Raw genomic sequence first — 288,358 nt, 5'->3', positions numbered from 1 at the left:
ATACGACGCGAAGAGAATGCCGATCGTCTCAGGCTATTTTCTTTAGGTCCTCTTCCTTGAAAATTGGTATGGGAGGCGAAGTGGGATTTTTTCTCACAAATATCCTGGTGTTTTTTAGCCACGTGAGCTGGAATCCCTTCTCTTTGGCAATCCCCTTGGCCCGAAAAAGGAGGTTTTCGTTAGAACTAGTCAGATGGTCGTTGACATAGATTTTTTCTATCGTCACCAGGGTAATTCAGGTCCTTCGTGCTTATTCCTTTCCTTCGTCGAATTTCCGTGATGAATTCATTTTTACGCGAGCGGGTGGTGAATTTAACAATTATTGGTTTGATTAATTTGAAATGAAGTGGGTCTTTCGCTGAGACTCTGGTGGCGAACCCGATTTCATTAGTTTTAAAGTTGTGTATGCCAATTTTGTTTGCTATCTCTGATAGGATGTTTGGAATGTTTTCATTGTTATCTTGAGGTATTTCTTTTATTTTGATATTCTGTAGTCTCATACATTGCTTCCTTTTGTTCGAATCTTCTTTCATTTGTTTGATGGTCGATTGAAGGGAGGAAACTTCTTGTTCCAAAGAGTCTACTTTGCTCATTGACTATTCGAAAGGTTGGAATCTATTAGAAAAGTCATCCAATTTTGAGTTGTTGAAGTCGACGGATTTTTTAAGTTCAGACATGTCTTCCTTGACTTGCTTATTAAGTGTTTTGAGAGAGGCAAGTTCAGAAAATATTTATTTTTATTTTTACCATTACATCTTCTATGGGGTTAGTTGACGTAGCGGATGATTGGAGTGAAGTTTTGCATGTAGTGCAGCGCCAGGTTCTTCTTTTCTCATTATTAGCTTTTCTAAATGTAGTTTCAGATGTCCCTCCGCATTCGTAATGAAACTGCTTACTGCAGGAGTAACATGTGATGCCGTCGGTAATAGTTAGTTGGCACTTGGAACAGTTCATGTTGAAAAGGTTGGGCACCTCTGGATTGTCGGGCACCGGCGATGAAGTGAATATATAGCTGAGTATGTATGTCTGTCAGAGCACGCACGGCACTGCACTGCCACTAGTAGGTAGTATCAAATATGGCTACGCGGAACTGCACTTTACTGGACTTTATAATATTGGTTTCACAGCAAATTAACATCAACACTGTAGAGATAATATAAGAGCCAATTTTATGTGAGTTCACCGAAAAATTTTGCGAGGTTCAATGATACAATTTGATGTTTTAACTGTAGGAAAGCAATTACTTTAAGAGAGCGAAAAATGACGTGTGTGTGACACTGTAATCTGTTAATAATACTGGTACTCAATTAATTAAGGTACTCACTTGTTCACATGCAAATCAGGAAATCAGACTGATGACGTAGATCACCCTCTCTTATTTGTGACACCTCTCGTTAATGAACGGCGAAAGAAAACTGACGGTAATGTTGGAAAGGCAATCACAGACATTACAGCAGCTATTTGTGGCGTTTTTAAATTGAGATTATTCGAAATGAATGGAAAAACAAAAAACAAGCAAGAAGTAATAGAGCCGCCGGGAAAAAGTGGAAGAATAATGCTCAAAGGACGAAAACGGCGGCCTGAGTTCGAACGGCAACTAATATACTGAGCAACTCGACGGATGTAAATCTCTCTCATAGCGAATATAAAATTGACAGGTGTATCGGTTGCACTTTAAGCTTGGCTTGAGAGATATTTATGCCTGTCAAGTTCTCCTCTGATAGGAGCAAAATAAATAATCCTAGAGAAACCATCACTATAAAATACTGATTTACCGACTATATCTTGAGCTGCGTTATTTTTTCTTGCTCCTTTTGCATTTAATTCGCCTTCTTTCGCCGTAAAAACTTTTTACAGAAATAATTATTTAAGAATGGTTTGCAATATTTTATATCATGCAAGTCTGGAAATGTTTGCCAATACTTTATTTTCATATGTAACCATACCTACGACCATTGATAATTGATAAGCTGCAAAAAGTTGGACCCGGTTCCTTCAATATTTCCTGGAAAAGGTAGAAATTTGCAAGTAATAAACGGACGGAAAATGTATGGAGTTATTTGTTTAAAAATGAGTCAGTGCTGAAATATTATGTTGAATGGTTGAATGTTGATATCTTGAATATTCCGGCATCGGTAAAATATTTTACAGGGTTGTCAATGCTCATGTTCCAAAATACTCACAAGTTCCTTTACCTCCAAAACGACACAAAATTCTATTGTTATTAGAATTTATTTATTATTATTTAGACATTTTCGGATTTTCTCTTTCGTTCAGGCTTAAAAAATTGGTAATTTTGACTTTTTAATTACCATTAATAAGTCACAGGGCCAAACATTGAAAGTTGCAGGCTTAGGTTTGAGCGTTGGGTGCTTTTAACACAGATCATCCTGTAAGATCAATATTGAGTAGCCCCTTTGACAGCCATGGAACCTCTCGGCTATTTTTCGCCTATCTTGTGCACCACCCTGATGAGCAATAACTGTTTTGTACAACGTATTCTTATAAAATATTAATATACATTAATAAGGCAGTTAACATTTTACATAGACTGTTATTTATTATGTTGGGATACCTTTGCGTACTTGAAATTAAATATCACGTACGACCCAAAGGGGGTCATTAGGGTCTCGCATATATCGCGTGTCCCTGTATATTTATTTTGCCCTTTCCAGTAACACTCTGATATTAGATTTAACCGGACGTGACCTTCGCACAGCAGTCAATTATGAGGAGGAAAGCCGGGCGCTGAGAAATTTTAACAATAGGTATGTTATTTTGAGAATCGCCATTATTTCGCGAGTAACGTTTTGTATTTTGCCTCTCCCTGAATCCCTCTCTCATTAGTTTTGATTAGGAGTAGTGGAGAAAAATTTGTCGTGTATTAAATATGCCAATTATGGATCGTTCAACTTACATGAATATAGAACAATGTTTAGCTCGAATAATAGATGAATATGCCATAGAAGAAGTGAAGAAGATAAAAGGCCAGGTATTTGAAGTGGTGACGTAGACGAGGGTGGGTATCCTTTAGTGTTCTTTATTACCAGTGGTTGCAGATGGCAGAGGTAATATAAAAGAGGATTTAGCTTCACATCATGAAGTCATGCTTTAATAACTAGCGTAACAGCGCTAATGTCGTGGAAACCCAGTGAAATACAGTGATTGAAATTCAACTAACTAGTTGGTAATAGCAACTTGTTATGATGCAGGGCTAGACTCCTTTTGTTTTAATATTTTATTCATTAATTTATTCTGCATCATCACATTTATCCTCGCCGATTCTCTAACCTAGTTAGGAACTGGGCGATTGTCGCGGGTATTGGTTTTGGTAAAATTTCGAATCATAATTTAAAATTTAAAATCTGTACCGGGCGGAAACAGAAAAAAAAACAAAAAGACTTCCTTGCCTGCAGAGAAACCGGGGAGTGGGCCTGATCTCTCGGCAGACGACAGTCACAGTTTTCCGGAGTGAAATTGTTTGGGAATGGTTTCCCTTTAATCGGAGTGGCGAAGTCTAATTTTATAAAATCGTATAAATGGTGTAAAATACGAAGTTCCATAGTGGAATTAGTTCCGTGGCTCGTTCGAATATTGTAACCACGCGGCATCATGAATCGCAAACGGAGTCAGACGTGTGATCTGCTTGAATCCGACCCATCCTTTATGGGATGAAGAAGCCAGTGGCTTAAAATATTGTGCCCGGTTACCGGAAACCTAAGGATAGTATTCTTTCTCGCGGTTTGGCACTACGCCGACCGCATTTTCACCAGGGCCGTAGGGAGGCCTATTTTTCCTTACATAAAGGGAATCCTCGCCAGGATACACGGATGCGACCGCGGGCACCAGATTCCTCTTCCTCAGTCGCCAGATTACCAGTTTCCTGCCACGGACAGTCGCCAGGAGGCGGAACTGACTCTTCCTCTTGCTCCGTCTGGAGCCCCCTGGAGCTCAGCCTGATGAGGTGCTGCTCCAGCTCGAGTAGGATGTTACTTAATTAGCTAGATAGATAAAGCGTGGTCGGAACCTTATGGGTAAGCTTATATCTAACTTTTATTATATTGTTTTCGTTATAACTCACACGGTAGAGTGTATAGACTTATATTGTATTCGAAATAATATACATTAATGTTACTCTAAACCTTCTTTCCTTGACTCTAAATTACACATTGTAACCTGACACATTTCTGGTTTCGAACCCAACCCCCTGAGAACCCTGGGATCACAAACATTCTTGTGGGTATCTAACCCTCAAGAATTGGCGCTTCCAGTACTGGATAAAGTTTGTGATTCCACATTCATTATTATAACCTAAAATGTCTGGTGAGTATTGTAGGCTGCACGTAGCAAGTAACCATAGCAACTACTCTACGTAGCAAACTCTAGCATCATCTAAAAAAAAATAGTGCAAAAATAACTTCATTCGCAATTTTTGCAACAAAATAAAAGCACTTGAGGAAAAAACGAACAGCTCTAAAGGTTTTGTACTAGTTCATATGAGAAAAGGTTGAAAGGTTGAGAAAAGCTATAGTTGGAAGCAGTAAATAACAGAAATGAGCAAGAAAAAAAACTAAATAAAACTGTCTTTCTTCAACATCTGGTTCATCTAGTTCCTACAACCTACAAAGAATATTTTAGATACAGCGGGTGACATCCAATTCTTCAATGAACTAATTCAACCCTTAGCAGACAGTGAAAAACACTTATTTCAATAGATTTGAAAGAAAAATGACAATGTTTTTGTAAATTTTATTCAATTACTTAAAAACCTTATTAAACATGTTTACTTTCACCAGACAATATAAATCCGATCCATTCCGATAAACTTCGATTTTTGAATTATTTCATAAAATAATTAGGTACTGCACGCCTGCGAAAAAGTTGGTACAGTAATATACTTGAAAAGTAACCAACAGATCGAGAGGTAAAAGGCTCCTTTCACAATGTAGTGTAAAATTAGAAACCTGAAAAAGATTAAAATTTCGTTAAATCGTTGATTTCTATTTTGAAGGTCGTTCCACGAGTCAGAATAATGTACCCGCCTCAGAACAGAAATCTTCTAGTGAGGCGGGTTACTTTCATATTTGTTATATTGACCATGTTATTGCAATACACGCCCGGGTTGCCGGCAACTAAAAAAAAGAGAGAATAACAGAAGAGTATGTATGAGACGATATGTGAATGTGAATGAAGCATGGAGTGTGAGCCAAGACCAAGTTATTTGGGTTGTCCTCTCAGCCAACCCCTGAGTGGAAACGGCGTGATGGTTAGTTAGTTAGTAAATATACATTATAACGGTGTGGAATATTTTGAAAATTGGTGTTCATATTTTAGTACCTACCTAACTACTAAATTTAAAGAAATCTGATAATTTGAAACACGATAACTTTGTGTATGTGGGTATAGATGATTTTTTTTATTAACATATATTTACGTACCATGTGTTAAAATCCGTTCGAAAACAGTTGATTAGTTAGTTAGAGTGGTACTCATACACAAAGTCATTGTATTTTAACTAGCGCAGTCCCGTGAAAAATCACGGGTTAGTCATGGAGGCACTACGTCGTCCGAAACGTGTCTCACTTTCGACCGGATTTGGTAGTCTCCGGTCGTTCCGAGATGGAGCGTTGTAAGCCAAATTGGACTAATTGGAGGTAAAAACTATTTTTTCGATACGTGGCTCATCAAATGGGAGAGTATGAATTTTGAAAATGAGGTTTAAAATAATGTTCTGTTAAAAATATTCTATAAAAGGTAATAACGATGAATTCTACAATTATTCAATTCAATTCAGTTCTAAAATGGAGTGATATTGTCTGGAAAGACCTGGCAATTATTTGTTTAAGTAGAGACCAAAGAAGGTTTTTGTTGTTACTACGAAAAGGGAAACTCACATTTTAATTCTTTTTCTATTCTTCGCTAAAGCTACTTCACTAGTGTCTTCTTTCAAGATATATTTTTTAATTCCGCTAACGCCTAAAACTACACATCCAGACAGGTCGAATTCGCTCATGTCGAAAGGAAATATATCCTTGTCCTTTGAATGCAGGAGAGTTCTAAGGGCGTCAGAATTTTCCGTTTCTATTTTCCATTCGTTTGTAGAGAAAAATGCCAGAGCTTTGTTTCCTATGAAGATTTTCTGATACAATCTTATCATCCTGAAAATTAAAACAGTTACATATTAACAGTTGATTGTAAAAATAAAAATTACAAAAACTTCCCCGCTTAAACCTCTTTAGAACCGTCTTTTTTAAAATCATTTTTGAGTTCTAAAATTTTCTGTTATACTCTGTACCTTTGTTAAAAATAACTTTATATTTGTAGGTATCAAGCTGTCCCTTTATTTCAATGACGTATTAGTATTGTAATTGTGCGAAATAACAGAGAACTTAATATTTTGATGCCGGCTCCAGACGCTCAGGCAAACCCATCCGGCGTACGTGTACGGGTGACCCGCGAACTACTACGCAGGTACGCCGGATTCGCTTGGTGCACCCCAAAGATATTAGAAGAACTCTAATATCTTTGGTGCACCCACAGTCCACTCTTCCAGGCAGACCATAAAACGATGTTCGATGAACGACGCACAGACGACGTTTTAGCGGTGGTCGGTTTGTTATTGCCAACTAAAAAAACAACCTAATCATAGTCGTTTAAAAAATATAGTAAAATAAAATACCACATTTTTTTGCGTAAGGCAATTCAATGTTAATTCTAGTATTGATTGAGGTCGGTTCAACTTCTTTTAATTTTTCGATCAGCTTGGAAGTAAGCCGCTTCACGTTTACGATGTTATGATAATCTTTGCACTTGATCTTCCATAAGATCAAGGCAAGTATATATTTTTTTCATATTTCAATGAACTCTAAATGCACTCTTTAAATCGTGGGCCAATCTAAGGCACTGCTGGGACTAAAAAATGCACTTCCGACTCACTAAGTGCCCATGGTTTACATGTAAACTGCGGGCCAGACAGATTTTCTTCTCCGTGTTCAAATGGAGTCGCGCGTCCTCCAATCGTTCACTGGTTTGCAACGCAAACTGTAACGCGCTCAATCAATGCGCATGGTAATTGTAAACCCGTGCGCGATTGGAGGTCGCGCGCCTTGAATTGTACATGAGTTTAGAGAGAGAATTAGCGCAAAAAATCCGTGCGTGTTTCAAAGCAGTAATGAACACGGAAAAGGAAATACGCGGGCCGGATGCCACCACACGCTCCAGTGTGCCTGGGCAGTTACGACTGCGCAGGTCAAATTACGAACGGTGCACTTATTTCATCCACGCGGTCAGGGACAGGGTTAACTGAGCGTCTAGAGCTAGCATTAGAATCATTATGATTTTAAATAAATGGGATGTCCAATGAAATAAGACTTGTGATGAAAGACTTAAATCACAGTGAAAAACAGATAAACCATAGCTTCCACTTCGCGGTTTAAAAATATACAAATTATTTATGAAAACCGTCATTCTAGCGACATCTGTTGAGTTCAGATTGATTCAGTTTGTTTGCAGTAGACACCTGTAATAGTTGGAATTAAATCGAGGTTCTGGGACGAAAGCAGAGAGGTCGTAAAATCGTCTAGCACGAGAAAGGGTTCCCCTGTCTAGGCCTGAAAATAAACATTGGATTTTTTCAACCAACAGATCTGAACAAAAAGCTATAAAATTTTGAGTAACCAATCAGTGAACAGAAAGGCGTGTGTCTACGAAAGACAAAGGAATGAACTTTTGACCCGACATTAAAATAGATAATTGATTACATTTCCATTCCCACAGAAATTAGAGGCGAACGCACTATAGAGTAAACAATCGACGTTCAAGGGAACGAATCCTGGGAATATTTACAATAACTGAGACATTTATGAGGTATCGAACCATTGAAATCGAGGGCTTTGGGACCTTTACATGTTGTAAAGCACACACACAAAAATGCGATGGAAAAATTATAAACGTGATAGTATAAAAGAAGGACGGTAAAACGAAAGAAGGTTGCTGGCAGAATTTTCAACTGTAGTACAATTATTTATGATAGAAGGAGGGTGTCAAGTTCGATAAAAATCGTACTAAAGAGAGGTGAGAGTGTTGGAAACAATGGAAACTAATCGTTATCAATTTAAGATGAAGCGGACATATTGGTAAATCAATTTTGAATGAAAATCCCGCGAAAAAATAGACATTTTAGAAACAGTGCAGCAACTGGACGAAATGAAAATACAGAGACTTTGAACTGCTACAAAGGTCCTAGGGACATGAAAATAGGGTACCATAAGAAGGCAATAAAGCTAAACATATAGCGATAGATTAAATTCAGGAAACGGAGGCATTTTACATGATTATCAGGGTAGATAGATATTAGAGTTACACAAGACTGCAGGAGAAGTGACATGAGATAAAAGGTTGACAGTCTCATGTGCATTTTAAAGGATAAACAATCGAAATTCGAACATGATTCTTATTTACGTTAAGGTAATAAACGATTAGAAAACCAATAAAATTTAACGTGGAGCTTATGAGATATTTAGATAACTCAAAAGAGATTAAAATTAATGGCTCTAAAATTAAATTAAATTTACGGCCATGGTACATAAATTCAAGACGTAAACAGATGTCCAGACGTATGATATATGTGAAATCTTGTATGTAAGAGATAGAAGATGGGGCGGAGATCGAGTAAGGCAATAAAAGTGACAGATATCCCAGAGTCAAATGAGGTATATCTCCCATGGAAGTGTGGAAAACTATATATTAATTAATAATAAATAAAGTATGAAATTTTCCTGGAGACCACACACATCGGGAAAAGTGAGAAAAAGATAAAAGGAAGGGTAAAGAACGGTGATAAGGAATGATCCAAGTGGAGAAAAGCGATACAATTCTAATTTATCCGTGAAATAAATAAATACGACTTGGAGAATAAGTAGTTATAGAGTTATGAGAAATAACATAAGAATAAAGAATAAAATTTGTGGAAGAAAACGTCGCGAATAATATAAAATTCAAAGAAAAAGGGGAAACTCAAATCTGCGACAGAAAGAGAGAAAGTACGGGTGGAAATGGAAAAGTTCATATAAGTGACAATAAAATGAAGTAGAATTTAGACAAATCGAAATTCAAAAATGCGTAGTAAAGATTTCGACATGGATTTAATCAATTTTCGCACGAGATGCAGAAAATTGAGATCTATATATATATGTTATTGAGGACGGACCTATCGCGAATTGAGAAAAAAAAGGAACGCAAAATCATGAGATTTTAACTACATTTTGTATGAACAGAGGACAAAGGAAGCTTGGGCGATTAACGCAGACTTACCCGATTCGGACCCTATCGATTTAGAGTCGTGAGATAAAAACTGACCACCGCCCAGAGCCGGAAAACAGAAGATCGTATGTAGACACAATTGAAATTAGGGGAAGGTGTGTTCGGATTTGCGAGTTGTTAAAAGATAGAATTGATTATCAAAGAAAATTCAGATACGTCTTTTGGAACCTGAGAGGGGTATAAAATAAGGTACACACCAGTTTTGGGACAGCCAGTCGAGGTTTTGAAGAGGTGCATACGCCGCAGTACTACGTTTCTTGGTAAAAATTGACAGTGAAATATCTATAAGTGTTGAATTTTGAACAAGTCTAAGTGTTAAATTTTAAATAAGTCCCTGGACTTAGAGAATTTGTGAATAGTACAAGTACTAAAATCAGTGAAATTTTAATAAGTCAGTTTAATTTAATCAAACAGTGTTAAGAAAAAAAAAGATAGATATTAAATTCAGTGCTTAAAAGTGTAAAGTGAAAAGTGCAACAAAGTTACTTGTGAATTATTTAAATTTTAAAAATTATTATTTCATTCAAAGTGAAAACATTCAAATTTAATTGAGAGTTTTTATCGTTAATCTAGAGTGAACGTGTTCGCGAATTAATATTCAAAAATAGATTATAATTTTGTTTAAAATTATTAATAGTAAATACCTACATCTTAGTTTAAATAGAAACACAAAAACAAAAAGAAACAATAATAACTACTCACACCTTTGTTCTAAAAGTAACAGTTCGAAAAAAAATTAATTGTGGATAGTTTAAAATATTAGTGAGAACAGTGCAATTTGGGAGAAAGTTAACAGATATTTAATTTATTAAGAGTCGAGTTAATTAAAAGTTTGCGCAATTCGGAATAAATTTTCTTATAAATTTATATAAAAAGAAATTTAGAATCAATAAATTGATCAATTAAAATCCATCGTGCGTATAGCGACAGTGTTAAAAGTGTTTGTCGTTTTAACCGGAATTTTAAACATCAGTCTATCATTTCGAAAAAAGAATTTGAAACAGCTATCATTCAAAAGCCTAAACTAGAAAGGTGTTATTAAATCAACGGGTTTTCTGGATTAGGAGTTCGTTCGGAAGAAAAATTAAATATCAGCTGATTTATATGGATCAAGCAAAAATAAAATATTAAATAGGAATAAATAGTCGAAAAGATTTATTTTGAAATTAGTTGGAAAATACAATTAATTAGGTAGGGTTTTCTTTGACAAGATTTTGTTGTGTGGCACCCAACCGGAAAAATCTTGATGGGGGTAAGTTTTCCTTTCATAAATAATTTTCAGGCCCAAGGAGGAGGCACAGCTGATTATGGTATATCATTTAAATTATTAAAACAACAAAACAAAGAGTTACACATTTAAATATGTATATTGTGTATTTGTATATATATATATAAATATAAAATAATATATTGTATATAAAGAATATACACGGTGTCCGGAAACTCGTAGTACAAGCGGGAAACTGGAGAATCTACACCACATGGGGAACCCAAAAAAACATAAAGTTTTTTGATTTGAGCATTTTCAAAAAAAAAAAAAAAACCAAAAAAATATATTTTTCGGCTATTTTAGGGTTAAAGTTTTTTCTGGTGTTTAGGGTTGAATAACAGATGTTTTAACCCTGCAGAGCAGAAATATTTTATGATTACACCGGGTTAAATGAAGGGTGATTTCAAAATAATGCTTCAAATCCGAGTTTCTTCATTTGTTTTACTTTCAAATAGTTTTAATTAGTTGGGTACTTTGATCTTCAGTAATAATTTATAAGAATTTGATTAAAAAAAAAAAAAAAAAAAAATCAACTTCAAACTCGATTTACTCGATAACGAAAGCTCAAATAAAAAAAAATATACTACAAAATCGACTCCAAATGTGATTTAGATTCACCAGTTTCCCGCTTGTACTACGAGTTTCCGGACACCCTGTATATATGAGTAATGTAATTATATATATGTATTTTATTTATTAATCGAAGCATCGAAATGGTAGCGATTTTAATACCTACCCGAGGACATATCTATATTATTGAAAAAGAAAATATGTATTTATTAATATTCAAGACTATGTAGAATCATATATTTTATATTTATTTATTAATATATGTACTCTTATTTAACATATTTTGACAATCGAGATATGTGTACTTAAATATATATTTATATTTATTCTTCATTTAACTTCTAGTAAATTTACTAAATTCGGAAAATGAAATAAATAGTTTAACTTCAAAAAAAGGAATAAAAATATTTTAATTTACTATGCACAGTAAAAGGTAACATAACTGGATTACAAGGAGAGGTAGAAATATTTCTTAAATAAACAATCTCACATCTGGGTTAGTGTGTCAAAGAAGGTGTTTATATTATTCGATTTGTTTACAAATAAAGTCAGTGGAGAACTGTGTCAACCGCATAGTTTGAAAACGACCTTGGCCGTAACTGGATAATTTATCAGGGTTATAAGGATAATTACCAGGATGTCATTGTATAATGTGCAGCGATTTTTGCGTATTCACAAATACCTATCATTCACAAACAACAATTGAAAATCACGGTTTAGCAAGATTTATATCGAAATATTACATGAAACATTTAAATACCATTGATTAGATAGTCGCATAGATTTTTATTAGTTACCTGAAACAGCTGGAAGCTGCGTGCTTACAAATACCTATCATTCACAATCGACAATTGAAAAATCACGATTTAGCAAGATTTATATCGAAATATTACATGAAACATTTAAATACCATTGATTAGATAGTCGCATAGATTTTTATTAGTTACCTGAAACAGCTGGAAGCTGCGTGCTTACAAATACCTATCATTCACAATCGACAATTGAAAAATCACGGGTTAGTAAGATTTATATCGAATAATTATACGAAACATTTGAATATTATTGATTGGGTGCTCATACAGACCCCCATCAGTTGCCTGAGACAATTGAGAGTCGTGTACTCTCTTATGTGGCAATCAATTACACGAAAACAGTTGAAAAATCACGGGATAGGATGAACTAAATCTAATGTTGAATCCTGGGGAAAGAAAAATACAGTTCATCAAATAGGAGGCAGTGGTCGCTCCTATAACAAGACCATTAACCAAACAAAATAGAGATGACGATTCTCTTAAATAAAAACGTCAAAACCAAACAAAAGCCTGGAGTTCGATAGCTCTCCAAAACAAACTATCAATAAGATCTTATTCTACTAGTATTTATTCGTATAACCTTATTCTTACGTATATATTCGGTTACCAAACCTAGAGCTTCGCAGAGTTCTTGGCACGAGATCCGAGCTTGGGATGCGAGGCAAGTAGTCTTGTATTGCAAGTTATAAACCTTTCCAAAACTGTATGTATACATATATTTATTCGTATGTACTGTTTACTGGAGAATGCGGACCTGCATACAGCTTGCATTTTAGGTCCTCTGGACCATTCTCGCATTTTCTCTTAAACGTGGAATGAGGATTCACGACCCGTAAGTCCACACCAACCGTGAGTATATGATTGTATAAAGGACGAAACCGGTTCGCCCTAAGTAAATTGTAGTCCAAGGAGGAGTAGGAATTTGGGGGTTTCGGGACTCGAGAAGAGACTTGAAGGCAGTGCATGATGACGTGGAAGGTTCATTGGGACGCGGTGACTTAGGCACCAATCAATGAACCGTGTCAAAAGATTGTGGGAATTTTTCGTTGACTCACGATCATCTCGTTTACTTGCAGGAGGTTAGGAGCCAAATTATGCCAGCAAATGGGCTATTCCGAGTTCGTCAAATATGCAATTAACTAATTACATTAACCTACTAAATCAATCTTTACATGTACCTTATAGCAGCAGAATCATAAAGGAGTGGCGCCAAACAGACACAAGAGTTTACCAAAATCAAATTTACTAACAATTAACCATTTGAGTTATATTTAATCACCTGTTCAAATAAACATGTATAATATCTTTTACCTGCGATTAACTACGACTTTGTTAGGGTGCAGGGAATCAGAATAGTTACAATAGGGAAGCTAGCTCATTCAGAGAAATCATTTAAGTCTAGGTTTGCAATGGAAAGACCAATACAATTTTGAAACGCAACGCCTTGATCAGAACCGAGAGGGTTACCACAAAATGAAAGTAATTAAAATCCTATATCATAAATCAAAAAATTACACAACGTTTGATGGAATTTAATTACAATATAAATACGGAAATATTTGCGTTCAAGTTCGTAAATAACGTATTAATTAGTTAAGTACATATGTCTATAAAGATATATAGTACAAGAGAGCTTTAAGTAGTTTTCTGTAGATATCAAAGAAATTAAGGGTCCAATTTTCATGGAGGCTTATGTGTTGTAGGGAGGAATTTTCCATCCCTGCGAACACATATGCAAAGCCTTAGAGAAAAAAAAATTAAATATCGGTCATAGCCAAGAGAGAAGAAAATTTCATATTGTTTTAAACAAATAAAAGAATGTGAAAAAGATGGAGAATATTACAGACTGCACTGTTGAAATTGAAACTGTTGAAATGACAAAATAATCTTAGCTACCCATGGTTTTGGAGCTTGAAGGAAATGGCAGATGGAGGTTGTACCTAGAGATGACACTAGACAGGATCATGTTTGTCGCTTTAATGCGAGGTATAAATAACTTTAAAATATCATTTATTTGGAAGAAAGTTGATAACGTAAATAAACAAATAATAAATTATCTTTAATAAAAACAAAACATAGTGTGCACCATACACCACTAGTAATTAAAATAACGGACATGCTTCAAAACCAATGATTTGTTCAACAGAATAAAACGTATACTGAAAATTAATTAATATACAACCAAAGTACCTACAGACAAAAAATATTACAATGAGCGCAGATTGATTAGTTATTTTTATATACGATTATTGATAGTTTTTGCGTTTGATTCCTAGAACTCCATTTAATTTTTATAAAAATTTAATGTAATAAATAATAATATGATTATCGTCATTAATACTTTCGTCATTAATATATAGACACAAATACTTCAATCGGTAATTAATCATTTTAGATATCATAAAAATTGATATTGAAATAGAACCATATACATAAGCCTATGAATCATATAAATAGGCCTAACCACAATTTTAAAATGGCCTTAAACGTTGAAACAGCTGTCACAATAACTAATATTAATAAAAATAAAATACTTGCAGAACTTACTAAGAATATTATTAAATTTGATTAGGATAATTAATATATTTTACAGAAAATTAATATTAAATTTGATTAGTATTAATTTTCTGTAAAAAAATTAAAAACTGTAAGTAATGATTATTATGAAATAATTATTGAATTTACATGTCAAAAACATTTATAAATTAATCAAGAAGTATTTATAATTGAACCAAAAATCATTTGTAATTGAATTGAGGAGTAACGAAGATATCTAAATAACAAAAAAAATTAATACAGAAGTTATGAAAATAAATTTTAGAGACGGCTATTTAAAAAAACTATTTGGTTATTAACCGTATTTATCTGACTATTAACACTTTTTCTAATTTCAAAAAATTCAAAGATGTTTAATTATAATTCCACTGTATTTGTGTGTAAAGTTTTAAACTTTTTCTTTTTGTACTTATTTGTCTATTACTTATTTTGTTATTTAAATATATATAATAGAGTTTTGCCTGTAAGTTCGATCATCTCCAGAAAAGTTCCTACAAAAAAACTCAACATTTAAACACGCTACAAGGTTCACAGAAAACTTTTAATTCCAAAAGCAAACAAAACAATATTTCAAAAAGGACCACACTACATGGCCATTCAAGTATATAACAACCTTCCAGGTAGCATCAAACAAATAATCGACATACTTAAATGTAAATCATCACTAAAAACAATTCTTTTAAACAAGTCACTACACCTTAAATGAATACCTTACATTAATTAAATACCTCTGTTTTTTTTTTGTTTACATACATTTGTTAGCACGTAATTGTTGGGTTATGTAATATAATGTGTATTTGTTAGGTTAGCTGGAAGAAATAGAATGTAACCTATAAGCTATACCCTCTGTACTCTGTATTTTTGATCAATAAATATTTTTTTGAATTTGAATATTAAAGGTGTTTATTTATTTTCCGTGCACGTTGTTTCGTGTTGAAGAAACTATTGGTTTTGAAACATGTCGATCATTTTGATTAAATAGTGGTGAATGTTAAGTAATAAAATTACGCAACGAAAATTAAATTACTTACCTGAATTTTTCTCCCCTCATCCAAAAAAGAAAATCGTAAAGCACAGCTGGTAACAGATGTGTAAAATAAAATAGTATGGTGTAAACTAAGAGGTTTGTAGTAACAAGTGTGGATGGATACCACAGTACACGTTGGAAAGGCATCTTATCCAGTGCTATGTCTCTTGTCTTTATCAAGCTATCGATGGTTATACGGCGTTTATCCCCTGAAGCGGCGTGTATTATAACACTGAAAATTATTAAAATCATTTTTCTGTATTTGATACTGACAATAGGTGGTGAAATTCCATTTTAATGATATGTTGAATATAAAAAAATCCACTTTTTTATTTCTGACCGTTACCGGTTTCGCCCTATCATGGACATCTTCCGACGGGTACAATTATGCCTTAAACTATAGTACATAGATAGTGTATATGAGGAACATTTGGGGAGGGGGGTAATACAAGGGTTTTACCATCTTAGGAGCTACGTCGTGTTTCACAACTGAATTTAGAATTATCTGGAACTATTGTAAATATGCGTTAGTGCTGGTAATAAATAAATAATTGGAAATTCAGTTGTGAAACACAATATATCGACATATAGACATTTGGGGAAGTGGGTAATACAAGGGTTTTACCGTCTTAGTTGATATGTGGTATTTCACAACTGAATTTACAATTATCTGGAACTATTGTAAATTTGCCTTAATGCTGGTAATAAACAAAATATTTGGAAATCCAGTTGTGAAACACAACGGTGACCGGATAAATCATTAAAATGATAATTCTCACATATTTAAAAAGTTATATAAAGTCATGGAAAGTGATGAAACAAAAAACTTTATTAACTGGGTTAAGTAGGTTAGGTTAGGTTTGGTTAGGTTAGGTTTAAATTTTAAAAAATTTCATCGTTTCTTATGACATTTTATCACTTTCTAAAGGTGTGTTGAATTGTCGATGTGTTGATTTATCATGGAACCATTTATATTCATTTGTAAAAATATGAATGGATGTAAGGAATATTGTTGTAAAAATGACACCTTTTGAATTTAGTGATCAGATAATAGGTTTGCGTATTCAATTTTTTATAAATGTTGAGGGTTATTGAAACACTACCGGAGACTTTTTCATGTCATCTACTCGCTGTTGTCCTGTCTCTCCTTTTTAAGGCCTAATGAGGAAATATAGGTTCCCATGAATACCGTAGCAACCCGTACCCACTGAAGATATCCTTTACTTGAATTCTTTCTGCGGGATTGAAGGTTCTAGGGACTTCCGCCGGATTTCGACAATTTATTATTGTGTATTATACAAAGGAAACACTTCACACATTTACCAATCAGAAGTGTTGAGAAGTCCCCTGTACCACGCTGAAGTAATGAGGGCATTCGTAACGTAGTCACAGGGGATGTAGTCCGTTACTTTGTCACCGTCCATGAGCATGCAGTGGACCACACCTGTCAAGTAGCCTGTTGATATTCCAATGGGGCCATTTAAGTTATCCACCCAACCAGGGACCGGCTCTTTCAGGCTATTGATAACTAGACAACATAATAAATATATTAGATGTTGGTAGATGATTCCTTACTTGATATAATACCTTTAAGTGACAAGCCCAACATATGTTTTTGCTTTGATTCCAGTGAAATGACACTATTACTTGAGTACGGTTGGAATATAGATTCTACGAATTTTATCAGATTTAACTTATAAGAAATGGTTTTGGAGATAAATTATATTTAACATATAGTAACCGACAAAGATGGGAGAGGAAAAATCATACTGCAGCTATTAATTAATACAAGGAAAATGATTGGCCCAAGGTGAAAGATTTGGATTTTTGAATAAAAACACTTACTTATAGATGGTCGAAATATTAACATTGGAATATCATATCGTGCTTCATGTACAACACTCTCAGCAAGGTTTTTTGTAAAGGTATACGTGTTAGGAAATCCTCCTAAAATCCTGTAAATTAAGTGTTTATTACATCTCCATCTTTAAGTCTGAGCATAGTGAGCATGGTACATGCTACATCTAGTATTAGTTATGATATCATGTACTGTACATTGCACCAAGGCAGATAAAGATACATTGTTTTATGTGAAACCGAACGAGTCGCAATTGCCCCTATCCGTCTGAACCCAGTTAGACTATGGCATTCCCAATTGAGATATGTTGGGAGGGGAAGGAGATGGGGAAGAGTCATGTTGTAATCTGTAATAACATTGAGAAATCATTTACTTACTTTGGTGTTATGATATTCAATGCGTTTTCATCCAAAGTTTCCACCGAATTAATCATTGTTCTCCAGTCAATTCCGTTAGGTTTATAGAACTTTTCTTCTATAACAGGCTTATCACAATTAGAATAGGCTGTAGAGACGTAGATGAAAACCTGTAAATGTTTAAACTTGTTTTTATATAAAAGGCATTAAACTAAATTTATAAATTTTACTTTCCTCCACTACAAATGACCCTCGACCAAGTCAACATCTGTCTATAATTAAATGTCATCGTGTTGGCTGGCATCTGACTATGACATTAATAATACTAATTGAGTCAGTAATGTTATAAAATGTGCAGAAATATTTTCAAAGATCCATTCAATGTAAATAATAACGACATCTGGATCTATACCTGAATTAAACAAAGAAATTTATTTTTATTTACACATATTCACCTTCAACTTTTTCATACCCTTTGCAAGATCAACCACTTCTCTTGTACCTCGAACATTGATCAACACAGCTTTATTTATAGGATCATCAAATCTGACAGATGAAGCTACGTGGAAAATCACGGATACAGTGTCTTCAAGTAATTTTCTATCTTCGTTACTTATACCCAAATTAATATCTAAAATGTCACCGTCGATCGGAACAAGCTTGGATAGAATACGTTCATCTCTTTGTCTTATTCTCTCAAAAACCTAGAAAAAATTTAGATTAACAATAATGACAATGATAATGACAATTTAGAATACGTTCATCTCTTTGTCTTATTCTCTCAAAAACCTAGAAAAAAATTAGATTAACAATAATGACAATGATAATGACAATTTACAGATTTTTTTAGTTACCATATTCCTATTTCCATTGGGTACAGTTATGTTCATTCAATGGTAAAAATAAGGATGTATTTAAGTAATGATGTTGTGCAAAAGATAACGTTGAATTTAGTGATCAAATGCTAGGTTTTCGTAATAACATTTTAATGGGTTGCGGGTTATTGGTACAATCTGTCATGTGAAAATTCCTACCGGAGACTTTTTCATGTCATCTACTCGCTGTTGTCCTGTCTCTCCTTTTTTAGGCCGAATGAGGAGATACAGGTTCCCAATATCCTCACAGGACCACAGCAACTTCTCCAGTAGTGCCTTTCCCATGAATCCCGTAGCACCAGTGATGAACACAGTTTTCCCCTTGAAGAAATCCTTTACTTGAACTCTATCTGCAGGATTTAGAAGTTCTAGGGACTCTCGCCGGATTTCGTCAGCCATTGTGTATATATCAATGTAGCCTGCAACTTGTGAGACTGTTCACCAAGGACTGCACGGAATATAATGTTGGAATATATATAATATCTTTCGCACGCGAAACACGTAACAGAGTGTGTACACGCTTATGTGAATAATTATGCTTGCATAACTGATTTGTAAATTAAATAAGACAAGGTTCTTTTGTGTTATGTATTTTGAATAACACATGATTTTTATTTGTATTTTTTATAAATTCTAGTTTAAAGATATGGTATCTATGTAAAGTATAATAGAAGTTATTTATATTTACAGTCCTCCTGACTAACAGGTAATCTTGATCCTAGGCGGACTATTGATTGTTGTGTTGGTTTTATAATTTAATTTTAAAATATAATTTTTATTTCCTCCTCTTCACTTAGTCATATTTTGATTTCTTATTTAACACTGTTTATCTCCTTCCGGTCTCCATGGTATTTTTTATGGATATTTTTAGTGTTTCCCTGTTGCATCTAAAAACAGTTCAAATAAAGCCTGTCTCCTACTGTATTCCTTCATATCCTCATGTCTAAGGATGTGGTGTTAGCAACCACATTACCCATTACTGAATCACACAGTCATGTTTACGTTCTACGACTCTGTTCTGTAGTCTAATTATCATTTATTTATTTTATTTTAAACACCCAGAGGGCTTTTACAATCCATGTAGTACATCTTTCAAGTCATGGTGGTTATTTAGTTTTGAATGATCTGCAATACCTGCTACAAAGATGGAACATTTAAATATATATTTTAATATTTTTTCCGACTTTACGTCCGGGTTAAATCTTCCCCACAGGAAAAACTTAACCCTTCCACACACTTTTCCACAAATGATCATCTAGTCAATCCACATTATGTAAGTGCATTATATAAGCATAATAAATACAAAACAATACAAGAACAACACGTCAACTTACCAGAAATCAAATGGGAAAATAATTCACCGACTCCAGATATTTTCACATCAGAGGATTCGGCTCAGTAGAACTGGACCTGTAAATCCTGCTGATCCCTCAATATAAATATTTAAAAAAATCTTTCGTAATCCTCCGTGTATTTAAAATGACAGATTTTTCCATTTTTATGTAGAAATTCTTTGACAGATCTAAGACGTCTAAATTTTGAATTAGAGAGCTAGGTATAATGCCAGTAGCCGAAATAACAAATGGTAATATTTTTATAGTCTGAGAATGCCAAATTAATATGGATGGGGTTTTTTCAGTAGGTACTGGAGGTTCAAATATGGCGTACTATATAATAATAATAATAATAATAATTGGATAATTTGTAGAGCGCCGTTTTTGTGAAAAATCACCTCAAGGGCCATATAGTTTGCCAACTGATCTCAGAAAGCTAAAAGTCATTGTGTTTCCACCTTCCATGTGTGACCCTTTACCTATGTACCTACAGAGTCATGATCAGTGATTTTCCTTTTCAAATTTCCCTTTCGTCTCTTTTCCTATATAATAGCCAAACCTTCATCTGAGCGGATGATTTAGCAAAACCAGGTGAGAACTATATTGCCATCTCCTTAATAATTCTTGGGACAAAATATTGTCGAAACCAAAAGCCTTACCATTTTCATACATTTAATCGATAATTTTATTTCATCCTCGCTGATTTTATTAACATCCGCCCAGTTCAACACCTTCTTGAAAAGTGATTAAAAAAACTACGTTACGTTAGGCTAGATTTGTAAGCCTTTTTTGTAATCACTTTTTTTTCATCACTTTTAATGAATTTCATTTTTCAAAAGTGTGTCTCTTTATCCGACAAACGAGCAGACTATTCTTAAAATAGTTAAACGTTTGGAAATTCCTGATTTGTTATGATTTCTTACACTTTATTTTTCCTTTTAATCAAACAAATTAACGTTAACAATAAAACTTTTTTGGCATAATAACCCTAAAATCATCAGAATTCCGAGTATATTTCATAATCTACAATCCGCAGTCGTCAGTTTAGGTTCTTGATGTTTATTTATGAAGTAATTACAAATCATGTTGCCTAATATAGTAAATTACTGGCCTTTACAAAATCTTCGCCACTTTAAAATCAAACCAACAGGAACACCTTAATTTATCTCTTAAAACCCGCACCTATGGTAATTCTAACATTTTTGAACTGTTATATCACTTCCTATCGGAAACGTTTTCATGTCCTCAACTTGATTCTATGCTGACTGAGGAGATACAGGTCACCAATATCTTCACAGGTACACAGAAAATTCCCCACCAGAGCCATTCCCTTGAATCCCGTAGCAAACTTCGTATTTTATTTATTTATTACGTTAGATAACATTTTTATTACATTTGTTCACTGACAATTATCCAATAATATCACAATACAAAGCATATTTAGAAATTGGCAGGGAACCTGCTACAGAATTGATTAGCTACATCTAAATAAAGAAATGAATGATAAATTGCACATATTTACATCACTAATATTATGATTTCTGAATATTGTTTTGATGAAATAAATGATTAATGCAATTTTATATTTTTTTCTAGTTTCTGTACATTCCAGCCCTCATTAATGTGAACCTATGTACAGAGAGTTTATTAATATCGTACATTATATATATACCTACACATAGCACTCTTTTTAGGGTGAATTGCCTAATACAAAAAAAAAAAAATATATATATATATATATATATATATATATACCTATGTGTGTATTTAATCTAAATGTGGTAAAGGTGTTTTTATGTCTTGTCAGGTTGATATTAGTTCCTAGATTGCCCGTTCTAAGGAACAAAATCGTTGTGAAAATGCTAATGAACGTTATGTAAATTTAAAAAGCAATTTGTTAAAACTATCTACTCAAGTTTTTACAAAGTGCATCATTATTAGGTAACTTATGTATAATTTCATGTGAGAGTTTTTCAGACTCCTCTCTACTCAAGCCAATCAACTATTTAGTTATGTTTTACATGGAATATATTTCGAGTTCAAACTTTATTGACTGGATTGAGAGGTTCTAGGGTCTGCCGTGTGAATTCTTCCACTTAACGGTTATTTAGAACCTCAAGCCGTCACTGCGTTATACTGTTCACTAATCGGGTGCATTATAATTTTTTTGCATAATTGTAATAATTGTTTGTGATATGCGCATTGTATGTAAATCAACTTGCACAATTCAATTGTTTATAGTAGTGTCAAAGCATCAATATTATATTATTATGCCAATTTCAATAATAAATGAATGGGTCAGTGACACGAAGAGTGGAATATACCTACTCTAAAAATCGCACTGGTGTAAGCCACCATTCAGAATTGAAACATTGCTTGAAATGGCTTTGGCCATGTTTGGTGATCAGATCTGAATACTTACACCCCCCCCCCCCTCCCTGCCACCTTCAGCCTCACAACATGCCCCAATTGGGGATGCCATAGTCTCACTGGCTCCAAAGCGTTGGAAATCTTTTGCGTTTAACAATTTTTTTTTGCCAAAATAGGAATTATATACACCCTCGATTTGGGGTTAAATATCTATATAGCTAATTTTCCAATTCTCGGATTATCTATGACAACTTACTATCGTGTAGCTTCAATCAGTCCAATACAATAACACCTTCCGCACAATGTTTTGTCTCCCCAGATACTGCAGCGCTTCTCGTATGTTCACGGAAGGGCGAGTTCTCGGATATGCAGCCCTTATTAGATCCAGGGTGGCAGGAATGAGGGGAAGGATAAGCAGCTCTAGAAATATCCTCACTATGGAAGCCCGCCTCACTCCATCCTCCAGCATTGACGCACACTGGATAAAAATACTAGCGCCTAATATAGTCACGCTCCCTAAAGGCTTCAACTCTCTATTATTTTTATCATTTTATTCTAGTTTACGTTCAATTCATTTGTTTTTTTTTTTTCCTGTTCTATTTTTTGTTTTTGATCATTTTTTGTATCTCTATATGTAACGAATTAATAACTAATACACAAAGTTAACAACAATTTTACAAATCACTCAATTATAATATTTACGAGAAGTTGATCAGTATCAACAAAATTTATAACATTTTTAATTTACACAATTTTTTTTTTTTTTTTTTAAACATACAACAAACGATGTTGTATTCCCATGAGTTATTAAACTCATTAAGGGATCGCCAATTGGTAGTTTTGAAATAGAAGAGTGAAAAAATATAAAAAAAGAGTTTTGTACAGAAAAATTAGATTAAAAATTAAAAATAACCAACCCAACCCAATGTGCAGACACAATGTATGAAGAAAACATTTACAAAACATTTCACAGAAGCAACATACAGACACAACATATGAAGAATCACTTTACAGATATGTCACAAAAAAAAAATGTCTTATAAGACTTTATGAATTATTATAATCACTCATTTGATTTATGTACTGTTGGTGTCAAAAAGTTGAAAAAGTATCCTCAATGATGGACTATATAAATGCATAAAAACAAAATCAGGAAAATACATTAAAAAGTACGGGGTCAAAAATAAACAGACCTAATACAAGATGTTTTACATTCAAAATACATGAGAAGATTAAAAAAGCTCATCATCACTGGATGTACAAAGTTTGGTATTTGGAGATAATTAGGACGGCTATCAGAACAGAGTTTGTACCTACTTATGACTCGTTTTCCAAATAATATTTGAAAAAATAGGATTTCAATATATCGTTTCGAGATTTGTTAGAGGCATATACCTGTCTTAATTCTTCAGGCAATTTGTTATAGTTAGTGTAGGCAATATATTCTAATGATTTCAGTCCGAACTTTGTTGAGTGTATTTTTGATATATGTAGTTTGTTGTGTTGTCGTGTATTATATTGGTGAACATCGTTGTTATAGTTCAGTTTTATATTTGTGTGGATGTTATACTGAATAATATTTAAAATGGTGTTTGTTATCTCAAAGCTAGGAACCATCTTAAATGGCAAAACAAGTGCGTGACGGTAAATATCTTTAACAGGTATATCCCAAGGCAAGCCAAATATGTTACGCATGGCTCTATTTTGGATTATTTGCACCTCCGATATCATTTTTTTGGTAGCAAAGCCCCAGATACTCGAAAGATATGCCAAATGGGAGTGAATCATAGCATAGTACAATGATCGCAGTATGGCTGTGGGAAGCAATCTACGTAGTCTGTACATTACACCGGTCACCGGAGCAATCTTTGATTTAACATGGTCAAAATGGTTTTTCCATGTAAGCCGTGAGTCAATTAAAAGTCCTAGATACTTCGCGACATCTGTTTGTTCCAGTTTGTTTATTCCCAGGGAAATGTTTAGACGTTGTCCTTTCCTATTCCCGAATAGCACATAGTGAGTCTTTTTAATGTTAAGGCTAAGTTTATTGATTCTCAACCACTCGGCTAGATGACCCAGATCCCTTTCCATGTCTTTTTCCATTTCGTTTAAATTAGTATTATGATAGAATAATATTGTGTCATCAGCATAAAGTTGAAGGGTACCTTTCAACCCCCATTTTGCAATATCATTTATATAAATCAAGAACAATAAAGGCCCGAGAATAGAGCCCTGTGGTACACCACATGTTATATTTCTATGATCACTTGATTCTTTTCCAATAACAACCGAAGAGCACCTACCCGTAAGATAACTAGATAAAAGTTTTAGATTTTTGCCCACGATGCCCAGATATTCAAGCTTTTCTAACAGAATCTTATGATCAACCGTATCGAACGCTTTTTTGAGGTCTATGAAAATGCCCGCTGCATATTTTCCTTGATCTAAGTGTTTTTGAAGAGTTAGTATAAAATCAAAGGCAGCACATTTCGTGTTGGAGAATTTTCTGAACCCATATTGTTGAGGCGTGAGAATATTATTAGTTGTGAGATATTTTGTTAGTCTATTTTTGATTACATGTTCAAATACTTTGGAAAAGACTGGGAGTATTGATATTGGACGATAATTAGATGGATTTTTTTTGCAGTCTTCTTTGTGAATTGGAACGATTTTTGCTAGCTTTAATTGATCCGGAAACAGTCCACTCGCTAATGATTGATTAATGAGAATAACAAGATGATCCGTTAATTTATCTTTACAGAATCCGAGTAAGTTAGTTGTCATACCATCGACCCCTGGAGATGCATTAGTTTTTAGTTTTGATATAATTTTTAAAACTTCTAGTTTGTTTGTATTGGCCATGTAGAGGGACTGTAATGGCTTTGGTTCCATGTTTATTGTATTTACGTCATCTGAATGAGATGGGATGCTCGCAGCTAGATTTTCACCAACCGATGTAAAGAAGTCATTAAACGCTGTACATATCTGCTTCGGGTCATTTATGTCTATATTATTGATGGTAAGAGTTTCAATTTTATTTGTCAAGTTCTTTGGACTGTTAGTTATGATTGAATTTATTGTTTTCCAAGTTTGTCTTGGATTATGTATGTTTTCTTTAAAAATATCTGTGTAATATTTTGTTTTGGCGAAACGTCTGTAATTAGTTACCGAATTTCTCGACTTATTTTTAAGTGATATAAGAAGACTGTTTAGCGGATCTTTTTTCCACTGTTTGTAATAAGTATTTCTTTCTCTAATAAGAAGATCTAATTTTTTGTCAAACCATGGTGTATTACCTTGCTTAGGGTTTCCTATTCGTAACCTTGGCTTAAATTTGCAAGTGTCAATCGCTGTTTTGATATATTTAAAAAATTGATTAAAATTTTCGGTTATATTGGTAGTGTTGTGCGAAAACGGTTGGGTTTCAAAATATGTTCTCAAAGCCCTCTTATTGATACTGATGTTTATGTTTGGTGGTATTCTGTTGTTAGAGTGGTGTTTCAAAGAGTTTTGGTAGTCTAAGATCATTATACTGTGATCACTTATCTGGTTATCAATATTGGAGGTCGTTGAAGATATGTTTTCTCTATTTGATATAATATGGTCTAAAAGAGAACTGCTGGTTTCCGTAACTCTCGTGGGATGTGTATTATTACATATGAAATAATTATATGAAAATAAAGTGTTGATGTATTTTTTTGTTGTATCGTTTTTTTTAAGAACATTAATATTGAAATCCCCGAAGATGAGTGTATCTAGGCTACTTTTTTGTAATATAGATTCAAGAGATACTAGAAAATCATTTATATTGTTGTTAGGTTTCCTGTATATACCATATATATTTAATGGTTTAAAATGTTTATATTGAACCCTAACTCCTAAAAAAGAGTTTTCATTTGACTACTTTTCAATAATTTCACAGTTAAATGTTTTGTGAGTATATATCGCCACTCCTCCTCCTCTTCCAGTAGTCCGGGAAGCAAAAGTACCCTGGTAGCCATCGATGTTGAACAAAAATCCTTCTCCATCTCCCAGCCAAGTTTCGGTGACAACTAAGACATGCACAGTATCCGGTATTCTTTTGAGCGTTTCTTCTATTTCGTCTACTTTGTTTCGAATACTTCTGGCATTAATGTACAGGACTCTCAAACTATTTTTTATAGGTATATAGTCATCCATCGATTGGTATTTCCTTTGTATGATTGATTGGTCAGCAGCTTTTTTCAACAAATTCCGGCGTAGTCTACTTTTTCCCTAACACGTTTATCCATCATCTTCCAGATTGGACATTCTGAGCTGGTGGCTCTGTGATCATTATGACTTACATTATTACAGTTGGTACATGTAGGCTGCTCTTTTTTGTTAGGGCAGGCCTCGAATTTGTGGTTGCCCCCGCCGTGAACACAGGCCGTTTCTTCCTTGCAGAACAATTGGGTGTGTCCGAAACCCATACATTTATAGCATTGGACCAATGGTGACTGATCCTCCACTTTTAAACGTTGGTATCCCACATTGATATGGCCAGCTTCTATCAAGCTTTTCCAGTTTTTTGGCGATAATTCTAATACTGTATTGCAAAGAAGTGCATTCCTATGATTTTTTTTGTATTTAATGGATATTTTTTGTGAGAAATCTATACCTATCCCATTATTTTGTTTCTCCAGGGAATGCATTAGGTCATCATTAGTAGCTCCCTTGATAAGGCCTCTAATTATAACCATAGGATTCATTTTTTTTCCTTCTGCTATATTTATTTTGCCTTGTAGCCCTTTATTTAATTCTTCTTTAAATTTATTTTTATCTTCCAGGGAGGCCATATTGAAGATTAATTTGACGCTGTTATTCGATTTTCGCATGCGTGCAACACCGATCCCCAGAGTGCGAACATCTACGTGCTTTTTGATGAGTTTTTCAATGTCGGCTGATTTTTTCTGTGGGTCGTCGGAGCTTATTACTAGGGCATGATTCTGAAGGGTTGTCTTCTGCCTAGCTGCAATATGTCGCGTACGTTGTAGCTTGAGGGGTTTGTTCCAGCTTTTTATTGATTTTATTAATATCATTGGAGAGCAATTCGATGCTTCTCATAACATTTTTTAAAGGTGTTTCGGAGTGAATTCGGGAGAAATGATCTGCCATTTCCACTACGTAATCTATTAAGCAACTTACGCCGTTCTTTATGGTCGTCCGTTGATCTTTTGTTAGGATGTTAGACGACAATAAATTATTGATATCCTTTTGTATGCCTCGAGCATTCTTTATCCTCTCTTCAGGGAGCATCTTGTCGTTTTCGGGTTCACTGAATGGCATTTTCGCTTTTGGAATAAGATAACGCCTATTTGTCTGCAATCGGACTAGCACTTTATTTGTATAATGGGAATTGGCAAAGATACGCCTGTTTTCCGCAAATCGGCTAGCACTGGTAAAAGGTAAACAAAGTGAGCTCACTTTCAACCAATCGTCATGAAGCTACTTAAACTACCCGGTTTTAACAATATTATTGTTATTCGCTAGAGTATCACTTGCAAAAATTGCACTTGTAATATTTTCCGATGGAATACCGAGAGGATAAAAGAACACCGTTATAGCCCGCACAAAACTGCAGTTATTTTCAAATTTGTATGTTCAAATTCACTTTTTTACACACTTTCGGTTGATTATCGTAAGAGCGTTTAATAGGCCACTTGCATGGATTTTGTACACATTCCTTTCTTCAGCTTATTACAGCTTTGCACTGTCACTGTTAATAGCGTTTTATGTCGTATAAATCTGTTTTTTAGCAAATATTTCACTATTTTTAATGGAGCAGTATAAAAGATGACATCTGTCATTGACAACCATAGATAATTAATATGATATAATTAATGATATTATTAATAATTATATTAATATTTACAACAAACTAGTCATGTATTTTTTTCCCATTCTAACAGTTACTTTATTTTTTTAAATCTATAATCCCTCTATTATTTATATTCTGGTATGCCTCAAGGGACAACGCTGGGGCCACTTCTCTTTACCGTTTACATTATTGACATGCTAAAGTCATCTGTGTACTTACTAATTTGACGTCGACAACATTTCTGAAATGAACATAAGTTAAAATAACATAAGTCTACCAAAAACATAACACGAGATTTACTCAAAATGATGGATTAGTGGTTCCGAAATGTACTAAAGTCAAATATAATCTAAGAAAATGGCTATTGGACAAAGATGTTAGTATTGATCAGAGATGTGCAAAATAGGTACCCAAAACCATTTGAAATGCAAAATGGAAATGGGTCAAAACTTTTCCATTTGAAAATGCAAAATGCAAAATGGTTTTTAGAAAAGCATTTCAAATGCAAAATGCAAAATACCTATTTTCAAAATGCATTGAAAATGCAAAATGGTTTCTCAGGTCAAACAATTAAAATAATTATAGAATTTTTAAACAATTTTGTCATTTAATAATGGACATCAATGTAGAACAAACATATTACATGATGGTAAATCCAAAAACACCATGACTACAGATTATGAAACCACAAAAAATTGCGCGGGACTAATGTTGCCAACGTAAAAACATAGAAACTGCTATCTAACATTTAATATTACAGCGTCATGGCCCCATGTTCAGTATTTGAATCAGCATTTTTTGTAATGGTATCACTCAATTACCTGCTTCTACCAGGGAGCAACGTGACAAATGTAAATTATCTCTCATAGCGAGGTTGAGGACCGACTGATATTTGGGGCTTATGAAAAAAAATGAGTGGAGATAGTAGGAAGAGTGTTGCAAAAAAGCATTTAAAATGGAAAATGCATTGAGAAAAGCATTTAAAATGCAAAATGCAAAATGGTTTTTAGAAAAGCATTTAAAATGCAAAATGGAAAATACCCATTTTGCATTTTGCATTTCCATTTGAAATGGATTTATTTTAAATAAAGCACATCTCTGGTATTGATGCCCTACTGAGGCCTTTATAGCTAATTGGAATTCACAATGGAACTTAAAAATACATATATAGTAAATTGTACCTACCTATGTATGCTAAATATGGATATTCTTTCGATGTGACTGTTTCAATTGTACTTCTCTGATATATAACGCTTATACTGCAACTATATTTTTATTTTATATTTTTATTTTTTCTATTCTGTTATATTGACTTAACCGTGTTATATTAACTTAACCATGTGATTGTATGAAATGTTGTCTGTATGTACCTGCTGACAAACTGCAAAAGCAGTTTAGCAGGTTTAAATTGTAAAATAAAAAATAAATAAAAAATACCACTAACACAAGCTTGATGTAAGATGACCCCAACTCCATCTGGATTAATATCAGAGATGTGCTTTATTTCAAATAAATCCATTTCAAATGGAAATGCATAATGCAAAATGGGTATTTTCCATTTTAAATGCTTTTCTAAAAACCATTTTGCATTTTGCATTTTAAATGCTTTTCTCAATGCATTTTCCATTTTAAATGCTTTTTGCAACATTCTTCCTACTTTCTCCACTAATCAGCCCCAAATATCAGTCGGTCCTCAACCTCGCTATGAGAGATAATTTACATTTGTCAAGTTGCTCCCTGGTAGGAGCCCTGGCAATTTATTTATTTATCGTTTCTTTACATTGTATCTTTTTTTTAAGTTAGAATTTTTAACCTCACTAGGACAAGCCTGTGTTGAGGTTAATAATTTTACTAAATATTAAAAAAATAGTACAAAGATTATAAGAGATTTAAAATAGTACAAATATTTAAAAAAATAATTCAAATATTAAGATAAGATTGAGTGATACCATTACAAAAAATACTGATTCAGATACTGAACATGGCCATGACGCTGTATTATTAAATGTTAGATAGCAGTTTTTATGTTTTTACGTTGGCAACATTAGTCCCGCGCAAATTTTTTGTGGTTTCATAATCTGTAGTCGTGGTGTTTTTGGATTTACCATCATGTAATATGTTCTACTAAAAATTCTATATTTATTTTAATTGTTTGACCTGAGAAACCATTTTGCATTTTCAATGCATTTTGAAAATAGGTATTTTGCATTTTGCATTTGAAATGCTTTTCTAAAAACCATTTTGCATTTTGCATTTTCAAATGGAAAAGTTTTGACCCATTTCCATTTTGCATTTCAAATGGTTTTGGGTACCCATTTTGCACATCTCTGATTAATATTAATGAAGCAGGTGTGGTTTCGAAAGTTTGGAAAATGCTGATGTGCATCAATAAACAATTAATTCAATTAATTACCAATACATAATAGGTACTGATAATAATCAGCATAAAAACAGTCATCAAGCATGTTACGTGTTAATCGTCTATTGAATGGAAAATAAAATAATTTATTAACGACCCAATTGAACATTTAAAAAATATAATTGAATAATCATTTAATATGATAATACTACGACGTACATGCATACAACGTTTTGATGGAGAGGTAAAATAATTATATTGGCATGAATAATTATTTTCAAACAATAGAGGGAAATGTATTAAAAATATATATCGTTTTTCATTCAATTACATAATATGATGTTCTTACTACCTTGAAAGGGAATATTGTCTTGCTAATCTTGAACTTCTTAATATTACTTAATTTTTCAAATAGATAACATATTATATGTTTTTTTTAAATTTTGTATAATTTTTAGGAGTAATGTTGAGGATGTTTAAATAAATAACCAGAAACATACAAACATGAGCACAATATTTTACTGTTTAATTTTAGAACGGTCAGATCCAGAAATGGTTTTTTTTATTCTAAAGAGTTTTTCCTGCTTTCTATTTCAAGCTAAACGGACGCAGAGTTTATTAAGAAACAATGGCGGTTCAACCTGCGACTGATTGAGAATAATATGATTTGTTAAGATATATTTTATTGTTAGTTAATACGAATACCGGCTTACTATAAAACATGATATACTAAAAGAGCATAATAACATGACAATGCATTATTGCTGTCTGGAATACATAGATGTAATCGCTAAAAACAAACCATTTATATATAATCACTGCAAAAATCTTGATATAATTAAACCTTCATATCTGTATAGGGTGTCCCAAGCTTGTATTGTGTTTTTTTTTCAAAATCAGACACGCATACCCTCCACTTTTTTTCAATTTGGTCCTAAGCAGTGAATATTATATGAAATGTTATAATTTTTTCGAAGGAAACAAATACTTAGGGTGTGAAATTACATTTTAAATGAAAAAACACAATTTATTATCCACCACTTTTTTATTGAATTAAATAGTTAATGTACCCTGATGAACCGTGAGATTCAAATCATGTTTTAATTATTAAAGAGTATCATTTGTCATTTATTAATTCAATACAAAAATGGTGGATGTTGTTTGTTGTTTCATTCTATCAATCTAGGATAACAGTAACCCGTGCCGACTTGACGTCCAACTTTCTTATTGAAATTTTGTACTGAGGTTCTATGGGATGACTTCCCAAAAAGCGAAACATTGAAATTTAAAACACATTTTATTCAAATTATATTATTACCATACTTATTTATTACAATAAAAAACACCTAAGATGAAATTGTCTCTTCGAAGAGTCTTTTTTGCAGTCAGGATACATCTTTCTGTGTTTCCACAGAACGTAACAAAACTGTTATTTATCTTCCTACACCGTGAAGTCTTGCATCAACTTAAGGCCCTTTCAGCTGCATCCTTCACTGCCTTAAACGTGTATACAGTTTTTATAACTGCCAGAAACGAAGTGTTAGTCTCCCATGAAGAAGGACTCTCGTGATGAAAACTGTCATCAGTTTGAGATAATTTGGTCCACAATTTCAAGAAAGTAATTAAGATTTCAGTGACTCCAAAAAGCACAAATTTAATCTTGGTAAGGTGCTTTTACAACCAGCAAACACTGAAGCCACGGGTTAACATATGATGTCACAATAAACAAGCATACGTCTAGAAGAGCTTTGTGTCTTTGTTGGTCATTTGGAACTGGGAACTGAGCAATAATATTTTCAGGGAATAGATCGCTCTTGCCATCCATTTGTTTGAGATAATTTGGTCCACAATTTCAAGAAAGTAATTAAGATTTCAGTGACTCCAAAAAGCACAAATTTAATCTTGGTAAGGTGCTTTTACAACCAGCAAACACTGAAGCCACGGGTTAACATATGATGTCACAATAAACAAGCATACGTCTAGAAGAGCTTTGTGTCTTTGTTGGTCATTTGGAACTGGGAACTGAGCAATAATATTTTCAGGGAATAGATCGCTCTTGCCATCCATTTGTTTGAGATAATTTGGTCCACAATTTCAAGAAAGTAATTAAGATTTCAGTGACTCCAAAAAGCACAAATTTAATCTTGGTAAGGTGCTTTTACAACCAGCAAACACTGAAGCCACGGGTTAACATATGATGTCACAATAAACAAGCATACGTCTAGAAGAGCTTTGTGTCTTTGTTGGTCATTTGGAACTGGGAACTGAGCAATAATATTTTCAGGGAATATGTCGCTCTTGCCATCCATCTGGTTTGGTGTACGGCGCCTTATTTAAAAAATATGGTCGAAAGCACTACCAACTCTCGACAGTCATTCCGTATAATTACTATTGTCAATTCTTCACAATAAAACTTTGAAAGAGCTTCAAAATTAAAAGTGGTTTAGTGGTTTACCACGATTTCTCTGCAGCTGTGTATTTTTCATAATCAATATTTTTCCCATTTTCCTTAAATTTTTTAAACAAGGGCTTGAGGTCACATGTTTGATTTTTCCCTCAAATACGCCTTTTTAATACCAGTCCATAAACATGACGATGACAAGCGAAAATAAGCAATTCCCTGTCTAATTTTGTTCTATATGACCTGTGTTCGAAGATGTGAGGTCACAACACAGAATCTGCACTTTATCTTTGAGATTCCAATCAGATATCCGCGCTCTAAACAGCTTGTGCCTGCTCTTTGCCTGTATAATTGTCCAATTTCGGCACTTCCCACTAAAAATACACCCTTATTTAAGGTTCGCAATTACACTGACATGTTTTAAACACAAAAAATACATCTTTAATAAATGCAATAATTGCATAAGCACGCGGTCACCTAAGTAATCAAGTACTGACATGTTTATTTAAGTTACATTTAATTTTTTATGAACAACTCTAGACTTTGCGATGTCTCTGCATACAGGATAGTGAAGCAGCATGCAAATAATTACAAAATAAACTATTTTTCCGCTGTCCCACGGTGGATTCATCTTAAAAAAGGAAAAAAAATAAAACGCTAACACAAAAAAGATACAACTTAAATAGAGATAAATATTAAAAATGAGCAGTGAAGACGTTCGACTCCTGCCAAGCAGTCCCATCGATAATGTACTAGGCGATTGGCCTGGCCTGCGATTCTGGAGTTAAACGATCAATCGTTTTCATATGCGCCGTCTTCGAGTGAAAAACTACTAGTCGTCGCGATTAACTTTTTCGAATGTTTCAATTTTACGTATTCTTGAGCGTCGAACGGTCGAAGTTGGTAGAAGAGATGATTATATTGGCACCCCTGTGAATATTGTCTATGTTCCTGATGTTTTTGGGATTTCTATGGTGTGACTGTCAAACAGACAACAGTTATTCGTTATTCAAAACAGAAATGGCTGCGGGACATATTACAAATTGCCAAAAGCAACTCTTAATTAAGCTTGTAAGCTCCGATAAAGACTTAGTAAGTGGGAAATTTTCACCCACTTTTACATTTGCGGAATCCGCGCGGTAAAACAAAAATTGACAGCTAGACTAGATTTTGACAGCCAATTCCATAGAAACGCCAACAACCTACCACTCGCTGCCCTGTTTCTACTGGTTGTACCCAGTAGATGTTGTGTGGAATGACTTTTGACGTTTGGCGTCAAAGTATGTATCTTCGACCAATTTCGGGAATAGCAACGACGACCAACGTACGTACTTTCGACGGCGATTACGAGCGCCCTCTATTCAGGAATAGAGCCCGTCAGCGATACCCGTCGTCCTATTTCTATTTTCTTTAGCCAACGTTTCGAACAGCGTTAGAGTGCCATCATTGTATGTGGATTATGGTGAAGTGTGTGTAATGGGCGCAACACAACATCACTTCTACATAGATCAACACACACTTTACCATAATCTACACGTTTGCCCTGATGATGGACACTGCGACGCTGTCTGAAATATTGGCTTAAAGAAGGAGGAAGCACAACACAGCATAATAAGCCAACAATAATTAATTACGCCACTGTGTTATCTAGATTGGTTTACTAAACAATGGAAATTCATTGAAAATTAGTGTTTTAAGTTTTTGGAGTTTTTATATTTTTATCTTTTGCAAAATATCTAATATAAATATATTCTCCAACCCACAGTATAATCGATAGGAAAGTGATGATGTTGATGCACACAATTGAGATGTTGTACGATCCTGATCTGTCCCTGATGAGGCCTGAAAATATAAAATTACGTACATGGATTGAAAAATCTAAATAACTTAATTGATTTAAATATGATACTTATATGATACCTACTCCCGTGAGAAGTTCAGTGATCCACCGAAATACTATGTAGGGCCGGCCCCGTGCAGGTGAAATTGGAGCAGTTCGCTCCGGGCGCCGACTTCCCGATGAGCAAAGGCGCGGATTAAACCTAACTTTGAGGTTTTTATTAGCGCCAGGTGTCGCTTGGCTCAGGGCCGGCCATGGGCAATAATTATATTTACATTAAATTCTGCATTACTTGTTTCAGCGAAATGTCTAAAGCGGAATTTAGGAAATGGCATGAAATGGATAATGGCCTGAAAATCACCCGAATTAGACAGTTTTGTTGTTAGAAAGTATGGTGATGGGAAACCTACACATATGTTTAAAACATGGGAAGTGAATACAACATACAATGCCCCGCGGTGGGCGCCAATTAAAGCAATGCAAAATTTGTTTACATAAAACTGGGCGGGCTTCGCTATGTTTCAAATATATATTATGAAAGGCGATACAAAGTATTGAGTCATAAATACTCATCTAATGAGGGCTAGCTTTATAAAACATTAAATAATTTAGGGATGTTATATGTAACAGGATTATATGTAACTCTATATGTAGAGCGATGTTTCCTTACCTAAAATGGGCCCAATCGTCATCAAGATGATTCCATTGGTCAGCATCTGAATACCAGATGCGAAAGCCAGTCTTTCAATAGGGACGTAGTTGGGCATGACCAAGCTCATGTAAACGGACCTCATCCCCTTGGCGATTCCCAATCCGAGACCAACGCACAACATGGCGATGTAGGATTTTGCAAAGAAAATGGCTGAAAATGAATATTTGTGTCAAATAATATTACACCGTCTGTGAGAAACTAGAGCAAAACTGGCCAATCTACATCATAAAAATAACCCAAACAAAACATTTTTCTCTCGATCTGTCCATTATGATTTTGAAAGGACCAACTTTTTGAGCCAGGTCTACGCTTCGACGCATTTTTAAAATACATTAAACGTCTGGTATTAAACCCTGTAGAAATAAAAAAAAAATATTCCAGCTTCAAACTCTATTTTCTCGAAAACATTTTCTTTCTCACAGCAATAAATACACTAAAGATTAAAAATGCTTGGCTTTATTCTACGTAATGGCACTGACTTTAAAAACTTATGAACATCAAATATCATATGCACTTCTTTAGTACTTGGTGCCCTCACTTTAAAATCCAATCAGATTCCTTTGAAAAATTCAGACATATTAACTTTAAACACGTTCTAACAATAGAAACTATAAATTACAACTACTTGATGAAAGAATTAAAAAATTTAAAACTCTATAAGATAGAAGACTCGTTTCGGTCTTTTATTTTTTAAATTGTTATTGTAATTATAAACAGCCCCTGATTTATTGAGCCTAATCAGTTAATCACCTTCAACATACCAACTAGAACTACTCGATCGAAAATTAGTTTTAATTGCAACAACAACATCAGGACTGTCATTTATAAGTAACTCGCTTGTACCTAGATTACATGCAGTTGGCAATACTTTCGCAGAAATAGTACATGTGTTCAACTGTACGGAATATAGTTGCAACAAGGTTATAGTAACATACCATGTAAAAGCCCATATGGGCGTAGAATTTGTGAATAAATAAATAAAACGGAAACCCAAAATTTAAAAAAAAATTTGATTCACCAGTTCCCCGCTCCTAGTTTGTAGTAGGAGTTTCCAGACACCGTGTATTCATGCATAATTCATGCAATGTAATCATTGGTGTTTATATTTACATGTCTTTTTGCATTGTGGTTTGATGAAAAATTGGTGCATTGAACAGTGTAAAAAGTAATTTATTCAGAAACACATCATCGTTTCCGAAGCTCAATGAGTTGTTAGTTGTTAGTTAGGGCATAATTAATACATATTAAATCATTAAAATACTAAAAAACGCATTGATAAATTATTTCAATATTCACTCATTACTCTCTTTAGTCAGGGCAGGTCTGGTATTGTTTTGATGCAATATGAGTGTATAGCACACTCTATGAACTTACTGTTGAATTACTGTATTTATTGTTGAACCTTTGTTCGACTTTTGTCCGTAGAGTGAATTAAATCTGTTTTGAAATAAAATGATTTTCGTATTTGACGGTAGATGTCATGCATTATTTGTCTTATAAAACTGAACTGAGATTCTAAAATTCACTCTTTACAATAATAATAATATATTCTTGTAAATTTAACTAAAAATAAGATAAACTTAAGTTCTGTTGGATTCGGTATCTAATAAGTTGGTGATAATGAGATTCATAACATGACATTTTCACAAAAATTACTCAGCTGAAATCTTTGAAGCACGTATTGACTTAACACCTGCGACAAGATAAGAATATGTACCTAATCGACTGATTTCGTCTGTGATAAGAGGGATTTTTGTACAAATAAAAAATACCTAGAGGTATTTTAATAACAAAGAAAAATAAACATATTTCCAAACATAATAGAAAAACAACATTTCACACCAGGGGTTTAATAACTCGCCGTCAGGACCAACCCTGAGCCAAACGGCGCCTGGCACTAATAAAAACCTCGAGGGCGATGTATTAGGTGTAAAGCAGGGTACTCACCAAGAGTGTAGCACCGTGTAACGTGTAACGTAACTGATACTGTATCAATCTGCGAGTGGGTACGGCTCGTCCACGGTAACCGCGTATCCAGCTACGAGCTCCCGGATCCGCCTTTAGTGCTCGCAGTGTGATCGCAGTGAATCCACCGTCGGCGGCTCGCTGCGATCACACTGCGCTCCACCCACGAGCGGCTCGCAGTAGGCTCGCGCCTACGTACTCACTTGATACAGTATCAGTTACGTTACACGGCTAGATGAGTACCCTGCTTAAGGTATTATCAGCACCTTGGTGCCTTGGCAAGCTGGCGCCCGGGGCAGCGGACTACTCCAACTGCGCCTGCACAGGATCGGCCCTGCTCGCAGTAAGAATTTTTCGGAACCCAGAGAGCTTTGCATGATATATTTTTTTCAAAGTAATTAACGATTCACTCCAGTGAATTTTTTTTTTCAATGCATTATTTTAGTCACAAAATGACTCGTAATCAAAATGTTGATTGTTTTGTACTATGTTTTGTTACCAGGTTTGAATTGAAAGGTCTACCCAACCTTTGTTGACATCTTTCGTTCATTTCCTTCAGACTCACACTTCACTATTCTCCAAATTGAGTATCTATGTTTTACTTGGTGGGCCAGCTATAAAGCTAAAAAATTTTAATACCAATGTTTGGTTAGGTTACTCACATGTTCTTGTGCAAATCAGGAAAATCAGACTGATGATGTACATCACCCTCTCTGATTTGTGACACCTCTCGCTGATGAACGGCGAAAGAAACCTGAAGATGATGTCTGAAAAGGCAATCACAGACATCACTGCAGCTATTTGTGGCGTTGTGAAATTGAGATCATTCAATATGAATGGAGTCAGTAACGCAAAATTGATTTCTGCACAAGCTGCCAGAGAAATCCCCAACATTATGTTAACAAAGATTGGGTCCTTGAGTAAACCCAAATCAAAGAATCTAACTACTCTAGCTCCGAATGAGTCTTTTTTGTTTTCAGTCTTTTTAATCTCTTCTTGGTCTGTTAGAGAAGACTCTTTGTTGGAAAGAAGTTTTCTATTCTCTGCATTAGCCAGTCTTGCACCAATTACTTTTCTACTAACTGCGTCTCTGGACAAACTACGAGTTTTCTCATGAAATATGTCTTCCGAGCTGCCAAGATTAATTTCTGTAGCACTGGACTCAAACCATCTATGTGGTTTTTTAAGGCCATTCTCAGTGGCTGCTACATTTGTATTGGATGTCGACTTTTTTTCTATGTCTTTATTTAATCCATCCTCTCTACTGGTGTCCAAGGACTTCATGGACCTTCTCAGTTTCGAGGTATCGTCGAGATAATCATCTTCATTCTCGCTGAGGTATTCAACGGATTTCGACATGTCTTGCATTTCAACTGAAACAAGAAACATTAAAACAATTAATTATTAGTCTTCAAAAAGTAGGACATTACCATCGGCGTTATATTTACAGTTAAATTTATGTGAAATACATAAGTTGTAACTTTTAACTATAACTTGAAATCACCAATGATTCAAAAACGGGGTTGGGAGATTTATTCGAAGTTAGTTGATATGAAGTTAGGTTAAATGTAATAATTGGATTGTTTCTATTATATTTGTAAACATATTATTTTCATTAAAAAGTGAACAGTCTTTCATTAAAAAGTGAACAGTCTCGTGAAAATTGTTTATACGTTTGTAGTAATTAGGCACAAATTTTCCACGTGGTCTAAAGATTTCAATAAATTTAAATAATGTAATTATTGAAGACAATATTAGCGATTTCTAAACGAAAATCTGAAACAGAAAAATCAGAAAGGATACGGTCACATCTAGGACTCGAACCCGGGACCCTTGCCTTGCCGGGGCACGGCTCTACCACTGAGCTAATGGGACCCTATCCCCTTCGGTCAAATTTAACTGTATCATTCTTCGAATAAGAACTACCAACATTGTCTTCATTTTCACTGCACATTTTTTATTGGCAACTATCTTTATGTATGATCGCAAGATTCAACCCGAACTAAATGCAATCTAGACAGCTAGATTCAGATTTTCGTTTAAAAATCGCTAATATTGTCTTCAATAATTAAATATTACAATTTGAGGTTTTACTCAATAAACTTATTCCAAAAAATAAAAATTAAATAATGTAACTTTTCTTACTGCTTTTGGATTCTACTTCTTTTTGCTTCTCATCTCGTTCTTTCTTCCCATCTTCTTCTATGTTCTCCTCAGGTTTCATGTACCACTTGACTGGCCGAAGCAACAGAGCCGCCAGGAAGGAGTGGAGGGACAAAGCGCCAAGGACAAAAACGGCGCCCTGAGTTCCAAAGGCGCTTATGAGACCATTTATCACCTGAAAATTTTATTTCAAAAATACTGAAACATGGAATAAATTAATTCAAAGACTTTTCTTTCCTTTCATATGTAGATACTAGCACAGACCTGTGAAAAGTCACGGGAGATTATAATTGTAGGATTTGTGAAGCTGAATGTATTCATGAAATATTTACCTAAGGATCATTGTATTTCAAAAACAAATATTGTTAACTTTCTTTACAGTATTTTTTGTGACAAATTAGAGACCTCAGAAAATTACTTTTCTTATGAAGAGCGTTAGAATATGTGTCAAACAAATAAACATAACAAATACATAGTTATTAATTAATTAATTCAAATAAATAAAATAAAAATCACATCACATCACAAACAAACAAACGAAATTAGTATGTAATAGTTGATAGTTTCATAGTTTCTAATAGTCCTAAACCGTCCTATCTATGCTCAGAATGTATTCTATTTTTTGGTGTTTTGTTTTGCTGGGCAGATTTTGGCAGATATTGAAAGACTTTTGTAATTTCAAATAAGACAATTATGACAAAAGCAAATAAATTAGCAACTATAATCAAACTTCTTATAACTATAACATTAAAAAACTAACAAAACATCACGCCATTTCTTCGCAGGGGTAGGCAGAGAGGACAGACCGCTAAGCAACTCGGTCTTGGCACACACTCCTTGCCTCATTCACATTCATATTTTGACTCCTGACAAGTATCTGATTCACTTGATCGTGCCATGTCTTTGTCGGGCGTCCCCGACTTTTTCTACCACTCACATTTGCGTCGTAAATTTCCTTTCTTCGTTCATTCGCTCTATATGCCCAAGCCATCTTAGCGTCCCTTTCTTAATCTTACACATTACGCTTACATCAACCTTGCATTCTCAAACGATGACACATGTTTTACCAGACATACGCCTCAGGGATCTCATTTCTATAGCACTCGGTCTACTTTCATCCTTCCTCTGGATTATATAACATTTTTTACACAAAAACAAATTACGCATTGAAATCGCAAATGAACGTGTGCTATTAGAATTAGGCGGATTACATTATTAAATAAAACTGAGAATGTATTCCATATTAAATAATAAGTCAAATAATAGGAAAACAAATAGTTCTACTACAACAAAACTCAATATACCAAAACCATTTCTTTACTCGTCTATTAGAATTAGGCGGATTACATTATTAAATAAAACTGAGAATGTATTCCATATTAAATAATAAGTCAAATAATAGGAAAACAAATAGTTCTACTACAACAAAACTCAATATACCAAAACCATTTCTTTACTCGTCGTATCAAAAGGCTCTCCAACGCTCAATTAGACCCAAAGCTTTCTTTTCTCGTTGTATCAAAAGGCACTCCAACGCTCGATTAGACCCAAAACCTTCTTTCTCGTCGTATTTTACATTCATTTTCATTTTCTAATAGTTTATACCTTTCTAAAATTTTTTATTTTATTTTTTACAAACTCTTATTGCCTTTCAGACATTTTATAAGCACTTCATTCTTGCTTATACTACTTTATTGTAGATTATTACATATAATGTCTTACTTTGACTTAATACTATACTACAGATTGCTACTTATATTTTATTTATGTCTCTTTTTTTCATACTTTTAACCTTACTACTATTTACTGATTATACCGTTATACTTACATTTATATTGTTGCATTCCTTATGTTGCTGTACTATTCTGTAATTTAGTATGTGAATGGCACATGTTGTGCCGTATATGTGAAAAAAAAAATAAGTATCAAAAGGCTCTCCAACGCTCGATTAGACCCAAAGCTTTCTTTTCTCGTTGTATCAAAAGGCACTCCAACGCTCGATTAGACCCAAAACCTTCTTTCTCGTCGTATCAAAAGGCTCTCCAACGCTCGATTAGACCCAAAGCTTTCTTTTCTCGTTGTATCAAAAGGCACTCCAACGCTCGATTAGACCCAAAACCTTCTTTCTCGTCGTATCAAAAGGCTCTCCAACGCTCAATTAGACCCAATACCTTCTCAAGGCTCCTCGATTAGACAAAAATCCTTCTCAAGGCTCCTCAAGTGCACTCTTGAGTGAGGAATATCTCTTTGGTTGAGTGAAATAGTTATTTTTACCTGTGGCATGAAGATCGGTCCCAGACCTGTTATAGACATCCCAACTGCCATTGCTTTTCCCCGGTTTTTGCGGAAATATGAGTTAATGGCAAGTGAAAATGCTGCCATTACTAGAGCCACCCCGATTGCTAAAAAATAATAAATGATTTCATTAGCACATAAGTGAAATATTTGTATTGAAAACATAATTATGTGCTTTAAAAAGTAAAATGCATCAATCTGTTTGATAATGCCATCATAAGGCGAAACAGCTGACACGCGTAATAATAATAATAATAATAATAATAAAATAAAATAATTTAATGCACAAAATAATTTGCAAGGCAGATAGAAATATTACACCTTTAAATTTATACGATGAGAATGCCAACATTTTTATAAATCCCAACCAGGAATTATTAGATTCCTGGTCAAATAAAATTTTACACGCAAAACACTTCAATTATCTCAACCAAACGTATGTTGACAAAATTTCGTCAAACAAATGGTTGAGTATTGGAGAGTTGAGCGCAGAAATAGAAGGATTTATGCTTGCCATTCAGGATAGAGTCATTAATACTAAAAATTATAGAAAGCATATAATCAAAGATACAAATCAAATTGATGATTTGTGTAGAAAATGTTTGACTTTTCCGGAAACTATAGAACATATTATATCGGGATGTTCTATATTAGCACCGTCCGAGTATACATTTAGGCACAATCAAGTTTTAAAAATAATTCACCAAAATTTGGTAATTAAACATAACTTGATTGACTGCCGTAATGTAGTACCATATTATGAATACGAACCAAATTCATTTTTAGAAAACGAATTTTATAAAATATATTATGATAAAACTATACTAACAGACCGAGCGATTAGTCATAATAGACCCGATATAGTTTTACATGACAAAATTAAAAAAATAACTTATATCATTGATGTCGCTATTCCAAATTCCTGTAATATTCAAAAATCTGTTAGTGAAAAAATAAGAAAATACACAGATTTAGGAAATGAAATAAAAAGAATTTGGCATTCTCAGACTATAAAAATATTACCATTCGTTATTTCGGCTACTGGCATTATACCTAGCTCTCTAATTAAAAATTTAGGCGTATTAGATCTATCAAAAAAATTATATATAAAGATGCAAAAGTCGGTCATTTTGAATACATGTAGGATAACAAAAGATTTTTTAAATATTTATGTTGAGGGATCAGTAGGATTTATAGGCCCTGTTAGAAGTTCTACCGAGCCGAACCCTCTGATATGAAAATATCTGGAGACGGTGAATTATTTTCCCATTTGATCTCTGGTGATTTGACATGTTGTTCTTGTATTGTTTTGTATTTATTTTGCTTATATAATGCACTTACATAATGTTGATTGACTAGATGATCATTTGTGGAAAAGTGAGTGGAAGGGTTAAGTTTTTCCTTTGGGGAAGATTTAACCCGGACAACTAAATCGGAAGTTTAAAAAAAATAAATAACATTTATTTCAGCTGGACAGAGCGGTGTGTGCAATGCTCTGCCTGCCATAAAAGTTTACATTTAAGTTAATACATAAAAATAAAATGAATAAATAAATAAATAAAAATAATCAATTACACAGCAGAACTTGTTTATAAATGAACTTTTTTTTGGATATTGAATAATCATATTTTTGAACATATATGTTTATGAGATAAAATTAAACTTATAACAATAATAAAAATTGGCCATTTGTTGAACTGAAATAAACATTAAGGCTGGGTTGTTTCAGAGAATTCTTCAAATTTCAAAGTTCATTTTCAAGTTCTGTGAAAGTTATTTTCAGGTTCAGTTATTATTTCAGTTCTGTCTAGTAACTGGCCTATAATTATATAATAACAGAACTTGAATAGGACTTTCACGGAACCCTAAAATGAATCACGTACATAAAGCCGTGTTTTTGTAGATAGGCCCCTGTGATCCTAAACCCCCGAACTGGCCCTTGGGTAGGGGCAAAGATATTAGGGTAGGGGGGAGATAAATAATAACTGACTCCGATGTTAGATACATTTGATTATTTCTTTAAATAATATTACGTTCGTGGTACGTACATAATAAATCTTATTATCATTTTGAATCATATATACAAATTGTGTTTTGAGTGTAAACATTGTGACATAAAGAGTTACTGACCTCGTCGGTAACAAGGCTTTATCATTTTTTTAAATTTATCTCTTCTATGTTCAATATTTCTGTAAAGGATAGAAATAAAACAAACAGTTGTTTTTTCTTAAATTACAAAGTAATATCTTGGGCACAACGATGAAATTTATTCGATGAGCATAATAATAATTTATTTATTTATTTCACGCCTATTAAGGCTTTTACATACATATATATAAAAAATATTTACGATTTTATACATGAAAATAGTGTAGGCGACTATTTAAAACAATTGCAGAAAAATAACTATAAAGTCAAAATATCACTGACTTGATATACTCAGCATGCAGGCACAAAACATAAAAAATCCATTTCTGTTTCATTTGACAAAATTAGTCAAATCAAATTAAATACCTTTATTAAAATATTCTACTATTTGATGAAAAAAACGTCAAAAGGGTATGCTTATATATTGAAATTGATGTACTAAATATATCAACAACATCATAGTATTTGTTTCCTAGCTGTTGAATCCGTCGCATAGGAGTGTGATATTGGGACGTTGACATAGAATTGCTACAATAATAATATGGTAGGTACTGTCTTGTAACCGAACTGCTTGGAGTATGAAAAGAGATTACATATAAGAAATTAGGGGTATCAAACATTGAATTAATGATTTTATACAAACAGGTTGAATCGGAAATAATTCTGCGATCAGATAATTTTATTAAATTTAATGAACAAAGTACGTTATCGTAATTTAGGTTCTCTCTAGGAATGCCCATTTTGAAATTTACATATCTTAAAAATTGATTTCGGATTCTTTCAATCGCATGTGAATGAACCTCATAATTTGGGGACCAAACCGTGGAATTGTATTCTACATGACTCCTTACTAGTGACATATATAATGTTTTTACAGTATTTACATTATTGAAATCACTAGATACCCTTAAAATAAATCCCAACATTTTCAAAGCTTTATTAGTTATTATTTCAATATGCTTATCACAAGTAACAATCATTATAAGCTTATTAATTTTCTGGGTTAGATTGACACAATGCTTTTATTTGTTGTCGTATTGGGAGACTTTTCTAAACTTCTTCTGGCCCTTAGAACTTCAGCAACAGGATTACAACAATCGATGGGGGCCTTACAATGTATGTTTCCCCCATTCCATAATACAAACATAGTGACACATTCGGGATCATTTACATTCAGTTCATTGGTTCATTTTGCTCTTACATTCGTCATCGACAAAGTATCGACCCGTGACACTGCCCAATACCGAGCACTGATAATGAAAAATGAGAATGATTCAAATCATCAAACAGTGCATATGCGTCATGTGCGATGAAAATCAAGTCACGTATTCTACCTTAGCCTGCGGTATTTTTTTATTGATACATTAGAATATTTTTTTTATTAAATATGATTTGGTAATGTCAGCCTCCCTTTACCCGTTCTGAGGCTCGCATTTTATGTGACAAATTATGTAGGTAAATAAAAATGTACTTTATTTAAATTATGTTTATAAAACGTTAATTTAAATGAAATATTAAGAAATAAAAATGTATATGTGATGAACGGTTGTGTATAATATGTGTACTATGTAAGTATATTTTTATTCTTTTAAGATTCATTTATTTTGTAGAACATAATTATTTGTCAAATTTTTGAGATTAAACGTGTTCGTATTTGAACGAATCTTTGAAATTAAAAATATTATTAAATAAAACACACAACTTAATGTCAAAAAAATTTCCAGATCCAAAAAGAAATATTGTGTTGAATGTCGAAAAATATTGCAGCATGTTATCCAAAATATAGTATAAATATGGCTCCACATCCAGAATGTCACAATGTAACGAAGTTATGTAATATTGTTCAAACATATTATTATTTCTAAATTAAATTTGCAAATCTAAATATCAGACCTACACTCTCTTCAAATTGGTCAAACATTCAAATTACAAAGTGCCGCCCCACAACACCTCTGCCATATTCATGGGGTGAGGTTTTTCCAGGTCTTGACAGCTTTTCTGCCTACCACCTGCGTGGGGGCCGGATTGGGAGAGGCCGGTTGAAAGAGATCCTTTTACCCTGTACACTATCGACCCATCGCATCTCCTTGCACAGCAGTGGGAGGGATGAATTCATATGTCCGTTATTCCTGGACACCCCCCACTGAACTCGACTGACCCTCAGATTTCTGAGCACCCCGCTTATCGTTTTCCTTCCCAGAATTTCCTCTCATTCGTTTCCTTAAAAATAACATCCATCAAAGTCCGTAAAGATTACTCCTGCGTGGAGTTCATTTTTTTAAAATGTTATTAAACAAGCCCAAAAACCTGTACACAGACGATTATTCCATCATGTAAAAAAAAACGAATCCAGTACTGGCAAAAAAAATACTCACATGTCATCAAGCTGTATGTGATGAGAAAATGGGTAAATGACTGAGCTTTTGCAGTCAGCATGATTCCACCGGTTATGAGGAGAGCCCCGACTATAGCAACCTTCCTATAGCCGAAACTCCTTAGCAGTGGTCCATTGAAGAGTGACAGGACCATGCCAAAAGCGTGGTTCACGTTGATGATGATGGAGGCGTGTGTTGCAGAGATGCCCAGGTTGGAGAACGTCTCTTGGAAGATTAGGCCGAAGCCTGTTATAAGAGGTAGGACTATTATCTGAAAGCAGTGAAGAGATGAATATTAAGAAAACACCATAATCAGAAGTACATGTTAATCAGAAAGACAGAACTAACCTATGTATACGAGGTAGGACAAACAATGTGGCGAAGATGATACCAGAAAATTCAGACATATCAGAAGGTGAGGACAAGACAGGAGAAGAGAATATCATCCAATAATAAATGTAAGAAAATACACGCCAGTCTCAAAGAAAGGAAAACCTCAGTAATTACTTCAAAAAAATAGAAGGTAAAGCAGCGACTGAAGCCGAAGCCAATAAAAAAATACTAACATGCATAGCGCCATTTTTTTGTAAAATATTATTTGAAGAGTGGTTTACAGTCAGAAAATAGTAAAAACTTTACCTTCATCATGCCATTCTAAAAGAGAAGTTTAAAAACTTCTCTTTGTTTTTGTTTTTCTTAATAATAATGAATGTTTTATTATCTTCCTTTTTTGTAGAGATAATCTTCACTGGGATCTCCCGCGCGAAGGAAATAGTTTACATGTTACAATTTAATTATATGAATAATATGAAGTTACTGAAAGAATTACAAAATACATTATGTGGTGTTTTTTAGTCCGTTTTTAGGCCTTGCGCGCACCACGATTTTCTGTACCACGATAATTTTGTCGCAGAAATGCAACGTATGAGTTAGTAAGTATGTGCGCGCATATACGACAAATAAATAGTTGCGATTTTAAAATTGTGATTTGTCACATTTTTCCGCGACAGCGCGCGACGCGATTGTCGCAAAATAAAATTATAGCATTTGAAGTTATATGGACACGCGCGCACTGCGATTTAAAATCGCTACCTGACAACCTTTCTTCAGCTGAGATTGCATTCCGCCATCTAGTATTATTGTATGCAATTTGAGGTCCAACAATTCTTAATAGTTTGTCAAATGTCTGAACCGTCATTCTATAATAGCCAAAGAATTTTTTTGGATATTGTCGAAGATCATTGTATTTCAGATAAAAGAAACCTTTATCATATCTTTCTGCTGTAAAAGGATGAGTCCAGTATTTATGTGTTATTTTATTCCTCCTCTTCCGAAGAAGTAAAACAATACAAGTAATTTGTACGAAATCCATGTTGAGAATTAACAATTCATCGCAATTTTTCATCGCGATGCGCGCAGTATTATTTTTGCGATTTCTTATAGCACGATTTTAAAATAGTGTCGCAAAAAATACAATCGTGGTGCGCGCTAGGCCTTAGTGGTTTCCGATTCAGTCTGTATTTGGTATCAGAATGTTTTCTATTTCTGATCTCACAGTGTTTTGTATCCAGCTTTTTACTTGAGTTTTAAATGTAATAATGTGGTTGCGATTTTCGTATGAGAGTGGGATTTTGTCGTTGTTTAAGTTATAATTCTCAACGAGTTTACGATATGGGAATGGACCAGTTTCTTACAGCTAACCCATTCCACTTACATCATACTAGGCTTTGTGAAACAAACTAAAATGAGTATTTACAGAAAGTTCTCGCGGGCGGTGAAAAGGTAAGTTGTGTGGGGTTTGCGATCAATTAAAACAAATAAAATGACCCAGAAAAGTTGAATGAGTGGGAACACAGTCAATCTCTAAAAGTGAGAATAGAGAGAGACTAAAGTAGACTTGTTGGCTAAATGTGCGACCTGGACAAGATAAACTACCATGAAAACCTAATTAAAATACCTTGAATATCAGTAAGAGTAAGTGTAAGTAAGTCCTCGAAGTACGAGTAAGTAAGAAGAAGGGACAATGAAGAAAAATCTGGAAGTCTTCATTGCTATGAAGATCGGGAAAAAATAATGATTATGAACTAATACAGAAATTAATGGTAGACGTAGACAAAGAATGTTCTCACTGAATAAGCTAGGAGAATGGTATCTACCGATTCTACTTCTTAGGTTAAAGCCACCATACCTAAACGGAAGGTAGAAGAAGAATGTCCTGAATGAATAAGCTGGGAGAATGGTATCTACCGATTCTACTTCTTAGGTTAAAGCCACCATACCTAAACAGATGGTAGAAGAAGAATATCCTGACTGGAGAAGCTATAAGAATGGTATCTATTGATTCTACTTAATAGGTTAAAGAAACCATACTAAACATATGGATACTATATACTAAGAAATCCGAGAATAATAATATTGATTGATCAAAATCATAAACATTGGAAAACTAGAAAAAAATAGAGACGTTCAAAAGTACTAAAGAACAAAAATAAATTTAGGTTAGCCTGACGGTTTTTTCAGTAAAAAAACACTCATGTCCATTGTGCTGAAACTTCTATTCAGTTTGTACATGGCGTAAGAAAGTATATAGCATAAATTAAAAATAATGTCACAGTTTTCACAGTCCTCCTCATTAGGGTTTCCTGTTCTGAGGCCGCATGTAGTTTTATTTCAATATTTGGTTGTATTTAGTCTTTAGTTGTCTTTACGTTGCCTTCATAATGTTTGGAAGTTGAACATCACTCTATTCAATCAGCCATATTTTTATTTTAGTTATAAATAAATTAATTTTGGTTATTTTTTTAATGATTTGGTAGAGCATTATACATATATTATTTCAAGGCATGAAATTTATTGTTTCTCAGTTCAAGAGATGTATTAAAACTGGAAATACCCAGTACATTTTGGCTTATTGCCCTGGCTGAGTATTTACGTTAGGCAGTTGAGTATTCGGGTTGTTTTAAGTTTAAATAAACATTTTTTTTTTAAATTTTTGCACACTGTAAATATGATTTTTTTTATATTGTGTCCTTAGAAGTTCCTCCTTTTGATACTACGGTAAACAACTAACCTGATATTTAATTAATATTTAATTTATCCATCTACACAATTCCCACGAAAACGATATCCCAGAATTGAACTGAGGAAGCCATGTGTTGGTTGGGACACCAGACAGAATCATAAAAATATGTAAACAAATATTACGTAATAATTCGTTCACTGTTTCATGTGAAGGCGTCAAATAGTTTCGACTTAGACATCACCGGTTTTCGTTTTAAAATTTTACTTTCGGTAAACAAAAAACACAAGAAAAAATTGTTTGTCGTGAAGATTAAAATGAAGAAGTTAAAATTACTGTTTTTGATTGTAAGTGAAGGTTGGAAATAATTGGTGATATTTTTTATTTATTAATTAACTATGCTAACTGAGTTTGTATCTTCTAAAATAGTTCTTCGAAAATGATCTCCAACAAATAAAAATACGCAGAAAAATTAAAACATCTTTCAAAATCAATGGTTACTTCATCAGGTTACAAACGTACACTTAACAAAAAACATAAATTATACTGATAAAGAAACCATTGCTTTCAAAAAAAGCTTTACTAGCTGTACCCCGCCACACGTTGCTGTTTCTCAGTCCGTCTATGCAGAGATATATATATATATATATATATATATATATATATATATATATAGACGGACATATATATATATATATATATATCGGCATAGATATATATATATATATTTATTTTTTTTATTAGTAAAAAAAAGATACACGATTTACATAATATAACAATTACATAATATAATTACACAGTATAGTACAGTTATTAATTACATAATATTAGTATTTGATGTACCCCCATAAATAAGCAGGGCTTGTGTGTATGGGGGTGTTGTTATATTGGTTTATATTTGATATGATTCAGTTCAACTGTTCGGAATACTTTTTAAGGTGGCTTTTGAATTCGTTTATATTTGCATTCATGTTTCTAATTTTTTCTGGTAATGAGTTAAAAAATTTAACTCCATATATATAGAAACAATAGCGCGTGTTACTTTTACGTCCAAGAGATGGCGCTGTTTTTTTAAAAAAAGCATGTTTATTCAACAGATTGCGCTGTTTAAAAAAAAACACGTTTTACTAATTAACAAATTATTTCAATCAAATTTGTGTGTTTTCAAATAATAATACGTTACATGAATAACCGGTCTACATTTTTTTTTAATTTTTCATTCCTTTATTAGGTTCACAAATGAAATGTAAACAATCCGGGGAAGTTTTCATGTCTCAGAAATGATATAATATATTTAAGGTTATCTCCAACTATGTACACTATTTAATTAAGGTTAACCACACTAACGCCTATTGTTGATTTAATTTATATTGCCTGATAAAAAACACTTGAATAATGCTATTGTCGATAAGTAGTAAATAAACTAAAAGATAATGTTAATTAGATGGAAAAATATAGATTTCAGACGGCCTCCGTGGTAGAGAGGTGAGGCTCTCTACTCCACCTTCCTCTTTCACATCTCCATCCCCTCCTCCCTACTTTCAGCCTCACAACATACCCCAATTGGGGATGCCATAGTCTTACTGGCTCCAGACGATTGGGAGCAGTTGGGACTCTCGTGAGGTTTTACATAAAAATAAAAATAAATTAGTCTGTTTTTGCTCCTACGTAAAAACTAGAGATTCAACGATTAGTGATTTGGCCGAATGCCGAATGCCGAATACCGAATATTACTGCTACTCGTCATATGCCGGGACCGCATATGTGAGTGCCTTACATTATCTACGAATTAAAAAAAAAAAAAATTATTTGCGATTTTGACCCTTATGTATAAGGAATTTGTGTGAAGAACAAGGTCACAATCGCTTGGGCTATTCTCGTTCTTTACGCAGCTTATACCGGAATGACTTCTAGCTTTTCAGATTTTTTACAAAGAATTTTTCTGTGGAATGCCAACGAAATATTTGTCGCGTTTTTAGTGTCAAAGCGTCTTCTTTCATTATTTTTGATATAAATTGATTGTGGAAATAATAGATTTGAGGTATCATCAGAAAGATAGTTTTATCTACATTATTTTGATGTAATTTATAATATTTCACCCAAGAAAAGTGATGAAAATTAACTTCGTAAGAAATGTCAAAATTTTTACGTCATGATGAATATTTTTAGCATTATTTATTTACAGGTTTCTTGTACAAAATAATATTATTAGTAACAACAGTTGTATAAACTACCGAAATCTGGAAGAATTGTTATCATATACTTATTTAATGCGACACAAAAAAAATTAAGTGGACACTTGACGTTTGATTTTGGAATTAAATTGAGCTTGGAATATGCAAACTGAAAGGACGAAGAAAAGTGCAATTGCAAATATTTAAATTTGATTTTTATTTGAAAAGGTCGTAAGTCGGTAACTAATGGTCTGCAAACGCAAAACAATATCCAACCCTAATAAAGTTTACTAAAATGTATCTTTTGTCACCTTGCAGTGGCGTCTATAGTGAAATATTATTTGCGGAAGCTGGCTTAGTCTACGAAGAAAAACGCATTCGTCTGTCACTGGCAAACGCAGAATAAAAAGTTTTTATTCACCGCAATTTGCGTCTGATTGGTTTTAAATATTAAATAACGTAATACTCTCTTAATAAATAGACAATTCTTGATTGAAAAATGCGTTTTCATTTTCATTATTATGTATCGGTATTCATCCGAATATAGCCGAATACCGAATAGTGGCCGAATATTCGTTGCAGCTCCAGTAAAAACCAAACTAGTAATAGTTAAGTGGTTAGAACATGTTTAAGTAAGGAGATGAGGCAGAGGAAGATGGGAAAATACCTGGCTATTCAGATCTGGTCACCAAACACGGCTATATCATTTCAGGCAACATGCTTAGTACTCTTTCACTAGGGCGATATAGAGAGTCTGTAATACTGCTACTCGAAACGAAAGGTACCGAAAATAAGCTGTTATACCCATTATAGTTTATGGAATAATTTAACTACGCGACGCGATTTAACTCATAGTCTTGTAAAGTAGGATAAAAAATAATCCTACTTCGGGCACGGGCACACAAGGAAAAAATCGTTCTGAAGTGCCACAGCGCAGAAATAAATAAAAGATTCACAGAAGTGAAAGAAAACAGAATACCTTTTAAAAACAGTATTTTAAACACGACTAATTTGTCATTTCAAATTCGATTCTGGCCATTGATGTATTGTATTATTTTGATGAGACATGAAGCGAAAAAATGGGTACCGCTTTTTTACCTCCTACTGACTTCTAACTCTCCCAACGCTCTAAAACTAAAACTACCGAATCCGGTCCACGCGCACCATTTATCGCGTTCTAATAGTGGAACACGTTTCGACGAGATATTAGTACGCAGTAACGCCTCTAATTGTAGCTCTATGATTCTGGCGTAATTTTGGCCAAATGCCGAAGGGCTTTCGAGACTAATGCTCCGTTCAGATAGAGCGATTTTAGTTGAACGACAAAAATGGAACAGATATCTTTTAGACGTTTCAATTTAACTCGAATCGATATTGTTAATCAAGATGGCTTCAAGTGAAGTTATCGCTGCCGTCGTCCCTACGATTTCGGACCTTTTACGGAATGAACTTTAAAATGTGAAAAAGCGCAAAAAACTAGAAAATGGATTATAGGGAGAGAGATGGCGTTATAAGATACCGAAGTCTATCGCAGTCATTTGCGAATTTCTAAAGAACAATTTGATGTAATGTTGTCTAATATTCAAGAAAAAATCCAAAAACAGGACACAGTTATTCAAGCGACTGTCCCGGCAAAAACTAAGTTACAAATTACGCTAAGATACCTGGCAAGGGGGGATTCCTTTTCAAGTCTAGCTTACCTATATACAGAGTTCCAAAAAATACGATATCATTGTTCATAAAAGAAGTGTTCGTTGCAATAGTTGATGTCCTAAAATTTGTTACTAAGGTAAAAAAATAATAATTTTTTGAAACATTCAGAGACGTGTTATTTAATAATAATAACTACCAAGTTACAGTAGCATTTCAAAAATAGTATTATTAATTGCAGTATCACGGGCATTATTATTTTTGTAAACTTCTTGCTTCTGATCCCAAAGACAGGGATGTCCGACCACTTAATATATTATTTCATTGAAGTAGATGCCATGATGGTAGGTAAAAGGTACGCATAAATAAACCACTCACTATGAACGTCTTACGTCTTACGTCTACTTTCGACCGCAGGGAACTAAAAATCTTAAGCGACTTGAAACTTTGTTCACACGTTTCGATTCGGCAAGAAAATCGAGCGATCATTCACACATGAACAATAAAAGTAGACGGGCTTTCAACTTTCGTGGCTCAACTAAAAACTTGATCAGCTCTGTTGAAAGGCTGGGCACACTTGTCGATTAGCTTTGATTAAGTGTCACTCAACACAGACTTGATTAACTGAAATCGCCATGTGTGAACGGGGTGATAGACGGGTCAATGGAAGGACTTTTTTAGTCCCGGTCGCTGGAACAACCTTTGTGTAATTTATTTAAATAAATTCATCTCCCACATTACCGCTCTATTTACTAAAGTACGACAGAACGACCTTACATGATAAAGTGTTTTTCACTTCCACCTTATTTCGCATGATATTGTTTGCAACGGGACAAAGCAAATCTAAATAAAGAAAATCTTATTGTTTCGCGGAAGACAGTAAATGGGGATTGCATGATAACTGGTTCACACTAGATAGGCGTATGTAATATTAAATACATTGTGCAATAAGTACCCGAATAAGGAGGCCAGGACGAATGTCGCAATTCTAAAGGTAGCCTGTATTACAAAATCGGGACTCGAATTTATTTGTTTTTAAAGTAGAAACCGAGATACAGACATAATTACCAAAACAATATACAACAAAATACATTGACTGGAGAAATTCAGTATTACAAAATTTTAAAAATCTCTTAAAATTAATCAAAATCCGGTCAAAAACGAGATTGTAGGCACTTAACGAATGCATTGATAGGTTTCCATATAAACTTTTGGTAGAATATGAATGTATTATCTCGATTTCGGAACACGTTAATCCTAATATTTTCGCATTTCGTCACTATATACTAATCAATTAATCAACACGATGTAATAGGAATTTACTAAAAGTTCATCAGGAAACGGCCTGCAATCCTGTTTGTAACCGGATTACCAATAATTTGAGGAGATTTTTTAATAAATGCTGGCAGCAGATAAATAAACATTGAAAAAGAACTTAGAAAAATTTAAAATTTAAAAGGAGAAAAATAATTTTTTTATACCTTATAGAGTTGTAGCCGACAACTCTACCAACGTCGCCAAATGCCGATCGGGTGGGACCGACATTTATTTCGCATATTAACTGCTCTAATGTCTTCAAAGACATGCGTATTAATCCACGTGTGTGTACTTGATTGCCACCAAACGTTGATAGAATGCATTATCGTCGCCAATAAATCGGATGTCGGGAACTTGGTTAATAATTTGCAAACTAACTATCACGCCGTTTTCCGCAGGGGCAGGCAGAGAGGACGAACTTCCAAACAACTAGGTCTTGGCACACACTTATTGCCTCATTCACATTCATACATCGTATTTCCACTTCCAAGATTTGCATTCATTGATTGCCGAAAACGAAAATTAAATGCAAATAGATGTATTTAAAAATACATATTAGGTAGGCGACACATTACGCTATACGTATCAATGGCCGATTGTATGGCGAGCGATATGCTGAAATAGGCCAAGCCACGAAAATATAACGCGTTTATAGCGTGCTCTGTCACAGGCTTTATTGTCTGAAAAAAGTAGCAGCAGATAAATAATATTCCTTTACAAATATTTATTGGAAAAATTAAATGCAGTTTTTTAATGTCTCATACCACTGAGTAAGTAATGGTGTCAGTGTATTGAGGGGGGTGAGGTACCGCAACACTGTCCCAACTGCTCCCAACCGTCTGGAGCCAGTGACACTCTGGCATTCCCCATCAGGTAGTGCTGTGTAGTATGTACCTCATACAAGAATCACTACTGAGTAAGTAATGGTGTCAGTGTATTGAAGGGGGTGAGGTACCGCAACACTGTCCCAACTGCTCCCAACCGTCTGGAGCCAGTGACACTATGCCATTCCCAATCAGGTAGTGCTGTGTAGTGTGTACCTCATACAAGATGCACTACTGAGTAAGTAATGGTGTCAGTGTATTGAGGGGGGTGAGGTACCGCAACACTGTCCCAACTGCTCCCAACCGTCTGGAGCCAGTGACACTATGGCATTCCCAATCAGGTAGTGTTGTGTAGTGTGTACCTCATACAAGATGCACTACTGAGTAAGTAATGGTGTCAGTGTATTGAGGGGGGTGAGGTACCGCAACACTGTCCCAACTGCTCCCAACCGTCTGGAGCCAGTGACACTATGGCATTCCCAATCAGGTAGTGTTGTGTAGTGTGTACCTCATGCAAGATGCACTACTGAGTAAGTAATGGTGTCAGTGTATTGAGGGGGGTGAGGTACCGCAACACTGTCCCAACTGATCCCAACCGTCTGGAGCCAGTGACACTATGGCATTCCCAATCAGGTAGTGTTGTGTAGTGTGTACCTCATACAAGATGCACTACTGAGTAAGTAATGGTGTCAGTGTATTGAGGGGGGTGAGGTACCGCAACACTGTCCCAACTGCTCCCAACCGTCTGGAGCCAGTGACACTATGGCATTCCCATTCAGGTAGTGTTGTGTAGTGTGTACCTCATACAAGATGCACTACTGAGTAAGTAATGGTGTCAGTGTATTGAGGGGGGTGAGGTACCGCAACACTGTCCCAACTGCTCCCAACCGTCTGGAGCCAGTGACACTATGGCATTCCCAATCAGGTAGTGTTGTGTAGTGTGTACCTCATGCAAGATGCACTACTGAGTAAGTAATGGTGTCAGTGTATTGAGGGGGGTGAGGTACCGCAACACTGTCCCAACTGATCCCAACCGTCTGGAGCCAGTGACACTATGGCATTCCCAATCAGGTAGTGTTGTGTAGTGTATACCTCATACAAGATGCACTACTGAGTAAGTAATGGTGTCAGTGTATTGAGGGGGGTGAGGTACCGCAACACTGTCCCAACTGCTCCCAACCGTCTGGAGCCAGTGACACTATGGCATTCCCAATCAGGTAGTGTTGTGTAGTGTGTACCTCATGCAAGATGCACTACTGAGTAAGTAATGGTGTCAGTGTATTGAGGGGGGTGAGGTACCGCAACACTGTCCCAACTGCTCCCAACCGTCTGGAGCCAGTGACACTATGGCATTCCCATTCAGGTAGTGTTGTGTAGTGTGTACCTCATGCAAGATGCACTACTGAGTAAGTAATGGTGTTAGTGTATTGAGGGGGGTGAGGTACCGCAACACTGTCCCAACTGATCCCAACCGTCTGGAGCCAGTGACACTATGGCATTCCCAATCAGGTAGTGTTGTGTAGTGTGTACCTCATGCAAGATGCACTACTGAGTAAGTAATGGTGTCAGTGTATTGAGGGGGGTGAGGTACCGCAACACTGTCCCAATTGATCCCAACCGTCTGGAGCCAGTGACACTATGGCATTCCCAATCAGGTAGTGTTGTGTAGTGTGTACCCCATACAAGATGCACTACTGAGTAAGTAATGGTGTCAGTGTATTGAGGGGGGTGAGGTACCGCAACACTATCCCAACTGCTCCCAACCGTCTGGAGCCAGTGACACTATGGCATTCCCAATCAGGTAGTGTTGTGTAGTGTGTACCTCATGCAAGATGCACTACTGAGTAAGTAATGGTGTCAGTGTATTGAGGGGGGTGAGGTACCGCAACACTGTCCCAACTGATCCCAACCGTCTGGAGCCAGTGACACTATGGCATTCCCAATCAGGTAGTGTTGTGTAGTGTGTACCTCATGCAAGATGCACTACTGAGTAAGTAATGGTGTCAGTGTATTGAGGGGGGTGAGGTACCGCAACACTGTCCCAACTGCTCCCAACCGTCTGGAGCCAGTGACACTATGGCATTCCCATTCAGGTAGTGTTGTGTAGTGTGTACCTCATGCAAGATGCACTACTGAGTAAGTAATGGTGTTAGTGTATTGAGGGGGGTGAGGTACCGCAACACTGTCCCAACTGATCCCAACCGTCTGGAGCCAGTGACACTATGGCATTCCCAATCAGGTAGTGTTGTGTAGTGTGTACCTCATGCAAGATGCACTACTGAGTAAGTAATGGTGTCAGTGTATTGAGGGGGGTGAGGTACCGCAACACTGTCCCAATTGATCCCAACCGTCTGGAGCCAGTGACACTATGGCATTCCCAATCAGGTAGTGTTGTGTAGTGTGTACCCCATACAAGATGCACTACTGAGTAAGTAATGGTGTCAGTGTATTGAGGGGGGTGAGGTACCGCAACACTATCCCAACTGCTCCCAACCGTCTGGAGCCAGTGACACTATGGCATTCCCAATCAGGTAGTGTTGTGTAGTGTGTACCTCATGCAAGATGCACTACTGAGTAAGTAATGGTGTCAGTGTATTGAGGGGGGTGAGGTACCGCAACACTGTCCCAACTGATCCCAACCGTCTGGAGCCAGTGACACTATGGCATTCCCAATCAGGTAGTGTTGTGTAGTGTGTACCTCATGCAAGATGCACTACTGAGTAAGTAATGGTGTCAGTGTATTGAGGGGGGTGAGGTACCGCAACACTGTCCCAACTGATCCCAACCGTCTGGAGCCAGTGACACTATGGCATTCCCAATCAGGTAGTGTTGTGTAGTGTGTACCTCATGCAAGATGCACTACTGAGTAAGTAATGGTGTCAGTGTATTGAGGGGGGTGAGGTACCGCAACACTGTCCCAACTGATCCCAACCGTCTGGAGCCAGTGACACTATGGCATTCCCAATCAGGTAGTGTTGTGTAGTGTGTACCTCATGCAAGATGCACTACTGAGTAAGTAATGGTGTCAGTGTATTGAGGGGGGTGAGGTACCGCAACACTGTCCCAACTGATCCCAACCGTCTGGAGCCAGTGACACTATGGCATTCCCAATCAGGTAGTGTTGTGTAGTGTGTACCTCATACAAGTCCCAAATAAACACGTAAAATTTCCCGCCACCTCACAAAATATATTTGTCCCAACTATTTTTCTTTGTATTACTTCAAAGGGTTTTGTCTTGATACAAATGTGTTGAAGCGATGTAGTGGAGGGGTGTTTGTGTATTGCACACATTGCCACCCCCCACCCCCAGGATACGAAAATATACTTTGGCTGTACAAGATTTTAACCCCTTTGTGGCTCGTCCACAGCTCACACCTCACCTTATTTGAGTTACGGCACCTCAACAACTCATTTGAGTATTTAAGTACCTCATTCATTACAGTCCAGGAGAAGACGGTGTACACGAGTAAGATAAACCGTCTCAAACTCCATTTTATTTTTGGTGACCATCATATCGATCATCAGTGACATTTTGACAGTTGAACGGTTCCCGTTAAATCCTGATTTTCGGCGCGTTACAAATTTTGATAATATTAAGATTAGCCATCAAGCATGCCTTTCATTAGTTTTTACTGTAGGGATGATGCCGATTTAAAAATGTAATAATAATATTAATAAAAAGATTTGTAAAATGTCGTTTTAGAGAAAGATCACCTCGTAAGTCAGTCAAGATCAGTCAATCGGTTTAATTGTTGACAGATGAATCACCTAAATGCGTTTAAGATTGACGATTGATTTTATTCATTAATTTCATTCATTTAACATATATATCCAGCTAACAATAAAACACCCTAATATAATAGAACTTCCTTCTTCTTCTGGCGTTAGTAAGATTAGATTGTTAATATTAATTTTAGTTGTAAGTTGCTAAATATGTAAATACTCGTATATATATGTCGTTAAGATAGTAGTTATAGGCCTTAGTCGTAAGTCACTAGATATAAGTCTTAGAGATAAGTCAGTAGTTCTAGTATTAACTATTTAAGAAATATATTTGTACAGCGCCCTTGAGGTGATTTCTCACGAAAACGGCGCTATATAAATTAGCCAAATATTATTATTATTATTATAAGGGCGCTGTACAAATATATATCTAATATATTTCTACAGTATTGTATCTTATTACTAACTATTGCCTAAATAAACTATTATAATTTATCAACAGATTGCATCCACCGGTTCCTCGATTACTAATACAAAACTGTAAGTACAATGCATTTTACCTATTTTTAATTACTTATATTATGTACTGGGTATCGATTCTCCAATCCAGGCCGCTCGCAATCGCCGTCGAAAGTACATACATTAGTCGACAGTCTTATTCTTGAGTCTCGTTGAAGGTACACACTTACATACGCCAAACGTCAAAAGTCATTCCACTCGTCATTGTTCGAGTGGAATGACTTCGTCGATAATCGAGGCCCAGACAGATAATATACAGGACCATACTTGGCTAAACTATAAAGAAGTAAAACACATATTACTCGGAGAATGTGAATATATCTGAAGAATTGTCCAGGTTCTTCAATTGTGCTTCATTTATATGTATACCCGCAGAATATTGTAGGTTCACCTAACGGTATCAATAGTTTTAATTATTCTCTTAACTACCGGTTTGGTTAACAATACCTTATGCAAAATAGTTAGAAAGTAGTTATTCAGCTGCATAAATAATTTGTAACCGTACCTGTTCCCAGTGTCAACCAAATGCTTGGATTATTATTTAACGTAAACTGTGTTACCTACGCCCTAATGACAATGAAGGTATTCATAGTGTGACATCGAAAACAACTTATGTTTTACTGAAGGTGGAACTTATGATAGATATTATTTGGTGTTCGTTCGGGAAGTCAATATACGAGTATCGTTCGCAATGACTGATTATACTTATGTATTTAGTTTGATATTTTATTTAGGAGTTACGTTAACTAAGATTAGTATTTAACTACCTATATAGTTTTTCGGATTGCTTTTTATTGTAACGCCAAACAAGTAACCCAGTGAAAAAAGTTTAAAACCCAGATAGGTACCTACATTCGATTCATTCACTGAATAGAAAACTCTTTATTCTATGAAATGTTTTTAAAAAGTAATCTGGCTTCCAAAAACCTGTTGTGTTGTCGAGGTTGTAAATGTTTACTAGAATTATTTACTCTTTAAAAAAGTTGTTTTTTCTCAAATTCAATGTCTCAATAATATAATACCTGCAAAGAATTTTTTTATATATCTAAGTAAGAATCCATACAAAACAGTTCGGAAGAGAAATGGTTCCAATACTCAGTGTACAAATTCCTGTTATTTCTGACACAAATGCAACAATGATAATAATTCCAAACAGTGACAGAACAAAGACATCATGCATCACCAACATTACTAACAAAAGCAAGCGAGACCATCTAAATTTAGATAGAAAAATGAATCGCAGCGTGAAGAGTAGTCACAGCAAAACAGATGTTATACCTGCTATTCATATGTCTATGCTGCTAATACATTTACATGAAGGTAAGGTTTTTTCTGGGCTCTTTCTTTCTGACCCTTAACTGGCAGGGGGTTGAAGCTAATATACTAAAATAACTAAAGTTATTTCGTTTGCGATTGTTTATTCGAGGCTTTTTAGGACATTCATTTGGTCATTGAGATCAATTTGTTGATTTCTTAGGGAGCTTTTCAATTAATTAATAAAGCAGAGGGGAAGTCAAAAATGCGTGGGCATTGCTTTGCAAAGGCTCCCGAATTACTGAGAAAGGGGAAATAATGTCAGGGGAAAAGGAGAAATCTTATAAATAAATAAAAATTCTAAAAAAACACTGTTTAGTACACAATCCCACGCTGCAGGACGTAGACAATGATGATTCAGGTATAATATCGAACTATCCCGCAAAGACACCACCTGTCGCAAGACAAATCCACCCCAGCAGGGAAGGGGTGATTTACAACTGTCTGCCTACCTCGTTTTTTAGTTGAATCAGTATTTTCAAGGCGTTGGGTCCCTAAAATGTATTTACAGTACAGAGTATCTGACATCATCCACTGGCTTTGTTGTTTTTAATGAAGACGAAAACGAATAATATTGTTTAATGTGTTCAATACAAAGAAAGCATTTCATATGTTCCAGTTTAAGAAAATTCCTAAATATTTAAATCACTCCATATCTGAACTGATAGTTGATAAGATAAGTAAAGATTACAGATAATAATTATGATAAGTATTATTATTACTCACGTTATTAAGGGCATATGCAAAGGTTACAGTCCAGCCCCATCCTCCATCAGGCGGGACCATCTCTTGTTTATCCTTTTTTATTCTATCCATTTTGGCCTAGTAAAATAATAATACCGCTAACTACATAAAATTCACAGCCGAAATTATTAAATTCAAATCACTTATAGGTTTAACACTCTTTGATAAGGCATTATCTGTACTGTACAAATCATCACACACTTCGTTATCACTGAAATTTTAATTTGGTAGTAACCACTGGTTTAGGAATGACGGTTATATAATAATAACATGGAATGATTACTATTAACACATTTAAAAATTATTGTCACTACTATTTATTGTATTGTTATTGTTTTCGTCGTTGTTTCTAATATCGCAAGAGTCGACGCACTGTCGCTGTCACAGCTAGCGACTTGTCACTGGTATTTCTGTCACTGCTCGTTCTTTGAATGCTGTTTACTAAATACACAATACTAGTTTTTCTTCCAACACGTGGTCGAGTAGAATAATAAGGTATTTATAGTCGATTCCCGTAGGCGCTCTAGAGGTCAATCACACCGCACAGAGGTACCACAGCAGAAGTAGGCAAAGAATAAATTATTTAGTACACATAGTTGTAAAGTTTACGAGCAACATAGACATCTCTCGTAGCGTCTTTCAACGCGTGCGTTCGGCAACCGAGGCCCTGAATGAATGCAATGCAACAATGTAGCACGTAACAGCTGCCCTGCTGCCGTCTATTGTGTATATTGGAATGGTGAGAATTTGGAATTGGGGAGGTAGGTACACTATTAATCGTTGTTTGAAAATAGGTATATTTAATATCTTGTCTAACATTCTGTTATCAATGACGGCTGATAAGGAGACGTCTAATGATTCGTCGTTAAAAAAATATAACATCATCTGTTACATTAGTACAATACAGATTCACTTTATCAACTGACCTAGTTAGAATAAGTTTTTGACAAACATTTCAATATTTTCACAGCCTCCGTGGCTGAAGGTTTATGGTTTTTATTAAAAACTTTTTAATACCACACGAGAGTCCCAACTGCTAACAACCATCTGGATCCAGAGAGATTATGGCATCCCCAATTAGGTCATGTTGTGAGGCTGAATGTAGAAGGGGAAGGAGATGGGAAGAGGAAGGTGGGGGGAAAACCTTGCCATTCAGATCTGGTCACCAAACACGGCTAAAACCATTCAAGCAACGTTTCAATTCTGAATGGTGTTCTTACACCAGGGCTATACTGATAGTATCTTCAACTCTGGAAATGTATGTTATTATCGACGTCTCGTGGTTTGTGCGCTTCCCCCATTTTTATTTTTAGGTAGTTATAAATAAATAAATATAAATAAATTCTTTATTCCGGGATGTGGGGAGGTGAGTGCAATCCCACACATCCCATAAAGTGTATAAGTACAGAAAATATTTACATAATAAGAAAATAGATTAAAAATTAAAATTAAAAATGAGATTAAAGCAGAGAAGCACGGGAATCCATCGGACTTAAGATTGTGGGAGCAAGTATCTTTCTCCAATGGTCTTCAATGCTCGATCCTGAAGTCAGACGGGATTCTGTGATAAGAATATTTCTGGAATGGTTTATCCTTCCCCTCAGTCCTGCAATCCTGGTTCAATAGAGCAGTTGGTAGGTAACAATATTTTAAAAAAACTGCGTGGCGCCAACACAAGAAGTTTTTAACATTATTTTATATTCCATGTTACAAAATATGAAGAACCACTCTCTGGGTTAATTTACTTAGTTTCGTCTTGGTTACTTTTGGCACTCTAATAATATTCGTAGACAAATCTTAACACAAGAGTTGTAAATTTTCGTTAAATAAAAACAAACGTAATGGCGCTGAAATCACATCAATGGCGCTGAAATCACATTAAGGGCGCTGAATTCACATCAATGGTGCTGAATTCACATCAAGGGCGCTGAATTCACATCAATGGCGCTGAATTCACATCAAGGGCGCTGAAATCACATTAATGGGGCTGAAAACACATCAAGGGCGCTGAAATCACATCAAGGGCGCTGAAATCACATCAAATGCGCTGAAATCACATCAATGGCGCTGAAATCACATCGGGGGCGCTGAATTCACATCAAGGGCGCTGAAATCACATTAATGGGGCTGAAAACACATCAAGGGCGCTGAAATCACATCGAGGGCGCTGAAATCATATCAAATGCGCTGAAATCACATCAATGGCGCTGAAATCACATCAAATGCGCTGAAATCACATCAATGGCGCTGAAATTACTTTAAGGGCGCTGAAATCACTTCAAGGGTGCTGAAATCACTTCAAGGGTGCTGAAATCACATCAAGGGTGCTGAAATCACATCAAGGGCACAGAAATCCCCTCGGGCGCTGAATTAAACATAAAGTTTCAAAATTGTATTTGCCGGTAAGAAAAGATGTAAAATTCATTCATCACTTTTTATAAAAGCAATAAATTATTGTAATATCCAAGTATTATGCTGTATAATAATAATAATATTTGTATAGCGCCGTTTTTATGAAAAATCACCTCAAGGTCGCTGAAAATATGATATATATAACTAACTAGCCACCACGCCGTTTCTCCGCAGGGGCAGGCAGAGAGGATGGACCGCCATACAACGCAATACAACGCTCATACATACTCTTCTATTATTCTGACTCTTGACATGGCTCGACTCAAGTATCTGATTCACTTGGTCGTGCCATGTCTTCCTCGGTCGTCCCCGACTTCTGCTACCATTCTTAGTATTTCCGTCTGCCTATAGCTGATGATGTTGCTGATCTAAGAGTTAACTGCCTCAGACCAGTGTTTTCCGGGACGCATAGTTCAGTTCCATTTCATTAATGGATTTAAACACCATCGGAGCACAATTTGTAATGGATTATTACAGGGCACCTTGAGCCAGTGAAGGTGGTAACGAAGGTGTTCTGAAATGTGCTCATATTTAGAGACGCCGGTTAGACACAAGTTATTGCTTTAAACCTTCTAAATAATGAATGTAACCTACATATTAACATTAACATGACTAATTTGAAATAATAACATTATTCCTGTTCTTTTTTACCACTAATAGTTCTGTAAACAGTAGACCCCAAGTCCAAAAAATCATTTTTAATTAATTTGTATTACATTTTGTTCAAAGAGACATCCATGACAATTATTTTTTCAAACTTAACGGGAATTGGCATCTCGTGTTTTAGAGAGCTAAGTTTAAAAAATTCGACTTTATTGATGTTGTTTAGTCCAAAAAGATTTTTGTTGGAAGATTTTCAGGAAATTTTAGTTTGGCCGTGCACGTGTAGGTAAATTTTATTTTAATTAATTTTTAAAAAATGGAGTTCTACGAATTAAACACAAAAACAATAAATACTATACAAGGTGTTCAACGTTATAATGGTTAATTTATACAATTTATGGGGGGTTAAGAGCTATCAATATTTTTTAATGGAATTGTAATCAGCAATCAGGTTACCTACCTTTACCTTTGTTGCTTATCGTTCTCAATTTGTACTGTTTACGTGAAAAGAAGAACAAGGTAGGTATTCCTTCCATCAAACAAACAATAATATCTTTTACGAAACATGTTGTTATTATTTTATAATACTTGGAGAAAATTTAGTACATTTTTATCAGAATTATTCATATCGTTTCATCATGTGACCGAACGTAGCGATAATAAATATGTGCATTTCTGTTTTATTATAATACGTTGCCTACTCACTACAGTCCTGAGCGCTATTGTGCCCTATTTTTCTGTTTCATGCAACATGTCACGAATAAGAAAGAGAGAGAGAGAGAGATCGTGGTAAACACGGATCCATCGGCAGTACGCCAACTAACAAAAATATGGTTTACAATAATATATAAGAACATATTTCCTCCAAAAATATATCTTTAAACCATTGTAAAATTGAAGATAATATTAAAATTGTAAAATATAAAAATATTGGCAGAAGCAGAAAACCAAATTTTTAAATTTTCTATTTTTAAAAGAAGATTTTAGGGGTTTTAAAATTAAAAATAAAAACTCTTTCTTTTTTTAAATACCTATCTATGAAAACTTAAAACTGTCTAGATGTTTCTCTTTACGTAGTTTTTATTGAAGTATTTTTTGTAATTTCACGAACTATTTATTAAAAATATTTAAATTTGAGGGGAGTTTTCACGGCAACGGCGTTATATAAATAAGCAAAATATTATTATTATTAGGAAATTAAAATCCTTAACTTAAACTTATCTTTTAGCCAACTAAAAATGCTCGAACTAAATTTGCTGTGATTGTCTACCGATAGATGTCACCGGATGTCAGTTTGGAGAACAAAGATGGTATTTTTTCATGAAAAATTGAGTAATTTTCATATTTTAATATTTATTGCACTCGAATTAAATATAAGTGCTGTCTAAATTTAATTCCTGATTTGCAGAGAATAATTAAGAAAATGGAAGGCTTTCAATGGAAAACCGAATAGTTCTATTTTAGGAGTACAGATGGCCACACTTATGCTCGCAGCTCGCAAACGGAAAATTCCCACAGGTCAATATATAGTCCAGGATTTGTCTGACAAAGCATACTTACCTGGCGTAGGGGACACCGTGATCACTAAGGCGGTACCCCCAGGGCGAGGCTGTTCCATTGCACTCCGGTTCGGCTGACCCTTGCGATTATCCCTAATGCGGATAACTCGGGCGCGTAATTTTTGGTAGTCGGGACTGCGTACGCGCTGTCCCGTCCTCAAAGGCATTTTACCCTGATCGGGGAACGTTGTGTATTGTATATATATGAAGGTCTCACTAGAGATTAGAGGTGAGTCGTACTAGCTCTTAGAGGTGAAGCGTATTTACTAGAACAGATGTTTGGAACAGATATTTCAAAGAGACTTTCGTACTTAGTATTTGTTCTTAAGTATTGCGCGTCTTGCGAGTCTTGCGCGTCTTGCGAGTATTGCACGTCTTGCGAGTCTTGCGAGTATTGTACGTCTTGCGAGTATTGCACGTCTTGCGAGTATTGGACGTCTTGCGAGTCTTGCGAGTATTGCACGTCTTGCGAGTATTGGACGTCTTGCGAGTCTTGCGAGTATTGCACGTCTTGCGAGTATTGGACGTCTTGTGAGTCTTGCTAGTCTTGCGCGTCTCGCGTCTCGCGTATTCATACCGAGGGCGGGGCATATGTATAGGCATCTCGTTACTCGCTTACATAAGAAGAGTGTTTCCCTAATCTTTGAATATTAGGGAAACACTCTTCTTATGTAGGTGAGTAAGCGAGAAAGGATATGATACTGAATTTAGTAGATCGCGATCAGCGCGATCTCGACTGGTATTGTCAATAAATTCCGACAGTATGCGTCCACCAGTTAAAAAAGGTTTTTAGCAAGAGTACAAAAGCATCGCCGGAGACGAGGTCCGGCCGGGCGCTTCCTACCTAGTGCACATAATTAGTGCACGGCTAATGTATTATTTCTCGCTTTCGAAAATTGGAAGCTATCTTGTGCGAACTGTGAACGAAAGTGGCGCCATCTAGAAATAAAATATTAGGGCTTTATAAAAAAATATTTTCACTGTGTTCTTTGTTGGCATTTAAAATCTTTGTTGTTGAGATGCACCACCATAATAAAGCTTGGCTTGTGTATGTGGTGGTGTAATATTATGTTCGTTATTTTTACTATGAGTATTCTTTTTTTGTTATTTGTTTTTGGGGTATTATGCCGTGTTGCGCTAACTCCTTCTTTAGCCAACGTTTCGGACAGCATTGCAGTGTCCATCATCAGGGCAGATTTTAACACATTTGCCCTGATGATGGACACTGCAATGCTGTCCGAAACGTTGGCTAAAGAAGGAGTTAGCGCAACACGGCATAATACCCCAAAAACAAATAACAAAAATACTTTTGGCCGTGAAAATCTTAAATCATATATGAGTATTCTGTTTATATTTTCAGTGTATTTTTAAGGTGGTATTTAAAATGTTTATTGTTATTTCTAATACTTTCTGATAATGTATTAAAAAAAATTCACTCCAAGATATTTATAGTTGAATTGCACTGTTTTTTTAATTACTTTTTCGAGTTGTGAGAGTTGATGTTTATCTGGGCTTTCTATTATTTTAAAAGGTGCAGTTTTATTTAGACTATTTTCTTTGTAAATTTGTAAAATTACGTGATATAAAAATAATGCATTTAGTTTTCTGACTTTAAATTCTTTAAACAGAAGTTCTGATGAATATGTACCTATATGATTTAAGTGGAATTATTTTTTAATTATTATTTTTTTGAATCTATGATGTATCTTAGTTTCCTCACTCTGTCTTTGAGTACGTTAATGTTTGTGGACAATTTTATCCATTAATTTGTCTACTGTAATGTATAGGTATTTTATTTCTGTTTGGCTTTCTATCACTAAACACAAGATATTGCAGATATGTTGTTGTGTATTTGCTTAGAGTAGATTATAATTTATTTTTCTTTAGTGTTCCTTGTTTTTTATGCAGAATTGTATGTAATAATTTTTTTTAAACATAGTGTTAAGTAGTAAATTTATGTCAAACCACTTCTTTTAGTTCATTGATGTATCTGTGTTGGCCATGTTGTTTATTTCCGTCCATGTTTATTAGTAGCACTGTGTCGTCCTTTTGTTTCACCATTACTATAAAAGGCAATCTGCATCTGGGAAATTTAAATTTTAACATTCTAATTTTCATTATAAAATGAACATTCGCTTTCGTTGTATGGGATGACAGTCATTTAATAATTTAACTTCTTGGGGCCTCTTATTTAGGTAGCAAGTTTTCCGTGCTAAGACTCATTTATCAAATTAATTAGGTTAGGTATGTTGAGAATCTCCGAAACCGGTTCGTTCGGAGAGAAATAAATAAAGTTTTAAAAATTTATTTTATTTTGCTCCATTGAAATTGAAATCCTCTAGCAACCCCCCCCCATAATGGATTTGAAAAGTCGTTGAGGGGATCACATTTTTTTGTGAGGATTACTTTTTTAGAAATTCTCTAACACTCCCCCCCCCATGTAATGAGCAAGTGAAATACTAGGGAACAGGTATTTGGACTAGGTATTTATTCATACTTGTACCAATTGTTCCGAGTACCAAGAAGAGCTAGTACGACTCACCTCTACTAGCTCTTCTTGGTACTCGGAACAATTGATACAAGTAATAATAAATACCTATTCCTTAGTATTTCACTTGCTCATTACATGGGGGGGGATTGTTAGAGAATTTCTAAAAAAGTAATTCCCACAAAAAAATGTGATTCTCACAACGACTTTTCAAATCCATTATGGGGGGGGGGTTGCTAGAGGATTTCAATTTCAATGGAGCAAAATAAAATAAATTTTTAAAACTTTATTTCTCTCCGAACGAACCGGTTTCGGAGATTCTCATCTTACCTAACCTAATTAATTTGATAAATGAGTCTTAGCACGGAAAACTTGCTACCTAATTAAGAGGCCCCAAGAAGTTAAATTATTAAATGACTGTCATCCCATACAACGAAAGCGAATTTTCATTTTATAATGAAAATTAGAATGTTAAAATTTAAATTTCCCAGATGCAGATTGCCTTTTATAGTAATTAAGGTGAAACAAAAGGACGACACAGTGCTACTAATAAACATGGACGGAAATAAACAACATGGCCAACACAGATACATCAATGAACTAAAAGAAGTGGTTTGACATAAATTTACTACTTAACACTATGTTTAAAAAAAAATTATTATATACAAAAACAAGGAACACTAAAGAAAAATAAATTATAATCTACTCTAAGCAAATACACAACAACATATCTGCAATATCTTGTGTTTAGTGATAGAAAGCCAAACAGAAATAAAATACCTATAGGTACATTACAGTAGACAAATTAATGGATAAAATCGTCCACACACATTAACGTACTCAAAGACAGAGTGAGGAAACTAAGATACATCATAGATTCAAAAAATAATAATTAAAAAATAATTCCACTTAAATCATATAGGTACATATTCATCAGAACTTCTGTTTAAAGAATTTAAAGTCAGAAAACTAAATGCATTATTTTTATATCACGTAATTTTACAAATTTACAAAGAAAATAGTCTAAATAAAACTGCACCTTTTAAAATAATAGAAAACCCAGATAAACATCAACTCTCACAACTCGAAAAAGTAATTAAAAAAACAGTGCAATTCAACTATAAATATCTTGGAGTGAATTTTTTTAATACATTATCAGAAAGTATTAGAAATAACAATAAACATTTTAAATACCACCTTAAAAATACACTGAAAATATAAACAGAATACTCATAGTAAAAATAACGAACATAATATTACACCCCCACATACACAAACCAAGCTTTATTATGGTGGTGCATCTCAACAACAAAGATTTTAAATTCCAACAAAGAACACAGTGAAAATATTTTTTTATAAAGCCCTAATATTTTATTTCTAGATGGCGCCACTTTCGTTCACAGTTCGCACAAGATAGCTTCCAATTTTTGAAAGCGAGAAATAATACATTAGCCGTGCACTAGAGATGGGCGAAGCGGCTCAGTTGAGGGAGCCGGTTCACTGGGTCCCGTTCACCTGAAAGATCCGCTTCAGTGAACCGGCTTGATTGAACCCCCCCCCCCCCTCCATAAATAAAATAAAAATAAAGTTCTTCGCGATAAAAGAATACATACGTGTAGTCGTCGATATTATACAATGGTACAGATATTGAAATCGACATGTGTTCTACACTCTACAATGTCCTAAGATGTTTAAGATTCGCTAGTGAAATTTATTTTAGTTGTACATTGTGACCGAAATCAAATTGGATCGTTTATTATACAATGTGCTATTTTTATGTTTTGGTGAAATTAAAAGTATTTATTATTATTTTTTTGGTAAACTAATGTTTAAGACAAGATTTTTTATGCATAGCACAAAGGGTAACAATTATTTTATAAGCAATAATTATTAGCCTGAAACACTAGTATATATTGAATTATTTCGCGGATAAGAGATAAGCCGCCATAGCTCAGTGGTCAGAGCTGTCGACCGGAAATCGAAAGGACACGGGTTCAAGTCCCGTTGGCGTCATGTATCTTTTATCAGGAGATTTTTCAATGTAGATGAGTGTTTTAGGCTACTAATTATTGCTTATAAAATAAAAGTATTTAAACATGAAACCATGAGATTTCATTTTTCTTTTATAAAAGTTGCATTTAAAATATTTTTAGGGTTTTATGATTTTTCATAACAGGTTGCGTCTGACAAAGCTCCCTCCGGAAGAATGAGCTGAAAAGATAAATGCTTTAAAGGTCATTTCTCAGGACTGCGCTTCGTCAGATGGGACCTTGCTATCGTGAGGAAACATTCCGACATTTTTGCTTCTTTGGGAATATTATATATTTCGAAGACAAAATTTTTGCCCAGAAAAATCGATCAATATATCGTATATTTATGATTACATTCAAAGGGGATTCCCAATTTTATTGGAATACCCTTTTATTAGAATGAAAAAATGAAATCGAGAAATCTTTTGTTTTGTTAGGTTTTTGGTACAAAACGTCAAACTTCAATCGTACGGTAATCGTTGAATCACGTTTCTTATCGCTTTTCAGTTTTTTTACCCGGAAAACATAATTACGAACTTTATAATAGCTTTAATTTAAATTTACCATGATTTCCACAAGAAAAAAGAGTGAAATTTGGAATCATTTTTCTGCGGCCACAAAAATTGTCAGATGTGTTATTTTTAAATTAAAATCTATAATCTATATCAATACTATTGAAAAAATTTCTTTAAATTAAGTTTAAAAAAATCAATTGGTGAATGGAATTAAAATATAGAACAATGAAAATAAATAAGTGTAATAATAATATAAAAATTGTGTTGTGAAACAAAATACTTCGGTGTGAGAATAATAGCTAAACGTCGTTCATGTAAGTACTCAATGCCAACATTACTTTTTTACGATTATTTCGATATCAATGATTAACTGAAAATAAACCATGAACATAATATAACTCTTCCTTGTTCCTGTTATAATAAACTAAATAAGTGCCGACACAACAACTAAAATGTTATGCAAGCGGGAATACCAGTAAGTCCCAGTTAAGTCCCCAAGACAAACCCGAGCCGAAAGCAGAAAAGTTATGGACAAACGACAAAAGAAGGAAATTAAGACTAATAAACAAGCGTCAATCCCCACTAACACCAACTCTGCTCTTTCTACCACCACCGCAACAACATTCTCCTCTACTACAAGATCCTCACCAATAACACACGAGTCCAGTCCAGCGCTTCCATCTATCAACGAAGACAAAATTCCTCCTCTCAAAACCAAACCGATTCTGCCTTCTGTTAAAATCCCCCAATATATTTCTCTCCAGAAAACGAAACAGTCCGAGACAGCCATGAATATTGTTCAAATTGCCACTCTGGCACTGAAAGCAGCCGAGCCTCTCAAAAATAACATAACCAAAGAAGTCCGCGACACAATAATCTCATCTTTGCTGGAGATAATTGAGAAAGGAGCCACACTGGGAAAACAACTTCATGCTCTGGAAGTCGAATTACTTGAAACCAAGGTGCAGAATGCAGAATGTCAACTGAAGATGGAAGAAAGACACTGTAGGGAAATGTCAGCTTTCTGCGCCAACTCTCAAAAAGAGCCCGTACTCAGTTACGCCTCGGCAGTAGGGAATCGAGGAGATCGCACCAGACATGCCGTAATAGTGTCGTCATCAGACCAAGAAGCGACGTCAGAATCCATCACCTCAACAATAAAGGATACTATCAAGCCAGCCGACCTCAGAGTGGGTGTCAGTGGTATGTCAAAGGCCAAAAATAACAAGGTCATAATTACCTGCCCTAAAAAGTCAGATGCACAGAAGATCCTAACAGCAATTCCAGGGCTGACCAATGGTAACTTGGTTGCTCATGAGGGCAAACGTCTTAGACCTAATGTTATCTTGAAGGGGATCGAAAAAGAAACACAAGATTCCGAAATATTAGACATGATTGTGCAACAAAATGATACTATCTACGAAGCCACTGGAAATGATAAGGAAGCTATTAAAATTCTAAGATTCACAAACAACAGGAAAAATGATAGGCTACGAAACGTTATTCTGATCGTCAAAAAAGAAGTACACTCAGCTATGTTAAAACAAGAAAGAATAAATATAGGTTTCCAACGAGTCCGAGTCGAAGACAGCTGCCCAATCATGCAGTGCTATAAATGCATGGGATACGGTCACTCCGCCGCGAGATGTACTGAATCAAAAGATCGTTGTCTACACTGTGCTGGTGAACACAAATCATCTGAATGCTCAAAAAAGGAACAAAAAGAAGAATTCCGTTGCTGGAACTGCTTTAAAATGGCCAAAGGCAAAATTGAGGCACCAAAACACAGATCAAACGATAGGGACTGCCCCTACCGTGCCATAATGATGTCACGCACAATGGAGAGAGTTGACTATGGCTAACTCAACTGTAACTACAGCATCCGGGACCCAGGCCAGTATAAATGAATACAAATATGAGAAAATTGAAGACTATAAGCCAATAAAAAATAGCCTTCGAATAATGTATCTTAACGCGAGAAGTATCAGAAATAAAATTGACGAGATTGAAGAAACTTTAAAGAGCATCAAACCCACTGTACACGTACTTGCAATATCCGAAACCTGGTTGGAAGATGGTGAGGAGTGCTTCTTCAACATCGACGGCTACCAAAGTACATTCGCGTCTCGCACCAATGAAAGAGGAGGAGGGGTGATTCTCTACACACACCATTCACTAAATGCTACAACTATCGAAAAACATTGTAGTGAAAATTCTTTCTTAGGAATTAATATCCGTAATAGAAATTTTAAACCGTTAAATATTTATGTTATATACAGAAAGCCTACCTCAAACATTAACGAATTCTTAATGTATCTTGAATCTATTTTAAATAACTGTAGAAATGATACCCTTATCTTTGGTGACTTCAACATTGACATTCTTCAAAAAAATAATACATCTCTTAAGTACATCAACACGCTAGACTCATACAACTGTTTCATATGTAACACATCCTATCCTACACGAGTAACAGATACCTCTACTTCTCTAATAGACCATATCATCTCAAACAGACAAAATATTTCCTCAACTACTGCAAATATAGATGCCTACCTAAGTGATCATAACATTTTGATATTAGATTACCAAAACAGCTTGAAACATCACACTAATAATAGAATACATTCTTTTTCAAACAACACCAAAACCGATAAAAACATGTTAAAAACATATTTAGAATCCCACAACTTTCCACACGAAACCACCAGTAATGCCAATGAAAACTATAATAATTTTAATGAATACATCAAAACAGCAATAAAATCATCCCAACATAAATCTGAGTTACGCATAGGAGACCAACGGAGGGGTAATACTCCATGGTTTGATGCAAAATTAAATGCACTTATCAAACAGCGCAACAATGCGTTTAAACTCTGGAAAAAAAATCAGCAAAGTGATATATTCACAGCACTGAGAAATAAAACAAGAAATCAAGTTACCAACTATAGAAGATATGCTAAAACCAAATACTACACGACTATATTTAAAGAAAACCTGCGTAATCCGCGACAGACATGGAAAATAATAAATGCAATTCTAACAAATAGCTCGACACCCCAGAAAGATGAAATTGAATGTCTTCTCATTAAGAATGAAGAAATAACATGCCCAACACAGATAGCTTCAACTTTTAACAACTTCTTTATATCAGTTGGGGAAAACTTAGCAGCCACAATTGCATCATATCCAGATGATTCTATCACTATAAACACGGATCAAAAAGCAATCCAGTCCTTATACATGGCCAAAACAAATAAAACAGAAGTTCTCAGTATCATCTCTCAACTAAAGTCTAATGCATCTCCAGGTTTAGATGGAATTACACCAGTGTACCTGAACTTTTGCAAAGATATATTAGCTGACCACCTTGTTTTTCTTATTAATCAATCCCTGGATAGTGGAATCTTCCCAGATCAACTAAAGATAGCAAAAATAATTCCGATTTACAAAGATGATTGCAAAAAAAATCCTTCTAATTATCGTCCTATATCCATCCTATCTGTCGTCTCTAAAGTTTTTGAAAAGGTTATTAAGCTTAGGCTCACTAAATATCTCTTATCAAACAATTTACTCGCATCCCAACAGTATGGATTCAGAAACCAATCTAACACAAAATGTGCTGCCTTCGATTTTGTATACGCCCTCCAAAAGCATATAGACCAGGGTAAGCATGCTGCAGGCTTATTTATAGATTTAAAAAAGGCATTCGATACGGTTGACCATGGGATACTACTAAAGAAGCTAGAACACCTAGGCATAGTAGGCACTCCCCTGAAGTTACTGTGTAGCTACCTCTCTAATCGACACTGTCAGACCTTTGTTGGAAAAGGGACAAGCAACATGGGAACGATAAAATGTGGCGTGCCTCAGGGCTCCGTACTTGGACCATTGCTATTTTTAATATACATTAATGATATTGCTAAATGGGGACTTAAGGGTACAATACAACTCTATGCAGATGACACAGTGATTCTTTATCACAATAATGATTTAAACGAACTTGAAAAGGAAATGGAAAGGGATATAGCTTGCCTGGCAAACTGGCTGCGATTAAACAAACTTAGCCTAAACATAAAAAAAACACATTACATACTGTTTGCAAATAAAAAAAATGTAAGTCTTAATATAAGTCTTGATAATAACCGCCTTGAAAGGGTTGATGTTACAAAATATCTTGGCCTTTTCATTGATTCACAACTCACATGGAATCACCAATTTAAACATGTTCTATCCAAAATTACTCCTATAACTGGTGTTTTATATAGACTTCGCGGGTTACTTCCTCCCTCTCTATTAAAATCGATTTACCATGCTATGATTCACTCACATCTAATATATCTCGCCGGAATCTGGGGATTTGCTACAAAAAAAATGATTTCAGAAATCCAAGTCGTCCAAAATAGAGCCCTGCGAAATATTTTCAGTCTACCTTGGGACACACATGTCAAAGACATCTACAGAAACACCCAAATACTTCCTTTTAATACCATTCCCACTTTTGAAATAACGAAAACTATATTACAAGTAATTCAACACTCGGCACATTCCAACACTACACTCTATTACAATTGCGACGTACACCAACACAACACAAGAAATCACAACAAACTTCATATACCAAAAATCAAATCAACAAAATATGGACTAAGATCCCTAGAATACATAGCTCACACAAAATATAATCAACTACCCAACGAGATCAAATGTGCAAGTCAATGTAAAAAGATCCAAACTAACATGCTCAAACTTCAACTTATTAATGACTATCTGAAATAATAATGTTGTGTATGTCCCATCATATGTCCATTTAATACATACAACTATATGTTTCATGTAATGCGTATCATTCCCGCAATGAGTTTATTAACTCCTGGGAGTACGATGCTTTATATAATATACTATATTCTGTATTGTATACTTTTAATAAATAAAAAAAAAAAAAAAAAAAAAGTATTATTATGTCGTATATATGATCAATCCGGTCAGTACGTCAGTAGTGACCCGCGAGCCGTGAGATCCGTTGAACGATGTATGCGGATCTTCGTTCGCGAACGGGTGAGTCGGCTCTTCGGGTCTGGCGGGTCACCTGCTCACCGGCTCACCGTTCGCGAACGACTGAAGCGGGTCACCGGGTCACCGGCTCACCGGCTCACCGGCTCTTCGTTCGCGAACGAGTGAAGCGGGTCACCGGGTCACCGGCTCACCGTTCCCGAACGGGTGAGTCACTACCGATCCGCGAACGAGTGAGCGGCTGATTTGAGAACCGGATCTTACGTATCGGTGTAAAGATCCGGTTCACTGAGCCGACTCGTTCGCGAACGACTCACTTCTACCGTGCACTAATTATGTGCACTAGGTAGGAAGCGCCCGGCCGGACCTCGTCTCCGGCGATGCTTTTGTACTCTTGCTAAAACCTTTTTTAACTGGTGGACGCATACTGTCGGAATTTATTGACAATACCAGTCGAGATCGCGCTGATCGCGATCTACTAAATTCAGTATCATATCCTTTCTCGCTTACTCACCTACATAAGAAGAGTGTTTCCCTAATATGCAAAGATTAGGGAAACACTCTTCTTATGTAAGCGAGTAACGAGATGCCTATACATATGCCCCGCCCTCGGTATGAATACGCGAGACGCGCAAGACTAGCAAGACGCGTAAGAGTCCAATACTCGCAAGACGTGCAATACTCGCAAGACTCGCAAGACGTCCAATACTCGCAAGACGTGCAATACTCGCAAGACTCGCAAGACGTGCAATACTCGCAAGACGCGCAAGACTCGCAAGACGTGCAATACTTAAGAACAAATACTAAGTACGAAAGTCTCTTTGAAATATCTGTTCCAAACATCTGTTCTAGTAAATACGCTTCACCTCTAGTAGAGATGGGTCCTGTGCAGTGTTGCCAACTCAACTACTTCAAAATATGCTAGAGTGATGGGAAAAATATGCCAGAAATATGCTAAATTCCTTTAAAAAATGCCAAAAAAGGCCAACATAAATGTAACTTAGTATTTATTGAGAAATAGAGTGATGGGAAAAAAATGCCAGAAAAAAGCTAAAATACTTTAAAAAATGCAAAAAAAGCTAACATAAATTTAACTTAGAAATAAAATCAGTGAAATAAAATATCAATATCATCATCTTCATCTTCTTCTTCTTCATTAACAGCAGCTGATGTGGAAGGCTGAGAGACGGAGTCGTAACTTTCTTTTGAGCGTAGTACTTCGTCGGGAACAGTGTAAGAATAACTAATTTAACTAACTTAATAATAAATAATTCCTGCTCTCTTTAGGCAAAATCTCACGTACAAAATGGTATTCAGGGTTCTCACCGCCAAACGATTTCGGAGTTTTGTTTTGACCAGACTCATTTGGCTAAATACACGTTCAATGTCCGCATTTGAATGCGGCAATGTTAAAATAGACATTGCAAACTGACATAAATCACCGAAGGGGTTATTATTAGCTGCATCTTTATATTGCATGACTTCATTCCAAAACTCTACAGTGGAAGTCAAGGATTCCCATTTAATGTGAACTATGTTTCTCCATTGAGACACCAGTTTTTCAATCGTAGGTTCATTTAGTCTGAACTCTTGGGCTATTTTTACAATAGATGGTTTTACTAATTTTAAATATCTTTATCTTTATCGCCCGAAAAAGTGTTGTCCATAGTGCAAGTGAGGTGGGGAGACCGACAAAGTTATCGATATCATTTTTGTTAGTTAAAAAATTGGTTTTTATTATTTTCATGTTTCTGTAAAAAAAAATAAGCCAAATAAATATGCTATATGCTAAAAGCATAATAGTTATGCTAAACATGGAGTAATTATGCCAAATTTAGCATATAATATGCTAACTTGGCAACACTGGTCCTGTGACTCCTGTGAGTACTTCCCGTTACTGAATAATTACTAGAGGTGGGTCCCATGAGTACTTTTCGTTACTGGGTACAATGAGTACAGGTACATAATACCGGTGACAAAATACTCAAAGGTTATTTAATACCGACCTGAGAGGATTGATTCAGAATAAAATAAATCCTGATATCTGCCCACATAATCTGAATATTCCCCACAAATTTATCTACGTAAGCAATACGGAACTTCAGTGAAATAATTTTCCCCACAAACAAAAATTCGTATGTGATTCAGACAGTAATTTTTCAAAATCCATGGGGGGGGGTGGTTGGTTACGAAATTACCTGTCGAAAAGTTCTACACATTTTTCAAAAATGCCGGTTAAATGTACCTTCCAAAATATAAAATTGACAAACTTCAATCAGTGTTTAATGCAGCAGCACGGCTCATAACCGGGGTTTCAAAATATTCGCACATTTCAGAACACCTTCGTAACCTTCACTGGCTCAAGTGCCCTGAAAGAATCCAGTACAAACTAGATGTAAGTCGTACTAGCTCTTCTTGAAACTCGGAACAGTTGGTACAAGTATGAATAAATACCTAGTCCAAATACCTGTTCCCTAGTATTTCACTTGCTCATTACATGACATGGGGGGGGGGGGGGGTTGTTAGAGAATTTCAATTTCAATGAAGCAAAAATAATTTTTTTAAACTTTATTTATTTCTCTCCGAACGAACCGGTTTCGGAGATTCTCATCTTACCTAACCTAATTAATTTATAAATGAGTCTTAGCACGGAAAACTTGCTACCTAAAGAAGAGGCCCCAAGAAGTTAAATTATTAAATGGCTGTCATCCCATACAACGAAAGCGAATTTTCATTTTATTTAGGGAAATTAGAATGTTAAAATTTAAATTTCCCATATGCAGATTGCCTTTTATAACAAACTGTGCTGGATGGTGTTTAAATCCATCAATGAAATGGCTCCACCCTACATTTCTGAACTATGCGTCCCGGAAAATACTGGTCTGAGGCAGTCGCCAGTCAACTCTTAGATCAGCAACATCATCAGCTGTAGGCAGACTGATAGAACCTAAGCGCAAGCCAAATACTAAGTTTGGTGATCGCGCTGTCGGAGTATCTGGGCCGAAGGCTTGGAATAAACTCCCCCCTGAACTAAGATCCGTAACAAGTCCAACAGAATTCAGGTCTAAACTAAAAACTTACCTTTTCAAGCTGTCGTACCCTTAAATTAAATATACCATTCCTAAGAGAAAGTCCAGTTATATTCAATTTTTCAATTAAGTCCTAAATCCTGTATCTAAAATTTAATTAAATTTTTTGCGAAATTTAGATTCTAAATTTCGCCAACAAACAATTAGATAATGTTAATTAAGTGTTAGGCTAGCTTTAGACTTGTAAGTTTTTTCGTAAATTTACGACTTCTATCCAATGGGCATATTGCATTTTGAAAATCCAATATGCCCATTGGCTAGAAGTCGTAAATTTACGAAAAAACTTACAAGTCTAAAGCTAGCCTTAATCTCAAGTGACCTACCAGGTAAGTATTGTACTGTATATTTTCTCCATAAATAGTTAAGTAATAACATAGATCACTGTAAAAATTATTATAAGTTTGTACAGCGACCTTGAGGTGATTTTGCACAAAAACGGCGCTATACAAGTCATCCAATTATTATTATTATTATTCAAAATACCCATCCAAAGTCCAAAATACCTATTATAAACACCCATCAAAGTACCTAGTATTTTGGAACCAGGTATTTTGGAGGTAAGTTTTAGATTTTCACGGCCAAAAGCATTTTTGCTGTTTGTTTTTGGGGTGTTATGCCGTGTTGCGCTAACTCCTTCTTTAGCCGACGTTTCGGACAGCGTTGCAGTGTCCATCATCAGGGCAGATCTGGTAGATCCGAAGATCCGGTAGATCCGAGACACATCTTCGGATCATTAATTCTAGCAAGCGAGTACCGTCCCACAGAGAGGTTTTGCTTAAATTATCCCGCTAAGAAATTTGCTATCAACGCTCTTGAAATTCATTATGTCGTCGAGTATGTACTAAATCGTAACTGCGAAAATTTATATTTTGTGCCCGTTATTAAAGAAACCATTGCCAAATATATAAGTTTTGATCAGCTTAATTCGTACGAACATTAAAAAAATTTATTCAATTCATTATCAAAATTACTGTACCATTTATAATTAATGCATGGTGTACCGATGTCAATAGAAAATTAATTGGCAAGGATACACGACCATACAATGGACCTGATTCCATGAAGAAAATGGCAGTACTGCGACATTTAAAAAATATGCTAAATATAGGAAGAAATGGTTATCCTAACTAATTTATTTTAATAAGGTAAAACCAATTAGGACCACAATTTTTTCCTATAACCGTATTTTAAATATCGTAGTACTGCTCCTCGTCAAATCAGGTCCATTGTATGGTTGTGGTGTATCCTTGCCAATTAATTTTCTATTGACATCTCTATATTAGTAGAATAAAAAAAATCATTTTTTATCATCATCATTTGTAATGTTAAGCCAAATATTCTCTGATGCGGCGCTTACATTATTCAGTTTGGCCGTATTAGGCTAGCGCCACACTTGACGGAAATTCCGTCGCGGATCTTCCGCTGGAGTCAATCCGTTACCATACGTTGCAGCCACACTGAATATTCAGTGGCGGATTATCAGTCGACTGCAAACGCTTATACAGCGTGGTCGTAATGGATCCGATAGAAGTGATAGCTATTTATGAGGCATTAGTAGAAGAAAGAAAAAGAAAGCGTAAATATTGGGTTCATCCCATAAATACTCTTCGACTAGAAATTGGGCAATTTCATACCTTGTATATGCAACTAAGAAATTATCCAGATAAAGTATTCGAATATTATCGAATGTCCATACAATCATTTGATGTATTGCTGAATTTAACCAAGGACTATATTACCAAGCAAAATACAAAACTTAGAACGGCTATATCTCTCCCAAAGGCAAACTCTATTTTGCACTTCGATAATAAATCTTTCAGTGTCGAACATCCTGTGCGTTCGTCGTCGCCGCGTGTTATCCGCCGAATGTGGCGCGATGCATACAAATACTTGGAATGCGACTTTGCCGATCTTCCGCCGACGGAAGATCGGTGCGCGGAGGACGGAACAGACGCGAGTGTCGGCGGTCCGCCACGGAGCGACCGATCGTCCGCGACGGAACGACTGATCTTCCGCGTAGTGTGCCCGCTATTTGTAATTTATATGCAATCACATGTATTGGCGTTCCGTCGCGGAAGTTACGCGACGGAATTTCCGTCAAGTGTGGCGCTAGCCTATAGTCTTCAACACTCTTCAACCCATTTTCAGTCACCGACTAGTGTTAATAAAATAATTGTCAAATAAGTTTATTTTATATGTCTAGTTTATATATAGTTCTACTTTTTTATTAAATACTTGACATCATAATGAATATTCTCTCAACACCTTCTTTAAATTTATTTTGTGCGTATATACTCTTGTATTTGGTGTTTTTATTTGTTATTATTATACCCTATTTATTTATCAGGTGGCAATATGTATTGTTAAAACAATAACCTATTGACGGCCGGCATAGTCCAGTGGTAACGCATTGGACTGCCATTCCGAAGGTCGCGGGTTCGAACCCGGCGTGCGCAAATAAATTTTATTTGATTAATTTGTGTTATTTCACAATTAATTAATTAAAATAATATATAGTATATTTGCGGCATGTTCCAGAGTGGAAGATACTACCAGTATCGCCCTGGTGTAAGACCACCATTCAGAATTGAAACGTTGCTCCAAATGGCTTTAGCCGTGTTTAGTGACTAGATCTGAATAGCCAGGTACTTCCCCACCTTCCTCTTTCCCTTCCCCACTTACCTTCAGCCTCACAACATCCCCCAATTGGGGATGCCATAGTCTCACTGGCTCCAGACGGGAGCAGTTGGGACTCTTGTGAGGTATTCACTATAAAAAATAAAAAATATATATATATATATACACGGTGTCCGGAAACTCGTAGTACAAGCGGGAAACTGGAGAATCTACACCACATGGGGAACCCAAAAAAACATAAAGTTTTTTGATTTGAGCATTTTCAAAAAAAAAAAAAAAACAAAAAAAAATATTTTTCGGCTATTTTAGGGTTAAAGTTTTTTCTGGTGTTTAGGGTTGAATAACAGATGTTTTAACCCTGCAGAGCAGGAATATTTTATGATTACACCGGGTTAAATGAAGGGTGATTTCAAAATAATGCTTCAAATCCGAGTTTCTTCATTTGTTTTACTTTCAAATAGTTTTAATTAGTTGGGTACTTTGATCTTCAGTAATAATTTACAAGAATTTGATTAAAAAAAAAAAAATAAAATAAAATCAATTTCAAACTCGATTTACTCGATAACGAAAGCTCAAATAAAAAAAAATATACTACAAAATCGACTCCAAATGTGATGTAGATTCACCAGTTTCCCGCTTGTACTACGAGTTTCCGGACACCCTGTATATATATATATATATATATTGTTAAATTTACTTTACTGTTTACACTTACATTCTTTATGTTGTGTACTATTCCTAAGTTAAAAATTTCTAAAAGGCATATAAAGTTTTTAAAACTAAAAAGTATCACAAAAGTATATAGGTACTTACTATTTATATATGAAAGGTATAAATATTTAAGTTATGCTCTAAGTAGGAGGGAAACAAAAATAATAATAATGTTATTAGACGCTAATACAGCTAAAACAGTAAGTTGAATCGTTGACTGCCTTATTGACAATATTTTTTTCAATAGCGTTGGATGTTGAAAGAAAATAAATATTATTTCCAACAGCTAGTTATATATTGATACAGTAATTTCTTCCAGATTCACCTTCTAAATGTGTTTTGTGCTTATATTATTGTATTTCATGTTTATATTTAAAAAATAAAATTATTGTACATGTAATTATGAGTTTGTTTTTCAGCTTCCTTCTGATAAAACGCTGTCCTGAGAAAATGAGCTGTAAAGAAAGATACTTTAAAGCTCATTTCTTTCTTAGTACAGGGCTTTGCCAGATGGGACCTTGTGATCTTGGGTGACATTTTACTTATGATGGCTAACGAATTGGGTTTTCGGTAGGGTCCGAAGCAGAATTATATGGTTGCGCCTTTTTTTAATTTCCTCTATCCTTTGTCGATGGTCTGGTGTGACATCACCGATGCGTGGTGTATTAAAATTTGCCAGATCTAAGGTTAAACCTTGACCAAACCAATCGTATGGAAAGAGGGTGGAGTTATCAATCTATATAGATAATTGATTTATGTTCACACTCACCGCTATCCACGCAAGATCAGCGTGCACGCTTTTTAAAATCTGTTGTGATTGTTTGTTAACACCACAGACATAGGAATTAATAGACGAGAAGATAATGGCGAGGGGTAAAATCAACTGTTGAAGAACGAAGGGGGTGAAGCTGACTGTGATTCGTCAATAAATCAATCTGACAGTAAATAGGCATCTCGCATTATAATATCACCATTTACTTCTTAAAAGTAAAATCTGCTTTTGAATGAATAGACATTTTTACATGGGAGCGCAAATTACTCGCCACGTTATGAACTAATTTGCGAAGTCCAAATTCGGCAAAGTAAATTTCTTCTGTTTGCAGAGTCGTAGTTAGTTTCAGAGTATTTAGTTAAGAGGACATAAGACGTCAAAATAATATCAGTTATGGGCGTTGTTTAGTGGGCGCGGCTATAGCCCTTAGAGTAATACTATAGCCCAAAACATTTCGTTTACGCCCCGCGTTGGTCAAAATTTCGCACAGTGTGACATAGTTTGATTTCACACGGACAAGTTTTATAATTATAAATTTAAAATGATAATAATAATTTTCATTATTGTTGGCATTAGTTAATGAATTGCATAATTTGCATGGTGTTTTGAAAATCGTGGTATCTACATACAGTATATAATCATCTGCAGTATGCAAGGCATCCCAAATAATCATAAATCACAAATACTTTTTTGTTATTATTTTTTTCTTGATAGAACAATCCCGATGAGTTAAAAAACTCACTGTAGGACGGGAGGAACTTACAATTCATAGGTGGGAGTAATTAGGTACAATTTTACATTGGTATTTTGATATCAAAATTATAAGTTTCACATACGAAACAGTACAAAAATAGAAAAATAAAATATTTTTACTAATAAAACTTTGACATAGAAAATAGTTCGTACATTACAGTTTTTTTACATCTCAGATTTTAGATTTTATTTCTTGCTAGAGCAATCCCGATGAGTTACAGAACTCATTGTAGGACGAGAGGAATTTACAATACGTAGGTGGGATTTAATGGGTAAAATTTTATGTCAGTATTTCGATATCAAAAAACCTTCACCGTCCAATGCTTTGTTTTTCTTTTGAAGTGGAAAAAATATGTCATCGGAAACCAAAATGAATGTACTTCTTATACTCCAAATTGAATAAGCTCAGGAATCGCTGGAAGTTTATCGAGTGCGTATACATGTATATACATATTTATAGATATATAAAATTAATTAAGCTGTCATTTTACAATTATGTTCTGTAGAAAATTTAGCCCAAAAATTTACTTTTAAGTGTTTATTTATGTAGTACCGTCTCAATTCCGTTAAGCATTTTCCTTGGTGCCGTCATTCTGTTCGGGATAAAACTCATTTTGTCTTCTGTTTTCCCATATTTAACTGAAACGTACGTATATATTAGCCAAGAGATTTATTATAAATTGGTTCAATTTTACCTTAAATTTGAAAATCATTTCAACGTAAGTAAGTGCAGTAACTTGGGGAGATAATTGTACAATTCTATCTTCAACAAATGATCTCACAATCTAAACTTAAAAGATGAATAACTCTTTTTAATATTCGAATGACTTTAGGTACTTTATAGGTAACATATGTCTAATTGTCTGTATGGAAAAAAACTTTCGATGTAGAGTATTTGTTTTATGGAAAAAAAACTTTCGAATTTCCAAAATTTTATACCGGTCACTTTGTATAATACCTTATACTAGGGCAGACCCAGTTAATTCTTGAAAAATCTGTTTGCATTTTAAAGTAAAGCAATTTTTGGTTAAAATATTATATTAGGTATTTATGGCATGTCTGAGTTCTTCACAATCAGTTCCAATTTTTCTGTGCCAAAAATTGGTGTGACTGAAACCCAAATAATATAATTTATATGTAAAAAGAAACTACATTGTTTATAATTATTATATTTGAAATACTTTTTATATGAAATAAGTTTTACTTGATAATCATTTTTAGGTGTGACAATTACAAATAAAAATCGCACATAACAGCGGAACTTTTTATTCAAAAAAATATTTAACTATTAAAATAAAGAAACTTAAGAATTAAAAAAAACTTCTACCAAATAAACTGTTTTCATATTTTTTTAACAATGTCCAAATTTATCTGAAACATGACCACTGTGCACATTTTAGGTATAAACAATTGAAAAAAAATAATGTTTTCTTTTATATTGGTGAAACATAAAAAAAACCTTTACTCACTTGAGGAAGGAGTTAAATTATAAAAAACAGAAAATTTCACTAATAGATTTAAAAGTAATCGTTTGATTAAATAAATAAATACGTAAAAGAAATCACCGTACATTCGGGCCGGAACAGAGGCGACCTTTCCGGCTTGAGCTCTGGCCGACACTAGAGGTGTGCCTAATATAACGTTAACAGGTATGGATAACATAGTATCTTCAAATAATGGCATACCTGTTACTCTAGTACCGCATAACATAGTATTGAATAACTTCCAGTTATTTTATAAGTCGACCGTTCTGACATGGAACGGTTGACTTGTAAAATAACTGAATAACTAAATAATTCGAATAACGAATAACGAACGGAACGGAATAACAAAATTATGAAATAATGTTAACTTCTTGGAACTTGGAAGTTCCAAGTTCTAAGAAGGTAAGAACGTAATTTGGGTAATTCCCGATCACCGAAGATATACGAAGTATTGTTTGATAATTATATGGTATATTTGCGGCAAGTTCAAGAATGGGAGATAGGTACTTTCAGTATCGCCATGTTACTTGAATAATGCAATATTTTAAATAACTACAAAATAGTTGTTCATTGTTTCGCCGGTGAGATTGAGATTACGATCCTTGGCTACGAATTCGGAGGTCGCGGGTTCAAATTACGGCGTGCGCAAGTAAATTTTATTTGATAAATTTGTATAATTTCACAATATTTATTAGTTTTAAATAATTCGTTAGTACCTTTATGGTTTATTTGCAGCACGTTCAAGAATGGTAGATAGGTACTTTCAGTATCGCTATGTTACGTGAATAATGCAATATTTTAAATAACTACAAAATAGTTGTTCATTGTTTCGCCGTTGAGATTGAGATTACGATCCTTGGCTACGAATTCGGAGGTCGCGGGTTCAAATTACGGCGTGCGCAAGTAAATTTTATTTGATAAATTTGTATAATTTCACAATATTTACTAGTTTTAAATAATTCGTTAGTACCTATATGGTTTATTTGCAGCACGTTCAAGAATGGTAGATAGGTACTTTCAGTATCGCCATGTTACTTGAATAATGCAATATTTTAAATAACTACAAAATAGTTGTTCATTGTTTCGCCGTTGAGATTGAGATTACGATCCTTGGCTACGAATTCGGAGGTCGCGGGTTCAAATTACGGCGTGCGCAAGTAAATTTTATTTGATAAATTTGTATAATTTCACAATATTTATTAGTTTTAAATAATTCGTAAGTACCTATATGGTTTATTTGCAGCACGTTCAAGAATGGTAGATAGGTACTTTCAGTATCGCCATGTTACGTGAATAATGCAATATTTTAAATAACTACAAAATAGTTGTTTATTGTTTCGCCGTTGAGATTGAGATTACGATCCTTGGCTACGAATTCGGAGGTCGCGGGTTCAAATTACGGCGTGCGCAAGTAAATTTTATTTGATAAATTTGTATAATTTCACAATATTTATTAGTTTTAAATAATTCGTTAGTACCTATATGGTATATTTGCAGCACGTTCAAGAATGGTAGATAGGTACTTTCAGTATCGCCATGTTACGTGAAAAATGCAATATTTTAAATAACTACAAAAAAGTTGTTAATTTTTTAATAGCTAAATCCTAAAAATATGTGATAAAAATATATGATTAAATATCGTTGGATTCATTGCCTAGATATCAATTTAATCAGTTTTGTGTGTCTCCATATTCAAATTCGGCTATAAGATATTTAATATAATTCGCAATTTGGGCAACACTGTCAAGTCTAGTATTGACGTTTTTCTGTATCTCCTTCAAATTATCAAAAAATTAACAAAATCAACAATAGAAAATAGCTAAAAAGTGGTCAATTCATCTAAATCGAAGATTGCGCACTGTCCAGTGTATTTCTTTTCACAAAAAGTGTGTTTTTTGCACCAAAAAGAGTTTTTTGTTTTTCCTCGAGAGCTTGTGTCATAAACTCAAAAATCGGTGCCATAGTTCTTGAATATCAAAGAGTGAAGATCTCAAGTGTAGCAAAGTTATCCATCCTTAAAGGAAACAATTATTCAATAGTGCTCTTTTAGTGTGAATTTAGACGCTCAGCGAATTTAGAATGAATACTCAATGTACTGCATGCGAAAAAAACATTGAAGTTCCGGCCGATTTTATAGCATGTTCTGTATGTGAAGATGGATATCACATTTTGTGTGCGGATATAGTGGAAACTTCTCGCCGAGGTGCAAAAAATCAATCTCAATCGCAACAATGGAAATGTAAGAAGTGCATTAAAATTCCGAAATCAACTAAACAGAAACTTATCGATAATAACATGAATGAACTCAATCAAGACCTGACACCTGTTGCCAAAAATCAAAAACGAATTGCACAAACAGCGAAGCTTACAACCACACCTACAATAACCAGTGAAAATCTAGCTTCATCATTCACAGATGGCTCTAATCAGCCGTTAACATTGGAAATATTCTTGAAGGAACTTGAAAAATTTAAAACAACAATGATTTCTTTTGTAGACAATAAACTAAGCATCTATGATCACAAATATGAAGAAATATTAAAACAAAACAATGATCTACTAAAGTCATTTCAATTCATGGCGGATCAACAGGAAGATCTAAAAAAGCGTGTGACTTCTATGGAAAAATTACAGGTTAAAGATAATGCTGATCTAATCGAATTAAAAAACCAAAACAACATTTTAATTAATACAATCTCACAACAAGACGTCAAAATCGACAGACTAGAATATATGTCTCAAATATGTAATATTGAAATAAGAGGGATTCCAGAATCCATCTCTAATAACTATTTAGAAATTCTCAATAAAATAACAAAAATTATCAACTTTGAGGACTCTTCAGGAAATGTGAACTCGGTAATAAAAAAAATCTATGGAATGAGGCCTAAAATTGCTGAAAAAAATCCCAGATCAATCATTGCGACCTTTAATAACACACTAGATCGAGATAATTTCTTATGCAAAATAAAAACATACACAAAGGCCACAACTCCCAGCACAAATAAATTAAATACATACGATCTAGGAGTATCGCAAGATGCCCAACGAATATATATATCGGATCACTTAACACAAAAAGCAAAATTCCTCCTAGGACAAACTAAACGATTCGCCAGAGAAAATAATTTTAAATATGCATGGACATCTTCAGGACGTATCTTACTGAAGAAAATTGACAGCTCAAAAACATAACAATAAATAATGCCAATGACCTGCAACGTTTAAAAAGTCAATCTATCTGACTTCTATTTCACTCTGTCATTATGGCTGTTAATGAAGATATCATTTCATGTTCTCATATTGTAAAATATTGTTATAGAATATTTATATACTCATTTATTTTTATCACAATCAGTAAGATCTCATGCAACCTCATACTTCTAGTAAATCTATATAAATCTGGGAAAAAAATAAATGAATATATCTATATTCCTTTTATGGTCAGATTCTGGAATAGTTCGCAGGTAATTGTAACTTATTTTTCTATTGCAACACACCCGTCGCACCTACATATTTACAGATTGAGTACTCACCGTGCTCTGATTAAGAATAATAAGTCGGTAATTATGAAATTCATTACTTGTTCATTTAAGACTCATTTCATAATTTTCAATAGGATAAGCAATGTGATGTATTCTATATTTACCTACCACCCTTAGCTGTTGTTATCACATATAATTTGTCATTAGGTAATAACATACAAATAACAACTTTGCATATACCTGAAAAAAAAAATTTTCATTGCAAATACCTACGCACTATTTTGGCCACATCGCTGTGTATTTCAAATGTTTTTGTATGTATTTATTTTATGTCAACATATTCTTTGCAACATCTTTACAACCTAAGTACGCTCCATGCTCTGAGCTATATTTTTTTGTTAATATCATTTAATAATTGTTGTTTTGTTAATATCATAAAATCATTGCAAATACCTGCTCACTATTTTAGTCACATTCTGTGTATTTCTAATGTTATTGAATGTATTTGTCATTTTAGTTGCGTTCTTGATACTAACTTATTTATCTTACCAATCTATTACCACCAAAAGATCTACTACCACTCTATAACCACTTTTATTGCTATTATTCACTTTATTATAAATATTTACTTTAAGATTGATAATTATGTAAACATAATTTCCTTCGTTTGTACCTTCACGGGATATACCTACATTTTCGACAAGTTTTCACGGGCTCAAATTAATATTAATATACACCCATTATTATTCTTATTATTATTATTAATTACATCGCATATTATTTGCTTTTGTTTTATGAGTCACACCACCAACAGCAACATGTATAAAAAAAAATGGGTGTGTCAAGCCTACGCAAGACAGAAGTGAAACTTCTAGTATTCTTCTCTCTCTCTCTTTTCATTTCATTCTCTCTTTTTTTCTGTCTATTGACATATTTATAAGTAGCATGTGATAAAAAAAATTAAAAGTTATAAAAAAAGAAAAAAAAAATTAGTTAAAGCGGGGATCGAACCTCGGTTCTTCACGACCACAGTCGTGCGCTCTGCCTGTAGACAGCGAAGATGAGTTAGGAGAGTGAGTTAAACTAGGTATATAATATTAGCTAGGCTCCTATAGCGAAATGATCCCGTTTTTTCGTCACGGTCATGAGTCGGTTTTACTCCGGTCCTCGAAATTGCATGACGCGCGTAAAGAAGTTTCACTTCAAAAAATTCCTGCAAAGTTATGGATGTAATTACGATCTTTTTCAAGCGCGTATGTAATGATTATTTTTATCAACGTCGCATACACCTTGCTAATGTTTTCAGTATTATTAGGGCTTTTTTATACTAATTTTCATATATTTATTGGCAGGTAGAGTAGAAATTAATATTGTTTAGCGTTTGCCAACGACCATACCATGTTGAACACACCGGTTCTCGTCCGATCACCGAAGTTAAGCAACATTGGGCGCGGTCAGTACTTGGATGGGTGACCGCTTGGGAACACCGCGTGCCGTTGGCCCATTTTTTATGGTAATTTCATGTTTTTTTTTATTTTTTTATCGTTACTATCATTAATAATATCATAAAATTCTTTAACTTTTCAAGTATGCTACAGGCCTAAAATATTACTTAGTGGATTGATATTATGGTCAACCATTGAAAAAAAAAATTCCTGCAAAGTTATGGATGTAATTACGATCTTTTTCAAGCGCGTATGTAATGATTATTTTTATCAACGTCGCACACACCTTGCTAATGTTTTCAGTATTATTAGGGCTTTTTTATACTAATTTTCATATATTTATTGGCAGGTAGAATAGAAATTAATATTGTTTAGCGTTTGCCAACGACCATACCATGTTGAACACACCGTTTCTCGTCCGATCACCGAAGTTAAGCAACATTGGGCGCGGTCAGTACTTGGATGGGTGACCGCTTGGGAACACCGCGTGCCGTTGGCCCATTTTTTATGGTAATTTCATGTTTTTTTTTATTTTTTTATCGTTACTATCATTAATAATATCATAAAATTCTTTAACTTTTCAAGTATGCTACAGGCCTAAAATATTACTTAGTGGATTGATATTATGGTCAACCATTGAAAAAAAAAATTCCTGCAAAGTTATGGATGTAATTACGATCTTTTTCAAGCGCGTATGTAATGATTATTTTTATCAACGTCGCACACACCTTGCTAATGTTTTCAGTATTATTAGGGCTTTTTTATACTAATTTTCATATATTTATTGGCAGGTAGAATAGAAATTAATATTGTTTAGCGTTTGCCAACGACCATACCATGTTGAACACACCGGTTCTCGTCCGATCACCGAAGTTAAGCAACATTGGGCGCGGTCAGTACTTGGATGGGTGACCGCTTGGGAACACCGCGTGCCGTTGGCCCATTTTTTATGGTAATTTTATGTTTTTTTTTATTTTTTTATCGTTAACATCATAAAAAATTTTATATCATTCTTTAACTTTTCAAGTATGCTACAGGCCTAAAATATTACTTAGTGGATTGATATTATGGTCAACCATTGAAAAAAAAAAAGGCGTTAAAAACAAAAAAATAATGTGCGATGGCCGAGAATCGAACTCGGATCAACTGCTTGGAAAGCAACTACGCTGACCATTACACCACCAACGCCAGTTGTCGAGATGAGCTAAGAAGCATTTATATTTTACTTCAAAACTTTGACTAGATCAAATGAACTTTAATCGGTCCCGCATTTTCGTTTCGGTCATGAGTTGGTTTTACTCCGGTACTCGAAATTGCATGACGCGGGTAAAGAAGTTTCACTTCAAAAAGTATTAATATGGATTCTATATTGGATGAAGAACTAAATGACGACAAGGAAATCAATATCAACATAGATGACCCATCAGTATGTAATGAATTTCTTAACCATTCTGCTCTCTCTATATATTGTATGAATATAAGATGCATAAAAAAAAATTTCGATGATACTATAGCTGTTCTCGACGCAATACAACATAGATTTGGCATTATCGTTTTTAGTGAGGCTTGGTTGAAAGATTCAATCTATATCCCAAGTATTACTGGATATTCATCACATAGCACCAAAAAAAATTATTTACAAAATGATGGAATTGTCGTTTACACTCGGAATGATGTCATAGTTTCTGTTGAAGAAATAACTATTCCACATGCCAACTGTCTTAAATTACAACTACCTTATAATGTATGTGTTTTAGCAGTTTATAGATCTCCTTCTCAAGCACACATTGATACCTTTCTTGACCACCTAAATGACTTACTACGTTCTGTATCAACACATAACCATGAAGTGATTTTATGTGGTGATATAAATATAAATATTCTGGATATGAATAGCATAAAAAGTGAACAATATCTTTCACTTTTGATTTACCACGGTCTAAAACCATTAATTATTTCACCGACTAGAGTAACATCAAGTACTGAGAGTTGTATTGATCACATTATGGTTAAGTCAAAAGACGATCCTCAGAGTGCTGTATTCAGGACCAGTATTACAGACCATTTTGCTACATTATTGAAATATCCTAAATCCAGAGTAACAAAATCAAAAAAAATAGACGTAAAGCTTAGACTAACTGTGGATAATGACCTACTAAATTCGACACTGAAAGAGGAAACATGGGATACAGTCTTATCCACCAGTGATGTCAATACTGCAGCTGATAATTTCATAAGACGTCTAAAATTACATATTGGAAATTGCTCATATACTAAGAGAATCCATTGTAATAAAAAGCACTTGAAACCATGGATAACTTCTGGAATTGTTAACTGCCTCATTAAACGTGACAAATTACACAAGAGTTGTCGTAAAGAACCAAATAATATCGAACTGTTTGCACATTATAAAAGATACAGAAATTGGTGTTCTAAAATTATAAAAACGACCAAACAGACATATTATAAAGGGAAGCTTCACGAGGTAAAAGGAAACATAAAGCAAGAATGGAAAATAATAAAACAAGCATTGGATTTGCAAAAGGAATCAGTGCCCATAAATAAACTGAAAGTAAATAATAACATTGTATCCATAAATGATAATCCAACAGTCATTACTAACCATGTGAATAATTTTTTTAGTGATATAGGTCAAAATTTTGCTAATCTTTTGTGTAGTGCAAATAACACCAGTGAAGAATCTTTAGTAAAAAATTATAATCCAACACAATCTATGCAAAATGCCTGCTTTGAATTCAAACCAACGAATTGTAATGAAGTTTTAAATGTGATTAATGAGCTAAAATCAGGTTTTTCGAGTGGAAATGACAATATAAGTGCAATGGTCTACAAACAAAATGCTTCTGAACTAGTAATACCTATTACACACATTGTAAATGTTAGTTTTGAGAATGGCTTGTTCCCTAATCATTGCAAAAATTCCGAAGTTATTCCTTTATTTAAAGGAGGAGATGACAAAGATGTAAATAATTATCGACCTATCTCCTTGCTAAATACGTTATCAAAAATAATAGAGAAATTAGCTAAAATTAGGTTGATGTCTTATGTAAAAATATATGAAATTCTCTCAGATAATCAATTTGGCTTCCGAGAGAACATGGGAACAAGTGATGCTGCTTTAAAAATGATTACCACAGTCGTAGAAGCTCTTGATACTGGCAATAAAGCAATGGCCGTCTTTTTAGACTTGTCTAAGGCATTTGATACCGTATCCCACGGTTTACTCTTAAAAAAACTCAGTTCAATGGGTATTGTTAATAAATCTTTAGATTGGTTCAGATCATATCTTGAAAATAGAACACAGAGAGTAATAATTAATGATCACATTAGCTCAAATAAATCAATTGTATATGGTGTTCCTCAAGGTAGTGTTCTGGGTCCAATTCTATTTTTGTTATATATTAACGACCTCTGTAAACTGAAATTTTCTGGATCTTCAATTGTATTTGCAGATGACACTGTCTTGGTGTTTGCTGCTGACACGTGGAACGAAACGTATGCTAAGTGCGAGGCAGGATTAAGGGCAGTCAAAAATTGGCTTGATCAAAACTTGTTAACCTTAAACATGAACAAAACTAAATATATTACTTTTAGCATTTCCTCTGTAAATCAACCATCTTTGGAACGTTCATTAAAAATACATTGTTGTGTGCAGGAGTGTAACTGTCAATCTTTGGAAAGAGTAGACAACATCAAATACCTGGGTTTAATTATTGATAAAAATTTAAAATGGAACAATCACATTACTACATTAAGAAACAAAATAAGAAGGCTAACCTACATTTTCAAAAATCTAAGAAACATATTGGACAAAGTTACATTAAAAACTGTATATTATGCTCTAGTTCAATCAATGCTTTCATATAATGTTGTCTGTTGGGGTTCTTGTAACAAGACTACCTTAGAGCCTTTGAATGTTGCGCAAAAATTAATTTTAAAAATAATGTATAAGAGAAATTTTATGTATCCATCAAAGTTATTATATAGTGAAAGCAAAATTATGACAATAAGGCAGTTGTACATAATACAGGCTCTCTGTAAATTTTTCAACAACACTATTACTGCCAAAAGATCTCAACAAGTGCGCATCACTAGAATGGGTTCTTCTTTAATGTATCAGCCGGTGTATACCAGAACATCCTTCGGACAAAGGAGTTTTTCATATAAAGCTCCGTTGCTATATAATATGCTTGGAGAAAATATAAAAACTATAGGTACGTTAAATTCATTCAAGAAAATGGTCAAAATCTCCGTACTAGCTGAGAATGATGATTTTGGATCACCCATGTTGTCGCTTATATCATAATTCCTTGTGGAAGCTCTGTTTCGATACAATCCTTATTTACTTACTGCGCATGCACTTATTTACTTCTAAAATAACTTTTGGTTATTTATTATTATGTTACTTATTATTATTATTATCTACTTAATTATCGTATTAATATTTACTTTAATTATTGTCTAGCTAAAATATTTACTTACTTACTTTTTATTATAATATTATCTACTTACCTATCGGTTATTATTTACCTTTTTTTATCTAGTTATTTTTTATTTTTTCTTATTTCTTTATCTTATCAGTATGGTTTCCTATGCCTGTGTCTGATAAGCCAGCACAGGTACCTTGTACTTTAGTTAACAGAAGAATATTATTGTTGCCAACTTACTTAATAATGCTTCTTTTCTTTTCTTTTCTTTTGTTGACTTTTTTGTTTTTTGTTTTTATTTTTTTCATACATTTCTTACTAAAATTTTGTTTATTTTTGTCTACCGGTCTCGAAACGTCCGTGTCATAAACTTTTCTTTTTTTGTTTAAATTTAATTTAATGTTGTTATTATTTTAAATTTACATATATGTATTTTTTAAATGATATTATTGTAAAGCTGCACATCTTGATACAGGAATGCCCTAGTGAGATGTGCAGAGTATGCTTTTTATGTAAAAACTGTTTTTTGAATTAAATAAATAAATAAATAAAAAAATATTTTTAATGTGTAATGAAATTTTTTCGCGCAGGAATGTCAAGCAATCAAAGAAAATATTTTTTATTTCTGTAATCGCTCCAGTGGTAAAAATATATATTTTTTATTTGAGGTATTTATTCAAAATTAATTCAACAATTTTATGTACTTCATAATGTATATGCAACCTAACTGTCACTAGAAAAGTGCAAAGCAATAAAAATCATCAAATTATAAACATTATTTATTTTATGCTCCTCTCCTGCCCTAATATGAATATAACATTTCATTATCGACTCAGCCGCTCGGCCCCAGCAACGAATAACGATGCCGTTCGTTATTACGTATCTACAAGCTTATCCAAATTCTTGGAATACTATGTTATTAAATAACAGGTATGATACTATGTTATTGGGTTGGGGTGTTATTTGTTATATTAGGTATCGGAAAAGAACCGTTATTCACACCTCTAGCCGACACTGAGCTGGAACGTTCTAAGTACTTCAGCACCTGCACACGAATACAGTTGCATACGTTACAGTATTAAAGTACTTACGGCTGTGTTTCCTTTAGCGGTATAGAAATTGGAAATTTCAGAGTGTTATATTTTAATTAATTCTTATGAATACATTAATAAAATCTCTAATGTTTCTAGAGGGATTCGTCGGGAAGTTACTAATTCATCGTCTACAAAAATAAAATCTGGTGCTTGCCGCTTATCCTACAACATTTTACAATTAATAAAATATACATACCTTTTTACATAGTATATTTAATGATAAGGTCCTGTTTTTATTAATCTTAAATATAAATAACTTGCATCCCTTCGAATTCCTCTAGAAACATTTAACATTTTAGTAATAAGCTCATCAGAAATAATTAAAATGTGAGCGTCGGGGCAAATCCCCGTTATCAGGGTATTGTGTCACCTTAAGACACTTTTACAAATGTTTCATAATTTACTTACCCCAGTAAACAACGATGAGCACACTTGAGAATCGCTACATTGTGATGTGATAGTATATGTTTCTAAAACTGATCCATATAATACGGTGTGAATAAGCTTAAAATAGAGTAAAATAATGTTTACTTATGGAATGTAATACGACAATTGGATTTATTCTCTTTTTCACATCTATTTTTACAAGTTTTCATATCACAAGTCAACATTTTGCCGTGTTATTTCGTAAAATGAACCAATGATGCCTCGACCATAGTTCGCACAAGAATGATGACGTCACGTTTTCAAATTTCACTTGAGGCCATACGCGAGCCCAGCCGGCTCCAATGGAACCGGTATGGGGAGTGGGGATAATACGCTTTTAATCACTTAGGGCAGGTCTACTAATATTCATATGTCTATGGTTAACACGAATATACCATAGAAAAAATCGTCACGATAGTTGAATCAATGTACTGAGATACTTCCATATAACATGATACGAACTACGCACGTTGGAATGTTCTTTTGGTGGTTGTACGTACACTAAAAGAAAAAAATATGTGTACATGCTCCGCAGGCCACAAGTAGACACCCAGCGGGTCGCGGGTTGGCCACCCTTGTTGTAGACGGTGTTATGTGTTGACTTCAGTGTGCTCGATTTACATCGTTATATTTTAGCCCGCTGATGAAACAGGAATTTTTTGGTGTATATGAAAAATAGTACAAGAAAAACTCCGAATAAGGTGTTTAAATGACCCGTTCTCATGTGACAAAAAAGTCGAAAAGTAAAAATTAATTTGATTATTTTTTGTTATTTCTATAATTTATTAATTAAAAATAATATATAGCATATTTGCGGCACGTTCCACAGTGAAAGATACTCTCAGAATAGCCCTGGTGTAAAACAACCATTCAGATTTGAAACGTTGCTCGAAATAGCTTTAGGATTAATATTCGAGGTCTGAATATTCTCTTCCCCATCTCGTTCCCCTCCCCACCGTCTCTAGCCTCACAAAATACCCCAATTGGGGATGCCAGTCTCGCTGTTTTACAGGTGACAATGACCAATGACAGGGAAGTTATGTTACGAACTAGCTGTTTTGTTTCAATTTTATTTAACAGGGCCAGAATAAACACTATTTTGGGGCATGTTGTTAAAATATTGAAATATATACAGTAGGTAGTGTATATAGATGAAAAACATGATGTATAATATATGAGAATATATATTATACATCATGTTTTTCTTGCCATATTTAGCGCTTAGAAAATTACTGTTCCTCATTTTAGCCTCTAATTTAGGCAAGTTGAAACAACATAATAAAAAATAATAAAACTTGAAAAATGAGAAAAAATGTTGGTTACCATTCTTTACACGAACACACTAACCAATTATGGTATTTAGAATATTTGTATGTTACAAATCTCTAATAAGTGCAAAAAATACCAGTGCAAAATACGGTATACGGTAAGTACATTGAAAGTGAAATTAATGTTAGTTCAAAAACAACATCATTTTTCATCCACGATTAATCATCTGGATTCTTGTCAATCACAAAAGATGTATTCGATTGATTATATGACATGCCATGAAATAACAATATTTTCAGGTAAACAATGGCATGTGCATGTAGAGCATGTAAAAGTGTTAAATGAAAACACTTAACATGCTTTACATGAAACAGGTTAGAAATGAACCAAAATATTATATTAGTCATATCTTCCTTTCTTGAAGAGTTCGGTGGGATCTGCTACATTGACATCATTGTCAAAAGAATCCACACATGTTCAAATGTTTGCAATAACTTCACCCATTGATTGTAGTACCTATGTGTTGGCCATGGTCAGGTCATGGTAGTTAATTAGAAACTAAAAGGACATGTAAATTACTATTCTTTTAACTGTCAAACGTTCATGATTGCCTACCGATAAATAATGTCAGTGAACATTAGTTTGGAGAACTAGAGCTATTTTTTTCATGAAAAGTGAAGTACTTTTCTTATTTTAAATTCAACGCATGTCTTAAAATATTAAAAAACCTGAATAAAAAAATATTTTTGCTAAATTTATCTCACGCTAATTAGCTCTTGATTTGCAGAGAACAATCAGCGCAAAATATTAAGAAAACAGAAGGCTTCAAATGGAAAACTTACTAGTTCCATTTCAGAAGTAGAGATGGCCACACTTATGCTCGCAGCTCGCAAACGGAAAATTCCCACAGGTCAATATATAGTCCAGGATTTGTCAGTTAAAGCATACTTACCTGGCGTAGGGGACACCGTGATCACTAAGGCGGTACCCCCAGGGCGAGGCTGTTCCATTGCACTCCGGTTCGGCTGACCCTTGCGATTATCCCTAATGCGGATAACTCGGGCGCGTAATTTTTGGTAGTCGGGACTGCGTACGCGCTGTCCCGTCCTTCTAAATAATATCCCTTAAATTGGGAGTTGACGATTTCGAAATGTGACGATTCGAGAGATGGGTGATGGGTCCTGTGAAACTGAGTGAAACACATTCCTTACTTGGAATAAGTACAGTTACAAAATACAAGTATTGAATCAATACTCGGATAAGATTAATAATCTGTTAACTGTACTGTACTGAGTACTCACATTCAGTTGACTACGGAATTCCCTGTCGAAAAATTCCCCACATTTTACCGATCAAAAATGAAAAGTAGCCATCAAAAATACCCGTCAAAAATACCTATTAAAAATACCCATAAAAGATACCCATTAAAAATACCCATCAAAAATACCCATAAAAATACCTATTAACAATATTTAGCCCCAGTATAAAATACTTGTGAGTATTTTGGAACCAGGTATTTTGTCACAAGTACAAAGTATCGCATGTAAATACTGGGTAATTTTACTGGGTACGATAAATACGCCTCACCTCTAGTAAGTAAGAACAGACACGAGCGTGGTACATAGGTTAAGGTTAGAGGTCAAGGGCAACACTTTGTTACAAAACACGGTAAAAACCAATCTGGCCACATTGGTCCTTTTTTTTCATCTCTGGTTTTCACCATTGAAGTAATAACCATGTATTGTTTCATAGTGCTTTCACACAAAGGAAGTATTGAATTCCGTAAATCTAAACTTAAACTTTAGGGTGCACATTTTTGTTATTTGTTTTTGGGGTGTTATGCCGTGTTGCGCTAACTCCTTCTTTAGCCAACGTTTCGGACAGCATTGCAGTGTCCATCATCAGGGCAGATGTGTTATTTGAGGTTGTGTTAAATAACACATCTGCCCTGATGATGGACACTGCAATGTTGTCCGAAACGTTGGCTAAAGAAGGAGTTAGCGCAACACGGCATAACACCCCAAAAACAAATAACAAAAATACTTTTGGCCGTGAAAGTCTTAAATCATATTTTTAGGGTGCACTGTTTACACCCGCGCTGTGCAAGCGGATTCCCTACAGAGCAACGGACCATCCTACGTAACTGAACTGAAATTTGCTCCGAATGTTAATCCGATTTTTTTTTTTAAATGGAACTCACTAACTTCTGAAAATGTGTGAAGGATTAAAACAAGTGATCAAGGATGTCTGTTTGCAACTACCTTTTAGCGTGAAGATTAAAAACACGGAATTTTCGATGTTTTAGCTAACACAACTTATTTTCAGCACACAATGCTGAAAATAGTAATCCATTTTTTCTGTTTTGAACTACGTACAATAATAATAATATTGGGATGATTTGTACAGCGTGTACAAATATGTAAAAAAATTCTACAAATGCACATGTTTTTATTTTATTTATTTGTTTAGAACTTTTGTTTTAATTTAACGAAAACGAAATTTAATAATTTTATTATTATTATTTTAGTTTAGACAGCTGTGTATTATTTTATTATCGTGGTTGAGAGGAATTATTTATACGTTTCTGTTATTACCTGTTAAATCGATTTACTGAGAAAGTAATTGTGACAATAGATTCTATATTCTGTGAGTTTCCTTAATTGTTTAATAATGACGTGACTGCGTAGACTAACATCAATGCGTGAGTGTTATTAGCTTATTTAAATGTATTATTTTGTTTAGGTTTGTGAACATACTGAGAAGTGGGGAAAAAATAATTTTCCCTCCTTTCCTAATGAATGTTATTTTAGAATCATTCGTTCGATTTCCATTTACGTTCTAAAACTTAAATACTTGCAGAACTTAATAATTACATTTTTTTTGGTAACAATAACAGAAACTTGTTTACTTTCTTCAAAGGATTAATTATACAAAACATCTTGACGAAATCCGTAACACGTTCTGTAAGAAGTGCTTGGTTAGTTCACTAAGTAAATCTCGCGTGAAGCTCTTATTAAATTTGTCCTTTTTCCTTATATCCTTCTCAAACCATTCAGTCTATCCAAATGTAAAGGAAGGAGATGGAAAACAAAGCAAAAGCGTATGTATAGCCTCTGGAACACAGCTGGGGAGGAACGAATGGGGGATCGATAACATTTTAACTTAACGTTTAGATTTAAACGTAACTACATATAAATAACATAACATACTTGTAGTTCTGTGAATAGTAGATCCCGCGTCTAAAACAGTATATTTAATCAATAAAAACCTAAATTTCCTTCGAAATTATAAATTTTGACATTAGCTCCACACATGAGGTCCTGGGAAAAAATCCCTCGGGGCCTTTATCATATTTGGGGATAATGTATGACGGGTATTTTTAGGTAAAGGAAAGAGAGGAAGAAGGGGAAGATCTGGGAAGGAAAAGATACTAAGGGTGGGTAGGAACTTTTTTATTTTTTTATGAACAAAATTTTTGATACATATACAATTCAGGTACATACATAGTAATATAGAATGAAAGAGTAACAAAAAAATCCCACAAAAGCGAAGCCTGAGCGTGGGTATTATAGTGTAAGGATAAAACAGTGGTGTTTAAAATATATTTTTTTTAAACTTGTAAAAAGTATCTATAGAGATCAATGTGATTGGTTTTTGTTTACAGAAGTTTCTATATATATTTTTTAATTTACAAATATACACACAGACACACACACACACACACACATAAAACATAGATGCATGTATATTTCTTTGATTTACAGAAATTAATCTTTAATTCACCGAAAGACATGTCGTATTTTAGTTATTTAGAAACAGATAGCTTAAATTATAGAAAAAAGTTACTCGCTTCGAAATTATTTCTTATCCAACTTTCAACATTTTTCTTATATAAGTTCAGGTTTTGACACATGTTGATGGAATTGGGTAAATAATTGAACAATTTGGGGCATCATAGTTGATGTGCCTTTGGCCCAGCCTAGTTTTTTCAGTGAGGGACTGTGAACACGCATGTTGTATGTCTCTGGCTCGAGCGATTTGTGTTTTTGGTGAAATTGATAGGACGTTTAAATATAAATTTGAGACATTGAATACAATAGATCTGTCTTAGTTCCATAATTTCAGTTTCTTGAAATAACTGGTTTATGTCTTGGTCCTTTGGTACATTATTTTAATGATGGACTTCTGAGCGATTTCTAAGGGTTTTACGTGGTTATTGTAAATTCCTCCCCAGGCAATTATTCCATAGGAAATAGATGAAAGCACTAACGCGTCATAAACAAGTTTCATGGTTCTTATATTGACAATGTTGCTCATTCGTTTGAATATGTAACTTAGATATCTCAGTTTATTGACCGTCTTTTCTATATGGTAAGTCCATTTGAGTTGGCAGTCTATAGTTACACCTAAATACTTGATATATTGTCCGAATTTCACGTCTTCGCAATTTGAGCATATCGCAAAGTTACAATTAGGGTTGTGGAACTTCAGATTAAGATTATTTTTAGGGGATGAATTTTGGGAATTATAAAAGGGAATAAAGATAGTTTTATCATAATTTAGACTGAGGAGATTTCTATCAAGCCAATCTTTGACTGTTGCAATACATTTGTTGGCTTTGCTGGTTGTTTCTTCCCACGTTTTACCTTGTACTGTTATTGCAGTATCATCGGCAAAAGAGAGAATTTTGCCTGGTATTGCAATATTGCATAGGTCATTGATGTAGATTAGAAAGAGTAGTGGCCCTAAGATAGTTCCTTGAGGAGTGCTTAAGCTTGTTCCTATTTTTGTGCGTTGTTGGCGATTCAATATAATAGCTTTTTAATAACATGATACTTTTGTTTTTAATACCGTCTTTAGAGATTTTTTTATTAAAATTCTGTAGTTGACTGTGTCAAACGCTTTCTTTAAATCCAAGAAAATGGTTAGCGTTTTAGTGTTAGAGTCAAGGTTAGAGTATTTGTTTTTGGTTAAGCTAAAGATAGCGTCATCGGTGCAAAGTTTGGTTCTAAAGCCGTATTGATTAGCTGAGAGGATTGCATTAGATTCTAGAAAGTTGGGTTCAATGGTTCTCCATCTCCGTCTACGTAAATAAATAGCTGTTTCTTGTGCTACTTAACTTGAAATATGGTGTTATTTTAATATTTGAGTGTATTTAGAAATAAGCGGAAAACGAAAATTTTATCCAAATTTCTATCGGTATAACTCTATAATAATATTAGTTAGATAAATTGTGCAGCGCCTTCGTGAAGAAATGGGGTTAAAAACTTACTTTTATCTAACCTACAACTCATCACTTCTTATAACTAGTGACTTATAACTAGTGACTTATAAGTAAGACTTAGATCTAGTGGCTTCCAAATAAGACTTATAACTAGTGACTTATAAGTAAGACTTATAACTAATGACTTACTAAAAGTAATAACATTAACTAAGACAATATAAATAGTTTCAGTGCATATTTTCATTATGGTCTGGCGGTGGTTGTAATAAAAGCTGCCAGCCAGCCTATATATCGGAACTATGTGTCAGACAAAACGCAATAGACAGCTTACTACTCTAAGTCTAATCGAGCTTTCTAGGTCAAATCGAGCGGTTTACTATGATCGCTCTTTTCGTGTAAATGGCCCGCTCATCTGGAATACACTCCCTCAGCTCTTACTAAGAATTTGGCTGAATTTAAATGAGCTTTACAACAAAATTATACGAAAAATCTTACCATCCATAAATCTTAAGTTCTTTTCAATAGTTTATAATAGGCCATTTTCTCAAAATTCCGGTAATTGTTTGGTTTCGGTTGCCTCCTTATTGTACCTTTTTAAAATGCTCAGAAAATTCTAATTTCTGAGCAAAAACTACCTCCTGCTTTATATTATGTTTTAGTTTTAATGTTATTGTTTTGTCCATTCCTACTGTTATTGTTATTCTAAGTTTTGTCATCACTTTGTATAAACAGTATATTAAGTGTTATATCTGTATTAGGAAAGGCACACTGTAGGAATAATTTTAAGAACTTGACCACTAATACTAAATGACCGTTTTTAAGTTTTTATAAATCTGCGCTATATAAATGCCATGTTATTATTATTATTACGAATCAATTGATGAAGATGAGAATATTATAAAGGCATAGGCATTTATAAAGTAGATTTGTTGTAAGTATATTTCTAACTGTTCGTAACCCAATGGGTGCGTACCCCTCACTCTGTTCCCAAACAGTCCCTTGCTTCTTCCGCTATCTGACGTTTCGCGCTCGGCAATGGCCGCACAACTCATTCTATCGGGCACTATTTCACCTCACAACACCGCTTCATCCATCTCAGAATCCATCGCCAGTGTCAAACCTAGCCACAACATGGACTCAGTCAAAGATAACGTCACCTGAAACGAAGAAGCAAGAAGCAACGATGGTGACACAGTTATGTTGTGAAACGTTGCCGCCATTATTGTTGTCTATTGATCACAGTGAAGTTCGCGCACTCGATTCTCGAAGAGATTCGTTCTTTGGTTCGCTGTACTACGGTTCTAGTAGCAAGGAAAGGAGTGTGCGTTTCCCCTCTACCAACACATTGCAAATTAGTCATGTGATTTTGACAAACGTGAAAGCTGGCCATTGCAGTTGCAAAAATATATTCGAGTGACTGTATTCGTCCGCGTGCGTCTGCGCAGAAACGGGCATTGTAAATCTTTGTTTTCGTACTAATTTTGAAAATTTGAATTATCCTTTCTTTTGTCCGTACAGTTGAAGTTGTATTTTGAATTTAGAATCTCGTTATTGTTGTTATTACTTCTCAAGTATTAAGTGCCAATTTGTGAGTAAAGTCGGTGCCAACTAACATTTTAAGTTCATGGCTAATAAATTGTAGCTATATCTTTTCCATTATTCGTGGATTTTTGTGTTCATCTAGTTTCATGAAATAGGTGAGTTCCCTTTAATATTGACAATTAATTTTTAAGCAATTTTTCTATTGCACAATATAATAATTTATTTATATGTAACTTCGGCTTCTGAAAAGCAAATTGAAATATATATGTCTAAATGGCCCAAGTTACTCTTCTCATAAATTTATTTACTATATTTTGTACTTGAATTTGGAGTAAATTAAATTATCTTTAAACATATTATATATTACTCCTTGGGAGCAACTTACAGATTATTTAAATTATCAACTGAAATATAATTTTATGACCCACCACATATTTTTTAGGTTGGAAGATTAGCCAAATTCCTAACCTAACCTAAACTTACAAAATAAGTAGTGTAAACAAGTACTTTAATCCAATAGGGTCCCACTTGAGTAATTGAGTACTTGTGGGTTATCGTCTACCATAAATTAGGTTGGATAATTAGATAACTTTACCGAATTGAAACTAAGCTGAACTAACTTAGCCTAAAAAATATGTGGTGGGCGATAACCTGCAAGTACGTGAATAAAATGGGGTTCTACTCTGCTTGATTTGGTATTTGTATGTTATAGTCTACCACATATTTTTATGGTTAGGTTAGGTAAGAATTTCACTATAGCATTAATTTATTAGCAAATTAAGAAAACAATTTTCTTCAGCTAATTTTCAAATCTAACCATAAATATTATGTGAACCTAACCCTAAAAAAATGTGGTGGGCTCTAACCGATCATTTCGTAAGCGGTAATTTAGCGATAACATAAAAATAAATAACCTTATGAGGTGTAAATAATCTTTTACATTTTTTAATTAAAATCTTTATATAATTTATCTACGTAGATAGTAGTTTGTGTAGCACACAGGTATTGCAAATCGGTGTTTAAATAGAGACTCCACCCTTTAGTATTATCTAAAGAACTTATTGATAATTGTTATCTATTTACCTACTTGATTCTTGTTTGCCCAGTTAGTGGCGTAACGCGCGGATAATCTATTGGGCAGGTGCCCCCGGGGTCCTCACCGAACTGTTTTGTGTGAATTCAGACCTAGACCTAAAATTTATTCTACCATGTCTTTCTTAAAATTTCATCTAATATATGTATAATATTTTAGAAAAGTGAAAGTGAGATAGGTAAGTATATTGTCAAAAAAAAACGCACAAATTAAAATGATTTGTGATAACGTTTGGATAAAAATATTTGGATTATTTATGATAAGTTGACCATTTTGACGAAGATGGCATAATTTCACTAATCACCAAGAACGTAATACAACATGATAAGCAAAATATTTCTGAAAAAATCGCCGTGGGTAATTTTTTTTTCTTATTATAGGAATGGTATTATTTTATGAACTGCACTTGATGCATGTTGAAAACAAGTTAAATCAATCTCGACGGTGGGGTCATATTATTCTGCGCAAAAATGATTGCCTGCGGTGTAGTTAATTCCATAACGAAAAAAAATTACTTTGAAGGTTACCCGATTATCGCTACGACACTGCTTATGCCAAGGTGCTTCACAATGTTCTGCCAAAATACCGATCAAAGCAACTATTGGCAAATTTTAAAGCAATTGAAACACGTAATAAGAATAAATATATCGAATTCAATACATGACAACATAGTGCAACAAGTTGTGAAATAAATTAAATTCCTCGGATAGCATTAAATTTATTTGTGGAAATTGCCAAAATATAATAATTTTTTCAATGTGAATATTTTCTGTAGGAACGTTCTCCGATATAGAAAAATTAATGCTGCTTTCAAAGTATTATTTTCGCGTGAAATTTCAAATACGGCACTTGTGCGTTGTGTTATTTTCTATTGCTCTATTGAAACGCTCCCAGCGCCTTTTTCTAGCCAATAACAACCTCAAAAATGTGCAGATAATGGCCGCCATGGCCAGAAAGGGAAAACACGTCGATGAGAGCTTCGTTTCTACTGCTCTGTTAAAAAGCTCCTGGCTTCGAATGGCTGCCATGGATAGAAAAGTATATTATTAGTTAGATTATTCACGTGCGTTTTTAATAATTATGAATACGGGAGCACGTGTTTTGGCAAAAGACATTTTTGCTGCATTTAAAAACCGTACAGTGTCCACATGCTTCATTATACATGTGCATAGGATTAATACTTACCCGCAGTAAAAATTAAAGTTTCTGCCCATCTTATATCAAGTGCTCGTAATCAACAATTTTACCAACCGGAACTCCCACTACTTATTTCGATGAATAATTATATTTTTAGATAGAAAAGAGTGCCAAGATAAGATTGTAATTAATAATATCACGCGAAAATTAGTATTCAAAGAAGATCACCCGAAAAAAATACATTGTTTAATTGAATCAAATACTTTCTTCGGGTCATGCAGAGTCGGAATAACAGAAGAGTACATACAAAAATGTTGAAATATATTACGTATTTGTACAGGGCCCTTGAGGTGATTTTTCACAAAAATGTTATACAAATCATCATCATCATCAAATATTATTATTAATTGTGACGATGTTAGAACTATGTGCGCCAACACAGAGTTCAACACGGAGGTTCGACCCCTCTGTCAACCTCTTCTGCAAAACCGCATGACGGTTAGTTGATTAGTTTTAAATTTAACTTACTATTTAATATGTCTTTTTTGTTGCAATAACTACCAAAAATAGTCAAAAGTAATCAGGACATCAACAGCTGTTATTTACAACATAATATTTTCAAAACATTCCATGCTGAAGCGGTGTTTTTTCACGAAGAAGAACAGTACGATGGATTTGCCGAACCGGAACGGCGTCCCGGTTGGTTTAGTTTGATTCAGAGCACTGATTTAATCAATGGAGTGGTGCCGGTCACAACGTCGCACAATGTTAGAATGTTTTTTCAAGATTGAAACGAGTTTGACCGAACGGAAAGTTACTTTCGATGACAAAGGAAACCACAAACGAACGTGGTTTTTACTATGAGGAAATAGAATTATGATTTTAGCTAGAGATGACAAGTGTCTAAAAGTAATGTTATTACATTAGAAGCCCATTTAAATATATATCTCTCATACAAAAATAGTTGCAGTACTTACAGACTTATTTACAAAATTTCCTTATCTCGAAATGGGAATGAACAATTTGGCACCTGCTTTGGAATTCGAACTCCATACATCAAACCGAAAACCGAGCGTCCTTCCTAAACAATAAAAACGTAGGTATCTACCTATCGTAACTGCAAAAAACCCTTTAATTTTTAAAATTTCTGCAAATAAATACATTTACTTTACGCTTGCTTACGTCTACCCGGTGTTGCTTGGAGACTTCTCTACTTTCTATAAAAATAATATGCATTTGGTATATAAATAAACTTTCCAGAAGAAATTCTCTAAATTATCAAAAATATGTCAACATCCGTTGCGTAGTTTAGAAGAATTAAGCGCACAGACGCGGATAGTGACTTTGTTTTACATTATTTACAGATACCTTTCCAATAAATTTTGGCTACTGAAAAAAAAATTACAATTTATTTTTTTTATTTTTTGACATAATGTATTTTTAAATTTACTTTTTTCGAATTTTATCATATCCACGAAGACTATTTAGAACATATGCTTGACAGCTGTATCACAATTACACTAAAAAATGCTGAAATGGACCAAGAATCTCATTACATTTCATGGTCATCAAAGATATTAGAAGAACGAGATGTGCTATGCGCAGTTCGTACTGAGTGGAATTGTTTTGCCGAGTGTCGCCGGTTTTGTTCACCAATACTACTGCACACCTTCGCTTGCGCTAAGGTATCCGCACTAATACATAGAACAGATTTCTGTGCGTACACGTCCCGATACCGTTTAAAGTACCCTAATTAGGTAGTACTCGGGCTACGGTCCGGCGGCCAACATAGCATATCTCGTTCTTCCAATATCTTTGATGGTCATCAAACGTGATGAGAGATTGAAACAACACAACCAATTATTTATATATTTAAGTATTTTGAAAATAATAATGAAAAGTGTTTTCAGGCGTTTTATGCCTTTGCAGAGTGCCACTCCGGTGATACAATTTCACAAAAAAAAACTTTTAAAAGAAGTTATTTAATTCAAATATATGATGTTGCGAACCCCTGAAGCTATTGAAAGTAGGTGTACCCCACTTCTTCAAAGCATGGAAATTTCCACTGTAACCACGCGCTCTGCGCTCGCTGGGCCAATTACAGAAGAGGTGACGACACACGGTCCAGCATGCCAACAGTGAACTAGACGGAAATGTCTGTGGGCAAGAGAGAGACGGGGATAGCGGTGGATGTCATGATCAATATGCTCAGGGCCCAGTAACAAAGAAGCCCCACAATAGAGATGCACCCGTTTTTTGCGAGTTAAAGGGGCGCCTAACGTTTTGGGACAGGGATATAAAAAAAAACTGGATTATTATTATTGACTGCTCGGAGTTAGAGAGACTTGGCATCTCCGAGGGAAGGAGATGGGGGAGAGGAAGGTTGGGAAGAACCTGGCTATTTAGATCTGATCACTAAACACCGCTAAAGCTTTTAAAATAACGTTTTGATTCTGAAAAATATGGTGATAATGAAAACACAAACTTTAAGGCTGGAAATAGTGCCACGACCTAGCGCTGACGAGCTGGACCGATGGCCCTCGTACGCAGCGCAGAACGAATCGCGTGGCATTACATTGTACTGTATATTTTCTCCATATATAGTTAAGTAATAACATAGATCACTGTAGAAATGTATTATAAGTATAAGTTTGATTTTGCACAAAAACGGCGCTATACAAGTCATCCAATTATTATTATTTATTTATTATTATTACAGCTCCATTCATTCACCTACATCGCGAAGACCTACGCACGCGTGGAACTATTTCCAGCCAGCATTCTTCAAAAAAACTTCAGAAAAGACTGATCTAATTTGCATTTTCAAAATTAGACTCACCTTTGTAGTATAATTCATCTACTTCAATATTCCTTTCCGTAGACTCGGAAATAATGAATTGTTGATACTTAATCAATACTCTACATACTAATTATTAAGTATCCCATTCTCGTTTGTCCAAGAATGTCCAGACTTGTAAAAACGAATGATTTTTGTCAGTCGTTATGCTAATAATTATGTTTATTTCTATTGTACGAATCAATTCTAGAACTTTTATCGAAACCTTGTTCAAATGTTCAAGCCACGACTTGTCATTATCTTAATGTAAATAAATAAATTCGTGTTCACTACTATTTAATCAAAATATACGACATGTTTCGAAACCAATGGTTTCTTAGTCAAGATAAACATATAATATATATTTAACGTAAGAATAGACAAACAAGTACATTTGGACAAATAAGTTTCTCAAAGTGGCAAGCAAAATAAACGTCAATTGTCGTACTTTTTTTCAATTTCATAAAAAGTTTAAAAACTTTGCATTTCATGGCAAACACAAGAAAAAGCCAAGAAATAACAGCTTTCGTAAATCCACACAAATTATTTATTATTATAAAAATACAATTATTTCGATTGTTTCCCAAACATTTTCAGCCACTGGAGAAAGTGAGATAGCGAACTTAGAAACACATAAGTATAGAAGGAAACCTAGGACAGTAGGTCATCTCATATAGAATTCCGTATTACTTTTAGTATAAAATAGTAAACGTGTATTGTTATCTGCTTCATACTGCTGATGTAAAATTTATTTGACGAAACTTTTAAAATAAAAAAACACCGTCCGATCCTATCGTTTATTTCGCTCATACACACGACATATATTATTTTGATGTCTGTCTTTGTCATATATCTAAAACGTTTGAACGAAGATTTTATTAGAAACATGAGTTCCTTACTTGCCACATTTCATCTTATTTTTGTGAGACAACGACAAGTCTAGATGAATTGTAACGTCATTGCCTGCATAGGTATTTTCAAATTAATTTTGTTTCTTAACTTAGTAAAAACAAGATTTTGCAGGTAGATTTTTACACCATTAGTTCCCTTAAAAAACATTTTTTTATGCTTTGAGTTGTAGTCACTGCTTCTAGGGTATCTTCTCCATAACAAAGAGCTTTATAATATTTTTTTCTGAATTATGTTCCTTTGTTTGAAAGTGAACCTTTCTCTAATTTTTTGTGGCAAGTTTTACCCAAAGTTGACCGGTAATTACGATTTAGGTGAATGACTTCCTTTGTTCTTTGTTTTCTAAGACAGTCATGCCTTGAAATTTAATACCTCAACAACAACAGCAACTCCCTCATCTTTACAACATTATCCAATTTGGAGATACCTAATGGACGTTTTATAAGATGCTTTTTTTCATACCGATCCCCATATGGAAATTATATCGGGACCCGTATGAGAAATAATACTTTGGAATTTGAAATCTTGAACATAACCATATATCACATGAAGAATCTGTCATTTGTCTTTGTCGTTTTCATCAACAAATCATCAAAAATACCCGCGAAATTCACAATACCGAACACGTTCACGTCACAATCATAAACACAATATCTATAGCCTTTTTACCAATATTTTAAATATAAAACAAAATAAACATGGAACCTTTTCGCATAATAGAGGGTGTCCAGGGTAATACGGATTCTACATGATAGTTGAAGTAAAAAATAAAAATGACTTTTCCTCTTGCCATTTTAAGTTAGTTTTTAGGTTCAAAGGTTGGATTGTTTGTATTTCGTATGGAAAAATAAATATTAATCCATGAATAAATATTTATTATGGGAAAATAAATTTACGAATTTCGGAAAAAGATATTTATCTTTTTTACTTCTACCATAATGTAGAATCACCTCCTGAAGTTAGCGCACTGTATAAACATAATTGTAAAGGGCCTAACTTCATAATACATAGTAATGCGGTATGAAGAAATGCAGCGAGTTTTACAACTAGGTATTATTGTAACATCATCTAATTCAAAATCCGTAGCGAAGTTTTGTATTACTCGAACGTTTTCCATTTAGCCTGTTTGTAAATTTGTTTGTACGTTCTGTTTCCGTGTCAAGATGGTGACCATGTTGGTACTGCTTTTTATCCGCCACAGTTCGCATGAGCGTGGCTCCTTCTACGAGCTGTCAAATCGGAATAATAAATATTATGTTACCTACCTGCCTAAAGAAAGTTCTCAAAATAATTTCAATTGAGATAGTGACGTTATAATTCCTTACTTAAAATATTTAAAAATAATGCTACACAAAATACATGGTGGTGTAATTAAGTAGGTAGGTATTTAACTACTTACAAATTTATAATTTCTAATGACGTTTTGGTTTTGATTTATTAAAAACTTCTAAGCTGGTCCCTTTTCACGGGTTGATTTTTTTATTTATTTAACCCTTAAATGCATGATTTATTAAATTTTCTGGAAAAAAATATATTTTGTAGATATTTACATGCATATGCAAGGAAATATAAAGAATTTATTTTATTTGTAATTTTTTAATGATATTTGATTAAAAAAAAATTGTTGCAAATTTACAACACCATGTATTTAATAAAAAATAATATGAACAATTTACGTATGAAAAAAAAAAAAAAACCTAAAAAAATTCTTAAAACTAATAAGTGTACCGGAAAAATACGAGTTATTACATATAAGTATTGTATTATTGTATCTACTTACCTAAGAAAATCAAAATAAAAACAGCAAAACCAAACTGTAATTCTAACCTCCAACCAATTTTCGAGAATCTTCACTTTGTTGAAGAAAAAGTGACATTTGACATTCGCGAAAGAAAAAAAAGGTCATGCCACTCGATAAAATATATTACCGTAAACTTGATAATTCTAAAACGGCATGCATTAAGTATACACCAAAGAGTTAAAGGTGGTTTGAACGATATGTTGCAGTTTTACAACAGTATGCATTTAAGGGTTAACCATTGCATATTATAATCTACCAATAAAACTATATATATTATAGAAACTACTATATTATTCTACTAAATGAACTTAAAATGACTGAATTCATCATACTTCATAATAATATATCCTTATTGCAATAATTGTAAGTATTTATGAATACTAGAGCTGCCAAGTGTTAGCTGGGCCTCGATTCTCGAGGAAGTCAATCTAGAATGACGTTTGACGTTTGGCGTATGTATATTATTCGACGAGACCCATGCAATAAAAATGTCGACCAATGTAGGTACTTTCCACGGCGATTGCGAGTGTCCTGGATTGGAGAATCGATACCCTGAAGAGAATACTCACCGATTGGGGTTGGATTGTGAGTACGTGGCTTTCCACAGGTTCCTGACATTGATAACTGTACGTGGTCGTGGTCACGTAGGAAATTGCATCGGTTTCTTTGAAAAACTGCGGAGAATGGAATTAACGTTTCAACGCATGAAACTCGACGAAAGATGGCCTAAATATTGAATAGATACAGCACGCAACATTTCGTCAAAACACAAACATAATTAGTTTCTATTTATTGGATATTTCAGCCCATAGTAAATAGGGAGCCCCTTGGGGTATGTTGTGAGGTCTTGATGGTCTTCGAAACCAGTTTGCCCATGGTTTTCATCCTAACCTAACCTAGATCTAGGAAAATTAAAATGTTTTAAACATATTTTATTAATTAAACTAAAACCAAAGTGATAAATATGGTTTTATTAAAGTTAGGCTAATGCTAATTTAAGCGAACTACATTTATGCAAATTTCTTGGCAGAGAGGTTACCAATCACTTTTAGAAAGTTCGATAACTCAATCTCTTTAGGGGGAGGGAACCAAATAATGTATGATGAAACCAGTTATGAACATTTTTTTACATCATTAATCGATTTGCAGAAATACTGCCACTTGTACTCACTTTGTTTTGCGTGCCAACATAAGGTATAAAAGTTGAACCGCACGAAATTTAGTTTGTACCACTGATCTAGTTTTGGGGAGACATCAGATCTAAATAAAAAATATATATCTGAATAATTGTACCATTTGAATTCGGCACACACATTGTTCCTCAAAGGCAAGGTTTGCGAAGAACTAACGTCTATGTATTCGTATTAAAACAGAAGAGACTGACGGCAAATAATGGGCTGCAGGAGCTTTTTTCAGAATGTAAAATATTATTAAATAAAAACATTTTCCTTCCACCCAAGCGATACCTCACTAGATTATAAACATGTACTTAAAAAAATCCCCCCTCTCCCTCCCCCTAGAAGACTCTTCAGGACTCTTCACTAATGAATGACAAGATGAATGTAAGACCAAAATTTCAAGAATTGACTGAATTTGTCATTTATTTCATGCATTTTGATACTACTTTGACCTGTATTACTAGTATTATTGTTTTATTTGTTATTATTATGTATTTTTTCGCGTTTGTAGCCACCCAGTCTGATTTTGTGGTAGCTACGCCACTGTTACTATCCCGGATGCTGAAAAACTGAGAAAAGACAATATTTTAAAAACTTTTTACATTAAAAAAATGCGCAGAATGACGAATTCATACATTTTCATTTTATTGTTATGTTCATCAACAGCCTTGGCATAGATAAATATTTGCATATTGCAAGAGTTTAAATTGCCAATAAAAAAACAGAGCAGTTAAAATGACCTGACCTGGTTGCTGAAATTAATGTTTGCATCCATTTGCATTATTAGTAGAGTGACTTACTTCAGCCTTCGTTAATTGCATACTAAACTTACGCGGAGAGATTATTTGCAATATTTACTGTTCACTGATAGATTTATATACCTACCAGAAGACAGGTTTTCTTTTTTAATAAAATAATCTTTTATAATAAAAAGCGCCTAGAGATTGAATGGGCAGTTACAAATATAGACATTTTGAATGGGCAGTTACAAATATAGACATTAAAAATCTTGCATTTAGTCACGGCATGTCGCTGCCGATTTGGTATTTATAAACACAATCTCAGTTTTCATCGCCAAAAATGTCGAATGTTTGTTGCTTTTTTATAAGCCACTATAAATTTACCAAACGAATACCGTTTTAAGTTTTTACAGAACTCTCGGTGGCGAATTTCTAGATCAGCGTTTAACCATTTCAACTCAAAATATCATTCAATTTCAATATTTTCTTAGCGAAATATTTTCTTGTTCCTTTTGAAAACATGAAATAAATAAGGACATTTATTCCATTCAGAATTGAAACGATGCTTGATATGGCTTTAGCCGTGTTTGGTGAGTATTTCCCCACCTTCCTCGCCCCATAATGAACCGACTACACAGTGCAGGGAATAAATATTGCGTGAACACTAACGGTACTGAATGTCTATCAGCCTATAAACACATTATTATTAAATCTGTATGTCAAATATGAACTTGGCAAACATTAAACGGATTATGTGAGAACTATTTCTACTACTCTACAAAATACGTTTAAATAAAAAAAAAAAAAAATATTATAATACTTAGTTTAATATTATAGTACTTGACTTAATATTATAGTACTTTGTTTAATATTATAATACTTGACTTAATATTGTAATACTTAGTTTAATATTATAATACTTGGTTTAATGTTATAATACTTGACTTAATACTGTGATACATGGTTTAATATTGTAATACTCAACTAAATGTTTTTCTATTAGACTTTTTGTCGATTCTTGTCCTAATCTTGCGTAATAGAGATTGTTAATTAATTAATTAAAGTTACATAGTTTATTGGCTAATGTGAACAACAATTTCATCCTTTTTTATTCAATTGATTTGGAGGATATTCGCAGATCATATATTTTTATTTCATTTACTTAAACTTCATGTTACCTACGTTTCGTAAACTCTTGTTTCATGTTAGCTATATTTTGTTAACCTATGCATTGTTAAATCTTATATTTTATGTAATCTGTATATTCTCACATATTATGTAAACTCTTTATTGTTATTGTATTTAAAAAACATAATTGCATTGTATGTCAAAGCCTTATGGGCGTTTAAATGAAAGAAATAAATATCTTTCCCCTCCCATCTACCTTCAGCCTCACAACATACCCTGCTTAGGAATGCCATAGTCTCACTGTATCCAGACGGTTGGGAGAAGTTGGGTCTCTTGTATTGTTTTTACATTAACATGTTTTTGTTGGTTAGGTTTAAAAGTTAGTTATTTCTTCGCTTTTAATGACATCATGTCACCTTTAAAGGTGTGTTGAATTTTAATTGTGTTCAGTTATCCAGGAGCCATAAAAATACAACTAAGGTATTGGTGTGACGGATTAAATCTCTCTTCCTATTATTTATAATCGATAAGTTAGGAGAAGAGTCTTTATCCGTTATTAATTTATCCACGTAATAAAAGTCATGTAGCGGTGCAAGTGTTTTATGATGATTGCAGTTTGATAAAGTCCCTGCATTATAAAACATTGTAATATATATGACTTTACCAATTAAATTATCAATTCTTTACTGCCGTTAAGCTTGAGTTATGACTGTGATCATGAGAGACAAGGATTAAGTAGAGGTTTCTTCTCGGCAGAGGCGTGCTGTCCATAAAGGCTGAAAACTCTGCCCCTCGTGTGAAAAACGAACATTAAAAATAAATAGAAAAATAGAATAATGAAAAAAATCGAAATATTTTTGAAAAAAACTAATTTTATCTATTTATCATTTGGTAAGAAACAGGTTCGCTCACTTATTCATTTGGTCACAATAATCAGCAGACGATCGCAGTAAAATTATTTCCACAGTCCAGAAAACTGTCCTCGGATTGGATTCGAAGTCTAAAAGCTGGGAAAGAAATCGAAGAAAGTGTGTGGTATTTTCTGTCTTCAGATTTTGTGCAGCTCGTTTAGAGATAAATAATGTGTTCAATATTAACTCAAAAATGCAAATTTTTTGACTAGGGGTACAAATTGTCGGGATAATTATGGTATGCATAATTTGTCATCTTTCTGAGTTTTTATTTAATTTATATTTTTAATAATTATGTTACTATGTATAATATATTTTGGAGTTATTATGCATCCTTGGTGGGTTTGTTCTCACCAAAGTGAGAACATCTGTAATAATCTATTTATATAACTATAAATGTAAATGTTCGTTTGTTCAAAATTATAAATCTCCTAAAGTTCTTCGCCGATTCCTTTAAAATTTTGACACAACACTTCATTCGAATACGTTGTGTTTATATATGCCTATATTATATAGATGTCATCTGTGACAGGTAAAAATAAGCTTTTTGAAAAACAGCGCCATCTGTTGGATAAACATTATTTTTTTTTAAAAAACAGCTACATATTTTGGACGTAAAGGCAACACGTGCTCTTGTTTCTCTATCCTCACAAATATACTAAGCCACAGCAACGCGTGGCGGGGTAAAGCTAGTTCAAAATATGTAAATATATAAGTAAAAATTGCCAATTTTAAATATTCAATGCACAATTATTATTCGTCCCCGAACTATACACAGATTACACTAACACAACTGTGTTAACTTCAATTCTAATTGATAATTAATTTGGAAATACTCACCTATAAAGCATAGAATAAACAGCATCTTGGAAATTAGCAAAATAAAAGATTGGATTCTTTTTTGGCTCACGTTTACGATAAATCGATTAAATTTATTCTCAGTGTCGCCCGGGTGAGAGACTAGTAAAATCAGTGGACATTGATTTTACCTTTGCTATTTTAACTGCCATTAATATTACATTTATTATAAGATTAGTGGCAAAAGTAGAGTTGATATTTATCTTAAAATACTGGAGAATTTAGGACCCTTTAGGACTGGAGAATTTTTATGAAATAATCATAAAAAGCATAAAAATTCAGTTTACATTTGAAAATAATGGTTGTTTACATTCTTTAAACATTTACTTAATTGCAATGTCGTGGACTTTGCAGGTGAAAAGTTTCTGACCTTATCGATATGACTGTCTAAAAAGGTGAGTTATTAATTTAGCTCGTGATTCTATAGAATCTGTGATCATTCTAAAATCATGTGGCAGTCCATTCCATGCTTTAGGTTCTGACACTCCGAAAGAACACTAACCGATCTGGTATGCGCTCTGGTTCTTTAATAAAGTAACGAAAGACTATAAATCCGACTGTTAACGTGAAAAGATTTTTGGCACGGGATAATCAAAGAAAACCTCTGATCTTGATACTATTGATTTCCAGAATGGTTTGTTGAATGAATAGAGAAACTTCCCACAGTTTTTTTACCCAGTACTAGTCTGTATTTTCGCTTTCGGTGTTATTTCCTGCTTAACGTTGGCAAGTGCAAGGGTTCATGCACGCCATAAAAGCATGCAACGTCTAGACGGGTGCATTAGGGAAAACCAACGAAAATTGCTTCGTAACCGAAAGTTATTATTTAGTAAGTTTTTCAGTTATACGAGAGTTTACGTCGAGTTTAAATTTTAAAATTTTGTTTATAAATAATGTCATCACAATACATTGTGTGGTCTACGTTAAATATGTGGACTTTTCGTTTGACTTAGCATTTCGAGACGAGTGATTTCAGGTTCGATTCCTGCCTGTACTGTATACAACGTAGAAATATCTTGATTATATGCAGATAAAAAATCTAATTACCCCCACAAGTTTCACAAGCTTTACAGAAATAAGGTAACTTTTCTTCTAAATTCTGTAATTACCAAAATCAATGATTCTTGAAGGGTTCTTGTTTGACATTTTTAATGTAAAATAATAATTCAGTACATTTTCTACGTGAAAAGTGTTCTTCGGGAAGGAGATTTACTATTTTCGGTATTTTTTTCGACACAATTAGAAAATTATTAAAAATCTTTTTCAACAACTAATTATTCAGTCGCACATTGTTAGCCTGTAAAGTAAATTAAAAAGAACTGTTACTTTACTGATACTCACATTCTCCATACAAATGGTCATTACAACTAGTTATTTAGCCCTACATTATAGGTATATTTTCCATAAACTCTATCCCTAAATCTACCCTTCAGTTGACGGGTAGATATAATATAGTAACCCATTATCTGTCTCTTTCTCTCTGTTACTACCTTCAGCCTCACAACATACCGCAATTGTGGATGCCATAGTCTCTCTGGTTCCAGACGGTTGGGAGCAGTTGGGACTCTTGTACGATTTCCCATGTATATATTTTTTCATTATTCTATTTTTTATTTTATCTCACTTCATAAAGATAATCACAAACAACGTATTTTTATTAGTTTAATATGTAACCTGATGATGTTTGTTCTAAGCGAAACCGGTCGGTTTAAATAAATGAAGCGAATTTAGTGGTAAATAAAGTTATTGATTTATTTAATAATAATTTAGTTAGTAAAATAATAATTTTCACGTGCGTTATTTCTAAAATTATGGGTTTTGGAGAGCATTGTACTTTTCGTGTTGCCTTCGAGCAAAAACCAATGAGTGCGTAGATTCTTAAAAAGAACTGTACCGGCAGATGTCTATTATATTTAAATTTGTACCTAATTAAAATCACTTGTACAAATTGCAGGTATTAGCAACAGATTGCCGGCATTGAAGCAGAATTTATTCTTAGAAATATACAAAAACGTTGATACGAGAATAAGCCGTAGAAAAAGTAACACCTAATTAGTTTACTTCTCAATCCATGCTGGGAACTAACGGATGATGAAATCCCAACATCCTTCTTCGAGAGAGTATTCGAGAAAGAAAATAATGCAACTAAATACTCATGTAACAAGCAATTACAAATACAACATTTGGGCAAAAAATGCAACTAACTATTAATGTAATAAGCAACTACAAATACAACATTTGGGCAAAAAATGTAACTAAGTATTAATGTAACAATCAACTACAAATACAAAGTTTGGGCAAAAAGCTTCCTTTTCCATGGTACCAAACTCTACAACGAAATACCACTCTCATTCAAAACACACAATATTTTAACATTTACATCTCAGATGAAAAGCTGAATACAAAACATAGGGAGATCAGAAACACCAAATTGACACCAAATACAGACTGAAACCGTAACCACTTAACTGAACAAAACGCCACCTAATATTTATAATTATTTCATAAACAACAATATTTAATAAATTTATAATTTATTTACATTTTCCATACCACTAAATTTTAAAAAATATGTAAATGAAATCCTCAGCACGGAAGATTCTAGTGAGAACACATTATTATTATATGTATGTGTTGTGGGGATATGAAAATTGATACTTCTGTCTATGATATAGATGTATATATGTATCTAAGCTTGGATCGCTGAATTATTTTTATTTTTTATTAAGTTTCGTTTTTCAATCGATTTTATTATGCTGTTTGATCACACGGACAAATGCGGCCTTTTTCATAAAAATATAAATTGGGATTTGAAGCCAAAACACACAGCCAAACTGAATAATATTTATTTTAATCAAAATATATAGCAAATATTTAATACGGATATGTGCTAATTTATTTATTTGTATTTTAAATAATATAAAATGGGCCATTAAAGAATTAGATTTTTCATGATTTTAGAGGCAACTTTGGCAATTATTTGTAGGTTAATGGATGAATATGATACAATATAAAATAATTGACAAAAACATTTTGATGGGCGTAAATTTGTATCACAAACGACCGATTTATGTCGGAATACAAATTTGTCGTATATAAAATTAAAATGTCTTACAAAAAAGCCCCTTTCCGATATTTTTATTTTATTTTTCATTATATTAAATAGTGCAAGATTTTTTTTAAGAATTACAATTAACGTGCAAAAAATGCTTGACGAATTGACGAAAAATGGTAAAATCGTGAAAAGTTGCATTCTTTAATCGCCTATATATGGTGACCTGATAAATCATCACAATGATAATTCATCACATCTTTAAAAAGTTATATAAAGTCATGGAAAGTGATGAAACAAAAAATTTATAAACTGGATTAAGTAGGTTAGGTTAGGTTAGGTTAGATTAGGTTAGGTTAGGTTAGGTTAGGTTAGGTTAGGTTAGGTTAGGTTAGGTTAGGTTAGGTTAGGTTAGGTTAGGTTAGGTTAGGTTAGGTTAGGTTAGGTTAGGTTAGGTTAGGTTAGGTTAGGTTAGGTTAGGTTAGGTTAGGTTAGGTTAGGTTAGGTTAGGTTAAGTTAGGTTAGGTTAGGTTAGGTTAAAAAAAAAATTTCATTGTTTCTAATGACTTTATACCGTTTTTTTTTAAAGTGTGTTGAATTGTCTCTGAGTTATCATGGAACCATAATATATGTATAAGCACATATCCGTATTAGATATTTGCTTTACCGTTTGATTAAAAAGTATTATTCAATTCAATCCAAAATGAAGTTTTCTGTGAAAAAGGCCGCGTATCCGTTCCTCTTAACTCTTCATAACGCGAAGGTGAATAATGTTACTATTCCGTCCTCGATTTCAAAGTCTAATTAGAAGTTTGTCAGATTCTGAAAATCTGTGGTTGGCTTCTTCTCTTCATTATGGAAAATAATTATAATCTAGAAGTGGAGTTAATACTCGGAAGCGAACCAAGCGGAAGATTATATCTTAGAATACTGTCTACTAACAATAGCATACTGTTATTAGTATGCATGACCAGAAAATGATCGAGTAATGGGCGTTTTACAGGATAATTTTTTCATACCGACCCCGATATGGAAAGTGTATCGGGACTCGTATGAAAGATCTTTGCTTTAAAGTCTTTACACGATCGTTATTTCCATACCTACCATTCAATACAGATAGTCACATGGAATAATCTGTCATTTGTCTACCGTTGCCGTCAAATATAGTGAAAAATCCACGCAAAATTCATAAAACCAAACAGTAACATACATTCACAATTAGTAAGAAACACAAATTATAGTAATTTAAATGAATATTTTTAACATAAAACGAATAAACATCCAACATTTACTTATTATACAGTTACACAAAACAATGACAAATGACATCTAAATGAAAAATAATGTCCACCATCTTAAACTGAAGGTACGACAATCGGTACAAAATAGAACAAATTCTCTTCTTCACCCCGATTTGGAATCTGGACGAAAAAGAACATCGTGTAAAACGCCCATTATTAGAGTTATGTCGTCGAAATAAATTTACTTTATGTTGAAATGAGCTGTAATCCCATAAAGCCGTAAAGCCTTAATAGTTCACTGAAACTGATATGACGATATACTGTAGTAAATCATAGCAAATGAAAAATTAGAAAAAATATTATATCATATGGCTTGTCTAAATTCCTTGTGCAAAAGTTCCAATTTTGAAAATGACACATAAAATCGAAATCAAATTTGAGTTCATTGAACCAGGTTTCAGACGGGAAACGCACATCACAGATAATCGAAATTAATATGTTTGGTTATAATCAGGTGTCCTAAAAATGTTATGATCTGTTGTCTGTACAAACGTTTTCCCGGAACGACGAGATTTTTATAAGGATTTTTTTCAGTGGGAAGGTAGGTAGGTACCCGAAAGGTTTCTATTCGAAAAAAACACTATGTATGAAAACATGCATTACCGTATTTTTTATACAATTTAAAATTTAACAAATTTTTTTTTGACTAAATACTTATTTTCCGGAAATCTATGAAAAAACCACACTCTCTTTATCATGTTGTATTAGTATTTGAAGATTACATGTGCTCCAAAAAACATTTAATATTTTTTTTGTATAAAATCTTTTCTTCATTTACCTGCTTATTCTATAGTTATTATGTAAATAAGTGATTACGTTAGTGCGTGTTGTACCTATTTGAAAACCGAGACGAAATAATACAGAATATTCTAAACACGTTTCTATTGCTGGCCTTTGTTATTTGTTCCAGTGGCAATGAAAACGAGAACAAGGACTGATGTGTAAATGTTTCTATTTTTTTATTCTAGCATACTCTTTACCTTCTTTTTTATTTGTGATTATCTGATTATCTTCATCTGATGATGTTTGCTGTATCTATCATTTTGTTTTGATGGTGATTTTGCATTCTCGAAAGAAGATTTGTTAATTTTCTAGAAGGTTAAACCTTTCCTAATTTATTTATCGATGCGCTTTTTCTGAAATAGTTTTCATTATTTACTCGATTAGGAATGGACATGCGAACGAATCATGTACTGTGTGGCGCATGGAGGGTCAGATTTGGAGATACTGGTTGAGGGAGATCTTTTTACCTCTTCAGCAGGACTCTTTCTACCCTCCGCCTTGCACCACAGTGGGAGGGATAAATTCAAACGTCCGTCACTTCTAAAAAAACTGACCCTCAGATTCCTACCCACCCCTCATATATTTTTCCTTCCCAGATTTTGTTATCCTTCTTTTCCTTAAAAAAAACCTCCCCACAGCATCCCCTAAGATGAGATAGGCCGCGAGAAGAATATTTTCTCATTGAGTGGAGCTAATGTAAAAAAAATACAGTGTGTGGCAAGCCTACGCACGACGGAAGTGAAACTTTTAGTATTCTTCTCTCTCTTTTCATTTCATTCTCTCTTTTTTCTGTCTATTGACATATTTATAAGTAGCATGTGATAAAAAAATTAAAAGTTATAAAAATATGGGATTCGAACCCGGGTCCTGCATAACAAGTGTCGAACGCTCTGCCTCTAGACCGCGAGGAGAGGTACCTCGCGCGACGAGAACCGCGTATTCAAAGTGTACTCCTCAATTGACTTGACAAATTTTCGTTTTCCAACACGGCAAATGAATAATATCACATAACGTCTCGTTAAGGCTTTATATAGGGTCGAATCGAAGATATATCGGCAGTGTGAAGTCATATCTGTCGTTTTTCAAAATATTTCCGTATATTTGTCCGTTTTGGAAAAGATCTATCGTGTTTTAACAGTCTCATACCCGTATGGAGTCTGAATTTGAAAAACATTTCTAAATTTTTAAAAACTCACTTACGGCTGTGTTTTTACTAAAAAAAACTTGTCAAGCACGTCTGCGAGGGTAATTAGTCGCGTTATCGGCCTTGATTAGTAATTTTAATGATTCAAAATAAAAATAATTAATCAAAATACCGAGCGACCCTACCGGCTCGATTTGTAAGCTATATTTCGACCAAAATATCTAAAAGTCGCAGCACGAGGGCATTTTATCACTTTTCCTCGTATTAAAAAAATCACAAAGGAAAAAAAAAATAGTTAAAGCTGGGATCGAATCTCGGTTATTCACGACCACAGTCGGGCGCTCTGCCTCTAGACCGCGAAGCTAAGTTTGGAGAGTGACCTAAACTAGGTATATAATATTAGCTAGGCTCCTATAGCGAAATGATCACGGTTTTTCGTGACGGTCATGAGTCGGTTTTACTCCGGTCCTCGAAATTGCATGACGCGCGTAAAGAAGTTTCACTTCAAAAAACTAATTTATAACATAAAATGCTAGATGTTTGATTTATGGTAGTTTAAAATTTTTGTACTGAAGATCACTGTCATCAATTCACATCATCTATTGAATGTCGCCTTTCGAAAATCCTATTGAAAAATGTTCTGTAACAATGAAATGTTCTTTTATTTATTTTATTTATTTATTATTTATCGTTTCTTTACATTGTATCTTTTTTTTAAGTTATAATTTTTAACCTCACTAGGCCTGTGTTGAGGTTAATAATTTTACAAAATATTAAAAATATAGTACAAAGATTATAAGAGATTTAATACCTTTGAAACCTTTGTATTTACGGCTTATGTACGACCTTATGAATAAGTTATTACATTATTTTGTTGATATCGGTCAGACTGAGATATAAGGAAGTGCGCATTCAATTTAATGAATATTTCAAGGGTGACCTGCATCTCTTTTACGACTGGAACGGAACCGATGCGTTGCAATTAAATCGATTATTACCGCACATTTCGTAGAATTGCAGAACTCCTTGGTAATAATACAGGGTGTTTTATTGTTTTTGTGCAAATTTTGAAGAGCTCCATTATATTTTTAATTCGATTTCAACGTGTACCAACGTTCTCCGTATTATTGTAATGAATTCAGTATATATGTTCTAGGGAAGGTTGAGATCAACCGGAACCGGTCGATCTCTATAACTGAAATAAAGTGCTTTAAAACAAATAACTTTTTTTAATAGTTGTAATGTCAATTTAACCCACTTGATTCTGTGCAAAGGAGAGCGGTCCGTCTGATTGACAATCCATTGTTAACAGGCCGATTGACATCTCTAATGCACAAGCGCAATGTGGGCATGCTGAGTCTGTTCTACAGGTATTTGAATGGAGCCTGCTCTGAGGAGCTATCAACATTGATCCCTGGTGCACCGGTGTACGCGCGTGAAACTCGACATATACGAGCGGACGGGAACGGACGGAGAACGGTCCGCTTCTTCGACTCGTTTTGTGTAAGATAGCTCGACGAGCTACCGGCCCCTTATATAATCCAGGCCTCTTCAAGGACCCGCATTAATAAAGGCCTTCCTACAGCCCCTACCTTAACTCGCCTCACAACGCTGCCCAACCGGGTGACGCCATAGTGATGTTTTGAAACAACAAGTCTTGATCTTCTTACTTCATGTCTTCGAACCTGACTGCTCCGGTGAATTTCCACTGAATTGTTTCGGGCTGAAACGTGCGGGTTAAAATTGCCCTAATGATAGCCAATTTCCGATAGAAGAGGACACCAAAAAGATGATTCTTGATTGATGTTCTTTTATTTATCTGATTTTTTTAATCTATAATCATTTTTTAATCCCTATCTCGATCGTAACGTATTTGAACTAAGCTGACCAATTCAACACCAAATAACTTAAAACGAAGCATTAAAATTCTAAAAATTAACGACCATTTCATTGCGGTTTTATCGATATCTTTATCCCTACTACCTCGAATGTCGAAATGTTATGATTCTAAAAATGGTCGACAATTTTAAAATCGATTCTTTGATTCTTAAAATAATCTATCACATCTAAAATTTTGTCTCGATTATGTTCATCACTTTCACGCTGACATAAATATTAAACAAAACAAGATAATTGTCTAAACTGGAGTCATGTACAAAATAAATAAAACAAAACAAGATAATTGTCTAAACTGGAGTCATGTAGAAAATAAATATTTAATAAAACAAGATAATTGTCCAAACTGGAGTCATGTGGAAAATTACTTACTAATGGTGACAACAAAAAGCCAAAAACAGACGATTATTCTATAACATATTGCCGCTTTTAGCAACATCTGGTAGGCACTGGTAAAAAACAAGATTAATGCTTCTTGTTATTATTTGTGGATTAAATTTACGAAGAAACGTAAAACTAAACGATTCGCTTCTATTCAGAGGTTGAATAGTGTACTCAATCAGACGTGACAGAAATTGTTCTATCGTGTCTTGTTCTAGCTAGTTCTCTCATTGGTGTACAAATACTAATAAACATAAATTTTCACTATTTTGTTCTTATTCCATTCACTTTGTATTTGTGTACCGATGTTATAAATGTTTTATCATTGTTACTAGCAGATATTCTGCTATCTGAAGCAAAATTGACCGGTGAGCTACAGGGTTATGGAATTTGTACAGCTTTACTCTGATGTATTTCCAGATAGAAGCAAATATTATCACCTCACGTAATTGACATTATTAACTTTCTGAAGAATAGTTCTTCTAAAGGTAGGTTTTTTCGAACGGAACATAGCAGCGTTGTACTAGAGTCTAGACAATCCAGATAGAAAATGCTGTCCGCTTGCTTATTTATGAGATTTGATACTTAATGATTTTAGACTTGTTTTTATTTTATTTATTTTTCATCTGTCATCATCATCTGCTCTGATAAAGGACACCACAAAGTGCAACAGGACACACCTGTGCAAAACGGTGTTCAATAATGAGAAACAAACACAACACAACAAAAACAAGTTCTTTATAAATGTTACTCGTGATACCAACATCCTTTTTGTATTAATTTTCTTCCGATCTTTCGTGTCCTACTCGGCCTCACGAGATTTCGAGTGAAGGCCACACATTTCATAAACAAGTTTTGCCTCATCCCTAACCTTGTAGGTATGTTGTTACATTTTAACACGGAGACATACGCACTGGTTGGATGCATGCATCGGCTGCCGCGCCGGGCGGTTTTTGCCATACCAGTCGGTTGTGTAGGTAGGCACTATGGAAAATTGAGTGTTAATTCCAACAGAATTGAAGAAAAAACTACGTGCATGAGGATATATATTGCGATCCATCCTGATGAGAAACTAGCTAAGTAAAAAATAAATTAACGCAAACTACCAAGGAGATCTCAAGTTAAGTTGTCTCCAAATTTGTAAAGTAAATTGTTCATCTTTGAACGTAATATTAATATTATATTAATTAATTATTGGTCTCCAAATTATGAAGTCCATTCAAACACGATTGAAAGAATCTAAACATATGTATATAAATTCGTAAGATACATAAATTTTAGAGATATATTCCTAGAAAGTGCCTAGATTGGAACTCCCAAATTTATTCATTAAATTTGTTAAAATTATCGGAAAGAAGAAAATTTATCATTTATTGTAAGCATCATTTTAAACTTATTCACATCGTATAATATGAATCAGTTGTAGAAACATATACTATCACATACATCTGGTCGAATGTAGCGATTCTCAAGTGTGCGCATCGTTGTTACTGGGAAGTAAATTATGAACACTTATAAAAGTGTCTTAACTAAATACGTAAACAAAATATTCGACTCTGAAAATAGAAGAATTTTTTTTTGCCGAATTTGGACTTCGCAAATTTGTTCATAACGTGGCGAGTAATTTGCGCTCCCATGTAAAAATGTCTATTCATTCAAAAGCAGATTTTACTTTTAAGAACTAAATGGTGATATTATAATGCGAGATGCCTATATATTGTCAGAATGATTTATTGACGAATCACAGTCAGCTTTACCCCCTTCGTTCTTCAACAGTTGATTTTACCCCTCACCTTTAATTTCTAGTCTATATATTCATATGTCTGTGCCAACAACTTATTAATGCTCTCAATGGGTGCCATATGCTGGCGAACGTTAAATGTGCTGACTGACACGCCGGCTTTACTGGCCGGTTTTCTTCCGGGACCGTTCCGGCAATCGGCAATTGGCAATCGGCAATCGGCAATATGCAAACCGAGAGCGTAGACGGCGCCGCACAGTGGGCTGAAAATCGCCTTTCATAGACATAGATACTTGAATTTTCAAGAGTATTTTTTTTGGCTAGAAATGGATTCTGCTGATCATTACTATGCTATGAAATTTCTTACGAAGCAATTGCGTGTACAAATGAAGGAGTTATCATTGTTTTAAGAAAAATTTGTATAGCACTGACATTAAAAATGAGGCTATCTCTGGAATCATAAGGTTGGCCATTCTATCCTTACACACAGATAAACTACTATTTATTTGTATTTTTTGACATACTTCGTATTGTGGCGCAACCTGTGATTTTTTTTTTAAATTTAAGAATCCATTTCTAGCCAAAAAAAATACCCTTGAAAATTCGAGTCTCTATGTCTATGAAAGGCGATTTTCAGCCCACTGTGCGCCGGGCTGGGCTGCGAGTAACGTTTTGATCGTAATCAAATGATCGGAAGTAAAAAGATCGTATGAAAAAAGGTCGTAATTATCATTTGATCGTAAATTACCGTTTGATCGTCTTATTTGCTTACAATCATTTGCTTATTATTTGCCTTCAATCATTTTGCTTACGATCATATTTGAGAGTTACGATCATTTGATTACGACCATTAAATTACGATAATTTTGTACACGATTATTATACCTACATTTTAGACAAACAGGTTAAATGTCATATGGAATGTAATACGACAATTGGGTTTATTCTCTTTTTCACATCTATTTTTACAAGTTTTCATAGCACAAGCCAGTATTTTGCCGTGTTATTTCATAAAACGCCTCGACCATAGCTCGACGCTAGTTCGAACAAGAATGATGACGTCACATTCTCAAGATTCACGGGAAGCCATACGCGAGCCCAGCCGGCTCCAATGGAACCGGTATGGGGAGTGGGGAATAATACGCTTTTAATCACTTGTGCAGGTCTAATAATATTCATATGTCTATTGTTGTTGGCAAATATTTAATATCGTTATTTTGTAAAGTTTAAATTGCACTGTAACGTTGTTGCCATAATATACTATGTGATTTTATATAAGCTCATAATATGTAACCACTGTACATAACATTATGTACTATTTCAAGTTAAATCCAGATAAATAAAAGTAGAGTAAAAAAGTAAAATTTCAAGATAAATCCAGTAGGTGTTCAATTGTTCAAAATCTTAAATCTCCGAAAGTTCTTCAGCGATTGCTTTGAAATTTCGACACAAAGTTGCATTCAAATACACTTGTGTGTTTCACATACCTGCTAGTGAATCACCAGCAAAAACTTCGACTCCATATCTCATTACGGTGCAGAGATATGGCGTTAAGTATTTCTCGGGCGTCCTCTAAACACTTCTGGCACTAATAACGTCAAACTTTGAAATTTGCAGCGATATCGATCGACTAATTTTCGAGTTTTTAAAAAAGCAAAATTTTTTTAATACTAAGATGAGAAACCAGTTAGAATTTAACTCAACCATTTGGAATTCATTTTATAATATTTATTTATTAACGGACATCGTCCAAATTACAAAATAATAACACGAATAAAGTAAAATGAAAAATACAGGAGTAGACAAAGGTACATGAAAAAAAAGACATATGGTAGATATAAAATAAGAAAATAAAGTGACAAGTCGAATCAAGTCAAGAATACGCCGTGGGTCAGGACCACAGGACACTTTTAATATTCCGTCACTTGTTTAGCGACTGGCAAAAATCATTCAGACTTATCCCAAAAAAGTTAAGCTTTTGACTTGAGTTGACCAGTCTACACATTCTGGACAATGGTGAATAATATCCATAATTTGTCGAATGATGGTTGAGCAAGAGCAGTTCATTATTTCTGAGTCTTTGCGAGGGGATATTGAGGGGAATGAGTAGCAGTAGAGTAGGTGAATCAATAATACCATTTATAATTTTGAAGAAGCAAATGAGATCATTTCTTTTCCGATATAATATAATATAAGACATTGTCCTGCCACAGACCGCCTTCAATGCAGGGAAGTTATGGTTGTATGTATTTTTAGATGAGAAATCTGAAAAAAAAAATTACAATGAAAATTTTTTCTTTTTTTTTGGTATCCTATTTTTCAAGTTGGAAAAGAAAATACACACATTCACAAAATTTCATTGAAATCGGTTGGGCGGTTTCGGAAATTAGTGTGTACAAGCACAGTGAAGTGTGATTTTAAACATTAAGATTATTATTTATTATAGATAAATTTTTTTTACAGCGCCATCTGTAGGACGTACAAGTAATACACTCTATTGTTTCCTTATCTGCACAGAGAGACTGAGCCACAGCAAATCGTGGCGGGGTACAATTAGTAAATAAATAAAATACTAAATGCATCTTACAAACATTGCAAACCTGGCGATTATTTGTTCTGATAATTAAGCCAGTGTTGGCGTATATAGTAGTCCCAGAGAGAGATCGTACGTGACGCTATCGTTCTGTATCTTCTGTCATTTTCGTGTTCATACAAGACGTTTGAAAAGGAGGAGAACGATTGTCGATGACCTAAGTGCGACCTCCACCTGGGACCACTATACGCCCAATGCCCATGTAGGTGAATGACCAGACAATACTTATTTCTATTCTCCATTTCGGCGCCATTGTTATGTATTGTGTGTGTACGATTTTAAAGTTGCACACTTTTAAGATTTCAGAGTCACAAATCCGGGTACTGCATATAATACATCAATTTGTGCTTTACCAACATTATATACAGAAGTCAAATGAAATACTCGGTAAATCAAAGTGAATGTTGTGCCCAACCTACCTCTTATTTCGCAATATCCCGAATCCTGTTAATATTGCATTTGTGTATTAAGCTGGTTTATATGAGGTTATAAGAAATGGTAGATGTTTTTGTCTTTTCTGAGGAAATCGATTATTTTTGGAAACGGTTCGATTTGAATTAAAAAGTATTTTTCATAAATTAATTCTTTAGAGGAAAGGGTTCTTATCCTTGATAATTTCGATGGCCGACACCCCCCTGACGTAAAACTGCTTTAATCGTTTAATTTTAGAGATATATTTTTGACATTGCTAGTGCATATTTTGGCATTGGTAGAGCATATTTTGGCATTGGTAGAGCATATTTTAGCATTGGTAGTGCATATTTTGGCATTGATAGTGCATATTTTGGCATTGATAGTGCATATTTTGGTATTTGATAGTGCATATTTTGGCATTGATAGTGCATATTTTGGTATTTGACAGTTCATATTTTGGAATTGATAGTGAATATTTTTGCATTGATAGTGCATATTTTGGTATTTGATAGTGCATATTTTGGCATTGATAGTGAATATTTTTGCATTGATAGTGCATATTTTTGCATTAATAGTGCATATTTTTGCATTGATATTGCATATTATAAATTATTATAAATATTAATTATTATAAATTACAATAACGAGATACGCGGACACGGAACGAGAAATTCTAAGCAAATTAGATTGCCAACAAGAAAAAAAACAAGCACCCAAAAATCTCTGATGTACCAGGCCGTTCAACTCTATAACAAAATCCCGAAGGAAATTGCTGTGATAGAAAATATTAATAAGTTCAAAAATGAATTAAGAAAATATGTCTATCTCAATTATTAATGTTTCTTTTTTGTGACTATTGAAATATTTAAAGAAAGATTATGTTTGCCAAACAATGTACATGTTTATATGTTTATAAAACTATTAGCACACACGAAGATGTGAGCTAACTTAAGATTAATAAATAAATATTTTGGCATTGCTAGAACATATTTTTCAATTTTTTAAAAAAAATTTTTTTTTTTTTTTTTTTTTTTTTTTAATTTTTTATTTTTTTTTATAAATTTAATTTAGATTAAATTTGATAATATTATTATTAAGTTCTGCAAGTGTTTATCTAAATTAAATTTATAAAAAAATTAAATGGAGTTCTACGAATTAAATACAAAAACAATAAATATATTTTGCCATTGTTAGTGCATATTTTTGCATTGATATTGCATATTTTGGCATTGCTACTGCATATTTTTGCATTGCTAGTGCATATTTTGGCATTGATTGTGCATATTTTTGAATTGATAGTGCATATTTTGGCATTGATAGTGCATAATTTTGATTTGATAGTGCATATTTCGATATTTTGGTAGTAGTTAAAATCCGATGTCTACTTATGACTGTGGTATCACAAAAAAACAGTAATAATAAATAATTAATATAAAAAACCCAAAGAAATTACTAGAAAATAAATAATCAACATGTCGAATAAAGTTTGCGTCCATGTAATTCAACAATGAATAGATTTTTTTATTGATATTGATTATTTTAAAATATACTTTTATGTACACTGGCCAGTATTATTTCTATTCTCACTTTGAGAGCGAGTGACCTTGTGAGTTGAACTCGAAATTTCAGAGTTACGTAACCCTCTATGTAACTGTTCAATCGCTCTAAGATTACATTAGATTTTAACGTAGTTAAAATTGTGACCGCTTATCTAGGTAACTTCATAAAAATATTAAAATTAGTCTCCTGTTATGAGTTTTATGGTATCTCTTAAATACGTAAAGATTTCAGCAAATAAATGAACAATTTTCGTAAACACATTATTTTGTTGTTCTCGTACTAATTTAATTAGGAGCCGATAAGAACGATTCTAGTATCGTTGTTTGAGTTTATTTTTCAAGGTTCTGATTTCTGATTGCTATGCGTCATCTGCATGTGACCAAATTTCACCAACACTGTGTTTGTATTGCTTTTATTGGAAGAACGAACTATAATGTATGTAATCCTTCGATATAGAATGCACAAGACAAACATTTATAATTTCATTAGACAATTTACACAGTAATAATAATAATTTTTAAAAAAATCATTTTCTTTTTCAGGTTTCTTTCATCAAATAAATTGCACAGAAGAATTCTTTTTTAATTGTAATGACATATAAGACTTTGTACTAATTAACAATTGTCTGTAATGGCATGGCATGAAGCCATTATTTCAAATTGGGCGAGAAATTTTGGATTTTTTTTTTGCATTTGGGTGTAAAATTTTATACCTATTTTTTAACATGTTCGATATTTCGGATTTTAAAGAAGTTTTCGGAATATTGGTCATTCAGGATTATGGGTTTCTGATCTTTTGTAGCATGAATTGTAAAGATTCGTTCAGAAATCTTAGGTGTACAATGTATTAAAGTCTCTTACTTGAGACGCATTTGTAGTTTATAGGCCAACGCCATTATTTTTAGCTCGCAACGTCATTTACATAACGAGCTACTTTTAACGAGCCTTTCAACTGTAAAAGATGCACTCTTATTCGACCTAATCTCTTTTTATTTGGGAAGTATGTTTACGAAGAATGGGAAGGTGATGTACATTTTGAAAAAAGGGTAAATGGAGATGGAGAAAAAGGGTAACTCCATTAATGGAGGACTAAATGCGGTTGGCGCTTACAAAAATATTGTCCAAAGAAGAGATGCTAGCAGTCCATAACGGAGTGCTGGTACCTACCCTGATGTATGGCAGGAAGGCATGGAACTGGTAGAGGAAGGATGAAAGTAGACTGAACGCTGTAGAAGCGGGATCTCTGAGGTGTATGTGTGGTAAAACCACGTATGATCGTGTGAGAAATGTGGAGATCCGCAAAGAATGCAAGGCTGATTTAAGCGTAGTGAGTAAGATTAAGAATGGGGCGCTCAGATGGTTTGGGCATGTGGAGCGAATGAACGAAGGAAGGAGTGTAAGGACAATGTATGACGCGATTGTGAATGGTAGCAGAAGTCGGGGACGCCCGAGGAAGACATGGCACGATCAAGTGAATAAGATACTGGAGTCAGAATAATAGAACAGTATGTATGAGACAATGTATGAATATGAATGAGGCAAGGAGTGTGTGCCAAGAAATAGTTGTTGCGGAAAACGGCGTGATTGGTAGTTAGTTAGTTATTTAACAAGAAAGGACAGTGCAGAAACCCGAGCGAAGCCGAGTAATACGGCAAGTAGTGGACGTAGGTATACGATATTCTCGGTGTTTTCAGCTTTTGTTGGCACAGCACCCATCTCGTGTATTCTGTGTCTTTGCTCTGGTACAAAACATAACATTAGTATATATGGATAGGTATAACAGTGTTTGATGGATTTGCAAAAAGTTGGGACACGTAGCACGCCGGAGTCTCGTGGTATAATTTTGACTGATCATCCAATGGAAACTGGTTTCGTACCAGACATTATTATTTGCCGAGTGTGTATGTGTGTTTTCGTGTTTGTTGCCTGGTTGTATTGGTTGACAGTTGGCACGTGCTTCGGAGTTGACTGTTGCCATGCAGACTTTGCACCACTTGCCGTTTATTATTCGGTATCTGATCTGAGAATAAAGCTGTGAATCAAACCGGCCACGATAGACATGCTGGCAATCACGTCATATGAAATTATATCGTATTTTGTTTAAGCACTCATCTAAATGTAACTTGTTTGGTCATTTGGTGGCAATAACTCGTATAAAACATATCTCATTTAGTGTAAATCATGTCGCTAGGAAGATATATTCGTATCTTAGTTATTGCATTGATTTTTAGAATTTACTACGGCCAGTACCTAGTTACGTACTATCCAGCTTCGACTCGGTTATAGTACGGATGGCCTGTTTCTTTCTGTACGAAGAGACATCTCAAAAATCTCTTTCCTAATAATGGCCTTTCAAAAAAATGTCTATAGTAACTGACTTGTATTACAGATTTTTAGAAAATTCATAATTAATGCACTCATAATTAATGTAAGCTAAATTCAGGGGGTGATTCCACACGATTTTAGAAGTAAAAAGATTAATAACTTTTTTCAAAATTCCAATTTTTTTTATGTAGTTTTTAGGTTAAAAAGTTGAATTGTTTGTATAGGATAATATATATTCTTATATGAAAAATATTTTTGTATCGGAAAATAGGGTTCCATGATAACTCAACACAATGACAATTCAACACACCTTTAAAAAGTGATATAAAGTCATTAGAAACGATGGAAAAAACATTTTAAACCTAACCTAACTTCTTAAACCAGTTAATAAAGTTTTTGTTTCATCACTTTCCATGACCTTATACATATAACTTTTTAAAGATGTGATGAATTATCATTTTGATGAATTATCCGGCCACCGGAAAATAAACATTGGAATTTCGAAAAAAGTTATTTATATTTTTTACTTCTACCATCATGTCGAATTACCTCTCGAAGCGTACTTTATTACGGGCACCCCGTATTTGAATAAAAAGACAAAATTACCATTTTTTAACTAATTTTCTGAATTGTTGTTTTTGTATGTTATATGCTTTCCATTCCAAACTATACATTATTTGATTTGTTTCTCCATTTAAACAGGAGGAGAGTATAATATTGACAATAACATTTCCATTTTTTTACTTGTCTTCGTATAGAAGAAGATCATCGATACATTAGCGTTTTTTCGATTGAATTGATTTTCAGTTCATTCGTTGCTGTTTCAAAGATGATGAAAATGACTTATCAAACTGAAAATAGTTGCTTTGCCTTAAAAAATTCTGACGAAATACTGTTTCGATTTTCGTGACAGCAGAGCTCACCTTCCGAGAGTTCTTACTAATTCAAAGCTAGGAAATATTTGTGTTCACCGAACAATAATTCATATGAAATTATAAGATTATGAATGTCGTTTACCTTAATTATAAATAACACGATCTGGCTCGAAGGACAACGGAGATATTTCTAATGAAAATGAAACTTTAAAATGAAAGTTCCCATGATCAATAAATAATAAATAAATTTATACGATCATAACATCTCCCTACGCAAAAAGATCACCCGAAATAAGGTATATTTATTTATATACGCCCCGAGGACTTTTACATAAAACATAGTGCTTTCAAAATTGTATATTATGATAAGCAATCACATCTCTACAATCAATTCTCTACGACAAAAGCCCGTCATTATATTTATCTTCCACATCCGTTTTAGTCCTTGCTTTTCGTCACTTAATCTGTAAAGGTTGCAAATGAGCTAATCATTACTCTAACCCTTCAATGTATGTTTATTTCGTTCGCATGTTTTACCGGCATCACTTTAATTGAACATTATTTTAAATACACATACTTGGGTGGTAGTAATAAAGAATTATGTTTTTAAATAATGACATGCAAATCCTTAATACTACTTCGATATAAACTTGTACTCAATAAATGCAAAAAAACCCTTCTGTATTCCCTTCTCAATAAATAAGTTCGCCCACATATTGACATAATTATGCACAGCAAAAAATGTAACGAAACTGTAATAGCTCATGTAACATTCTAAAGCACACGACCGGAATAAAAAGAAAAATGACTTGCTAATTGATTGCAGGCCTTACGAATGAATTAATAGGTTGATTGGTAAACTTAAGAATAATTTGATATATTATCATGGGGTCGGAATACGTGCTCTTGAAAATCTGAATGTTTATTCGGTTCGTTATGATATATTATCGAGTTAAATGCAAGGCGATACAATAGGTAGGAAGGTTCTATCATCAGTGAAAACATTTGAACCCTTCGGTACTTTCAAAACATTTGTTCAGTTTCCTGTGTGTTTAGGTTTCTGTGTATTTCATTTTCCGTAAAAACAAATTAATACTGTTTTAGAAACTAGATAAATTTATCTTTCCGGTGGACGCATTTAAAATAAACATTACTAGGTATTTATAAATAATAAAATTTTAATATTAAACATGACATAAAATGTTGTCAAAAATACTAACCACATTTTTACTTAATTTTTTACTCCAATTGTAGAAAAATTGAGTAAGAAAACTAACTTCTCTTTTATCTTGTTCATATAATAAAGAAAATAAGAAATAATTTTGAAAGTTAAACCGATTGTTACGATAGCAACGTGAAACGTGAATTATTCATTTTGTCTATTTTTAGGATTTTATTAATGGCATCCAGTATACATATTTGAGGCAAAATGAAAACAATTATTATTTCTCTTTCTAACGTCAAGAAAATTATGTATTTCTGCATGATAGAAAAAAAGATACAAAATACATTTATAAAATATATGAACGCCCGGTCATATATGACCCTAAAACGCTGGAGGGCTTAAAATAGACGTATTGTATTTAGAAAAAAAAAACTTGTTTTTTACGGGTTAATTGAATGTCGGTATAAATTCGTGTCTAAAGTGTTGAAATTTATAAACATAATAATGTATGCGCACGTCCCTAGTCCCTAGTCCTTACACAATCACGTGAACAATTGCGAATGCTGGCTGATCACACGAATATTACAGAATTGTTTGTTTACAGTTTATATTATTTTGCACGTGGTTTGTGGTCACGTTCAAATAGCGGACACTGTTCTGTGGGCTGTATAGTACAGTGTATGGTTGATGTATCATGTTGTTTCCTTGTTAAGCCAAACAATGATCACTTTGTGAAACGTGAATGTTAATTGAAATGTCAAATAAAATACATAACACCATTCAACGTATTTCGTACAATAACATTTATGAATACTTTTAATGACCGAGTTGATAATCAGAATGAGGGTTTAAATTTAATGAATTTAAATAACTAGAAAAAAAGTAGGTGAAAAGTATTACAGTAGGTACCAACTTAAGTTAATACACTCAAATAATGATATTATATGTCCACTTGAATAAAGTGGTAATAAAGAATTTTTCCTTTTCACAGCCTCTTTGTATTTAATTTTATTTAAAAAGTTTATCTCTATTCTTATTTTATTGTACAATCATTTGGAAAAAAATAAAAGACAAAAAACAAAAAATCTGTCAGAACCCGCCGACCAATCACAGGACGTTTAAGTTAAACGAATTATTCATTTTTAAATGACGATTTATTAATTCTACTTATAATTATAAATATCTACTTCATGAATATATTTTTTAAGCCATTATATTTTTTACTCAAGTTCCTAATTAAGGAAATAGTTTATAAGTGGATCACAATTTTTCTAACACTAATCTTGGATATCTAAGCAAAACACTTGGTTTTTACACTGTCAACAAAAATAAATTAAAATTTGGAATAAACCGGGCAAAAGGAGCTTCGTCAAGTGAATGCAGGATTTTAGAGGCCAAGTTGGAAAAACTTGTGTACGATGGCGCATGCAAAGTAGTCGTCTATCCACACGTAATATTATGTAGGAACTTTAGGATTGCCGAAGGCCACAGTTCACGCCGAGGTGTTGTTTTGCATTGGCAGGCCCAGTACTATTTTATTTTTAAAAGAAAGACAAACATTCCCGGGTTTCGAATAACCTGAAAATATTTGAAAATCTACTACCACCACAATAAACGGAAAATGTGGCTTGTGTTGTGATGGAGGAGTTATCCAGCCGAGGAATTGAACAAATTACGTCTGGGTGGGACCCAAACGCGATGCCATCTCAGCCACTGACCGGTCTTCAATACTAATTAACCAATGGGAACAATGACATTGTAAATTGAACAAATGACATTGTAATTTGGGTTAATCACATTAAATACGAGGCTCTAATCGCCTTTGATCTCTTTACAAGTTTCTTCTTTATAGTTGTAATGATGTCAGTCTCACTTTAAATGGAAATTAGTCCAGATCTTTTAGATTTTAAACAATTAAGAAGAGTAATAATAATAATAATAGGATATTTTGTATAGCGCCCTTTTTGTGTAATATCACCTCGATGGAGAAAGGGTGATGTTGAGAATGACAAATTTTACTACTTCATGTTTAGACTTTCATATCTATCTCAATTTTGGTTCATGATAACTCAACACAGTGACAATTCAATACACTTTTAAAAAGTGATTCACTTTCCATGACTTTATACACGGTGTCCGGAAACTCGTAGTACAAGCGGGAAACTGGAGAATCTACACCACATGGGGAACCCAAAAAAACATAAAGTTTTTTGATTTGAGCATTTTCAAAAAAAAAAAAAAACCAAAAAAAAATATTTTTCGGCTATTTTAGGGTTAAAGTTTTTTCTGGTGTTTAGGGTTGAATAACAGATGTTTTAACTCTGCAGAGCAGAAATATTTTATGATTACACCGGGTTAAATGAAGGGTGATTTCAAAATAATGCTTCAAATCCGAGTTTCTTCATTTGTTTTACTTTCAAATAGTTTTAATTAGTTGGGTACTTTGATCGTAATAATTTATAAGAATTTGATTAAAAAAAAAAAAAAAAAATCAACTTCAAACTCGATTTACTCGATAACGAAAGCTCAAAAAAAATATATATACATACTACAAAATCGACTCCAAATGTGATGTAGATTCACCAGTTTCCCGCTTGTACTACGAGTTTCCGGACACCCTGTATAACTTTTTAAAGATGTGATGAATTATCATTTTGATGATTTATCCGGTCACCCTCGATTTTCTGTTGTGTAATGCCATCCAAGCATGCTCATGTTTTAAATTTTGATTACACCGATGCATCAAGTTCATACAGCGATTATAAGCCATTCCATACTCGAATTGAAAATATCCCCGACAAATCTAATTTACCCGGTTCCATGCTAACTCAACACAGTGACTATTCAACACACTTTTAAAAAGTGATATAAAGTCATTAAAAACGATAATTTTTTTTAACCTTACCTTATCTAACCTACTTAACCCAGTTAATAAAGTTTTTGTTTCATCACTTTCCATGACTTTATATAACTTTTTAAAGATGTGATGAATTATCATTTTAATGATTTATCCGGTTACCAATTTACCCATTGACCAAATACGACATTACATCAATGAATTTACTCCTTAGCCATGGTTCTAACCCGCAATCTGTCGCATTAAAATGAAATCAACGTAATACTTAACAATTTTAACACACATTGTATTTTTCTTGATGCTTTATTTTTAATCATTCTGGGATTTTACACTCAAGTACTAAGCATTCAATTATGTATAAATATACAAACACCAGTTACAAGTTGCATTATACAAAGAAGATACACAAACCTTTCAATAATACATACCCACATAGGAAAGACAAAAAATTAGAATAAAATCGAGCAAGACGAGTGATGCAAATTTGTTATTATTTTACTAAATTTACGAATTTACGAAAATAATCATTCTTTTAACTGACAAGTCTTTTGTATTACTTCCTATCTAAGGATATCTGTTCATGTAACAATACCACTGAATATATTATGAAGACACTTGGTAATATTTTCCTCATACATACACCGTTAATTACCCCTTCCAATTGACTTAATTTAGAATGTTTCTTTAAGACATTATTACCAAAATACTATAACATAAAAGAATAAAACATATACACGCAACACAAAAAAAAATATAAAACACACAACACACACAAACACATATATCATTATAAATGCCGATTTACATTCTCTTTTGATATTTTTCTTTTAGTGTTATAATTATATTTTAATTTTTAATCTTTATTTTTTATTTTAAATTTATCTTTATTTTAATGTTGTTTTTCTTTTCTTTTATTTTTTTTAAATGTATAAATTCTTAAATTATAACATGGGGGCCTCAGCACGGGTAAACAACCCAGTGAGGCCAACATTACTAAATTGAAATATAAAATATTGTAAAAAAAATGTATCAATAATAATAAAAAAAAAAAAAGTGATTTCAACGTAAATTATCCTCTCACGGCACAATCTGTTGATAAGTGAAGGACATTTGCTCAAGCTGCTAATGTTTTTCCCAAACAGAAATTATGATTTGATTTGGAGAAGGTAAATAATCAAAAAGGTGTTTCTTTCCTGACTATGAACCAAATCTGACGAGGGAAGTTCTGACTATATTATACAACATAGGTATATAATACGTTATTGTGAGTATATTTTTTTTACCGAACTTTTTTCGTGCCATTTTATATTCAGGTCAACATTAGAAGTCTAGTCACGAGTTACGAGTCACATGTTGGTAAATATCTCTACCGGCATAATGTCAGTTTTTTATTCACGGATAGTAACAAATTGCGTGCATATTATGTCTCCGACTAATCCGAATTATACTTCAGTAGGTATTTTAAAATGTCCAACTTATTTAATGCTTTGTAAGATTTTTTTTAAATACGATACTCTGATGTGCCCATACTTAACTATATTATCATTTCGAAAAGGATTATATTTATGTATGGGCACATCGGAATATCCTTGCCGAAATTATAATATATTTCAACAATCGAACTAATAAACTATCTACATGAGTTCTAAACATTCGTTTGTTTTAATTTCCGTTATAAAGTTCAAATGAATTGATCAATTTAACTGAAGAATAATTATTCGAAAATTCAGTTCGATGCCATTGTTATAGTTGGGTTGGCGTAATATTTTTTTAAAGGACATTGTTCCACAACGCGCAAATAATTATCTAAGTATTTTGTTTTTTTGGAATAGTATGTTTGGATTAACATAATAATATTACGGATATGTCCCAGAGGGTTCCATGATAACTCAACACAGTGACAATTGATGACCCAGGGACGGTGACCGGTTAAATCATCACAATGATAATTCATCACACTTTTAAAAAGTGATATAAAGTCATTAGAAACGATGAAAAAAATATTTTAACCTAACCTAACCTACTTAACCCAGTTGATAAAGTTTTTGTTTCATCACTTTCCATGACTTTATATAACTTTTTAAAGGTGTGATGAATTATCATTGTGATGATTTAACCGGTCACCGTCCCAGAGCTGTTGGAGATTTTATGTAGGTAGGCACATGTGATATTTGAGGTGATTTTTAAATAAAAACGGCTCTAAATTAATTCTTATTTTTAAGTAAAAAATCATTTAAATGAATATTCTTATTTATTTAATTATAAATTAACAATTATAAAAAATAAATTTCAATTTATTATTATTTTATTAATAATAGAATAGTAATTATTATTAATATAGACAAAATATAACCTCAAAACTTCAATTTTTTATTTGTCCATATAAGCTCGTTCCGAAATGTCATAGACCTGAACCAAGACCAAGTGAGGACTTCGTCTTTAGTTGTTCACCTTTAGTTGTAATTTTTAACAACATTCAGAGGCAGAAGTAGTTATGAATAATTTTTGAAAATTTCTAAGAAATATTAGGGACTCCAATAAGCTACAATTGGTAGTGACGTATGATAAGTTGACGGATTTTGAGTTGTGCCCACGCTTATTTCTGGAAATTCTAAAATTAACTGGACCAAATTTAGGTGCTGTGTTGAAAATCTCACCAGCTGTGCACTCGCCGAGCAGTATTACGTTCACTGGACCATAACACAGAGCACTAAATTTAAGAAAATCATTTCGTTATTTGCAGAATGCATTGTTCTCTAATCACTGAAAAAAATTAATGTTACGTAAGTGCATTATTGTTTTTTAAGCGAAGACGTTTTAAAACTAATAACAAAAATTTGTTTTAAAATAATGTTATTTTTTTTTTTTAAACTTCCGATTTTATTGTCCGGGTTAAATCTTCCCCATAGGAAAAACTAAACCCTTCCACACACTTTTCCACAAATGATCATCTAGTCAATCAACATTATGTAAGTGCATTATATATGCAAAATAAATACAAAACAATAAAAGAACAACACGTCAACTCACCAGAGATCAAATGGAAAAATAATTCACCGACTCCAGATATTTTCGTATCAGAGGGTTCGGCTCGGTAGAACTTCTAACAGGGCCTATAAATACTACTGATCCCTCAACATAAATATTTAAAAAAAAATTTCGTTATCCTACATGTATTCAAAATGACCGACTTTTGCATCTTTATATATAATTTTTTTGATAGATTTAATAGAAATTTTTAATGAGAGAGCTAGGTATAATGCCAGTAGCCGAAATAACGAATGATAATATTTTTATAGTCTGAGAATGCCAAATTCTTTTTATTTCATTTCCTAAATCTGTGTATTTTGTTATTTTTTCATCAGCAGATTTTTTAATATTACAGGAATTTGGAATAGCGCCATCAATGATATAAGTTATTTGTTAATTTTGTCATGTAAAACTATATCGGGTCTATTATGACTTCATGACTAATCGTTCGGTCTGTTAGTATAGTTTTATCATAATATATTTTATAAAATTCGATTTCTAAAAATGAATTTGGTTCGTATTCATAATATGGTACTATATTACGGCAGTCAATCAAGTTATGTTTAGTTACCAAATTTTTGTGAATTATTTTTAAAACTTGATTGTGCCTAAATGTATACTCGGACGGTGCTAATATAGAACATCCCGATATAATCTGTTCTATAGTTTCCGGAAAAGCCAAACATTTTCTACACAAATCATCAATTTGATTTGTATCTTTGATTATATGCTTTCTATAATTTTTAGTATTAATGACTCTATCCTGAATGGCAAGCATAAATCCTTCTATTTCTGCGCTCAACTCTCCAAAACTCAACCATTTGTATGACGAAAATTTGGCAACATACGTTTGGTTGAGATAATTGAAGTGTTTTGCGTGTAAAATTTTATTTGAACAGGAATCTAATAATTCCTGGTTGGGATTTATAAAAATGTTGGCATTCTCATCGTATAAATTTAAAGGTGTAATATTTCTATCCGCAAATATTATTATTTTACTATATCAAATTCAAATTATTATTATTATTGTATTAAAATTATATTTGTATTAAAATTATATTTGCATTAAAATTATATTTGCATTAAATTATAAATTAAAGCAAGCGATCGAAGACAAGCGATAAAATGGGTACCAACATTATTTTCGATTATTATTAGTATTAAGTATCCAAAATAATCTCTGATTTTCCATTAGCCTTTTACTTTTCATTTCAGTTTCCTTTCAACCCTCTTTCACGCTTAACTGCTCACTCACTTCCGCGATTTTCTTCCATTATTCTGAATCGGATACTTAAGGTTAGCAGCTATGAAGCAATTTTCCAGCTGGCAAACTCTTGATACATTGTTCAGCTTATCGTCTTTTACACAGACGCTTGAAAATTCATTTAAATTTAATTTTACTACTATCATACACTTAACTTAGTTTCATCCAGTCGATTGTGGCTAATAATTCATCATAATTAATTAATTTATTTATTGGTCAATTTGTAAAGCGCCGCTTTTGTGAGATATCACCTCAGGGGCGCTTTACAGTTGATGCAGGTATTACAAAAAATATAAATATTTCACAAATAAAGTGAAGTTAAATTAAGTAAAATGAAGAACAGGAACAGGTGACACGAAGATAGAAGATGGAGACTCTGCAGCAAGAATCCTAGGTGGTGAAGAAACTGGGCCAGTTGAGAGAGTCCACCGCGTCCACCAACAGTGCCAGCACAAGGCTCGTCATCCGTCCAGATATGTGTCTGCTGCTAATAAAGAGCTGACACAATATCCTCACATAGATAATAGACCTTATATACTTATCTTTGCTTATGTATTTGGTATTAATCAACAATTTCGCTGGCTTGGGTTCTGTAGTAGCCCCTTTGTGACAATTATTGGAAACATGGATTTGATGTTTGAAAATGAAATCTGAAACAATGTCAAGATGGAAGGCTTTTGAAATGTAATTAACTGATGTACAAGAAGGTACATATTATTACGGATTTTTACAACCTGAACAATAAGTCAAATTTAATAATAAGAATTGGATGATTTGTATAGCGCCGTTTTTGTGAAAAATCACCTAAAGGGTGCTGTACAAATACGTAATATATTTCAACATTTCTGTATGCGCTCTTCTGTTATTCCGATACTCCATGACCCGAAGAAAGTATTTGATTCAATTGATCCATATATTTTTTCGGGTGAACTTCTTTGAATACTAATTTTCGCGTCATATTATAAATTATAATCTTATCTTGGCACTCTTTTCTATTTAATAATATAATTATTCATCGAAATAAGTAGTGGGAGTTCCGGTTGGTAAAATTGTTGATTACGAGCACTTGATATAAGATGGGCAGAAACTGTAATTTTTAAAGCGGGTAGGTATTAATCATATGCATATGTATAACGAGGCATGTGGACACTGTACGGTTTTTAAATGCAGTAAAAATGGCGCTTTTACCAAAACACGTGCTTCCGTATTCATAATTAATAAAAACGCACGTGAATAATCTAACTAATAATATACTTTTCTATCCATGGCAGCAGAGATGTGCAAAATGGGTACCCAAAACCATTTGAAATGCAAAATGGAAATGGGTCAAAACTTTTCCATTTGAAAATGCAAAATGCAAAATGGTTTTTAGAAAAGCATTTCAAATGCAAAATGCAAAATACCTATTTTCAAAATGCATTGAAAATGCAAAATGGTTTCTCAGGTCAAACAATTAAAATAATTATAGAATTTTTAAACAATTTCGTCATTAATGGACATCAATGTAGAACAAACATATTACATGATGGTAAATCCAAAAACACCACGACTACAGATTATGAAACCACAAAAAATTTGCGCGGGACTAATGTTGCCAACGTAAAAACATAGAAACTGCCATCTAACATTATTAGTAAATTATCTTTCATAGCGAGGTTAAGGAGCGACTGATATTTGGGGATTATGAAAAAAAGATGAGTGGAGATAGTAGGAAGAATGTTGCAAAAAAGCATTTAAAATGGAAAATGCATTGAGAAAAGCATTTAAAATGCAAAATGCAAAATTGTTTTTAGAAAAGCATTTAAAATGCAAAATGGAAAATACCCATTTTGCATTTTGCATTTCCATTTGAAATGGATTTATTTGAAATAAAGCACATCTCTGCATGGCAGCCATTCAAAGCCAGGAGCTTTTTAACAGAGCAGTAGAAACGAAGCTCTCATCGAAGAAGAACACACAGGTGTATAATTTTATATTGCATATTTTTGTTACATCCTCTCTCGATATCCCAGCATGGTTGCGCTCTCGATAGCCAAACCGATATTGACTCAAAATAAATGAGAAATCGTTTAACAATTGTAGCACTGGCGGACTATGGATCGACATATAAATGAACAAGGTTGAATTGTCAGTCCGAATATACTTTTTTTCCAAGCTTGAACGGATTAATTTATCACCTATATACAACTTCTTTCAATTCTAAGAGCTTCGTTAGTTCACCCATGTTCATTTTAAGTCAGTAATTTTGCATAACGAATGACATTATTAAAAAAAGTTGTATATATTAACAGTTAATATTTATAACGAATTAGTGTATATTATGAATACCAAAAAATATGTTTTAGATAAATTGAAGGTTATACTATCGCTTCGCTTGAGTAAAATACAAATAATAAAATAAATTACTCATCAAAAAATATAAATGTAAACTACAAAAAAAAACATTTTTTCAATAGAAATGTATGAACGCCTAAAGCAAACATTTTTTTAAAAATACAGTATTTTAGCTAAGATTATTTGTGACAGTTTCACTTGATTAACTTTTTTGCTTTCTTATAAAATTATTTACAAAATAAATAAAAACCAGTTTTTGGCTTGAAATCGAACGTTTGTAGACTCCGTTCGCCAAGATATTTTAATTCCTATTACCTACAATATAAGGAATACCAAGAATTTACACATGCCAAAATCAGACGTCTTTGTCTACCGAGGACTAATATGTACCGCATGATTTATTTATTTATTATTGGATAATTTGCATAGCGCCGCTTTTGTGAGATATTACCTCAGGGGTGCTTTACAGTTGATGCAGGTATTACAGAAAATATAAATATTACAAAAATAGAGTTAAGTTAAGTAAAATGAAGTATAGGAACAGGTGGCACGAAGATAGAAGATGGAGACTCTGCAGCCAGAATCCTAGGTGGTGAAGAAACTGGGCCAGCTGCTGCAGCGAAAGAGTCCACCGCGTCCACCAACAGTGCCAGCACGAGGTTCGTCATCCGTCCAGGTATGTGTCTGCTGCTAATAAAGCGCTGACACACTATCCTCTCACAGATACCAGACCTTGGCAGCACCGCTGTGACGTTCTACGAAGATAGAAGATGGAGGCTCTGCAGCAAGAATCCTAAATGGTGAAGGAACTGAACCAGCTGCTGCAGTAAGAGAGTCCATCGCGTCCAACAACAGCGTCCAGGTATGTATCTGCTGATAATAAAGCGCTGACACCTCACATAGATAAGAGACCCTGGCAGCACCGCTGTGACGTTCGGCAAGTCCATCATTTATCTCCATGTAATCCTGTTCCTGGTAATTGTTGAAGTGGTGCATTCTGTCCGCAATAAAAAGCGACGGTTGGGGTAATAGATTACCCTGGGCTTAGTAAAAAAACTTGCAGGGTCCAAGCTTGCCCAGTTTCCGAGAATTTTGTTGAAAACATCTGGAGTGCATTTACCGATCGCCGTTCGTTTCGAATGTCCAATATTTTTGAGCAAATTTCAGATTATTGATTCACTTTTAAAACACTGCACTCAAATCACATATTATAAAGTTCTAATAATTATTAAGTTTATTTTTATTTAAGTTCAAATGTTGATTGATTGATTTTAAAAATAATTTCAAAGGGATGTTGCCTCATTTCCCTTGAAAATACTAAAAAAAACACAAAGCGGTTGGAGGAAGCGTTAGGACGCGTCCTGCTGCCACGAAGGGCGCTATACTATACTATGCATGATAACTATAGACTAAATACGACAATTATACATCAATGATGATCACCGTAGATGACGGATTTAGTCAATCTCGTATTGATGAAGGGTTTTTTCGATCAACCGTGATGAGAGGGTCCCCAATCTTTCCAGCCATTCACTGCGCCATAGGCGTTTTGCTAAACAAGCAGATCCTTTGTTTAGGTTAGGTTGGACGATACTAGATCAGAATCAACCCGGTGAAAGACCATCAATCACAATCGTATCGCTGCGCGCTGCTTAAAAAGACTTTAGACGTGTTTGGATCTACCATAGTCTCACTGGCATCGGACAGAAGGGAGCAGTTGGAACTACTGTCCCGTAATCACATTAAAAAATGGTTGGTACTTAAATCGGACTTCAGGAAAAAAGATTAAGGGGGTATTTTACTATCTCTGATTATGTTCTGACTAGGCACTAATCCGCGGATTAGTCATTTTTTCGTTTTCACTATATCTGAATAACGCTAACGCTCGGGTTAAAGTTCGATTTGACTAATCAGTGCTCGAACTTCACGTTAGGCGCTATTCCTCGAATCAAAGATGGCGTCAAAACATTCCGAGTTTGACAGCGGAGAAGTGAGTCGAATTTTGTTGAATGAATTTGAATGCTTGTATGATCCATCCTGAATTATTTGATTGTGTTCAAAATAAGAAACAATGTATTAATTCGACACGAATCTATCTAAAATGACCTGATAATCAACATAACATAACCAAAAAAATGCACACTTCGCGGTGTGCGGACTGTGACGCATGACAGCCGTGGCAGTAGATGGGGTAACTGCAAACATTTTGCGATGTTGCCAGACTATTTCGAGTGTTATCTATCCGAAAGCTCGAAACAATGGTGAAACGGTCGCCGTTGAATAACGACGTTATTCTGATCTTTAAAGCCAGCCAACGGATAGCTAGTCAGATATTTAGCCCGACATAGTGAAATACCCCCTTAACAACATTATCTTACAGTAGAAACTGCAGCAGTCCACAATATCATAATATTAGATAATTATGCTCGTGTATATAGTCGTTTATAAATGGCAGCTTTTATCAGTTCGGCATCATTAATCAATACATTTTTTTAATAATGGTAATATTAAACATCTAGATTAATTACCTGTTTATGCGGCTTGTGAAATATCTGCGAATATTTATGAGAGAAATCTCCTCAAATATTATGACGTGCACTCGGTAATAATGTGTCTTATCTCTAAAACAGCAGTATTGTTGTTTTCATTCTATTTATTAGAGTTTTAACGAGTTTTTTTAATACGGGAATGTTTGCAGCAGGTTTAGGTTTGTTTATATTTAAAATTTCGTAAACTTGAAAGAAATTCGGACTACAGAATAAGATAACAGTTTCCTGAGCTGAAATACATTTTTTCATAAATATTTTATGTTTTCATTTACATGTTTTTTTCAGACACATGAACAGTGTTATATTATTTTTTTGGTAAACTAATTATGTATTCTTTACTCAATATCAAGGCGACATAATGTGTCTACCGATTTTGTTTATGCTTTTTTAATCTTTTTTACTATAAAGATAACAAAAGAATTTAAGTTTTATTTTAAGTATTCAATTTTTATTATTTAATATATAAAAAAAAACAGTTTTCATTCTTATTACGCGTAACAGCTGTTTCGCCTTCCAAAGGTATCATAAAACTGTGGTGAGGCTATTTACGGATGACCTATTTATATTACTTCTATAGTTTCAATTTGGTAGGCGGGTATGTGTACCGCCGCCCCGGGAAACATTTATTGGATAATCATCACCCCTGCCATAGGTCACTCCAAGTGGTTTGCTACGTTTGGTGACTTGGCGGGGGTTCCCGGCTTCATGGGTAAGGTTTGCTTAAGTCTTCAGGGCGGATCCGTTTGCCCACCTACTGCGTGGCGGGCCGGATCGGGAGAGATAGGTTGAAGATTTTGACTTTTTGACTTCTCCAGCCGGAGTCTCTTGTCTCTTGACCCGTCTCCTTGCACAGAGTGGGAGGGATGCATTCATACGTCCGTCACTCCCGGACACATTGACCATCAGATTCCTATCAACCCATCATACCTTTTTCCTTCCCAGAACTTCCTGTCCTACCTTTACCTAAAAATACCCTCCACACAGCATCCCATAGATGACATTGGCCCTGAGGAAAATTTTTTTTCTCAGGGAATTCTGTGTGGAGCTAATGTAAAAAATAAAATATGTAGGTAGGTGCATATAATGAATATGGAAAGTATTATAAGTTATTTTAATGATAACCCGTCGAATCAAACCAATTGTTACGACAGATTATTACGAAGAAATTTAAATAAAATAATACAAATTGTAATTGTTGAATATTGGTAATAATATTTTTTATCTCAAATATTTATATCGTACATGAATAATTTATTATTATTTATGGAGATTGCTTATGATAAATGTAGGTCATTCGCATATCGAATCATGTGACTTTATGATAAATTTCAATGCAAAATGTGATAATTATAGGTTCTTCAGATAAAAAATATACTTTCACCAATTTAAGTTACGTGATTTTGAATTTCAAGGTCGTTATAATATCACGTGAATTTTAATTGGGTATTGATCAAATGCGATTTCATTTTATTTACCACGTGCTTTAGATGTTTTTCTCAGTATTTTAATTTTAAATTTACACGGGCCATCTCTTTAGTCTCACCAATTTTGCTATCTTGATTCCTAAAACTAGTACATAAAAATTATTTTGTATGAATTGAAGACAACTGAAATAATTCGTACAAAGATAAACAATTTTATCGATTCACCTGATCGATTATCCTGCATTATGTAAACTTTATAGTAAGCAATCGACGAAGTATTGACCTCCATAGCAGAGCCGTAAATTCATTGGCTCTGAACCCATAGCAAATTAATTAATTAAATTTACTTGTATTTTTTCATATGTGGAATTGATTTTTTACGGTGGTGAAAGAATCACCAGATCTGAAAAGCCAGGTACGTCCCTTCCTTCTTGTTAATCTCCCACTTCCTTACTTACCCAAGTCCTGGGTTCAAGTCCTAGATGTGACCATATCTTCTTCTGATTTTTCTGTTTCAGATTTTCGTTTAGGAATCGCTAATATTGTCTTTAATAATTAAATATTACAATTTGAGGATTTACTCACTAAGTTATTCCAAAAAATAAATAAAAAAATTGTTCATTCGAATAATTCTTATCATTGCAAGATTCAACATAATAATATAGATATTTTTGCCATGAAAGGAATAAGTCATTTTAAATATTTAAAATGACGGAAAATTAGATATATTATGTCGTTTTAATGTGTTGGCTAATTAACGATTATGGAAGTTTCTACACTTAAGCGCGTAGATTATATCTGTTTAGTCAGGCAGTTAGTATTTACTTCTGATCAATCAAATCCTCGTCAGTTTCAAATTAACTTTCATTGCATTCGCATTTGCGAATACCGTTTCGATCTCTCTTCTGTTTCATAATCTATCCGTAGACCAACTTATCGGCCGGAAACCAGCTCGCCGATTCCAAACGGGTTTCCAGAAACCAGAAAGAATAGGAACTACCTACTTGCAGTACCCATCGCAACTATAAACTCTTCGGACGTCGATATATTCATTGGTGTCTACGGCCGACGACGTCAGAGTCCGTGACGTCACCCCAAACACGCGTGGGGTCGACTTGACCGCGTGTTCCGAAGTGAAACAGCTGACTGTTCGGCAAAGGTCGGCTGTTTCCGGAAAACATCGACCGCCGGCAATTTTCCCATTCATTGGAAACTACAAACTACGAGACGCAAGGTCGTAACAAAAATAAACCCCATACAATTGGATGGGGTTTTCGTGACTTTTCACACGATTTTCAAATGCCGGCTGGGTTAACGTTAATAGAGCAACAAGTTCAAGCTTTAATATGGCAATATATTGTGTACACATTTTCTTTCAAGCTCATACAAGATGTGTCCGAATAGTTTTATATCAGTTTTAGATTTCGGATAAAAGTATTTACGCCATTCTTACAGCTCTGACATCCCACCAAGAAAATTGATTTAGAGTGGCATTATTTTTAAATTTTGGCCTTTGCCTCAGACCTTCTGCTCATGTTGAGACAGTACTGCTGTGGATATTTTTTGTTACTGTCGGCTTACTTTAGAGAAAAAACAAATAAATTTTTATTTATCGTCACGACAAAAAATATTCTTATCGACGCGACGGTCTCCATGGTCTAGGGGTAAGGCTCGCGACTAGCAATCCGGAGTTCAAATCCCGGCTGGGGTGAGTAAATTTTATTTGATTAATATTTCCAAAACATTTAGTTTTTTAAAGATTTCAAAAAAATAAACAGTTACCAACTCGTGTTATTTTCTCAAAATTAAAGGTCTTAATGTTTTTGTGTTGTGTATCTAGAAAAAACTATAGTATTTTATTTCATCAATGGCACAATTTTGCTCTAAGACGACTGGGAATCCGTTATGCTAAAAAATTTCACTGGAAAAACGAGAATGACTTATCACCTAAAAGGAAAATTTAAATACAGATATTCATTGAAAAGTCCGAGTAGTTTTGAACAGTTTTTATTTATAAAGGTTATTTCAAAGTGACTGGACTTAAAATAAACGACCTTTCACGTTATATTTATTGAGGTCTTCGTCAAACTTGTTTCTATTAAGGTTTCTTCGCATGAAGCTATTATTTGTCACCGTGTGAATCATAATACAAAATCAATACATGAACGGCCTAAGATCAATGCTTCGGTTACAATAACAACATTACGCGGTGTCCATTAAGCTACGGACAGATATGCTCATTAGTAGCATGCTATTATTTATTATTGGGCAATTGCTACTTGTGGCATGTGTGTGGAAAACATGTTCACAAATTACACGTGCTTATTCTCATTAGAGCATGCTCACAATCAAGTCGCGGGTGGAAGGGGTTGTACTCTTAGCATGTCTGAACAGGTTTGTTTATGAGCATGCTAGTATTGATTATTGTGGGGAACTGACTGTTTTAATCAAGTGTATAGTACATAACATCATGAACTGAGTATGTACAATACAAATTGTCACAGAGAGTTCTGTTGTACAGAGGAATTTAATAACAAGAGTACAAAATAAGTACTATGAAAGTAGTTACAGAGCATCAAGCCAAACATCAGGCAAGATATTGCAGCACTGAGAGAATACAAGAAGGCGTTGCAAAAAAGCGCAATACCTTTGCACGAAGATGTCGTCTCCCACCCGGCCGCGGCATGCCGCTTGAAGTCCCGAAAACCCTTCTGGGCGGAAGGAGAGAGGCTCCTCCGATTACCTCTCACCCCAGAAAATAGGTGGAAACTTGAGTGGCGAACGGCCAAAGTGGGAAATGCCCATCTCATACAGGAGACAGTCTGGGTTCTCATTGCCTCGCAAAACCTGGTCCGCCATCAATAGGTTAAGGTGATCCCATAACCGCTGTGCCCACATGATGCCCAGTTGGGGCCTTAAATAGTCGGCGATGTGTGAATGTGGTGCGGTACAGACCACCGAACATGTGGTCGACGAATGTCCGCTCCATTCATTCCCCGGCGGTATTGATGAGGTTCACATGGCGACGCCTGAAACCCTAGAATGGCTCGCAGACCTAGATGTCCCCCTCTGACACCCCCACCATACGAAAGAAGTAGAAGTTACAGAGCAAGTAGTAACTTTGTTTGTATTTAACAAATCTTTTTTACGCCAGATAGGGTGTTTAACAGAATATAGCTAAATTAATACAGCTATAAAAGGTACACATAAAGAAGTATGAAATATATAATGATTTACCGAAAGTTGTACAATGGAGTTTGATAAGTGTATATGTGATAAGGTTCTATTGTTTGCTTTGAGCATGCTTATTCGAAAGTTTTTTTGTTGTTGAATTCTTATGTTGAATTATGTTTGTAGTTTTATTTTCATTATTATTATTTATTAAATTATTTTTCATTATTTTATTTCTGTATATATATACTCCTCCCATAAACACGAGCTCACGGAACTTACCTTATGGAATAGTAGAATAATTAGTATACTTAAAACAAGTATGCCAAACACAAACAAATGTGTACAGTTAAAGAGCATGCTAGTTTTGAGCATGCTCTCAAGCATGCTTAGTCATGAGTACGTGTGTCTGTACCTTAAGGGTAATGCTAAGTAGATTAATCACGACTTATGGACTTAGGATTACGATTATCATTATATGATGATAATTACAAAAGAAATATACTGAAATTAATAATTTTTAAAATATTGCCATTATTTGAAAGTAACGTGCTTGTAATGAAAACAACAAGGTATCATTGTTTACATTGAATTGATGTGCAACCAATCGGAATTTGGCCAAATACCGGATAACTAACTAATAATGTTCCACTTTTTGTTAGGCTTAATTTGGAACGAAAATTTTGACGTGTTCTGTTTAAATCAGTTCCAGTTTTGAAATTGATTCACTTAAAATAATTTGATGTTATGTTGTATGTGCTAAGGTGGGTATTGTATTGCTCGTGTGAATTCTCCACATAATCGGTTCCAATTTTGAAAATGACACTTCAATTCAAAGCAAAATTGAGTTAATTGAACCAGAGTTACGCAGGACGCACAGACAACAGCTTTAGTATTTTTGATGCTTACTAAACATAATACGTTTTTCGATCCTGACATTGAGCAGATTGTCTTCATATTTTTAATTTTTACATCTCTTTGAATTTCACTTCTAAAGAATGAATCCTAATCTTGGAAGCGGAAATAAACCCACTTCCCTATACCACGCTGAAGCTCGACAGATGGACTCGTTGTCGACGATGCATTCTATCAGCGTTTGGTGGATGTCACGTACACGCATTTTTCTGAAATCATATCTTACTGCACGAAATAAATGTCGGTCCTAACCGATCGTCATTTGGCGAGGTTGTTAGTGCGGTTGACTCCAGTCCCTGTGAAGGAAGGTACAAGGCTCTTTTAAACAAAATTTTAAATTAACACATTTATAAAAAAACGTATTATAGTTAAAAAAAAATTTGGGTTTTATTTTTTATTAGTAATTCATAAGTAGGAAGCTACTTTCTCCTGTTGGGTAAATAATGCCTTTTGACCTATTAAAAGAAATTATAGATAGTGTCTCTAAAACCACTTTTCATTTCGTATATATCCCGTTATTTGGCTTCGGTCGCACGTTTATTAAGTATTTAACTAGCAATGAAATGGGACTGGATGTTTTATTATTAGGTTATTATATTTTTATTACGTAATTGAAATCACGTGAAGACGTAAACATTTTTCTAAAAGTAATATGTAGTTATGTTAAAAGACTGTTTATCAGTTGTGTAAAACTAAAAAAACGTTTATTAGTAAGGCCCTTTAAAGTACCTATAACTGTCAATTGATTTGTAGTGGTTGTTTAGGTAAAGCTTCTTTCATAAAATGAGTGTTGTAAGCGCTCTGCAATTTTAGCCATATAAAATATAATCGTAATGCAACGGTTCTGCTGAAATAATTTAAAAAATAATATTTCGATTCTACTGTAACAATCATGCAAATTATTGACATGATTTAAATTTTTTCTTTCAAGTGTTCATCTTCTCGAAAATCTGTGGTACAAACGTAAGCTTCGTATATGCATTGATGTATTTTGGATGTGTGGGATTGCACAAACCTCCCCACATTCCTGAATAAACTAATTATTATTATAATTTCTATGATTATGGCGAAAGTGTTAATGTTAACCCTTTCTAGACGAGTCCCGCGCACTTCGCGGGAAACATTTTTAGTCAGAATTGTCGTGTCCCCGCGCACCGCGTCTGTTTGAGAAATCTTGAGTCAAATACTGTATAAATATTAACAAGTTTTGGTTAATTCTGATTGTGGGAATAAATATATCGATTTATTCCTAATTAAGGAAAATAAACATCGGACGCTTTGTCATGACCAAATTTGCCATTTACCTCGAAGGTTTTATTGCAATTATATGCCAACTTGGTAGAAACGATACCAGAAAGATACCGATCGCATATTGATCGCAGAAAATAACATTATATTTTAATATAAGTTATTCCGGGGGTAGAGTGCTTTAATTTCGGGAGGTTATTCTACTTGATTGTAGAATTAAAAAAGATAATTTTTTTTCGTAGAATGTACTTACATGCAAAATCACCCCTTTACCTCCGGAAAACTTGTATGTAGATGTCCATTTATTTTCAAAAAAATAATAATGTGGTCACCCCAAAAGCTTAGGACGGGTTGTTTCAGAGAATATAAACAATTCTTCAAATTTCAAAGTTAAATTTCAAGTTCTGTGAAAGATTTTTTTCATGTTCTGTTATTACTTCAGTTCTGTAAAGTAACTGGCTTATCTTTAAATGGTGGTTCAACGATAACTCCTCAAAATGACAATTCAACACACTTGATTAAAAAGTGATAAAAAGTCATTAATAGTGATAGTTACATATGTGACCTATTTAATCTAGTTTTTTTCATCACTTTTCATAACTTTATAACACTTTTTATAGGTGTGTTGAATTGTCATTTTATGAGTTATCCGGTCACCCTAAATAGTATAAAATAAAGTGGCTATCCGCGTCTGTTCTTTTGTTTAGTTCTTCTAAACTACGCAACGGATTTTGATAAGGTATCATTTAGATATTTTCTTCCGAAAGGTTTATACAATTACATATAATTCATGAATATTATATTAAGAGAAAGTAGAGGAAAGTCAAGCAACCCCAGGTACGCGTCAGCTAGTAATGATACAATAACAGAACTTGAATAAGATTTTCACAGAAACAAAAAAATAATGTTGAAATTTGATGAATTGTTCAAATTCTGTGAAACCACCCATTCTTAGCTACCTACAAGCTGAACAAAAAGATATTTCAGCAAATGCGCAAGTAAAAGTGTATTAATTAAAGGTTTTAGGTTGTGGAAAAATATTACAACCAAACTAACAAAATACCTATGTAGAATATTTAAGGGTTAAACAGAAACCAGATAACTGACAACGACAACTCTCACGTCAAAAGTTTTGCCGCCTAACATTTAACTCTCATGCGAATTGAGATCAACGTTGTCATAAATATATTATGACTTTAAGTAAATGATTATTTATTGAGATCATAATCTTTTCTTCATCTTAGATTATTATACTATTCATTTCCTCTTCCTTTAACCTTATAGAATCGGCTTGTAAAATGTATAACAATCTGGAATAACACCATTACTTCACTAATGATTCTTTTTTAAATGTCCTCTACTCTGAAATAACATTGCTTATGAAATTCGATATACTTGTATGATCGCAAATCGATTTTCTTATTTATTTTTTCTCTAAAGAAAGACAAACATTCCCGGATTACGAATAATAACCTGGAACAACCTGCAAATACTGCTTCTGTTGTAATAGAGGACGTAGCCAGCCGACAAATTGAGCTCACGACGCCTGAGTGGGAACTAGACGCGATGCCAACTCGGCCACTGTTCACCGAAAAGTATATTTTTTGGTCGAATAAGTGGTTCCACGTGTAACTTAAAATCCATCAAAATGTAGTCAAAACATAAAAACCTAACACCTTTTTAATTTGATTGGCACTTATTAAGTTATGATAATTCATAAGATACATAAGACATAGCCAAGGAGATATCGTGTTCCATCCATTGACTCGACTAATTGATTGCCCAAATGTTTTTTTCCTGTAGCAAAACATTTGTCGTACATCAGTTGTTATGAGTAGACAATCAAACATCTTTTGTGCAAATAAAGTTGTGTAACCAATATTGTTTATTGTAAGTTTATTGCGTAGGTATTATGTTGATATAAATACAATTAGACTTACCGATATAAAAGTACACAAAAATGGTGACTTATCATGCGTTAAGATTTATATGTTTATGATTTAGATTTTTTTAATTTTTTTATTGTTCTTTATTCAGTAAAGTTTATACATTACAGTAAACGGGTAAATTTTTTGGCCACCACACTAGGCACATGCCCGTGTTGTAGTGGTCAATTTTATGTTAAGTATAATAATACAAATTAAAAATAAGTTGAATGAAAACAAAATAATATAAAAATAAAATAAAATAATTTATACATCTAAAACAAGTATGAAGTATAAAGGAATTAAAAATAATGCAAAATATCTACATAAGTTTAAGATATATGAATATAAAAGTTAGGTGTGGAAAACAGAAAAATTAAAAATAATATACAAAGTATATCAAAGAAAATACGTATTATTGAATTAAAAATAATACAAGGAGCATTTATCAAAAATAAGAAAAAATACAAGTACATTTGTGTAATTAAAATAGAATTAAAAGTGTAGTAAAAATACAAGTACATTAAGTACAAGTGTATTTCTAAAAAAAGAATACAAATACAATATAAAATCAAAGAAAGAAAGAAATCAACTTATTTATAAAATATATTATTAACATTAAATGTATTTTTCATGATAACGTTTTGATTTTCAAAAGTAAATATCACACTGAGCCACGACAATTTTTGAAAAGTTTTTAGGAATGAGTTGAACCTTCATTGAACCTTCTTTTGTATATTCGACAGCTTTTTAAATAATTTTTAATGTGGGTACTTACCCAAATCCTTCCCAGCCATTGAATTAATAAAACACATATTTGTTCCCAACAGAATATCTTTGCAAAGATTTACCTAAAGCAAATATAACTCAATGAAAGCAAATTGGATTTTATTAAATAATACCCACTGAATTCAATACGTTCATGTATATTGAATTCAGTAGGTAGGTATTATTTCGGTTCTGAAATTGGGCACTTCCTAAGTAGCTTTTTATTATTTTTATTATTTAATGAGCAGGCAGCATTCTGCTGATTCGCTCACAATAAGTTTAACACCATGTTAAGTTTTAAAATAAGTTTTAAGACATTTCTTCTCTCCAAATAAGAATCCAATCGTGTTTTAAATCGGTTTATATTGGTAGCATCGATGAAATGTTGTGGAAGCTTGCTCTGTGCATCCATTACTCCATTTGCAAGTAAGTGTTTCATATGATTGGAAGCAAAAGGTGTTTTGTTAATTTTTTTTGAATGTCCAAAGAGGTTTATATTTTTAACTATACAGTCCAGATAAATTTTTAAGAGTCTCTATCAAGTCACCCCTAATTTATTGTAGTTATATCTAATTTATTATTTGATTTTAACTACAAACGAAAGTATTTTTAATGATTTACGAGTATGACACTCAATATTCGCCATCACCACACCCAAACTGGTTTATTTTTATGAGATAAAAATTAAAATCAGGTTTTCATTTTACTCACCTTTAGAAAGGTCGATGATGACCTTGTGCTAATTTTGATGATTTCGACTTATTGTTATTTATTAGGAATCGGGCATATTTTAGCAACTTACCGCTGATTTATTAAGATTTGTTTAAATTATAATTTCATCATTAATGAATCGATTTGTTTTCCGCAGAAGCTGTCGCATGTGGCCAAATTGACTGAAAACAATTCTTCCCCAGAGCGAAAGGTATGTACACATGAATACGAGTTTTTCAGACTATTGTCGGTCGTTGAAGTGATACTAAACCTCTCGAAACGTGCCATGTTTCGAGCGTTACGAGTTTCGTTTCTGAGCGAATATAAAACTTTTGTTCCACCAATTTTTGGCGGCCCTGCAGTAGCGATTGGTCATGAGTCATGACTCATTTTATTAGGAGTTACCAGTTCAATATTTTCGTACGATTCAATGAATCGACTCGATTGAACGACGGCTCAATTGAACGAGAGCCGTGAGTTCAGAGCATATGAGCAATGAGAATACTGCGCTCGGTATGGCTCATCTGGCACTGCTCCCCCGATAAGATATACCTAGGTCTAAAAGATACTTAAATTTTGACCCAAGACTACATTATACATTCATCACGTAGATTTTATGATTTCCTGCGGGATAATTTAATACACAATAACTTAACTGTAACATACTTTAAACGTAATATACTTTACAGCCTGATCGTGGATAAGTGGTCCAATTCGTCCGTTTCAACTAATAGCATTTTAAGATAGATTATTCGAAGACTAATGCCGCGAAATGACACTTGAGAAACAAGTCGAGGATGTAACATGAAAAAAATACACGTTTAAATACTTGGAATACTTAGTTTTAATGTAGTGCAACTGCTATGATTCTTCTTGAAATGCTGTGATTTTTTATACTTGCCTGAGAACTTCAAGCGTAGTCGTGACCAAGACTTGTTTATAGTACCACACGGCAGAACAGGCGTTCTGGCACAGCGTACCATGATAAAAGGACTGATGCTATTGAATGGCTTTTCTAAAACAGTAAATATATTTAATAATTCTTTAATGCCTGTGACAAACCACGCTATAAAGGGCGCTATATTTTCGTGGCTTGGCTTGTTTCAGCATATCGCTCGCCATACATTCACATGGGTAGAGTATGGCGAGCGATTTGCTGAAATAGTCCAAGCCGTGATGTGTCACCTACCTAAATAACTTTAAAACTTTTTTGTATACCTACTTATCTTCCACTGAATATTAAATTGGTAAGAAATCTTTTACCGTAAATGGAAGTTTAATGGAAACGACAGTGTAGTACGTTTGAAACAGTTTATGAATGTGGGTGTAATGTAGCAAGGGGTATATCCTAAGAAATTTGCTACTACCTATTCCCTCTCATTACCCTAGTACGTTTGAAACAGTGTATGAATGTGGGTGTAATGTAGCAAGGAGTATATCCTTAGAAATTTGCTACTACATATTCCCTCTCATTACAACTGAGGAACGGAAATAATGGGTTAGCTTACTAAATTTGAATCATTTTATTTTTGGATAACTTACTATTATTATTTTTTTTCCATTGTGCAGGTACTTCGGCGTACAATTACGAAACGGCCATAATGAGTTGTTATTATGGATTGAACACTGCATTAGATAAGCACAAAGTTGATAGCGAACGATCATTCACTTCAATGGCATATTATTGTTAAAACCACTTCAGCATTACGTTTCTATGTAGCTTTATCAGTAAATTCGTTGTTGTTTGGATGATTCATTTAAAAAATGCCAGCTATATTCTTTTAATTCAGAGTTTCATAATTACAAATCTTATCGCTTCGTTTGTTTGTGACTGATATATCTAGTTCTTCCTTCTTCTTTCATCTTTTCTTCTGATAATCTTTCTTTGTTTTTGCGGTAAATACATAGTAGGAAACAAAAGCGAGTATTTATTTTTGGTATTTTAAAGTTATCAGTCAACTACTATTAATTGGTATTTTGTTAATATTTTAAGTTTTGACTCGAGTTGTTGAAATATTAACTCCATAGTTTGAAGTTACTTGAATTTGAGTATTTTGGTTGTGATGATTACACGGGGTACCCACTGTTGGAGTCAGCCTATTTTTTAAATATTTAGATGACCAGGCTCCTTAGATCGTTTACAAAAAACACCAATAAGGTTCCTTAAATTTCCATAAAAATTACTAAAATTTATCAATAATATTTTCTATATATTTCCGTCAATATCGATAAATGTCCGTAAATGTCCATCCATATCCATAAATTATCCTTAAAAATAAATCGATAAAAAATCTAAAATATAAAAAAATATGTACGCATATATCCATTTTATTGTTATCATAATTAACATAAAAAATCGTAAAAATCCATATAATAAAAACCATAAGTATTCGCAATCTTTAATATCCGAAAATACCCATAAACATCTATTGAAATTTCTTCAGCCATTATGTTTGCCTTTTTCAGCGAACACGTCCTTCCATGACATCAAGTGTTTCTCGAATCAAAACTTTTAACAAGTTTTTATTCAGAGGTTGATATGAGGTATTTAACCGTGTATTTTGCAATGCAATTCATCGGATCTCAAAGCACCGCACTTTACGTTTTTTGATAGTTAACCTTTTTCTGTCTTTGGACATTCCTGTTGTCACCTACACAAGTTACACGGTCTGTCTAGGAGTCTAGGGAAATCCCAATATAAGAGTTCTATTTTATTTTGGCATTGTCAGGGTTCACGGTTCTTGAAATTAAATCACAAACATTTTCAAGCCTTGCCTAGTATAGTCAGCCAAGTGCTAACTGTCGAGTACCTAATATGTTTATATATTCAACGACCTGTAAAGTTTACTTTGCCGTCATAAACGCTGCTGTTGATCAAACCACCTGACAGTTTCACATTATTTCGTAGGGAGGGTGTAGTGTCGGTGGGTAGGTACCTACACAGTAATTTCATTCAACCTTAGTCAATATTTGTGATGTCGGCACTTTATGTAACACTAACCAATTCAAACGGGTCGTAAATCGATTTCTGTGGTTTTTACAAGAAATTCGTTAAACCTTGGATTAATATCAAATCATAAATGAATTATGTAATTATAGGTGCTTAAGTCATTTTGTTTTTAATAAATTCTCGCTGGATGGCCAATCTACTTAGAATAGGCATAAATAAAATATATCATTTTATACTTAATTTTAGTGACGTAACATGACAAAATAAGTCTTAACTGCTTCGGACCCAGTGATATGATATGAAACATGGCGAAAACATAGTCATAAAAATAAATTAAATAAAAATAAAAATATTATTGATAAGAATCTGTTCAAATTATTCGTAATTCTGTAAAAACGGGATTGCAGGCCATTAACGAATTCATTGTAAAGGATCTTGATAAAATTTTAGTTAAATTCTAAGTAAAATTTTTCACATTTCGTCATTTTATACTATTAATAAAAACGCAGGAGCATGAACACGTGTTCCGATATTATTAAGAATTTACTAAAAGTTTATCAGGAAGTGGCCTGCAGTCCGGTTTTTAACCGGATTACCAATAATTTGAAGAGACTCACAACACGCTTCTGTCGTTTTATCTCTTCTGTTTTTTTTAATATATTTTCCTATTTAAAGCGGAGATAGTTTACCACAGTTCTAAGAGTGCTCGGGTCATAAGCACATTGTGCTAACTCCCTATTTCTCTTCCATCACCTCCCTCATTCCTTAACAGTAACCTGGTACCTTTGTTAAAGTTCACCAGGGTTGTCATTGGCTATTTGGCTGTCTCCTGGTTCCACAATTTGTCTTCCAAAGTGAGCCTTGTTTCCATCCGGGCGGGCATTGGCACCACAGGTGAATTGGATTCTTCATCCTCTTCCCCTCTATTATTGGCGTTTTTCACTCCCAACAGCTGCATGTATTTTTCGAGTTCTGAGGTGACAGTCTCCCGTTAGTAGTCCTACCAGTTCCCTTAGTGAGTTTCTGTCCATATTGAGCAGTTGCCTAGTTCGTCTTGTGTCTTGCGTCTACACTAGTCGTTATGCGAACAGTAGACTTCGTGTAATGTTGATCGCTTTGATTGAATGCTCGCATCAGTCGCAACGCTTATGGTGGAATAGAAAGGTACTATCAAACACGGCTACCATATTGAGAGGATTGACTGGACAAGGAAAACACAATCAAATTCAAGATGAAATACAAAATGGCAGAGTCAAAAAAGGACTAACTACGCTCAGTCAATTAAATTCTAGTACGATGGAAGATCTAAAATGAATAGATTATGGTCGAATTATTTCTTCCGTAATGATTTTGTTTTAATAAAGTGTGTCTTCTCCGTAACCAGTGAATAGTTTGTTACGATAATATTGATAATCGCCATGATTTGAATAACAATTTTCATGCAATTGTCGCATTGCGAATATACGTGTATAATTGAAATTGCAAATACATTTCAAAGCAGTAATCGCCTCCTCAACCGTTTATTGATTGAAATCATTCTTGTGTTTGTTTTTGTTTAAGGGGGGCCTGTGACGTCATTGTGGTGCAAATTTTAGCAGTAAATATTATTTGTTAACCTGTTCGCACCCGCGGTCGGTACGATTCGAGTACCTTATTCATTAATGCCTGCTAATCGTTGTAGCCTTCCAGAAATTACAAACGTGTTTGCTTAACCAATAACCGACGTAGTTATATTTATAATAGAAAATATAAACAAAAATAACCGCGTCGTTTTTAAAATGATTTGCCTGTAAATAGTCGGAAGGTGCAGTTAGAATCGTGTGTTGCGTTTAATATTTTTTTTTATTTATTAATGAGTTCTTAACTGGAAGAAATAAGAATGATCAGCACGTTACACTGCGGTGAAACTCTAAAATAAATCTTTACAGTTTCCTTTCGATCCAGGTCTTCCTAAATGTATACGCCACATCTTGTTGGTGACACCGTTTCTAGTGTTAAGAACTATTTACAATTTATGTTTGAATTTTTACTTGCAATTGCAATTGAGAGGGCGAAATTAGCGGACCCCGCAATGCTTTGCTACTGATAATATCTATCTCAGGCGTCTCCGACTTCTTCCACCATTCACTATTGTTTACCAAAATTTTACTGTTAAAAAACTACATTACATAGACTTAAATTCGGCTACATATCTCATTCCATTGCAGAGATATTGCGTTAAGTATTCATCGGGCGTCCCCGACTTCTTCTAGCATTTAAACTACTCTCTAAACACTCCTGGCATTAATAAGAACAAACTTTTCAGTGATATCGGTCAACTGTTTTTCGAGTTTTACGAGAGTTAATTTTTATATATTAATAACATATGTTTGCCATTTGCTTCTGTAAAGAAAAATAATTTACATATAAAATTTGAAATTTTTTTGCAAATATACCTAAATAAGATGAAAGCATTCATCATACGTGACTAAAAACGCTAGTAGACATAATACAGTTGTTTGAAAAATATTTTTTTTTTAAATTGGAGAAATAGTTATATATATTTTATTAAAAAAATACAAGGTTGCAAAACCCGTGAACCAGTGAAGTGATTATATACACGACTAAAGACAACCATAAAGTGGAATTGATAGAAAAATAAAACCTTAAAACACTCACTAAAAGTATGTACGAGTTGATGGATAATGTAAAATTAAACCATATAAAAATAACACATATATGAAATAATGTTAACAAACTGATGAAAGATAAAAAAACAAACAACGGAAAGAAAACAACATTGAAAATGAGAAGATTTAGATACAACTTAAATATCAATGCAGTCGCAATATTTCACGCTACAGATTATGGTTGTATTGAGGACTATAATCAATATTTTACACAAATATTTTGGTAGATGTGGTTAATAGTTAGAATTTGAAAGGATTCTGACTTACCCTTGATCTTTTCGATCGATATTATGGACTTAAGGGACACTGCTTAGTCATCACTACGCAAGCTCTCGTAATAGACTCTAATTAAACGCACAAAAAAAATTCACTGCACCACTTTTCTTAACAGACTGGCAATGTACAAATACTGAACAATTACTGAATTTAGGTACTCCACATTGTCAGACAGGGACAGGTAATTGGGTAACAGGCACTTGGGTAGAGGAATGCAGGAACATGTGTTAAAGGGAGATAAATATCAACAACGAAAATACCTTGGAAATTGTATAATTAACAATCCGCCGTCATTGTGGCGGAGTGTAGTTAAAGTTATTGTTGAAAGTTATAATAAACATGGTTACAGGGTATTCCTTAAAGAAATTATAACAAATTAGAAACATTTAACTTCGTATCTAACTTGTGTTTAGAATATGCCGAACTGCAGCATGTGATTAGTATGTTTCGTATTTATTGAAGATTACTAAAATAAATGGGGTTTTGTCTTATCCTCACTTTAAACACAATCTTACTTAAGCGTTTTCACGTGTTTTAACAACAAAAATATACATTTTTCACTTCATTTTTGAATGTAGTTTAAGGTATCAGCACAATTATGAGCGGGTTTAATTTGACAGTTACCAATCCGCAAAATTCTGGAGGTCTTGAATTCACATATAAGTTAGCGCTTTGACAGTAAAGCAGTTACATACTGGACATAGTCACTAGTCAGTACTCTGACTCTAGTAGGTACAGTACCGAGTACCAAACATTACCTAGTCAACCGTACTCGACATAATCGCTTACCATTCAACTTACATCCACCCGCATAATATCAGCAGGCAATACTCTGACAGCGGGCGTTGTACGACGGTTGCCATCCTAGTTGATAATTCAAGTTATCTATCTAACTATCTATATTATGTTTATCGAGTTCCACATCTGTGGGCGCTTCTATTCGGAACGATTATTTTATTTTTATTCGCGGATTGACTTCTGTTCCAAACGTCGGACTTCAGAATTCAGATATTCAGATTAGTATAGTTCAGACTGTTCAGAGTGCCGAGCGGCTAGCGACGTGCGGTTGTGGTTTTAGAGTGTATTTGAGAATCTTCTATTCGAGTGCTTTGTTTATTTTCTGTTTGAGTTAGTTATTGGAAAGTTTTTGTAAATTACTTTTAACTCATACAACAGATTAACTTGAACCTGAATGATAAATACGTTTGTTTTTCCTGCTGATAATAATAGCATTTTTCCGGTTTATTTTTAAGTTTTGTGTTAGCGATAGTGAAATCAAATCTGAAAACATTGTGAATTGTGTTGTGATAGGTGAATTATCAAAAAGGTATTTTTTTCTATTGTAAGTTTTTAGCGTTATTAAAATGTTAAATTAAACAGTTAAATACAATTGAAGCTAAAAAAACAGCAATTATTCTTATGTTGAAAACTGAATACTGCTCTCCGTTTTTCTACGAAGTGATTTTTAGACGGTTTTTTACAGATTTTGAACCACTCATTTCAAAGATAATTTTCAAGTTTTGTTATTATTTCAGTTGTGTGAAACAGCTGGCCAATAATAAGATAATAACATTCAATAGAACCTTTACAGAACTTGCAAATTAACTTTAAAATTTGATGAATTGTGAAAATTCCGTGAAAAAGTACCTAATAGTTTTTAGTGTTCTGTACGATTGTACTATGATTTTGGCTTCACATAGTAGACATACACTTTCAGTATCGCCCTGTTTAGTACGAAAATTCGGCCTTTAGATGTTGCTTAAAATGGCTGTAGCTTTGTTTAGACACTTAGACAACATTTTGACTGAATTAAACTAAAATATAATTAAAATAATATCGTTGTGGCTTACTTATTTTATATTTTTTGAGAGAACAGCCAAAATAAACTAAAAAGATAGAGACAATGGTAATAAGCTAGAAATGCAGTGATTTGATTTAACAATCAGTAAGTTAGTCCTTGTTCGCAAATCCAGTTAACCGATTCATTTTAACTCCGATTTAACTCTAGGTTCAGACCGCAATCTTTTGAAAATTATTTTTATATGAAACGACAGAAAGTGTAATTTTATAATAGATTTTTCTAATAAAATATACGTTTATTTTTCGTTCATAGAGTTGAGGAGTTAATAATGCTTCATTTTATTCTTTGGAGTCGATAAAATTATCAAGGCAGTTTAGAAAATGATTGCATAATTTTTATTTCATGTGCCAAGTGAATAACCCGTTTTCCTTTGCATATTTGCCCTTTGTCAAAAATATACACAATTTTCAATTTAATACACTAAGCAATAATAATTGATTTTTATTTCGCCTTTGGCGATAAGCAGCTATTCAATGAAAGTCAATACCTATATATTTTATGTAATTCCACGAAAAACAAATCTGGTTTGGCTCCACATTGCCATTTATTTTTGCTGTATCGAAATTCAAGATGAAAGACTTGTCAGAATTATTTGTATATACAGGGCTTAGGAACCGGATACATTTCAGCCGTTATTAAGGTCAAAACCACTTTCAGTATATACCTACCGCCCTGAAAAACAACATAGGTTTGATGATGTTTGTTCGTTGCTTCATTGTAATTATTTCAGAATCATCAATTCTATTCACTCCTTTTGGACGGTCTCCGTAGTTGAGCGGTATACAGGGTGTATCGGCACGTACCCGACAAACTTTAACCAGCTATTCCTTAGCATATTTGGAGTAAAAAATGTTATGGGCACTTTGAGAAACAGTTATACAGCGTGTATCGGCACGTACCCGACAAACTTTAACCAGCTATTCCTTAGCATATTTGGAGTAAAAAATCTTATCCGCACTTTGCTGTCCGGTAACGTTTTTTTTTAATAAACAAATTATTATTCATATTTTCACCACATGTCACCACTGTTTTATCCTTTGTCAAAGTTTGAAAACCCGTCTGGCAAATATTTTATTCGAATTCCGTTGAATAATGCACGTGTGTACCTATATTGGCGCACTTTTACAATCACAACGAAATGGCACGGCACCATTCGTCTCATTTTTAACTATCATTATTTAGTGTGTGCGAAAGAGCGAAGACGCTTTTTGACATACTTGCTTATAACAGCTGTTGGACACGAAAAGCAATGCCAATGACAGTGATGTAGTGTGGAATTTTTTTTGTTTTTAATTGAAAAAAAAATGCTACCGGACAGCAAAGTGCCCATAACATTTTTTACTCCAAATGTGCTAAGGAATAGCTGGTCAAAGTTTGTCGGGTTAGTGCCGATACACCCTGTATAGTAATTTTGGCTCGGAGCCCAAGGGTCTTGGGTTCAATACCCTAAGAAATGCAAGCTTTATTTATTTTTTCTGTTTATGAATTTTTTTAAATATATCTAAAATAATAACTTCGGTTCAATGAAAAATATAGAATTTGCTTTGACTTTCAAATTTGACCTGATTGTGAAAGCAATTCAGACAAGCGATAGTGGGTACAAATTTTTTATTATTTTAATTACTTTATTAATAACATATTAAAATATTAGAAATGTGTATTTATTTTGTTTAAATATTTGAACTGGCGGTGTTCATTCGAAACGTAAATTTCTGATCGTCTCTAAAATTGACAAAGTATGTTTTAGAAAGGCAACGATCCTGAGGCAAATATTTTCTTTCAAAATACTTTCAGTTCACAAATGCTACAATGATGATATCCAGTGATTTTTCACAGGTCTGCGGTAGCAAGTATAATAATTTCACTTCATTCCACTAGTAGAGTGACAGGAGTAATACTGAGTGTCGACAGCTTGGCCACGTCCATAAACGAAAAGATAAAGCCGAGCACGACTGTAGATCGCTAACGAACCAACTACCGTTAATTTCGACTAAATGAAATATATTTTGTTGACGTTGTTAATTTGTTAGGGATCTGCAATCGTGCTCGGGAACGATGACAAGATACCGACATTGAAATCATCAATCATCAAATATACCAATTTCGATTGTCTGTGCGTCAAGCGTAACTCTGGTTCTACGTAAATTTGCTCAAGTATTATTAAGTATTATTTATAAGTATTATTTTCAAAATTGTAGCTGCTTGTGGGACAAGCGATAAAGTATTTTAACGGATCATTATTTATTCTTTTTCAAAATTGGAACTGATTTGTCAAGAATTCAGATTATCCCGTGATTTGTCACGGGTCTGCGCTAGTTATCAATAGAATTGTTCTGTGCCCCCTGGCGAAAGACCATAATTATTCATAATTGAAACATAAATGGAACGTGGCTTGAAACAGCTAAGGTTGTGTTACCAGATCTCAATTACCAGGTTCTCTCAAACAAACTCTAACTTTTATCCGTCTCATAATATTGGGAGTGCCCTAGTCCACCTGTCACCATGAAGCTAAAACTCTTGTACTGCCATTCATGCCATCATCTACAAACAGAAGTTTGCCTCGATTTTTCCTGCTTGCGTTTTTGATATTCCGTTGTTATCTTTGTATTGCTTCAAAATATTATCAAGGTGTTATAAAAATGATATGAATCATTTTTCGAGAACATGATGTTTATTTACGTGTTGAATGTTTATCCAGAATTATATTTTTTGTTGGTATTATCGTAAACATTGCTGTGATTACACTACACAGTTCGTACTTTTTTTTTAATTTTCTTGAATCGTTTACTAAATTGTCGCACAAACAATATTACGACGAACGAGCTACAGGTGTGTGTGTACCTCTAATCTCTAAAAAATATTGTTATTTGATAAGGTTATTATTATATGATTAATATTGGTGCCTTAGTACATTTAAAAACTATTATATGTGTATTTTGTAATAATCTTATTTCACAAATGGAGTCTTTTATTCATAGTCATGACTTCTATTACTATACACCTTTTACATAATATTCACTTCAAAACATATATTCATTTTCGTCACGTGGTTGATCAAAGACTTTGATCGATGTCACCGATGCGTTTTATTAAGTTATTAGTTATTTATCTTTAAAAAGCCACTTCGTTATATTAGTTAGATGTCAATCTTGTCGTGAAGCTTCAAGAAACGGTGCTCGACAAATTTTCCAATAAAATTAATTACATTTGACATTATAATTGGTATTTAATCTTGATTGGCTACTCTAGTACCTATACTTCATAATACAGTAGCTATCATTGTATTATTCTTTTTTTATTTATTTCAATGATAAACTAGAGATTTTACTTGGTTAATGTAACTGATACGATACGAATGTACCACTCACCCAGGAGCACTCCTGTCCCGGTGCGACCGGCACGCCAGGAACACGGTTTTGGACTGGTGTTGGAACACGTGCTCGATGTCTCTGTCTTCTTTCGTCGATGTTTATCTTTAGGTCGGATGACACCACACTTCTGGTCACGGCACCATTATTAAATACAGGGTTTTCCAATAAGAGGTGTTATTTTGATATTCAATCGTAAAAGATCAATGGTTTCGTTGCTTGTGTGGCACGTAGCGCCATCTTGTTGAAAGTAAACGTTTTCCAGATCAATACCATCCAATTTCGGTCATAAAAATCATTAATCATCTCTCGATAGCGCAATCCATTCACCGTAACTGTTGCTCCAGCCTCATTTTCAAAAAAGTAAGGTCCAATGACTCCGCCGGACCATAAACCGCACCAAACAGTCACACTTTGAGGATAGAGAGGCTTTTCAACAATAACTCTTGGGTTTTCCGAGCCCCAGATGCGACAATTTTGCTTGTTGACGAAGCCACCGAGGTGGAAATGGGCCTCATCACTCAAGATGATTTGCATTTGTGATTCACTCAAGTGAATTTTAATAATTTCAATGCGCTGTTGAAGCGTGTATTGTTCCATTTTAATTAATGGCATAGTTTCTACTTGTCAAATGTAACAAATGACAGCTTCAAAAGTAACAACCGAAATAGCGGGCTATTCAAAATAACACCTCTTATTGGAAAACCCTGTATTTAAACTTCTAGTCTCATATGAGGATGAAAAGGAGGTTGGAGTTTAATTGACTGGTATGCAGGCAACCTTGAGCCAATATTGGAATGTATAACAAAGAGGGATAAAAGTATCGAACGTAAGGATTATTGCCATCTTCTCACCTCTTCTGGTCTTTTCTTGTTTCTTCTTCGTAATGGCTCTAGTCTCTCTCCACTAATTGCTCATTTTTAGCTCTTTCTAAGGCTTCACTTTTCCAATTAGTTGTTTCTGCTTTTGACTCTTGTAAATATCTATTTATATAATCTTACATCATATTATGTTACCTTGTTTCCTTTTCAGCCTTTTGGCATAAAAAAATAATGTTGGACATAGGCCTCCCTTAAATGTCTCAGTCATATCAATCTTTGGTTGCTGTGGTCAGCCGTCACCCACCCACTACTATTGGTTCTCTCCAAGTAGAAAGCTAATCTCGTTTGTGGGCGACCTCTGTTTATCTTCAACTTCCAAGGACATCATCCACTATCCATGACACATTCTTAGCATGGGCAGACTTGCTACGTTTATCTCATTTCTTATCCACTCATTCGTAGTTCTATTTCGCACGCTATTGTTTGTTATTGTGATTGTTATTTTATCACAACGTTATTTGCGATAATAGTCCGGGCTGGGTAACACGTATTCATTGAATGCACATGTTCGAAGAAGCAATATTTTAATTTTTTTCAAGTATTTCCCTGCCTCCGTGGTCCAGGGGTAAATTCCTCGGCTGCGCAAATAAAATTTATTTTTAATAATGTGTTATTTCGCTAGATACCTACTTAATTAATATAAAATAATGTATAGGCACTTGGTATATTTTTGGGTCATTCCAGAGTAGAAGACATTATAAGTATCGCCCTAGTGAAAGACCACCATTTAGATTCGAAACGTGTCTTGAAATGGCTTTAGCCGTGTTTTATGAACGGAACTAAATAGCCTGCTAGGTACTAGATACCCTTCCCCTTCCCTTCCCCACTCATAACTTCACAATATACAATTATATATCAATTGTGGATGCCAAAGACCCACTGGTTTCGGGCAGTTGGGATAAACTCGGATGTAGACTGGTGCAGTTGATTTTTCTCTAAAAAATGGAACTCAATCAAACAAAAAAACTTGAACATGGCAGCGGTAAACAACACATAATATTAATTAGTTTTGTGACAATGACCTTCCAATAAATTCCTAGATGTCACTAACACCCACAAAATAGTTTGTCAACAAAATAATAAAAATCTTTAATACCTGCTAATAATTATTTATAAATTCATCTTTTCAAAGCACACTTTTATTTGATTTATTATAAATAAGATTATCCTAGTTAGTACGTTTTGATTTTGCACACTTGTAATTTGCACCGATATGTAATCATTCTAGTATTAAGAACTGGTTTTCCTACCCGGTTTCGCCCGTGTTGTATTTGCAATTGTATACAAATTTTGGTCTTTCATATTTGACGAATTTTGTCGTTTCGATATTTCCCATAATTTTTTTTCTTTCATAAATTTGTATCTTTTATTTTTTTTAAATTTTTTATGATTAACACATTTTAAATGCTAAGTAAGGACCTACCTACTTTGAACAGTCAGTAGCTGAGTTGGCATCGCGTTTGGGTCCCACCCAGGCGTCGCTCGTTCGATTCCTCGGCTGGCTAAGTTCTCCATCACAACATAAGCAGTAATTTCCGCTTACTGTGGTGGTAGTAGGAGATTTTCAAATATTGTCAGGTTATTCGTAACCCGGGAATGTTTATCATCCTTTAAAAAAAACGTACTAACTAGGATAATCTTATTTATAATAAATTCATAGTTTTGAAAAAAAAATCACATTTTTAACGAACGAAGTTGTTGTTTTCATTGGTAAATTCAAAGATCAAAGCTGGGAAATAGTAAAATAACCTGTCTTATAAAAATACGATATATTTAGCTACAAATATTTGCGTTGACCTAGAAATTGGCTGCAGAATGCCCATTCAAAATGGGCGTTCTGGGACGTGCAAAAATACGCCTTACAACTTATAGTATAGTGTATAGGTACATGATTTTCGCAAACTTTACCTCAATGTTTGTTTTTTTGTCAATTTCTGTCTATAACCTGTTATTGATTTTACATGTTTATGAATATTATTTTTCAAAAATATCTGAATATTCAACAATTTCATAACCACCAACCGGTTTCTGATTCTGCTATGATTATCATTTAACATTCGAACACTGCTGAATAATCATTTCTGTAACTTGACGGGAATCACGAACTGCTTATGGTGATGGGTATAAGGTTGAAATTAATTTCAAATCAGCGATATTTTGTTAATCCGAAGTCTAAATAATTTTGGTCAATCGTAACGCAAATAATTATAATTTGTTTTACTATATATTAAACTCGATTCTTTGACTCAATCGAAACCTTGTTCAAGCTTTGACTTGACATTATCCTTTTTATGTACATTTGTATCATACCTTTTGTCATTGCTATTCAAGAATATGAGCTCTCTTCAGTCATCTTTTTTCAGTCATCTCTGTTTTTTTTTCATTCGTGTTATTGATCATCAATTGTTTTCAAATATATGTGTTTGTTTTACGTGCTGTTTTTTAGTTAGGTAATTATGTTAACTCTGGCATATTGACCGTCTGAGTCTGAGAAATTTTGGGTGTTTCCGCTTCTCAATAAATCCCAAATAAATGAGATAAAGGTGATGAAATACGCTTTAAAATTTATTAAAAAAATCAAACGTATAATTTTATAAATATAATTTTTTTTAAATCAAACGTTGAAAAGTTTTTTAAAATGGCTCACATTATGTTTTTCTCAATTTTTGACACTGATCTAAAATTACTGTAACAAACATATTTTATGGGACAAATTGTATTATAAACATTACAGTAACCTTACTTTTTGTTGTTTCGTATAAAAATAATTCATAAAAAAATCACCAATCACAAGTTTCATCGATTTTTCTCACGTTGCGGTCGGAACCTTTGGTTTCATTCGAATGTAAAACATTAATTAACTTCTATATTTGAAAATTACAATATTTGAAATTCTGTATCTGTATCTGTTTGTAAATAATAAGTAGATATGTTTTTCTTAAATTGTTTGTAAATAATAAAATTAGATAGAGCCTAGGAACTCGTAATGCATTGTAAAGCGCAATTGAGGTGATTGTTCATAAAAAAACGGTGCTATGTAAATCATCCAATAATTATTATTGAATATAAAACTTGGTGTTTTTTATTTCTAACACCGTTTAGTTCATGTTTCTAACTATGACGGTAAGGGAGACGATTTTTTGAGACGATTTGAACTGTTCCGAAAAGCGAACAAATTGATTCTACGTGTAATAGTGTATAACGGGTATGTCTGTTCCCAAAACCGAACAAACTAGCCCGGGGAATTAATTTATTAATAGCCATCTAAGCATGTAAGCGATTTTCGTCTGAATTTAAACCCGCTAAAAATAACTAAAAAACAAATACTTATTACAAAGCTTCATTCAAATTAATAATAATAATAATAATAATAATAATACTTGGATGACTTTTATAGCGCCGTTTTTGTGCAAAAACACCTCGAGGGCGCTGTACAAACTTATAATACATTTCTACAGTGTTATTACTTAACTATTTATGGAGAAAATATACAGTACAATACTTACCTGGTAGGTCACTTGAGATTAACACTTAATTAACATTATCTAATTGTTTATTGGTGAAATTTAGATACAGGATTTAGGACTTAATTGAAAAATTGAATATAACTGGACTTTCTCTTAGGATTGGTATATTTAATTTAAGGGTACGACAGCTTAAAAAGGTAAGTTTTTAGTTTAGACCTGAATTCTGTTGGACTTGTTATGGATCTTAGTTCCGGAGGGAGTTTATTCCAAGCCTTCGGCCCAGATACTCCGAAAGCACGATCACCAAACTTAGTATTTGGCTTGCGCATAGGTTCTATCAGTCTGCCTACAGCTGCTGATGTTGCTGATCTAAGCGTTGACTGCCTCAGACCAGTGTTTTCCGGGAAGCATAGTTCAGAGATGTAGGGTGGGGCCATTTCATTGATGGATTTAAACACCATCCAGCACAGTTTGTACTGGATTCTTTCAGGGCACATGAGCCAGTGAAGGTTACGAAGGTGTTCTGAAATGTGCGAATATTTTGAAACCCCGGTTATGAGCCGTGCTGCTGCATTAAACACTGATTGAAGTTTGTCAATTTGATATTTTGGAAGGCTGGCATAAATGCCGTTGCAGTAATCGACTGAGACTACGTAAGAGTTGATAAGTAGTTTTGTTGCTTCTGAAGGAAGGTTAATTAAGTCTAATTTTTACAGAATTAATTCTTATAAAACTCTAAACGCCGTATGCCTGTTAAGTGTGCTATTAATGACCATTTTTCGAATCTCATCTTTGATCAAAGGTTGGTGTTTCAAATTATACGTTTGAAAGTAATCTTCTTCGCACTCCATTTCATGTGCACTCAAATTGTAAACACCAACTTGTAGCTAAAGTCGATTGTATGAGTGGCTGAGCGCAAATCGCGCATCAAAAAGTCTCAGCGCCACGCTGTTAATTCGTATTGTCGCTTGAATGCGGTTTTAATAAATTTATAGACACAAATACACACTGTTTGGTTTTATAATTATTGAACAATAACAACAAATCCGTTTTTGTTTTTTAGGAATTGTAGGGATAACACAAAGCTATTTCAATCTAACCTAATTTATTATGATAGAGTTGTTTCAACATTAATAATATTTGATTGTATTTTGCTATAAACCTTCAAGCAAAATTTTTATGGAATGTTACTTTTTATTGGTTTCATGTAGAGCAGTCATCAAAGTATAATATAGTGGAGTAATTTTTAATATTAAAATAATATAATAGAATTGCAATATTTAACACCATAATTTAAAAAAACAAATACGTTAACATCCGTAAATATTTGCTTTTACTGTCTCTTTGTGGCTTGAAGGGTTTTACCAAACCACCGTCGAATCCTTTTGTCATTTTACTGGATATGAAACAGTAGATGATTTTTGTAGTGGTCGTTTATACGATTTTCAAATTTTCCATTCATTTCATAGGTAAATTCATATTGTAGGTACCCTAAGCTTTTTTCACGGCCTAGCTTAGTTTTGATTAAAATTCTTGTTTTTCCCTGTCATTATTCCTGTAGACACCCACCAACAGGCGATTTGTAATTTGATTGCTTCCAATTATTATTCCTCAATGCGCTGTCGTACCTACAATGTCGCCGTTGTCAACTATATTAGGCTGTTTAGTGTTGGTTGCAATCGAGATATTTCTTGCCAAGTCAATCGAACATTCGATTAAAAAATCTTCGAATTGGACATAATATCTTCTGAAAAGTGTTTATAGTAATGGAACTACAACTCAAAAAATTGAATTGAACTAAAACACTAAATAAATAAACACTCGACAAGATTAACAGAAAACTTTTTAACACTATAAGCAAACAAAACAATATTTCCAAAATGACCCAACTACATGGCTATTACAGTATATAACAACCTTCTATGATACATTAAACAAATATATGATATACTCCTAAAAACACCCCTTTTCAACAAATGTCCCTACACCTTAAACGAATACTTAACATAAATAATACCTCCGTTTCTATTTGTATATTATTTAAACACTGCAGTATGTTCTCTATTCTTGTGAATTAGGTTAGCTGTAAGAAATAGGATCTACCTGTAAGTTATACCCGTTGTACTTTCTGTCTTGAACAGTAAATGTTTTTTAAATTGGAATTTTTCAAAATAATGAAATTCGAAAATTATTATCCATTACTTTTAGAATCAAAATAACCGATCAATTAAGTTGGAAAACTCGTTTGTATCCTTCAGCGTAAATATGCTGTGATTTTATCTGAACAATAAAATATGTTAGCGAAATAGCATCTAATTATCTAGTGCCATACCTTCTGTAATAGCTCATTGAGTCACAATATTATGACAGATCTGTTAATTGGCCGCACCAAAATAATAGGGCCGCACCATGGCCGCACGCACCTTCTCGTATGCTTGTTACTTGTTACCCTTTTACAATGACGGCAAACAAGTCAGCTGCGAGGGCGCAGTATGCAATGCATTCATTTTATAGGATATAATTTGCAATATTGTTAAAGGGAGTTTGAAAAACTGTAACCACATCCAAATTATGAAGATTTTTAAGCCAGCCAAATATAATAATAATAATAACATTTGAATGATTTGTATAGCGCCGTTTTTGTGCAAAAACGCCTCAAGGGCGCTGTAAAGTGTAAGTCAGAAACACACAAAACGAAAGGAAAAACACTATTCGAATCAATTTGCCAAAAGTATTATAGTGACTTATTTTTGAAGTATTATGCCTTGTTGTTAGAGCTAACATTGTCTTATGTTCACAATGTTTCATAGTGCTTTCACACAAACGAAGTATTGAATTCCGTAAGTCTAAACTTAAAGTTTAGGGTGCACAGTTTACACCCGCGCTGTGCAAGCGGATTCCCTACAGAGCTTCGGACCATCCCCGTGAAGGACAGAACTGCCAAGATACTGAGAAAAGAAAGAATCGAGACTGTCTTCGGTACCACGATTAAAATAAAAGACTGACTAAGGCCTGCAAAAGCCAAGTTTCCTCTTAAAACAGACGGAGTTTATAAAATCATCTGTTCCGTATGTGTTAAGGTTTATGTAGGCCAGACAGAACGGACGATCTCAAAAAGGATATCTCAGAACACTTTCGAATTTGTTTACTCGGCCACCCTGATAAATCGGCAATTGCCGATCATTTAATTGAAACAGGCTATATCGGACGTGCAGAGCCAAAGTCATTATGAGATAACAAGATCTCAAGTTTTTACGATGTCCTTAATATTTTGATAAAACCATTTAGATATCTGTGTCAAAATAAATATGATACTATAATATTATTCCACATCCTTAATGTGCGACTGCTATAGTTAATATTAATGGATTTTCGGCGCCACCATACATTTAAAAACTAATGTTTTTGTTTTGTTCAACACAGTGAAGAGATAAGGGTGATCGCTAATTACTCTCATTGAACATGTGTGAAATTTAATGTATAATTTTGTCCAATAAATAGAGAAGTAACTGGTACAAACAGTCACTTCTCATCCGAGAGTTCTCGGGAAAGTAATACTTGTTTGATTTAATGTTTTCCTACTGCCCCTGCAAAAACTCTCAGATCAAGGTGTCAATGTGTGCCGGTGCCCTATTGAATTTGCAGTATTTGTGCGGGCTTCACTAACTTGGTCCCGTACAAATTGGTCCTTCGTGCCGGTTCTACGCATTACGCCTTTAATCGTGCTTCAGTAAAGATGCCTTCGCTTCGCAGTGGCCATAAAATCTCTACGTCATCCGGGGCGTCGCGATCAGCAACCAGCGTTCCCGCAGACCGAGACAAACGTATGTCTCGCCGAGCCCCGGACCCTACTTCCAACTCTCCGACTGATGTTCCCATTAGCCAAGATGCACCCCAGCAAGCTGATCAAGCTATGCTTGCCTCGGACTCCATTGAACAATCAACCACAGCTTGGGGTCCCATCCTGACCCACAGTTCCCCGGCCCCCCAGGAGTCCGACGGAGAGGATGATGACCAACGGTCAGAGTCAACTGAGGATGCAATACAAATGTTGCGCCGTGAGTTGCGCACTCGAGAGAAGCAGCACGTTAAGCACACCGCCAACCTACTTGCAGCCCTGGCAGCAGCAACAAAGACATCCGCCGCACTGCAAGCAGGCCACCAACCTGCCGATTCCAGGTTCACAACTACCCAAGCCCCCGTGGCGCCTGGAGCGTGGCCCGCCTCGAATGCCGGCTACGCTATCACAGCACCCGGGCAAGCCTCGAATGCATGCCCGGTGCAAACAGCGCCTGGAGCGTGGCCCGCCTCGAATGCCGGCTACGCTATCACAGCACCCGGGCAAGCCTCGAATGCATGCCCGGTGCAAACAGCGCCTGGAGCGTGGCCCGCCTCGAATGCCGGCTACGCTATCACAGCACCCGGGCAAGCCTCGAATGCATGCCCGGTGCAAACAGCGCCTGGAGCGTGGCCCGCCTCGAATGCCGGCTACGCTATCACAGCACCGGGGCAAGCCTCGAATGCATGCCCGGTGCAAACAGCGCCTGGAGCGTGGCCCGCCTCGTATGCCGGCTACGCTATCACAGCACCCGGGCAAGCCTCGAATGCATGCCCGGTGCAAACAGCGCCTGGAGCGTGGCCCGCCTCGAATGACGGCTACGCTATCACAGCACCCGGGCAAGCCTCGAATGCATGCCCGGTGCAAACAGCGCCTGGAGCGTGGCCCGCCTCGAATGCCGGCTACGCTATCACAGCACCCGGGCAAGCCTCGAATGCATGCCCGGTGCAAACAGCGCCTGGAGCGTGGCCCGCCTCGAATGCCGGCTACGCTATCACAGCACCCGGGCAAGCCTCGAATGCATGCCCGGTGCAAACAGCGCCTGGAGCGTGGCCCGCCTCGAATGCCGGCTACGCTATCACAGCACCCGGGCAAGCCTCGAATGCATGCCCGGTGCAAACAGCGCCTGGAGCGTGGCCCGCCTCGAATGCCGGCTACGCTATCACAGCACCGGGGCAAGCCTCGAATGCATGCCCGGTGCAAACAGCGCCTGGAGCGTGGCCCGCCTCGAATGCCGGCTACGCTATCACAGCACCCGGGCAAGCCTCGAATGCATGCCCGGTGCAAACAGCGCCTGGAGCGTGGCCCGCCTCGAATGCCGGCTACGCTATCACAGCACCCGGGCAAGCCTCGAATGCATGCCCGGTGCAAACAGCGCCTGGAGCGTGGCCTGCCTCGAATGCCGGCTACGCTATCACAGCACCCGGGCAAGCCTCGAATGCATGCCCGGTGCAAACAGCGCCTGGAGTGTGGCCCGCCTCGAAAGCCGGTTACACTATCACAGCACCCGGGCAAGCCTTGAATGCATGCCCGGTGCGTACACTGCCGGGAACACGGCCCGCCTCAAATGCTGGCCACGCTATCATAAAACCCGGACCCGCCTCGAATGCACGCTCAGTGCACATACTGTCGGAAACTACGGGACACACGGCACCCGTGGCAAGCATTCCCATAGCCGATTATACTCTACCACAGTACCCCGAGCGACAGCCCCAAGCAGCAGTACCTGGAGAAGTGGAATTTACGCATAACAGATCGCAGCAATTCCCTACGAGTCAGGATTTTTTCACCACTGTTTCCGCCACTGCCTACGGCCGATGAGACAGCACAGCACACTCACGAGTGGGTGCAAAAAGGCGCTGATCAGCTGTCCCAGATCACCTCAGCAATAACAGAGGGTTTTCGCACGTCCCGTGCCCAAGAAAGCCCTCGCACGATAGAGGACGATACACGGATGGCCGCCTTAATCGCAAGGCAGACCACGGCCAAGGATCTTTCCCTCTTCCTGGGTGACCCGCTCGAGTGGCCCACATGGAAAGCCCAGTACACCCAATCCACAACCACTTGCAGAATGACTTCATCTGAAAACCTCATCCGGCTGCAGCGTGCACTAAAAGGGAAGGCTCGGGATGCAGTCGGCCCTCTCCTCATGGATCCCGCTCAAGTTACAGAGATCCTCTCTGTCCTCGAGCAGCGATACGGTGGCGCCAGCGCAATAGCCACGCTGATGTTGGAAAAGGTGAAAAAGCTGCCGTATCTCACAATAGACGCAACCCTTGAGGACCTGGCAGACTTCTCCGGAACCGTCCAGAACTTGGTGACATCACTTAGGATCCTTAGGACTGACGGATACCTGACCAACCCCACCCTACTGAATGACATCACAACAAAGATGCCGATTACGCTACGGATGACCTGGCTGTATGAGACACGTGGTCTTACGAGTCTAGCTACAATAACTCAGCTGGCAGCATTTCTGAAAAGTATGGCTAACGCTATACCCAACAGTGGGATGATCGACCCAGTGCGACCTCGACCGCGACGGACCGAGCAGGTGCATGTAGTAAACGGTGAAGAAGTTAAACCAGACTCTAGACCCGCTGAATTTGTTACATCGCGTAAGAGGAGTGAGCCTTGCGAAAATAAAATGAACAATACGCGTAAACGCAAACTGTCTAGTGAAAGTTGCGGCCAGTGCGGTGGCAACCACAAAACTCGCGAGTGCGCCGAGTTCGCGGAGAAAAGTCTCGCCCTCCGGTGGACAATGGTGCGACAGAAGAACCTGTGTCGTAAGTGTCTGGATCGACACCACTCACGGGACTGTAAAACCAAGGCATGGTGCGGCATAGGAGGGTGCAGATCACCACATCACCGTTTGCTTCATGACCCACAGTTCGTACCGGAAGGTGCTGTCGGTGAGGTTAACTTGTGACGCCAGACGACGGACCGGAGCGTGCTGTTAAAAATTGTGCAGGTTATGTTGGGCGTCCCCCAAGGAAGCAAAGTTTTGGTGTTCGCGCTCCTCGACGAAGGCTCAACTGTGACACTTGTCGACGCTGACATCGCGACACGGATCGGGGTGAGCGGCCCAGTCCGCGGCATACGGATCCATGGCGCCAAAGGGATGTGCACCTCTGACACACTCTCCCGCCGAGTGAAGCTGACCATAAGAGGATGTGATAGCAGTGACACCTACCACATCATCGCCAACACGATCTCCGACCTCAACCTGCCAGAACAACAGGCCCAGGGAAACCTTGTCACCCCAAAACTTTTGATAGGGCAAGACAATGCTCATCTGATCGTTTCACGGGAAGTGCGCGAAGACCATGACACTACGCGAATAGTGTCACGAACCGCACTGGGGTGGATCGCCCATGGGGGTGTCGGGACTGGCAGTGACAATAAATCCACGACGCTGGCACTACAAATTGAATCAGCCGCAGATATCCGCCTAAGAGAATTGGTAAAATGCAACTTTGCCGTCGACTCTCTTGGCGTAACTGCCGCGGTGAGAACCCAGGCAAGCGAACAAAGGGCCATCGCACTAATGAACACGACTACCCGGCCTCTTCGCACTGGGAGGTGGGAAACTGGCCTCCTGTGGCGTAATCCGGAAGCCACATTGCCTGACAACCGGCAGTGCGCGCTGAAACGACTTCATTCCCTTGAGAAGAAGCTGGCAGCAGATCAGAATCTGGCAGCAGCCTACAGCGACAAGATGAGCCAGCTGGTCAACAAAGGATACGCCAGGAAGCTGTCTAAACTGGAAGCGTCAACAACCGCACCCAGAAAATGGTACCTGCCGCACTTTGCGGTGACAAACCCCAATAAGCCAGGGAAGATCAGGATAGTGTTTGACGCCGCCAGTCGATGCCGAGGGACCTCCCTTAATGACCAGCTGCTTACCGGCCCTGACCTGCTGTCTTCCCTCTTAGGGAATATTCTGCGCTTTCGAGAGGGAAACATCGCCATTGCCGCAGATATCAAGGAAATGTTTCTGCAGATCAAGATAAGGCGGGAGGATCAGCTGTCCCAACTCTACCTCTGGAGATTACCGAACCAACACGAACCTGATACTTACCAGATGTCATCTATGATGTTCGGAGCCACTTGTTCACCGAGCAGCGCCCAGTTCGTCCGGAACAAGGTAGCCGGGGAATACGAACATGAAAACCCGATTGCCGCAGCAGCCATTCGTTCTAAATTCTACATGGATGACTACCTAGATGCGGTAGACAGTTGTCAGGAGGCTGCCTCACTCGTCCACGGTGTGAGCACCCTCCTCGCGAAAGGAGGATTCCACCTAACTAGCTGGGCATCTAACAGTCCAGCTGCCATAGCCGGTGTTCCCACAGAAGACCGGGCCAGTTCCACAGTGCGGATCAGCGGTGGAGGTACGGAGACGGAACGAGTGCTCGGACTAGTTTGGGACCCATCCACTGATAACTTCCTGTACTCATTCCAAGAGGCGATCACCCCAGAAGTGGCCACGCGACCCACGAAAAGGCAGCTGCTCTCAATAGTAATGAAAATCTTCGACCCAGTAGGCTTCATTTCCTGCCTTACAATCCGGTCGAAGATACTGCTGCAGGCCGTGTGGCGCTCGAGTATAGGCTGGGACAACCCCATTACCCCTGAACATACACAGAGGTGGACCGAATAGCTGAGCCTGTTGAATACACACAGCATTTCAGTTCCGAGACGCTGCCTCCATCTCAAGCAGAACAGCGTGACCCTACATCTCTTCTGCGATGCGTCAGAACAAGCCTGCTGCGCTGTCGCCTATTACACCGAAGAAGTAAATGGATCCCTACAGGCGACATTTCTGGCCAGTAAATGCAAAGTGGCGCCACTGAAGCCCCTCTCCATTCCCCGCCTTGAGTTACAAGCCGGACTCATCGCGGCAAGACTAGCCCAGACCATCCACAAGGAAAGCCAGGCCCGTATATCCCAAACGTACTTCTGGACAGACTCTGCAACCGTATTGTGCTGGTTACGAACTGACCCACGTACGTACTCTGCCTTCGTGGCAAACAGACTGGGCGAAATAGATGAGTTAACCAACATACTCGACTGGAGATGGGTGCCAACCAAGCTCAATCCCGCTGACATCGGTACAAGGGACTCAGATGTGCCCGACCTATCACCCAAAGGAAGGTGGTTTACCGGCCCGGCCTTTATCATTTTACCTGAGAGTGCGTGGCCAAAAGAGCGTGCACCTGTCAAAAGGCCCGACGACCAGACACTAGAGGTTAAGCCTCACTACGTCGGCCTTCTATCAACTGCAAGGGAAGCCTTACCATCCATCGAGAGATTCTCCTCATGGCAACGGCTGATTCGTGCAACAGCATGGGTTCTCCGCTTTGTGAAACAATGTCGGATGAAAGTTAACAAATCTGTAGGGGGCCCACTGCGAGCGGAGGAGATCAAGGAGGCGGAAGACAGATGGATAAAAAGGTCTCAGGAGGACGCCTTCAATACTGACATGACCACCCTCAAGCAAGGCCAAATGCTGCCGACTGGTAGTCGTCTGAACCCATTAAACCCCTTCTTCGGACAAGACGGCGCCCTGCGGATGGGTACCCGGCTGCGAGCTCTAGCGAAAACGAAGTGTGTAGCACGGACTCCCGTCATCCTGGATGGAGACCACCCGTACACTCAGCTCCTGATTCGCCACTACCACCAGAAGGCGGACCATCCCAGCACGGAGAAGACGGTCGCAGAGGTGCGGGGCGATTTCTTTGTACTGCGTCTGCGCACTACAAGCAGGAAGATAGCACACGCCTGCCCCACCTGCCACATAAGGAGAAGCAAACCCTCTCCACCACTAATGGGGGCGCTACCACCACCTCGACTGATGCATCACATCCGCCCATTTACACATTGCGGACTCGACTACTTCGGGCCTATGGAGATCACGGTTGGCAGACATCGGGAAAAACGATATGGAGCCATCTTCACTTGTCTCTCGACCCGCGCCATTCACTTAGAACTGGCCGCCTCACTGACCGCAGACTCAGCCATCATGGCCATACAGCGGATGACTGCGCGAAGGGGACAACCCGCAGCCATGTACTCCGACAACGGAACAAATTTTCATGGAGCCGATGCAGAGATGAGAGACGCTCTGGTATCATTGAGCCACGATGCCAGAATGCTTGATGCCATAGCCACCCAGGGCATTGAGTGGCATTTCATACCTCCAATGACGCCCCACATGGGGGGAGCTTGGGAGAGGCTTGTACGGTCAGTAAAAAGAGCCCTGAGCACCACACTTAAGGAACGGGCACCTAGAGAAGAAACCTTACTCACGGCCCTGGCAGAGGCTGAATTCACAGTGAACAACAGACCACTCACTCACATATCAGTTGACCCACGCGACGAAGAGCCTTTGACCCCCAACCACTTTCTTCTAGGGTCGGCTGGAAAGCGTCCCCTCTTGTCCATGTTTGGCAAAAAGGAAGAGGAAATATGCCTTCGCCGCCAGTGGCGTATCGGCCAGCAACTTGCAGACATATTCTGGAGGCGGTGGCTTCTAGAATACCTTCCCACCATGGCAGCTCGGCAAAAATGGCACAACCCGGTCACACCCATTAAGAAGGATGACCTGGTGGTCATTATGGACTCCACGCTGCCACGGAACAGCTGGCCGCGTGGCCGCGTCCTTGAGGCCGTGCCCGCCGCCGACGGACAAGTCAGGACAGCCCGTATCCAGACAAGTTCCGGAATATATGTTAGACCGGCCATTAAAATCGCCGTCATACTACCTGCTTCAACAACACCAGCCGATCCAATCACCAGCACGACAACACCTGCCTAGCCGAAACCCCTTGCAATGACATCAACTGCAAACACGAGACGCTGGGATGAAACAGAACACGCCCGACGGAGTAGCTGGGCGCAGCAGAGACTGCACCGTGGGGAGTATATCGGACGTGCAGAGCCAAAGTCATTATGAGATAACAAGATCTCAAGTTTTTACGATGTCCTTAATATTTTGATAAAACCATTTAGATATCTGTGTCAAAATAAATATGATACTATAATATTATTCCACATCCTTAATGTGCGACTGCTATAGTTAATATTAATGGATTTTCGGCGCCACCATACATTTAAAAACTAATGTTTTTGTTTTGTTCAACACAGTGAAGAGATAAGGGTGATCGCTAATTACTCTCATTGAACATGTGTGAAATTTAATGTATAATTTTGTCCAATAAATAGAGAAGTAACTGGTACAAACAGTCACTTCTCATCCGAGAGTTCTCGGGAAAGTAATACTTGTTTGATTTAATGTTTTCCTACTGCCCCTGCAAAAACTCTCAGATCAAGGTGTCAATGTGTGCCGGTGCCCTATTGAATTTGCAGTATTTGTGCGGGCTTCACTAACTTGGTCCCGTACACAGGCCATTAATTTAGATTTATTCCTATTATTATTAAGTTCTGTGAAGACACAAAACGCACAGAGCACGTTTAATTACAAAGGCAATTGAAATTCATAAAAATCCTGTTAATATTAATAAAGACCACTGGGATAAGCTCAATAATCTTAGTATCCGGTAATAGACGGCTACACCAAAACTAAACGCAGCAAACAATTTTAAATTATACTGTAACTAGCTGATGTGTACCCGGCGTTGTTAGGGTTAGGAGATAGACATATACCATCGACCACTTTTTAAGATACACAATTCCGTAGTACATTATTTTGATGTATTTCACAAGGTTTAGCCAGCGTTAGGAATGTAGTGCCCGAAAATATAGGTATTTTTACGACTTGATTATAAAATATTGACTTTTCTCTATTTTATTTTATACTATTTAGAGATACCAGCTCTTAGAGGATTGGAGTTGGCAGCACTGTCTCACATTTATACATACGTAAGCACACACTTCGCCACAATCTTCGATTACACATCGGTCCGAAACGTTGGCTAAAGAAGGAGGTTGCGCAACACGGCATAATACCCCCAAAACAATCATTATTTCAATTTATTTTTTTCTCTCCACACACTTTCTTCCTTTCATAACAATCTCAGGTGAAATATCGTAATGATATTAATTTTATGGACATACGTAATAGGTACTACAACTATGTAATAACGAAAAATATCCTTAACTGTATCTTATTGTACTGTGTATGTCATAATAAATAAATAAATTAATCAAGAATTAAGAAGTTAGATGAATTAAGCAATTATATTTATAGGAAGAATGAATGTTTTATAGCTTGATCCGTTCTACTAAAGTGGATCCTGTTATGCAGACGTTCCGCTACTGTAATGAATATTAAACCCAAGTATTGAGATGCTATTGTCTAACACTGTTTACCTGTTAATTTGTCTCATTTAAATGCCTCTAAAAACTTATACATAACCAACATTGTCTTTTATGATCATTCTAGCGCTGCGAGTTGCTGGGGCTCAGTCTGTCTGCGCAGATAGATAAACAATAGCGCATGTTGCTTTTAATCCAACAGATGGCGCTGTTTAAAAAAACATGTTTTCCCAACTGATAGCGCTGTTTTAAAAAAGGACATTTTTACCTGTCACAGATGACACCCATATGTATAATACAAGTATACAAAAACATACGCGTTTTCGAATGCAACGTTATGTCAAAATTTCAAAGCAATCGGAGAAGAACTTTCGGAGATTTAAAATTTATAACTATAGATTATTTCCATGTTAAAAATTCACCCAGTTTTCAGGAACACTAGAATTCACAATTTTAAAAACTATTTATTCCAAACCATTCATGACCTCGAGCAATAAATAAATTATTCAGCTCCAATGCAACAGACGATGGTTTTTTTTATGTCACAAAGCATTGTGCAATGATATGATTTTGACCTCTCGTATGTAAATAATATGCAATATGCAAATCGAAAACCTACTAGTATGTAAGGACAAATAATAATAATTACGCATGTTATTGTACTGGTCAAAGTAGGAAACAGCAAAGAAAGGTCGGGATAATGCGAGACATCGCTTCGCACTACTTTTAATATAATGCGAAGGTCAACGCATTCTCGATATACGAGTTTATTTCCTCCAATTATAGATGTGGTTAAAACTCTGACGAGTTAACTTGCGGTATTCTGAGATTTATCAAAATTGATAAAAGCACTTTCGACTCTTTTTTTATTTATGTGTCTGTAGATCTTGATGTGTCTATTAAATCTTTTTATGGTTTCGGGTTCAATTGATCCTCACGCTTTGATGCACAAATATGTACGTTTACATTTAGATAATAGATTTGTCGAGTGCACCCGTATAATATTATTATATGTTGTATATCAAGTGGCGTAGCGTAAAATATAATTTCGATCCGAGGCAAGCCAGACCCTGATCATTAAAGGTCCTGACACCAAATTTTAAGCATTTTAAATTCTTATTAGTGTCATAGCAAATATATCATTTTGCTCGTTGGAATTAATTATTTTTAATTGTAGAAGTTGCATTTATTTTTTTCATATCAATGATTATTTTAAAGTGGGAACAAGCGGTTCGATAACCTCACCACAAACCACCCCCGTATAAATATTGCGTATAAACAGGATAAATTTACCGCGAGCCGAGCCATGAATTATGAAAAAGGAACAAAGCAACGCAAATAGCGCGAAACGCCATGTTTCGCTGAGACGCGAATTATCGGAAAGAAATGATGCAACCGAAAATGGTTGCTGTTGCTTTGTTTCTATAATTCGCGGTTTGGCTCTTGTTTTTGTCCTGTTTATACGGACCCTAATGGCGCGAATACATTTTCAAACCAAAACGCGAGCCGAGCCTCGAATTCTGGGCAAGAAAAGAATCAACAGCATATGCCGCGAAACGCCGCTTGCGGTTGCTTCGTTCCTTTCCCATAATTCGAGGCTCGGCTCGTGTTTCGGCGAGCTGAGCTTCGAAATTCAAATGAATACGCAGAATTAGGGTAGGTATAAACCGCGACTTATGGGAAAGGAAGGAAGCAACCGCAAATTGCGTTCCTTTCGTAGTTCCTTTTCCACAATTCGTAGATCAGCTCGCACATTTTTCTCATGTCTATATGAAGCATAAGAATCACCACCTTTCTCGTAACACGCATGTAATGGAAAGAGATGTTCCAATGGTTCTTTCAGGGGCAGGATCACACATACCCTTTAAAAGTAATATAGGTTACGACGGAGTTCTCAGCAGTAGGGCCGTATTTTACCAATAGGTAGGGTACCTATATAATTTCACACGTCCCAAAAATGAGTTTTATATGATAAAATAATTTTAATAGTATGTATTATGCGGGTGTTAACAGACTTACCTAACTTACCCTAACCAGTAATCCTATCATTATTTGAAGTGAATAATATAAATGAAATTTCTCCGCTAACATTTTATACATACATATATATATATATTTTATTTTATTTTTATTTGAGTACATAAAACAGGCATGGTGCCCAAAACTTTACAAACATGGATGTTTATACATAATAATAACAAAATGAATTAGCTAAACATGCAGAAGTAAATGACAAATAAGAATGGGTAAAAGGTAAATACAAATATGTTCATAAACGATTTGTTATTGTCACACCTGTATAGGTGAGACAGGTAGGTACAATATTGCTTCTTTTTAAATAAAGGGCTTTATCACAATATCAGCTTAATATGATTAATGGTAATACGTTTTTTTAAGTGTTAAAATTGGTCATTAAAAATGTCTATTTCATTATTAGAACCATGTAATATATGATATTATAATGTCTTAATGCTAGCGGTACAAGGGAGAAATATCCGGTATTTGTGTGGTAGGCTTTAAAATAGAAAATGTCTCTTATCATATATAATATAATATATATGAAATATACATATGCCTACAACCATAATAAGCGTAAGTCATTTTGTCCTTTGGTATAAATATAGGGATGTTTCGTTTTCAAAATCAACACACAAGTTTATATAAATAGACAAGCAGTCTTATGATGAGTTGTTATTAGCGAAGTTTATGTGCTCTGAAATTGACGTAAATAGTAAACCGTAAATAAGTCGTAAACCTTTAAAATAAGACTAACGTGGGTGTGACGAGTTCGAGGAAGAACCTTGCATTTACTAATAATACAAAATAAAACTAAAAGAGTACCACGTGGAAATTATTCAATATGAGTGAAAAGAAGGATTTGCACGACAAAACACGCCATGAGCACAACGCAACAGATATGGACTGACAGGGGTATAACGAACCAACGAGCTAGGCATCCACAATCGGCTCTCAAACTGTCTGCGTACAACACAGGATTCCATGGACAGCCAGATGAACAAATGTGTCCGTTCTGGAAGTGCTAGGCAACCACAATAGGCTCTCAAACTGTCTGCCTGCAACACATTTTAAGATGCTTTTTACACGTTGCTCGCCTAACTGAGGACTCATATTGGAGAAACTAAAGCGGAATGATCAATGCCCTGGAGTGACCAAGTATCACTGGCGTCCGGTTCGTCGGTGTCCTTGGCTCAGGAAAATTGGAGTGAAGGTCAATATCCTCAGCAATTAGGAACGATTTAAGAAGAATATGGGATAACTGCCTACATAATTATTACATTGTCGATATCCAGCCAAATTTCTGAACGTACATGATATATTTATGATATTTGAAGATTTTATTGGATTTCGATTATCGCTCTCGAAAACAAAGCACTCGTATTTCGATGTCTTGGAGTTAAAATATTCTATCTGCATAAATCATAATATCAAGAAAACTGAAATTGAAACTTCTTCATTTCTCTTTACATTCAAAACGTAATAATATATAACATTTTCAGCGAAGTCGTAACAAAAATGACGTATTATGTAATAATTTATCTTTGCGATAAATAATGATGAAGGTGATAAAACATTATCTTATGAATGATATTTGTATCTAACTACATGTTGTTCAATCATATTTGTATGTGTGCATAAACAAAATAAAAATACAACCATGTTTCCTAAATATAAAGTTGATTAAAAAACCGTTTGTAGATAGATAGGAATTACCAACTGTACACAGGAATTCAGATAAATAAACATTACGTGATCACTCTAAAAATGAAAACGAAAAACAAGATTAAACTAACGCCTTTCCCTCGCAGGGGTAGGCAGGGAGGATGATCGTGTTAAATCACCTCTCGAAGTTTGTGCACTTTACCCACGGACATCCTGTATACATGTAATATGGATTCAGAGAGAAGGATTTTACAATTTGAGAAGAAAAGGATTATGGTCGGTACCATAAAGGGTGTATCTTTGTTAACCTGTAGAAAAAAAAACACATTTAAAAACGTTATCATTCGTTAGATGCATGTTACGTTTTATCAATAACATATTTTATCTTTTATCTGCCACTGTTGATATTCATATAGGATTAACTTTAATAATGAATTAGTGTCATAGTTAAATCAACCTTTTTCGGCATTGTTCTAGAATCGACATGATTTTATCCTTATCATTATATCTTGCGGCGGTGTGTTTTTATACATAAGATTATCATAGTGATTTATTTATGGGTTGTTGCGCTACTTTCTTCTTTATCCAATGTTTCGGATAGCATTACAGTGTCCATCATCAGGGCATATGTGTGAAATAAATCACTATAATACCTTTCTCAAATCATATCATAAGATTATTAAATGATAATTTCAGATGAAAAATGATGCCGTTGTTATCAATTAATAGTGCATGGTCACCCTTCAGTAATTTATTTATTATTACACGCCCTAATAGGCTTTTACACACTACAAGGTTTAATAGTTGAGTATCACAGTTATTATAAATTCTACAAAATTAAAACAATAAAGGAAACATAATACAACGAAAAAAGAAAAAATATTAAATGTTACAACAAAAGCATATAATAAAATAAGATACATTAGTAAAAATGATAAGAAGTCTCACATAAATAGATATTCAAAATAAAAATAAAAATATATGTATTGCGGAAATTATAGATGTCTATTTGTGTCTCGATATACAGGGTGTCCGGAAACTCGTAGTACAAGCGGGAAATTGGTGAATCTACATCACATTTGGAGTTGATTTTGTAGTATATTTTTTTTTATTTGAGCTTTCGTTATCGAGTAAATCGAGTTTGAAGTTGCTTTTTTTTTAATCAAATTCTTATAAATTATTACTGAAGATCAAAGTACCCAACTAATTAAAACTATTTGAAAGTAAAACAAATGAAGAAACTCGGATTTGAAGCATTATTTTGAAATCACCCTTCATTTAACCCGGTGTAATCATAAAATATTTCTGCTCTGCAGGGTTAAAACATCTGTTGTTCAACCTCAAACACCAGAAAAAACTTAAACCCTAAAATAGCCGAAAAATATTTTTTTTTGGTTTTTTTTTTTTTTTGTGAAAATGCTCAAATCAAAAAACTTTATGTTTATTTGGGTTCCCCATGTGGTGTAGATTCTCCAGTTTCCCGCTTGTACTACGAGTTTCCGGACACCGTGTATAAAAGAATTGAAATAAACAATATTTATATTGATTATTTTTAAGATGAAATATATCCCCCAGATCAGAATATTTATTTCCAAGACTGTGAAGTCTTGGAATCGGGGAATTTTGATAAGACAGTGTCCTGGTGTTGTAAAAATAAAAGGGTAGTAAATTTCGGCAAGATCTTTTGGGTATGTGGATGCTGATTAATTGGAGTAACTCAGGACAGTCAATTTTGTATTGAAGTATTTTATGTAGTACTATTAAATCTGTGTTTATTCTTCTTTATGAAAGTTTTAATAGGGACAATTTATCTAGTAAGTAGTTATAATCAATGTTTTCTACAGGAATATGCAATTTATAGTTTATGTTCTTCAGGAACTTGTGTTGAATCTTTTCAATGTTATCGGAATGAATATTGTAAAAGGGAGACCATAAAGTAGAGTTATACTCTAGTTGAATAGCAATTAGAAGAAGCGCGCTAATATTTAAAAAAACGTTAATAATTAAGCGAAAATGGTGGAAATATTTAATAAAACATGACTTGTTTGAAATAGAGCAAAAATCTCTCGACGAATTCTTATGTTGCATTTAAAGATACACTGCGATTTTTTTTGTTCCTATAAAATTTAAACAACAGGAAAAAACGTGTTTAAAATAATTTTCGGAGCTTACTTTGCGAATACAAATATTATCTACAAAAATTACATATATTTTTTTAGGAACTTAAAAACTTGAATTGTTTAAAGAAATATGATATAAATATAGACAATCGGAATGCGGGGCAGGAAGTCGGTGACGAATTTCTCAAGTGGAAATATTGTGTCTTTATTGCTGTAAAGTAAACTCTAACGTGAAATGTTTTTTTTTGTTGTGAGATTGATACCACGGCTGTTTACCTACCGCCTTACTAATAAAATTGATGAATATTTTATACAATTGATAAACAACCGAGTGTGTAAAATCCTTACTAATAGTTCATGGAAAATATATACATTGTTTACTCGGCCAAAGAAGGTTGTTTATTCTGTTGCATAAACTTGAACTTACTCATCGAATTTCAGAATATTTACAATGTAGTTTTGCAAGCTATATTTATTCTTTTTGAAGTTCGAAAAAGCAAATACCATATTTAGAAACTACATTAAAATACCTTTTAGATTTAGGATTACTGAATTTTGAAAGTTTGTGTATTGGAATATTTAAATTTCAAACATGTTAAATTTGAAAAAAAACACACTTTAACTCCAAACGTCAAAAAATTGTAGAAAGTACGAAGAAAATATTGTCATTTGGATTCATAAAAACAATTGAAACGTTTTATTTGGTGTAGTTATTCTCATTTGGTCGTATAAAACAATTTTTAAATTTATTTTTCATTCAAATTACGATTTAAAGAAATAGTAAAAGTCATGTTAATCTGTGAGGAATAGTTAGTAGATATACAGGCGAATTCTCCAGTCAATGTTTTTATATTGTTTTGGTAAATACTGTTATTTATGTTTGAAACTCATACGAATATCTAGGTAAACCAATCGAAAATTGTTATTAGTTATTGTTCTTACTATATTTTTTTTGGTTTGACCGAGGATTAAAACATCCTCCCCAGGGACTGGCTTTAAAACTGCTGTGAATCCCATCCGTGTTCCCTCCCCGAACAACACTAACACCTAAGCCAAATCCTAATTAGATAGTACCTACCGACCTTTATTTCGAATGTTATGGGATGTAAATTTTTAAATATACTGTCATCCAATTTCAGAAAACTGTGTGTGTGCATTTTCGTCGACAACGAACCTATCTGCCGAGTTTCAGCTCGATTGGATGTCGGAAAGTGGGTTAATTTCCACTTCAAAGATTCCATTTCATAAATTTTTCATTAATTCAAGAAAAAAAAATCGAAATTCTCTCTGAATTTTGAAAACAAATTGTGGTCACAATTTGGACACAGAAAACACGGAATTTCTATGCAATAAATGTTTCAGAAATACCTATTTTTTCCGTGTTTCCTGTACAATGCACGATGCAATAGTCCCAATTTCCTGTAGCCTGTGAAACTATGCCATATTTATTTTTGGGTCAAATTGTGAGAGTGAATGAAGCGGCGGAGAGGAGAGGAGATTGGAAAGAGATCTTTAAATAATGTGAGTCACCGATAAACAAATTTCACTTTTACTAACGATGTTTTTGGTTATTTTGCAGAAATCTCACCTCACCTATGCTTCGGTGATGTTAACTCAATAGGGCCACAAGAAGTGCCCTCACCATGATGACATCACCGCCCACCAGGAAGGTCGCACCCGATGGCGGGTGGGCCTGGATGGTTTGCCTGGGAGTCTCCATGGTTAATGTAAGTAACTTTTACATTTTTCAATAATACTTTTTTAACCCCTCTTTACTTCCTAGAAAATGTTTCAAGCTCTGGTGCTGTGTGATCAGTACAGAGGGTACATTTATTGCTTGCTTAAATTTATTACTCACTAGCTAACGTGTAACTGGCGTTTCTCGGGGACTTATAAAGTGTTTGGGTTAATAATTCTAGTGTATTTGTTAACTGGGTGCATTTTATAAGTGAAATTACTATTGTTGTATTATAATAGGTATTTGTTTCACTTGGTCGCATCGTGTTTTCTTCGGGCGTCCTTGCCTTCTTCGACTATTCACTTCCAAGTCATACATTGTCCTCGCGCCTCTTTCTTCTTTCATCACATAGTCTTATTTGAACAAAAATATTATTGATAGTTCTAGGAAAGTAAAAGGTATGAGGGTCAGGTAGGAATCTAGGGATCAGTATGTCCAGGAGTGATGGACCTATTAATATATTCCTCCCACTGCGGCGCAAGGCAATGGGTAGAGAGAGGTTAAAGGGTCTCCCCAAACCAGCATCTCCCGATCTGGCCCGCCACACCCGATGAACTCGGGCACCCCTGCTAAATCACCAAACCTAGCGAAACACTTTCAAATAAATGGTATTAACCACAGACATATGAATTCATATGTCTATGGTATTAACGAATTTTAAACTTGGGCGGCGGTACCTAAACCCGCCTCCCTAATTGAAAATTCGATGGCCTTTGTCAATAGTTACCCAGTAATTCCTCACACAGTCTCTCCATCATCCCATTTATCCCAGCTTTTCCTGGGAGCATCGGAGCACCCACTTTCAATACGAGAAATGAATCTGTAAATTGAATTAGGCACCAGCGTGATTGTCATATTATTATCAATTCGACGATTGGCTAGCGTCCGCAGACTTGTTGAATTTGCATCATTGAGTGGGCGGTTACGTTAATCAGGGACGGACTGACCTTGTTCAAAGTTCACTGGGCCACGATTAAAGAATAGGTTAGCGAAATATCAAAATCACATACATTTACAACAACATTTATAGTTGGGTAAGTGCGCCAAATGAGAGGAGGGAGTTGTATGACTCTAGACGATGAGTCGCGGAAATATGTACGAGAGTTATTTGATGTTGTTTTTCATTCCGAAACTGAATTAAAAATACATTTATTTACATGAATAAATATTTTGTATCCTATATAAAATTTTTCACATAATTTAAATTCCACGTGGGTGGAGCAACAGTGGTTGTTATTTGAAAGATATAACTGAAGATTTATTAAAATTATGACACTTACCTAAAAGTAATGCTCGTGACTCATGGGTACATTTATACGAGGCAATTATTTACTTTATGGTGTAAGTAATAAACTCCAACAATTTTTCTCATCTTGCCAAGAAGTGAATTTCAGATTTAAATTTTGTTTGTGGTCTGTTTTGGAGAAACTAATGTTTCTTTGGTATAAGTTGCGACTTGCTGGATGCACTGCTAAAAAATCGAACTTTTTGTAATGGTTTGCGAATTGAACTCAATTTCGAAGAATAACTCTTAATTTCTACCCGATTTTTAGATGTTAAGAGATCCTCAAATGGAAACAAAAATATAATTTTCATACTCGGTTAATTTGGTAGCCAGTCCACCCCTGGGGTGGTAAAAGGATGATTATTTCATGATCACAAATTCGTATACGTGCTTCTCGCAGAATCATTAACATCTCTTTATATACCGCAGTTAAACGATTCAGCGTTTACCAATCATTTAGTCCATTTGCAGAATTATCAACCATCACGTGAGGGAAGATGACATCATTTAAACAGATGTACTAGCCTTCATAGCCACTCTACATCGGGTACTGAGTACCAAAAGTATATTTAACAGTTATACTCGAATGTCTGTGATGTTTAGCCCAAAACGGGCATATGTTCCACAGGTTGTAGTATTTATTTGTGGTGAAGTTTGATATGCCTTAATAGTCTAAGATCCCTTAAAGAACGACCGTCACCGAGATGTTTATTTGATGAAACGTATTTTATATTTAATTTAATATGTCAATAAATATATTGCATATCGGTTGCCTAGCATATTTTAGTCCAGGGTATGATTAATTAATAATTAAAAAAAAATTTAAACATTGCACCGGTTTGATTATTATAAAAATTCTATACCAATCGAAAGTATGAAACCCATAGAATATGAAAACGTTAGGTTGCCTACTCTTTTCCGGTCACAACTCTCAGGTTGCCATGTATAAACAGGTAAATCGAAAAAGCATTTTGCAGCGGTCTGATTATTGAATAAAAATTATATGAAATTAATAAACAATATTTGTTCTTGAAAATGAAAAGGATAGCGATAGACTCGTGCAAGGTACCATCTAGTCTAGAGTGCACAGAGTGCACGAGTCTATCGCTATCCTTTTCATTTTCAAGAACAAATAGCATGCGCACTCTCTTTGTTTTAATGGACGGACAGCTGCTATGCTTTGTCCTCTTCTATCGCATGGGATGATTGGTTGGGACCTCTCAGTCGCACACGAGAATTCCGGGCTAGTTTTCAAAAAGTTTTAGTTTTCAAAATTCGACAACCGGAATTCGGGACTGATTTTTAGCAGGCAATCTTATACCATCGTGTTCATAATGAAATAATCTTTAATTTCATATAATTTTTATTCAATAATCAGACCGCTGCAAAATGCTTTTTCGATTTACCTGTTTATACATGGCAACCTGAGAGTTGTGACCGGAAAAGAGTAGGCAACCTAACGTTTGCATATTCTATGGGTTTCATACTTTCGATTGGTATAGAATTTTTATAATAATCAAACCGGTGCAATGTTTAAAATTTTTATTTTTTTAAATTATTAATTAATCATACCCTGGACTAAAATTTTCTAGGCAACCGATATGCAATATATTTATTGACATGTTAAATTAAATATAAAATACGTTTCATCAAATAAACATCTCGGTGACGGTCGTTCTTTAAGGGATCCTATACTATAAATAGATTTACAGCTATGGAAAAGTAAAAGCGGTGTAATACTACATGACGGTTATAAAAATGCTAACAACTGGTTTATTTTCCAAAAAATCACTAATAATATAATCAATAAGAATATAAACCAAATTTACCGCGTTGTGTGGAAGAGGAAGGAGTGATAGGTGTGCGCATGCGTGGATGGTTGTTTGTTGATGGGTTGGCTATGTATTTTTGTTTTGGTGACGTTCCATAACCGTTTTCCAAAGTAGTATGTTCTGAAATTAAGGTAAGATATAATTATAAGAGAGGCGACTAATTATGCATTTCCATTACATTTATTAGCCACATCTCTAAAAATATGTCGTTTGTGGACACGGGAAATGAAAAAAAAGAATATTTTGCTTCAATAATGGTTAAAATCATCTACCAAATAAACTGCTCAACCTATTAATTTGGTGTTATGAATATACTCGTGAATAGATCTTTGTTGAACCAAAACCAAAAACCAAGATTTTGGTTGAATTTCCTTCGTCAATGTTTCGGATTACCTTGCAGTGTGCAACGGATGCAGCAGCATGTCAAAACTGTAGTTAAAATTCAAAAATCAAGCCGTGTTGTATATGTATCGTTGTCTAATTAATTTATTTTAAAAAAAATAGAGTAATCACAACCTGTCTTCGAAAACATTGAACTTTGACCATAACTCAAGTGGGACGGTATCTTTGCAAGTTTTAACGTAACAATTAAGTTGATTTTTCTTGTCATATTGGGCTTATCTCTGACTTACCTGACAGTCCTGTCTTTATTCTTGTCAACAAATTGATCGAAGTCACGAGACGTTGCTCAACTGGTGTTAGTGGCGCACAAGCTGCTAAATGGGCACATTTGCAATCCAGATATTCTGGAACGAATTTCTTTTTATGTCCCTGATAATTTCATCAGAGCTAGACAGCACAGATTATTTATTTTTCCAAGGGGCAGGACCAACCTACCAATGATCATGCCTTTGGGGAGAATAACTACTTTGTTAAATCACATTTCTTCTGTGATTGACATTTTCAATTTGAACCAAAGAGAATTTAAGACGGCAATAAGCATACTATTTAACAAATCTGGTTAATCAGATAGTATTGATGTACTTACCCATGCAAATAAGTGTATGTACTTACTTATTATAAACTGTTATTTGTGAAATGTAAATGGATTATACTGTTTTTCACAATAAATCAATAAAAATAAAATAAAATAAAAAAAACTGTCGCGTGAATGTCAACTTTACGGATTGCCTCCATTGAAATGAATGGGATTATTCCATAACGTAATTAATTATTAATTACGTAACAATGAACATGTATGTTTATTATTGCTTTGAAGAAGTATACATATAAGATATTATGCATGCGAACGGTAGAAGGTTCCCCACGTTTAAAAAAAGTAGTTTGTAAATAATTTAGAAATGGTCCAATAATTAATATACACACTTGTAAATAACACATGTTCGTAATCCAAATATTTGGAAATAACAGTTTCAAATCATCAAAACTTGAGCCATTTGTAACCTTCTCGATTATATTACCTAACGAAAATAGCTTCCAAGAGTGATATTAAAGAGTGTAATTTGTAAATTAGTGATGAATCAAATGTGAAAAAATAGGTATTAGATTCACAGAGTTGTTGAACCTTTCTGTAACGGGCGCTAACTAAGCTAAGCTAAGTGATCAAATGTGAAAAAATAAGTATTAGATTCACAGAGTTGTTGAACCTTTCTGTAACGGGCGCTAACTAAGCTAAGTTATGTGATCAAATGTGAAAAAATAAGTATTAGATTCACAGAGTTGTTGAACCTTTCTGTAACGGGCGCTAACTAAGCTAAGCTAAGTGATCAAATGTGAAAAAATAAGTATTAGATTCACAGAGTTGTTGAACCTTTCTGTAACGGGCGCTAACTAAGCTAAGCTAAGTGATCAAATGTGAAAAAATAAGTATTAGATTCACAGAGTTGTTGAACCTTTCTGTAACGGGCGCTAACTAAGCTAAGCTAAGTGATCAAATGTGAAAAAATAAGTATTAGATTTACAGAGTTGTTGAACCTTTCTGTAACGGGCGCTAACTAAGCTAAGTTAAGTGATCAAATGTGAAAAAATAGGTATCAGATTCACAGAGTTGTTGAACCTTTCTGTAACGGGCGCTAACTAAGCTAAGCTAAGTGATCAAATGTGAAAAAATAAGTATTAGATTCACAGAGTTGTTGAACCTTTCTGTAACGGGCGCTAACTAAGCTAAGCTAAGTGATCAAATGTGAAAAAATAGGTATCAGATTCACAGAGTTGTTGAACCTTTCTGTAACGGGCGCTAACTAAGTATTCTAACCCCGGCTCTGTAAACAACATAACCTTTGAACGAAGACACCACAATTACCACGCAATCAAAGTATTCAAGAAATAGATACTTGCTCGAAATATATTCCTAAAATGAGGAGAACAAAATTCTCCACACGAAAAAATCATTGTAAAATTGATAGAAACGAAAGGATTTTTGGTCAAGAATAATTCCTTATCCTTGTAGAACCGGAATCTCAAGGACTCTCCAAAAGTTTAGTGACAAGCACTAATCGCGACGACCGCGACGATGCTCATGTCCTTGATCCACATGGTGGCACAGTGGCAAAGTACAAAACGGATCGATGCTCTCCAGTTTGTGTGTTGCCTAGTATACCTACATTAGGTACTCAACATGGCATAATACCCCAAAAATAAATAACTAAAATACTTATGGCCGTGAAAATCTCAAATCACATCATTAGTATATCTACTAATGTAGGTACTTCTAAATAAATATAAGTATAATTTAATACCTATATTAGGTACTTCTAAATAAATATTAGTGTACCTACATTAGGTACTCCTAAACAAATATTTGCCTAATATACCTACATTAGAGACACACTAGACTACACAAGGAGAAAAATCAGTTTGGCTGTTTATTTTTTAAATACCATTAAAAATGTGATCGCACGCCATGTCCTAACAAACTATCAGTACATTTAGAATATATCTGAGCACGTGTTAACGCAGCTGCGCTTATCCTAATAAATATAATGACGAAATGCGAAAATATCACAATTTTTATGAACACGTGTTCCGACACCTCCATGACATATTCGTGGTTTACCGACAGTTTGATAGGAGACCCGCCGATTCATTTGTTAAAGGCCCGCAGTTTGGTTTTTAATAGAAATACGAATAATTTTTAGGAGCTTCTAAATAAATATTTACTTAGTATACATACATAGAAAATTGGTAATATTTACCGCTGTTCGTTAATATAACAACCCTTAAATAAACAACCAATATTCGTTGAATTCATGTGACCTATTTAAAACATTTTCCACAAGGCCACCTTCACGTTTGACTACATCCATGTTATTTCCCCTTGACCCCTTATGGGTTTTAATTTTATATTTTAAATGTGTTTCTTTCATTTTAATTTCACGGGGTTAATCTTTATAAGTATATTCAGTATTCGTGATTTTTCACGGGCCAGTCGTGTAAAGACAGCCATTTAGAAATATTTAAACGTTCATCGAAATGTCTATAAATATATTTAGTAACCAGATATGAATTTGCCAGGAACTTCCGAACATTCCTATTCCCCATATTCTCCCTCCTCGCTCTTGATAATTTCTCCTAAGTAGACGATATATTTATATTATTAGGACTCCCATGGACGCAGGACAGTTTGGGATTAACTTGTGTGGTATATTTACACGAAGAAAGAAACATTCTGCATGAGATTTTAATATATTTAGACCATATTATTAAAACAACATAAAAGTGTTCGTTATTTTTATGTCTACATGATAATATAACATTACTTTTTCACTTATTTTTTATGCTAGCGCCAGCGCTGTTCATATAAAAATGGAATGTCGTGTTCATTGACAATATTTACCTACATTCAAACGAGTGAAAAACACGTAAAATACTAGTTTCTTAGATAAGTAACTAATTAATTATGGACAGATGTGAGGATGGCTAAAGGTATACAAACATACATGGGTAGGTACATACATATAATGGCAGTGGAGTAGAGTGAATTTGTTCAATTTTCCTTGTAAAAAAACTACTTTATTTTGTATTAAAAATATTGAAACAGCTAAAAATATTTGTTTTCATTGTTTCTAAATTAGCACACTGATTTTTTCTAGTCAATGAAAACTTGTCTTCGCTAAAATGGCGACTATTGGTGACAATTGACCCAGCAAAAATATGCCAAGAAAATTTTAGGCTTTTGAATTTCTAAAAAAGTGGGGAGGGGAATAAGATAGCTGGCAAGTTCCTGGTTATTCAGATAAAATCACTACAGTCGGGTCAAGTCACGTGAAACCGCACAAGAGTCCTAACTGCTCCCAACCGTCTGGAGCCAGTGAGACTATGGCATCCCCCAACAAAGACAGAAGGTAATGGTGAGGGGACGAGGGACCTGGCTATTCGGATCTGGTTACCAAACACGGCCAATGCCATTTCAAGCAACGTTTCAATTCTGAATAGTGGTCTTACACCAGGGCGATACTGGATGTATCGTCCACTCTGGAATGCACCGCAAATATACTGTATATTATTTTAAATAAGTAAATTATGAAATAACACAAAATAATCAAATATAATTTACTTGCGCACCCCCGACCTTAGGGTTGGTAGCCGAGAACCTTACCCCTCGACCTCGGAGGCCGTGGTGGAGTTTCTGTGGGACAACTGGTATTGAGTATTTACTACTGTAGAAATATTTATTTATAAAATATATAAGTACTTATAGCCCTTTATGGTGACTGAATAAAACAGATCATGATGGAATAATGTGAGGTTATGTTAGGTTTCTTTGTTATTTTCGTTCTCTTTCTTCACTTTTCTTCAATCTCCTGTTTTGTCAACTGGATTAAACAGATCATGATGGAATAATGTGAGGTTATGTTAGGTTTCTTCGTTATTTTCGTTCTCTTTCTTCACTTTTCTTCAATCTCCTGTTTTGTCAACTGGATTAAACAGATCATGATCGAATAATGTGAGGTTATGTTAGGTTTCTTTGTTATGTTTGTTCTCTTTCTTCACTTTTCTTCAATCTCCTGTGTTGTCAACTGGATAAAACAGATCATGATCGAATAATGTGAGGTTATGTTAGGTTTCTTTGTTATGTTCGTTCTCTTTCTTCACTTTTCTTCAATCTCCTGTTTTGTCAACTGGATAAAACAGATCATGATCGAATAATGTGAGGTTATGTTAGGTTTCTTTGTTATGTTGGTTCTCTTTCTTCACTTTTCTTCAATCTTCTGTTTTGTCATGAAACCCATTTTTATTTATATCTGTCCTTTTGTGAGAATCGAACAATAAAACAAATACCACTTTACGCCACTGGTAAGTGGCGAGTTGTAAAATGGAGATGAGAAGAGGTTTATGACCTGACGTATTTGGCCAGTAGTATTAAGTTTTGTTGTTATGGTAACAGGTTATCATGTGACAAACTTCACATGATGAATGTTGAACAGCATGTTTGTTCCGACGCAAATTACCATTAGTTCTCTTGAACGTTATTTTAATGGTAATTGAAATAGTTCAATCTGGAACCATCTGGCACTTAAAATAAATGTCCTAATTAATGTATAAAAGTCTTAATACAAATGACCTATTTATTGAATAATTAACATGGCAATTTTTTTTGCACATTAAAATTTTTATCGCAATCAAAGATATTGTGTGATAGGTATTTCCGGGAGTGATAATTGCAAAATCAATTAGATTAGATTCGAACGAATTGATGAATATCAAATACTCAACCTGATTAATTCTTGATAGAAGATGTGTTGTCATACCATTGCACATTACTTGCAAAATAGTAGTACGTAAAAATGGTATCAATAACCAAAACCATGTAAAGAGAATGATTGTATTACATCTCTAGTTTTATAATAATCGTAATAGGTACCTAGGTGGTGCCGGACGACTTACAACCCTGGGTTTTTCCAGGGTTGGCAGTCCTCCGGAATTTAGAATTGTAATCCCGATTCCCGATACAGACTGAACCAGTATCCGAATATGTGAAAATTAATATGTAAAGCTTTACAAAATTCTAAAAAAGGTCGCTTGGGGGTTAAAATCAGCTGTTTTAACCATCCCGCAGCCAAGTGGGGGAGTAGGTAGCACACAAAATTACCAACCTCCTTATGAATTAGCTTAAATACTTGACATATCATTTTAGTATTTTACGTATTTCTGCGCAAATACATAAGTTACCATTAAAAATTGACTGAATATTTGTGATTTCTAGATTTCGAGTTTAAAATCCAATAAGACAGAAAAATGCATGGGGTTGTCGAAAGACCCACTTGGTTACAGACGTTTTGTTTGGCATCTTGGCCTGTCAAGAGTTAAGGTCATTTAAAATGTGTTTTTTTTACCTGTAAAATCCCGGCTTACCGTTTTCGATGTCCGGCAATCCTAGCAAATATAGCACGTACTCCGTGTTCAAGTGTTGTGATTTGTACAAGTATTTCATTGTCTTCAATAACAAGTGGGTTGATAAGCAATTTACAATAATATATCTAATCAAGTAAATTAGGTACCCGTCAGCTAAAAAGCCTCAAAGGGCTTGTTCAAAGCCTCCAAAAGCCTCCCTCCCATTCCCGAAAAGTATTTTTAGATGAGAATGATGAAAGACGGCTCCAAATAAGTTTTTCATGTATTATTAAAAAAATGCCTTTATCAATAGAATAATATCATCACAAATGATGTGTTATTATTATTAATTTTTACGTATATGATGTCCAAAATATTTTTTTATTGGAATTTGGTGAAAACATGTTATGTGTTCAGCAGTTCGCGCTGTTTGATCAATAATTTATTAACTTACACAATAGCAAGCTTCTGCTGTGGCAAAATGTTTATCATCATAATCGGAATATAATGGCTTCAGCAATTGGATGTGTCTAATTGATCTCAGATTACACACATGAGTTGTTTTAATAATCTGTATCCCGCTTCTGTTCTTGCTATGAAAACATACGACGATCCGACATTATTCGTTAGCTATTGACTGGAAAACCTCATAATATGAATTATACACACGAAGATAAAAACAACCCGGAAAGTTTGTGTTCAAGTGCCCAAAGCATGTATACGTATTCGTACAAATCGAACAAAAATGTAGCACCACTGATGAAAAGGATAGCGATTCAAAGAAAACGCGTGTACGAATGAAATAGCCACATGAACAGCCCGCTAAAGTATGTCCTTTGAACTCGGTATTGCCACCGTATTACCAATTTCTACCGATTTGTAACGTATATTTCTCTTTGACACTTTAAGTTTTAAGTTCCTAAACAAATTCTTACCACACTTAATACCAAACTCAAATAATATGCACTATTTAAAATAATAATTCTTACACATATATTATTACACATTACACATCTTAGAAACAACGAAAAAAATTAAGATGCTTACCTAACTCTTATATTGTAAACATAAAAGTAATTTCCACAATGTTATGTAAAAAGTAATATCTCCTATGATTGAATTTTTGTTAAGTATGTATTTGTGTTACATTACCTACTTCATGAATTAAACGTATCAATTTGATTGTCCTGAAACTGGAAACCTTCCTAGTTGGACAGCCAAAGATTCACAATTCTGCAATGTATAAAAACAAAAAAAAATGAAGTTATATTATGTATATGTAATGCCGAAACGGTAATTGAACATGAAACTCCCCCTTCTTAATTATTATCGTTTTTTTAATATTAGCTCTCTCTCTCTCTCTCTAACATTCGTATTTAAATATCTCCCTTTCAAACTATCTTTGAACGCTTCCTGCGGAGCCTTAAGTGAAACCGCCCGAGTTTAATATTAGCGGGCTCTCTCTAACATTCGTATTTACATATCTCCCTTTCAAACCATACTACGAAACCGCCCGAGTTGTCTCAGTAACGTATCTTCAACAATTCATCTAAGTTTTTTGCATAATTCTGGAGGATGCAGAGAGGACATGCCATCACACAACCTGTCTCGGCACACTCTTTTTGTTTCATTCACATGCATATATCGTCTCACACACGTCCATTCTTCTGTTATTCTGATTCTTTACATGACGTTTTAAGACTCCCAACACTCCGAAGACCTGATTACAAGATACCCTTACGTAATACCTACCTCAATATTATTTCCATCGTCTTCGTCGAATTTCAAGAAACTTCTCTCTGCACAAAACCTTATTTATTTCCCATTACGAAGGCATTACCGGGAATTACCCGAAACGCGGGGTTCTTTATTCAAATTGAAATTAAACCCGCTCGAATTTTCTTGGAAATTTCTCAATTTGAATTGGTTTTCATGGAAGAAAATAATAATAATTGAAATGTATTGATTTAAGGGTAAAGTATATTATAATCTACGCGTTCATAGATTTCGTAAATTGAATTATTTTATGAAAATAAGCTTTTTGACTGCTAGCGCCTCGGCATCTATAAAAGGAACTATTCTGCGGTTTAGCAAGGCTCGAGCGGCTGATCTAGCCCGCTTAAATTTGAGCTAGAAATGTTGTAGGTACATGGCGAGGATACGTACTGACTGATAACAGGGCTATAATATCGGCGTTTAGTAGTAGGTATCTTATGCTACGTACATAGCGCGAAACGCCGCTTGCAGTTGATTCGTTCCTTTCCCGTAATTCGTGGTACGGTTCGCAAATGTATACGTACCCTTATGTGCGCTTTAAATTGCTTATTAGTTTGTTATTACGTATCACCCGGTAAATATTAAAAACTTTAGATTAGGATGGGCTAAGTAGGTTAGGATAATTTCGAAAGGTATGAGTTAGGTTAGTTTATTATTTAACATTACGTTAGGTTCGATTAGATTACATTACGAAATCGGCCGTGTACAAATAATCCAATCATATTATTATTATTATTAGGTTAGATTAAGTTACGTTAGGTTTAAGGCGATGCCATACGTAGTAATGCAAAATCATGTGTTTAGGCGTTTCAGATGCTTTAATTAAATAATGCGAGTAGAATACATTTTGGCCTTTGAAATAATCGAGTATTTTTTAGATAAGTCTTTTTATAAGCCCAGAAAAAAATAATGTAAAGGCCTATGAAAACTGCTTTAAAGTTCAAAATCTTCTACTTACGAACACATTTTCAGTTATGATTTCATTGTATAATGTGGCTAGTTAAGTTATTTATAAAATGATCGAAAAAAATTTTAATATTTATGCCTGAACATCCACAAAATAAAATAAAAGGCACTTTTTTGCCATGTTTTTTTCTTGCATAAATCAAAACAGGCGGATGGTGTTAAGCGGGAATTTAAACCTTATCGCCATCTACGTAAGGGTTGTTATTGATAGCAGCTGAATTTAAAATATTACACGACGTAGTGCATCGCCTTGAGGTACGGATTAGGTTTTAACAGCGTTAATTAAATCATTCTGGCACTGGGACGCCCCTTATAATGTTCACACAAAGTAATTAATTTTTATCTTCCGTCATAGGTAGGCACCTAATATATAAAAAAAATTAATAACTACCTTCATCAGAAATTTGACTTGATTCACATCCATCTTATTCTTGGGATGACGCATAATAATATTATGCAGAAAACTGGCTGAAAAAGGTCGAAATAAAAGCATGATACGATGTTCATAACACAACAATTGAGCATGCTTACGTTGGATAGGTACTACCATAATTCAATAATATTGGAAATTCCACAAAGTGGTGTTTCTGATCTAATTCCTATTTAAACAATATAAACAATCAACAATGAAGTTTATTGCTTGTTTATTATTAGGGCGTTGTAAACCGGCGTTTTGAACATAACTACCACATAGCCAGTAAAGTACTTAAAAAGGTTACACAAATTCGTGACCTAGGTCACGCAATGTTCTTGCCCGCATATAGTCCAAACTAAAACAATCAAATATCTTGGGATCGTAATTGACGACAAACTTCATTGGGATGCACACATCGAAGGAACCTCAAAAAAGCTAACAAAACTCATATATTTCTTCAAAAAATTACGAAATATCTTGTCAACTACAGATCTAAAGAAAGTATATTATGCGCTATGCCACTCTCTACTGGAATATGGAATAATAGGATGGGGCTCAGCATCATCAAACCATATTAAACTACTAAAGAAAACTCAAAATTGGATCATAAAGACCATATTAAAGCTCCCCGTAAGGACGCCAACTACTGATATTTTTAATCTGTTTGATGTTCCAAGTTTACAAAAAATCTATGCTAAAAATATTCTAGTTTATCACTTAAAAAATAAACCAGAGGCAAACCCCTCTCACGATCATAAAACGAGAGCCAAGCAAACAGACATGCTAAATATTCCTAAATGTAATTCTACCTTTGGACAAAGAAACTCTGAATTTTTAGCAATTAAATTATATAATAAACTCCCTCTCAACATCAAACAAAGGAAAACGAAAAATAACTACATTAAGGACATCAAATTTTGGCTTAAGGAAATATCGGAAGAAGAACTAACTAATATATTTAAAACATCATCTTAGTTGCTGAAAACGTATACTAACATATATAGTCCCCCTCAGCACAGGATCTCCTAGTGAGGAGGACTTCAATGATCTGTTTTAATTTTATATATATATTTTATTTCATGTGCCATACAAAAATGTACTTAATTATTTTAAAAAGTAACTAAATAAAAAAATAAAAAATAAAAAAAAAGGTGTTCTGCTTGACAGTAAACTTACATTCGAGGCGCATGTTGATATGATTGTGAAGAAAGCCCTTAGAATGTTAGGATTCTTATTCCGTATTGGAAAAGAATTCAATAATATTCAAACACTTCAAATATTGTATTTTTCTTATGTTCGCAGTCATCTTGAATTTGCTTCTCCCATATGGAATCCTCAATATAATATTTATGTAAAGCGCATTGAAGCCATCCAAAAAAAAATTGTCAATCATTTAAATTTTAAGATGAATATTGGTAACCACGGGATTAACAGCTCGATGGAATATTATGGACTAAAGCCATTAAAAACTAGAAGAGAATCCGCAGATATAATATTACAATTATCAATGGCCTTATTGATTGTTCGCCCCTTTTGTCTGAGATTAATTTTAGAGTCCCGAGCTTTAGAACTAGAGATAAATCACTTTTTCATCTTCAAAAATGTTCTACTAATCTCAGATAAAACGCTTTTATATTCAGAGCTTGTACCCTATACAATAAGAATTTTAATTATATTGACATATTTTCGTGTAGTTTAGGAACATTTAAAAAAGATACCTTAGCTATTATTAAATAATAATTAATAACATACTGCAAGTTATCATGTTGTCGATATGAACCCTGTCCAGTTACAAGTGATTCATTTTATAAACATCTGTTCAGTTTGGTTGTAGGTATATCAAAGATATTAGAACCTTTGAGGTATATACATATATTGGTGATTATTGGTGTTGTGTGAGGATAAAATTGATATATTGTAATTTACTTATGTTCTTATATCCGATGTTATTTTTACTTTATTTAGTATTTTCTGTAAATATTTTTTGCCCACGGGTACTGGACCCTTAGTTTGTTATTATAATTAAATTTTTAAGTGAAAACCTATCATTAGATATTATTTGTATTTTTTATAAGTTGATTATTTAAGAATGTAAAAAATCTGTTGGTTTTCCTAAATAAACAAAAAAAAAAGTAACCAAATGATTGGAAGCAAAAGATCGTAAGCAAAATATCCTATGTAATTATCATTTGATCGTATTATTGGCTTACTAGCATTTTGTATAGGATCAATTTGCCTACGATAATATTTGATTACAAACATTTTGTATACGATCATTTTGCTAACGATCATTTGTTTACGATCATTTTACGTATAACCATTACTATCATCTGTTGTTACTATAGTTTATTTTTATATTTTATTAAATTGTAAACCGCTCGAGAGTTTCTCTGACCACAACTAATTTATTAATCTATGGCTGGGAATGAAGAATTAGAAATACTAACTATTGTTGTTTAGGTGAATACTATTGTTTGAATGTCATTTTTTTTACCCTGCGGCAGAAAAAAATACCTTTGTCTCCTTTATCACATCTGGTATTCAACCTCTTTATTATTTTTCTCAATCGTATTGAAGTTTTATTGTTATTTGATATTTTAAGCAGATAAATCTCTTTGCCATGTATCTAACTTTTTCGCAAGTCGCCTAAAGTTACCCTTTCCCACGACTTATGTCTATTGGCCACATCAAATATTTATCATAACACTTGTCTTCGTCTCTTGCAGTTTTCAACGAGATCCCTGGAACCCTCCTTCGGCCTGCTGTTCGGCGACCTCCTGCACGACCTAGGCGTGGCCACCACGGGCGCCTCTGTGATAATGAGCACCCTCGACTGCATGGTCAACTTCTCCGGCTTCTTCGTGGGCCCCGTCATCAAGATCTTCTCCTTCCGCAAAGTTTGCATCTTCGGCTCCCTCATCTCCGCCACTGCGCTGCTCTGCACGGCCCCCGCCGCCAGCATGGCTCACATACTGGCCACTTACAGTATCATGGGGGGTACGTCACATTCATTTAATGGCTCCCATACTGGCCACTTACAGTATCATGGGAGGTACGTCACATTCATTTCATGGCTCACATACTGGCCACTTACAGTATCATGGGGGGTACGTCACATTCATTTAATGGCTCCCATACTGGCCACTTACAGTATCATGGGAGGTACGTCACATTCATTTCATGGCTCACATACTGGCCACTTACAGTATCATGGAAGGTACGTCACATTCATTTAATGGCTCCCATACTGGCCACTTACAGTATCATGGGGGGTACGTCACATTCATTTAATGGCTCCCATACTGGCCACTTACAGTATCATGGGGGGTACGTCACATTCATTTAATGGCTCCCATACTGGCCACTTACAGTATCATGGGAGGTACGTCACATTCATTTCATGGCTCACATACTGGCCACTTACAGTATCATGGGAGGTACGTCACATTCATTTAATGGCTCCCATACTGGCCACTTACAGTATCATGGGAGGTACGTCACATTCATTTAATGGCTCCCATACTGGCCACTTACAGTATCATGGGAGGTACGTCACATTCATTTCATGGCTCACATACTGGCCACTTACAGTATCATGGGAGGTACGTCACATTCATTTAATGGCTCCCATACTGGCCACTTACAGTATCATGGGGGGTACGTCACATTCATTTAATGGCTCCCATACTGGCCACTTACAGTATCATGGGAGGTACGTCACATTCATTTCATGGCTCACATACTGGCCACTTACAGTATCATGGGAGGTATGTCACATTCATTTCATGGCTCACATACTGGCCACTTACAGTATCATGGGGGGTACGTCACATTCATTTAATGGCTCCCATACTGGCCACTTACAGTATCCTGGGAGGTATGTCACATTCATTTCATGGCTCACATACTGGCCACTTAAAGTTTCACGGGAAGTCACATTCATTGCATGGTTCACATACTTGCCACTTAATAGAATCATGGGAAGTCACTTTCATTTCTTGGCTCATATACTGGCCACTTACAGTATCATGTGAATAAACCACATTGATTTTGATTTGATTTTATTTGGTAGAGAATCTTTATATAATTTGTAACATTATATTCAATATTTCTCGATCCAAAAAATGTATTTAAACTTTGATTAAGTATATTTTTACTTAATACCCTCATTTAGTATTTATGTTGGGTACTCAGATATGTTTTTTTTTTTTGTTTAAATAAAACATTTTTTTAATAAAGTTTTTGTACATTGAAGACTTTTTTAATATTTCGTCTGATTTCTAACCAGTGACATTATTTTTTTTTTCAAGAAAGACAAACATATGAATAACCCAGCAATATTTAAAAAAAGCTCGTACTGCCATCATTACAGTGTGAAAATATTGTTTGTGTATTTATGGAGGAATTGTGTATTTAGGAATTATTAAACCCACTGAATTTCTTCTGGTTTTCCTTGAAGGGTTGATAACCTTTCACTTGTGATCTCATGACCAGGGCGCAAAATCGTAACATACGTGCATAAAGTGTATACGTTCTAGCACTCTTTATTTAATTAATTAATTTAATTTCTGATTGTGGACAGTCAAGGTGGAACCGATCATGCAATACTAACCATTGATAACAAAAATATAGAAAGGTTTAGCAGTATTAAATATTTGGGTTTAATATCAGATGATAAATTAAAATTTAACAAACACTATGAATACATAACAAAGAAAATTGCTAAAAAAGTTGGCTTCTTAAAAAGGATCAGAAACAACTTGGATCTCGAGACTTTGCATATAATTCTATTGTGACTCCTCATTTAAATTATTGTTCTAGTGTTCTATTCTTATGTAACGAAGCCCAGAATAATAAACTACAGATTATACAGGAGTTAAATGTATTTCTCAAATTCTATTTCTTAACCGGGGTAGCTGTTTTTCTTTTTGTTATACTGTATATTTCTTTTTCCCTTTAATTTTATGATTCTATTTGTTATTTTATTTTGTATTTTATATGTTTTTATTACTAGATGTATGAAAAAAATTGCTTACATCTAAATAAAGCTTAAAAAAAAAAAAAAAAGTGGTTTTCTGAAATTATCGAAAATCTAATCTAAATTTTAAACTTAGCTGAAATATACATGGCTCACATAACCTAACTCTTACTCAAAATGATGATAACCTAATCTAGCTTATCCCAAACTGATCTAACCTAACATTAACTTTTCCAAAGTATTCTGGGAAAAGCGAAAGCATGTCCTGTTTTTCAAAGTTTATTTGTATCATATATCAACATAAAGCACACTTTTCACATTTTCAGATATATTTGATGGAGTGTGGACTAAGTACCTACTAACATCTATCAAATGTTATCACTTTGAATCGTTAAAGACAAAATAATGACTATTACTAGTACCACCATTTTAGTACATAATAACGCAAATGGTTAAACTTATACGAAAAATGGTCCAAACACATTTATAAAAGCGGATCTTTAAACCGGAAAGGTCTTGATTGAATTCAATTTGCCATTGGGAGGATACCATTATTTTTAATATATTTTAGTGAAAACCTTATTTTGTACAACAATTTTAAAATGACTTGTTTGTTCGCTTCCTACCTTTATCTAAATACTAACTTTGTTGTTGTTATATGGTTTGACCCCAACGATCTCTCAATCAACATATTTTTTTTGTACGGCGTTAATGAATACAAGCGTGTATAAAAATTCTTGCTAAATTATACAGCGCAATTTTTGTGAAAAATTACTGCAGGTCGGCTTTTGTTATAAAGTTTATACTCCACGCCTTCAACTGACAACACACTACAGTCCAATGTTGAAATCATTGTTATTCCGGTGCCTGCGGTTTTTTTGACGTTTTAAAGTGTTGGCTTCTGAATGCACTACAATATTTACATCAATCATTCTGATTCATATGTTGTTGTGTTTTTTACTTGCACAGCCATACATAATTAATTACCTTCCGCTAGTTGATGTTGATTTGAAACCGACAGATTATGATTAAAATACGATTGAATTTTTTAGTCTTTATTATTATTACTAGCTGTACCCCGACACGCGTTTCTGTGGGCTTAGTCTATCGGTTAGTGCTTTTTTTTTTATAAAAGCATGTTTGTCTAACAGATTAAGCTGTTTTTTACGCTGTTTTTACGAAATCCTCAAATCTACTACACATTCCAAAATTAAATACATCTTTCGGCCAGAAAAACCACTATTTCCATACTATAAAATTATATAATGCCCTTCCTATTGAAATTAAAAACACCATGGATATAGAAAAGTTTAAAAAAGTCATCAAATTATGGCTAACTAAACATGAAGATGAGGAAATCATTAAATTTATGAAGTAACCCCAACGCAACCTTCAGAAGACAAACATAAATACTTTTTGCTAAATTTTTTTATATTTTGTGGGAACCAACAAATTAGAAGATGAGGAAATCATGATCAACACACATACAACAACCTATAGTCCGCCTCGGAACAGGAATACCTAGTGAGGAGGACTAAGAACAAACTACATCACTTTATATTTTTATTTGACTTAATATTGTATTTTTTTTACTTTACTTAAATAAAAAAATAAATCTGTCACAGGTGACATCTACATAATATAGATATGTAAAAAGCGAAACGATAGGAAAACCTTCAATTTATCTCAATCATATTTTGTGGTATTCATAATGTACACCAATTCGTTATAAAGATTAATCAAAATAGTGATTTGGCATTAAGCTTCGACTTTCATCAAAATAATCTACTACGGAGTTGTATTTATTAAAATTTCAGAAAAGTCCGTGATGGTATACTATATCAGATCTATCTCCTAAGTATTAATTCCAAGTCCTAGGAGTCCAATTAGAAGTACAGCAAGTTACAGCATTCTCATAAACGTGTTGAATATTTCATACAATTCAAACAAATACTACTACTTAGTAATAAATAAAAAATACAGTAATAGCCATAAAATATTTCATGGAAAGATACATACACCTTTATAGAGCCAAAGAGTGACAGATTTCTTGCAGATTCCCTGAATAAAAGGAATGTGTTTCTCTAAATTTCGTATTTTTAACAATTTTGGAGTAAAAATGGATGTTTTTTTTTAAACTTTTTTCACGTTTGTAAATATTCCAATTTAGAAAAATATTAAAGTATATTTCAAATACTTAAATCTAAAGGGCATTTTTGTCTAGTTTTTAAAATTGTATTTGTTTTTGCGACATCTTCAAAAAGAAGAAATACTCGTAGATAGCAGATTTAAAATCATTTCATAGTGCTAATCCATTATCAACTTCATTTCAGGGTTCGGCGTGGGCTTCGCCTCTGCATCATCGTTCGTTTCCCTAAACCACTACTTCACCAAGCGACGCGGCCAGGCTGTGGGTCTGTCCATGGCGGGCACAGGCCTCGGTCTAATGATAATGCCGCAGCTGGTCCGGTTACTGTTGGACGCCTATGGCTTCAGGGGGGCCGTTCTGGTGCTGGGCGGGCTCGCCTTTCACTCTGTTCTGGGCTCCTGTCTTCTGCAGCCCGTCAAGTGGCATCTGAAGGAAGAACTCATCGATGAGGAGGACCAAATTATGCAGGTAAATTCTAACCAATTCATTTTAACTAGTTTGTTACCTGTGTAAATCACAGGATATAACTTGACTTGCTTATTGCGGCTTGTAAAATCAAGTCATATTTACCTATATTTCAAATGTAGAATTAAAATAATTGTCTGATGCAAAGATTCTTTTAAAATATTTCTCAGCATGTGTATCTATCAGTTCCAATTTTGAAAACTTCACGAACACACTCACAACCGAAAATTTGTTGTATTAGCGCAGACTTTTAAAAAATCACTGTAGAATCTGAATTCTCGACAAATCGGTTCCTTTTAATCGGATACTTTTCTGTTCAAATATTATATAAAAGGTAAGTATTGTCTGAATTCTTCACACAGTCAGTTCCAATTTTGAAAACGCACTTAAATTCAAAGCCAATTTGAGTTCATAGAACATTGAACCAGATTTCATGCAATAATTTGACCAGTCAGTGGCTAAGTTGGCAGCGCGTTTGGGTCTCACCCAGGCGTAGTGTGTTTAATTCCTCCATCACAACACAAGCAACATTTTCCGCTTACTGTGGTGGTAGTAGGAGATTTCCTAATATTGTCAGGTTATTCGTAACCCGGGAATGTTTGTCTTTCTATAAAAAAACGTGTTTGATAATATAATTTTTCGGAAAATGAAGAACAAAGTTCTGCATAACTAACAGGGTGCTGTTATAGGGTCTTATCTGATTCTGTTTAAAAATGTGAATACCGCACAAGAGTTCCAACTGCCCAGTGGTACTAGGGTATCTCTGATTTGTGAAGTGTTTTTAAGTTGTAGGAAGTGCCGATGGCGAGGAGATGGGAAAGTTGGTATATATTTTGTTTTTCTGATATTTGCCGTGTTGCGCTTCCTCCTTCTGTAGCTAACGTTTTAGTCAGCTTTGCAGTGATCATCGTCAGATGCGTAGATTGTGGTGAAGCGTATATTTATGAATATAGAAGTAATGCGATGTTGCGCACGTCAATGCTCTTGTACCGTTAGTATAATAATTAGTTAAATTAATGTGGTTTTAGATGTACAGTTTTGGTGTAGCTGTAAAGTACTGGATACCAAGAACTGTTAAGCTTACCCCCTTCGTCTCTGTTGATATTTCTGGGGTTCTTGGTGGATTTCAATTATATTCCGTGATCAGACAAAGTTTTGTTTTCCTGTTTAAAAATTTGCTAAACGGGATTTTAGTTTTTAGACATGAGTAACAATTATTCACTATCACAATGTGATGTTTTGTAAGTTATATTTTTTACAGATGTTTAATAAAATATTTTTTCCATTTTATTTTGCATTCCGAGCAATCTCCTAAAAAAATATCAGTGTTTTTGTTATTATTTCTGCTATTGTGTGATAACAGTTATTATTACACGAAACACACCAAGTTCATTGTAATTTAATCATTTAAAAAGTTTATGTTTGTTTTTTTACATACCATTATTCTAGATGCTCTTGAAATTGTTAGTACGGTCACCTACCTAGTTCATTATGCCATAGTAGTCGAATTTATTATGTCATTATTATTTTCCCGTTGGAGTTGTTTCATACTGGGTGTGAGAGTCACATGGTGACTGTGAGGGTATGAGAGGTGTATGGAGCTCCATACTGATATTCACACACCGCATTCTGAAAACGAGCGTTTGCCGCCAAACAACCGCCGAGAATCTCGGCCCGCTCATTGTGTGTCATCACCGTGCGTTTCCCGATCGGTTTGGACATCAACAGAGTTTATTTTTTTCCCTAAGAGTTATGGAGAGTTTTTCTTCGGGTGAAATGCAGTCTCGTAAAAGACTCACTTGTTATATTTTATCTTATCAGTAGAATCAAAATGTCAAAAGATTTTATGGATTTTAGATGCTAAAATAGTTGAAAAATATCGGTTCATAAAGTAAGTACCTACTTTGTAGGTAAACAGCAACGAAATGCCCATATGTAAGTCTGTCTCTCAACCAGTAGAATTATCCTTTTTAAAATAATTTGCGATGCGATTTTGACCTTAATGCTTCGAAACAAAATCTGCATTCCTTGGGCTAGTAAAAGTTTAGATTCCACTTTTGAATTTTTTTGGCTTGAAACTGTTTTATGTTCTGGCCTTCAACAAGTTAATACAGGATGCACAGGATGTTATTCCTTGGAAAAGAAGCCACGGATATGTTGCCTCCTAAATTTTGAGCATTTCTCTGTGTCGTGTGTAAGCTGTCGTTTTCGAAACAGCGCGTTTCAAACGTCTTCCAACTAGAATTTACAATTTACACTGAAACAGCTCTTACAACTAGAATTTACAACGGTTGTCATAACCATTGAGGTATATAGATAGAACTAAGATTGGCATTGGAAATATGGGCCACAAACAACGGTTAATTGTCCCCTGTCAGATACCATGGGCTTCAATCAATCACGCTGAGATTTCGCACAAGTCATACCTGAAAAAAGAGGGAAAGCAATGGTGTACCCTTTCATCGGTAAATAGGGTTAGGGTATCAAAACCGCCTGGTCACCGGCGACTAAATTTATTGAGTTTGTTCGCAGTCGGTAGTGTTCGGGCGACATCGAAACCCCCTCTTCCTACTTCCTGCAAAGGAACAATATTTTTCACTGATTTTGCAAGGAATGTCAACTCTATTTATATCACTCAGTGGTCATGATATAGATATTTTTTGAGGATGTTAGGTTAGGTTAGTTTATGATAACTTTTTCAAGTGGAATTGAAATAGTTTTATTTTTGTAAATTTCTAATATTATATGTTACAGCATCTAAATATAAGTGACCAGAGGTTGAATGCCAATCATCTTATAAACGTTGAATTGAAATTCTGCACTGAAAACATTTAATTCAGTGCATAACACATTAAATAATGTTAAAAAAATTATATTTATGTGTCGATGCTCCTCATGTTGTTTAAAAGTAAATATTAAGGATTAATAAAGAGAATAATAATTAAATAATGGTCACTGGAGACTATATGTCATCTTTATTTTTGACTTCATGAGCTCAAGAGTCAGTGGTTAAAGTTTTCAGGTATATCCCCACCCGGTATAATAATTCTACTTCATGCTGTTTTTCTAATTTTTTTTTTTTTTTTTTTTTTTTTTATTTCATATATATCCCGTTAAACTACAGTTAAGTAGTTTGTCAAACAGGATTTTTATTACAACTTTTTACAGATTACAACTTAGACCTTAATTTATACAATAACAATAAACTTACACATTAAATCGCCTAATACAAATTATTTCTACCTAGTAGCCACGTTTTCAGCAAATATCTGACTCTATTTGGAAATTCGCATTTCTTAATATTACCAGGTAGCATATTATATATTTTAGGCACATTATACTCAAGGGTTCGCTGTCCGTATTTATTATTATGTTTAGGTACAAGCATGCCTTCATTCTTTGTGAACCTAGTATTGTGCCCATGTTCAACTTTCCTCTTATACTCAGAGTCAGATATGTGCTGAATTAATATTTTATACCACAATAAGGCCTGCACCGGCAAAACTGTTAAATTTTGATACAAAAGTGAAATGTTTCGTCTTTGCGAAAAAATATTTTTTTTAACTAGTAATTTAACGATAGAATTTTGTATTGATTGTGCGTAATTTAAATTTGTTTTGCAAGAATGTCCCCAAGTGGTTATTCCATATCTTAAAGTTGATTCCGCGAGTGACATGTAAATAATTCTTAAGGTATTCACAGGAACGAAACACTTCAATTTGTATATTCTACCCACTATCGCCCGCAGCCGTTTACAAATTTTGTGTATTTGTATGTCCCATTTAAAGTAGCAATCAACAGTCACGCCCAAATAAACATATTCGTTTACTAGCTCAATCGTTTCGCATGAGCAGGGCTGCACAATATTTTGATGGATGCAGGTAAAGTTATGAGAAATTATTTCAGGCATGATGGAAACTTTTGCATGTGGAGATCTTATGTGCATGAGTTTAGTTTTTTTTGTATTTATAATTAATCCTACGTCATGACACCATTTAATCAGAGATATAAAGTCTTCTTGCATATATTTCATCGCAGTATATAATTGTTCATCCGATATGACCAGTGCCGTGTCGTCAGCATATACAAAGTGTTTAACATGTGAGAATAGTTTACTCATTATTGATACAAATATTATATAGAGGGTGGGTCCCAAAATTGACCCCTGCGGGACACCGGCGTACATTTTTTTTTTCCCACTCAGTTTTTCAAATATTTTTACACAGATATGTCTATTAGATAGATAATTTTTAAATAAATTTAGTAGATTTCCTCTGATTCCTATTGCTTCTAGAATATTTAATAATTTTTGCGGATTAATTGTGTCAAACGCCTTGGAATTATCGATAAATAATACTAAAACATGCATTTTTTTATTTAATTCATTATTTACATAATTCGAGAAATCCTGTAATAATATTTCAGTACTCTTTTTCTTTTGAAAGCCATATTGATTTTTGTCTATAATGGAAAATTTCTGTAAGTATTTGTTTAATTTTAAAGAAATATATTTTTCAAAGATTTTTTCAAGTGCAGGCAAGATACTGATAGGTCGATAGTTTCCTATCTCTGAGTGTACTCCACCTTTGTAAATAGGTCTAATTATAGCACACTTTAGATCATCAGGTATTTCTGCTTGAGTAATAAGTCTATTTACTAAGTGCGTAATAATTGGGGCTAAAATATTTATATGTTTTTTTATGTCGTGCATTCTTATACTATCCATTGCAGCAGATTTTGAGTTTTTAATTTTTTTAACAATATTTGTTATCTCCGTGATAGTTGCTTTAGGTAGGTACATACTGTGAGGTAATTCTACTGTATCAATATTAGATGCTTTAAAATCACACTTGTGCAACATATGACATATAGTATCTGAAAAATAATTCACATATTGATTAGTTACACTTTCCACTGTCTGATCTTTTATCACATATCGCGAGATGACTTCATCACAATTGCTTTTAGTTTTTCTTCCTAAAATTTTATTTATCTCATCCCACGTTTTTTTAGTATTATTGAAACATGTTTTAAATTTATCTTTAAAAAAATATGATTTTTGTTTAGTAATTAGTTTGTTAACATTATTTCGAAAGGCCTTGTATTCATTTTCGTAATTTTTATTGGTTGGTGAATTCTTCCACCTTCGAAATAGCAAATCTCTTTTTTTAATTTTCTCTAAAATATCAGTAGTTATCCAATTTTTGATCCTGTTTGGTCTTTTATTCGGTTTTTTCAGGAATGATACTGTGCATCTTTCGTATAGGTTAATAAAATTGTTTTTAATTTTTTGATACAGTGTAATACTGTCTTGTTCATCAAGTAAGGAATTCCAATTTATTTTATGTATTTGGCTGTCTATACGTTTTTGGGACAAAACAATAATCTCCTTCGCAATGTTTAAAGGTTCCTTTTGCTCGTCATATTTAATATTAACTGCGACCATGTAATGATCTGCTATAGCAATCTCGCATACGCACGCTGATAACGCGTCCACTTGTTTATGCCCGTTATTGTACCTAACATAAATGTGATCGATGCATGAGCGTGTAACGCGTCCGTCTACAATTGCTTCTCTAGTCACGCCGTCTATACACTTGATTAAGTAATTGCTAGCTAGAATATTTTCATATGAGATTACAGCAGGATCTTGGTAATTCATCAAATTTAGATTAACATCCCCAAAGAACAAAACATTATCGAGAGGATCTATGAAACTTGTCAAAACAGATGTTATTTCCCCAATAAATGATTGTTTGCTAAGATTCGGCGGTCGATATATTGCTAAAATACTAATATTTTCTTTATTTGGAAGAGTAATTACACCGAATACATTTTCAAAATAAAACGATTCTAGTTGTTTTTGTTTAAATACAATATTATTCCGAACATATAGTAGAATGCCCCCACCTGACTTGTTAGTGCGGCAATAGTTATAGCATGTGTAGCCCGGTATCTCATATAAATCAATAAGGTCAGTTTGTATGGAAGTTTCGCATAGCATTAAAATGTCTACAAACTCCCAGCAACTATTTAAGTATACATGTAATACATCCCAATATTTACATATTGATCTAATATTAACTTGGATGCAAATTAAATCTCCTATCTCACTTTTACGTTTCATTTTTACCCATTGATTCAAATTGTTTGTTCTTATAAAGTCCACTTCACAGTCATCTTCTATATAATTATTTAAAGCCATAGTCGATGGTTGCCAAGTCCCTGGATAGTGCTGCTTGATAAGCTGGGCATTCCTTGTCTCCCGTCGGGTGGTCCGCGGCCTTACCGAACCTCGTGCATGTTGCACATACCGGCTTGGCTTCAGCGCTTGGGCACGATTCACGTCCGTGTCCTTCCTTGGCGCAGTGAGCGCATCTTGGTTTTTCCTTACAAAATTTGAATGAATGTCCAGTCATCTGGCAATTAGAGCACACAGTAAGCCCTATAAAATCTCGTACACGGCACACCGTCCAATCCACGAATACCCGTTCCTGTTCTACTAACAGATGACGTAGCTTAGCCGGAACCTCATACACTCGATGACAGGTTGAGCCAGATCGAGCGCCAGCCAAATGGCTGAGTCGGCAATTCGAAATCATCTCTCCAGTGTCCATTTGCTCCATGTTTGGAATTCCAGCTAAAGCGCTATTCAGGAAGCTCTCATCGGATAACTCTCTAGGTACATTGAAAAATATTACCTTGGGATGTCTTTTTGCTGGTAGTCGTGCGCTTAAAGTACTTGAATTCGTATTAGTGAGCGCAATTAATAATTTTTGTTGGTCTTCAACACTGGCAGTATGAATCGCTACTCCCTTATTTCGTATGTTTCTCATGCCGGTTACTCGGACACCTAAAGCTGAGGGCTTTAAAGTTTTTCTTACATTTTGTTTTGTTTCCTCGCTGTCTTTAATGCTATCCAGCTTAGGAAAAACGCATATAGTAGGCTTTGTAGGTCCTACTGCTTGTCCTGTACGAGTGATCGGCAATGGAGTCGCATCTTTAGTTTTTATTTTGGTGATGTCCGCAAATGACATGGTCGCCTCAGTAGCTTCAGCGACACGTCGCATCACAGGTCCTAGGTCCGCCTCTAGCTGCTGAATTTTCTCCGCGAGGTGACGGTTGCAGTCCTCAACCGAACGTTTTTCCGCCTGGGCCACTTTCAAACCAGCCTGGGCAGTAGTCAGATCAGCTCTCAGTTTTTCTCTGTCCAATGTAAGTTGTGATACAGCACCAATTACGTAGGTTACGTTTCTGGCAATTTTTAGTTGCTGCTCCTTGCTTACCTTACATTGCTTTTCAGCTAAAGTGTCCTGCAATTCCTCCAGCGCCATCTGGACATCGCTTAGAACTTCTTTCCCAGATCTAAAGTATTCTTCAGAATTGTCCGAATCCTCGTCCGAAATATCACCTAGTTCTAGCCTGGGACTGCTGCAGCTGGTGCCCGGGATCTCGGCGGCGGCGGTTGTGGGAGAGTGCGGGGGGGCGCCGCCTCTCTTCTTCCTTCGGCGTACGTTATCGTCCGGTTGATCCATAGATGATGGAAGGTAATTCTGGAGTGGTCTTCTCTGCGTTATTGTTCACTTTGTAAACATATAACTATTATCCTCTACTAAGCACTAGTTAATAATATTATAAACTTCACTCGGTACAGCCGCGAAAACAAACGTCAACTGTCAAAAACTACCGCAAACATAAACGTCAAAATTAACACAAAAAAAGGAATCTAAAAGTATGCTGAATTGACCGTGCCAGATTTCACTCGATGGGAAATGTTTTTTAACGTCTGGGTGGTCTCTTATTTACTAGATTAGAACTGACTTAAGTACTAAAACACTAACTTAAAGACCGGGTCCTTTGGACCGGGCCGAACTGTCACTTTCAAAAACACTAAACCATATAATTACGTTGATTTTAAGTTTTAATATTATGAAACTGATAAATTGGCGGAAAGCCCTTGACTTTCTACGTCGATTGAGCACTTATTTTCTTAATATTTTGAATTTTAGAGTTGAGAATTGCACGGAGCAAGTGTTATTGTGGCCGGTTTTCGGTTAGAATTGTGCTATTAATATTGTGATGATTTATAGCGATTCCATATTTATTCATCTTCTCACCTTGTTTTATTCGGGTCAGAGACACATCACTTCTACAAGGTGGCTCCAGGCATCCTTGTCCTGCGCTACTTCAGTAGCCTCTGTCCATTGCAGGTCCCGTGGCCCACTGGACATCTTGCATCTGGAATTGAATCCCCCAACTTTTCTCTCCGGGCGGTCCGCTGGGCATCTTCCATCTGGAGTTGTATTCCCCAACTTTGCCTCGGGTCTTCCACTGGAAAGGCAATACGCCTACGCAAATCAAAGATGAGTTGGACTCTGTGTATGGGGACTCTGCACCATCATATACCACAGTGAAATTTTGGGCAGCTGAATTTAAATGTGGCTGTAAGAGCTTGGGAGACGATGAATGTTTGGGACGTCCAAAAACTGCAACTACTGACGATAACATTGCTAAAATTCACCAAATAGTGTTAGATGACCGCTGAATTAAAGTGAGAGAGATAGTAGAGGTTATGAAAATGTCCAAAGAATGTGTCTGTCACATATTAAATCAAGATTTAGACATGAGAAAGCTGTCCGCGCGTTGGGTACCGCGTTTGCTCACGTTAGACCAAAAACGTGTTTGAATGAACATTTCCAACGCTCTGTTGGTCGCAGTTTAGGCGCAATAAATCCGAGTTTCGGTGCCGATTAATTACTGTAGAAGAAACTTGGATACACCATTATAAGCCCGAAACAAAAATACAGTCAAATCAGTGGACTGCAAAGGGGGATCGGGACCAAAAAAAGCAAAAACTGTTTTCTCCGCTGGGATAGTAATGGGGACTGTTTTTTGGGATAGTCATGGAGTTATTTTCAAAAAGGAAAAACTGTTACAGGAGCGTACTACGCATGATTACTTGACAAGCTGAAGGCAGAAATTGTGGAAAAACGGCCACATTTGCAGAAAAAGATAATCCTGTTTCACCAAGACAACACACCGTCTCACACCTCAGCAGTTGCCATGGCAAAAATCCACGAATTACGGTTTGAACTGCTTGACCATCCGCCTTTCTCACCAGATCTAGCCCCAAGGGATTTCTTTTTGTTCCCTAATCTAAAAACTGCGCTCAAAAGACAGAGATTTTCCTCAAATAAGGAGGCAATCACCTTTGTGAACAATTATTTTGATGAGAAAAACGCCGAGTACTATTTAGACGGGTTAGAGAGATGGGAGCATCGCTGGGAGAAGTGTGTAGAGTTATGATATAAGGAGACTACGTAGAAAAATAAATGAAAAACTTAAGAAAGTTTCAATGTTAGGTAGGAAACTTTTCAGACCACCCTCGTAGATCTAAATGAACATCTATCTCTTCACCCGGAGCCACCAGACGAAGGAGTGACCACTGCTAAAGAACTGCCTCAGTATTTATTTGTCCCCCTCCACTAATCACTGGATGAAATGTGAACTCTCAACAGCCGAAACTTACAGCCAATCACAGAAAAGGGGCATAATTACGAGTTCAAAATGACTATTTCTGATAACGTCGGACTAAATTACTGGAAACTGGTCATAATTATGACCACGAAATAAATATCAACATCAAAAAATGAGTTTAGGCTAAAATAATAATGTGAAAACTGACACCTGACTATTTTATTGTATTTTTTGCACAAAAAATGTTCAATCCAAAAATGTTACGCATCAAACCAATATGTAAAACTGTATGTTTTATTGTAAAATAAATAAACAAGATTTAGGATAATGGTTTAAGTGAGCTTAACTGACATAGTTAGCAGTATTGCACCCACAACATTGCATCCTTCTTGGCAGGCCAACAGCCGAAAGGAAAAATACTCAACTAATTCACTCCCCATGAAAGGGGACATTCACGTCAGTAAACACCCAACCTGGGTTTGCTCTATAAATATAGACCCAGATTCAATGTCAAGTCAGTTCAACAACTACCTCTGAAGAAGAAACAACTCATCTCAAAAACCAAAAGCAAGTCTCCAAGTAACCTATTCAAGTGTTTTATTTAGTAGTAAATTCAGTTCCTTTCCCAGTTTAAAATCAGTTTTGCCTAGTAGTAGATTCATGTGTCAAGACAGATTTAAAAATCTATTCTTCTATTTACTTTGATGTAGCTTCACTCCATTTTTGGCTACGCTTCCCTAGGCTGATGTTGGGACAAGTTGTGTCCGGTCCCCTATCGTATTCAGTATCTGTACAGAATTATAACTGTCTGGTACAGCCGTATTTGTACGACTTCCGGTAAACTGTACCACTGTTCATTGAGATATTTTAGAAAAATAGCACTATTAAAATTATCCAAGTAATAATTGTTGCTATTACATACTCAGAGACGTGAAAGGCGTCTGACAGTCCGTACGATTTGTGCGTACGCTAATTCATACGTACAAAGAGTCCACTCTTTGAGCTGTAGAAAAATATTGAGCTGGTACCATGGCTACCTACTTTTAATAAAATGATTCATGTCCCATTCCTACACTAGATGTCTTCCATCTGGTGTTGAAATCCCCAACTTCTCGGGTGGTTCTCTGTACGTCTTCCCTCCGTAGTTGCATTCCTCAACTTAAGTATTTCATAAAATATTTAATATTACCGATTAATTCATTTTCAGGAAATGGACCGCATCGACGAGACCGAGGAAGAAGCCGAAGACCGTTTCGAAGCAGATGCCCTGATGGCCCTGAAGGCGCCACACCGCCCACTGATGCCTCGGGCTGCCACCTGCGAGAAGACCCTGCGCGACCTGGAGCGTGCTGCTGGGGGCATCCAGGGAGGCCGCCTGCCCAAGAGGCCCACAATGCCCGCTATGCCCCGCATCATGTCCTCGGCCAGTGTCACCAATCACTCGGCCTCCATTCGCAAAAGAAGAGAGTCCGTCATATCCAACATGTCCAACATGGATTTCACTGGCAGTAACTTGTATATGTATTTGGAAGTGAGTAAAATTTCCAGTGACCTAATAATTACTAAGCACATTTATTATAATACATATTAATGTTATAACTTTCATGGTGATGAATTTGGAATTTGAGGAATTTGAATGAATTTGGATGAATTCAGGTGAATTTTGATGAACTCGGATGAATTTGGATAAATTTGTAAATTAGGATCTACTCAGATTCGGATACTTTGTTGGATTTTAAATTTACGGTCTTACAGATCTAATAGAACTAACAGATCTCATCAAACCAGTGAACATCAAATAACAATCATTTTAGAACTGCATTATATTAAAAAAAATTGTTTTGGGGTGTTTAATCTTATTTGATGACCATCAAATTGACGATTTGCACCATTTTGAATTATTATTTCAATGGCCCCCCGTTAAACTTGTTTTCCGTTGTTTCAATCTGTTGATTCCCGGCTTGTTTCAGCTTTTCATCATAATATGATCAGCTGATCATTACAATTAACAGCTGATTATAAATTGATTGAAAGCTAAAACGAGCAGAGAATTGGCTTTTAAAGGGGTTTCGAATAACAAAAATTCATAATGGCGCTGATTGTTAACACTTCAGACTAAGAGTAATTTATAAAACTATGAGTCGCATGCTATATTGTTTCTATTTACTCTTTGCAAATGCCAGCGTAAACTACAACAGGTAATTGAATTGTAATTTTATATTTCAGTCTGCTGATGACGATCTGGGAATCAACATCACCACCGGCAGAAAGGTCTCTCAGATCAGCAGCAAGGGGGAGAAGAACTTTATGAACAACAACGACATTAAGAAACCCGAGCAAGAGAGCTTCGTTCGCAGATTCATCGGCCTGATGGACCTGGACTTATTAAAAGACTGGTCTTATTTAAACTTATTGTTTGGCCTATCCATTTTCTGGGTAGGCGAACTGAACTTCCGGATGCTGACGCCATTCTTCATCAGCAACATGGGGTACACCAAGACTGAAACCGCCTTCTGCCTCTCTGTAACGGCCATTACTGATATTCTGGTGCGTTTGATTCTGCCGCCCATTTTTGACAAAAAGAATGTCTCCAAGAAGCTGGTTTTCTTCATTTCGGCTTTCTGCCTTGTTGTCACACGATCAGGTAAGAATCTTTTATAAATTATTTGAATGAATATTTACTTTGCCGTGAATTGGTGGTAGGTAGTACATTTTCAATACAACATGAGCAAAATGTGACCTTCTGATGAAATAATCTTAGATCATGTTAAGTCATCAAACCAAAACTTAGGGCGATGCAATGTTATGAAAATAATGTATGCTTAGCAAAGGATGAAGGATTTTATGCATAGGTCAGATGAGATTTTATGAGTCCACTCAATTCCATTTCAACCAAGACATAGGAATTAATAGACGAGAAGATAATGGAGAGGGGTAAAATCAACTGTTGAAGAACGAAGGGGGAAAGCTGACTGTGATTCGTCAATAAATCAATCTGACAGTAAATAGGCATCTCGCATTATAATATCACCATTTACTTCTTAAAAGTAAAATCTGCTTTTGAATGAATAGACATTTTTACATGGGAGCGCAAATTACTCGCCACGTTATGAACAAATTTGCGAAGTCCAAATTCGGCAAAAAATTTCTTCTATTTTCAGAGTCGAATATTTCGTTTAAGTATTTAGTTAAGACACTTTTATAAATGTTCATAATTTACTTCCCAGCAACCAACCAGCTTTGTGTTTCGCGTCCAGACGTTTCTCGATGTGATAGTATATATTTCTACGATGTGAATATGCTTAAAATAAAGTAAAATAATGCTTATATATGGAATGTAATACGACAATTGGGTTTATTCTCTTTTTCACATCTATTTTTACAAGTTTTCATAGCACAAGTCAACATTTTGCCGTGTTATTTCGTAAAATGAACCGATGATGCCTCGACCATAGTTCGCACAAGAATGATGACGTCACGTTTTCAAATTTCACTTGAGGCCATACGCGAGCCCAGCCGGCTCCAATGGAACCGGTATGGGGAGTGGGGATAATACGCTTTTAATCACTTAGGGCAGGTCTACTAATATTCATATATATGTCTATGATTTCAACACACTTTGTAAAGTGAGTGTTTCCGCAAATCCAAATAAAATCTAATGTTTTGTCAACTTAAATTACTAACATAATATTGTTGTAAAATACAGTGTCCATAAAATAATGTCCCAGTATAATTCAGACTATTTACAACAAATCATACATTAAATTGAGGGTAAACTAACCTAGTTCTGGTGTTCAGTAATGAGTGGGTCAGTGTGTCCAGGATTGACGGATGTTTGAATTCATTCCTCCCACTGCGGTAAAAGGCGATGGGTCTAGAGAGTCCAGCTGAAGAGATAAAAAGATCTCCCTCAACCAGTCTCTCCAAATCCAGCCTGCCACACAGTAAGTGAGCAGACGTGTTTACCGCCAAGACCTAAGAGAATCCTCAACCCTATGTACCCGGGCACTTCTGCCAAGTCACCAAATGTAGCGAATCACTTAGGGTGACCTTTTTTTTTTTTTTTTTTATAGTGAATACCTCACAAGAGTCCCAACTGCTCCCGTCTGGAGCCAGTGAGACTATGGCATCCCCAATTGGGGGATGTTGTGAGGCTGAAGGTAAGTGGGGAAGGGAAAGAGGAAGGTGGGGAAGTACCTGGCTATTCAGATCTAGTCACTAAACACGGCTAAAGCCATTTGGAGTAACGTTTCAATTCTGAATGGTGGTCTTACACCAGGGCGATACTGGTAGTATCTTCCACTCTGGAACGTGCCGCAAATATACTATATATTATTTTAATTAATTAATTGTGAAATAACACAGGTGTTGGTTATCCAATTAATGGTTCTTTATTGGACACCAGCATTGCGATTGTGACATTTTTTTACCTTTGCTCTCGTAAGTACGCCGACCATTGTCATTGTTAATCATAATTTTTCCACCCCATTTTCCAGTGCTTGCTGAACAAACAGAGTGGATTCCTCTCATGGTGTGGCTATCGATTTGTGGCTTCTTCCGAGGATGCTGCCTAAGCAACTTCACCCTGACAATATCAGAGTGCTGCACCCTTGAGAAGCTCCCTGCAGCCTTCGGTCTGCACATGGTGGCCAAGGGACTGTTTGTGCTCATTCTGGGGCCCGTCGTTGGTTAGTTTGCAATTTTTTTCAGTGTTTTCGGTTTAGGACAAACTTTAATTCAATGTGTTTTAGAACCTGGCAAAAATAAATTAAAATAATGAATTATACTAAATATAAACCTACTTCTTAGTATGATTCCTTTTTGCCACAATGATTTTACATAGAATCTGATAGATCATTAAACAAATGATTTTGCCAAGCAATGTTACTTTGGTTTCTACTTAAGGCGCCAGTCATTTGATGATGCGCCAAAAAACCTAAAATTAGCTTCAACAACTGTCGTAATTCAAAATTACCCAATAAAGAATGATTTTTTTTTACTAGAATGAAAAAAATAGAAGTTAATTCACCATATTGGCTGTCCAGCTTTATGCCTAATAATGTTTTCAGGCTTCTACAGAACGTGGCCACTTTTGCCAATTTTTATATTTGTAAACCATCTGTTTGGGAGGTTTTAAATTAAAAAATGCACATCAGTGACATTTACATCCACTATGTTGATGCTGTCCAGTGATGCCATATTTGGGTGAAAAATATCGGTAGATTAGATACAGAAATCGGTAGATCTTCATAATGTTTGTATAATATAGATTAATTCAGAACATTTTTGGAATCCATGGGGGGTGGATGGTTAGCGAATTTCAGACGAGAATACAAATTCGTGGGGATATGATACCCCACTATTTTGGAGAAAAATAATTCCCTACATTTTTTCAAACCTATGGGGGTGTGGCTAACTAAATAATTCTTCACATTGTTATTTTCGGAATAAATTTCCATAATTCAGAATCTTTTCACTAAATTTGGAAAATTTTTGTTAGATTTTCTAAAATTTCGGTATACTTTCAGAAAATTTTAGTAGATTTTCACAAATTTCGGTAGATTTTAAATGATTTAGATTTTGAATATTGTTTTACCGAAATCGGTAGATCTAATCAGTAGAACTAGGTATGGCATTGCTGATGCTACCAACGATTTTATTGTTTCGTGGACATTTCCATAGATGGCAGTACTAAAAAACCATTTCATTTTAATTAGAATATTGCCATTACACAGAATGAGTATGTTAATAATGTTCAGTGAAATGGTATTCAGAAGCGAGCTGTTTTTGTTTTGATTTACATCAAAATATTGCATTACACAGATTGAGGAAGTCAATTTTGAGTGAATTGGTTTTCGGAAGTGAGCTGATTTTGTTATGATTGTCATTAGAATATTACTCGTACATTACACAGATTGGTCAATGAAATGTTTTGTATTAATCTGATGTTCTTTAGGTGCCGTTCGAGATTACACTGGGAGTTACCCCATCTGCATCCACTTCCAGAACTTCTTCATCTCTCTGTGCGTGCTAGCCTGGGGCATAGAGTATGCCTTGAACTTCTTCTGCAAGAAGAAGATCATCGAAATCAAGTGATATTTAGTGGATAAGGAATAGAAAATAAGAAATTCAATAGTGAAATTGTAAAACATATTACAATTTCTTCCGACAAAAGATACAACATGCATTTTTAGTTTATGAAGATAAGTATTAAAAGAACAAAGGTGTATGTAGACTTTTAGACAAAATCAATTTATATCCTTAATTTTTTTTTTGGACTTGCCTTATTTGAAAGAAGACCCTAAAATTGACATGGGATTTTAGAATAAGGCTCTTGGTTTGTACGAGTATGTATTGAGTTATTCAAGAATGTATTTTAGTTTATTTCGCTTTATTTTATAGTTCATAAAGACCATTCTAATTTTGGCATTTATATTTTTAAAACCTTATTACTTGTGTTTTGGTTTGCAAAACATTATCATGTGATGAAAAAACATAATGAGTAATGCAATTTTTCGTTCGCTGATATGAAAAATTTGAATGCTTTTAAACTATGTACTTATTTTTTGACATTAGAGCAAATGAATAATATTTTTAGAAGACACTATCTGGATTTTAAACAGCAGTGGGGTGTCGTGACTTTTTTTCTGTTTTCCAAACAAAACGTTTTTATTTTATTTATATTCAAAATTCAACTTTTTTTAAATTCCTTCGGCATCGGCAGAAAAGAAGCTTAAAACGTACGTTCTCTGTCACAATAATGCTGCCGCTCTTTTTTACACACTTAATAAAAGTGATAGAAAGAGCTGTTGAAAAAGAGACAAACTATATACGACCGTCTATTGACCATATACGTCCCTCACACGTATTAAAGAAATGAAAATCTCACTGTGATCGTCGTGCTGTAGCTGTAGGAATTTTAAAGCGCCCATTGTCACTTTTAGTTTATTCATGAAAACTTTTTGCTGTTTGGAAAATCGGAAAATGGTTGTTCTAGTATTTTAAAACACTTGTTCAAACAATTTATTTTTATAGTCTTTTGTAAATATTATTTCTAAATTTTAAGATGGATTCAAGTAGTGATCTCTCCTCCTACTGTTGTTGTTTTTGCTGTCGTAGATAAATTAGTACTTTATTTATGTAAATAGTTTACCAATAACTATGTATAGATAGTACATACTTATTATTGACTACTTAACAAAGCAACAGTTTTACTGACTGTTGTGCGAAAATAACAGAACTATATCCCTTGAATAAATATTAGGAATACAAATTAATTTGTTCTCAAAGTATTATACTTTTTAGCTCTTTTTTAGATATAGTATAAATATTTTTTGTAGGAATAATCATTTCTGTGAAAAAAATTGATGTGACGCAAATGCAGGAAGATTATAAAGGTAATAAATTAACTTGTTAAGGTATTTAAAAAAAATACCTGTGGATGGATTTGTATTTTTGTAAGAGAATGAATGTACATAATATATTTTTGTTCATAATGTGAATTCTTATTATTTTTGGTTTCTTTATTATTTTCTTATAAACAAACATGAACACAAAACATGTGAATTTTTATTCTTTTAGTCTTAAATAATTTTTTTAAGATTATCATATTATTGACATAATTATATACTATTAAGTTACTGGACATGAGCCCCAACTGTGCATCCCCAATATTATATGGCTATATTGTGGGGCTGAAGGGAGTAGGGAGGAGAAGGAGACAAGAAGGTTGGATGAAAAGTTGCGTAGCCGGCAATTTATATCATCTTCTGGTTTAAACACGGTTAACCTGTTAACCGGGGAATTCCGTTTTGAATTACGCAGCATACAACAAGCGCGAACTCCTTCACTAGGACGCATCAGTACGTCACGCCCGGAGGACGTAATTTCAAATTATTATTTTTTTTGAAAACATCGAATTAAATAATTGAAACCTTACAAACAATTATAAAGATTACAAAAAATATAAAAAAGGTTATAATTACAGAAAAATAAACGAAAGCACACAGATAAAAGAGAAACATTGAGTTAAAATATTAAAAAATGTAAAAATTAAAAACTCAATTTCCGTGTGATATGTTCGGAAATATACGTCCCGCTCGTTTCAGGGCGCAACATATATTTCAAGGACGCATTCATATTTCCTACCCGTACCCAATACTGTTTACGTCTGACGTATTTATACGTCCCGCCCGATTAACTGGTTAAAGACATTTCAAACAACTGCCACAGAACATGCAATAGAAGACTTCCTTATTTGGTGTAGTTTTTTTTTCAAATATGAATGATTTTCACATTCAATTTATTTTCATTTGTCTCTAATAATTGAAGAGTGACTTTTAATGTGGTCTAAGTCAATAAAAATAATGTTTCGATATGAACATTGTGTTTTGTGCAATTTTATCAGTTATACAGAATCTACTTTTTGAGAAATATTTGCATATTTTTGTTTCATTATTGGTCAAAATACAAATCAGAAAGCACAAAACACCGCTACTAAGTACTAAATAAATTTAATTTGTCGCCATCGAAAGGAATTCCACTGTCAACATGCTACTCTAGCATCTCTAGCGGCCAGAGTTATTGATATTACCAATATTTTACTGGCGTTGGACAAATTATAAATATTATAGGGTATTTGGTTTAACATTCCTAACCTTATTTTTGTAAAACTCCTTGGAAATTATTTGTTTAATAATATTTTCAAATGTCTCAGATTTGGTCAACAAATCATGAATCTTCTAGCTGCAATCTTTTATACTTTATTTGTGAATACTAAAAAGACAATAGAAAAAGGGTAATGGGATAAATCTCAATGTTAAGACTTTTAAATGTGCCAAGTGAAGGAAACAGATTAATAAATTAGGGCTTACAAGTAACAAGGTTTAAATGCGGAATGCATAATAATCATATGTATGTTTGTCTTTCTTTTTAAAAAAAAAAAAAAAATATGCGTCACCTGAATTTTAAATTCTTAAATTCTGATACCTACCTACGAAAAATTAAACCTACAGTTTCTACATTATATTAACTTCTCAAGCGCCAAAAGTACCCATTGGATACGAAAAATTTGTATTCCTTGAGGGCTAATATATCCATATCCCTTTCAGACCTGAAGAAAACGGTTTTAATTTTCCGCTGTAGAGGCACATTACAAGCCGTCAAAATGCCTCAACAACAAAGCCAACTTCTGCCTCGTAAGTTATTTATAAATTATTTAAGTAATTCACTATTTATTATTGAAGTTCACATCTTAATAAATGAGTACATTACGTTTTTAATTATTGCATTCAACATTGGGTTATTATCAGAGGAGGTTCCTTGGTACGTGCATTTGTGCATTGCACTGCTTGTCTTCAATCTCCACATAAAAAATTACAACGACATCTGTGCCCCAGTGATCGATGTAAGAAATTCGTAATTCCCGTCAGGTCATTATTTAGGCTATCTTCTAGTAAAAAAATCCCGCGCAAAAGCAAGCGGTCGTGCATACCCCGATATGCACAGAACCAACTTTTACCATACTACTAAAACAGCATCGGGCGGTATCGAGACAGCCCGAAGTAGCCGAAACGGTGACATGAGCGAGACAGATTACACTCTTAACGTCAAATTACGTGTTAGAGCAGTGCAGATACATAACCCATCCGTGCATTATCGAAGTGCTTTGACGACGAGTGAATTTTGCATCACTTTGATCATGCGTAATCCAATGCGTTTGGAAGGGATTCGCTTAGAAATACTAATGTTCAATGTTAACGCAACAACATTAACACATTGGAACTCGTTCGCGGTGAAATCAAACGGTTTCGCTATATTTTCAACGATGAATTGAGTGTCCTTTATTTTCAAGATAATTTTGTATTATTTAATCAGTTATTTTACAAATATAACTTAGAAGATAGAATGAATTGCAGAAGGTGTTCCCATTCATTAATTTGCTCCACCTAAATTACAGACTAGGTACATTTTAAAAGTGAAATGCACTGCTGGTAATTACAGTCACGGGCCGCGTCTGGTTATTATTAATGAAAACATTTACACCAGCACGGGCATTGCGGGTCAGGATTAATTTCATACATAATATCATACCAATTTTGTTTGATAAATATTTGCGATGTGTGTTGTGATTTTGCTCATCTTTTTAAATTTTCAATGAGATAATGTCACTCTAATGCAATAATGTCGCATGTAATAAATATCACTGTGTTTGAGTATTTGGAGTACGTTTTTAATTTTGTACAATTTTTAATGGTGAAGTTACTGAAATATCACCAGGTGGTGAAGGATCCGACAATTTTGTCCTGAACGGTATTAGAGACTGTTTGATGTTAATATTGGTAAACCAAAAATTTTCGAATGGAAAATTGTAAACGCAGAACGAAAATTTTGAGGCAGAAATGTAAAACCTACCTATTTCTTTCACGAAATAAACACTTTTTAATGACTTCACACAAAATCTAAGTAGTTTTTCGTTGTTTTCGTATTCATCCATAATAATTCTTAATTTTGCACACATAAATTTTTTTATGAACAAATATATTTTCAATTATTATAAGCAATAATTAAGCCTGAAACAATCATACAAATTGAGAAAATCTTCTGAGCTTCTTTATGCTGCTGGTCAGCTGCTCTAACCTCTGCTCTAAGTCTGCTTATTTTAAACTCGCCAAATAATTCAACATCGACCGACCCAAAGAACAATGTTGGATGTGCAAATTTGTAGTTTTGCAGTAGAGCTTTTTAAAGTTTCGTTTCTGCATTTTTACTGTTTTCGATAATATATTTTTCCAATTAAATAATTAGGGATTATTGCAAAATATCAAACAATACTATATGTTGAGACCTCGAAAACAGCAAAATTGCAGAAATGAAACTTTTAACAACTCTACTGCTAAACTATTTGTACTAGTATTTTTATTCATCAATTATTGCTTATTTTTAATTTTTTTTTTTAATTTTCTGTTTTAGATTTTTAGATCAAAAAACCTTGTCTTGTGAAATAATAAATATATTTTAATTTGTATGAAGACAGTCCTGACCGTCACGATCGTGCGGGTGAGTTTATTCGGAAAATTGAATTTTCTGTGTATTTATTTGATCTTATTATAAAAGTAACAGAATTCTGGAAAGAAAAAAAAAATATTTACAGGGCTGCGAGGGTTTTGATAATGTCACATTATTGTCTCAATACAATGGATTTTTACCGTCGACACACTACGGAGGTTTTAGGTTGCAGGAGCTCGGTGTTCTCAAGGTTAATTGATCGAAAGTCTAATTTTGATATAAATCTTCAAGCGACAGCGTTTTTATAAAGTTAGGATACATTAATAGAACTAACAAACGGGTAAACGAAACAAAAGTTGTAATTTTCGCATTCAGAGATGGCGCTAATTAAAATATTTAAAAAAAAACACAAAATTTTTACATGATTATTTTCGGGTGTAATATGAATATAAATAAAAAGTTTTGTCCACACAAAAACAATATTTTTTTCAAGAAAGGAATACAAATACAACATTGGATCTGATCACCAATCTTTGAAATTCGTATCTTGAAAGAATTGAGTTTTTCTACGGACAAAACCCACAAACAAACAATAATTCATCTTAATATTTTCACATTTTCCACGTCCAAAGTCCACGTTTGTACTCAAATGACTGATGAGTGAATATTATTGAATAAATATCATTTAGTATTGTGAATTACGACTTAATTTAAATAAATTTTAAATCCATTCAATTTTTGACCTTTTGTAACATTTTAAAATATATTCATAAGAGTTTTGATATTGTTACCAGACGTTTTTAGATAATGGATTTCTTTTTTATGCAGAATTGTAACTAAGGAAATCAAGAGTTTGTATTATATTAAATTCTTTTTTTTAATGAAAAACTTGACATTTTTGTTTGGTTGTTGTGAAACTTCACAGCAGTAGCAAATCTCAAACCATACTTATTTATTAACCTAATCGCAGGCAAGCCTGTCAACTGGACGCCTAAACAAAATTAATTAATTAACATAGGCTTGGCGGCGATTGGATTAAGAGTCGAGATACTTTGAAAATGACTATTATTAACAGTATTGTTGGTGGCAGCTCGGAATTCTGAATTGCCTATAGATAGTCATGGCAGAATTTCATTAAAAAATTATCATGAAAATTTACCGCAGGGGTAGGCAGAGAGGATGGACCGCCAAACAACTCGATCTTGGCACACACTCCTTGCCTCATTCACATTAATACATCGTCTCATACATACTCTTCTATTATGTCACTAATTCTGTAGCAGTGACTAAATATTAAAATTATGAAAATAAATCAGGCATACATCTTCTAATAGAAATAGGGAAGTGTGAAACTTAGTACTTTTACCATAACCATTACATACCATTCCAGCAGAAGATGTTTTATAGTTGCTTACGAGGCTAGCAATTGTTTGTAGTATTGGATGTAAACTTTAATAGCCGTATACGAAACTCAAATAAAATGCCTATGCACCTATGTGCGTGTTGATTGGCAGCTATGAATTGAGGGTCAACGTAACGTATGTCATAATCTACGTGTCCATAGATGGTGTTAATTTAATTATTTTATGAAATACACTTTTTGCAAGTTATGCTTTAAAATATTAAGAAAAATTATTGGTTTATAATATTGTACCGATGATTCAATCCAACATTGTATTTTTTTGCCTTTCTCGAAAGAATTGAGTTTTTTTTTAGACAACACTATTTATTCATATTCATATTGCGTATGTACGGGAGCAAACAGATAATTCGTTAATATTGTAAAGCGTAACTTGCAAAAAGCGTATCTTAATAAAATATTTTAATTAATGCCATCTATGTAGATTATAACGAACGTCACGTTTAACTTTAATTATCAGAATCAATAATATAGCAAGATTCACAACCATAAACAAGTTGGATCATAAGTATGAATATGATTTTATAATGTGAATTTTTGCTTGTAAAGCAAAGTATTGACTGTTGATGATAATAATGTTTTAAAATAAATAAATATTTTGTAACAATATTTTTGATGCGATGTAAAATAAATGTGTATTTTCTAAGTGTAAACCAAATCATTATTATTATTTGATTTGAAGTGTACATATATGGTTGCGTATAAAACAGGACAACATTTCCTCGAGCCGAGCCACAAACTGCGAAAGAGGAATAAAGCAACCACAAGCGGCATTTGCTTCGTTCCTCGCCCATAATTCGCGACTCGGCATGCGGAAATTTTGTCCCGTTCATACGTAGCATTAGAGTTAAGTTTTCCATGTTAGATGGTGCAATTACATAATATATAGATTTATGATTGATATACACAATATGGAAGTGATATTAAATAAATTTAATTATACATCGTTTGCCCTTTTTATTGAAAAGTACTTATAATTATTCCATTTCAGTTATAAATGCATGTATTTTTAATTTTTAATATATTTGTTTGTGTGTATTTTAATAATATTAAAATAATTGGCTTATTATTAAAAATTACCATCCTTGCAGAGTTTAGCAAAAACCTTTTTAAAGCTTTATTATTGTCGATCTGCGGACAATTTTGGTGCCAAAATGAAAAAAAAAACAAAAACAAAACAAAAACAAAAACAAAGAAAACAAAAACCAAACAAACTGCCCTGAAACCAGTGGCTATGGAATCCTAAATTTTGGGTAATTTTGTGAGGCTGAAGAATATGTTGATAAGGAAGATTGGAAAGAACCTGGCTTTTCAATCTGGTTACTTAAACAAAGTTACAGCCATTTTAAACAAAGTTTCAATTCAAAGCGACGGTCTCCCCCAGGGTAACATTGTGAGTACTGAAGGAGGAGAGTCAAGTATTATTCAAAGATTGAATAATAATTGACTCTCCTCTCTATTGTATCATTATCAACTCCTGTCAATTCAGAAAAATTCCTTGCAAAAGGTCGGGTAGTTTTGAATATTTGACGTCTCATTTGGGTTGTCACAGTCATATTAAAATTTGACCACGGCATACCACCGCGCCCGGCGTTACCCGACCATAACAGCAAAATTTAGGCACATGTGTTCGTTTTTGCCGTAAAATAATAAAAAAACGTTACTTTCGAAAAAAGAGTAATTTTTCTATATTTTTAGCACAAGATGAGCTATTTAGACATGACGTTTCTCGAAATAAAACTTTTTAAAAACAGCCATAAAAAAGGTGAATTAATTATGAAATTTGAATTATGTTAAATATCTCCCAAACTACGGGTTGTACTTAAAAAATGACATTTAAAGTACAATAATAATATACAACAACAAAAACACGTCCATTTTTAAATAATTCTCGCAGTCTTCGGTGGTGGCTACCAATAGAGAAGATAAATTATATGTATTATTAATGAATTGTATAAGACATCGCAGCGAAATCTAGTCGTAGTTATTTCCGCGAAATTTTACATAAAGCTACATTGATAATAAATAACCTGTTATCAGTCATTGAAAGTGGTTACATTAATTCTGAGTGATTTATAAGTCTTGAGTCATGAATTCTTGTGTGTTCAATCTGCATGTTTCGGCATAAATAATCAAACGTCAGAGAATCAAAACAAACATCAAGAGTAGTAGAGCCAGTGTCTCAACCTTTCCAATTATAGGAACAAGCCGAAGCAATACAAATAAACAAACCTCCGGAGCAAAGAAATAATCTCGAGTGTCTGCAAATTACAACTGATGAAATCAAAAACACAATTTCTTCTCTAAAATCAAATGTCTCTTCATAAGTATTGTATAAATTTTTTATTTATTTATTTATTTAGTACAGGTGATAATACAATGACACATGTAGATAAAAAATACTTTGACTGCCCAACTAGGAGGAATTCCCGTTTTAGGACAGTCAAAATTGAGTTAGTATACATGCACGCATACATATTTTGTAAGAACAAAAACAAAAAAGGAAAAAAAAGAAAAGTAATATAATATTTACACAACTAAAAAAAATATATACATATATAACTAAAAAATAATGATACATTAAAAGAAAAATATTACTATAAAAGATTAAAAGCAAAAAGTTATAAAGTTAACTGATGTTAACTTGTTGTTTGGTTTGTTTAGTTTTGTTTATTTTCTTGTTTTCTTAATGTGTTTGATATTTTGTTTGTTTTATTTTTGGAAAAGTGTGAGTTCACACTCTTTTCTCCCTAATTGGTGAAGCCAGACAGTGATCGATTTACGAAGAGCACCTATGCTTTCCTTTTTCCAAGCATCAGGTATAAAGTTGTAAAGTTTTGGGCCTAGGAATGAAAAATGTCTTTGAGCAAGTGAAGTTTTGGTTGTGGGTGGTACGATTGGATTCCTCCGTGAGTGTCGGGTGTCGTGACAGTGGTCGATAGATGGGTAGAGATGACGTTTTTTATGAGTGCTCAAAATTATTTTCCTCATGTATAATTGTCTGACATCTAGAACTCGTAACTCTTCAAATAGTGAATCGCTGTGGTGCCTAAAAGGTTTTTTCATGATTACCCTTAGTAAGGATTTTTGGGCCTTTGCTAAGTGGTCTAAAACCATTTTTGCGCATCCACCCCAGCCTAATGATGCATAATTTAATAGTGACCCACACATAGCGTTGTAAATGAGTCTTAAATCTTTTAGACATAGGATATTTCTAATTGGCATAAAGATATGCGTCAGCTTTCTAACCTTAGTAGTCACAAGGTCTATATGTCCGTCCCATCTAAGATGTTTGTCGATTACAATACCGAGATATTTTATACTGTTCACGCATTCTAATTTATAGCAATTACAGATATTTGATTCGTTGCATTTATGTATGAAAATATTGTATAATTCTTTGGGTTGGCCAGCTTCTGTCGCACTAAATCGTATAAATTTTGTTTTTTTCTGAATTGAGAGTCAAAAGATTATAATCTAACCAATATTTAAGCTGATTAATACCGTCTTCTGCTTTGTTGTGTACAGCATTCCAGTTTCTTCCTTCAAAGACCTACAAAATATAGCGAAATGGCTGAAATTAAACAAATTAAAACTGAATGTCAACAAAACAAAATATATGGAAATAGGCAACAAAACGCATAACACAGAGTTAAAATTGACAATTAATGACGAAAAAATTGAAAAAGTAAATGAAATTAAGTACCTAGGTGTGATACTAGATTCAAAACTAACTTTCGCAGCAAATTTTGAATATGTGCTAAAGAAGGTATCTAAAAAAGTCAATTTTCTTAGAAGATTAAGAAATAAACTAAATGGAAACACTACAGAGCTGATTTATAAAACTATAGTTGCTCCACATTTAGATTATTGCTCTACTATGTTGTATTTGGCCAATGAAGGAAACTTGAACAAGCTAGATGTTATACAGAATAGAGCTATGAGATGTATACTAGGAAAAGGAAAATACGCAAGCATAGATCAAATGAGAGAACAGCTAAATTGGATTTCTATAAAAAAGAGACAATTATATAATGTGTTAATTTTTGTACATAAAATCATGAACAACCAAATGCCAAAATATTTTAAGGATGAAATTGTTTTTAATAGAGATGTTCATAATTACGAAACCAGAAATGTAAATAGGATTAGATTGCCACATATGAAAAAAACAAAATCACAGAACTGCCTAATGTACAAAGGACTAAAAATGTATGATGAAATGCCTGAAAGTCTGAAGAATGAAGGAAGAATGAATGTATTTAAAAATAAATGTTATATTTACTGTAAAAATATGTAAAATTACAAAATGAAATATGATCTTGTTTATATTAGTTTATATTCAAATGTATAAACTAACTCAATAAATAATAAAAAAAAAAAAAAAAAAAATATTAAGACAGTATCATCCGCAAATGTTATGATGTGATTGGAGAGATTACTGTTACATAAATCATTTATATAAATACTGAACAGAAGTGGTCCTAGGGTACTCCCTTGCGGTACACCAAATTCTATAAGGGCGGGATCGCTAACTGTATCATTAATTTTAACTTTTTGGTATCTGTTCGCTAAGTAACTATCCATCCATTTGAATAGCTGTCCCTGAATGCCGATGGCCTGTAGTTTTTTCAGAAGTATTTTATGCGAGATGGTATCAAAAGCTTTTGCCAGATCAAGGAAGAGAGCGATGGACTTAACTCCCTGGTCAATATTATTGGAAATAATATCAGTCAGCTTGGCAATAGCATCTTCTGTTCCTAAACCAGGTCGAAAGCCAAATTGGTTCTTAGATAGGATCTTATGATTTTCTAGGTAGAGACTAAGACGATTTTTGACGATTTTCTCAATAATTTTTGAGATTGAATTTAGTAGAGATATAGGCCGATAATTTTGTATATCCGATTTGTCTCCATTTTTGTGAATCAGTATGACAATTGATTCTTTTAAGTGGTTCGGAAATATGCCTGATTTGAAACTAAGATTACAGATAAATGCAATAGTACTAGCTATAAGTGGTTTCAACATTTTTAGCAAATTTGTTGACACTTTATCTGACCCGCAAGTATTCGATGTCTTGAGTTCATCTATCATTTTCATTATTTCATTAGTCGTAGTTTGAATCTCATCTGCTTTACAATTATAAACAGTTGAAGGTATGTTGGCTAGATCGGATTCAGTTTTCTTACATTTATCGAGTATTTTGTTAGCGAGTGAAGCTCCTACGGAAGTAAAATAATGATTTGCAAAATTAGCCATCCCCTTGGGGTCAGCAGTGTTTGTGTTTTTAGTGTCTAATGATTGTATGAATGACGACTTATTATTTTTTGTTTTGGTGATTTTTCGAAATATATCCCAGAAACGTTACGGAGTTAATGTGTTTTCGTATATATATTGTTTGTAGAATTTTTCTTTTGTTGTTTTAATTAATTTTTTGCACAAGTTCCTATATTTCTTATATTGTTCTTGTAGTAAAATATTACCTGGTTGCCTTTTCGCAATTTTGTGGAGTTGGTTTCGTCTGTGAATAGATTTGACAAGGCCAGGGGAGATCCATGGCATGAGTTTAAATTGTTTGTTTGGGATACATTTGTTGACAGTGTTATTAGATATGTAGAATTGCAATTTCTTAATAAATTCGTCCATTGCTTGGTTAGTGTCAGTCTGATCTAGTACGTTATGCCACTTTTCTGTACGTAGCTCCTCGAGCAGGCTGCTGTAATTTATTCTAGAAATATATTTGTTTTTAGCAGCAGAGGAGGGCTTATTTCTTAGACCGAGCGCCGTGGTATAATGGTCTGAAATTGTTGTGTGTATGACAAACGAGTCTATGAACTTAATATTTTTTTATGTTAATGTGATCTAAGCAGGATTTGCTCGTGCCTTGTACTCTAGTGGGGGTGTTAATTTTTGGAGTGAAACCGTTTTCGCTCAGAAAACATAAATAATCATCGCATTGACGGTGATTGTCTAAGATTATATTGACATTTAGGTCTCCAATGATTATTTGATGTTCTGAGTTGTTTGTGTTGTTAATGATGGAATGTAGTGAATTAAGAAAGGTATCAATATTGTTGAAAGATGGTGATCTATAAATTGCAAATATGCATACATTTTTGTTAAGTACTATTTTTAGACAATTTGCTTGTGATAAAGCGAGCTCGTCAACTTGAGCTTGTATTCCGTTCCTGACATAGATAACAATTCCACTGGATTTATTTATTTTTATAGATGTGTGGTATTCAGTGTAATTTTGTATTTCTTTGGAGGTATCATTGATCCAGCACTCAGTCAAAACTAATATGTCAAATGTGAATTTAAGTTGGTCAAGAAATATGAGAAGATCATCAATATTGGTAATACTTCGTATATTCTGGTGTACAATTTTTAGACTGTACGATTCCCAACAGTATTTATTTATGTCTTTAGGATTATCAACTACATAATTGTTGCATGTGAGGATAGATTCATCGGGAATTTCAAAAGAATGTTGGATCATTTTTAGAGTAAGTTATCTGTAAGTAAACCCACACGGTAATATTAATTTGGGATGGTAAATTTATGTTTTTGATGTGTGAACAAAGAGTACATAAGTTTGGTTGCTCAGTTATTGAAATAAAATAATATACATAAATTATTGTAATACATAAATTGTGAGAAAACATTAGCCATTTCATGTTCTTTGAATGGTACAAATAAAAATAACAATTGGTATTAGTGGTGAATTGAGGGTTAGCTAGTAATTTCTTATAATAGGGAAGTAAAGTAGTGGGGTCAGAGAGACACAATGATGTAGTTGTAAATTTGTCATATAAGAATTTCCTGATAATGTGTGGGTAATATAAATGCACCACGATGTTAATAATTAAATTATTAATTGAAATGTCTGACATCGTGCTTATTTGGGGATTGAACAATGCAATATTGTAGTATTTTTTTGAAAGGAATAGAAATATCATGAAATATAGGAACACTCTGATTAACATTTTGAAAAGGGATACAGGTAGTATGGGTATGATTGCATTTGTGAGTCATAGTGCAAGTAAGATATTCTCAGAGGTGATATGTACAGCTCTCGATTCCGTGGTTTGGCGTATATATACTCGTCCCGCTTTTACCCATACGAATGCAAATTTTTTATCAATAGCCGTCTTCTTCGCTAGGTAAAGTAGGCGTTTATTTGTTGAAGTCAGGTGTTCCGATATATATACCGGCGTGCGCGGTACGGAGAGTCCTATTGAGGTCTTGTTGAGTTTGTCTTCCTTAGTCACAGCATTCATATTGTACCTTTTTACATCGTTTAAAAAGTCATCTCTTACGTGAACGTGCTTAAACCGCACAATTATAGGTCTGGTTTTTTGGGGGATTGTCTTACCCGGAGCCCTATAGCTAGTCTCAATGTCATTTCTCGTAGTGTTTGTTTTTATTTCTTCATTTATGTTAAATAAAATATTTGCCAAATTCTCACCTTCATCTTCCGGTATACCTCTTATTTCGGCGGCAAAATTTTTTTGTTGCCGATCTTGATCGTCGATCTTTAATTCGAGCATAGTTAGTATAAAATAGATCACAATATCATTTTTGAAAAACTTTCAATCACCACTCTAAACTTATTAAAAAGTTATTTGATGGAGCGTACACAGAGCGTTCAAATTAATAATAGAAAAAGAAAACCTATCCTAATAAACCATGGAGTACCGCAAGGAAGCGTATTAGAACCGATATTATTTCTAATATATATCAATAATATCTGTAACCCGGGAACAAGGGAAAAATCATTAGTTTTGCTGACGATACGATAATTTAATTTAAAGAAAGAGCTTGGATAATTATTTACAAAGAAGCTGAACACGGAATTGGTCTCCTGCAAAAACTGGCTTAAAAGAAACTCCCTCCCTATTACAAAAAAACTCACCAGTTACACATACTTCTTTAGAAACATTCGTATTATCCTCAACATCAACGACATCAACAAAATTTAATACGCTTTGTGTCAATCACTAATAGAGTACGGGATAACTGGTTGAGGGTCCGCCTTGATCACTCACACAGGGCGGCTCAACATATCCCAAAAAGGAGTACTAAAGACAATTCTGAAAGTTCTGGTTAGAAGAAATATTTAAAACTATTTAGTCTTCAATATAGAAAAACTTTATTAAAAAAAAAATATATTTAAAAAAAACATGTCTGAATACTCAACTGCCCAACATAAACTCAACCAGAGCAATAAGCCAAAATATACTGGTTACTCCTAGTTTGAATACATCTTTGGAGAGAAAAAAATTAAATTCTATGCTACGAAATTATACAAAGATCTACCAAATCAACCCAAAAATAACGGAAATTAATATATTTAAAACAAAAGTAATGTAAAGCGATGTAAAGACACCTCGAAACTAAATTCAAAAGTTTATAAAACTACAGGCCGCCTCAGAACAGGAAACCCTAGTGAGGAGGACTGTGAAAACTTAGCCATTGAAACTTATAAAAAAAAAGCAAGGGGATTGTCCGCCGACAAAAAGTAAACGCTAAATTCCCGTTCAACTAGCTTGACCTCAGAAGTATCTTTACAATCGATTAACATGAATATGATTGTCGATAAATTGGAGAAAAAAGGATTGGAAGGATTTAAGCCAGCGATTATAAAGAAAATTGACGACGAAAAACCCGAGAGCAGAAACTCGAGAGACTTCATTAACCCTTCCTATATCCTTAATGCCAACATGAAGACCATTACGTCTCCAAGTGAAGTTACTGAGGAAAGTACTCACAGAAAAGGATAGACAAATCAAGTGATGATTGCAAGATTGGCTGAAGTAGAACAAAGAATGCAAGAGGACTCATTTGAGTTTGCCGACCTAACGCAATTAAATAACGAACTTCCCCTCGGTGAAATCATACGGGTAGCATCTATCACCAGATTTAACGAGAAGAGGATATCGTGGAAGTAAGGATAGACGCCTTCCAGATAGACGCCCGGGAGTCCTTCCTAAATTTCACATTATATTGAATAATCAACTAAAGAGGAAACGTATACACAAAACCAGCTTGCAGGATCCGGGATGTATAAACATTTACATTAGCGAAATTCTCAGTCCGTACTATAAAAACCTACAGGGAGGACTAAGGCATAGGCGAAAGAAACATAATATAAGTACGTGTGGTACAACGATTTTAAAATAATGGTTAGGTTAATAGAAAGAGAGAAAAAATCTAATATGATTTGAAATTTTCACGGCCAAAAGTATTAAAGTGATTACTTTTGGGGTATTGTGCCGTGTTGGGCTACCTTCTTATTTGGCCAAATTTTTGGAAAGCATTACAGTATCAATCGTTCACATCTATCTTAATATCACAAAAATAATTCACCATAAGAAAAAAACTCTCTATATTAACCACCCTGACGACCTATGCAAAATTATCTAGGATGTTGGAGAGCTCTGTCACGTGTAAGACACTGTCTCGATTCTCTCGCCACACAAATATTCAAAACCGGACTGTCATAATTATTGTTGCAAATTTATTCTTTATGTTCTCAACCGCTACCTATTCTGTAAACACACAACTACGTAACACCACCGGTTTTAGGGTAAAATCCCAGTTTTTGCCACTGACGACAGAGCTCTTAATATTTAAAACTACTCAATTTAAATTTATTTAAAAATTGCTACACAGATGATAGATACTCACACTCAACTGTGTACTAAAATATCTTCCAGATTACTCTCATTATTGCTCAAGTTATCATTGTAGTAAAAACGGAGGTATTACTATTTATGTTAAATTTGTTTTGATTGCTGAAACCTTGGACTTATAAATTCAGGGATCAAATTGTTTTCAAATAAAGTATCTTGACACATGTATTGATGTATACTATAAATTTAACCTTAACCACCAAATCACAACATAGCTTCCTCTATATACAATCTAAGTGACCAAGTAAACATGCTTGCAAACAAGTTTAGTTTGAGATAATATTAACATTCTAGCAAATAATTCTCACCCACAATGTCAAGACTACCTAAACCTTCCATGTATACTCTTAGATGAAGTTCTAATTAAAACTAAGAATCCTTGTAAAACAGTCGTTTAGGAACCGACTATAACTGATCACTATGCAACCATGATCTCACAAAAAAATAGGTGAAAGACAAAGAAAAGGTGAAAGTAAAATCAATCTCAAAGAAATCTGGAACATTTTAGGCGAAGTTACTCATACCAAAGCTACCTTGAACACGGACCTAAAACAACTAAATATTGATGGTAACTATGGACTTCTTGAAAAGTTCAGAAAAAATTCCTAAACAATGTCAATAATTTTTTCATCAATGTTGGTATAAAAATTCAAACAAACACACACCTACCCCATAATAACAACATTTTAATTTTAAAGTTGTATCAAATAACAATAATATGTATCAAATATCAAGTAACAATAACATGTTAATGACAGTTGTCGAGTTTTTGTTTTGCTCTCAATAATTAATGTTTTTTTTAACAAGTATTGTGCTAAATATATCAAAATCTATAAAACCAAATAAATAAAAATATATACTAACAAATAAATAGTGTTTGCAAACAAGCCAACAATTAAAACTATTATTTAAACTTCTGTGTGCAGTGAATCTGTTTCTTCTTAATAATTATATTGCCAAATTCCGCCGAATATCGCTTTCAAAATGAATACGAATGAAGCACTTTCTCTTCTAAATAAAGCCAAGGAAGAGATTACTGGCATCCATAGTGTCATTACCGATCCCTCTTTAAAAATCACTAAAGATCAAATGGCAAAAATACTCACCAAACTATCTAACCTCTCTGGTACCATGCAGGACCTAGGAGTAAATGTAGGAGTCCTGGAGGGGAAAGTTATGACATTTGAAAAAATCATAGAAAAGAAAGTATTACCCCAAGAAACAACACCAATTTGTGACTTGCTCGCAGAGATAGAGGAACGCAAGATCCGCACCAAGAACGTGATTTTACTTAACGTTCCCGAGTCTAGTTCCAACTCAAGCATGGAGAATATCTTGGAAGATAAAAAAAAGTTTTAACTATCGTTAGTGAAATAAATAGCGAGTTGAAACCGGAAAAAGTTAAAATTAACAGGCTTGGTAGTAAAATTTCAAACAAAATCAGGCCCATTAAAGTCGAATTTGAAGACCCTAAGCTGGCAAAACTTATTCTTTTTAATAAAAATACTTTGCCTAATGGAATAAAAATGAAACCGGATAGGAGCCTCCAACAAAGAGAACATTTGACTGACCTCTGGAAGTAAATGGAGGAGAGAAAAGAAAAGGGTGAAATTGATTTGCGAATCAAACATTTTAGTGGAATTCCTAAAATTATCAAAAGCCACGCAAAAAACTGATAAACAAACATAACACACTCTTAAGAATTAATGGATATTATCAAAATGTTCGAGGAATCCGTACGAAATTGCAACAACTTAAAAGGAATTCACACACCTTCTCATATGACATTTTATTATTAACTGAAACATGGTTAAATGCAGATATCGACTCGTCAGAATTAGGCCTAAATCAATATACTATCTATCGCCTTGATCGAAGTCCTAATTCGAGCAATAAGTCTAACGGAGGAGGCGTGATGTTATGTGTGTCTAAAAATATCTCATCCTGTAGACTACCGGTCAAGCACACAAATGTTGAACACATTTTTGTAATGCTCAACATACCTTATAGTAAAATTATTATAGGTTGTGTCTACATCCCACCTGCATCGGATTTGCAAATATATAAAAACCACAATGAGGACATAGAAATGCTGAAATTCAAATATCCGAAAGCAAAATTCATAATTGCTGGTGATTATAATCTGCCGAACTGGACCAGCCAAGATGACATCGGATCTGCCACAAACGAAGTTGAATTACAGTGCGCTAAATCCAGTGAAATTCGTGATATGTCCATATTCCTAGGACTAACTCAATCAAACAATGTGTCTAATTCTAATAATCGAATGTTAGATTTAGTGTTTTCAAGTGATTCAAAAATAGTGATTGAGAAATCTGACGAATTATTATTGCCTCTAGATAAACACCATCCACCATTAGATATTATCATAACAAATATGTCTGGAAGATCTCCAAACCTAACTACCACATCGTATAATTTCTCCAAAGCCGAATACCATAATATTATTGAGTAACTTACCTCGGTAGATTGGTCATTTTTAGACAACGAAAATAATTTAAATAATCAATTAGAACAATTTTACTCAATTTTAAATACCTCGATAGAGCGCTTTGTTCCTAGGGTCAACTTCACACCATCTAACTATCCCAAATGGTTTACGAGGGAATTAAAAAAACATATTAATTATAAAAAACATATCCATAGAATATATAAACATACCAGAAATCTTAATGATTACATAACTTTTACTAAATTACGTAAGCAGTGTAAAGAATTATCAATAAAATGCTATAGTGATTATGTAAGCCTAATTGAAAAAGAGGTACACCAAAATGTTAAAAAATTATGGAGTTTTTCTAAAAGTCAACAAAAAAATGATTGTGGATTTCCCAATAACATGTACTTAAAAGAAAAATGTGCCTACAGTATCGAAGGTATAGTTAATCTATTTGCTGATTCATTTAAAAGTGTTTACGACATAGATATTCGTGTCAATACGATTCCCGATATTTCAGTGGAAGAGGTATTAAATCTAAACCAATGTTTCATCAAAAAAGAATCTATAGAAAAAGTCATAAAAGAATTAGATAGCAATAAATCTACTGGACCGGATGGTATTCCTCCAATATTTTTCAAAACCTGTGTTAGTAGTCTGATATATCCTCTTTATAAACTCTTTAACAATTCTTTAAGTTCTGGTTCTTTTCCAGCTCAGTGGAAAAAGAGTTATTTAACCCCTATTCATAAAAAAGGAGATAAAAGCGATATATCAAACTATAGACCAATTTGTATAATGTCTGCTTTACCGAAAGTTTTCGAGAAATTAGTCCTAGATATCATTGTAAAACCTATCAACAACATTATTGTTCCTAACCAACATGGCTTCATCACAGGTCGCTCTACCTTAAGTAATTTAATGATTTATGAAAATTACATATCTGAATCTCTGTGTCTCAAACAACAAGTGGACAGTGTGTGCACTGACTTTAGTAAAGCTTTTGATAAGGTTCGACATCACATACTTATTTATAAACTTCGATTGTTGGGCATCAAAGGTAAATTATTGAGTTGGATTGTTAGTTATCTTAGCCATAGGGTGCTTAGTGTAAAGTTTAATTCTGTACAATCTTATATATTCGAGGCCACAAGTGGGGTTCCTCAAGGGTCCCACCTCGGCCCAATATTTTTCTTATTATTCATCAATGACATTGTTGACCAATTTAATGATGTAGAAGTTCTGCTATTTGCTGACGACTTAAAAATATATAAAAGAATACGAAATGTATACGATTGTCAAATTTTACAGAGTAATTTAGAACAACTTCATCAATGGTGTGAACAAAATGCTTTATTTTTGAACATTCAGAAATGTCAAGTAATACGATTTTCTAAAACTCGTTATAATATATTACATGAATATACATTAAATAATATTAAATTAATACCAGTATCACATATTCGTGACTTGGGTGTAATATTCGTTGAAAACTTGTCATTCATTGAACACATCAACTATATAACTAATAAGGCTTTAAAGATGCTTGGCTTCCTTTGTAGAACTTTAACCGATTTTAAGTCCATAGATTGTATGAGAACCCTCTATATTTCATTAGTCAGAAGTCAATAATTGGAGTATAATTCACCTATTTGGTCCCCTTTATATAAATTTCACTCCAATAATATAGAAAGAGTTCAGCACAAATTTCTTAAGTACGTAAATTTTAAGCTCGGAATTCCTATTGATTACATTAATTATGTCAGTTTGATGAATCAATTGCATCTAATAACACTGTCTGACGGGAGAATTATTTCAGACCTGGTTGTGTTACACAGAGTCATTAACAACTTAATTGATAGTTCTGCCATCCTTGCCACTATTAAACTACATGTGCCGACTAGGAATACAAGACAAAATATAACATTCTTCTGTAACACATACTCGACCAACTATCAGACACACTCACTGACCAATAGGATGCATGATCTGGGCAACAAGTATGGGGGTGTTATTGATTTATTTATTGACTCCATACATAGAATTAAGCATAATCTACACCAACACTTTTTTGAATCCTACAAATTAGAGTAGCTTTGGTAAATTAGTTTTAATGATTTGTTTTATATGTAGTGTTGTTATAATTTCTTTTTTACTTTATGTTACTCTTACGTTTTACTAATTTTGCTTCATATTTTTTAATATTTTCTCATTATACTTGTAATCTCAATTTTACAAGTGTGTATTTTTTACCTTCTTTAAAATGGATTACATCTATTTTCTGTCAATATCTCCTGAATAATACATTTTTTTTTTTTTTTTTTTTAATTTAAAAAAAAGAAAGACAAACATTCCCGGGTTACGAATAACCAATAACCAAACAATGTTTGAAAATCTCCTACTACCACCACAGAAAGCCGAAAATGTTGCTTGTGTTGTGATGGAGGACTTAGCCAGCCGAGGAATCGAACACGCGACGCTCGGGTGAGACCCAAGCGCTATGCCCACTCAACCACTGACCGGTCTCTCTTATTGTACTGCATCATGTATCACTTCTATGTAAAAGCCTTTTTAGGCGTATATATATATATAAATAAATAAATAAATAAATATGATATTATGAATAGGTAATATTAACTCTTTTAAAAATACAAAATGCGGGCGTGGATGCCATTCCGGTATTATCTCATTAGAACCTATTACTTACTTTATTAACCACAGTATATCACAGGGAAACTTTCCTAAATAAAGACCTGTTATAACGATACACAAAACTGGTTTAAAAGTAACCACTATAGACCTATTACAATTCTCAATTCTATTTTGAAAGTGGTTTAAAGATTGTTAACAATGTATTAATTGTCTCCAGAAGAAAGAAAAAAAGCAATCACCTACTTATCAGAAAATCAATTCGGATTTCGATCTAATAAAAGCAATGCTGTTTCAATTACTGCTGTCACGGTTCTTATTTCCATGGATGTAACACACTTTATTGTTTCCAACATAGATAAAGAGAAAAAAATCATTTCCATCTTTCTATCAAAAGCACTTGATACGATCTCCCATGATATATATATGTTACAGCCAAAGTAATAAATCCGGATATTATATAATACTATCCAGCCATTGTTTATAATGTCCACCCAATTTAGACAATGTGATAATTGACACAGAATTAATCAAATTAACTAGTCATTTTATAAAATATCTTCGAAGACTTGGATAAAGTAATAAAACAAGTAGGAATAGGTAAAGATTATAAAATTATATTTCAATTTGCCTTTAATTTATAAGGTTGGGTTATTATAGGTTAGGTTAGGTTCAGTAAGGTTAGGATGGGTTGGGTTATTTTAGATTAGGTTAATTTATGTTGGGTTATTATAGGTTAGGTTGGGTTGGGTTAAGATGGGGTGGATTATTTTGGATTAGGTTAGGTTAGGTTAGGTTATTATAGGTTAGGTTAGGTTAAGTTGGGTTTTTATAGGTTAGATTAGGTTGGGTTGGGTTAGGATGGGTTGGGTTATTTTAGGTTAGGTTAGGTTGGGTTATTTTAGGTTAGGTTAGGTTGGGTTATTAAAGGTTAGATTAGGTTAGGTTGGGTTAGGTTAGGTTAGATTAGGATAGGTTAGGTTAGGTTGGGTTATGATAGATTGGGTTATGATAGGTTAGGTTAGGATAGGGGGGTAACAAGTCAGTTGGACCGTATTTATTACTTTGGCTAACTTTGACCCGATATTATGAATCATATCCGGATAAAGTGATTAATTTATCACATTGACTAAACAATTTTGTTATTATATATAATGACCAGTCATTATGTGTAATATCTATTTAATGACTATGACTATAACATATAAACTAAATCCAATTGGAATAAGGGGAAAATACCTATAAATCTTTCATAGTTACTTTAATTGATCAAAAACAATGTGTCAAAATTCCATACAAATTCAGTCGAGCACTTATCCAAGTCCTCCAAGGAAGTGTCCTAGGCCCAACTATGTTTCGCCTGTATATCAAAGACCTTTTGAAAATGGTGAGTTTCGAAGATAATACTGTGTTACTTATTCATACTCAGACATGCAAAACCCGAGAAAATCTCTGTAAATTTCTGCTGGTTCTAACACATTAAAAAAAATTGAAAATAAATAAATTATTCTTATTTTACGTGAAGCATAAAAGATTAATGAATTATGGAAGGAAGCAAACACTTTGTGGCTTGACATTACATAAATGATTTTTTTTACGTAGTTTTAAACCACTTTATGGAGTCATATAGACCAGTGCTCCGCAACCTTTTCTCACCTACGACACACCAAATTTCTTCCTAGAATTCCGCGGCACACCAAAAGCTAAAATATATAGATATTAAATTGATACACAAAATTTACAATAATTTTTGTTTTTTTATTTGAAAAGTATACATACATAAATACTATTATAAGATATTTATTTTTACGCAATCTTAATAATTATTATAAAATAATAATAAATTAATGAGCGATTCATTGTTAAATTAACCTGCGCTTGTTTCAATGAACACAAAAGTTTTATATTCGGTTCGATTTTTGACAGCGTAACCCGAAGTTCTTGGTCAAGACCTTTTAAGCATGACCTCCTATCATTTTAATAAAACCGTTGAAAAACTTTGCTCACATAAATATGTCTTTGAAAATGGAAGTAGTGTTCAGAATGCTTTGACGGAAATGAAAGGATATTCTTTTTTAACGTAAATCCAGAAAACATTTAATTGATCTTCGGAGAAGTCAAGTTTTAATGTCATGTCATTATTTCAATCTGTAAATTCCACTCGAATTTGCAAAGGCAGTGTTTCCGTAGAATTTATTGCATTGGTTGCAAAAGGATTTCGAATCCAATCGTATTGTTCCGTATTAATGGAATAAAAACATTGACCAAATTTCTGATTTCTGAGGTGCTGATACAGTTTGGGCATATTTTGATTTAAAAGAAACTGACACACCTCGTGACGAAGCTCAAACAATCTAGCCAAAACTTTGCCTCGGGATAGCCAACGAATTTCAGTATAAAACAATAAGGATTCATATTCGGCTCCCATTTCTGCGCAGAGTATTCCAAAGATTCGCGAGTTTAGGGCTCTTGATTTAATTATGTTTACGATTTTAATGCATTCATTCATCGTGTTCAAAAGTTCCTCTGGTAAATTTTTGACCATCAATGCTTCGCGATGTATGCAGCAGTGTGTAAATTGTAACGTTGTTTTTTTTTGTTTTACACAAGAGACAAAACCCTTTTTACTACCCGTCATTGCCGCAGCGCTATTCCGTGCAAACAGCAATGCAATTGCTCCATTTAATATTATATATTTTGAATAAATCATCGGTTACTTGAAAAAAATCTTCACCGATAGTTCGCCCTGAAACCTCCTTACAAAATAAAAAAAAATTCTTGAATAAAGTCCTCGTCAACGAAAAGTACAATAGCTATCAACTGTGCTTTATTTTTAATGTCGGTTGTTTCGTTGATCTGAAGCGCAAATTTTTCAGCCAATAACAGTTTTCTAATCAGTGTTTCTAATATATTGTGAATACGTCTTTTAACAGCATCTGCAGACAATGAAAAATATTTTGTCATTGTGTATTAAATACATAATGAAATATTGTAAAATTTCAAATACATTGAATTTGACCGCGGCACACCTGTGTCCGGCTCACGGCACACCAGTGTGCCACGGCACACCGGTTGCGGAGCACTGATATAGACGACCGGTTTTGGTCGCATTCAACCTTCTTCGGGACAATGGAAATAGTTGATATGTATTTTTTTTTTTTTTTTTTTAATATTAACTCCACACAGAAGAAAATAATTTCCCTCAGGGCCCATGTCATCTTTGGGGATGCTGTGTGGAGGGTCTTTTTGTGGAGAGGAAGGAGTGAACATGGGTCTTGAAGAGTCCCATGTTGTAGGAGGGAGGAAACACAGAGGCCGGCAGTTCGTTCCACAGCCGAGCTGTTGAACTTAAGAACGAATCGTAGAAGCGACTCGTTCTCATGTGACAAATGTCAACCGTGTACAAATGTTGGGCGCGCGTTTGGCGTGTAACCCGACTACGCATCGGTGCCGAAGGGATCAATGACGCTAGTTCCTCAGAGCATCTTCCATTGTAATACCGATAGAACAAGGACAGCATACCTACCTGACGCCTGTGCTCTAAAGATTGCAGTCCGTTTGTTAAGATTGGGGAATCTATCAAACGGACCGCCCGTTTCTGCACAGAGTCAAGGGTTTTTTTCAGGTATTTAGGGGCTCCGGACCAGAGATGGCTGCCAAATTCGACAGTAGGGCGCACTTGTGATTTGTACAGGGTCAGCAGTTGTGTATTATTAAAGTATCTGCGGGCCCTGTACAGTACGCCCAGTTTCTGAGAGGCCAACTTTACTCTGGCTTCGATGGAGCCCCCATACCTGAGCTGGTCACTTATAGTTGCACCAAGCATATCAATGGAAGGCCTGTTCGGAAGATTGCTTCCGTTGAAGGAGACTAGATTATCATTTGGATCCCTTTTAGACGTAATCAGACAGGATTGGGTCTTTGAAACATTAAATTCGACGAGATTATTTTTACCCCAGGAGGAAATACTCTCGAGATAACCGTACATTCTCTGCTTCAAAGTCCTCCGAGCCGTTGGAGTTTGTATGCCCTTGGGGGGCTTGTCAAACAAAAAACTATCATGAACTGTACTGTCATCCGCGTAGCAATGAATCGGTGCACATGTCAAAAGGTCATTGATGTGCAACAAAAAACAAAGTCGGAGACAGAACCGATCCCTGTGGGACGCCAGCATTTATAGAGTGTGAGGATGAGGTGAAACCGTCAGCAACTGCCTGAATCGACCTATCCCTTAAAAAGTCAGCAATCCACGTACACAGGGATGCGGGAAGTCCGTAAGAAGGCAATTTGTTGACAAGTCCTCGGTGCCAGACCGGTCAAAGGCCTTGGATATGTCTAGTGCGACCGTTTGAGTCTCACCGTGACGTTCCAGGCACCGCCCACAAACATGCGACACATACGCGAGAAGATCACCGCACGAGCGGTTTCGCCGGAATCCGTATTGACGGTCGTTGATAATTTTGTTCTTCTCGAGGTATGTGAGCAGTTTGTCGTTGATCACACGTTCCATCACTTTGGACAGAACTGATGTGATCGCTATGGGGCGGTAGTTGGCCGGGTTGGAGCGGTCACCTTTCTTAGGAATAGGGTGAATGACCGCTTTTTTCCAACCAGAGGGCACAGTGCCACACTTCAGGGACATTTTGAAGAGCTTTGTCAAAACTGGAACTATTTCCGCAGCACACCTCTGCAAATACCAGGGCAGGTATTCCATCAGGTCCACTAGCTTTGTTAACATCGAGCCCCCGTATAACGTGGAGTACATCCCGATGCCGGATCCTCAGCTTTTTCATATAGAAGCCGCAGTGAGGAACCAAACATTTTTCCGCAAACATTTTCCCTAATAAGTTAGCCTTTTCGGTGGCGGTGTTTGCTAGTGAGCCGTCAGGTCTGGTAAGAGGTGGCAAACTGGGTTTGCAAAAATTCCGACCTATTGAGCCGGCAAGGGACCAGAATGCTCTGCTGCCATGCGGGCAGGCAGCCAGCTTTTTGCTGATCTGCAGGTCGTGTTCGAATTTTGACCTATTAATGATTCTCTTGCATTCCTTTGCCGATTTGTTGTATGCTGATCTGCTTTCGGGCGTTCGAGATGTGTTGTAGGCTCGGTAAGCCGCGTTTTTTCGTCGAACTGCTTCGGAGCATTGTCGACTGAGCCACGGCTTTGAGCCCACACCAGTTTCTTTAGTAGTCGATTGTATGAAGCCATCCATCGCCGATTTGATGACTTCACCAATCTTCTGGGCACATCTTGAAGGGTCCGAAGTCCGAAAACAAACAGCTGACCACGGAAAAGCGTTGAAATGGGCCTGCATACCGAACCAATCTGCTGACCTATAGTGCCACACTTTTCTCCTCAGCCTCTCATTGGTTGGTCTGAGGCTAACGGGGATTGATTAACAGATTGGAACGGTGAGTCTGGACATCAGGAACCCTTGTAGGCTCCTGAACCAGTTGCTCTAATCCGTAGCAAATGGCAAAGGATTCCGCCTGTCGGCCAGCCGAGTCCGTTGAGAACTTCAACCATGGTTCGTTATGAACTATGAAGTCCCCCAGAACAATAAACTCGGCCGAAGGGTAGCGGGGCAAGAGATCATCAATAGTATCTCTCAAATGTTTGAAGAGCTCGGAAGTGTCTGATTCGCTATGGTTCGGTGAGCGGTATAGATATGCGTAGAATCTTGCCGTACTGGCAAGATTGACGCGCACCCACATTACGTCGAATCTGGAGTTTTCCAGACTCAATAGTCGTACACAGCTCGACTATAGAGGCAGACTCCTCCTTTGAGTCGGAACTTGCTTGCAAGGGTAAAGCCCGGGCAGTCCAGATAGGAGGAGTCTGGCGGCTCGGATATCTGAGTTTCGGATAGGAAAAGAAGGTTGAGACGTTGGGACAAAAAATGGTGATGTACAGAATTTAAATTAGTGTGCAGACCGTGAATGTTGGCAAAATTTACCAACAGTTTTGGCCCGCAGGGTGACGCCTGCTACTCGCCGCTGTAATGATGTTAAGTTTGTTTTTATGTACATTCATGATTTTAATTTTTTTTTTAAAGGGTATGAGGTGAAAGGAAGGTCTGGAATGGAAAAGTATGAGGGGTGGGTAGGAATCTGGTATTATTATGATAGTACAAATAAAAAAGTGAAAAACGTTTTCAAAATTCCAACGTTTGAAGGTAGTTTTTAGGTAAAAAGTTGAATTGTTTGTTTGGGGAAAAAAAGTTGTTTTTCGAAAAAGTTATTTATCTTTTTTACTTTTACCATCGAGTGTGTTACTAGTTAGCGCACTTTACGCCCGGAAACCCTGTCTTATGTTCTCTGCCGATCATCGAATATGGAATAATCGTATGGTGCAACACTTGCGGCCGTAGATTCACTATCAAAGGTGCAAACAATAATCAATACAAATTTTCGCCAAAATAAAGTAATTAAATATTACGAAAATACTCAAAGCACAAGAAACACGCGACATAAATTTGAATCAATTAAAAATAGCCACTAAACAATGGATATTCAATAAAGGATGTGCAATAACCAAGGAATTCACCCAAGACAGCGAATTTTTATTAAAATTATTGTGCGATGGACGATGAGTTAAATGAATGGCTTTATAGGAACTCATAATGTATATTAATGGTAACTCACTGTCAGAGATATGTTAATGTACCTCACTGTCAATGGCAAACCATGTACACTGTATATAATTAACTTAATGGTAAACCATTGACAGCGTATTAATTTATTTTGATCGAAATTCTGCCTACAGGTTCGCCCAGTGAGACAAGTTATGTCCAACATAAATATGTATACCTACTATTATTTTCTCTATTTCTGTGCCGTTATACATTTTTTTATATTATTTAATGTTACCTTGAATAGTATTATGTTTATAATCCTATTATTGTTTGGATGATAACAAAAAAATATGTATGTATGGATAACAATTCAATTAAATAACAATAATATTTACATTGCTTGTTATAATTATTTGATTTTCCATAATTAAACAATTTTACTTCTGTTAAATTATATTTTAATTTCTGTGAAATGTAAGAAATAATTTATTATTTAAAATCTGATGTAGGTACCTACATTCTGTTTAAAAATGAATAGGTAGGTACTGGAGTAATTTTGCAGATAGGTATAATAATAAATATTGCACGAAGAAATACATATTACAAACTAGATTTAATTGCGTTCCTTTATAGATATAATTATAATAACAGTACTTATATAATGTATACAATAATTATTTTATATCAATTATTTATTACCGTCCGTTTACATAGACGTAAATATTCGTCCATAATAATATTTGTAGATAATATAATAACTTCTTAGAATAACAAGATCTTTTTTGTTGATTCCCATGTTTGAAACAATATTATTTTACCTTTATAACATTTTTTACCTTATATGTAATATAAATGATTTTAATATTAGCGATTAAATATTTTCTCCAACAAATCACGTAATCCTAGGTACTGAAACAATAAGCACAGTCCACTCAGGTGGGTAGTTGTGAAAATATTTAATAAAACACGACTAATTTATAATAGAGCAAAATTCTCTCTGCAAATGTCTTAAGTAGCATTTAAATAAACACTGTGATTTTTGAATAGCTCTTATATATTTAATAAGGCAGCCAGATGTGTTTTTTATAATTTTCGGAGGGAATTTGATAAAATTGTTTTTTCAGCTCTGCCTGTGTATAAAGATTATCTTCAAAAATTAAATAGATTTTTTAAAGAAATTTTCTAGGAAAGTATGTTATGGTCAAATTCGGAATGCCGAGTCTTAAATACGGCCATTATAAGTTTGGGGTCGAATACTTTTATTTATTTATTTATTGGACAATTTGTCGCCGCTTTAAAAAAAATATATATTACAAAAATAAAGTGAAGTTACTTTAAGTAAAATGAAGTACGGGAACAGGTGACACGAAGATAGAAGTTGGAGACTCTGAAGCAAGAATCCTAGGTGGTGAAGTAACTGGACCAGCTGCTGCAACGAAAGAGTCCACCGCGTCCATTAACAGTCATGCCAGCACGAGGTTCGTCATCCGTCCAGGTATATGTCTGCTGCTAATAAAGCGCTGACACAATATCCTCTCACATATACCAGACCTTGGCAGCACCGCTGTGAAGTTATAATCACAAATAAAATCATGAAAAAATGAAAAAAAAGCCAAAATTATCTGTACGAGACGTGTGGGCCTGTACAAGAAAAAATGTAAACAATAAGCACTGTCACACATCAGCCCTCGATCTGTGTAATGATTTAAAAAAACACCCCGAGGTGTTCTGTCCAACTCATGATAAAATATTCACATTTTGATTACATTTATTGTACTAGTATACAGAAAGTACAAATGATTATAGCTTATAGGTACTTCCTATTTTTAACATTCAACCCATTTCACAAGAAGTAGAGTTTGTATTTAATTACTACTGTGTTTTAATACACAGATAGAAATAGAGGCAATTGGTTTCTGGACAGTATCTATCTTAGGCGTAGTGACACCTGTACAAAGGAATGCTTTCAATGATGATTCAAATTGGAGCACATCGTTCATCTGTTGATTTTATCAGCGCGCCATAAGACACAGCAGTTGGCCAGTAATAGGTGGCCAGCAGCGATGGCCAGCAGTCGGTAGCCAGCAGTAATTGACCGGCCTTAGGTGGCCAGCAGTCAGTAGCCAGCAGTAATTGGCCAGCCTTATGTGGCCAGCAACGGTGGCCAACAGTCGGTAGCCACAGCCTGCAGTAATTGGCCAGTCTTAGGTGGCCAGCAACAATATAATAGGTGTTTAAGATTAAGCTATTTTCGTAAATCTAAAGGCTGCATCAGCTTAAGAAATTCTTAGTAATGTGACTAAAGATAGATTTTAGTACTATATTTTTTAGTTTTAATTTTAAAGATAATTTTATTTTCCAATTGGTCATTTGGATAATTACGCACTATGGTGACGTGAGTTGTCAAAATAATATGACCGGTTAATTTTTACGTAAGAACGGCCGTAATCGGTTAGCTAGAAATTGATTACATGCACGATGATGCCTACAATTAAGTTGTTACAAATTATTCAAAAATACAATTTTCTTTGATGATAGGTATTCCCAAAGAAAATATGATAATGCTATGTAGGCGTTGAACCCTCAAAGTCACAAAGTAAATCACTGACCAAAAGGCTCAACTCAAGAAGTAGGAATAGGATACGGTTTTGAAAAACTGATAATAAATATGTCAAATAAATTAATTGCGAGACTCGAAATTCTTGCCTTCTTTCCAGTATCAGGGAATAAAATTGCAAGGCTCCTCTTATTACTAGTCTATTTGATCTTCGACACCTATTTTTTAACACATTGTTCTAATTCAGCATTACTATTTATTGCATCAGATTTCCTCGATGATCTCTTCAAATACGGGACTGCAGGCTCAACGAATAAATTGAAAGGTTTCCTTTTAAACTTTTAGTTACAAAGCACTCTTTTCAGGGTGAAATGCCTAAAACCAAAAAAAAAAAAAAAAACTTTTAGTTAAAAAAAGAATGAATTGTCACAACGTCGGAACAAGTGTTTCATAAGAATCATTATATTTTCACATTTGGTCATTATATATTATCAGGGCAAATGCAGGTGCAAGAAAACGTGTTCCGATATATTAGGAATGTACCAAAAGTTTTCCAGGAAACGGCCTGCAATCCCATTTTAACCGGATTTTAATAAAACAGAAATACTAATTTTTCTCTGGACAGCCTCCGATGGCAGCAGAAGAAGAAGCATTAAATCTTGGGACACGATTGACATTTTGGTCAAATAGGCCTAAGGCTAACTCTACACATGTCAGCTGTTCCTGAAACAATCGTAATTACAATTACCTATAGACACTACTTGGAACTAAAGACAAAATATTTCTTCGGTAAATAGACTAATTAGTGATATAAATGCTTCCGATAGCGAATGAGTTAGATTAACTGTTACTAATTGACAGCTAATTGTGCTCGAACTCCAAAAATGCAGGTAAAATGCACGATTCAGGTAAAATATTCAAGAAAATTAAACGGCTTAGGTAAATGTGTTTTTCATTATACCGATTACAGGTAATCGCTAAGTGAGATGACACTACACACTCTCAGTAGCATGGTTTACTCTTGATACAAATCTCAAGTAAATCAATGACATTAATTGTTAAAAAAATATTTAAAAATCCGCAATGGTTTTATGGTATTCCTCCTGACAAGAACACAATTACCAAGATAAATATTTTTGATGTCATTGTTATATATTCATGTCGCACATAAATGGCTTCAAGGCTGTCGCATTTAATCACACTTTATAATCAATATCTCATTTTCTTAAATATAAAGCAGAATTCTCTTTAACTGAGCACCAAAAGCTCTCTATCAGTGAGCTCTTTATTTATTTATTTATACTGGGTTTTTACAGATGTTCTCACATAATTGAGAACTATCCAATTACAAAAACTAAATTGGTTTCATAAAATTTTCTCTCCGGTAATTCTAAGTAAAAGCGACAATAAATACGGTCAAATCATTTCGACCAGAAATCACACCGTTGGTACAGTGCTTTTCAATCCAAAACATTGGTCTATCCGTGTAGTAATGTAAGTAATTTATGAAAAAAAAATAGTGGTGCTAACCCGACAATAATTGCGACAAAAACATCAAATAATGTAACAATAACACGTGACAGCAAAAAGTAAGATCTGCACGCCACGATGGGCCAGTTGCCAATCAACCTCCTTACAAAGAACATCAAAAACTTAATCTCTACCACTTTGTACCTCTCTATATTATATTTGTGTGCTACATTAAGTGTTAAAGTAGCCCCCGTCATCGTACATTGATTCATCCATTTAGTGCAAATCTACAGCTCACGACTCCTCTAGTACTAGACCCTCACGAAGAGTGATGAAAGGATACTGGATGTTATTTTTCTGAGAAAATAATCTTTTGATTGTGATGAAAAAAAAAAGAATTCATGAGAGATACGGTTCCAGAAAGACAAGTTTAACCTTGAAAACTAAAGGAAGTAATCAGGATTGAATTGCTTGTTTGGGACGACGGAAATGGCAGGGCTTAAGTGAGACCACGTAACTTGTATTGACCATATTGATAACTTGGTTCAACTGAGCATTTTTTAGAAATATATCAAATAAGTGGAGCCAGCAATGGCAATCCAACAGGGGGTAGGTATTGGGTGGATCAAAATCAAGAAGAAAGAGGCAAATTGAGAAGTACTCCACAAATCAGATCTGGTTACTAAACAGAGTTTTAGCTATTTCGACTAAAGTTGCAAATTAGAACCGAAATATTGGGAGCATATTATTCCAATCTAGGACTTTTAGAACTTTGTAATTCCATAGCCACAGATTTCTTCACTGCAGGAATCCTTCTCTTTTAACTTATCTCGAAGTTTTGGTACCCAATTATATAACGTGATAACTCTCAAGTATCAACACCCATTAAATCGTCATAATAAGGCATAATATGTCTATTAGTTGGAACTGCAATTTCCAGAGTTGAATGCTTCAGATTAATTTAGTGGAGATTTTTCCATTCACAATGAGCGAGGTGAAGAAAAGTGTTGAGAACAACACGGAGTGTTTTGTGCATAACGATGAAGAAGAGTGGGTTTCAGAAGAAGGTGGTTGGGGTTATGTGGTGTGTGTAGGATTTGCAATCATATTTGTAAGTACTTATTATACATTTTAAAATGTTATTCAATTATTTATCATCCATCAAAGAATTCTTTTTCAAATTCGGTCAAGACTGGAACTGAAACTGATCCTTGTTTAGTAATTTTTTTTTTAGTTTGTATTTTATATGTATAAACCTAGTCACAATCACTAATTGTTTACTTATAGAATATAGTTTTATATAATCAAAGTTAGCACGTTTCATCAAAACAGAGCTTACCAACGGATTCTTGCAACTAATTTTACGACCACGTGGTTGTTTAAACTCTTGAATATAATTTTAGGATGTGTGTATTCGATTCAAATTCTAGAGTAAATGTGTTATTGCGCCAACTTACATTTTTATATGGTAATTATAATGTTATATAGAAATAATTGAAATACAAACAATTTTATTGAAGATGATATTGACAAAAAAAATTGAAAAGTTTTTCCGAGTAGATTAGGTGCTCACGATAACATTATTTTTCCTGCTAATTATTTACGAGCGAGTAGAAACCTGTTTCTGTTGTCAGCAACTTCGTATTAATGTTTGTGATAAAAATGTACTACGTTTCTGATAGTTATGAAATAAATAAATTATGTACCTTCAAACCGAAACAAACGCAGCTCTGAATCTTTAACTTTTGACCGAAACTGCCTTAATTCAAATCCGAAATCATTTCTTAACGCAAGAAAATAAATTAATAACACGTTGGTAAACAAACTGAAAAATATAATATTATTCAAAATCTACTATTTTTGTCTGTGCATCTCTAATCTGAAAACACTGCACTGTATTCGCATTGTAGAAATAAGAGATTTTGTATGCGGCGGGAAACTAACTCTTATATTAATAATATAAGTTTATTTTAATAACTGTGAGTAAAACCTCAATCTGTAATAGTATTGATGACAACATTAGCGATTTTTAAACGAAAATCTGAAACGGAAAAATCAAAAAAAAGATACGGTCGCATCTAGGGAACCCAGGACTTTGGCTTGCCGGCGCGCTGTTCTACTAACTGAGCCAATTTGATCATATTTCCTTCGGTGATATTATCATACTTCGAATAAGAACTACCAACATTATCTTAATTTTCTCAGCGCACATTTTTATCAACTGCTATATTTATGTATGATCGCAAGATTAATCTCGAACCTCGTGCAATCTAGATAGTGTCTTGGATTAATATATCCTTTTTTTAATTTTAATGTGCGACATCTATTGACTTTTGTGCAGGTCTAGGATGAATATTTATATTTTGAATAACTTAATGAGTAAAACATGAAATTGTGTATACGTAATAGCGATCATTATTGCTTGTAGATTGTCACAATTGCGCCTTTGTCATCAGTATGCTTCCTATACAATGACTTCTTGGAAGAAATTGGTGAAGGAAAGAGCGCCATAACCACTCAGATCGGAGTCGGAAATGCAGTCATTTCATTTATTGGTAAGTATGAGTATTTTAGTATTTTTAAATTTTCCGATTGGTAAAAACGAAACTAATGTATATTTATTGTGATTTTTCAGGCATTTTCACCACATGTGCTCTAAAGCGTTTTACCCTAAGGCAGGTCGGCATGCTTGGAGCTTTTGTATATTCGTTAGGATCCTGTGTAGCAATTTTCGTTACAAATATTCATCTATTCATATTTGCTAATGGGTTTTTACAGGGTAAGTTGGTTACAAAATTTTCAAATTTGAACTTTTACAAAAGGTTTATTTTAAAATTATTTTTCGCATGCTTAAACTTTTCAGCAATGGGCTTCGGAATCATGATACCAATAACCCTAACTAGCTTCAACAACTACTTTACTGAGAAACGGGCAGCGGTGATGAGTGTAGCTTCAATCTTCATAGGAGTCGCAGCCATGGCATTCCCGATGGCCATTGAGATGATGTTGGTTGAGTACGGTTTTAGAGGAACTCTGATGCTGCTATTTGCAATGAACCTTAACGTTATTCCAGCCATGGCTATTATGCATCCTGTGGAATGGCATCAGATGCCAAGAAGACCAAAAATTAGAGAAGGTATTGTTGAAACACCAAAGTTATTTACACTTCCGCCTTCTTAACTTAGTTATTTTTTCTTTGTGGATGAGAGACGTATAACACACGAGTAGAAATTAAAAGTTACAAGAATTTAATTTAAATTTTTTTCAGACACTGAAGAAAAAACAAAAACAGCAAAAGAACATATAAAACGACGAGTAAATGAAGCCATCGAACAAGAAATGCAAGCTATTGATGAAAACTGCAACCCAAAAACAGTATTATCCACAGTCAGGGAGTCTCTAATTACTCTCTCTAGAGTATCTAGTTCACCAGACTTGCGATTGCCAGTGGAATGCAAAGGATCCTTCCTTAGCCTAAAGATGGAAAGGCACTTATCTATTGGCCAAAAAATTCTAAGGAATACAATATTACACGTGCCAGGCAGTGGTGCGGATAAACATCTGGTCAAAGCTTCATCCCTTCGAAGCATTGGTAACTGGACTGGCAGTGTTCTAGCCACGGAGGCTGTGCATTCAAAAAGTGGAAAAATGTAATAAAAAATATAATTACGCTGTTTTCAGATAATTGCAATAATCGGCGAAGAATTCCTCTTTCAAAATTTTAGGCGATTGTTTTGAATGTTTTTTTTTTATTTCAGAAAAGTTTTGATAGACTTCTTGGATCTGAATTTATTGAAGGACCCCGTGTATTCAAACATTTGCTTTGGGATTTCGATGGCATATTTTGCAGATGCCACCTTCTTTACTTTAGAACCCTTGATACTTAATTCTTATGGATTTACAAAGGTGAGTCGATGTTTCTTAGTCCACAAGTTAGAATTGATATAAGCTGTAGATTTAATTTAAAATGTTAAAAATTATCCTTTATCAGACAGAAATTGCATATGTCATCACTGCTGGAGCCGCTGCCGATTTAGTATCCAGGGCTGTGTTTGCTGTTGTAAGTTCTTACGTGAAATTCAAGAGTCGGAATGTATTATTCGTCGGAAATCTTTGCGTTATCATTTTTAGACTAGGTGAGTTGTTACTAAATATTATTGAATCGGTTACATTTATGTTACATATGTTGTTCTCGTAGCTAACCCAATCTATCATTTTACAGCGTTCAGTCAATTTACTGACTTCTTCCACCTGCTGGTGTTCACCGCTTGTCTTGGATTCTTCAGAAACTGGCTCCACGTGAACGTACCTCTGACCTTCGCTGACTATGGAAGGCCCTCCATGTTTCCTGCGGCCTATGGGCTTTTCATGTTCGTGTCAGGAATATTGGCATTGGTGTTGAGTCCCATAATCGGTAGGTAATCACACCAATGAATGTATATTTAGAACATTGATTCTGCGAGTATATAATAACATCGCTTGAATACAAATGATCCAAAGGATAATAGAAATCGTGAAAAAGTCTTCTTTCTGAACCACACTAAACTGCCAAAGCAGCAGGTTATCTTCAATATATTAATTATAAAATAAAAGTACACATTTAACGAGAAGCCATAATAAAAACATGGATACAGAAGAATAACATTTCAAGTGACTACAAAGGTATAAAATAAATAGACAGATATATATTCAATTTTATATTTTTATTTAATTCAATTCAATTACTCATAGGCATAGGCACACAGAAAGACACACAACATACTTAAATTCTCTCAAGGCATATTTATACAATTACACGCATACAATTAATAGATACTAATGTTTTTATAAACAATATCATCATATAAAAACTTGATCAATTAATCATTTTTTTGGTTCATTTGTGCAGATTGATTCACTTTTTGATCCATTGGCATTTTATTAAATTTAGAAGGCACGAGATAAGAAAATATTACCTGGCCGTATTTATTAGTAATTTTTTGAATGGACATAACTTCATGTTTAATAAATCTTGTGTTGTGTGTGTGATCTACTTTTCCTTTATATGTGGAATCCGACAGTGGGTTTTGGCATATAATTTTAAACCATAATATTCCTCAACATATTATTGTGTATTAAAACATCAATACAGCTACTGTTGTATTTCCTTTTCATACAGCAAAAATATTTTATTATCTTAGTTCATATAATTATTGTTTCAGGTCATATAGGAGAAATATCTGAAGGCTATGAACTAACCCTATACGCTTTGACTGGAATCTCGCTTCTTTGCACGATTCCTTGGACAATTGAAATGCTATATGACCATATGAAGAAGAAACCGGACAATAAAGGATCAAATAAAAATTACCAGTGATATAATATCTAGGATTACAAATAAAAGACTGAATATTTTTATCATAGTTATAATCGTTAAAAAATAATATATTTACCAAGGTAACTCCAAAAGATTACATGCATATCTTCAAAAATAATCATGTTTGTTAAATTATTCTCCACACAACCTACAAAATACCTAATGTGCACCTACGAGTATATTCATTACATAACTTCAGCGTAGGTAACTTAATCTAATTCCCCTGTTAATTTTAGGAGCGAAAGACTTGGCTGAAGCAACAACGGTGGTCATTTCTAACACTTTTTGAGGTTATAAAAAAACGATGGAAGTTCTTTCACTCCTAACGTGAACAAAGTAAAACTAACTGTAATTTATACACTTTTTCGAATTCTTGGTTCTATCTGAATTCTGAATCCATCTGTTCTTTTTAAAATAATGTCAGCCTGCAGTTTGAAGTCCTTTTCTGTAAGATCTGACAGGATGCGGTAATTCCTTAGTACTGTTGAAAGCAAAACTTTCAACTTTAGCATAGCGTATTTCCTCCCTGAAAATTAAAATATGAAAATAAGACGAAGAGAAAAACAAAATTCATCCGAAGGTTTACATGCAAGTCCAATAATTAACATTAATGGATGCACGAAAAGGTAACAGGATTATCATTTACATATTTGTAATAAGCATTTACTTTATGGCTCGTCATAATTTACAATAAAAGATATAAATTTGTTTTAGACCACATTAATTTTAATTATACTCTACCGGATTCGGAAGCACCCTTCCTTCGTCAGGAGAATATTAAAACTAACCTATGATACAAAATATTGACAGATATATACACAAAAAATATAATTAAGGTGTTTGAGTGGGAAGTTAACAAAGGGGGGCGGGTAATTGGGGGAATTCCAGCAATAACAGAGCGGTTTACTGGAAATATATCTAGAATGGGACTAAACGATAAATTAATTTGGTTATTCAATATACTAGCGTTATTATTTAGGGGTTTTTTGATTTCAAGAGCTTCTAAGTTATCCAATCTTTTGGTTTTATTATTACGATGAAGAATTTTAACCCCTGTGTCCTTATTAAAAGTATGATTGGTGGAAATAAGATGATTGGCAAACTCTGAAAAATTATTGTTATTTAAACATCTTAAATGTTCCAAAAATAAGGACACAGGGGTTAAAATTCTTCATCGTAATAATAAAACCAAAAGATTGGATAACTTAGAAGCTCTAGAAATCAAAAAAAATCACTAAATAATAACGCTAGTATATTGAATAACCAAATTAATTTATGGTTTAGTCCCATTCTAGATATATTTCCAGTAAACCGCTCTGTTATTGCTGGAATTCCCCCAATTACCCGCCCCCCTTTGTTAACCTCCCACTCAAACACCTAAATTATATTTTTTGTGTATATATCTGTCAATATTTTGTATCATAGGTTAGTTTTAATATTCTCCTGACGAAGGAAGGGTGCTTCTGAAACCGGTAGAGTACAATTAAAATTAAAGTGGTATAAAACAAATTTATATCTTATTTTGTGGATTATCATTTACCTACGCTCTACAGATCAGGTGTCAAAAAATGAACGAGATTTCACGGGTTAAAATCCCGGCAAGGACAAATAAAAATCTACCAATTATAGAATTTTTCCAGAGCCAGTTGTTTCACAGAATTTGAACAATTCATCAAATTTCAAAGTTAATTTTCAAGTTTCGTGAAAGTTCTGTTATTATATCAGTATTGCAAGTAGTTTCACAAATCTGAAATAATAACAGAGCTTGAGTGGAACTTAAAAAACAACTTAAAACTTTAAACTTTAAAAAAATATAATTTTCAAGTTCTGTGAAATAATTCTGTAAATTGAATTGTTCAAATTCGTCGAAAGAACCCGTCCTTAGTGTTACACTGTTGGGAGATCATTTTGCAGTTTCGAAACATTGCCTAGGATTTTTAGCCAGGTTAGTGATCACATTATCTGAATAGCTGGGTGCTTCCCACCCCTCTTCCCATACTTTATAATTTACCCCCTGACTTAATTCATTTTCACAACATTTCACAAAATGGATATGGCGTAGTTCACTGCCTAGAAGTAGTCGGGGCCCTGGTAAGGTATGATTTTATTTCCATGCCTTGGAGGCATTGAATTTGGGGTTGAATTGTTGTTATAAACGAAGAAATTGATGAGTATAATAATAAATATCCTACCAACACAGCTTCTTGGTCCCGCACTGAATGGGATGAAACTGTAATAATGTCTCTCCTGACTCCTCTCCGGAAGGAAGTTATCAGGGTTAAAAACCAACGGGTTAGGGTAGATTTCCGGAGTCCTATGTATCTTATACGTTGTGATGAGGACCGTGGTTCCTTTGGGGATCACTAAGTTTGAGGTTGCTAAAAAACAGAAATATCGATTATTAATAACTTTGCACATTGATTATTAAGGTATTTTCCAAATATACCCAAATAAATTTACTAATAAATGTCTATAGATTTTACTGAGTATCTCTACCCATCAGAAAATCTGATTAATAAAAGGTAAAACATGATATGAATTCATAAATAGTCACAGCTAAAAACGCTAAATTTGCATCACCAATAAGAAAGAAAATTTTACCACTTAAAATTTTCGCATCGTATCACTGGAAAGGTCATTTGACCTGAATAAATGAATGTAAATTGGTTACCATTCTGAAACATCATTAATAATTATTTTACTACCCATCCGAACGTCTTCATTGAGCTGTCTCGCAATGGCTGGCACTGGCGGGTATAGCCTTAATGTTTCCAAGATGACCCTCTCCAAATACTTCATCTCGGTGGTGTCCTGGAAAGTGGCCTCTCTGTCGGAGTCCCCGAAGATCTCATAAAGCTCTTGGTAGACCTTGGTCTGGATGTCCTGATGAATTCCCAAAAGGCAAAGGACGAAACTTGAACCAGCTGCAGTTGTATCGTGTCCCTTTAAAGTTGTGAAAAAAATGTTATTATTTTGATCATTGTAATGTAATGAGAAAGATTTATAAAGATTGAATACCTAAGAATAATCACGAAAGACAGCCTGATAGTTTAGGAAATTAGAACGATAATCATATTAGAGCGCCGTTAAATCACCGTTCGGCTAATAATGTTATCCTATCAATAACGGTGATCATTTCATTAGAGACTTTTAGAGAAGAGATTTAATCCAGAATCAAAAGGATCCCCCCGATGAATGTTGATTCATATAAGATGTTACCAAAGATATACCATTCTTTATCAGAAAGACCATGCATTCTGTGAGTATGATGATACTATATTAGATAGAATTCCAGGCTCTACCGATCTGGAATGATATTGCTATAATCGATATGAGATTATGATATCCAAAATGAGTTCTTTGAACATCTCCGCAGCCTGAATAAATGGGTGGTGCTATTCACATCCTTTCTAAGCAACAAGGGGTGATATTCAACTATTCCCATAACAAAGTAAGTAGTTCATAGTAACTTTGGACTGTATGTACCTACTCCCTCAAGAAGTGACATATCAAAAACATGATAGAGACAAAAAGCATTATGAAAAACAACATAATTTTCACAATAAATTAGTACGCGAATGTATTTAATTGCAACGACACCGCTATAAATATAATAAAAAAACAAAAAGATCCATAATGTAGAATTTACACGATCAATAAATTGACACACGTCAACGCGTGATTAATTTTGCCGTATTTAGTTAGCAACGCATCATATCCGTTCTGTAGACGCGTGGCAAGTGATATTTGGATATTATGTACATAATTTAAAAAAGTTGGCCTTTTAATGATACCCTTTTCTGTCAGTACCTACAAGTACTCCGGTGGTCAAAGTTTTATTGCATACCTCGAACATTATTGTATCCACTTGTTCCTTGATTTCCTGGTCTGATATAACGGCTGTTCCATTATGGGAAGCCTCCATCATAAGGTCCAAAAACGCCAATCTTCGTTTTTCACCTGGTGGAGTACGATAAAGATGTTTATGCATTGAAAAGTAACATGATGAGAAAATTAATCTCATTAAAATAATGCTAAAAGTGGAATAACTGCCAGAAAAAGTTTTGTGTGGGGGTATTAGTGTTTTATGCGATCCCAGTTAATCCCCTGCCAGTTGCACCCCCGGCAGTTGATTCCCTGGATTTTTGACCCTCTGGACAGTTGATCCCCCTTACAGTTGATCCCTCTACCAGTCAATCCTGGGACACTTGATCCCGAAAGGAAAATTTCTGCTGCATGACCTCCTTGGTAAAGTACTAAGTATGCAGAGGGGATGTACGGCCGTACAACAAAAGTCCATGAACTTATATCTTCAGACGAAATCCGAGTGGAAAATCCGAATTGAATGGAAATCCGCAATACAAATATTTTTTCTAATAATAATGCTGTGTCCCCGAAGGAGTATGCAGTGAGGATGGATTGCTTAATATCAAAATACGACATAATTACTTAAGTTTTTACTAATTTTTCATGTTCTCCATTTATTCATTATTTATTTATTTACTGGGCAATTTGTATAGCGCCGCTTTTGTGAGATATCACCTCAGGGGCGCTAGGTACAGCCGTAGGTATGACAAAAGCCTGTATACTTATATCGGCGGACGTCTTAAGTGGAAATCGTCGCTATCGAGTGGAGATACACGATATGAACACGAGAATAGATTTCTCAACTGAGATGAGTAGTATTGTTAAAAAAATATATAAATATATTTTCTATGTTTTATCTAAAATTTGTAAACTTTTAAAGTAAAGAAAACAAAATGTACCGAGGAAGAACATATTTTAATCCAAAAGCACAAAGGATTAACCTATGTATTGATCTATATACCGTATATACCAGTGTACAAGTACAAAAAATCGACACTGTAAATATATTTGTTGAATATCTGAACTTTTGGTATTTTAAAATACTTTGGTGGCATTTAAGACGATTTTAGGTTTGAAATTGGTAACACAAAAAAATATATAAATCCGCACTAGAGCTCGAGTTTGTTAAATAATAAATAAAAGTATTTTTTGTTCTATTCCAGACATATTTCAAGTAAACCGGTCTGTTCTCTCTTAATCACACCTTCACCTTTGTTCACCACCCCCCAACACCTAAAATTTATATGTATCTTAAGTAAGTTCTAATATTCTTCTGATGAAGCAAGGGTTTAGTAAAATTAAAGTGGTCTAAAACAAATTTATTTGTTTTTATTGCTAATTATGGTGAGCCATAAAGTTTTTTACAAAATATGTATGTTTTTATTACATGCATGTTGCAAGTTAAGTATATTAACATACAAATGTTAAATATTATCAATTAATTACTTTTGTCTGGGACAGTTAGTTATGTTGAATGTAAGTAGATCTGAACAGACTGATAAGAATATTGTATTCGGTTATTTATTCTGCTTAGATAAGAATATCTGCTTTTGTTAGTCTGCAGTATATCCTCACAACGCACTCCTTCGGAGACCCCGTATTATTGTTAGTGTAATGTATGGTAAAAAGTTGGGTATTCAAGCGATAGATGGCACTAGTCAGAAAACTTACTCCAGAGTCCGACAGATGTCGCTATAGTGTAGCAATTGCCTGTGGGGTATCCTGGTCAGACTTCAAGCTCCCAGAAATAGAGAATTACCAACCCTCGGGTAATGAACAGTGTAGACAAATCCAGACTTATATTTATTGTAACGTAAATACACGAAATTATAGTAAAGAACCTTTTACTTCTTCACAAGAGTTCCCAACACAGAAATCTGCTTGTAAGCAGAGATATAACAGTTAGCAAAAACATTCGTAAAGCGGATTTCCACTTAAGACGCCTGCAGGCATATATAAATATTTCGACTTTCGTTAATCCTGCGGCTGCATATCCTATCTGCAATTAGGTACCTACAGCGTGTTTTCCCTAAGCCGCACTCCTTTGTGAAAACGGCATTATTGTTAGCTAAAATAAAGACGAGTGCAGACATCAGTATATCGTATTTTTTATACGGCCGTATATCCACTCTGCGTACTTACTTCACTTGAGGACGTACAGCAGAAAACGGTCGGCGGGCAAACTGACGGGGGGCCAACTGTCGGGGGATCGACTGTCGGATCACAGTTTTTTGTAACATCCTTGAAGCTCATCCTTATATATTATTGTCATGAATTTTAGAAGTAGATTCTCAGAGTCAGATATACCACAAGTTGTATGCATTAAAACGTGCGCGCTTTTCGTAAAAAAGGACGTTTAATCCTTATTTCATGTTGATATTATCCAAAACACTGTTTTCAGCATTACTCTTGACTTTCACCACAAAACTGAGCTAACGCTAGATTGTTAAACGTTACCATCAAAGGAGAGTTTTAGCGAAAGATTACTCAATTGAATTTTTTTTACTTTTCATTTTCAAGTAAAATTCTAGATGATGGGTATACTAACCTACGTCATTTTCGTCGATCTCGTCTAAATCGTCCCTCAATCCAGTTTTTTTGCCATTAATAAGTGGAATTCTATTGGTTTCTGGAACATTTTTCAAATTACCGTTTGTGATTCCGTTAGAATCAACTGTTCGTGATTTATATTCCTCCTTTCGTCTTCTGAAAACCTGTAAAATATTATAGTCGAACAAAATCAAAAATTTCAGTAATTCGTGAATTATTTTAAGTACGATTCCTGTTCCAATTAAGGATAAGAGATGGTTCTTAACCTTAAAATTGACGATTTTTCGCTGTCATCGTTAGCGTAAAATTCGTTAATTTTAAAGTTAAGGACAATTCTGATGTCATCCGAGACAACTGAAATTGCATTAAACAAAAGTCTTCAAAAATGTTAAGGTTGCGGAGAATTCCGTATCCTTAAATAGAACCGGAATCGCCGAATAATTAACTTTGTTCAGTAATGAATAGGGTTTATAGTGCCAACGTGTTTACAAAGGGTGACCGGAATCGAGAGCGAAATAATTAAAGATGTAATAGAGGAGAAGTTAATAAACAAAAAAGTTTTCTTAATACTTTATCTTTCTTAAAATTGACTGAATAATATTCCATAAAATTAGCCAACTCAATGGTAGGGTTGACGTATCAAAGAATACGTTTTTATGATACGATAAACACTTTTTGCTCATTACTTGGCTGAATAGTACACAAAAAAAATACTAAAGCTCCCGCTTAGGAGATTGTTTGTTGCAGAGATATTCAGGTATTCCGCAATATAATAATTTCGGGCGTAAATTTGCCAGTCTTCCTGAATAATATAATAATTTGGTTGAAAATATAGTTTTACCTTATCCGTAAGCCCGTGGATAGTATTAAGGACCTTTACTTGAAGATTTGACAGCGGAGAGAAATTATTAAAGATGAATTCAGAACGAAGCCAGAACTTGAAGTGTCTCTGGTGGATGATGTCACACATCCTGCAAACAAATTAAAAAAATAATCAAAACACCATTGCTTTGTCGTGAGATCCTGACTTTTCTCTACAAGATCTAAAAGTTGTTTTCTCTATTTAACTAACTAATTTACCATCACGCCGTTGTCAGTTGTTAGGCAGAGAGGACGAACCGCCAAACAACTCGGTCTTGGCACATACTTCTTGTCTCATTCACATTCATACATCGTATCATAAATACTCTTGACATGGCCCGACTCGAGTATCTGATTCACTTGATCGTGCCGTGTCTTCCTAGGGCGTCCCCGATTTCTGCAACCATTCGCATTCGCATCATATATTCTCCTTATACTCCTCTCATAGCTCATTCAGCTTACCTACGCTTACTTACGCTTATCACCCTTGCAATCATTTCTCACACGATCATACATTGCTTCAATACACATGCGCCTCGGGGATCTCATTTCAACAGCATTCAGTCTACTTTCATCCTTTCCCTGCCAGTTCCAAGCCTCACCTCCATATATCAGGGTAGGTACAAGCACTCCATTGTGGACTGCTAACTTCGCTTCTTCGGACAATTTTTCGTGGTCATCATAAATTACAGGGAAGATTACAAATTTAGGACATATTAAAAAAATCTATTAATAAGTATGTAGTAGCAATAACAAGAAATAAATGAACATTGAAGATGCAAGAGGTAACATTGTTGTATTATGTTCCGTTGGTACAACTATAAAAGGTTCAGGTTCAAAAATGTTCAGAAGTATAAAAAGGTCAAGTGGGCAGTTTTACTATTTTGTGACACGCATAAAAAATAGTTGAACTTTCTGTAAGTGACGTGGAAAATGTCAGTGGAGCTTGGCGCGTACTGATAGGCAGAAGGATCCCTCACGAATATACTTGTGAGGTACGTATAAGTTAACCTCTTTTAACATTTATGAATGAGATTATTGAATTAAGAAAGTACGTCCACCTCAAATATTGATGTTTCGTTTTTTAATATTTTTAAACTTAAAATATTGAAAAATATATAACGTTGGCCAAATAATGTTATTTTTCATATAAATATATTTCTAAAATCATAAGCACACAAGACGATAAGAGCTAACCCAAGATTAATAAATAATTAAAAAATACATGTAAATAGTTCTTTGTGATATCCGAGGATAAGGTATATATAGAGTATAAGTATATACAGAGTGGAGCAAAAGTAATCACCCTATTCAAAAATGCTGTAACTTTTTCAAATGGCGTCAAATATCAATTCGGTTTTGACATTTGTAAAGTAAACAAACGCAGAATACAAATCGACATGAATTTGTTTACTATTTCAACAAATTTCACAAACAGTACCAAAGTTTATCATAAAAAAATTACAGCAAAAGAACATCAGGTGATTACTTTTGCACCATCCTGTATATATGGTATATCTTCTTTTCGTTAAAAAAATAACATTGAAATTTTTTTTCATTGTGTACATTATGTGCTGTACAGCGGAAATAATACAGTTTTTTAACAGTACTATCATGTAGAAATACCTACATAAGATGCAGCAATTTACCCCGGACACCCTATATCCCATACCTTATTAAAATTATTCTTACTTCATTACAGCCATGGCGTAATCAAATCCAGCATTTTCATCGGTTTGTTTATTTACTCCCATTACGGTTTCTGAAAATAAAACAACATGGTGTTATTATCTATAATATCATCAAATTACAATCCGTTTTCAAGGGGATAAAACATTGGTAAGACTTATCTAAATATTCCCATATATCAGAACAACTCTAAAATCTTCGCTAAAATCTCCTAAAGGAATCTAGTTCAGACTTTGCTAGATAGTATTTAGGTCAATAAGGAATTTGAGTCCATTTAAAAAATATATCTATGTCCACATTCAAACTTAATTAGGTGTATTTTTTTAAACTGTGTTGTCATAGTTAAATTAATTCTTCAAAACGACCACAATGCGAGTGGTAAGAGGTAGGGGGTGCTTGACGTCATCTGTGTTCTGCGCGTCTACCGTGGGTAGTACTGGGAAGGACATTTTGTATGTAGATTTTCTCTATTTTCGTTAGGGAATTCCAGTTATATTTTTATCAACCGTCTAACTAACCGCCAAGGGTATTTTTTTAAATATCGAAATTTAACAAAACATCGCAGGACATTGAGGTTTACGCGGTATTGTGTGTATACCTTCCTACAATTGTCGTAGTACAGTTTAACGTATGTGACGCCAGCTGGGGTAAACCATTGCTTTTACGTAAATTTGATGCGAGTTTCTAGTTTCTACTTGTTAGAAAAAATCAACCCAAAGCTATTTATTTAGAATAAATAGATAATTAATACTATGTTTTACTTTAAAACGCAAGGGAAGCGCAGCATCCAAAGCATGTATGAAGGGACAGCATCTGGTACCCGTGTAAAACATAGTATGTGCCTACCTACCAAGCAGACGTGTGACCGACACTCTTGGTCATAAGATAAGAATCAATCGCGTTATATATCAAATACACGAACAGATTTGTTTAAGTAAAGGACGAAAAAAGTCAGTATAATCGTTTAAAACATATGTTTACTCGTCGCTCCTTTTCTGGAGCACTTTTGAAGCTACGTAGATATCGCGCACGGGGACTTCGCCCTTGTTCCGTTGTGTTATTGTGTTGTGAGAATCGGCTATTTGGTAAAGTTTTTATCGCATGTCGCCTGAAACTAATTGGAGTAAAGATCCAGACTTGCTTATTTAGTGTTCTACGGAATCTATAAGTCCATACTCAAAGTGCAATTCTCGCATACACATGGCGAGCACGTTCGTTTAGTCATTTCATTTTTTGGCAATTAAACAGACAGTCGCTGGAACAAGATCTTAATTAAATTTATCGATGTATTTTGTGGAGTTCAGTATGTATTAGTGTCAGGAACACGACTGGTTATCATAAATAAAGGAAGAAGATGGGAAGTAAGACATTTACATTGTGTTTATGTATTCTTTCTCCGTAGGCACATTGATACTGTAAGATGTACAAGTAGAAAGGATTCACACAGGAAACAGAATTTTTTATTTTCCTACAGCTAAACGTTGGCATACATTATTGTCATCATCACTTTTCATAAAATAAATTAGGCAGATTATAAAAAAAGCCTAAAACATGAAAAGAGAGAGGACATACAATGGTAGGTACATTATGTCAATTTTCAGCTTGTATACTTTTGCTTAAATTGAAGTAGATGCTTTTAAAATTCTGGTTTGATTATTGTTATATAATAATGATGTGTTTAAACCTAACCCAACCTAACAAATACTTCATTTTAATACTTATAATATTGAACTGAACAACAACATAACAAAATGGCAATGAAATATTAATGTATCTCAGAAAAGGTTACACCTAGTAAGTAATGTAAAGTATACGATTAAATTAAGTATCAAATTATGTATGGTGATATTTTGTGTGAAACTGTAAATTAATATTTCAATAAACGCCGAAAACAAAATTTACAAAATTGAAACTAAAACTGATTTAGAGTTTGTCCGTTCCATTCACGTTTATAATATTCCACAGAAAATCCAATAATGTTTTTATTTCTTAAATATGCCTTTTAGTATGGATAAAGAGTGTTCAGACATGTGACCATTCATGAAAAAACTTATTTCAGCATGTTATTCAAACGAATCACTCCTCTCCCCCATATGGTTACCTTTCCACCAACGTCATAATACATATTACCATATTATCTTTAGATACACTTTACGATGGTCAAATTTCTTTGCAAACGACCTGTGAAGCTATTTACATCTTAGCCTGTCGTCTCACTGGCTCGGTATCGGTACGAAATGACAAAATCCGGAGACCCTGCGCAGAAAAACCCCACAATGGCCGCTCTGCAAATCGTTTGAACTTTCCTACGCACGATCTCCGGTTCTGTCGATTTCGTAGCGTTACCGAGCCAGTGGGACGACGCACAGTGGGCTGAAAATCGCCTTTCATAGACATAGAGACTTGAATTTTGAAGGGTATTTTTTTTGGCTAGAAATGGATTCTGCTGATCATTGCTATGCTATAAAATTTCGTACGAAGCAATTGCGTGTACAAATGAAGGAGTTATCATTTTTTTAAGAAAAATTTGTATGGCACTGACATTAAAAATGAGGCTATCTCTGGAATCATAAGGTTGGCCATTCTATCCTTACACACAGATATACAACTATTTATTTGTATTTTTTTGACGTACTTCGTACGAAGTATGTCAAAACTTCGCAGGATCAGCAGAATCCATTTCTAGCAAAAAAAATACCCTTGAAAATTCAAGTCTCTATGTCTATGAAAGGCGATTTTCAGCCCACTGTGCGACGGGCTCTTGTGTTACCGACAATAAAATGGGTGAAATAAAAACCTAATTTATTTGAAAATTGTTATTGCCATAATATATGATATGGGACCTTTATGGAAGATAGTTATGTTTGTTTTGGATATCGATTTAGCTGCTGGATGACTTGGTGAATAAAACTTTCGGATAGCAGAAGGACAGATGGAGTTCAGCGGTTACCGATTTACTCCCGGAACATGTGACATTATATAATATATTCTTATCGAAATGTTTTGAGTTTGGAGTTTTTAGGATCAATTATCGCCGTATTTAATAGTATATCATAAATGAGGAATTAATGATTCATTTCATGCATGCTGCAAGTCTGAGTGTTTTGGTGTTTGAGGAACATTACAAACAAAACTAATAAAAACTTACCTAAAAGAATCTCCACTGTGCTGGCACTAAGATTGTCATGGACATCGAAAGTCTTGCCTACATTGGTCTTTAGGCGTTCACACAAGGCCTGACTTTTCTTATTGAAGACACCCATAAAGGATTTCAGGATGTTAAGATGGAAAGTTGGAGCAATCATTTTGCGGTGGGCTCTCCATTTGTCTCCTGTAAACAACATTATATGAAAATGAAATAATTTGTATACAGTACTTTTAATTAATAATAATCTACATGTTTCAAAGCCTATGGTTTCTTCATCATGATAATGAAAATTAACTTTAAAATTAATTTTCATGTAGCCATTGGCGTTGAAACATGTAGATTATTATTAATTAAAAGTGATGTATACAAAGTATTTCACTTTCGTACAGTTAAAATGACGCCAGTAAACTATTGAAGAAGAAATTGTTATTTTATGAAAATGAATATAAAAATTAACGCCTGTTTTTTTAAACAAGTTGTAGAGGTATTTGTGATAGAAAACGTATTTTTTCGTACCTGTACTAATCAGAAGTCCATTTCCCAGCCACGGTTTGAAGAACTTGTACTCGTCGCTCTTGTCGATGTGCACTTGGCTGGCTAGGATAACCTCGACATCCTGAGGGTCCGTAAGGAAGACCACCAGATAGTAGCCGAGCCACGCTCTCACCACCGGGCCGTAACCCTTGTCCAGGTCCAATAGGGTCTCAATTATATCTGGGGAAAATACCTTGTTGTTAGCATTGTGTACTGAAACATAAAGGATCCATAAATATGTTTCATTCGCATGGCAACATTTTGGTAAGCACTTCATTAATTTACAATAAATGGGCAAAACCAATGTTTTCATTCAGGCAATGGTATGTTTATTGTTTACTCTCTATGCCATTTTTCTTTAACTACAACTTTTAATACTTATACTAAAAAAAAAGAATATTAAATGTATACATCGGGCTGATTAGGTTTTTTACAACATTTACACACGTGGCCTTAAAATACATGTCAACTAGATTCTTCATAGTTCGTTTAAGTTTTTCAAAAAACGTCGCCTTAAAAATTATTAGCCATAACTTATTTTTATTAATAACCTTCCCAACTTATTGAAATTCAGAATGCCATTCTGTACACACACTATGTACGGGCGTCGTAAATTCCAACCTAAATTGAATGAATTGTTCACATATTCGTAGCTTCTTCGGTTGCTTGATAATAGCATCATTTAACAGCAAATTTATAATACCTTTTACATTACAAACATAACACGATTACCAAACAACAATTGCCTAATATTAGGTCGTACGCATAATATTCATATGTTAATATTCATATGTCTGTGGTGGTACGTAACACAATGCACCCGCGAGAAGAATATCTCATTTGTCAAGCAATCCGAGACAGAGATACTTTTTGACGTATATCGGATATGGGAATCGATTTAATATCGATGAATTCTGACCAATGGCGTGACGCTTTTATATCGATGAATTCTGACCAATGACGTGACGGCTGAGGTTTCAAATGATTTTTGACAGAATCGATTCCCCGTTCGATGACGTTTCAAAACGATTGTCTCGGACTAAGTGATGTTTTTTGACACAATCGATTTGTCCATGACAATGAATCGAAATATTTTGATAGTTAAAAAGATCGAGTAAATCATCGATGATTCATCGATTGTGCCCATCGCTAATCCTGGGTTCAATTCCTAGATGTAACCGTAATCTTTTTATTTTTCTGTGTCTTGTTCTGTTTCTTGTTTCGTTTAGATATATTAGTATTATCTTCTTATTTAATGATATATTACATTGATGGGTATAACCTTCAAAATAAGTAAAACATAAAAAGTTGTGACTTGATATTATAATAAATTAAAAAATGTACATTTGACATTAATCACAGAACAATAATTATAACACATATAGTATAATTAATACATATAATGTAAGCTGTAACCTTGCACGTCATGATTAGTTTCTTAGAACAGACATTACTGCCTAGTTAGAAGCTAATGTTGACTGGAATAAAGGTATAAGCGTTACACCTATAATGCAGATTATTCTTGACGCACATTGTACTTATCACACATTCAATATCCATGTCTACATTATTTGGCTTAATTCTGTAACTTGTAATTTTCAGTCAAATATCAAATCAACCCGTAAAAAATAAGAAAAGTTTTTTGCTTTATAATATATAATATACCTGTTTTTATTAATAGTAACAAAATATTTCCCCAGGGACTGGAGTCAACAGCGCTATAACTGAGGCAAATCCCAATTGGGTAGGACCGACACTTGTTTCGTTTATTAACAGATGTAATGTAAACCAATTTGTCCGGGCGTGTATACGTGATTGCCACCAAAAGTTGAAAGAATGCATTGTCATCGAGAACGTGTCTATTCGCAGAGTTTCAGCTCGATCGGATGTCAGGAAGTGGGTTAATTTCCACATCCAAGATTTGCATTTATTCATTCACGAAAATAAAACCGAAAATCAAATATAATTTTAAAAAAATAAGTGTACCTTGTTACTTATTTAGATGCCTTAAAAATGCTCAAATAGGCACTAACAGATAATATAATCTAATGTCTAGAGTTTTTTTTTTTAATATTAACTCCACACAGGAGGCCTTGAGGAAAATAATATTTCTCAGGGCCTATGTCATCTCTGAAAATAATCTCCCTCATGGACTAAGTCATATGTGAAAATAATCTCCCTCAGGGCCTATGTTATCAGTGAAAATAATCTCCCTCAGAGTCTATGTCACGTGTGATAAATTTTTATGAAAGTAAAAAATACATTTATAACCGTCACACCTTCCGGTCTCTTCCCAGCCAAGAGGAGCGCATTCCCGAAGATGGGCAGCTCCTTGGGTCCCGGGATGAGGTTGCCCAACTTGACCATATGTGACCTCTGCTGCCACTTGTGGTACAGGTAGATAAAGGTCAGGCCCAGCAGCAGGCTGTAGGTCACCAACGAGGAGGTGTGCCACTCCTGCAGGGGCATGCTTTCCACGCCATCCGGGTACATGGACATCTAAAGAGATTATGTCTACATGGAAAACAAACTAAAGAAAATCTTTTTTCAATAATCCCAATAATAAATTTCCACTCTAAGTGGGTCGAGAAGGTTATTTGTGGGAACGCCGAGCGAAGTAGTACAAAAATAATAGTACTAATAAAATTCTTTTTTAATCAGCCTTTGTTTAGAAGTTTAAATGGTATACACTGGTCGGTGGCTGAGTTGCCATCGCGTTTGGGTTCCACCGAGGCGTAGTGTGTTGAATTCCTCGGCTGTCTAAGTCCTCCATCACAACACAAGCAATGTTTTTCGCTTACTGTGGTGGTAGTAGGAGATTTTCAAATATTGTCAGGTTATTCGTAACCCGGGAATGTTTACATAAATAAGGCTTCTAAATTAATATATTGTCATTATAATATCTAATATTCCTTAAATTTAGAAGGTGTGTACGTAGTGCTGAAATCTTTATAATTTACATAATTTAATTAAATTCTAATGAATTTCTAGTTTCTTTCATCATATATTAATCATATTGATATTTACATGCAACATATAACCAACCTTAATATTTTGTGAAAATTGTTCACTTTTCAGGAGTAAATGTACATTTCCTCCTATATTTTTTGCTGCTTTTTAGCCAAGTGACCAGTGTCAATATCTGAAATAAACAATGTAAACATTTTCACGAAATATAGAGATTAAGTTCTTCTTCGAAAGATTGATTTTAATTCAGTTGCGAGAACATCAACACGATACATACTACCTACCTGAGATTTATATAATGTCTTCAAAGGTTAATTTATTTTACTTATTATAGATTGATACTCTTATTGAATATTATCAACAAGAATAATATTATAAATACTGTCACGATATTCGAAACCTGGGAATTAAGAAAAAATGGAAGTACATTTGATTGTCAACATTATGAAGCGACTGAATGATAATTGTTTGATCCTTGAGAGTCCTTCTAAAACATCCGTGAGATATGAGACGGTTTGATATAGAAACTTAACCTACGCAATATAAGAGAATAATGTAAATAACGCTAGGTATATAAAGTACATAAATGAAACGTACCTTTTCCTGTTTAAGTAATTCAAAACAATAATTTAGTTTAGCTCAAAAAATATTGCAGGGATAATGTTCAACTTTTGAAATGATACTGAAGGTTTTTGTTTATTGATCGTCGTAATATAGACTCCGATACCTCACGTAACGACGTCATAAATGCCTTATTTCCATTTAAATATTTTTCGTTATTTTATCCGTTCATAATACACTGGGATACAAAAGAATCTCCCTAAAATAGGCCAATCATAAAAAAATAATCTTAAAATATTTTTATTTTGTCTAGTATTATTATTTTTTTTTTACTTTTAATATTTTACCTTCAACCGAAGGAAACCCAAACATCGCCCCGGGGCCGTATCCATCGCACACATTTTATATTCAACCGAAGGAAACCCGAACATCGCCCCGGGGCCGTGTCCTTCACCACATTTTATATTCAACCGAAGGAAACCCGAACATCGCCCCGGAGCCGTGTCCTTCACCACATTTTATATTCAACCGAAGGAAACTCGAACATCGCCCCGGAGCCGTGTCCTTAACCACATTTTATATTCAACCGAAGGAAACCCGAACATCGCCCCGCGGCCGTGTCCTCCACCACAATTTATTACTGTTTACAAAAAAAATAGGTTTTGGTAACCTTTAGAAAAATAAAGGTGCAAACCGGAACGTTGGCGCTGTTCCGGGTTCTCAGACGGGATTTGAAAATCTTAATAAACTTTTTTATATATACCTACGTATTTTTCATTAGTTTTAACTTGGGAGGCAGAATGGGCATCATTTTTTTTTCGACATTAATTTGACGTGCGTTCCGGTCTTCGTGCTTGTTGAATTCCGTCACTGGGAGTTCGTCTCGAGGTTGTTTATAGTAAGATGAAAAGCATTCTACGCCACAGTGTAGGGAATATTGTTTTGCGGGGTTAATATTAGATGAAAAACAAAGATTTGTTCTTGATCATGCGGTACTTACCTGATAATGCATTCGTATATGTTATGCATCGATTCTCAGGGCGATTATGATCATAGGTCAAAGATATAAAACTTGTTGTCCATGAAAATATACTTATTTTATATATAAATAAAACGTATTACTTATATTTTAAAGAGTGGTGCAAAATTCACCTGGTCTATATAAAAAAAAATGTGTAGGTACCTACCAATAAAATATTGATACACGAAGAAAACTTTATCCGATTAAAAGCGGGATTGCAGGCTTTAACGAATGCATTGATAGGTTTCCTGATAAACTTTTGGTAAAATGCCAATGCATTGGCGCATGAACACGTGTTTCGATAGTATTAAAGTAAAGTTTACCGGGAAGCGGCCTGCAGTCCCGTCTTTAACCGGATTACCAATAATTCGGAAAGATTGTTAATAAATGAGCAAATATCATTTTCCAATTACTAACTAACTATCCATCGCAGCATTTCTCGGCAGGGATAGGCAGAGACGACAGGCCGCTACACAATTTGTCTCGAGTAAAACAATCCAATTATATTATACAAATAAGCAAGAAACTCAAGAGACACAAGACACAAAAGTAACACAAGAGACATAAGGGACACAAGAGACACAAGAGAAACAAGAGATACAAGAGACACAAAATACATAAGAAACACAAGAGACACAAGAGACACAACAGACACAAGATACACAAGAGACACAACAGACACAAGATAAACAGGAGATTTAACAGAAACAAGATAAGCACAATAGGTACACAAGTGATCACGTAAAATAATTAGCTCAATATATTTTTTAGCAATAGCAGAACAATCTGAATCACTCTATCTTATTATATAATCTACATATTTAGGTCAGGGGGCTAAAATATGTGATATTATTTTTTAATGTATTCAGGTTCAACATTCTAAGGCGTCAAACAATAGAAATTAGGAACATTTATTTCAAAATTGCTAATATACACAGTGTCCGGAAACTCGTAGTACAAGCGGAAAACTAGTGAATCTAAATCACATTTGGAGTCGATTTTGTGGTATATTTTTTTTTTATTTGAGCTTTCGTTTTCGAGTAAATCGAGCCAGAAGTTGATTTTTTTGATCAAATTCTTATAAATTATTACTGAAGATCAAAGTACCCAACTAATTAAAACTATTTAAAAGTAAAACAAATAAAGAAATTTAAAGCATTATTTTGAAATCACTCTTAATTTAATCCGGTGTAATCATAAAATATTTCTGCTCTGCAGGGTTAAAACATCTGTTCTTCTAATATTCATACCTATAGTATGTTGGGTTCTATTAACATATGAACTAAAGAGACGCACGATAGTTTTAAAATACGATTAGTGAAGGAACTTAAGATATCTAGATACAGTAGTGCTCGAACCAACGTGAATAAGGTTGATATTATTTTTTTAATAATTCATTTATTTGTATAAAGTACAATAGCTAATATGAAATATGTCCAACATTGGCTTTAATAACTTCTTGAACTCATTTGGAAATGAAATCAACGAGTTTTTTCAATTGTTGCCTTACAAATTGCCCAGACAATTTCAGGAATTTAAAGGACAAGAATTGCAATCCAAGCAGGTGATATTGCTATAGTTGAAAAAATAAAGATCCGTCTTTGATTTATTGTAAGGTGCGTTACCTTGTTGGAAACTGCCAAACCTACTACTTACGACTACTTCGTAACCCACTACGACTACTTCGTAAGTTCAAGAGCTAATCTATCTTCCAAAAGATTTTTATATTGTGAAACGTGTCACCACAATCTACATATATCTGCCCTAATGATGAACACTACAATGCTGTCCGAAACGTTGGCTAAAAAAAAGCGCGTAAAGAGAAAGCGCAACACAGCATATTGCCCCAAAAAAACTTTTGGACCTGAGAATCTAAAATTTACATCAATTTATTTCATGATAATAATTCTAGTCACTTACGCAAGTTTTGCGTAAGTTTAACTTCCGAAAAACTATTAATTTTCATAAGTTGCACTCGTATTTACACGCACTCGTGAGTAATTTATCAAAAACTTACATAATCCGTACATTTAACCTCGGAATGTAAAGGCCGCCTAAGTGTAAGTGATAAGTTACAAAACAAAATTAAGTTTATTTATTTATTTATTCTTGGATAATTTATATAGCGCCGCTTTTGTGAGAGATCAGCTCAGGGGCTGTATTTGAACTAGAAAGTTGGTTACTAATTGTATTGTTGTCTTGTTTTGAGTTATTGTTTAAAAACAAGTGAATAGACAGCAGAAGTGAATTAAAAAAACTTAAGAAACTTTGTTGTAAGTTAGTTCAAAACGGTGCGACTGCAAATTTGGAACGTTAAAATAAATGAAAAAATAATAATCCTAGCGTTCGGCATAAAGTGAACAGTATTCTAAGCAGATGACCCATTTCTGTTAAATCGTAAGTACCTAGGTCAGTGTTGATTTATGGGTCACCGTGAGTAGTTTATTTATGGGATCAGTATACATTGTTTATATTGTATTTTACTTTAAGAAATTATCTCGTTAATTTAAATATAAAAGCGAATTGTGGGCGAAATATGTGTGTTTTAAAACGCGTTATTATTGTTTTTAATGTTTTGATTTTGAGACTTATCATCGATGCCTTCGACGAGGTAAAAATTAACTCCGACATGATTTAAAAAGTGCAACAATCAATCATCAGACGGACCCAACTGTGCTTGGAAGTTAACGGTGAACATTTTAAATATTTTTTGTGACGTGTTTGTGTTTTGAATTGGAGATCGGAACATCACTACATATTGTGAGTACCTACATAATATGTAGGTACTATGCTAATAATAATTCCTATCCGTTGCGTCGGCGTCTCAGATCGAATGACAAAAAAAATTAACCATGAAATAGACGAAAAATATTTATTTTTAGTTTTTTTTTTTTTAGTGAAAACGCTCAAATCAAAAAACTTTATGATCATTTGGGTTCCCCATGTGGTGTAGATTCTCCAGTTTCCCGATTGTACTACGAGTTTCGGGACACCGTGTATAATGTATTATCAAGGTGACTGAAGTATTTTATGTATGCAAAATTAGATTGGTAAAAACCGTCTAATTTTTAGTGTACGGTTTGTTTCGCAGGATTTAAATAATAATAAATCAAATAATAATACAAAAACAGAACTGGAATAAGAAATTTTATGAATTGTTCAAATCCTGCGAAACAACCCGTCCAAATAAGTTAAAAATATATTTTTGAATAAAAGTAATTCATACATCATGAAATAATTTTGATTTTCGCCATTAGCAAAACAATCTCCACAAATGTTAGTTTATTGAAAAAACACACACACTGTATTTCTTTCTATCAATTGTAATTACAAGATACAACGGTATGCGGTATGAATGTCAATTATTTGCAATCATTTAGGTATGTTTGTAATACATATTTTATACAATAAATACCTTATTTAATGGTCTAATTGTAAATGACGTAAATAGCAATAAAATAATGGTGCTCCCGTGATTTATAATAGATTATAATAATCACTGTTTACGAATAAATAATTTTATAATCAACAGCATTTTCTACCTACACTGTTCTCGGGGGGTCAATTAGCCTATAACATAAAAGGAAAAACACCAGATCTAGAGGTGACAAAAGTGACGAAGATCGAAGAAAACCTCATTGCGAAACGCAGGAACTTTGTACACTTACTAATCAAATTACTAATATTGAATATGGCTAATTTATGATGAATCTCTTCAAATTATTCGTAATTCGGTTAAAAAAGGGATTGATAGATTTCCTAATAAATTTTCAGTATAATACGAATGTGTTATCACGATGCCGAACACGTGTTCATAAAAATTTAAATATTTTATAAATTCGTCATTGTATATTAACCCCGGTAATAACAGAGTACCAATAATTTGAAGAGATTTTTAATAAATTAGCAATACAAATTTTGACCCTCTAACACCATAATTTCCTAGTGAATGGATTGCGTAGATGTGTTACATGTAAAAAATGGATAATGATGTTACGGTTAAGTGTTGTAAAAATTATGTGTAAATAATTACCATACAAGTGTCCTATTTTTGGATCTCGCATTTGCCCAACATTGGCCCAACACGCCGTTGGCCCAATGTGTCCACTTTTCGCCATCTTTGTCACTATTTTTATTATACTTTATATATATAACTTATATTTTGTTGCGTTATTTTATCTCTTTTTCTCATCTATTGGCATTCTATTGCGCACTTTTATAATTCCCGCGCAGTGGCGGCCCTGAGCCAAACGGCGCCTGGCGCGACTAACATTTTGGCGCCCCCTGTAAAAACCAGTAGACGCCTAGGTAGGTGATCACTGTAATCAATAATATTCTAATGAATTGTATGACTGTTGGGTGTTAGGTACTTTAAGTGCCTTGGAAATTGGCCACATAGGGCCGGCCCTGTTCCCAAGGCAACTATGTTTTATTTCTTTAACGTGTGAGGGAGATGTAT

At 34.5% G+C, this 288,358-nt stretch overlaps 6 protein-coding genes and 5 non-coding genes across 14 annotated transcripts; 8 read left to right on the top strand and 3 right to left on the bottom strand.

Moving 5' to 3' along the window:
- Positions 1-16,875: 16,875 nt before the first annotated feature.
- LOC149423956 (putative fatty acyl-CoA reductase CG5065) lies at positions 16,876-19,044 on the bottom strand. The gene is made up of 5 exons (XM_089631937.1): positions 18,805-19,044; positions 18,226-18,474; positions 17,792-17,940; positions 17,402-17,511; positions 16,876-17,084 (listed from the first exon to the last, which is right to left on the bottom strand). Exons 1-5 carry the CDS (start codon positions 19,042-19,044, stop codon positions 16,876-16,878), a joined length of 957 nt encoding a protein of 318 aa, XP_089488063.1.
- Positions 19,045-34,641: 15,597 nt separating this feature from the next.
- On the bottom strand, positions 34,642-62,388 carry LOC149423955 (uncharacterized). The gene is made up of 7 exons (XM_089631936.1): positions 61,713-62,388; positions 46,447-46,717; positions 41,903-42,030; positions 39,611-39,803; positions 38,128-38,838; positions 35,459-35,650; positions 34,642-34,790 (listed from the first exon to the last, which is right to left on the bottom strand). Exons 1-7 carry the CDS (start codon positions 61,800-61,802, stop codon positions 34,642-34,644), a joined length of 1,734 nt encoding a protein of 577 aa, XP_089488062.1. The 5' UTR covers positions 61,803-62,388.
- Positions 62,389-66,297: 3,909 nt separating this feature from the next.
- Positions 66,298-66,459, top strand: LOC149423954 (U1 spliceosomal RNA). The gene has a single exon (XR_016302270.1). It is a non-coding gene; the product is annotated as a U1 spliceosomal RNA (small nuclear RNA).
- A 24,208-nt stretch (positions 66,460-90,667) lies between these two features.
- On the top strand, positions 90,668-90,786 carry LOC149423953 (5S ribosomal RNA). The gene has a single exon (XR_016302262.1). It is a non-coding gene; the product is annotated as a 5S ribosomal RNA (ribosomal RNA).
- A 323-nt stretch (positions 90,787-91,109) lies between these two features.
- Positions 91,110-91,228, top strand: LOC149423952 (5S ribosomal RNA). Its single transcript, XR_016302268.1, has one exon. It is a non-coding gene; the product is annotated as a 5S ribosomal RNA (ribosomal RNA).
- A 323-nt stretch (positions 91,229-91,551) lies between these two features.
- On the top strand, positions 91,552-91,670 carry LOC149423951 (5S ribosomal RNA). Its single transcript, XR_016302261.1, has one exon. It is a non-coding gene; the product is annotated as a 5S ribosomal RNA (ribosomal RNA).
- Positions 91,671-98,910: 7,240 nt separating this feature from the next.
- Positions 98,911-99,072, top strand: LOC149423950 (U1 spliceosomal RNA). The gene has a single exon (XR_016302259.1). It is a non-coding gene; the product is annotated as a U1 spliceosomal RNA (small nuclear RNA).
- Positions 99,073-104,258: 5,186 nt separating this feature from the next.
- LOC149423948 (monocarboxylate transporter 1) lies at positions 104,259-231,388 on the top strand. 4 transcript variants are annotated; one of them, XM_089631871.1, is made up of 9 exons: positions 104,259-104,887; positions 158,909-158,959; positions 193,722-193,869; positions 209,175-209,445; positions 213,760-214,043; positions 224,725-225,048; positions 225,744-226,161; positions 228,014-228,205; positions 229,474-231,388. In XM_089631871.1, exons 3-9 carry the CDS (start codon positions 193,786-193,788, stop codon positions 229,611-229,613), a joined length of 1,713 nt encoding a protein of 570 aa, XP_089487997.1. In that variant the 5' UTR covers positions 104,259-104,887; positions 158,909-158,959; positions 193,722-193,785; the 3' UTR covers positions 229,614-231,388. The 4 variants fall into 4 exon arrangements, with proteins under 4 accessions (XP_089487997.1, XP_089487996.1, XP_089487995.1 ...); XM_089631870.1 differs by having other exon boundaries at positions 158,906-158,959; XM_089631869.1 differs by lacking the exons at positions 104,259-104,887; positions 158,909-158,959 and adding an exon at positions 165,625-165,970.
- LOC149423949 (uncharacterized) lies at positions 177,957-184,881 on the top strand. The gene is made up of 4 exons (XM_089631935.1): positions 177,957-178,399; positions 179,754-180,847; positions 181,055-182,668; positions 182,756-184,881. Exons 1-4 carry the CDS (start codon positions 177,957-177,959, stop codon positions 184,879-184,881), a joined length of 5,277 nt encoding a protein of 1,758 aa, XP_089488061.1.
- Positions 231,389-262,330: 30,942 nt separating the features above from the next.
- LOC149423947 (monocarboxylate transporter 7) lies at positions 262,331-266,749 on the top strand. Its single transcript, XM_089631934.1, has 9 exons — positions 262,331-262,456; positions 263,774-263,900; positions 263,975-264,124; positions 264,209-264,481; positions 264,887-264,995; positions 265,104-265,251; positions 265,337-265,481; positions 265,568-265,759; positions 266,547-266,749. The coding sequence occupies exons 1-9, from the start codon at positions 262,331-262,333 to the stop codon at positions 266,699-266,701; spliced, it is 1,425 nt and encodes a 474-aa protein (XP_089488060.1). The 3' UTR covers positions 266,702-266,749.
- Positions 266,750-267,045: 296 nt separating this feature from the next.
- LOC149423946 (cytochrome P450 4g15-like) lies at positions 267,046-282,986 on the bottom strand. Its single transcript, XM_089631868.1, has 11 exons — positions 282,915-282,986; positions 281,630-281,849; positions 279,333-279,530; positions 278,817-278,999; positions 275,672-275,741; positions 273,960-274,089; positions 273,117-273,282; positions 270,549-270,661; positions 269,407-269,644; positions 268,894-269,079; positions 267,046-267,227 (listed from the first exon to the last, which is right to left on the bottom strand). The coding sequence occupies exons 2-11, from the start codon at positions 281,847-281,849 to the stop codon at positions 267,055-267,057; spliced, it is 1,677 nt and encodes a 558-aa protein (XP_089487994.1). The 5' UTR covers positions 282,915-282,986; the 3' UTR covers positions 267,046-267,054.
- Positions 282,987-288,358: the final 5,372 nt, after the last annotated feature.

Source organism: Hesperophylax consimilis, chromosome 5 (assembly GCF_061612785.1).
Source record: "Hesperophylax consimilis isolate HC1 chromosome 5, BYU_Hcon_1.0, whole genome shotgun sequence".
NCBI lineage: Eukaryota > Metazoa > Arthropoda > Insecta > Trichoptera > Limnephilidae > Hesperophylax > Hesperophylax consimilis.
This window is presented reverse-complemented; position numbering and strand designations above follow the sequence as displayed.

Bases quoted from the DNA above. Each gene is read 5' to 3' on its own strand.
- LOC149423956 (XM_089631937.1), bottom strand. From the start codon at position 19,044: ATGGCTGACGAAATCCGGCGAGAGTCCCTAGAACTTCTAAATCCTGCA. The intron at 17,941-18,225 runs GTGAATATGTGT...AAACATTTACAG, and splicing joins AGGGTATGAAAAAGTTGAAG to GTTTTCATCTACGTCTCTAC. The intron at 17,085-17,401 runs GTAAGTGTTTTT...TATGTTGTCTAG, and splicing joins AATATTTCGACCATCTATAA to TTATCAATAGCCTGAAAGAG.
- LOC149423955 (XM_089631936.1), bottom strand. From the start codon at position 61,802: ATGGATAGAATAAAAAAGGATAAACAAGAGATGGTCCCGCCTGATGGA. The intron at 38,839-39,610 runs GTAAGAAAAGTT...TTCTTGTTTCAG, and splicing joins AGAAGTAGAATCCAAAAGCA to TTGAAATGCAAGACATGTCG. The intron at 34,791-35,458 runs GTAAGGAAACAT...TTATATTTTCAG, and splicing joins GACGATTGGGCCCATTTTAG to GCCTCATCAGGGACAGATCA.
- LOC149423949 (XM_089631935.1), top strand. From the start codon at position 177,957: ATGCCTTCGCTTCGCAGTGGCCATAAAATCTCTACGTCATCCGGGGCG. The intron at 180,848-181,054 runs GTAAGTGTCTGG...GCGTCCCCCAAG, and splicing joins GCGACAGAAGAACCTGTGTC to GAAGCAAAGTTTTGGTGTTC. The intron at 182,669-182,755 runs GTATAGGCTGGG...ACAGCATTTCAG, and splicing joins GCAGGCCGTGTGGCGCTCGA to TTCCGAGACGCTGCCTCCAT.
- LOC149423948 (XM_089631871.1), top strand. From the start codon at position 193,786: ATGATGACATCACCGCCCACCAGGAAGGTCGCACCCGATGGCGGGTGG. The intron at 214,044-224,724 runs GTAAATTCTAAC...ATTCATTTTCAG, and splicing joins AGGAGGACCAAATTATGCAG to GAAATGGACCGCATCGACGA. The intron at 228,206-229,473 runs GTTAGTTTGCAA...GATGTTCTTTAG, and splicing joins CATTCTGGGGCCCGTCGTTG to GTGCCGTTCGAGATTACACT.
- LOC149423947 (XM_089631934.1), top strand. From the start codon at position 262,331: ATGAGCGAGGTGAAGAAAAGTGTTGAGAACAACACGGAGTGTTTTGTG. The intron at 264,125-264,208 runs GTAAGTTGGTTA...TAAACTTTTCAG, and splicing joins TGCTAATGGGTTTTTACAGG to CAATGGGCTTCGGAATCATG. The intron at 265,252-265,336 runs GTGAGTCGATGT...ATCCTTTATCAG, and splicing joins ATTCTTATGGATTTACAAAG to ACAGAAATTGCATATGTCAT.
- LOC149423946 (XM_089631868.1), bottom strand. From the start codon at position 281,849: ATGTCCATGTACCCGGATGGCGTGGAAAGCATGCCCCTGCAGGAGTGG. The intron at 274,090-275,671 runs GTAAGAATAATT...ATTTGTTTGCAG, and splicing joins TACGCCATGGCTGTAATGAA to GATGTGTGACATCATCCACC. The intron at 269,645-270,548 runs GTATGCAATAAA...ACAACTTTAAAG, and splicing joins TGGATACAATAATGTTCGAG to GGACACGATACAACTGCAGC.